Genomic DNA, 267,359 nt, shown 5'->3' with positions numbered 1-267,359 from the left:
TCGATTCACCTTTCTTCCCCATTGTGCTCGAAAACAGCAAAAAGAGACACTTTAACGAGTTGTAACGTCGATAATATTGCCATAACATTCATGGACCATACTTGACTCACCTCGAATTATCTTTTAGTGGTTGTTTTATTCCGCATTAATTTCACTAAAGACAGAAGTTAGTCAGGCTGTTCGAACAGAATCAAAATACGTACTGAATGGACGACATGAGTTGAAGAATATTCAAATAGGAGACAAATTTTAGCTAAAGATATTTTTAGGTTGTAACTTAGGGGATTATCAGACGATTCTTAATTCAAGGAAAATTAAATCGATAATCGTAATTGCGTTAATTTGGAGTACCATGGCCTTTGTAAGTAATTTTGACTTGTGACCAAACATTCATTGATTAGGTGCTTAATGTGTTGAAAGCGGGACGCTTCGCACTTTAATGTGTTGAAAACGGGACACTTTGCACTTGTTCCAGCGTATTGGAAGCGGGACGCTTCACACGTATTATTCGTTAACGTGTTGAAAGCAGGACGTTTTCCATTTTTCTTATTTTAATTGGTTAGCTGTGTGTGGAGCACACGTTTTGATATGGTTGTGGTGTATGAACAGTTGTGCCATAATTGATTCGCCAGGCATATAAATCAAATAAAAATATCTGTAGGGTTACGGTACATGCGTTATGGGAGTGCTCTGGGCAGTTGCCTGTTCTGGCTATCTGGCCATCTTGCCTTTGTAAGGGATGAATTTTAGCAGAGTTGAAAAGCCAACAGCTCTCACGCAAATGGCTGATTCTTCCACAGTGAGTGCATTTCTTCATACTGGATGACTTTCTTGTAGTCAATGTTTCTTGCGCCGCATTCCGATTTCCAGTAGGGAGGCAATAATAGCAATTCTTAGCTCTATATCCGATTTTATAACAGGTATCGCATTGAATAATTCTGAAATGATGAGGTGCCGTGGGACCACCAGCAACCATCTTGCAAAGAAAGCCCTGATATAAATCTTCGGGAGATTGACAATTTTAAAACTTGGCAGTGCTTCGAATTTCCTTCGCTAAACCATCGATGATGCAGGACACAACATTGTTGTCAGAAATGTCGCATTTTCTCATCAAACTGCATTTAGCATAATAATAATTCATCATGCTCTCGGCTGGGGTTTTCTTTCGTTCCATCATTTTTTTCAGGTTATCAACAAAATACTCGTGAGAAGGAAATGCTTCGGGAAGAGCGTTTTTTCCATTTGCCCCAAGGTTTATTGTGTGCACTTAAGCCATTGTACCACAATTTAACAATTCCAGCTAACTTGGAATGCATATAATATGCTTTGTTTGCGTCGGTCTAGCCATGAATTTGACCCAAATGTTCAATTTTGTCGAGCCAACCGGTTGAGGTGACGTCACTATTCTCTGGATTAAACTCTGGCACTATATCAGCTATAGTTTCATGTTGACCGAGCTAGGATTAGGGACATTTTGTTGATCATGTATTTGATTGACGATTTATTGGACTTTTTGAGCGATAATTTGATTGATACGGTCTCGCTTTGATCTTCTTATTTCGTCTTCTACGCCATTTTCACCTTCTGATTCAAGAAGATCCGATGTTTTTTCGGAATGTTGTTTAAGATTTTGTTTCGTTCTCTTTTTTGATATTTGCAAGAATTTTCCTGAACGATAAACATCAATAGATTTACTATCATTTTCACTATTAACACAATTTATATTTACACAGCGTAATTTTCAATAGACAAAAAAAAGAAAAAAAGGCAAGATTGTAGATCCCACTTCTGAAATATTACGGGTAACGTATATTAGCGTGTATTCGCTACACCAAGGAAACTCATCAGTTCGTCCCAAACCCAACTTTATTCCTTTAGGAACTTTAATGAGTGTTTTAAAAATCTTAGGTTGCCGGGGTCGCACCTCCGTCAACTTTTTATGTCAGTTTTCTCGTTTTATTTACAATCATAAATCGTTAATATTGAGCTAAATAATTCCATAACAGAATATTAATTAAATTCTATTCATTTAAGGTATATAATTTATAGTAACTCTTACAGGCACCAACCAATTACAAAAATGTAAAACAATAATAAATAATAATTATTTGGTGTTTACAATTTCAGGGTATTTGAAAAAGTTGGTACAAAACCTAAGAAGGTGAATATAGAACCAAAAATGGTAAGAAAAAGTTCCTATAAACATTGATCTGCCGAAGCACCGTTACTGAGATATGTCCCTCCAAAGAGGTTCTATTATTGGAATATTTTTTTAAATAATTTTTTTTCTGATTAAGATAATGAAATGAAAATTGTAGGTAATAATCATATTATAAAGGTCTTTAATTGTCATAAGTTTCACGAAATTCAATTATAAATAAGTAGTTAGGAAACTACCCTTGACAGAAATGTTTCGATTTTTTTAATTCTTTTGAATTATCAAGCAAATATTGTTTTTTTAATGAATTTAATGAAACATTTTCACATAGTAGGCATCTTTCACGGTATCAACGTTTCCAAACGCCCTCTACATATACTTAATTTATGACAATTGTTATTCTCTCTTGAAGCTCAACACCACTCAATTAAACTATAGTTATAAGAACCCTAACAATAAACTATGATAATCAATGGCAATGATATTCAACACATCACAAAGGAAATGGGCAAGATAATCACAACAGGCAGCGCCCAGTGCACTCCGATACCGTACGTATGCTAACAGTAGTATAATTCTGCTGATGTACTATATTCTGTAACAAGTACATGGAAACCGAATCACCCGGTGTATTACTCTTAAACGCAGCAGTTTTGATATGAATATCAATAATATTGCACTTAAGAATTTTCAAAAGACTTTTAAAATTTGATTTTTTTTTCAGTTTGCTGTTATTTAAATAGATACTATTGAATTATACAAAAATGCATTAAATGCCCAAAAGAGCTTAAATGTTTAATTAGGCATTGAAAAAAATGTAAAAAAATTGAGTTTTTTGCATTTTTCAATATGGCGCAGCCTAAAAAGTGACACGTTTTATATACACTTAGATTTGCCATAAAAATACCCCCTCTAATGATCATTAGAAGGAAAAACTGGACTTGCAACTCATTTTGAAATTTTAAAAATAGTTTTTAAATTAGGATTAACAGGAAAAAAAAACAAAAAATGTGACGAATACGCGAAGGTTTTCTATATATGTATGTGTGATTTTTTCAGATTCTTCGAAAAACCAATTTTTAAGCTAACAATTATAATTGAGAAGATGGTGATTTCAAGGTTTTTTTGATCTAGGAGATGGGGATAAGGATATTTTGCACAATTGATTGGCATTAAAGGGTTATAACTTATGTATATTGCTTATATGCCTATTCAATTAGGTTTTCAATTTAGATCAAAGGGCATTTTGACTATCTTAAGAGGGGGTACTCTTTAATCAGTAGTTACAAAGGTACAGATCGCACGTTTCTTATGAAAAATGCTATTTTGTAAAATTGTATAGTTAAAAAAATGTTATAGAAACATGTAAAAAATCCTAATTTGTGAAACAGCAAATATTTTTAATAGACAACCTGGTGAAAGAGTTATCCTTATTTTTAATACTTGTTTACGTAAGATTATAAAAGTTGAGGTTCCCTATTTGCAAACTTTCACTGAAATGAATTTCAGCTTTATTGTTTGTTGTCCAGTCATCCTGTGTTAAGACGCAGAAGAAATGAAGAGAAGACAAAGACTATTCACTTAAATTCTCATCTACGGTAAAAGCACCCCAAGATAAATGTTTTCGTTTTAATTTGCGTCTGCCTAAGATTAAATAATAATTTATTTCCGACCTGCAAACAACAATTATTACGTGCCTTATTATTGTCTTTGTTTTATAATACCACAGAATTTTCTATATGAAAAATATATTCATATATTTCCTATACTAAAAACTGTTGAAGTTATGTATAGGACATTAACATAAAATGTATTTAGATTTACTCGTAGAATCTAAAAATTAAAAAATATACAGGGTTTCTATTTAAAATAAGCAAGTTAACGTCTAGGGCCGATATAACCTGTCGTATTAAAGTGTTGTCACCTTGATAATACTTTAAAAAGAGTACTTCCATAAACTATACGTATAACACTCTCAAAATTGCTGCAAATGGATGCGATTCCTAGAGGACCACTCTGTATACTATCAGAGACCGAGGTTAAACGCCTACAAGGTCTGAACATGCCATTTTATTATTGTATGTAGTTACCTCTATTACACTCGCACGAGACAATAGCTCTAGTTTTACTTTGCAATGAAGAAATTCTGTACAGAGTGGTTCAAATTCAGGACTTAATATTGAGATCTAGAAAACCCTAAAAGATACAACACCGGTTAAATTGGGGCACACAATTAGTCACTCAACAAATTGCTTTTTTGAGAATAAGAAAATCCAGAGTTAGTCTGTAAACGTCATGTAACAATTGAAAATTTGAAAATCCTCGGTTTTCAGTCTTAGGCAAGAAAAAACTTATAAGCTACCAATCTTTCGATAGCGTTTATGATCTTCATCAGGGCTACGTGAGCAATGAAAGTAACCAACGGAACTTAATGCTAATGTTTTAACGTAAAAGCAGGTGCCCGACCGGCAACGGAAATATTGGCCATATCACATATTAAAATTACATTTAATTAAAAACTGCAAGGAAAAAACTTTTAAAAGTTGTTATTAAAATTCGGTCATCTACATTGAAGCACTGGCAAGATATGAACCCACTAAATGGACTGGAGTCTAAATAAATATACACGTCTGTCTTTTCATATCTTGTTCGCACTGATTTGTTGAGGAATTTTAACCATCCTTTTTTATGCATCGGATGGAAATATAATAACTATAACAGTACCAAAATTTGCTTCACTTATCAGTACTAGCAACTGCGGATTAACATTAATGAGAAAACCTTAGAGCCAAGCGAGGAGAGAATGAAGTTGTGTAAACTACTACCGGGGTCTTACACTTACTTATTAAACTTGTCCTAGAAGTTGTTTAAATTATTTATGTCAGTTCCTATGTTGACTAAATTATTTTTGGCTATAATGTCCATCATCTCCAAGAACGTTGTTTTATGATAATTCGGTTCGTTGTTCAACATTTCGACTTCTACAAAATTCTTAGGATAATGAGTGTTAGCATTGTGCTGAGATAGTCCAATCACCTGTATGTTTAGAGATTTCGTTAATAAACACATTTAATGTGTAATAGATTTGCTCTTCATTACGACCATTACAAGAAATCCATTATACTACCTTGGATTGCGTATCCTGTCGAAATTGTCTTTTACTCTAGTGCTAAGATCTTTTTTAAGGCAAAAATCAGTGGCATACTGGGTGGTCCACTTACCCTGTCAAATCGGTATATCTCGAAAATCACACATCGGATTGAAAAAAGTTACAAATTAAATTTTTTTTGTTTCGAAGGGGTCCACTAAATGACACCAACCATGACTTCCCAACCCTACCACCTGGGGATGGGGCGGGGGTAACTTTGAAATGGCAATTCTCACTTTTTATTACAGATTCGAATTCTACGACGAAAATTACGCAGGGGTTTGTTTGAAACTTTTTTCGATTCGCGGCAGATGGCGCTATAATCGGAAAAACATGTTTTATCTTGCTTCCGGAAAAAGTACCGTGTCTTCGTTTTTTAAATGGAAACCTGTTCTTTTTTTGGTGCATTCGATAGAGTTTAAAGAAAAAAAACCGTCTGTGAAAAATATCACTTATTAAATTTATAAATAAAAAGTAAAACCAAGACTTTTCGTTTTATTTATCGGCAGTGCACTGATAAAAATATCATCACTAAAAAGTTTATCATTTTTTTACTGTGTTTGCAAATGATATGAAATTTAATGTTTGATTTGTTGTGTTCATTGGAAAGAAAATTTAATTTAAAAGTTTATTTATAAACTTAATAATACATTTTTTTTTCACAGACGGTTTTCTTTCTTTAAACTCGATGGAATTCACCAAAAAAAGAGAACAGGTTTCTGTTTAAAAAACTAAAGACACAACACTTTCTTTCGGAATCAGAATAAAACATATTACAGCGCCATCTGTCGCGAATCGAAAAAAAAGTTTTATAGAAACCCCCACGTAATTTTCGTCGTAGAATTCGAATCTGTAATAAAAAATGAGAGTTGCCGTTTAAAAGTTCAAAGTTACCCCCACCCCACCCCCAGGTGGTAAAGTTGAGAAGTCATGGTTGGTATTATTCAGTGGACCCCTTCGAAACAAACAAATCTCATTTGGAACTTTTTTCAATCCGATGCGTAATTTTCGAGATATTTCGATTTACCAAGTTAAGTGGACCACCCGGTATTATTGAATAATTTCGCTACTTTGTCGAACATTTTTTTGATGAATGAAAAGGATAAATAAATGCATTGTGTGTTATTCAGTATTTATAGGGAGTAATTAAACAGTAAGATTCATATTAGTGAGTTGAAAAGAGGTTTCTGAGATGCTGACACTGTCTTCTAGAGATTCATCACGGTCGTTATTATCAGTAAATTGGATATGTTGATTGTAACGGTTAAGTAAAGCAAGAGTCTCGTCAATCCGGTCCCCCGGCACAGTAGTTATTATATCATCCACATATTCTTTTAGGAAATGTATCTGAAAGTTAAGCCGAGGCAGGCAGTTATCACGCAGATCATCCATTATGCATTGGGAAATTATTGGTGAAAAGGTTACCCCCATGTGGAAGCCAAAAACTTGTTTGTAAAATTTCTCCATGAATGCATAGCAAGTGTCCCATGCTTTGTTGGGTTCAGTAATATCGGTTTTGTTTATCTCAACGATTAACTCATGAAAGATGCCTCCTAACAATGTAACCACATCGAAACTGACCAGGATAAAACCAAAAAGGAGACTCAAATTTTTAGTAAATTCAAAGCTGTCTTTTATGCAATGGAGGTATTTTTGTCATAGGCCTTTGTAAAAATATCCAGTAATAAGGAAGCTATATTACTGTTTGGGACGTTTCTTAAGAAACCTATAGGCCTGAGAGCAAGCTGAGGCATGTATTTTTGGACTCCATAGAGTTTGGGAGAACTATAATTATAGATCTGATGGCATTAGCCTCAGATATCAACCCACGATCTTTGAAATGTGATATTTTATTACTTTTCACCTCGTATTTATCCGTAGGGATAGATTAGAGCAAAACGTAGTGGGAGTTATCAGACAGAATTGCCAGAGATTTTTGCTGACGTCGTGTCCTATCGATGAGGACGGTTACACGTCCTTTGCCCACTCTGATCATGATGTTCATTACTCTTAAAGAAATATTTTGTTTTGTTTTACAGAGTGTTATTTAACTATGTGGCCAAACGTTAAGGGGTGATTCTAAGGTGAAAAGTGTATATAAACATAGGTCCGGTAATGTTTCGTTTTCAAGATACAGGGCGTCAAACTTTTTTTAAATTGTTTTTTCGTAAAAATCTTAATAATCCCTTAGCAGATTTTGTTGAAATTTTGCATTTACTCATTAGTAAAGTTTTTTCTTTTACCAAAAAAATTGCGTACTATTTATTTAAGTTTAGTTTTAATAAAGCGTTTTTCTTGTTTAATTTTTCTTAAATTTTCAGCGTTACCTCTGTGTACGCCACTAGCAAAGGTAGACAAACCATTTCTAGCAAAAAGGTTTCCTTTGTATTACATTAAAAACTGTCACTAAGTTTTAATATCATATTAGTTTGCGTCTTATTATTTAGGAGTTTTTTAAAAATATGTAACGATTAAAAAAAAGTTTAACACGCTGTATCTTGAAAATGAAACATTGCTAGACCTGTGTTTATACAGGGTGTTTCAGGTTTTAATACACAAACTTTAATTGTTTATTTTACTTTTGAAAATAACCCTAGCTTGCTAGATAAACTTTATTCTAGAAACGATTCGTTTAAGAAATACGAGGTGTTTAATTAAAATAACACCAAAACTCTATTTTTTGCAAAACCTTTTGATGTATTTCAATGAAATTTTAGGGTTGTTTATAGCGATGGAAGGTGCATATTTTACAACACAAAATGGTTTTTTAGTTTTACCAATGGTGCGCGAAGCGGCACGTAATTGGCCATTAAAAAAAAATGGTACGCCATTGCATTTTGGTAAAATAAAACATATTTTTTGATTTCACATTCAATTCTGAAGATTTTATATGAAGTCCTATTTTCGAGTAAAATATGACTAACTTTTCGTGTAAATTCTTTTATTTGTGTTCATTTTATAAAACTTAAGAATACTATTAAAAATTAAAATTAAATTAAATTATTTTGATCTCATTTTGATAGAGTTCTGCAAAAAATAGAGTTTTGGTGTTATTTTAATTAAACTTCAACACCCTGTATTTCCTAAACGAATCGTTTCTGGAATATAGTTTATCTAGCAAACTAGGGTTATTTTCGAACGTAGAATACGTGATTAAAGTTTGTGTATTAAAACCTGAAACACCCTATATAAACTTTTCGTCTTAGAAGCACTCAAAAAATCACCCTTTGAAGTTTAGTCACGTACTTAAATAACGCCCTGTATAAGATAACAAGAGAACTGTAATTAATGGGATTGCTCAAGTAATTAGTAACAACGTTAATAAATCTCGCTCCCAATAGATCCTTTTGCGATGTAATTTTTTTTAGAATGTACTCAAATTCTGTCAATACCCGTGTGCATTAGATGCTATTTTTAGTAAGTTGAATTCCAAATTGTGAGCCAAGTGCTAAGAAACGAGTTATGTCGCCCAGAATTTCAACGTTTGTCAAGTTCTTTAACCAATTATCATTTACTAGGATGTTATTATTAGAATCATTATTTTTTAAGTGTAAAGATTGATGTTCAGCACTAGACACAGATCTAAACCGTGCCTCTGAATAAACTCTCTGTCTACTTAAAAATTAATGTACAATGTTGTGCGAAAAAGAGGCAGTTTCAGCGGTTACAGTATCATAAATCACAATTTTTAAAGATCTTCTTCTGCAATTTTTATCTTTACCTGATTTCAGGAGGAAATATTAGCAGTAAGTCTCATTATTTTCTCCTACAGCTCAAATCTGATAGTTATGACCTCATAACCCTGAAAAAGATAATTAACATTATTGAAAATTTGATAGCTTAAGAGTTTTTCTTTTTACCGCCCAAGAATGAAAACCTAAGATTGTGTAGCTAGTTGGTAGGACTACCTTGCTCCTTTTTAAAAATTCAGGTAACTATGTAAAAGTTACTTTGCCATGGCCCAAAACGTCTGGCGACTACGACCCTTCAAAGTGCGAAAAGTGCCTTATTTGATACGTTGATATTTTCAAAACAGCTGAAATTCAAATTAGATGGGTTTGATTTAAAATCAAAAACTTGAAACTTAACACAATTTTTTAGACCCCCTAAGTTTAAAGTTATATTCAGCGTATACTTCCGACCCCATCTCATAATTTTTGTGTTTGAAATGTCCGTCTATCTCTATGAGGTTTTGAGATATTGACTGCCATATAAAATCATAGACATTCAATATAATCCTCCTTCTATTGATGGGACTTGCGCAGAACCGGCCTTAGCAAGTCTGGCGCCCTGGGTGAAATTTTTACTGAGACAATATTTTTCATTTTTATGCTGAGAATCAGTTTCCTCGTTGGCTTAGGAACAAAAGAAATGCCAGAAAGTGGTGTGAGAAAAGGTACCACTTTCCACGTTTGGTTCCTTTAAGTCGACGATACACGCGCACGGATTCCACACGTCACGCCCTTCAAGTTTCTTCAATGAATCACTGAATTTTCTGAATAGATTCGAAGGGGATCACGGACACACTATAAAGGGCAAGGATTAGATGAAATCACGGCTAGGCCTAGCAAGTCTAGCGTCCTAGCGAAATTTTTAATTACCCTATCCCCAAAAAAAATTTCCGACCAGGAAAGTCCGCCGCCCTTCCTGGTTTACCGTCCTGGACAGTCGTCCAACCTCCTCCCCATAAGGCTGGTACCGGACTAGTGAGCACATAAGAAATAAACCCTTTTACTAATAACTGTTTTTTTTTCTGTTGATATAAGATTCGCAATAAGATCATTAGTCTCTGGTATTCCTGAAGGAGACCAAGAAATTAAATGATTCGCTATTAAACACGAATATCGTCTCCATCAACACGTCAACGAAGAGGTCCTTCAGCTCCTACACAACCAAGATCTGGTCAGAAGGCTGCAGAGGACTAAACCGTTCGAGCTTGTATAGTGTGCCGGTGTAATAGCAGAGTATAGTGAACATGTGATAGTGCTAGGGCAGGTCAGAGCAAACTTTGAGGCATCACTGGATGAACTTTACTATCTTATGTTAAGTACTTAGTTTAAGAATCTAGAGATAAACTAATGGTTAGTCTGTCAGACTAGTTTTAGTAATATTAATTTAAAAAAAAGGTTTCTGGTGTGAACTATATAAAAAACGATTCTGCAAAAGAAGACTTCTTATAGCAATTAAGATCTATCTCCATAGGTGTAGCGCCGTTTTCGGTTTATGATTGCAATTTTAAAATGGAATACAGTAAATTAAATAATTCGGGTTTCTGTTGAACCTTGAGGTTGAAGCAAGTGCTCCCACATCATCCTAATTCGGCGAGAAGATTTATAAATTAAATAAATAAATATAAATAATAATACACAGGGTGCCCAAGATAAGGAGGGCCACTATGGTGATCTTCGAAACGGTAAAAGATACAGATTTGGTTAAATGGGAGAAAAGTTGCGTAATCAAGGGCCTAAAAAAATGGCGTTTAGAAATCGCCAAAATATTTTTTGGTTTTTGAAATATTTGGGAAAAATTGGATTTTCCGATTTTACATATTATTTTTTTCTGGCGGGAATATTAAACCTAGACTAAAACTGAGGGCACTTCTCTACAGCAACTTTTAATGCGCTTTAACGTTGCATTGTCAGTTTTTTAATCCGACGTTTCGTCATTGCGGAACCATCGTCAACTTCTTTTTTTAAATACGGTCCGGGTGTTCTTATATCAGATTCTGAAAGCCCTTTTTATTCTAAATTCAACGATGTATGACACTTTGCAGTTTAATTGCGTTTTAATCTTTTTTTTGACTCTAAACAAAAAAAAATATTGTGCACCTGTACATAGCTTTTTAATTTTTTAAAATAAATAATAATCTGATGGCTGAATTAATGCATTAATTTAATAGAATTAACAAAATACAAATAAAATTTTATTAAAAGAAAACCTAAAAATTAAAAAAAAAACAACAAAGGAATACAAACAAAACATCTAACTTTAAAGCATATGTTTTAAAAGATTTCTATTACATTCCAAACACAAATAACACTTTGGAACTGTCGATTCTAACACCCTAATCAACGTTTGTGGAGTAATAATGGAAAATGTTTCCAGAACTAACCCCCTCAGTTCCTGTTCTGTAGCAAAATTTTGCTGATAAACATGATTCTTAACAAACGCCCATACGAAAAAATCAAGCAGAGTTAGGTCAGATGAACGTGCTGACCAAGCTGTTTTCGAATGTCTGCTAATCTCCTTCTCTAGAAATCTCATTGAAAGATATTCAATGATTATTAATAAAGATTATCATTAAACATCTAAATGACATAAACTGTTAATTGATATAGCTAATTATTTATTTTTAAAAATTAAAAAACTATGTACAGGTGCACAATATATTTTTTTTTGTTTAGGGCCAAAGAAAAAAACTAAAACGCAATTAAATTGCAAAGTGTCATACATCGTTGAATTTAGAATAAAAAGGGCTTTCAGAATCTGATATCAGAACATTCGGACCGTATTTAAACAAATTAAGTTATTGATGGTTCCGCAATGACGAATCGTCGGATTAAAAAACTGACAATGCCACGTTAAAGCACATTAAAAGTTGCTGTAGAGAAGTGCCCTCAGTTTTAGTCTAGGTTTAATATTCCCGCCAGAAAAAAATAATATGTAAAATCGGAAAATCCAATTTTTCCCAAATATCTCAAAAACGAAAAATTTTTTTGGGCATTTCTAAACGCTATTTTTTTAGGCCCTTGATTATGCAACTTTTCTCCCATTTAATCAAATCCGTATCTCTTACCGTTTCGAAGATCCCCATAGTGGCCCCCCCTATCTTGGGCATCCTGTATATATAGGGTGGTCTAATTGCTATGGGCCACTATTGCTATCTTTTAAACCGTAAACGTTGCAAGTTCGGTTAAATTAAACAAAAGTTGTCAAATTTGATGACAAGTTAAGATTTCGAGGCACAGTTGCCAAAATTTCTTCGGTATCGGAAATATTGGGAAAAAACGAAGTTTTGCTGAAAAGGTTTTTTGTCAATAAACGGAAAACTAAGGGTTTTCGAAAAAAGTTTTTCTTACAACATTTTATTGATTTTTAAAGTTCTACACACTAATCTTAAGTTTTTAAAAATAGCACTTTTAGTTTCTGACATATAGACACTAACTTCAATTTTTTAAATACGGATCTGGATTCAATTCAACAATGACCTGGATCTCATGTTTACATTTGTTTAAAATTATCTTCAAAGTAATGGGGAACATTTTCAACATTTGTAATTATTTGTAATATGCGTGCTTTTATTGTATTATAATTAATTGAAATATTTCAGCGCCATGCTCTATTAATTAAATAATATTGATTTGATTAATCGCCATTAATTTCTTATTTCAACAGAGGCACCTAATTTATGTTGTTCTACATTAAAGTTTTAGAATTATAACAAAATAAAATTTATAGTTTCCAAAAGATAAACCTATAAGAAAACGAAATATATTTTCGGAAAAATTTCGTTTTTTCCCAATGCTTCCGAAACCGAACAAATTTTGGCAACAGTGCCTTGAGATCATAACTTGTCTTCAAATTTGACAACGTTTGTCTATTTGTTACCGAACTACTGTCTGCCAAACTTGTAACGTTTACGGTTTAAAAGATAGTAATAGTGGGCCATAGCAGTTGGACCACACTGTATAATATAAATAAAAAATATAAATATATATTATTAATTAAATATATAAAAGGAGCAAAATAAAGGGGCTCTGAAAGTTATTTTCCTAAAATGAGTATAAACGAATGAAGAAGACACGACATCTAGAATTACAGTTGATACCAAACGTGCCTATCTCTTCGGTAAAATTGCAGTTAACAGTCTATACATTTTATGAAAAACGGTAAGCACAATGCTCGTAAAGATAAACTAACTTGCGTTGAAATATAAAAAAATCTTTAGAGTGTTTTGCAAAAAATAGTTTGTGCTCAAATATACCGAATAAATGAGTTTCAAAACACTGCGGAACTTTTATTATTTGAACTTTCCTTAGTTCTATAATTACCAGGCATTAGAAATGAAAACTATAAAAATCTGCAGGCACTCGCCTATAAAAACGTGTTGCAAAAAAGTGAAATACATAGTGCAAATGAACTTGAACGTACGGTTTGACCTATCTAACATTTCCATTAGTCGGAAGGTCAATGCGATACGGAGTTAAATTTGAAATAAAATTATGCGCAATTGTGTCAACTATAAGCACCAAGTAATGCACAAAAATAAGTGCAAAGTTTATCGTCGATTATGTGCTCGTACTTCATTTCTCATGTTTTTTATGTTCTCAACGAACCGACGAAAACGAGCTGCAATAAATGAGAAAAATCACGCCATTATTTATAACATTTTCTGAAAATTACAGACAATTTATTTCTAAAAATACAACAAACATAAACTATGAAGGTCAAGATCACGGTCAGATTTACCTACTAATTGTAGGGCTCTGGAGAAAATTTCCATGCGAGATTTTTAAGGGCCAATTTTATAGATGTTATGTAGTTCCTGGAAGAGAATAACTGAGCCAAGATATTGACATATTCAGTCGCTTTACATTATAATGAAACAGGCATTTCTTATTGGTGTGGGCAGGTGCAGCACCTAATTTAAAGAGAAAGGTACGATAAGCAACAAGGAAAAAAATCTTGTTATTGACATATATTAAACGGTTTTCATGGAAAATCTAAGCCGTTGAACTGACGGTCATCCAAACCTAGTCATTTTCTCTATTTGAATCCGAGGTATAGTCGTCCTCACAGCAGATCTCTTGAGAATGCAAAGGAACTCAACCTCGTTTCGACCGATTTCTGTAAGACAGATAGAAAACGGTATTTCCATTGCAACTCAATGAACATAAATCAATTGGCTAAACTGGAATTCGTAGAAGGTACTCGTACCTCGGATCACTCAGGTTACATATGATTAAGGTTTTAGGGCCTAATATACGGAGGATAATCGAAGGCGAGCGACACATATTTTTTCAAAAGAGAGATATAGTGCAATATCTCTAAGTTGATTTAACTTTGCATCAAGCATTCTCAGCCCTAAATAAAAGTCCTAGATTTGTAAGCGGTTTAAAAATACTATACAGGCTGTCCCGGATAAGAATGCACTCTACAGTGATCTTGTAAGCTATAAAAAATAGGAAGATGGTAAAATTAGCGAAAAGTTGCGCCTTTGTGTGTTCTGCAAAATTATGTCTTCAAATTTCAAAATTCTAAATAGATCCGAAGTTATTTGAGATAACCCGATTTTTCACAGTCTCTTTTTTACCGTTTTCTGATTTTGTTTTTAAAGATATTTTTAAATAAATTTAATATTTTAATTGCCACTCTATCTCCTCTACAAGATGGTATTCTTAGATTTTTGATCCGACGTTTCGTTTCTTCGAAAACATCATTAACTTTGTTTTTTTAAATACTCAATAAATTTTATATTTAAACTTAGTAAATTCTATTTTCTTCTGAATCCACCAATATATATGACACTTATGATTTATTAAATGGTTTAGTTGAAAAATGTTATTCTCTTTTTTCCAACATAACTTTTATTCGACATCATGAGTGGCTTTGAAAATAATTTGTTTAGATCTGTCACTTAGTAAACATGAAAATAAACACAAAAAAATTATTTTAAATTATTTTTTATGTTTAAATATTCCCCCATCATTTTTCAAACATAAATAACACCGGTTAACAATTTCTTCAACAACACTATTTAAAATCTCTGGAATTATTCTTTTTATTGCAAGTCGAACTGCAACTTTCAATTCATCATTTTGAAAAATATTTAAGTAAAGTTTATTTTTAAGTAGTTCCCAGTAGAAAAAGTCCATTGATGTAATATCGAGAGATCACGGTGGCCAGTTTATGAGGCCCTTCGTAGAAATTAAAGTCTTTTGAAAACGGCCTCTTAAATATTTAATATTATGTCTAGAATTATGGGGAGCAGCACATCTTGGAACCATATATTACCGATTAATAAAAGTAAGATTTTTGGAATAAACCATTTAATAAATCATAAGTGTGATATATCATTGGATTCAGAAAAAAAGTAGAATTTACTGAGTGTAAAATAAAATTTGTTGACTATTTAAACAAAGATGCTGATGGTTTCGAAGAAACAAAACGAGGGATCGAAAACCTACGAAGACCATCTTGTAGAGGAGGAAAAGTGGCAATGAAAATGTTAAATTTATTTTAAAATATCTTTAGAAACAAAATTAAAAAACAGTAAAAAAGGAATCTCGAAAAATCGGGTTTTTCAAATAACTTCAGATCCATGTGAAATTTTCCAAATGTGAAGACATAATTTTGCAGAACACAGAAAGGTGCAACTTTTCGCTAATTTAACCATTTCCCTATTTCTCATGGTTTACAAGATCCCTGTAAAGTGTATTTTTATCCGGGACAGCCTGTACACATATATAAATATTAGAGGAATAAAGTTCTGGCAAAGCAGGAGAGTATAACAGTAAGGTGTGAGTGTGTCGTCATAAAAATGATTGTGGCAATGATAAGTTCGTGGTAAATATTTTTTTTGTAAAAATGTATTAACTTGCATATAGTACACACACCGTCAAAAATCTTGGACCCTCTGTATAAACAAGATTTATAGTTTATTTATTTGGTTATATTTTATAATGGATAAAAGTTTGTTATTTTACAAACAAAAAATAATAATAAATATGAAGATAAAGATGTTGTTGGGCATTAGAATTTTTATTTGCAAATATGGTCAACACGTAGTTATATAATAATTAGGGGGTCTAAGACTTTTGACGGTGTGTATATGTATTTTACCTCCTTATAAGGTTATTAATACGTGTTTGGAATTAAAATGCACATGCACCTATATCTTTACGATTCACTTGGAATCGGTAATTTCACAGTTTGCATCGATATAAAACATAATGGTCCACATCCCACCAAATGCAAAAGCCAGAAAGTTCATTAAGGAATAGAAAAGTAGAGGCCAATAATACCAATGGCAACCAGAAAAGTTACACCGAATTTAAGTCAATAGTAAAAAATGATATTTATAAATATTATTTATATATAATGAATCAAAAGATATATTGAAACAACATCCGATATTCTTTTATTCGTTTCTTCGATTGTTTTTCATATCTTTTACACCTAGTTTAAGGTCTTTTTCTGCATACATCACCGTGGCCAATTCTTACATTGACCACAGGAGGATTTTAAAATGACACGTGTTAGCATGTACAAAAATGTAATATAATGGAAAGTGGCATACTGTGAAATAAAAACAGTGTTATGGCAGTATATTTGAATTTTTTAATTCGGATAGCTGCTTTTAAGCTTATTTTATTAAAAAAAGCTTCAATATTAGCCCTCATCATTGTTCAAGCGTTGATAAATCACTCTGTTATGTTAAGTTTTAGAACATATCATCGCAAGAACTCTTTTATTCAAAAAGTGATTTACTATAAATATGGATAAATAGGTGTATGAGATGTTTCACGGAAAACAAACAGAATTTTGTCAAATAAGTAATAATACGATGTTAAATCGTTTATCCGTTTTTAACGTTTCTTACCTCTTTTAAAAAATCTTACAAATTTGTTAATTTGATTTACATAGGTTCTCTTCTGCAAATCGATGCTCAAATCGAGTTGTTTTCTGTAGGAAATATACAGGGTGTTCCAATTAAAATTTGCATCCCATAAAATCTCCGATTTCATTCAAATCTGGAAAAAATGTTAAAATATATCAATTTTATCTTGAAGTGGAATCAAATTTTATCTTAGTTTCGAAGTAGTTTCTCTATACCTCTAACGCCCAGAGACACCTCTTCAAAAACTTTAAATTGCAAAAGCGACCGAATGACACATCATTTTAAAGTTGCTGCCATTTTCTATACAACTATTTTTTTTTTTCAAGTTTGAGCGATTTGTTTTTCAGAATGACGAAATTGTTGTAGGCTCATTGAAATTTTCAACATTGTTAATCTGGTACAGTCTAATTCAAATTATAAACAATTTTTTTGGTAGGAACGGACTAAGACATGTTACCTTATCTGCACTAATGTTTGAAATTTTTAACCCTCTTAAATTTCTTTTTCTGGCGTCGCTTAAAGTCTAAGGTGTATGCTACACCACCTACACCTCTACAAATGCTTTGAGAACGAATCCTCGCAAAGTGTCGTTTCATTACGCCAAAAATGTTACAAAACGTTAGAGAAACTTTTCAAAACCACTTGTGCTATTGTGTGGAAGTTGGTAGTGGACATTCTGAGTAATACATTTGTTAAACTGGATATTTTTTCATAACCATTTTTGTTTCTTTTCACAGTCATGCAAACAGTACTCTGAAAACCCAATCGCTGAAATTTGAAAAAAAAACAAAGTTACATAGAGAATGGAAGCATCTTCAAAATGATGTGTCACTCGACCCCTCTTGTCATTTAAACTTTTTGAAGTGGTAGCTCTGGGCGCTAGAGGGATGCAGAAATTACTTCGAAATCAAGATAAACTGTGGTTCCCTCTCAAGTTAAAATTAATATATTTTAGAATTTTTCCCACTTTTGGACGAAATCGGAAATTTCATAGGGTACAAATTTTAGTTGGACCACCATGTATAGTTTAAAATTTGAGTTTATAGCAGATTGGAAGTACAACAGTGTAGTAGTTCACAGTGATATTATAATGAATATAAACACAAGGTAAGGAAACTTAAAGATAAAGTAAGTAATTGTACTTACCTCAAAGGGAAGAATTGCAAGCGAATATGTTTTCCATTTTGTAATTTCACTTAATCTTCATATTAGGTAAATATTACTTTTATTGTTCTCAGGGATAATGCATGAGTGCAGGGACGTGCATTCAGGGATAATACATATTGCATAAATGAAAAATTCTCAAAAATTATAGATCTATTTTTGTTGCACAAATAGTATTTAAAAAGGTATATATAATTATTTTATATATCTTTTTTTTGGATGATCTAAACTTACCAAGCTTATGTAAGGCCATGTGGAATGTTTATGTTCCAAATTTCACTTCAATCGGATCAGTGGTTCAACAGTTATGAGGAAAAAACGAAAAAAAAAATCCTACTTCAACGCCCTCTATCTCCGAAAAGATGCGATATAGGAAATAAGTTTTTATCATGAATGGCTATTATTTTAACCTGTTCTATCGATTCCTGAATTTATCAAAATAAAATCTGTATTACCCTGTATATAGCATAATTACATGAGTTACATATGCATGAATACAATTTAGGGTGAAAAAAGGATTAGTGCCTGTACTGCATGAATGCTCTTTTCTGAGCCAGATTTCATGACTGCGCGAGTCATATTCGGAGGATAATTTTATGAACCAAATGCTATATATTTGTGAACTTTTTATAGTCTCTGATTCACAAACTTAGAGAGAAATTTAATCCCAATAAATGTCTATTACTGTAGTTCTAATTATTACTTAACAATGAAATGCCTAATTTATAGTGGAAAACGAGTGGTGAATTAAATTCTCACTGCAATAACTCGGAGAAAGCGCTAAAAATTGAACTCAAAAGAATTATTCTGAAGTAAAAAATCTGCTTTAAAACTTTGAGGGCAGCTTTGGGATATGCTTTAAACAATTATTTCCATGATTGAACTACATATGTATGTGGTAAGCCCAAATAATGTTAAATACGGATACTAAATTCTAACGACAAACGTTAATTTACCCAGCGCCTGAATGACTAAAATCAAATTACATGATGTATCTTCAGTTTATTATCTTTTTTACTATACTTATGGCGTCTAATGGAGTCTCTGTTACCCATATTGCATTATTTGGCTGTAGGAAAAAATTCTGTGAGAACAATTCGCAAAATTGATGATGCATAAAAGGATCATTATAAGTTTCGTCCGGCGAAAAAATTGCCATATGCTTAATTTCCTCAACCCTACACCTAATAAAGCCATGTGTAATGGATATATGTTATTTCCGCTGGAATCCGATGACATGTCTATGTTTTAAAAAAAAACATGAGAACTTGCAAAATTATGTGAAAGTAACAGTTAGAGAAAACTTTGATTGTTAAGGAAGAAGTTAAAAACTATTATGGCGCGAAATAACGTTAGAAACGTGTATTAAAGATGACTATGTACCTTGTAATAGGTAAGAAATTTGATTTACACTAGCTGAATGCAGTTAGAAATTCCGATAAAGTTACTAATTTTCACCTATCAGTAAATTAGTATTTATGCTAACGAGTGTTATAATTTTGGTATTTCTTTAATAATTATCAAAAGTTTTATATACAGGGTTATTCACACTATACGGCGCGGAATATTGTGGCTAAAGTACGAGGCTTTCAAAAAGTTTCACTTTTGGGCTATATGGGGATCTATTATAGCTACTTTTTAAAATTATTTTCATATTATACAGGGTGTCCCAAAAGCCCTAAAAGTATCAAAGTTGTGTTTTTTTTAATGGAACCCTCTGTATATTATTGCACGTTTGGATTCTCTGATCAAAATAAGTGTTTGTTTTAATAAGGTTTACTATACCTAAAACTTAAGGATTTTTAAATAATTTGAATTTTATCAAAATTTGACCTAATTTTCATGTTTTAAACACTTAAGAACTATTTAAGTTATGCAAGGGTAATTTACAATGTAGTGTAACAATATATCATATTTTATATCGCAATCATAATAAACTTGCCATTTTATACAGGATGTACAAAAATTAAAACTAATCAAATAGGAACTTTAAGTGGCTACCACTTGATTAATTTAAATACAACGCTATATTTTTTAACTTACCAGGATATGTAATTTTTGATTACCTATCGAATGGTATTAGGGTGTTCATAGCTAAATTTTCGTGTTTTTACAGAATACGCTAAATAATTGTTCTTAGCGCCATTTGGTGTTATTTAGTTCAAAGTTCCAATGTACACTACTACACTTATTTTGATCAGAGAATCCAAACATGCAATAATATACAGAGGGTTCCATTAAAAAAAAACACAACTTTGATACTTTTAGGGCTTTTTAGAAAGCCTGTATAATATGAAAATAATTTTAAAAAGTAGCCATAATAGATCCCCATATAGCCCAAAAGTGAAACTTTTTGAAAGCCTCGTACTTTAGCCACAATATTCCGCGCCGTATAGCGTGAATAACCCTGTATATTATATCAACTTAAGAAGATAAATTTTTTTATAGAGCGCTATTTGCCCCAAGAATGCACAAAGATGGTTAAACTGCATTTTTAAAACTTTTTTCAATAAATATTCTGCGTGTTCTTGAGGCAAATAACGTTTCATAACAAAATTCTATATCTTTCTACTCTGAAATAAAACTTCACTTTCGACTATTGTTAAGAAAATAACAAAATTATGATAAGTATCTCTAGCTGCGTATGTTCTACCGCACCCTTTATAGGAAGGTATGTGTACTTACTTATGATAAAACTCATTCGATTAGAAACCCTATTTTCTGTATTTTTGTTGGCGTTTGATCTGTTTGCGGTTGATATCTCAAATAATACTACGAACTTAAGATGCCCCTAATATACTTAAAGTTCTAAAGTCAATATTTATTTCTCAATTTCTTTGAAGATATAAAGTATGTAATCACAAAAAGAATAACGAATATGTTTAGAGGGAAAACCCAGTAAGCAATTTCCTCTTTGAAAGCATTACCGCTGAAAAGAGCTTCTGCTAAAAAGTCCAAATCAGAGTTTTTATTCGATTATTCTTTAGGGATATCAGTAGCCTATAAAATCCAACTAAGAAATATCAGTCAATCAGTCCTGTGATAGAACACTCATGTTGACCAAACGAGCCAGGGTAGCAGATACTGCAAATATATTACGAGGAAATCTTGACGAGGTCACCTATAATAGGCCTGTTTGGGTAACATTATTTGTGTTCCATCACGGAGTTAATTATCTGTTTGCATCTAACCAGTTACAACAGTTGCTCTAATATATGTACAGGGTCATTGGTTATATTTTCACCACCCACCTAGAGGTTTTTCTTTTAATCTGAGAAGAAAAAGTTAAATACAAAAGTTGTAGATAATCATATATATAATATATATTTATACAGGGTGTTTCAGAAATGCGAGGCATGTCAAACTTATTTTTTTATGTAACACCCTGTATATTATTGCATTTTTTAATAGTATGCCAAATTCAACGATTTTTTCATGTAGCATGCCCTATGTCGAAAATTTACCGTTTTTGAATAAGCGATGGTCGAATATAACAAAATCACGCATTGAATGTCTGCTTAGTTAGCTATTTTTTAACCATTTTACCTTATAAAATCTTATTTATAATACTTACCTTCATTAGTAACCGATACTAATCATCTGACAAGAATAGATATTTGTTAATGGTGTGAATTTGATGGTCGTAATCAGCCGCGTGCGGCTTTATATTATATTATATATATTATACTATATTACATAATTTATTCTATATTTCTAGGTGAACGAATAATTTATCTCCCGACTATGAAAGTAACTTTGCTATTTTTTCGCCTTATAAAATAAATAATTATTATGTATTAAAAAAAAACAAAATTTATACATATGGAAATAATTTCCCACAGAATAAACACTTTGCAACATCCAAAGACAAGAATTGCATAAAATGAAGTAATTTACAAAATTTAAATAATGGGCCAACACAGGCAGGGGACCACGACGGGCTCGTTCCTCCTAGTTCAGGTTGGAGAGAGTTAGAGTTTTTTCGTAGAATTCTTAAGTGCCCATTATACTTAAACTCAAAGACGTTTGACGTCTTGCGTAAAATTTAGAAATAGGCTTTTCTGATTGGCTGATTCCTCAGTTTTTGATCTTAACTGTTCCAAAGCATGGACTAACTTCATCATAAAATATCACATAATAAAATATTTGGTTGAAATAACAAAAAAGTGCACATCCCTTTCCTTTTGTCATCCCGTATCCAATATATCGTTTGGTCTATATTGTTGGATATGGAGAGTAGAAAAATTCCCAACAATGACGCCAATTTGTCTTGTGGTTCGCGACATTGTAATGCAATGTTTGAGCTGAAACTGAATTAGACGCAGTGAACTTTAATTTAACTAATAATTTGATTTTTCCAACTGAGTATTAATGAGCGCAGAATAATCTTGACTTCCATTAATACCTGTTCGTTAAAAATAACTGTTTCGGCAGCTTTTTTGCATCAAATATGAGAATTTCTAATATTTGGAACTTCAAACTATCATGGATAATCTAAATTCGGAATATTCTGAATTTCATCCTAAACTATAATTGAAGGATTGATTAGATGGGTAACCTCTTTAACTTATTCTAGAGAATCCGCTATTCTCCATTTCGAAAATTGACACCCAAATAAGCTGATTTTAGTGCTCTTGCTTTTTTGAGACCCCTCAATTTAACTATTTGTCTACCTTGAAGTTTAATACTATTGAGCTATGCAACTTTGAGTTAAAGTGTAGTCTGAAGGAGGCGTGACCATATGCTGAAGAATAAAGGTCTTTTAGCTTCTGCATGTTCATAGCCATAATATCAAGTTTTAACATTTCTTGAAATCAACTTTGACACAGTCTATCTCGAATCGTGAAATTTTCCAACAATCATTATATTACATTGATTAATTTCAAAAACAACGTAAGCACTGTTTGATTTTACACTGACATAACGACAATAATTTTTAAAAAAATGATAGTGATGATTGTGGACTTGGGTACACCGAAAAACTGAATAAGTTCAACAGAATTTATCGGGCGACCTTCGTCAGTTTTGTCACTTTTAAATATTTATGAAGTTGAAATGATAATGGAGCAGCTTTTTTCAATGGTGTCGTCTCCGGGTCGATATATGAGAATGTGTTAATGTGTCATTGAAGATAACAGTTTAATCGTGAATTAATTAAAGAGATAATAATTAATAAGGATTTAGGTTTTTTGATTTATTTGCTAGCAAATTTCCATCCTGTAATTTTTTACTTCCTTTATATTTGTTTCAGTCCTATGTTTTCTAATCGTTTTTCTATCAAAACTTTGATACTTCTGAAAAATGAGATAATGTTAGATATAACCTAATATTTTAGTATTCAAATTTAGTTACAGAACACTCATGAAGCAGATGCACTTACACACTTGCAGAAAGTGATTTTACGGTCATTCTGTCTAAACATGGGTAGGGTTTTATCTATTTATACGCGATATATTGACTTTGACACACATTTTAGAACCAAATTTCATTTTTACCTAATTTCTTCAATTATCTCGTGTACTTTCTGACTATTTATGCTCAATTTCATTCTCTGTCTATCTGTAACAATCAATTGCAATTAGTGAAATGACCTCAATGTAGATTTGCTTGCAAATTTTCATTTTGTAATTTTATTACTTACTTTATGTTTATTATTCACTTTTGCGTAAACGTTAAAAATTGCTTAAAAATTAAAATGGATTTATTGGGCCGTCTTAAATTGGATTCGCTAGCCCATTAGTACAAGAATATTTCTCTATTGTGGATTAATCAGCCCCTCATAAATTGGATAAAGCTGCTACTAACCCGTTGGTAAATAAACACTTCCTCGTTCTAAAAAAAAAGGTACATTTCGATACGATATCCAATAATATCTATATAAGAGCGTCCTTTTTGTAAGCCTCTATTATTTTTCAAAATTGTTAAACTCAAACCATCTTCTAATCATTGCCCCCTTATTACGCCTTCTAGTTTAATGTCAAAAAAACCCAGAATCATGACCACAGTTCACAAATTATCATCGTTAATACCCGACCTCCACGAAACATAAAAAATAACCAACGTACTTGTCATGACTGTTCACACGAACACTTAAAACCATTTATATTGAATAAGTTCATGATACGCCATAATGATATTTAAGAGCTCGAAACTGGCCAACACGATGTATTTCTTACGAACTTTGAGCTTATGCACTATTATCTTAACATAAATGAGGGCATTGATTTGTAAATTTAGTTCATCAAGGGGGGTATCACCATATGCACCAGCCGCTAAAAATGTTGTCGTGGCATTTTTTAATTGTTAGAATTATTAATATATTATATTATGTTAACATATTTTTTCCATGAGAGCCAAATAAACTCGAAATGCAGTTCATAATTGAAAATTTGTAATCTTATTCCGTTTATAAAGCGCGGCGTTCACATGATTTACAAAAAAATATTGGATAAATTTAAACCGAACTCATCTAGAAAGAAAAAAATTAAATAAGAATACAATGGATAATGAAGTAAAAATAGATGAGTGGAGACAACCTTAATGTAACTAGGCTATAAACCCAGTTTTCGCAAAGTTAGAGCAAGCAGCAATGACTGATTGAGTTAATAAAATTAGTATTGAAGTAAGAAAGGTAAAATGCACTCATAAAAGGGCAGTATTATATCGAATCACAAGCTAGAAGTAACAAATTTTAAGGGCTATTAGATGTAAAATGTTTGTAAAGCGCTCAATAACTTCACAGTTTGTTAAATAACTGCACTCGTACTTTTTTTTAACTTAATTGGTATTCATACAATCTTCCCAAAAAGTGTGAATAATTTCGTTGGATTTATTATACAGGGTGGTGCCAAACTTAAGAAGATTATAGTGGACATCTCGGTAGAAAATTTTTGGATGTAAGTCCCTGATCGAAAATAAGCCATTTTGGCTCCAGAGCAATTTCTGTCCAAAAATGTAATATTTTCTCGCTGACACTAAAAACATCGATATTTAAGTAATTTATTAAAGATAATACAAAAATTATTAATTTATAATCATGGTTCAAAATGGCGACCTCTCACCTCATTATATAAATTTGTCAGTCGGATCATGATGGAATCGCGCATTCTTGTAGCATGTGCGGATTCTGCTGTGCAAAAAGTAAGGTTGCCATCATTCTCCATATCAGTTATACAGGAGTTTCATAAATCAAGAACTTGATGTAACTCCCGAGGAAAAAATCCAATGGGGTTAAATCAGGACGTCGTGCAGATCAACTGACAGATCCTGCTCTTCCGATCCATCGCCTAGGAAATATAGGTATAGATGGTCCTGCAAATGACGGGCAAAATGTGCAGGTGCACCGTCATGTTAGAACCACATTCCATCCTGTAGCACCATAGGAACGTTTTGATAAAAACTGTATAAATATCGATATCTTTCAGTGTCAACGAGAAAACTTTACATTTTTAGACGAAAATTGCTCCAGAGCCAAACCGACTTATTTTCAACTAGGACCACCTTTTTGAAACACCCTGTATTAGCCCTCTGAAAACTTTGTTAATAACAAAAAAGAAAAAAAAGACATTTATGGTAATAATTGAGAAAATAAGCGCTAACAGTAAATAAAAGCCATGACCATTCATAAGTGAGAGGTAAATATCTTTTAGATGAAAGTGGCATTAATTAAAAAATTTTCAGCCCAAATACTTAAATCTGTCACAAAAAAGCTTTAAGTCCTTTATTGTCGCGCTCTGTAAATGAGCATTCTAAATCGATCTTACTTACGGCAATTAAGTGTCTACTTTTGAAACACCTAAAAACTACATTACTCATAATTTACTGCAATTTAAATGTTACTGAATTTATAGCTCGAATATACCTCCCTTTTTCAAGACAAGCTTTCACCTTGCTTCTATCTAAGCGGCTACAAAAACAAGAACTAAACGGCAATATATTATAACAAGTGATAAACTTGAATTCGGTTCGAGCATTAGAAGAAAAGCACTATTAAAAAAATTAAGCGGAATTGCGTTTCCCACCCCTTGTTTAATTAGTTAATTACCTTATCAGCCGAGCGGTACAGCTCTCTGAAGTAGCGTGCGGTTAGCGTAAAAACACAATTTAACACTTTCTACCGATAAAGCAAGCGTGTCAATTATTATTATTATTACACAAATCGATCGATAATTACCTGGAAGTGCATGTGCACATGAATTCTTGCCACTGCAAGAGGTGCTTGTGTCTAATTTGTTATTACTGTTTATTAATATGGAAGACATAATAACTGTAATATACCATGGAATTTACACAACACATATTAAGAAAGCTCAGACGGTCGGAAAGTCATTCAAAATCAGATTTTAATTTTATACCTTTAAGCAATTGAATAACATAATTCTTAGGTCTTTAATCTACACAATGGAATGATAGCGTGATAGCTGTTGCTTCAATGAGCACCTCTATTGGTGACTACTTTCTTGTGTCGAAAGTCATTGTGTCATCGACAGATCAGAGAAAGGTTAACCTTTATCTGAATGTCTGCCTTGCCAATAAAATATCGTACAATATGTATCATTTTGGCATCTAGTCAACCTCTAGGAGGAGGTTATTCTATTCCTTCGTGATTTCAGGAGGTCAGATCTTGCGCCTGTCTTGGAGAAGGAAAAAGAGAAGGAGGAGTATTTTATTCCCATCTTTTCAAGAATTCATGTCAGCTTAGTATCCTGTAACAAAACTAATATTAAATCGATTACAGAATTCCTCTTCTACCGACTATTTTTTATTGCTACGCTAAAGACTTTGTATCTCTTATTTCAGAATGGAGAGATCTGTCTCGTGCATGAAATGTGTTGACACCTGACATATCTCACGAAGTCATATTTCTCATTAGGAATGTAGCTCACAAGGCCTAAAAAATTAATTTCTACCAAATTTATTATAAATCATCTTTATTCCATATTCGGACTCTTCCGCAAAGCAACTCGCCCGTGTTGTTAAAATACAAAGGATCCTTTATAGTTCAATAACTGAAGGTTATTTATAGCAACTAACTTATAGTATTTTCTAAAGCGAAAATGTTATAATTTTTGTAAACAATTGTCAGATAATCGCCTATAGCTATTTATACCAAATCGAATTAAAGATAATGGGAACTGCGGACAACCTCGTTGGAATACAGGTTTAATTTGGGGAAAATTTTGCGATTACTTGTGAATAATTATGAGAAAATCTCTTATGAATAATGTTGCTATATTCTTCGAATATTCTGCTAAAAATAACCGGGTAACCAATACATGGTGATTTCTCACATACGGATGAAAATCTAAGGTTGGACTGGGAATCAAAATAATAGTAAAATGTGATCATTAAAAAAACTTCTTGTAACCGTTGATATATCAGAGGCACGTCTTAAATATGTATGCTGTTATCTGTGGTCAGTTGTTTGATGTTAATAGATTAATCGACACTATATAAATACGGTTCAGCACGCACATCTTAAAATTTTATTTAATAATCATTCGCCATATTATGTAACTAGTGCGAAAAATAGGATTTTTCATACAATTAAGATATTTTGTTGACTAGAGGCTATAGCGAGTGGCGCAATATCTTACAAGTGTAATAATTGATTTTCGCACGTGTTTCGTGCAACTATGCTTTTTTCACGACTCCGGAACTAATTAAAGGGTTTTTCTCAATTCCGGCTAAATTTTTTCAACTTTTTAAACATTGAATTGGAATGAGATGATTAAATTGCTTAAAAAATTGAGTTTTTTTAATATTGGTATTAAAATTCACAGATATCATAATTTGATAGAAGTAAAATTCGGTCTTCTTAAACAGACGACAATGTCTAAATTTAACATAATAGGAAGATTACTAAACACCTGAGTAACGACTGTAAAAACACTGGGACCTTGTTTATTCGATATTTTAATCTGGAAGAGACAATATTATCATCGCTTGGTTAGTGAATGCAAAATGCACGTTTCACACTTATGTATGTATATATCAGCACGCGACACAATTTATTGTTATTGATAGTTTACAATCTACGATTTTGAGATTATATTGTTAGTGTTTTTATATTTTTTCTACAAAGCAAATGTAAAAAAAATATTATTTTGTTAATAAAGTTTTACAAAATTATAATAAATTAAAAATTAATTTTTATAATTAAAATTTAGTCAGAAATTGGACCAAAATAACCATTTTGTGAATACAGAACTTTTCAAAACGACCGACCTTTTAATTTTGTGGAAAGTTCAATTAAAAAAAAAACTTCTGAAATACATTTAAAAGAATTTTATCATTCATCAGTACTGATCGGAAAAGAGAACCTCGACCATTCGAGTCTGAAAGGGAAACCTCAGCCGTCCATATCCGAACGGAGAACCCTAGCCGTATAATTCCGAAACAGGGAACTGCAAGGGCTGCAGCAAAATAATGTTCCCTAGACTCTTTCAACTAACATTACTTTGAAATATGAAATTGATATGTGGTTGCAAAGGGTGTAAAATTCTCTATTCAGTAGTGGAAAATACATACAATTGGTTGATGTGTTCACAAATTACGACGAAATTCTTGAATACTATTAATTTACGGAATCGAACAATTGATTTATCAAATGTTCAAATTGTGCGCCATTATTGCTGGAACAGTAGTAAAGCCTATTTTCAAATTCTTATATAATTTTGGATATACGTGTGAATTCAGAAAAGTGAAAACTAGGAAAAAGGGTGTCATATCTGGCGATTTTACTGATCATTTCATGTTACTTCGTCTACCAACTCATTTACCGGGAATCGATGATTCTGTTACTCTCTAAGAGATAAAGTAAAAAATCTACATATGTTCAGGGAAGAGCATATACATTATCCACATAAACTCAATACTTAGGTTTAGGCAAAATTTTTAGGACACGAAATTGTTGGGCCTTGTTGATAAAAATTTATCAAGACATTTGTATTTTGAGCGCTTAGAAAATATTATGGAAACATTTATCGTCCGATCTTTAGAAAACCAAGTTGATGGTAATGAAGGTTTGGAACTTAATGAGAATAATTTCTATGTTCAACAAGATGAAACACCCCCTTATTATCCTCAACAATCGATTTCCCGGCATTAGTACTGGCCATATAATGGTTAGCAAGACCACCGGATCTGACATCCCTCGATTTTTTATTTTCGGGCCATATGAAATGTAGGATTATAAGGTACTTCTAATATTGATTATCTCAAAACCAGAAAATGACTAAAACGCAACCACACAGCCGAGAAATATTTTTGTAGGTAAAGTTTGAGAGGAATTTCTAAAGAGAGAGAGTACCACTGCCTCAACAAAAATGGGACATAGTTTAAGCACACTAGTTATTTATTTTAATAAATAGATTGCTTTCAAAAATGAATCGTTTTATTGACACACAATTTTCGTTGTAATTTGTGAACGCACCAACTAATATTAGATGTTTTAACACTGCTGAATAGGGAATTTAATGTCTTTTGCAACCATATATCCCGCGTAAATTGCCGTTTGACATTTCAAAGTGAAGTTAGCTGAAAGAGAAGGGGTGAGTGATAAAATGTTTTCAATTCATATTTAAATTTCCTCCTCCAAATCAATAATGAACGTGTTTTTATCTAATCAGGCTTTTCGCAGAATCAAAATGTATTTAGAACGATTTAGGATTTTCAAATGAGCGCTCTGTATATTCAACGTGAACAAAATTCAGCGTTTCTAAACGTATAAACGATCTAAGAGTGGAAGAAAAGAATAATTTTTCTGCGGCCGTGTAAAAAAGTATAACTTTCTTTACTCACATAGCCTTTACATTACATCACTGTTTTATTGTCAAAGCAAACTAAGAATTTCATTGATCTGTCAAATTTGGTATCTCAGCAATACAATATTGGTTCTTTATTGTTGCGGCGAACTAGCGAATTTCAGCGGTAACTTCTTCCCAGCAATGTTGTAACAAACTAAAATATTTTAATCTGGCAGCCGTATTGTTCGAGAATGTGATTCAAGAAAGTGTGTTGTTAAATACAATTCGTCCTACGAAAGTGAATCCATAAATTTTCATAGCGAACTAACCTAGACTAACCCAATCCTAAACATTATTACTTATGCAGTTACAATAAATCAATATAAAATATTATAAATAGAACACTAGTGACCTGCAATAGTATATTACATTCCGTGGTGGAAAGTATTTCCATTACTGTCGAGAGTTTTGATAATTTACGAAGGCTTGCCACTTCGAGGTTAGCTATAGTCTCTAGATAGCAAGGAAATTTTCCACCTGTGGTTTATATACTATTTTATTTACCACCATAATATGTATTTATAACTTGTGTTAATTTTGTAAATCTTGTTTGATTTGATGCTTGACAATGTAATGAAAGGTTAGTTTCTTCCTAAAAGCATTTTCGGAGCTAATTTTTTTTTACTTTTTAGGAAGAATCTAACCTTTATATCAGTACAGTATATGTACACACACCGTCAAAAATCTTGGACCCTCTGTATAAACAAGATTTATAGTTTGTTTATTTGGTTATATTTTATAATGAATAAAAGTTTGTTATTTTACAAACAAAAAATAATAAGAAATATGAAGATAAAGATGTTGTTGAGCATTAGAATTTTTATTTGCAAATATGATCAACACGTAGTTGTATAATAATTAGGGGGTCTAAGACTTTTGACGGTGTATATATATGAAAATTGTCCATTTGCATGCAAGCAATACAGGAATAGGTTTCCGCCAAACTAAGCAAGGGTGTGATTTCATAAAACCGTCTAAAAGGCGAAAAACGTTGTTTTCCATGTACGAACAGATGTTTGAACATGAATTCTCATAATTTCATCTACGAAAAGTCGTAGATTGAAATACGAAAATATTTTAAAATTGAAAGAATGAATCAGTCCAACTTACTTTGATACAAATTTCATTACTAATAATGAAATATGTAGCTCAATAAGTTTTTTTTTCTTGGAGAGGTTGGAGCAGCAAGTACCCCCATTTGACCATAATCGTTATCTATGTACATGTAATTACTACACTGCTAACAATAGAAAATTTAATGGCATATTGACTTTTTCGCATATCACTCACTGGCATCAATTCCCGTTCTAATTTGTGGAGTTTTTGGGTCAGAATCACATTACATCATGATTCACTTTAATGATGTTGATTATATGTATATATAATATTATCTTTTTACAGAATTTCAACATGCTGACATTTTATTGTCAAACGTAATTGGCCGTAAATGTCCACCTATTTACATCATTAGTTTAAAATAGCTATTAACTGAGTTTGATCTTTCGTTTTCACCAATCATATTTAACATTTAATACATTTATGAGATGTTAAATTAGAAACTAAATTTCCATTAGGTTTTTTTAATATCAAGGACCGTATACAATACCTGAATTCAATTAAAAAAAAAGAAAACTTATAAATCGGGGTCGACACTTGAATAAAATGCCCCATTAATGTTGACTTAGTTTATCGTTTATTATTGGTGGTAAGCTGAAAAATTACTTTTTTGTTAATCTTTTGAAAACCTTGAACTGTATAAACAAGTCAGTAGTACAAAGTTCGAATAAGCTATGGGAAAAACGGGTAATGTAGAACTTGAACACTTAAGTATGTAGTATGATGATAACTATGTAGATACCTACATTAAAAATACGTTTTTGCCAACGTATGTAGTTCTAGTAAAAATGCAATCAAATATGGGCGAGTGTTGGCGCAAATAGTCTAAGAACTATAGTGTTACTCGTGTAATCAAATTAAGCAACCATCAGCAATTTAGATATCGATATAAATTATCACTATAACGTGAAATAAAAATTAAAAAGAGCGTGTTCCTATAGATGGCCTTGATCCTTAAAAATCGAAACCCCGTTATCGCAAAGTTTAAACAAATTACAAAATCGCCAGATAAGCATTAAATAAGAATTGTAGTATCGTTTCCTAAAAATACCATCTGGAGACGTTATTAACGAACCGTTATTGACCTTGAGATTCACTACTTGATTTTTTTAAATCAATTTTTGTGGACACACTTTTTCCTCTGAATTTTTATTGTCCTGGTACTGAATTATCAAGTGATAAATAGGCAAGATTATGTTTTATGAATAAAATATAAATATTCAGTTCAAGGTTGAATATAGAAATAGTTGTAACTGTCAATTATATTCGAGTAATATTTTACAAAATGGACAATTTGAGTTTAACTCAAATTCAATTTAAAAAAGGTGCAATATTGACATTTGGAAATTTTCTTTAATTTTTTTAATATTGATACAGATTTCATTTTTGCAATGCTTTTTCAAAATTTCTAGAAGTACTTACTATACAATAAATAGGTATATGTATATTGTTTCTATGTCAACTCAACTTGTAACGGTATATTCTTTTTCAAAATATCTACTAAGTCATAAGAGAGGTAAAAGTTAATAGAGAAAGTGGTGAAATTAGTCAGTAAAATAGAAAAAAAAATATCGACTCCACATGGATATCTGCTTAGAATCCTTCGAGCAGTGGCATATAGCTAAGCTTCAAACGCCGATTGCCATTTTTTAAAACTAAGCTGGTAAGCCCATGCTTGTCTCGCTTTGCATTTATACTTACCACGTCACTGGATCCCCATAAATCTTTTTTTTTATTTCAAGAATTATACAAAAAACTTGTGCCTTTAAAATGGCAATAGAACTAGGCACTGGAGGTCAGATTTTATCTTGTTATTTCGCTTCAATGAAATAAAATCTTGAAAATAAATCTGAAATTGTCTTCGTGCATCTTGGCATTAAAAAAGATATGAGGGATTCACGTATCAACGTTTTGCAATATACAAACGGTTAATGTTATGAAATATATTCCAGAGACCTTTTTTTCACAAAAATATATAAACTATGATAAATTGGAATTTATGTGAACCTACATTAATTTTTTTATATAAACAAGTTTTTATTGTTTGCTTAATTAACAAATTATCAAAACGGTTGTCATTAAAGTTATCTGTTCGTCACTTAGCAAGTGTACAATTTTGCAGATATCTTGTCTCGTTTATCCACAAATTAGGTCATTCTAATTGAGAATGTGCCTTCATCTTTATCCTAAAAAAGCCCTAATAGCACTTTTTGAAATTTAATCCCATAAAAATGCACACAATTGGCCATGAGTATGGGTAAAAAGTCAACGTAACCATTAGACAAATGCGCATTTTGATTATCTAATTAACAAAAAAAAACGTCAAAATTGGTCAAGAAATAAATTTTTCAAGGGTGGTAAGTTCTTTATACGGCCACACTGTATATATATTTCAATTTAATTTCCAATATTCACATGTTTTATACATTCGGTGTTTCGAAACGATACATTTTTTATATCAAAAATATCGCACGACATTTACAATAAAATTTTACCTATTTTATATTTCAGGTTTATAGAAATTGTAAAAATTGCAGTTTTTATTCGTTCACATTAACAACTTTTAATATCGTTAGTTTTGCATCTTGGTTAATGCCGCATGATCGGCTAGATGTTTTTTCAATCTTAAATAAATGTATTTATCCGATTATTTGTTTTCAGGATTCTAATTGAAATATATTCAAGCATAATGACGAATTTACTACTACTTTCAATAAAATATTTGAACATATCAAATTTATTTTAGTTTTCATAAGATATTTTAAAGCTAAATAGAGGCCAAATAATCAAGATAAAATTTTTAACAATTTGTTAACTAAAAAAACAACAAAGCACGCTATTCATAGGCAAGCCACTATATACCTGCTGTAAATAGTCGTTTTTCTAAAAAAATATAACTTTGGTCCAAATCGTTTTCAAGCAAAGAAATCTTGTTTCCAGTGATGCCTAAACAAACTAATACTTATATTTAAAAATAAATAAATAAAACTATGTTATAACTGAAAAATTTGTCGAATTATAAACATTTTTCTCAAAATCATCGTAATCTACTTTAACTACACCTGTTACCCGGGTAAACCTCAGAGAGCTACATAGATAGGACCGAAGTCGAAGATAGGTGAATAAATCTAATTAAATAGGCCTGGATTTATTATGATTCATAAAAACTATGGCTCATCGTAACATCTAAACGTCATACTGTGAGGGGAGTTTTGCTAACTCTGGTAAATGCTGGAGTATTATATCACTATTGCCAAACATGAAGATTTCTATTTAGATACCTATTACTGTACTAGAGAATATTTTCGATAAGAATTCGTAAAATACGTTTGCAATGCTACAGAAAAATACGCTCATCAGCGCTAATTTTGGGTCATGTGTACCGATTTGCGGATGAGGACGTTACAAGTTCTAACATAGGCATTTTACAAATTAAAGTATTTTCAATAATTTCTCGATAATTTACAGAAAGTTTCATAATTAAGTATTGGTTCGAACATAAGCTCACTTCTCATTCTAACAGATAATTTCGTAATAAGTTATCAATTATTTCAAACCGCAATTTAAAATGTCCACAATGCTACATATTATCGGACTTCCCCTTTCTGAAATGAGATATTTTAAACTTAAAGTGAATTCTGACGGCTATTTAAATGCACCTCAAAATATTAAGAAACGAATGAATGATTTCGGCTTGTTTTAAAAGCTCCATGGCCAGATAGATTTTCATTACATTTTCTTTACATGTTTTAGGTGCCAAATTGGAGTTGCTATTAATTTGAAAAACACATCTCAATATATCGCATTTTTATTAGTTTTCGTAAGACATTTTGAAGATAAAAATGCCAAACAATTAGCACAGAATTATTAAGAATTCAAAAAACATAACTTTATCCACTAACTAAAAAACTGATTTAATTGTAAACATAATTTAATTCAAAGAAGTGTCCTGATAATGTAGCAATTATATTTATGCAACTAAGATAACTAAATCACGAGGGTTTATTGAAAATGGTCAAAATCGAACTTTCTCTTCTAACTTGAAAATATAAGATCCAAAAAATTTTTTTTTTGCAAAAATATCATCAAGAGTGCTTTATCTTTTTTGCTCTATCTCCTATAGTTACCGAGATTCCTATGTAAATATCAACATTTGCATATCATTTAACTATCAATGATTTTAAGTTCCCAATATCTCTTTTACACCTGTGCATTTATTTTTAGATTTACGCTACTTGTAGATATAACTAAGCACAGTATTGAAGATTCCCCAAGACCTTTGGCTTCTCAAAGATCAAGGATACTTTCGTTTATTACGATATACCTGGTAATACTTCTCATGGTTGATCTCAAGAGATTTAAAAAATAGCGTACTACATAAAGGAAATTGCTACAAATCCGTGGAAAATGTGGAACTCGAATTGGAGCTTTTTACTAAAGTTGTATCTTAGAAAAATATTATATTAAATACAATGGATTTGAGATGGAAATGTATCGATTTAGGCCCGAATTTTAATGCATAAACGTCAAGACCCCATCGAGTTAATTTGTATCTGTTGCGCTTCTGGAACAAGTTGTGATGATGTCATCACTCCACTCAACTTGTTTCCAAAAGACAACGAGTGCTGTATTCGTTTTTCTTTATTCCCTAAAGTTACCACGGTTGCCTATATAAACATCGAAATTTGCCTATTCTATACAACGATGACGAAGATACAACTAGCAATTAACACAGCCTACTATACTACTATCTGTAACCATAAACCATAATAACTTATACTATACACCACCGGAAACTACTCACATTCACTACCTACATACATAGTCCATAATGACATAGTATCCCACACTAAAACGCAACACGCAATCAAAATCAATACGTTCATTTTTACTGTAACCGTTTTAGTGTGGTGAATTTTGAATTTAACATTGTAACATCTTTGCAAAGTATTCATTTCAATTCAATTATATTTGCATGTTGAAGGAAAAAAAATAAGTTTGACAAAAAAACCCTTTTAAATTGGATGGAAAAAAGGTTAGTTTCGGTACACCTTTTATCGGAGTGAAACCCAAAGAGTTCAAAGGGACCAAAGAACAAATACATTCAATTAGATAAACTAGAATGTAATATGATTTATTAGAAACTATGACACATGGCGACATCTAAACACCATGTAGTGACAAAAGTTAATAAGCACTAGCTTGCGCATTACACATCGTTGCCAGGTATGACAATTTCTCATAAGGAACCTAGTAGTGTACTAAAAAGGGTTATCGGTAAGAAATGGTAAAATGCGTTTGCAGTTCAGCAGGAAAATACTCATTTAGTATGTTTGATCAGCACAAATTTGGGTGATGCGAACCGGCTTGTGGTTGAAATTGGATGAAAACAGTAGTAGATGCCACAAAGTCTAACATAGACATTTTAGAAAACGCCATATTTTCAATAATACACATTTCCACAATTTACGAAAAATTCCACAATTATTTATAAGGACGAACATAAGCTCCCATTCTCATTAATAGTTTCGTAATGACCTTTCAATTATCTCAAACCGCAATTTTGTCCGCAATGTCAACAATGCTAAAATCTTATAAGACTTACCCAATCTATAATGGGATATTTTAATCACAAAGTGAATCTGACAGCCGGCTACATCGCATTCTACTTTATTTCAATTTGTACATCGATTTATACATATTCCTGTAAATGTTTGATATCTACGACGCTGACTAGATGGCAGACCAAGGTAGTTTTGTACTTAATTTTATTTACCACACAGGGCGTTCTGAAAATGACAAGACGTAAAGGAGCTACCAATATTTACGAAAATTGTTTTTTATTTGCCTAGTGCAAGCAAGAGAAATAGACATTTATTTTTATATAAAGTACTAATATTATTTTTACCTCCCATTTATGCCCCGTTAATTATGACATGACCTTTCAGCAACCTCTATACAGTAGTATTTACCTCTTATGAAACTTTTAATATAGGGTGTCACAAATTCGAGTTCTATTATCTAGTTAGAATTGGCAAAAAATCGAAACTTTCAATTTTTTGTCCCTAGTTATTATTGCATCAATTGCTAGCTGTTATGCATCAACAAATGTATAATAAAAACTTGTTTTAAAATCAACAAAAAAACTTACCAAGGTCGTATTTGAAAAAAATACTCGATGATTATTCTTGACAAATGAAATCAGGACTGCCATGTTGAAACTTATAGATAAACTGTAATGGAAAAGTGGTTTTAATTTTTATCTATCTCTTATCATCACTCGAGGAAAAATAAAAAATATCTGAAAAACCAAAAACAATTTTAAAGATCTGTTGATATGTGTTGTGAAACTAGTTTTTTGAATCCGTAGTTTTTTTCCCATTTAACCAAACACATAATGTACTGAAATATTCCATATATTTAATATCTAGAAATATTAAAATTTAAATACGTGCATATATTCTTTCGTGCCGCGTATCATTTTAAGACCAGTGAATTGTACGTTTACAAAAGACTGTAATTTTTTTAATATGTTTCGAAACTATATCACTTCTTGGATTTATCTAAAACCTAATAGTGTTTCAGATATACAAAATTTTTTTAAAACTTTTTGCAAATATACAGTTCATCGACTAGGACCTGGTAGGAGAGCACTCTAGTAAAGAGAGACGTCGTTGGATGGAGTCACATTCCGAAAATGGCGATATAAGTAAAAGATTGGGGTAAGATGCATTTGAGGTTTAGATTAAAAAAGATGTTGATTATTGTTTTATGGAATTTATAGGTAAGTTTCGCAGATCAGCAAGGATGACGTTAGCTGAAGTCAATTCATTTTTCAGTAACAATTAAGAGCGAACAAACAATTGACTTGAAGTGGTATTTGATTTTAGATATTAATTTTAGTGTTCTTCAATTTTTTTGTCTAGATGTATTACAAGTATAAAATTTCTTACATTGGCAAACGATTTTATATACCTGACTTATTCAGACATTTTTGTTTTTGTAAGATTTGAATGTAGTGTTTTTGTCCTAAAATTAGTTCTAATATTGAATGTATATATTTCCTAGTCGTTCGATTTGGTCTGATATATGGGTTATGTATATGATAACCACATTTCCACAAGAAATTACATGTTAGGTGTATTCAATAGCTATTGCTTTCGATTCTCGGCAAAAACAAATATTCCACTTCTTTTTAATGTTTAAAATTATAGCTTGGAAACAAAACAGATGAAGTGTCGCTCACGTTTTTTGTCTTTTCCTTGAAAACAATATCATAGTATCAACGCAGCAATAACAGGCGTACGTATCATCCACCAATAAATCAGAAAGTTTTGAAATTTTTATTGAAATAACTTAGATGTAACGTGTAAAAATAGTATCAGACTAGTACATCATTGGACCGAGAAAAACGAATCTTTCTAAAAAAAAATAAAAATCCAGGTCTCTATTTGAATAAAAATGAAAATGTCGTTTTAAACAATAATTTAAACTATAATATTTTGCAAGCAATCAGTGAATGAAGGAAAAAATGGACAACTGGCAATCAATTCTCATTAAATTTTGTTATAAACTATATTTTAACTAACCCTTTCAATTTCAGTAGTTAAATTTTCACAATTCTTCATTGAATTTTTTTCGTCGTTTTGCTTTTTTTTTCTTTCCAACACCATTCTGTGCCTTCGGGACTTTATATGCGTCGTCCACTGGAGCGTCCCAATAAAAACCCTATTGCAAATTTCACAAACAAATGTTTCGTCGAGTGTATTTGGAACCGAATTTGTGTCTCTCATCGGCAAAGGATCGATATTGCAATTGGTCTCGGAAATATAACTTTCCAAGATATGCACTGCTGGTTGAATCACATTTTCCGACCATTTGGAAATGTCTGTTGTGTTCAGGCCATATATGGGAGGAACCTTGAAAAAAAAAACGAGTTAAATACTACTTCTGTTCATTAAACAAAGTATTCGAGGTAACGATATAGTCGTAGAATAAAATGTTCCTAACTCTTGGAAAAAAGGTCTTTCCGCAGTTATTAGGAAAATGAGTAGTTATTTATTATTGCTTAAAAAAATATCACAACCACTTTTCTTTCTCTTTTGTTCAAAACATGCTTCAAAACACTGTTGACATTTTATTTAAGCTAATTTCTTCTTATAAATTCAGAATATGTCCAATAGGGATGAGTACATTTTATTTTTATATACTTCTTACTAAAGTGCTGTGCTAGCTCTCACACCTGTAGTAACAAAATTCTTGTTATTCATAGTTCGTATCGTGGTTCATATTTTTGACATATTTTTTAGTTAAATTCAAGTTATATACACTGCGCGTCTTTTTAAGTGAATAATTCTAATTAGTCCAAAAATTAGAAACCCACACTTTATTAAACAAAAAAATTAAATTATGCCTCCGTAAGTTATGCAAGCACCTGCACAAAGTAAAGGAAATTATTCTAAGATCGAAACTGTTGTGACAATATTAACAAGATTTTAAATATCTTTAATATGAGAAATTTAAATTATCCACTTCAAAAGACGTGCAGTGTAGTTGAATTGAATTCTGAATCTTTGCAAAAGTTTTTAAATAAGTCTGTTATAGGCTCCTGCTTTAAATTTTTGAATTTTTGAAACTGCTGCGGTATGTGTTCTCTAGATGGACTGATGTGTTAGTACTGAAGTTTATAATTCTAAAGCTATTGAATTTTTATACAGAGAAATCAAACTTCGCGCCTCGTGTGTTGTATAAAGAAATGGAAAATAAAATTGAAGATTGCATTGCGGGGTTTCAAAGAAGTATCACTGAACTTCATTTTTTATATAAATAATTTATTTTTCTATTTTTCAAAATAGCGGATACGATGTCAAAAATAAGTTTCTTTTCATAAGCACACGTTTTTTTTTAATATTGGAAAAAAACTGATTTTTCTGATAACTTTTGATTCATTTTTAACCATAAAAACGGAGCTCGCGAGTACTTCTCTGAAACCTTGCAATCTTTAATTTTATTTTCCATTTCTTCATATAAGACATGAAGAGCGATGTTTGAAGCACTCCGTACAATAATTACAAGTGTCACCGTATTTTATAGAACCTTTGTAATGATTATTACAAACAAAGATTAGAAAGTATTCAGGACGAATTTGTTAAGATTTATTGTACAAGCATCGTTTTCTATACTGAGATCTTTCATGAATGACAAGCCATCAGTTACTTGGTCCTGAGAGCCTGGCACGCCGTAAGAATAATTTATTTACATTTTTTTAATACAGGCTGATTCACAATTACACATTTAGTGACCCGTTACTAAACTAAATTCGTTTTCAGGTACCTCAAACATCAACTAGGTCCCAACTAATATTTTATAGTAACCAGCCATCAATTATAGAAATAAGGCGTTTTCTGATAAGTTATTGGAAAACTAAGACAGATATTTCTTGGATGCCCAACTTTTTAATTCAAGAATTATATTGAAAAATTAACTTATCCCCATTAGACTTTTTCAGGTATTCAATATAATTATTTAAGGGCATCTGTAACTCACCTCTCTATCCCTCCTGCCCAAAAATCTATTCATGGTCCATTTGGTTTGTTTTTTTGAGAATCGCCTTGTAACGATTTTCAGTTGATCGACAGCTTGTTGTAAAATTTTCTGGCCTTCTTCAGATTCTTTTTCACTATTTGACATTATTAAGTAAGAATGGAATTCCTTGAAACCTATAGATTGGAAAATGCCTCGGGAATAATCTGAATCTCTACAATAATTGCTCAGGGTTAAGAAAATCTTAGTAAAACCTGGGCGATCAAAATAAAAACGGAACAAAGCCATACTTCAGACTCTCTAGCACTACTGAGGGAAAAAAGGAACTTTTAAGAAGAAAGTCATGCGAAAAATTAATTTTTCGCTCATAAAATTAATTGAATGTTAAAAAAATTAGTAAATTAAATTCCCGCCGTTTTTAAAATTTTTTAAAAATTTATCGAATGGAGATGCTTCTTTATAGCAGTGTAGGAGCATTCCATTTTCTTTGCCAGTTCATTTATGGTTTGACACGAATTTTTGTGCAAAAATTGGTTTTATCGCTCTTCATCGAACCAACTGCACGATCAGAACAAGGTGCGTCTTTGAGCTTAAATTTCACATTTTTAAACTTGGCATACCAATCACGAGCGGTTTTTCCAGCTATGGTACTCTTTCTATATACAGCATAAATGTCGCGAAACAGCTTTTTTAAATCTTGATGAAAACCTTGATTAAAAGCAAAAAGGAGGTGTTGAAAATACTAATTTTTCTCAATTTGACATTCCATTTTAACGATTTAAAAACTAACATAAATTAACACGAACAAAAAAAAACAAAACATTCTCTTTTGAATGATTTAAAACATTTATTAATATGTGGAATATTCAAATTTAAGAAAACGCCGGAAACCTAAGTTGCCAACCTAATAGATTAATACCTAAAACATTTTCATGACTAAACTTACCTTCCGTCCATTAATCTTTTCTCATTGTATTCTTTATGAAAATGTAAAAGTTCATCAAGCAGTCCTTCTTGTATCATATTGTCTACTCTGCTATCTAGTCTCTGATCAAGACAAACCTACTGAACAATGCATCAAGTTTATAAGATAATTACTTGTACATTTAACAATATATGCTATAACAAGTATGGAATAGATATCATGCACCATCGAAAAATTTGTACGACGAGCTGAAGACGACGTGTACGGATTCGCTAGTGACGAATAGTTATTATTCTTCATGAATTTTAAATTAAATTTTATCTAACACAATATACGTAACTTATTATTTGAATAGTACCATTTGACATCCCTACGTCATAATCGTTATTCTTTAATCTTTTTCTGTGTATTTATTACTGTATTTTATTATGCAGATGTTTTAAATAGATGAAGTAAAAATAAAATTGCTGTGATCAACTGATATCTGTTATGGAATGATATTCTGTAATAAGCGAATAAATCAAAAATTAATATTAGAAAAAACGTATTATAGACTATTAAAAAATACTCAGAATGATAATGCATGAACGGGAGATTAAGGTATTTTTTGATATTTGTGTTTAAAATGTAAATAAGAAATGAAAAATCTAATATGAATCTTGACAAAAATCATATTGTCTTGTTCTTACATCAAATGTGCATTTTTTAAAAATCAATCTCTATTACTGCTCTAAGTTTCTTGAAATATGTAAACTAGTTCAAGGTGACTAATAATAAATGTCAAATCAGATTTATGAACAATTATAATGTTTCAAAATTTAAAATCTCTTTCAGCATGTATGACTTATTGCAATATGTATCATACCTGATCACACTGTAGCCAAAGCACTATAACATTTTTGAATCTAAGACCTCCACCAGATTTGGAATTCGAACACTGCTCTTCCAAAATATCACTATGCTTTTTTCCTTTTTGATACAACACTTCTAACGACCTAGAACAAGTAATATTGCTTGCTATTGTGTGGTGTTATTTTAACAGAAACCACCAACAAACAAATTGTAATTGAACAATACAAGATTATTTATACGAGTGGTAAGTCCAAAGTTGAGAAAATCCTAACACGGCAAGGGTTTAAAAAAATTAACATTTAGACTAAATAAATTCACCCTCAGTCAGGAGCAGTAGTGCGATATAAGGATCAAAAGAATGTTCTGCTTACATATAGTGACAAGTGTCTTGCTTTTCTGGAGAAGAAATAGATTTTTTTAAATTTTCTTTTCAATACAAGATGCATTTAAATGGCGTCTAAGCTCTTCATTTCATGAAGGGGGCCACACTGCAAACTCTACAAAACTGATTAAAATAAAATTTATTGATTTTAATATTATTAGTAAATTCGTTTTATTGATGTATTTATAAGACATAGTAGTTCGAACAAATTTATTCCTATGACATTATAGTCAATCATTTGATTATTAGGAATGATATAGCAACTTGCTCATTTATAGAATATTATGCTGTTTCTAAAAAACACGGTGAAATAAAAAAGTTGAATTTTTGATTTGGCTACCTTTATTGCCAGAAAATTACTTAAACTATTTTTACATTATTCTTGTAGGGATCACAAAAAAGAGTATGAATAACCTAGCTTTAATTTAACAATTAAAGTGCCAAATCAATTACATTCATCCCATTCATCTTTTTGCCAAAACTACTCAAGCCAAATTGAAGCAACATAACATAACATAGAAGCATTTTGTCAAATGCAATTTACAGATTTGATTTTGTACTAGTTAATCGTGCATGTAGATGTTTTATTATATATTATTATTAAATATTTTCTTCTCTAGTAATTTTAAGTTTATGTACTTACGGATTAGCGGGATACACAGTGTAACCCCGCTAATCCGAATGGCCAAACGATTTTTCCTCCGATAATCCAAACGGTTTATTTTTAGTATAATGTCTTATAGTCTCCATCAACAATAATGCGTACTTTGATCTACTTGCCAACGTTAAACATAAATAAAAATGCCGACACAGAAAAACTTACATTCTTTTGATACATTTGCTGACACTTAGCAATTAAAACCGTATCACAGAGTTTTTTTTATTTATATTTAGTGTCGGTAAATGGCTCAAAGAAATTGATTTTTTGTAAGAATTTTCTTTAAAATTTCCGAATTATCTATACATATATGTATATTATAGGCTGTGTTCATTCTGTTCAGTTGACTACGTTTGAAGCTTGCATAATGTCAAAGCGTAAACATCACACTCTAAGCTTGAAAAAAAAACAAGAACTTATAAAAAATCTCGATAATGGACAATTCCTGACACAATTGGCCACTCGATATAGTGTTGGAAAGTTGACAATTTTTGATATCAAGAAGAGACAAGAAATTTTATATTACGCATTGCAACAGCTATCAATAAGTAAAAGCACGGCGAGATTCACTTTAAAGAGAGCATGGAACCCCGAAGTATTGGAAACGTTACATTCTTGGTTTTTACAACAAAGATTAAAAGGAACTTCTATTTCTGGCGATATCTTACGAGAAAAAGCGAAATATTTTTATAGAAATATAACAGGACGAGACGATTTTATAGGAAGTCAAGGGTGCCTACGCAGATTTAAAAAAAGGTACGGAATACCTAAACTAACCTAAACTAACCATGAGCAGTGAAAAATTCTCCATTGATTTTTATGCAATCGAGCCCTTTCAAAAAATATTAAAAAGGAAAATGCGATCTCTCGATCTCTGTTTCGAGCAGATTTACAATGCAGATGATAGTGGACTATTTTGGCGAGTTTTGCCACATAAAACTCTTGCACAGAAATGAAAAATCGGCACTGGAACGAAAAATAAGTAAAGATGGGATAACTTTCATGCTTTGAGCCAATGCATCGGGTTCTCATAAATTAAAATTGCTTGTGATCGGAAGGGCGGTGAAACCAAGAGCATTAAAAGATTGTTTTGCTAATTTGCCTGTTATCTATCAAAACAGTAGTAATGCTTGAATGACACAAAACATTTTCAAGGAATGGTTTCATCAAAATTTTATACCGGCAATTCAACAACATCTGACTAATAGGAATATACCTCCAAAGGTTTTGTTCTTGCTGGATAATGCTCCAAGCCATCCTGCCAGCGAAAAATTAGTAAACGAATATGGTCAAATCACGGTAATGTACCATCGGCCACAAAAGTGGTCGACCAGTTTCAAATCAAAATCGCTTGCGGTACTGTGGGTCGGATACCTTTTTTTGTCACACTTGACCTAGATTACTTTTTGTTGGATCCTCCTTTTTGTGTATATACTATCGGCCACAAAAGTGGTCGACCATGCTAAGGTTCAAAATCGTTTGACGCGTATTCCGAGCGAAGGCGCCTTATCAGTTCACAAAAAATGATCCACAATAAAAACGTTGTGTCGAGCGAATAAATTCAGAATTTTACATCTAATATCAAGTTTGCAAGGATATTTTCAGGCTGCTAATTTCAAATAAATCAATTCGATTAGTAATTGTATGAAAACATCACTATATTAACATTGAATTTTGTAAATTGCAAAAGTTGATATGGCTATATAATTGTTTAAGATGAAAACTAAAAAAATACATGGTAAATTCAATTATTAGGTCGTGTAGTATGAAATGAGTAGATTCTCAAAATGCCACATTCAACTGCGAATAACTTCACTTTAAATCTATATTTGGACTTGACTTTTTTATGTGGAAAAGACACATTCTTCCTCTTTCGATCAGAGTTTAAAGTGTTAAAAATTATTGAAAACTTTTATTTTTATAAAAATTTTTATGCAGCCATGCAAAATAGTGAAATTCGTGTGTTAATGAAATATGAGTTCCACCGTGGAACCACAACAGCTCAGACGGCTCGCAATATTAATTATGTGTTTGGTACTGAAGTCACTTCACAGCAAACAGTATCTCGTTGGTTCATGAAATTTCGTTCTGGCAATTTTGACCTAACAAATGAACCACGTGGACGACCTGAAACTCAAGTGGATAACGATTATCTGAAAGCCATGGTGGAAGCGAATCCACGTCAAAGTGCAAGCGAATTATCGTTAATATTCAGTGTAACCAAAAAAACAATATTGACTCATTTGGCTGAAATTGGTAAGGTGAAAAAGCTGGACAAGTGGGTACCGCATGAGTTGAGTGACATACAGAAAGAACGACGTCTCGAAGCTTGTGTTTCTTTGTTGTGCCGGTATAATAACGATCCATTTTTGAATCGGATTGTTACTTGTGATGAGAAATGGATCCTATATGACAATACCAGACGTTCATCGCAGTGGTTGGATCAAGATGAACCACCAAAACATTGTGCGAAAAAAAAACTTCATCAAAAGAAACTTATGGTGTCCGTTTGGTGGCCCAACGCAGGTGTCATCCATCACAGCTTCATGAAACCTGGTGAATCGATTACGGCTGATGTCTACTGCCGACAACTGACCGAAATGATGAGGCAACTGACGGTTAAGCAGTCAAGATTAGTCAATCGAAGCGCACCGCTATTGTTGCACGACAACGCTCGGCCACACACCGCACAAGTCACCTTGGCCAAGCTACAGGAGTTGTAATTGGAAACTCTTCGTCATCCACCGTATTCACCCGACTTAGCACCCGCTGATTACCACTTCTTTCAAAATTTGGATAACTTCTTGGTAGGGAAAACATTCAACTCCGACGAGGCTGTCAAAGCTGCCTTCCAAGAGTTTATCGACTCCCGGCCTGCAGGCTTTTACAGCAGGGGAATCAATGAACTTCCCGTTAAATGGCAGAAGTGTATTGATAATGGTGGTGCATATTTCGATTGACAATAAAAACATTTCATATGAAAAAAAAATGACTAAAGTTTCAATTCAATTCTACTCATTTCATACTACACGACCTAATATAAACAAGACCAACAATTTACAAAACATTGTAGAACAACTTACTAAACTTCAAGACTTTTATTAACAATAATATTTTGCTGGGAATTAGAAATTAATTAGTCCGACTGTTTCCTACCTCTCACTTAACAATCAAGTGATTTTTATGTCGCAAAAGTTCTTTAGACAAAAGATGACATAAACGGCGTTTTTTGTAATGCGTACGTTAAAAGGAAAAATTTCAAGACACATTTTTTTCGGAAATACACTACGATCCAGAGAAAATAAACTTAAAATTTATATAAATAAATGACAAAATAAAAAATAAACAATTCTAATAGCGGATTACTCCCCCATTGGCGTCGATGACATCTTGTAGCCTCCGGCCCATTACACCCACAGGGTTTTGACACAAGGGTGAATCTCTAACCGCATTCCAGATTTGGTTGCAATGTGCCACCAAATCTTCGGTAGTACGTTCATTGTTATTGTGCCACCTTTGAACCATTAGGCCCCATAAATTTTCTATGGGGTTTAGGTCTGGTGAATATGCAGGCCAGGGAAGATTATTTATGTCTGGATGCTCGTGATACCAGTCCTTCACGATGTTTGCGCGATGTATCCTAGAGTTGTCATCAACATAATTGATGACAGGCATTTCTGCCACAGGATACAAAGTACGAACAGAAGAAAGCATAACTTCGTCGAGCATCCGAACGTACTCAATAGAATTCGCCCTTGTTTCAAAACTTGCCAGTTCGCCGGGACTCAAAAATGTTATGCAGGCAAATTAATTATCAATCAAGCTATACGATTATAAATTTTTGAGGCATAATAATTGCATTTTTTGCTTGACACTCCAAGACCGGCCTAGCTTATTGAGAGAAAAAAGCAGAATTACTTCTTTTAAACTAAGACAAAAAATTCTATCTTGTGATACATCGTTGTAAAGGGGTTATTAAGAACTTTTAAAAATCGCCAAAACATGGACAGGTCCGTATTTGGAAAACTCAAGTTGTTGTCTCATTATCTCAAAAGCTAAGAAACATTTAAAATTTTGAAATTTACTGGTTTGTAGACATAAGAAAACTACGAAGTTCTTGTATCAAACGTTTTGATGAAAAACCTTTAGTTATCGATTCATTTAAAAAATTAAATTCGACCTAATTTTAGTTTTTTCACACTCACAATTCAGAAACTAAAAATCATTCGGCAACATTGTTTTCGGTTCTTAGAAGAGTATTAAATTTGGCACATTTCTTCCAATTTAACCGACTCTGTAACTCTTCCCGTTTAAGAGATAGCAATAATAGCACATCGAATTTGAAACACTCTGTATAACACAGCCGACATCTCACAGACTTTTCGCTCAACTCAAGATGAAATTCTTGTCAGAAGTAACAATATAAAAAAAAACGTCCCCAAATTTAAGCCAGTGATAAAGTTACCTTAATTGAAAAAAGACAATGTGATTACGTACCGTAATATTCAACTCACGACTAATTTCGGAAATATTATGGTCTTGTTCATATAAAAGTACTATATTACTTTTAATGTCTTTGCTCAGATTCGAAGCCATTGCGCCTTAATGATAAACTGAGAAAATACCAAAAAATAAAATTGTCTCAATGAATTGGGCCAGCAATACATGTTTTTGTGCAAAATATTGATGTATATACACAAAAAGGAGGATCCAACAAAAAGTAATCTAGGTCAAGTGTGACAAAAAAAGGTATCCGACCCACAGTACCGCAAGCGATTTTGATTTGAAACTGGTCGACCACTTTTGTGGCCGATAGTACATGCCACCAAACAGTACACCATTGATCCAACCAATAGATAAAAATATTATACAGGCAATTAAATTATCCTATTGAAAAGATTTGCTTTTCCGATTGGTCGCACAGGATGTGAATATTACAAATACTTTGAAAAATATAAATCTGCGAGACGTAGTGTTTTCTCTTGACAAAGGCTGGACAAATGTAACAATCGATTTTATTAAGAAATCATGGCGAAATTTATCGCTGGAAATAAACATATTCGCTTTCAGAGAAATGGGATGAAAAGGACACCATTCCCTTATCACAGTTAAAACTTAAGCTGACAACAAATGAAATTGAATACCCTATCAAAGGGGGGAAAAATTATCACAAGACGAAGTAAATCAATGGGGTGCGAACAAAGAGAAAAATAACGAGATCTTTTTCTCCGATGAAGATTTGATTGCTGTTGCTAGAAAAAGCAAAAATGACGATGTCCAAACTGATTCCGAAGATCTGCCATCATCTTCTGTTTTTTACCAGGAAGCTATAAATTGTCTCAATAAGGTGTTGTGTCAATAAGGCTGTCGAAAATCAAAGGTCTTCTAGCGACCAACTGGTTCTTTCGAAACTGCGAGACCAAGCAGTCCTACGGCTTAATAAAATGAAACAACACACCATCAAAGAACATTTTTAGTAGTTTTTTTACTGTCATATATTTTCGATTAATTTTTGTTTAAGTTGTTTATTATTTAATGATTATAGTTAGTTATATATTTTTTGTTAAACGTTTCAATAATAAATTCATGTTTTTTTCAGATTTTTAAATTATTTGATAAACCCCAATAATCTTAAATTTCGATAATCCGAACACCTTCTCCCCGAATTAATTCGGATTAGCGAGGTTACACTATATATTTTAATTTATTATACATATACAGATGCGAGCAAAAAAATAGCGTCACCTATGCGCTCGTAGCTTTAAGTTGAATATTTTTCTATCAATTGAGATGAGTGAAATCATAAACACAACACGTTCTTTGAACACTTTTAAGAACCATCTACAAGTAATTTGATGTCGGTGCGTCGTATATTAAAGAAAATGTTGAGGAAAGTTACAAAAAAACACAAAAACGGAAAGTAGGTGACGCTATTTTTTTGCTCGCATCTGTATATCTTGTTTGTCTTATAAGTAGTGCTTGATATGGCAGATTTCTGATTTACAGTTGAAATTAGACTTCTAATTAGCTTAGTACAAGACATATAATGTGGTTAAGTCTCTTGTTATACTATGCGATGCTAAACTTTCAAGTTTCTTATGATACGCTTGTGCTGCGATGTTTCAATCCAGCTTCAAACTACCATCTACATCACTCTGACTTTACCTTGATGATACACTTTACGCTTTCGCCTTTTTGTTAGCATATTTGCTAATTTAGATGTTCAAAAACAGAACAAAATAAGTAGTAGCCAAACAATTTTCACTTTTAAAGTTTACTTTCTGCCCTTCATATAAAAACAATTTTTATAACTTTTCAGGGAATTTTTTTCTAGTCAAAGAAATTTTCAAGAGGATAAAGATTTAAGTTACAAATTTCTATGTTATAAAAAATCTGTAAACTGTATTGTGGACTGAAACATTGCAAAAAAATTTCTGGAGAAGCAGTTGATGGCCTTTATGATTGATTTATTTGATTTGGGTATGAAATACCAAATACCTAACATTTTTTGAGGAAAAATTTGCATTGAATCACCATGTACATCATTGAATTTTTACCAATAGGTATTCTATAAATCAGCAGATATTACATAAAACAACTCACCTCAATACTTTCCTTCTATTGTTTGGGTGCAATCTGTTGGCCATAACAGGATCCAATTTCTTCAACTTTTCATGCAAAACTTCATTGGGCAATTCATGCTCTTTATTTGGAAATATTCCACAATCCTTAATAACCTCCTCTCCTGGGTTCTGAACCAAGATTTTCCACAATATTGATTCAATGTAATAATTTGTGCCACCTACAATAATGGGAAAGTTTCCTCTATTAAAAATTTCCTCTATTATAGGCAAAACCATATTTCTGTATGCAAGAACTGTAAACATTTGATGTGGTTCTAAGATGTTGATCATATGGTGTGGGACTGTAGAAATTTCTTGTGGAGTAGCTTTGGCAGAGGCAACATCAAGCCCTTTGTAAATCTATAACAATGGAATGAATCAAAAATATATTAAGGCAAAGGAAATTTTATCCATACTAAGCATATCATTTTTGTATGTCAAAAAATAATATATCTAGAGTGTAGTTTTTCATAAAATGAAATTTCACCAGGTCTCTTAATTATCACAAATTTCTTACATGTATAAGTATGCAAACAAAATCCTCACCTGCATAGAATCAGCCCCTACAATCTCACCACCAAATTTTGTAGCTAATTCTAAGGACAGTTTAGTTTTTCCTGACCCAGTTGAGCCAAGAATGACTACCAATGGTAATTTACTAGTCATTTTTCTTGTCGCTCCTTTCAGATATTTTCCCCACTTGGTATAAAGTGATGCCAGCATGAGACTGATTGAAAAAATTAATAAAGCAGAAGAAAAACTAGGAGTTTAATGCTTAAATTATTGAAGAATTCTAAATAGCTCTGTTTTTATATTTATGGAATGTAGATTATTAAACGGATAGATATTGGTGTAGCTTATCCTTAAAAACGCATTTTAAATAACTACCAAACAGCTTTGCGAGTATGTTTAATAGAGAGTCACTGATTCACTACTTGTAGCAAGACTTCTAAGGTACATGTGAAGCTTGATTTAGCTGCCTTCATAAAATGCATAAAATTAGCCCCCATTAAACGTGGTTCTGTTTTTACCATTATTTCATCTTCACCTTATTTTTTCATTTTCCACAGGCAAGATATCATAAAATCGTAGGGTATCTCGTGCAAGTAGAAGATTGCAATTTCTTTGAACCCACTTGAACAACCCTCATGCACAGGGTTTTGTATTTATACTGTTTTTTCTCTCACTGATTTAATTATATCTTTTTATTTGGGCAATGTATTAAAAACTAAAATATGCTGTTTTTTTTAATTTACAAAGATAGAGAAAACATAACCTCAAAATTGTATGACCTGGACGTGAGTACAACGAATAGTAAAGCACAAACGTTGAATTGAAATTTATTAGCAAATCATGTTAGAATTGGATGTGAGCTTATGCTTGTATCAATGATTAATTATGAAACTTTCCGTAATTGTCGAGAAATTACTAAAATTACTATACTTTTTATTATTTAATAGGTATTTAAACAGAAATCCTCATGTTTGGCAACACTGGCATAATACATAAACATTTACGAGTGTTGATAAACTCCTCTCACCGTATAGCATTTACATAGATGTCGCCATGAGCTATAGTTTCTAATAATTATAATACATTTTGATTTGTCTGTTGGATTTATTCAGCTGATTTTCGACTTTGGTCCCGTCTCGCTATCGGGGGTTTTACCCTGGTAGCAGGTGCAACTAACCTGAACTAACCTCCTCGTTAGCCTCCGGGTTTTAAAGGGTTTTTTTGGCAGATGTGTCTTTTCTCCCTTAAAAAAGAAAACAAAATCGAATTAAAATTAGGCTTTGCAGTTGAAGAAATCCTTATACTTTTATGTCTCGAAAATCTGTTCAGCATTATATTAGTCCTATTTTCGATTGAACAGTAAATTCATGGATCTAAATCAATTTTTTAGAGGCATTCAAAAAATACACAATACATTCATATTACAAATTTGTTTTAAATATATTTCCTGTAAATAAGATATTTGTGTTGCAGTGATAGTAGAGTGGCGCGGTGTTGTCTTTTTGCTTCGCTGCTGTCATATAAATCAATGGCCAAGCATATGACAGGGACACATCTGACATTAACACTTCTGTTTTCTTCCTCGTCAATGCTCTTCGTTGTTCGTCTTGTCATCAACTTCAGCACGCAGCTGATTCTAGGGTTCGTTTAATTTCTTAATTATTTATTAACCAATTCCTTATAAATTCTTAAAAAATTAAACCTTTAACATGAGTTTAAACTAACTTGTGGACTTTTATAAATTTGTAATAAATTCTTTTAATATTATATATCATGGCCCGACACCGCGATATACGAAATATGGATTACGAGGACGGTAAGTTTCCAGTTGCTCTTAAAATTTTACTCGTTCGTACAACTCAAAAACCTGTATTGCAGAATACGATGGATACGACGATGTTTACGGCCATTCTATAGACGACGACTATTACATTTCCCCTAGTAACCGACAATTTATTTACAATCGAGAGACATCTCGGGAATCAAAATTTGAGCATAAGGATGACATTCAAGAGGCTGATCAAATAGACGAGTTGTCAGATGTGGAAAAAGCCAAGCTCAATTCTTGCATCGATCAGATTACAAGTATACTGGAAAGTATCAGTATTCCGAGAAGTGAACTGGTAGCATTGATTTTGCAACACAAGTTCAAGACTGATTTGGTTATTAATGCAATACTCAAGGATTCCAAGTATGCTGGTCCTAGTGGAGCTATAAAAGAAAAAGGTGACTATTGTGTGTATACTTTAAAAAGAGGATCACCTAAAAAGGTGATCCTCTTTCTAACATGATTCAATTAAAAAATTGAATCATGTTAGATTTTTTTTAAGTATAATAATTTTTAAAAAATCCCTGTGACTTTTCTCTGTAGGTACTTGAAGACCTTCCAAAACTGTTTTGAGCTACTTAGTTACAATGTACCAGGAAAACAAATTGAAATATTAACATGATTAAACCAAAGATACTGTATGTTAAATTTTCTAATTTTTATAACATACTTTCTATCTCTGTATAAAGTAAAAATGTAAATTGTTTTAAAAACAATAGACTGAAGAATGTTTTTTTCTCTCAAGATTTTCTTCTTATTTAAATTAATTGATGAAGGTAGAAAATATGATTTTTGAAACACAATAGAAAAAGGTGACCAGATTAGTTTTTAATTTGCCAGTTTTTCTGGGGTTTTTGGCACCAAATTAAATATCATATTATTAAAACACATCAATGTATTACAATAAGTATTAATCTATACTTTATCCAGTTACCTAACAATGAACATGTTAAGAATAAATATTGTACCATGCTACCTTTAGATTTAAACATCCATTAAAAATATTTAACTCAAATTGTAGCAGAAACTATTAATGCTCGTTAGGTTAATGCAACTTTAGAAAAATAGCTAAAACTCTGTATTATTCATTTCAAAATAATTACACTTGTTTTCAGAAGTTTCCTCAAATCTGTCATTTCTTCTAATAGTGTATTTCTTCTTTTTCATGTGCTGCTCCCATCTGGTTTTCTTCGGAAGGTAAGATGATTCAAAGTTATTATTTAAAAACATTGCTAATCTTCGCATAAGAGTCAAGGACCCCCTTAATACAAACAATTCCAATAGTACAAATTTGAATGTTCTTAAGTTACTTTTGAACAAGCCAAATTGTCCTTTTGCAAGCTCATCAGTTACACCCAATAAACCTGGTACTGAAAGTGTATTGAAGTCAAAGTCAAAGTCTGAGATTCCATTTGAGAAGAATAAGTCTACAAATTTTTATGTTCCAAATATATTTGGTAGTAATGTGCAAAGTTCAGACAGTAAACTGCCAAATAATTTCACGATTCCCAAAATATTTAACACGAAGGTGGATGCTACTAATACAATTCCAAACAGGACTTTCAATATTCCCAACATTTTTGGGGCATCTCCTAGTAGAGTAGCCCAGCTGGAAGCTACAAATATTACTCCTGAAAACTTTAGCACTTTGAATGAATTAGTTTCTAGTCATTTGAAAATGCGAACACCTTATATGATAGATACATGTTTAGACCGTGATAATTCATCCCTAGAAATAATTTCCAAAGGACTTCCGTATATTCAATTAATACCAGACAACAAATCTACGTCTTTTACACAACCAGGAAGTAGCATTAGTATCGACTTATCCAAGGCTTTAAAACCTACAGGCAGTTTGCCAAATTTTTCCAAAAGTAAGGAAAATGTAGTTTCTGCTCCTTTTGACATACCTTTCATTGATGGAGATTTTGATGTTAAAAAGGGAGCCAAGATGTTACTTGTCCAGGAGAAGTTACTTCCTTGTACTCTCAATGTTAAGAATCTGTTAGGTGTTAAGGTCGGTCTTTGGAAGGGGCCTTCAAGGCTTGGAAAAGCGATTTGTAAGAAGTACCAACATACCAAACGGGAAAGTATCAGGGTTACTGGGTTGTATAAAGGTCCTCTTCCTAAAAAGATTAAAGTGTTTACGTTTAGTACTAAATCGCCTGATGATTATATAAGCTCCCATATAAGGAGATGAGGCTGCAAGTGTTTGAAACCAAATTTTAAATGTGTATTTCGTTGCGGATTATATCATTTCAATTTTATTTTAATTTGTTTTAATGCCATTTTGCCAAATCCTTTAAGTTTAGTTTAAACATTAAATTTGATATAATTTTAATTCCAGAACATAAATGAGGAAAACCTGATCTTAGAGGAAACAGTTATTGATATAATTGGGGATGTTACAAATCTGATACATTAGCATTGCTGTCCTTGTATTTTTGTACATGATGCAAAAAGTTGGTTAAATGTAGACAAAGTTGTGCATTTTATTTTCGAATATTTTGTTAAAAAGAAATTTAAAATATTATATTTCAATCTCTTCTAAAAATATCTGGAATTAATTGAAAAAATCAAATTTCGATTTTATTTTTTTGCTGTATTATTACCATAGTTATCACATATTATTAAAAAAAATAACAACACTTTCTTAAAAAATAGTTTTATTTAAATTATAAATGTTTTAGATTTCCCTCTAGGCATCAGAAACTGAGATATATTGTCACATATAGTAAAAAGTTGTATCGATTAAAAATACTGTAAATGTCAAATAACAAAAAATACCTTCAGAAGTCTGTGAAATATAAAAACTATAGTTGCTTTTTATGTTTTGTTTTATACACTAATTAATTAAACGCTAGCCTAGTAAAAAACCCAAAACATTAGTTTTGTAAACAATTATGCAAACGGTAAATTTGAGTATATCAGTTTAAATGTTGTTACTAGCAATGTAATCACATAATTTTACCACCGATTGCACTGTTCCTCACGATCTAGATAAAATTAGTACTGGTTTTTGAACATTTATTGTCTATGATGTAAACAATGTATATATCATTCACACTAACAAGTAGTGTTTTAAACTATGGTAAGATCATAATTCAAAAATTAAAATTCGGATCTTCCTCTTCAGCTGGGGGATTAAAGTAGAATATATTCGAGACATGTTTGAAAAAAAAATAGAGTTTTGAGGTTCCCACATGCGGACTCCACGTTACCGATTAAGGGTGAAGGCATTGTATTTGCGTAAGACCCTGTACGAACTTCGAAATTTAACCAGTATTACCTGCTCAATTTGGTGCACTATATTATCAGGACATTTTGCGTGTTTTTAATTTAAATGCAGGTTATTTTCAGATGGATATTACAATTTTATTAAAAGTTTATTGGTTGTATGTGTTTCAAAACATTTCATTTATAAATAATTATGAACTTAATTCATTAACTTTTTTTGAGACCTTTTTATTCGGTAGTTGTGGTGGTTTTAATTATTAAGTTTTACAATTATTCCGTAACTTTAGTCATGAAGACAAAATATCTCTCAATGATGATGTTTCGGATACTTATGGGTAAACATTCCCGCGCGATTAAAATCCGTACTCTGTTTTTTAATATTTCGATATGTTGTTCTCTTAAAAACCAAGATTTATACCCAATTTCTTTCATCCATTCGATCATCAAAGCTGAATGGTAAGTAATTTGCAAGTCCTTAATTTGAACAAGCAACAATTAGTTTTTCAAATAAATTAAGTATATTTTCTATATTTTAACAAAGTGCGTGCAAAAATCCTCTGCGGGCTTTTACTCCATCTTCATTACAAGTTTTAAATTAGAAGGGATTTAATTTTTCTTTCATTAAATTAAATAATACGATAGAAAGAAAATGCAATTAATGTCACTGTAATTCTTGACTACGTAAGAAAATTACAAGTAGATAAAAAAAAATTGAGAATAATATCTCATCCACCAGTAATTGTTGTAGCAGTGTAATTGTTCACTATTTTGATTTAAAATTCACTAAGAATGAAATTCACTAGTTATTAAGTTTGCTAACGTTTTCAAAACTTAGGAAAAAAGAGGAAAAAAAAATAAAAACAAACGGTAAACTAAAATTTCGTTTCCCTGTTCTTTGTGGAAAAAATAGGAGATATAACAGTACATAGAAAAACGGTTATATTTGGACAAAAACTTAGCTTCTTGTAGGAACTTATCCGAGTACCCATTTTTTAAATCTAAATGGGTACATACTTCGAAAATACTGAAAACTTTTGAACTTCTCTGACTCAATACCTTAACCTGAACGAAATTCTATATTGAATTTTTTTTAGATAAACCCACTACAATAATATTTTTTCTACAAATTTTATATTTTTAAGCTATACCGCCCTTTGTTCCCCCAACTGTGGTCGAACCTTTGTCAACACCAACTGCTAAAGTTGTAGCCTCGACAGCCACCAATGTAGTAAAAGGTTTTAATTTACCTCAGCGAGAAGCAGAAACCAACCCTACCTCATCAAAAGGGTTCGATTTTGCCAACAGGTTGAATGGTACCCCGAGATCGCAAAGTCCGGCTTCTGGCAGGGGACAAAGTCCTGCCTCTGGGAGAGGTACACCTATTGGGGATGGAGAAGAACCAAGAGGTAATTTTTTGTTCATTTTTCATTTTGCGGGCGTGGTAGTAGACAAGGAAATAATTTCCATTGTTTTGTGTTTAATTTTAAATCTAAGGACATTTTCGATAATTGAAAATTTAAATTAAAAATAACATTGAAATTTTTACATAGTTATTTTTACATTTCCACACAATTAGTCGGATAATTCGTTATGCTACAATATTGCACAATATGATAGCTAAACAAGAAAATTTACGTACATAATTCATTGTAAATTTAAATATTTTTTATTAGTACAAAGCAACCATTATTTATTATTGTCTCTGTACGAGTAACTTTTTTATTAATACACAAAAATGTAAATAATTTAGTACATACCCGTAAAATTTATACTCAACGTATGTTTCCTGCAAAAAGTTTCACCTTATAAAAGCCTCCATGAACCGTCCTTTATGAGATATTTTGTGTTAAAATTAAATAATTTCGTAATCAATCTTATATCTAAAAATTATGACCAGGATTTGATTAATTGACACTTTCTCATAAATAGTTCAGCTTTTCTAATTATTCAAAGTAGGTAAATACGCGAATGAATGCATGAATAAGAAAACGACAGAAGGCATGAAAGTACCTTTAACTTTTACCGTGAATAAGACTTTATTGGCCCCGCAATATCCCTAAATTGAGCTTATAGTCTCATCGACTTGATGGAACCGACGAGTCAATTGATTCTTGATTTCGTTGGAAAATACGATTGACGGTCTCAAGTATTTTTCGCACGGTTCCAATCCTTAGGGCACTGTTCCAGAATACAGTTTATCCAAACAATCTGCTTCTTGATTGTCTGAAACCGCCAAATATCCCGATAATCAAAGGAGACGAATTTTATTGTTTTCCTTGGAGATAGGACACCTTTACACTTCAAGGCCAATTTCAGAACTGTCGGAGTATACATATATTGATTTTGCTATCTCTTAGCAAGTCAGATAATAATTTGAGCCTGCATGCGAAAATGGCATAACAATCCAGTATGCAAAACTCTGTGTCTTTTTATTTTGTCAGCGTCTGGATATAGACCCACTCTAGTCCGTCCAATCTGTGTATCGGCGAATTCCATCGCGGACCATGTTTGGGGAAAAAAACCTGTACCTCATATTTCGTGGGCAAATATGCGAACCTCCAGGAGGTTTAAGTGTCATTGGCAAAAGGTCACTCTCTGTCAAGACAACCACGGTTCTTTCAATAGCCCAGAACTATATGTCAGTGGCCAAATGAACGCATGGGCTGAAAGTAGGCATTTTATATTCCGATCTTATTACGTTACTTTATCACCAAGTCAAAAAGCGTAACATTAAGTAAAGTCTTTAATGCTTTGGTGAGAGCCATAATCACAGCTTCATCTGTACAAGTACGTTCTTTCTTTCCACATTGAATCACCACATAACAGCCCCGAATCTTAGAATGGGCTTTACCATTGCGCTACGTAAACCAATATCAAGCAGAACCCAAAGATCCTTGCAAGTATGTTCAGGCCAAGCTGTAGCAGAAAATTGTTCTTATGGGTCAGCCCATCTTCTCATACCTTAAGACTTTCTACCCAGTGGAGTACCCTATTCGGGTCTGTGCATTGTTGTTAACAGGATATCGTCAAGTTGAGAATTTGGAAAGTGTGCTTGGAACAGAAGTTCCCGTTTGGGCATATCAGAATTGTTTATATCTAAAAAATCTTGTTTTTGCCTAAGGAACCTAGAACTAAGGTTCTTAGATAAGATTTTGCAGAGGCGCGATGCTACAAGCATCTCTGTAATGTTCGTCCAGGATCACCTTCAGCTATCTCTTTGTGAGTATCGAAGGATCTGTTTGGATGCCCATTGGGCGGCACATTGGTTTTCATGTAATGCATACACATTTCTAATAAATCTCTGTCTGTGAAAATGTAAAAATCGTTAGAAATAGTGACAAATTCTACCTGTGTATACTTAACGTTTTATCATCAATTTTATGTGATTTAAGAAAAGCACAAATTTTCTCCCAATCTTTTGTTCAGTGAACTTGCCTGTGAACTTGTTTGTACTTTTTAAATGAAAAATGCTGCAGAATGCAATATTTTATTACTATAAAGTATTGTATTGGATGTTGAAAAAGTTACGCTGCTTTAAATAAGTCCAATGTAGTGTGGGGCCCCATAGAATTTATTTAAAAAATGGAAACAGAATTCGATTTGCCACTACAAGATTTTTTTGAAAGACAAACACTACGAACGAAATAATATTAAAAAAGTTTTCTAAAAAATAAGTTTGGTGGTCTCTATTGTGAAAATTGTCAATTTTTGAATTAAGACAAGTTGTGTCGGATTATCGTATTTCGACCTCAGGAATTTTTGGCACATTTTTATATTAATTCTGCATAAAATTTTAAATTGTGGCAAAATTCGGGAGTTTCTACTTAACCAAATATGTGCGTTTACTAGTAATAAAGATATTCATACAAGGAGTTGATAATGATCACTCTGTATATTGCACATACTCCTATTTATAGGTACCGCCTTATCTTGATAATGAAATAAATTGCAATATTTAGCTTATTCTAGTTGCGCAATATTTGGCAAACACCAGCACGCAGTTGCCTATTTCTAATAAAAATGTTTAAAGAATTAAATGTGTTTGGTAATTGTGCAACATTGTATCTATTCAGAGTGATGTATATTTCCAAGTAGCTGTGGAATTCCTTCTAAAAATTCCATCATTGTTTATGTTTTTATATTTATCGCAAGTTTAATGAGATTCAGTTAATTGTAAAGAACCTGTTGAATAAGTTTAGTAGTGTTATATAGTTTACCAACATATCATCCTGCTTTATTTACATAATAATTTCATAGTAATAGACGAAATAAAATTTTTTATGGACTATTTTTACTCCTGTTTAGTGGGAAGAAGAGAACCGAAAATAGATCCAGAATCTCAATATAGAAAAGAAAGGGGTAATGGCAAAGAGCATTTATATATGGTAGTGATTGGTCATGTCGATGCCGGAAAAAGCACGCTGATGGGGAGGTTGCTGTGTGAGTTAGGGCAGGTAAGGCGTTTGGATGTTTTTATGTTTTTATCTAACAAACTGTAATAACGTAAATATCATTTGGATTACAATAGATTGGGAATTATTTCAGCAGAATTATTGAGTTTTTTCGTGGCAGAAGTAATCAGGAATATTGTAAAAAGTTTTGTTATGTAAATGTTTATAGGGCTAAGTAATTATAGCGTTCTGGGCTTACTGCTCTAAATTTAATCTGTCATCTCTATATAAGTGATTTATAACATCAGACTTTGATCAACCGCACACGAACGTAGTTGGGTGCGTTCAAAATCAACTATGTTTGACTATCCCCACCACATTGTTCTGTAATTTTTTGTTTATTATAGGACGTTAAAAATGAATATTTCCCAGTCAGTCAAGTGTGCTCAAAATACACTTTCCCCATGGGAAAATATATCTTCTCTGCAAGCACACCGAAAAATGCCATTTTCGGGACTTTCAATTAAATTCACAATCTAATATTGAAAATATCGTTCATTACAAGTTTTAAAATACAGCGACCAGATTTAATTTGAAGCCAGTGTTATTTGCTATTTTTGTCAAGATCATACAAATGTGTCACTCTAGGATTTTCTTATTTTTAAACCAGGCTCTCAGAATTTCAAAATTCCATACCTGAAGATATTCTCTAAGTGTGGGACTGATACCGCAACATTCGACAATAAATTATATATAAACGTAAAAAAAGAGAATGAGTATCTATTAACGGTTACAAAAAGAAAAGATGCACAAACGATATTCCTGTTTATCACCTGGGAAGGTAATTCAACTAAACTCTGCTTTATAGTCGATTTCTGTTATACATATAACCAGTAAAAACCAAAATAGCGGAATTTTTTTTGAAAATTTGTTTACCTACCTTAAAAAAAATTGTTTTCTGAAACAAGTAACTCAATGCTAAGTTTTGCTTATTGCTTTTAGAGGCAATTGTTGCTGACGCACGAAAAAAATCTCATTTTCCTGGCGGAATGTGTTATTTAATCAATCGAAAGTGATTGAATCTAGATTTCTGAGCATTTTTTTCTGAAATCTGAGAACTGCGAGCTATTAAACTTTTAAAGTCAGATGCGAGAATCATCCATCTAGTGATCTCAGATTGACCGAAAGCAATAAGTCCAAAACTATTACTTCTAGTTAATACAGGATTGTAATTTAAGTGTTAATATGAATCATAAAATTAGTTATCATATATGGTGAAATTTTTAACTAATAAAGGTGATGTCCGTTGTCCCCAATAATTTGTCCTACTTAACCCGAATTTTCTTTCAGATGTCTTTTATGTATTAGATGTTTTTTATGTCCCTGATTGTATGTTTAATAATAACAAAGATTGTTATTTATATTGTTTCCTTCAAAGAATTTAGTTCCTTAAGACTTCAGACTGAGATATTTATCTCCATTTTGGAACGTTTCAATAATTTAATTTCTCAGAGAAAATGTTTTCATGACTTTACTTTAGCTAAAATCAGCGATATACAGGTTTCTGAGGTAACTACAAATGTATACTTGCTCATGATTTTTTATAAGAAAACCATTAGATAGTAAAATTAATTTTTTGAACGAATCAAGAACATTAATCTAAATCATTTTTTTAGGTGAATAAAAAGACAATGCACAAATATGAACAAGACAGTAAGAAGGTAGGAAAACAGAGCTTTATGTACGCGTGGGTACTTGATGAAACTGGCGAAGAAAGGGATAGAGGGATAACCATGGATGTAGGAAGATATTTGTTCGAAACAAAAACTAAAGAGGTGTGTAAAAAGACACTGTCTTTGATATCTTATTGAATATGTAAAAATTTTTGAACATTTATGTCATTCAGGTGACTCTTTTGGATGCTCCTGGCCATAAAGATTTCATTCCGAATATGATTTCCGGTGCGGCTCAAGCGGATGTGGGTTTATTGGTTGTGGATGCCACGAGAGGTGAATTTGAAACTGGTTTCGATTTGGGAGGTCAAACCAGAGAACATGCGTTGCTTGTTCGGTCTCTGGGAGTTAATCAATTGGCTGTGGCAATTAATAAGCTAGATACTGTGTCTTGGTCAAAGGAAAGGTAAGTTTAACAATGTGCTGAATTTGAGGTATTTAACGAGTTTTGTTGATGTCTATTGATAGTTTATAATACTTAACTAAATAAAAGTACTCAGCTGTTTGTTAGTATTTTTGACTTTTATGCAACAATGTTTTGTAAATACTAATATTATAGGATGGAACATATAAATGGAATAAATTCTATGAAGTGGTCCCCACCTAATGTGAAATCTCGAGCTTCAACTTCAGATCGGGTTTAAATTTGACTATACAATCCGGTTTTAGGACAACCAGAGGAATACGGTTTTCATAAAGCTTAAAAATACAACTTTAGTATACTTTTCAAATGTGGGCACACTTGGAAAAAATCAATACGCCACTAGAATCTATGTAAAGAATACCGCACCCTTTTTTTATTTAGTTGGTATAATACGTCATAAAGTAACTGAAATCTTGTTAAAGTATATGTTTTTCGAACTTTCAAATCAAAGGAAATTGAATGAAAACTAACCTGATATTTCGCCTATATTTTCAGTAAATATTGTTAAGGGTGGTAAAATAGCGGTCGAAGCGAATGTCCATGGTACCTAACATTAACTAAAGAGTCTGAATAGTTCGGTATATTAAAAAAAGTCTGTATTTTAAATGAATTTATTCCAAATTTGTTGAGCTGACCATGTAAAATAATTTCGTATATGTAAACCTTAAAAAAAACATTTAAAATTATCTTTTTAGATTTGACGAAATAGTCCAAAAACTGAAACAATTTTTAAAACAAGCGGGTTTTAAAGATTCGGATGTTACTTTCGTCCCATGTAGTGGACTAACCGGTCAAAATCTTGTAAAACCTCCAACAGAGAATGAGTTATTAGAGTGGTATACCGGACCATGTCTCTTAGCCGTCATTGGTATGTCTTCATAGAATAATTCTGCAATACTTAACTCAAAACTAACTAAAATTTTAGACAAGTTCAGGTCTCCTCCACGTCCGGTGACTAAACCATTCAGATTTTCAGTTAATGATGTTTTCAAGGGAACAGGTTCAGGATTTTGCGTAGATGGAAGAGTTGAAACGGGAGTCATAAACATTGGTGATAAAGTATTAATATGCCCGAACAAAGAACAGGCTGTTGTCAAGTTGATGTCGATCGATGAAAGTCCAAAAACTGTAGCTTTTGCTGGTAATTTCTCCCTCATTATTGTCCTTCAATCTTATTGAAATTTATAATTTTTCAGGCGATCAAGCTATAATAACATTGTCAGGAATAGAAATTCAGAATGTTTCTATAGGTAATATATTGTGTGATCCTCAAAATTCAGTTCCAGTTTCCACTAAATTTGAAGCTAGAATTGTAATTTTCAATGTTGCAATTCCAATTACGAAAGGATATTCTGTAAGTTCAAAATGATTGATGTTCGTTGTTTTTGCAAGTTTATTTTATAATTCCAGATTATTTTACACCATCAGTCTCTCTCTGAGCCCGCTGTGATAAGCAAACTTACTTCTCAGTTAAATAAAAGCACAGGAGAGGTTCAGAAGAAGCATCCACGCTTTTTAGGAAAGAATTCCAGTGCCATTGTTGAAATTACAGTTTCAAAGCCCATAGCTTTGGAGTTGTATAGTGAATGTAAAGAGTTGGGAAGGGTTATGTTAAGAGTGGGAGGGGTGACTATTGCAGCCGGACTGATTACTAGGATAATATCTGCCAATTAAATTGAATGTTTATTACCTTATGTTGTAAAAAATTAAACAAGAGAAAAAGTTCTTAAGTAACTAGATTGAACAATACATACGAAAAGCTCTTAAGTTACAAAACTTTCGTCAGTATTTAGTACCTTCATCAGGGTTACAACATATAAACAGTTTAGGGGGCTAACAGAGTTCAGTTGATGTGATACTTATTGCTAACTATTTCTTTTGGTGCGAGTCACGACATAACTAGATTAGCAGTACATTAACAAACAGACAAACAACATCATCCACGTCGTTATTTGTAAATTAAAGTCGTTGCAACTGTTAAAAGTCAGGATAATAAAATTATGAAATAGATTAAAATTAAGGTTTGCTACATTTTCTTGCTAATCGAAAAAGGCAGCTTGTTAACAATTTATTGATTTTTCGGTTTATATCTTGTACCTTTATTAGTAGGACTCGTTAATAGCCGAATTAACTGGACACAAAAACAAACACAATAACAAGTAATAATAAAAATTGATTTCATTTTATGAAATATTAACAAAAAGAAATGAAAAAAACATTGAGATGATCTCTTAGAAAATTAGAGCTGTAATTTTGGATTTTATTGAGTCAACCTAATTGAAAGAGTGCCGTGAAAAAGTTGAAGATAGTACTTTCATGTGTATTTTGCTTTTGCTCCTCGACTATGGCTGGAAGAATAATAATCAATGATCATCATAAATAATGTTCAAAAAGTTCGCCATTTTTATTAATACATTTCATCTTTTTAAAATAGAGTTTGTGACTTCTAACAGAACATTTATTAATAATGTTACGAAATGCCTCATTCACAGTTATTTTCAAGTCATTCATAGTTTCATAGGTTCTTTTGTACACTTTATTTTTAACGGTTCCCCATAAATAAAAATCTAAAACTAACAAGTCAGGTGAACGCGCGGGCCACAGAATTGACCCATTTCTCCCAATCCAAGAATTAAGAAAAGTTTGATCCAAAAGGTTTCTTACCATTAAAATATTGTGAGGAGGAGCCCCATTATGTTGAAACCAATTTAACGTTCTAAATACATTTAAATGTAACTCTTCTAGCATAGTATTTACATCATTTTGTAAAAAGTTAAAATATCTTATGCCTGTTAAATTATCACCAAAAAGATGAATAACTATTTTCGAGCCCATAACAACGTACCAAACATTAAAGCCAAATTTAATTTGTGGTCTCTTTGGTTCAACAACGTAAGGTTTTTCTTTCGACCATACATGTCTATTATGTCAATTGAACATACCAGCGTTCGTAAATTTTGTTTCATCTATCCAAAAGATTTTTAATGGAAATTGTGGATCATCCTGCCGCTTGGTTCTAAACTATGAGTAAAACTTCATTTGTTTCATTTCATCACCAGGATAAAGTGTTTGGGAAACAGCTAATTTGTAAAGGTGAAATTTATGTTTTCTTAACATATTAATAACACTTCTTTGTGATGTGCTTGCAAGTTTGGCAATTTCCCTCGTCGAAATAGATCAGTTTTAGTTTACGCAAGTCAAAACGTTTATTAAGAAACTATGAATTTTATTACGTTCTTGTACTTTAGATTTCACAAAAGAACCATATTATCTTAAGTTATCATAAAACCTTTAAAATGTAGACAAATTGGGCTGCCAACGATGAAAATATCTCTGGAAATACCGTTCTGCAGCCTTAACTCCATTCTTATGACATTGAATGTAACACTACAATATCGCGTTTTTCTAAATTAGAAAAATTAATTTTAAATTAAAAAACACATGAATTAGGCACAATAAATTAGATAAAAACTGCAAGATGTTGCACTTTGAAAATAAGTACATCGATTTTTATATCATTAAAAAGGAGAAAAAATATGGTATTTTATAAGCCCACTTTTTAATGTAGTTTACATTTTTAAAAATGTAAGTTTATGTCAAATTTTGAAAATGACCAATCACTTTTAAAAAAAGTGATGTATTTTATCACATTTGCAGAATAATTATCTATAACTTTTGTATTTACACATTTTTGATACCGTGGATGATAAAGAAACTACAGACGATTTAGTTTTTTCGTAAATATCTAGTAAGCCATGACTTTTTTTGAAACTTCTAATGTGGCTTTAAACTCAGCTCACAAAACTGCAAACCTTTTCCCATTTAACTGATTCTTTATCTGTTTTAGTTTCGAAGATCTTTCACTGTGCATAAAAAATACTCACCCTATAAACGTAACTTAATATACTAAATTTTGTGGGTTGAGGCGTTTTTGCACCCAACATCTCAATTATCACTGTCCTAGGAGATTTATTACCCTATTAGTCTGTTAAGCTTTGCTGGTGCTTGACTTAATGTTTTACTACTGCTAGATCGGCACTATTTCTAGCCTTATGATCTACTGGTTTTCACTGATCTTCAAGGTTTTTTCAGGGAAATCCTTACGTCCACTAGCACAGTTTATTGTTCCGACTGTCGGTAGTAGACCGCCCAACGTTCTTAAAGTGTCCCGAACTTGCTTGCTTTGGTTTTGGATATGACTAACGATTCCTGATTACCTAGTCGTATATTGTAGCCCTGTGGATGGCAATAACTATTTCTGAAAGCTTGATAAAATTACTTCCCACATCTAAAAGTTTCGGTTAAGAACATTGTCAAATTGTAAATATTTAATTAATTAATTTGATTTTTGAAAATTGAGAAATAAAACGAGTATAATTTTGACTCCTATTTGTTAAGAAAGTTTATAGTTGATTATTGTTTGGAGTACGTGGGATTTTGGGTGCGTTTCTACACCCAGAAAATATGAAATTATCAAACTACTGAGCAAGCAGTGTTATAAAAAAAAGAACTGGAGAAACTCTGATACTGTCGTTTGAGAAAGTAGCAAGATACAAATAAATGAGACTAACATACATATGAACCCTTTATATTTTTACAATCTTAGAAATAGTTATGAAATACATATATATACAATTTCAATGTGAAAATCACTATCAAAAGGAAGCCCCGAAATAACAAGTTCTGACTTCAATTGGTTTCATTAAATAGAAAGGAGAAATTGGAGAAAGCAGTATTACAAGTGTTGCGGTATATAGCAATGGGGAAATTGTATGGCCCATGCAGAATTTAAATAGATTTAACAATTTGGTTGACATCTCTGTGTTCCTCACTTTTTCCGCGAGTTGCGCGGTAGACGTCACGTTCTTTATCCGGATATTTCGAGGGCAAAATCGGCGAATGGATGTTCGCTTTAGCATGATATCTGAAAGAAAATGCTATCATGATTACCGTGCATAATCCTATGAATAGTGAAGAATAATTTGGAAATTGTAGGCAATTCGAAGATTGTAACAGTTTTTAAGTAGTTTTTCTACCCTAATTTGTAGGAGTGAATTAATTTGTATCATTTATTGAATACAGATGAAGGTTTAGACGAAAAAAAAATTTTTGGGCATCAATAAAATTTGAATAATAAAACGATTTATCGTTTAAAATGTTGTGAAATAAATACAGTATGGGTCATACAGTTATGAATAACATGGCTTTCAGATAAAAAAACATGTCTTATTCATACGTGAACGATGTCGCGCGCAAAGTGTTAAAAGTGAAATGTGGGTTATGTAAAGAACATAAAAAACCCATAGGGAGTCATTTGGCTGTTCCTGACAAATTTACCCCTACAGTAACATCGAGATTAATATTCGGCTGGATTTAGAAAAGAAATCTTATGTTTAGTGTTAATTTTAGTATTAGTAGTGTAAAATTAACTTCATGTGTTGAAGTTCGCTTTAAATTTACTAGACATTCAAAATGTTCTTAGAGATAATATTAAAGACAAATCTTCTACTAATTACGCATTTGTAAGTCAACGGTACAGTAACTGTTTTTAACTTAGACTTATCTCATATATATTCAATCAAAAGAATACGGGATCACAATGATTAAACAAGCAATGTGCAAGCAGTGAAAGAAAGTTTCAAAAAGCCATATGTCCCGTAGAATATTGAAGAATATAACATTATCTTACCGTATGCCCGCTATATCGACTTCAAAGTGTCCGCTGGTTATAAACTCGTGGGTAACTTTCTGTTTTTCCCCCTTCTGATCAATATTTTCAACAAATCCTAGACATACCTGTAAAAATAGCGAAACATTATTAGTAGTCAAAATAAAGATGAATTTGAAATAATTAATTTAGAAGGTTTAAAATAGATCAGGGATCATTGTAATGTTTCGGCAATAGTAATTGCAAGCTATAAACAATTATAATTTCTTGAAAAATGATTGAATTTGTTAGTTACAAGATCAAAATGTGATCGTCAGCAACAAGTTAGAAGAAACGAGTGTATTTTTGTGTACAATGGACAAGAAATATTTATTCCATCTTATTATAAATCTTTATATGGATTTGTTCCAGTTGCAAAGAACTAATCCAAGTCGTGCGTTAAATTCATGTAGGTATACGGTGGCTGTTTACTTAAAATGGCATCTATTGTATGTAAAAGCTTTGATGTTTTATTCAAATTGTCGAAACCTGTGAAAAGCTAATTACAGAAACACTGTCATTTTCCTTATTTTAATAATTTTTATATTTTAATATCATTTCAAATATCACAATTTTACATGAAAAGTTCGATTTAATGAGAAGAAAGATGTTAACAGAAGCCAGAAAAAATGAAGCACCCGATATTGTAAGTGAAACATGAATATGTCGGAATAGTGTTGGACACTTTTTCCATGTTTGAGGAAAGGTATTTTTTAATAGCCAAAGAATGAAAAGACAGATTAGCGAATTCACTACCTCACGACCGCTCTTCTGCCCATCAATCTACAATATTAACTGCCTGTTCTTTGTCCCTGTTGTCTTAACTTTCCCAGTTCTGGTGAATCTTTCAGAACCGTGAGAAGAGTACCTGCTAGTCCCTATTACAAAGGGGCCAACAGTTTAATGTTACCCAAATAATTAGAACACATGGTCACTTAGGAGTGTCGTGATATTAGTGACCTCGCTCGACAATGCTTTTTCTTAAGAAGGCTCTGTCAGCCTGTCCCTCATCTTATTGTCTCTTCTAATGTCACATTTACAAAACTTAGAACTAATAAATTTCCGACAAATACATATTTAACTTTCGTGGTTATAATTTTCAGGTTAGTTCAAGTCAGTGTTTTAGAGTCTTAGTCTTTTCCAGATTTTACTATTTTAATACGATAAGCTGCCATTTAATCTAATACAATTTAATTTTCACTTTTACGTAAATTTATTAGAAGTGGTTCATCAATATTAGGGAGTGACTGTTATCAATTAACCAACAGCTGGAACGAGGGTAGCCATATGAAACACCTCCGCAATTAACAGACGCTTTGATTGATGGTTAGATACTTTTGACTGTAAGTTACTTCATATACAATTTTAACATCATACTAAAGAACTTACCGTTAGGATAAATCTCATACCTGTTTCTTAAATGTAAATCCGTAACCAGTGGTAGTGCAAATTCCCACTTGTTCTCCATTCCGGTAAATGGGTTCCCCACCCCAGGGCCATAAGTCTGTTTCGAAATCATGATCCTCTAAAAGCAGTTGGATATACATTCGTTTAACTCCTTCTTCACGTTGCTTCAATAAGGCGTCTCTTCCGATGAAATCGACTTTTTTCTAAGTTAAATTATGACATTAAAACGAAATTCGAATAGTTCAAAGTAACTAATACAGTGCGTCTTAAAAGTATGGAAAAGTTCATTTATCGTATTAATCTTTGGAATAATATTGAGGAAATGAGGTAAAAAGAGCAATGAACATTCTGAAACTATCATCGACGTTGCTATGGGACGTGCTTCTGAGACATTTTTGTCAGCCCTTACTGAGAAGTAGATCTAATGAATATGAAGTGATAAAATTACAAAATGAAAACTTGGAAGCGAATCTGTAATAACTAATAAAATAGAGAGAGGTTGTTTCATTTAACGAGCGAGAGAAGCGAGTGATGTCAGATTTGTGATATTTCGATTAAGTTCTTATGTCTTTTTTTCTAGCACTGGGTTCTGCACATACATCAAAAATGTTTAAACTTTGTCAATATAATTTTTTTTGTAAAACTAATATTTACTAAAACATTTATTGAGTGAAACATAAACCACCACCCTATATATGCTGAGCTATGATAAATTCCGCTCTCGACATAGGATTTTGAAAACTATTAGATATAAAGCCCCTTACAGTGTAGTAAAAAGGTATAATATTATTCTCATAAAAGCACAATTTTGCGTCTATTTAACCGACTTTGTATCTCCAATGTTTTTTGAGATCCCTATAGTGAGAGTCGAATTTGGGATATTCTATACATTAACCAATAGTTATACTAAAATTATACAGAATACAGATTGAAACAGCCTTAAAAAACGCAACTTACATCGAATTTAACTCGCCACACTCTTCCACACTCGAGTGGGGTTGTTGTAGTATCTAAGTCTTGTCCCCAAAAGGCATAAAACTTTTCAACTCGCAGCGCTCGGGTGGCGTAGTAACCTGCATGTGTTATATCGTATTTTTCGCCAGCGTTTATTAAACTGGAGTAAACGTGAAGGGCAAACTAAAAATGTACAAGGTTTTAGTAAATAAGTGCGAAGTATTTTTAAGGGGGATTGTTGAGGTTTTTTAAGCAAAAAAGTTCATATAAATCCAGGTCCGAAAACGCTTAGTTTCCAAGATACAGAGTGTTAAAGTTCTTATACGGCCATGCCGCATACAATTAATGGAACATTTGAAAAAAATCGTTGGCGTACCTTTTTTTTCTTAAAAATATGTCATGGCATGGCCGTATAAGAACTTTAACACTCTGTATCTTGGAAACTAAGCGTTTTCGGACCTGGGCTTATATGAGCTTTTTTGCTTAAAAAACCTCAGCAATCACCCATAAAAATATTTCGCATTTATTTACTAACATATTCTATATGAAAAATCCACATAAAAATTAGCTTTATGCGAGGTGTTATTAAGAAATATAATATATTAATTAATATCACTTGAATCAGTATTTGCAACTATTTTAAAACTTTTTCTGCTATGAAATTTGGGAATTGGCAAGGCGATGAAATTTTCATAGATTTAAATGTAAAATGCAAAAATTAAAAATAATGTACTGGATGAACTATTTAAAATAAAACGTTTGGTCGCATTTTCCTCTACGTATTCAAATGAGTTAACATTTAATGGCTCTTAAAAAGAAAGTTGGCAGATTGCGTATTGAACAAGTAATTTAAGAGTAGTTTTCATTTGGAATACACGCCACTAGTGTGGAATTGAAAACATTTCCCTTATATCAAAATACGTTCTTTCTATATCTACTGATATCTACAAATTGAATTTCATTAAAATACCTTAATAAGTTTCGCAGAAATAAAAAAAAATTAAATTCAGCATCTTCATAACCATGTTGCCAAGAAAGTATTGTAGTTTTAAATCATCGCTTAGCTAATAAAGGAGTTCAGTATGTGTGCGGTATCTTACAGTAAAAACAAAAAAATTAATGAACTGTCTGATGAAGACAACTACTAAATTTCAATATGTATTTATATTGCACCACTCACCTCATTTGGGATATACATCACGTATCCTAATTCTCCAGTATGCGTGAGGTTCATGGTGCGAATACCGTTTGCCAACCCGATATCCAACATTTTAAATGTAAAAAATGGAAAATTCTTAGGGTCCAGATCAGTGTCTGTCAACTCTGACAGCAAAGTTCTTGTAAAGGGCCCCATTATGCATAGTGCCGTAAACATACTGGTCACATCAGATATGGCCACGCTAGGAGGAAGGTGCTTTTGTAGCCACACTTTGCATCTGGTTTGTTGAATTGTAGGGGAAATCATCATGTAACTAAATGAAAACATTTAATGCATTTCAAAATAAAATCTAAATAAAAAATAGAAAATTAAAGGGTTGGCTAAATTCGATGTCATTTTTTTATTCAATTTGTATGTTTTATATTTCTCTTAATTTCTGAGTCACCTTTCACTTCAATGTCACCAGTTTTTTTCATTTGTAATAAAGAGTGTGTCATGGTTATTTATATAATAAGTACGTGATGTAAGATATCATGAGAGAAATCAATTTATAGCCAAGCGAGTTCATAAATGGATTAATGGATGAGTCGAATAAAACCTCATTACGTATGTGTTACATACAGGGTGTCCCAATGAAAACGAAACAAAGTAATTTTAGGATGTTTGCCGGTTGAAAATGAAAAATCGCTGAAACACATAAAGTTAGTTAAGAAAGGGGAAACATTTTGCGCATATTTTCTAATCACCGTGTTCAACTCTTACGCAGAGGTGATATCAACCCTAAAAATTTTAAATGGAATGACCCATTGAGTAATACTTCTTTTTAAAAGTCTTTATAGTCTCTTTTCAAAACATTTCAGTTCTTTAACTTAGTCAAAGATTTTGCGAAATATTGAAACTTAAACTGGCATTTTGTTTACTTAAAAAATGGAACAAACACTTAAGGAATTCAACAATAATCAATCGGAATTTCAATGTCTGAAGGGTTTCGATGTATTAAAGTTACTTGTAATATTTTGATATAGCGTGCTCACATATTTAGCAATTCAACTGCAGAAAGAGTTCAAATAATTGAATTTTTCTTTATTAATAACAATTGCACTAAAAGAACTGGACAGCTGTTTAATGACGATCGCCCAGAAAAACAAATGAACAAAAAGTACGTATTGAATTAGTCGCTAAATTTAGAGAATCTGAAAATGTTCTAAATAGAAAACGAGAAGTTCAACATGGTGCCATTGTCAACAATGAAACGATGCAAATTGCAGTTTTGGATTAGATTCATGTTGCACCAACAACAAGTGTTAGACAATTAGCAGCAGCTACAAGAATAAGTCGTAATAAGGGTCAGAGGATACTGAAGCGTCACAAGTTTCACCCTTACAAACTTTACTTGGCATAGAAATTAAACGACGATGATTTTGACAGACGTATACAATTTTTTGAAAGTCTGAGTGAAATACTTGCCTTCAATAAGCATATTATTTTTAACATCTGCTTTTTTGATACTGTTGTGTCTGTACTTTTTTCTCAACAGAAGAGTAAATCGTCATAATTGTCGCTATTGATCTGATGCCAATTCTAGAGAATTTCGTGAAGTCCATACACAATATTTTCAAAAATTGAATGTTTGGACTGAAATCTTTGGCTACTCTTTGGTTGATTCATTCTTTTTACCGGAAAATTTGAACGACGATATTTATCTTGATCTGCTGGAAAAGGCCATTAATCCTAGACTTCCAAAAATAATTGAACAAAGTGAACAATATGACCAAAATCTTCTCGTTCTTCAACAAGACTGTGCTCTACCACACTACGCTGTACGTGTTCGAGAATATCTTAATGAGATGTTTCCTGATCTCTGGATTGGAAGAAGGGGACTCTTTATGAAATGGCCAGCCCGCTCTCCGGATTTGTTACCTTTGAATTTTTTTTATGAAGACATTTAAAATTAAAAATGTACACTACTTCACTAGAGTCAGTAAAGGTCCTACGCCAAAATATTGTGAATAAATGCCGCCAGATAACACTTGAAGTGTTGCGACATGTCCGACAACGTTTTGAACAAAATCTCTATTTTTGCATGTAAGCAGGTGGTGCTCACTTTAAACCTTCATTATATTAGGTAATTATTTTGAAAATATTCGTATTTCAGATTTTTAATCATAGTGTTATTAATTTATTTTCTTTAAGGTACAATTAAACGATTGTTTCGACCAGATGAAAATAATGAGACATGTGGACATTTCGGTAATTTTTTGCAGATGGAGCTTCGATTGATTAATGTTGAATCCTTAAGTGTTTGTTCCATTTTTGAAGTAAACAAAATTCCAGTTTAAGTTGCAATATTTCGCAAAATATTTGGCCAAGCTAACAAAACTAAAGAGTTTTGAAAACAGACTATAAAGACTTCTAAAAAGAGATACCACTCGATGAGTCATTCCAGTTAAAATGTTTAAGATTGATATCACCTCTGCGTAGGGGTTGAACACGGTGATTAGAAAATATGTACAAAATGTTTTCCCAATTCCAAATCAACGTTACATATTTTAAGTCACTACTAAATTGCCTCCGAAACAGCTCAATCATCTATTTCTTCTTAACTTTAACACGGGCATCGCAGGATTGGCCCCAAACACAAATAAATTGGAATTCCAAAACAGCGAGAGGAGTTGATGTGTATGTGAGACCTACAGTGGGCAGACTGTAGCCGCATCGGAATGGGCAATTCGAGGGCCAGTGAGTTATGGTTTTTTCTCAAAATTCTGGGAAAAACTCAGTTAATTTGGGAAAACTTGCACTTCCTATACAAAATGGTGAAGGAAATTTATTCACTTACACCATTGTAAACTGAGAATTAGTAAGGGAAAAAAGACTTAAATTGAATAAATCCAAGAAGGGGTTGGAGCTGAAAACAGCGATGACTAGTTCAAAAAGTTATTAAGTGAGTTTCGTAAAATTCCGGAGGAACTTAGGTGGACCTAAAATAACTTACTTTTTTCCGGGAGCAACTGACGAGTGGAGTTTTTAATATCGCTTGGCCGTCCCCTCCACGGAGAAATAGCGGGAAAAGACAGGCCAAAATAAAGTTACTCCAAGTTTTTTTTCAAAGATGGAGTGAACTGGAAAAACTACTGAGAGGGCCAAGGCATTATCAAGTTAAATGAGAAAATGAGATTTCACGAAGGGGGTGCAATATCCCGATCGGGGATGTATAAGAAAAGATTCTAGGCTCTGAAGGGATAGAAAAACTCGCAAAAAATCTATCTAAAGGACACCACGTCGAGAAATAAAAAAATAACAACATGGAAAACTACGCCTTCATTGCTGTTTATCCACGGAGCAGTTTCGGGTCAACGCAGAATACAAGTGGAATCCTGAGGTTTTTTAGTGGATAGGCGCAGTAGGCGAATCCTACAATATCCAGCCGCCAGAACAATAGGCTGGATGTCTTTTGAAGATTTTTCCTCGATAAAAAAAGCTTAATCACCCTGTTTTCATCGTCACCAGTCGATATTCAGTCACTGTCAATTTCATAGTAAACACATTTGTTACCTGCTTTATAGTACTTTATAGTAGCAGTTTATAGTCATCAAACAGTATCACAAAGACATTTTTATGATCAAATCGGACATTAAAGTATTTTGAAACGTTTTTTAATTTTATCATCATCAACTTTTTAGTTTAAATAAAGAAATTTCATTCAGCATTCGCGAATCCATACAAACCTTTCGCTCATTCATGGTATTTTCAACTCCACAGAACATACTATTTTCTATCTCTATTTCATATTAATTGTTGTCCTTTTTCTCTAACCTTTTTTCTATAACGCTTTGATAATTCTGGAAAATTCAGTCTGTCGAATTCTGTTATTACGTAAACATACAGATTTTTTTAAAGATTTTGTGGCTAGGCATTATTATCTACAAATGAGCAACAAACAAGTGATTCGAATTAGAACCTATACTGTAAAAAGAAAGTAAATAATTTTCAAACTTACTGGTTTTCGGATAATCTTGCCAATGAGCAATCATTTTCATACCCTCCTCGTTTATTCTGCATCCCTGTGTGAATTATACTGCCGATGGGCACGTCTACGTCATTTGAACACACATACTGGAGCGCATCAACGACTTCATTTCCTTTAGACTAAAATGAAAAACATTTATATTGTATGGAACTGTGATGTAAGTTGCTCATTACAGGTATTAATCGTTTTAAAGCATGATATCACCAGTCTTGCAGAATAATTCAAAAAGTTCAAACATTGTTTTAATAATGCTTAACATACGAGAGGACTCAAATTTGACGTATAGGGCGTCTCATTATATTTAAAATTTCACTTATAGACTATATCTACTATTAGGAATAGAAAAAATGTTAAATGCAAAGGTTTTACGGTTTTCTTTAACTCGTCCAAATGTGTAAAAAATTTTATAAATCGCAATTGTAAGATAACAGTCTTCTGTCATTACCATTCATTCCCGTCCTATATATGTATACATTTACATTTTATAATAAAAGCTAAGAGGGTTATAACAAATTTTACTGTTTTCGTTTGTTTCACATAAAAAGTAGTAACCTTCACGAACACCGCATCGCGTACATTCACTAATAAGTGCGATATCCAGCAAAAAAATTAAAAATAGGATTAATTTGATTTTGGTTTATCCGGTATGTCAATTGGAATATAAATTGTACAGGTTTTTCAAGTGGGTTACTTTTTTCTACAAAGAATAAATTCCATTTAAAATTATATAATAGGTTTTGAGAGGGTTATATTAGATATATTTAATAATTTAGCTGCAAACGGCTGTATACTTACCCACAGATCAACTTTAGTGAACGAAGAATAATCGCTGATACCAACTCCTTCTCGACAAGCAGCATATTCCCTGGCAACAAAATCAAACCAAGGCGGCTTTCCGAAAGTGTTGGTGTACGCTATTCTGTAAGGCACGGACCAATCAAAATCCTCGTGATCTACAAAAATGCATATTCTATAAATAAACGAAAATACGCTAAGTAGACTTAAAGTCAGCAAAAGTATATTTATTCAATGCTGGACGGAGACAAAATAGTCATGAAATCTAGTAATAATCGGAAATATCATTTTAGACGGAATAAAGGTAAACAGTTTACTAAAATACTAAAGAATGTACTTAAACTTATTTCTTGTTTGAGTGATGAAATAATTTCCTTATGTTAATTACAATTTAACAATTCTTGCCTCTCATCTGATCGGGATCAAACCAAGAAGGTCTCTCGTAACCCATAACTTGTCCAAACACCGCTCCTGCTTCCCTCAATTTCGGATATACTGGAGACATCCTTAAATTCCTGCCTGTCTGGAATTCGGAAGAAGGATATGTTAATCCGTAGTGCAAGCCCGGTACTATAATTATTTAATAGAAGATTTCCGGAATTATTTAATTGATAGGTGTAGTCAATTTGCCTACCTTCTTTAACCCTGTCGCGTAAAAATTTTCGGTTGTTATGAAGCCCCAAAAAGCGGGACACTTCCAACTCGTACATATCAAAATCAGTCTCTCCATTTACGATTAGTTCAGCAGTGGCTTTGCCCACGCCACCTGCCGCCGAAATGCCTACTGTCTTCATTCCTGCAGCTACAAGATAATTGCGAATCTGTTGAAGATCAGTAATACAAATACATTAAATTTATATTGAATGTGTCGAATCAAATTAAAAACCAATTAATTTTTTTTTAACAATGAATAGAAGCTTGTACAAAAATAATTATTTCATAAAGCCGAAAAGTAGCAAATTTACTACAACAGCGGTATTTTCGTTTTTGATATCGCTTATGAAGTATCCTAAAGCAGCAAATTTACTTTTTCTCCAATTGAAAAAACAAGTAATTGAGTGAAGAAGGAACAATAACACAAAACATCAAGCTACAAATTGTCAATTTTAATGAGTAGGCAGTAAGAGGGTTACTTTTCTGTTTAGGCATTAAAAGTGACATTTTACAGCCAATTTTGTGTTATTAAAAGACTCATTTTTGGTCAATCGGAGAAAAAATACAGAAAATAAGAATACCGACCTCAGGAGCTTCTCCTACAATCCATTTGCAATCTGGACTGAATGCTTCGGGGCCATTACAAAGCCGATCCAGAACTGCGTTTCCTAAACTTGGGACGCGATGTAGAAGTTGCTCAAGCAACACGTGAAAATGGTCCCAGTCTTCGGGGAGTAGTCGCTCTTTAGGACTAGCTAAGATAAAAAAGAACGATATCAAAATTCCATATTTAAAAAGTATCCTATTTAAGAGTGGCGATATCTTGCTGTAACTAGGGAAATTTTCAAAAATGTCTTTATTAAAATTTGATTATTTGCAGGACGCGACCACTAACGCATGTTTGCGCTAGTGCTAACAATCTGACTATGAATTCAGCTTTTAGTTTAGTACAGTAGAAACTATTTAGCTACTCTATATAGTTCTTACTGAACTAAATGACCTTAATTCTTAATAAAATATTTTAAATGTCCTAAATTCAAACCACATTGTGAAACAGGTTTTATTGGAGCCTTATTTTAAACAAAAAAAATTGGCTTTTTTGAAAATTGTTAGAGATAGGTATAGGGACTATTATGCAGGAATTATCAAAAAGAATGAGTAAATATAAAAATGAAATAATACATAGGGTGTCCCGTTTAATATTTTGAAGTAGCGAAGCCACTAATTTTTTTATACAGATTTATTGACGCTATACGGCACGGAATATTGTGGCTAAAGTACGAGGCTTTCAAAAAATTTTACTTTTGGGCTATATGGGGATCTATTATGGCTACTTTTTAAAATTATTTTCATATTATACAGAGTGTCCCAAAAGCCCTAAAAGTATCAAAGTTGTGTTTTTTTTAATGGAACCCTCTGTATATTATTGCATGTTTGGATTCTCTGATCAAAATAAGTGTTTGTTTTAATAAGGTTTACTATACCTAAAACTTAAGGATTTTTAAATAATTTGAATTTTATCAAAATTTGACCTAATTTTCATGTTTTAAACACTTAAGAACTATTTAAGTTATGCCAGTGTAATTTACAATGTAGTGTAACAATAGATCATATTTTATATCCCAATCATGATAAACTTGCCATTTTGTACAGGATGTACAAAAATTAAAACTAATCAAATAAGAACTTTAAGTGGCTATAACTTGATTAATTTAAATACAACGCTATATTTTTTAACTTACCAGGGTATGTAATTTTTAATTACCTATCGAATGGTATTAGGGTGTTCATAGCTAAGTTTTCGCGTTTTTACAGATTACGCTAAATAATTGTTCTTAGCGCCATTTGGTATTCTTTAGTTCAAAGTTCCAATGTATAATATCTAGTTTGTATATGATAGTGTATTGATCTAGTAATATATGATATTTCAATGTCAGATAATTTCTTTAATCTGTCAGTTTAGTCTGCGAAGTTTGTTTTTCGTTTTTGCTAGAATGGTATTATTTTTCGTAATTTTGGACGCTTAGATCGTTTGTTATTTGAAATATTGTTGTGGTGTTACATAGTCAAAATGAAAATTTACCCAAAAGAAGAGCGTATTGACATGATTTTTATTCTTGGAGAATGTCATAAGAATTGTTTATTGGCCTCTCGAGTTTATGCTCAAAGGTTTCCCGAAAGAAAACATCCTAAGCCAGCCGTTTTTGAAAGATTATTGCACCAGTTTCAAGAGACAGGAAGTGTCAATTACAAGAAACCCATTACAAGGAAGTCTGTCACTGAAGATGACGAAAATGTTTATATGGTAGTTGGTTCAGTTATCGAAAATCCTAATATTAGTCAAAATTTGATATCCGAAGTTACGAACATTAGTCAAGCAAGTGTTTTAAGAATTCTTAAAAAACATAGTTTTTATCCTTATAAAATCCAGCTTTGCCAAGAACTTTATGGATATGATTTTGACAACCGAACTGAATTTTGCATGTGGGTGTTAGGTAAAGTGGCAGAAAATGAAAATTTTTTTGATGAAGTTCTATTTAGTGATGAATGTACGTTCCATAACAATGGTCTTGTAAATAGACACAACTTTCATTACTATGCTGATTCGAATCCTTATGAATACAGAGTCATGAGAAATCAGAATAGGTGGTCCGTTAATGTGTGGGGTGGAATACTGGGCCCATATTTAATTAGACCGTATTTTTTTTAAGGACCTTTAAATGGTGTGATGTTTCTAAATTTCTTTTTACACCAACTTCCAGTATTATTAGAAAAAATTCCTTTAACTATTAGAACCACCATGTGGCTTTAATTGTATGAAGCTCCGCATAATTATCATCACGAGGTTCGGCAATTTTTAAATACCAACTTTAAAAAAGGTGGATTGGAAGAAATGGATTTCAAAATTGGCCCCCCAGATCCCCGGATTTAACTCCACTAGATTTCTTTTTGTGCGGATACATAAAAGGAATTGTCTACAATACGCTTCCGACAACTTCACAACATATGAAAACACATATAAGAAGCGCGTTTGAAACTGTTACTCCGCAAATGCTTTCCAGAGTTAATAGTGGTTTTAAAAAAAGAATTTGTAAGTGCCTAGAAATGGACGGTAGACATTTCGAACATCTATTATAAATATTTTGTTTCTGTTTTATGTTATAGTTGATATGTGATTTAGAACTTTGAATTAAATAACACCAAATGGCGCTAAGAACAATTATTTAGCGTAATCTGTAAAAACGCGAAAACTTAGCTATGAACACCCTAATACCATTCGATAGGTAATTAAAAATTACATATCCTGGTAAGTTAAAAAATATAGCGTTGTATTTAAATTAATCAAGTTATAGCCACTTAAAGTTTTTATTTGATTAGTTTTAATTTTTGTACATCCTGTACAAAATGGCAAGTTTATCATGATTGGGATATAAAATATGATCTATTGTTACACTACATTGTAAATTACACTGGCATAACTTAAATAGTTCTTAAGTGTTTAAAACATGAAAATTAGGTCAAATTTTGATAAAATTCAAATTATTTAAAAATCCTTAAGTTTTAGGTATAGTAAACCTTATTAAAACAAACACTTATTTTGATCAGAGAATCCAAACATGCAATAATATACAGAGGGTTCCATTAAAAAAAACACAACTTTGATACTTTTAGGGCTTTTGGGACACCCTGTATAATATGAAAATAATTTTAAAAAGTAGCCATAATAGATCCCCATATAGCCCAAAAGTAAAACTTTTTGAAAGCCTCGTGTTTTAGCCACAATATTCCGCGCCGTATAGCGTGAATAACCCTGTATAATTGGCAACGTCGCATTGCTAAAAATATTTTATACAGGGTGTCCCGAAAATCAATGTTAAAAATGGTATCACGAGATTATTTGGGTCAAAACATTAAGATTTAGATGAAAAGTTATTTGAAGAAAGTTTCTCGTTTAGATGCTATTGGCAGTCAAAGTTCTTGAAAAAAAAACATACTTTTTGCTATATCTCGAGAATGCTTCAATGGATTTTAATGAATCTCATTGTGTATTTATTCATTAGTACAGGGATTATTTTCATGTAACGTTCATGTCTTTTCGCAATGTGAAAGTGGTAAATTCTTAGCCATCTTCGTACAAAAATTATCAGAAGTTTTTGTTAGGCAGCTACATCGTATCGGTTTTTTTTCTGATGATACATTAGCCCTTTCTCTAACTTTTCTATCTCTTGGAAATTTGTCGTACGGTTAACATTTCACGTCGAAAAAAATTATTTTCTTTTCTCATGCAGAACACCAACTTGCCATTCCTTGGATAATTATCGATACTTGTCGATGTGAACGCTGACGTCACTTATGGAAAATGTCATAAATATTAATAAAAATTTTTTGACGTTTCTTTTGAGTTGTTTCTTGTAAGTATAATAATGGCCTTTTCTAATGAAGAAATGACTGATATGGTTAAAATTATGGGTTTTTACGAAGATAATTTAACATCTAGTGTTTCAGTTTATGCGGCGTGCTTTCCAAATAATCGGAAACCCGATCGCCGAACGTTTGCGCGAGTGGCAAGGTTAATGTAAGATAAGTAATTAGTAAAAATTCATTTTAAGACCTTTTGAATTTGTAAAGGTCTATGCGAGTCCCGTAAACATTGAAAATGAATTACGTCATCGGATTATTCACGAATTTACCACCTTGAAGAATAATCCAGAGGTATTAAGAAGGGTCCAATTTAATTTCCGACGAAGAGTCCAATTATGCATTCAAGAAAATGAGGGTCACTTTGAACATCTGCTATGATTTTGTTAATTATTGAATTTTTCATATTTATCGTTTTTTATAGTTCATTTAAATTGTTTTTTTATGAGTTCACTCTCTTGATTAATTTTTATGATATTTTCCATAAGTGACGTCAGCGTTCACATCGACAAGTGTCGATAATTATCGAAGGAATGGCAAGTTGGTGTTCTGCATGAGAAAAGAAAATAATTTTTTTCGACGTGAAATGTTAACCGTACGACAAATTTCCAAGAGATAGAAAAGTTAGAGAAAGGGCTAATATATCATCAGAAAAAAAACCGATACGATGCAGCTGCCTAACAAAAAGTTCTGATAATTTTTGTACGAAGATGGCTAAGAATTTACCACTTTCACATTGCGAAAAGACATGAATGTTACATGAAAATAATCCCTGTACTAATGAATAAATGCACAATGGGATCCATTAAAATCCATTGAAGCATTCTCGAGGTATAGCAAAAAGTATGTTTTTTTTTCAAGAACTTTGACCGCCAATAGCATCTAAACGAGAAACTTTCTTCAAATAATTTTTGACCTACATCTTAATGTTGTAACCCAAATAATCCCATGATACCATTTTTGACATTGATTTTCGGGACACCCTGTATATAGGATGTTTCCTAAGTATTCTAAAATATTTCACAGGGTGATTGCCCAGCTCAAAACATAAAAAAAATCATATGATCATAGGTCCGCAAATACTTCGTCTCCAAGATATAGGATGTTAAAAATTAATATTTGTTTTCCGTACTATGTATCAGTTTGGAGAAAAAAGAATCAATAATATTTTTAAATTTTGCGAGTTAACATTTTAACGTTTCTAAAAATAAATAAATATTTCAATAAATAATGTGGTTGACTATCACTAAACAAGTGATTTCAGTTTTCCCAGTTACCATAAATGTGGATTAAGAATTAAACTCTGAATTTCAATTGAAGTATTTTGCTTAACAGAATAATTTCTTGTTTAATTTGCAATTATGACGACCTTTACAAATGAACAAATGACTCAGATGCATTTTTGTTATAGACTTGCAAATGGAAATTTCTTACAGGCAAGGCGCCTGTATGCTGAACGATACCCAGAAAAACATTTGTCATGTTCAGATACTTTCACACAACTTCATTGCTGTTTACAAGAGACTGATTCATTTGTGAGAAATAAAAATATTGCTGGTAAACCACATCCAGTTAGGACTCCTGAATTGGAAGAAAATGTTCTTCACGCTGTAGAAAACGCACCAAGTACTAGCACTAAAAGAATTGTTAACGACGTTCATGTTAGTCCGAAAACAGTTTGGATCATCCTAAAGGAAAATCTGCTATATCCTTACCTTGTCCAACGTGTTCATGCTCTTTTACCTCACGATTGCCCTCTTCACTCAGATTGGTCTCAGGCTTTGGCGAATTGGCTTTTTGAGAGAAACGTAAACATTCCAAATTTTTTAACCAAAACTTTGTTCACGGATAAAGCAAATTTTTTTCAACATGGTATTACAAACTTTCAGAACTATCATATTTGGGCACAGGAAAATCCTCATTCAGAAGCAAGTCATATCAGAAGTAAAACACCAGGTAACATTTTCAGTCAATTTATGGGCTGGAATTATTAGGGAGCAGTTGATTGGACTATATTTTCTTCCACATTGACTGAATGGTGACTCCTATTACCAATTTCTTAGAAATATCTTACCTGAACTTCTAGAAGATGTGTCACTGAAAATAAAGCTCTGTTTCTGGTTTATACATGATGGAGCGTCTCTTCATTTTTCCTTACAGATTCAAGAGCACCTAGACAATACATTTCCAAATCGCTGGGTTGGACCAAGAGGTCCTCAGCCTTGGCCACTGCGATCACCGGACTTAAATCCTTTGGATTTCTATTTTTGGGAGCACCTGAAGCAGCTAGTATACACTACTCCAATTTCCACCGAAAATAAGTTACGAAATTGGATATTACAAGCTTTCAACAATATCCGTGATAACCTCGGTATAAGGATACCGGGATTATCACCCGTCCAAGGGGACGTGTACAGGAATCTCTTAGGCGACAAGCTGAATCATGTGTAATAATTAATGGAAGTCATTTTCAGCAATTTCTTTAGTACAATTAAATTATTTTATTATTTCATATTCTTTCCTTCTCATAATGTTGCATTTTTTTACTAATACAGCAATATTATTTATTCTTTTTTTTCTAAACCGATACATAATATGGAAAACAAATATTAATTTTTAACGTCCTGTATCTTGGAGACAAAACGTTTGCAGACCTATGATCACATAAACTTTTTTTTAGGTTTTGAGCTGGGCAATCACCCCGTGAATTATTTTAGGATACTTAGGAAACACCCTATATACAGGGTGTAATATAAGTGATGACTTTAATTTTAAGGAGTGATTCCTTGTCATATTTTAAGCAAAAATGTTCATATAAACATATGTCCTAACGTGCATCACTTTCGAGATACAGGGTGTTAAAGTTGAAAAAATGTATGTCATACGCGACACTTTAGGAATTTTCGAACGAGTGCGACAGTCGATGAGAAGAAGACTAGATGCTTGTATTAACAGTCGCGGTTCTCATTTTGAGCATTTGATTTAAATAAAGCTATTTTGACCCTCCGAAAATGTGCATGCATCATCAACTTTAAATGCATTTTTCTCATAAATCGTTGCTCGTAGCGACTTCAATAAAGTGTACCTTTTTTAAGCAGAAAAGATGAGAGAATCGATTTTTCTATTCCAAAATGGCACACAGGGTAGCACAAAAAAGTTGCAACGATTTCAGGGGGTTGAAATCGTTGCTGGTGGCGCCCTCTAGAAAATACAGCTAAATCGACTATAAATTTGAATTTTTTATCCCAATAAACCCCTGTATACGAAATTTCATGAAATTATTTCGAAGCAGTCGAAAACTATTAAAGAAAACGCAATTTATTTTTTCAACTTTAACACCCTGTATCTCGAAAGTGATACACGTTAGGACATATGTTTATATGAACATTTTTGCTTAAAATATGACAAGGAATCACTCCTTAAAATTAAAGTCATCACTTATGTTACACCCTGTAGATAGAGCAAAACTGATTACCTATATTTGCAAATTTTCAGAAAGATTATTTGTTGCGTTTTCCATAAACATTTAATCTACAAACTGCTGTGAATCACCCTGTATATATTGTACAATGATGAGAAAATGACATCTTAACCTGCTATATAGCGTTGTTCTGCCTAAAAAATTTGGACCGGAAGGAATTTGATGGAAGGCTGGCAATTGTGTGAACGAGCTTTGTCCGGTAATTAAAAAAATAACAAAATTAACATTCATCAGATATACATAAGTATATGTATACATACATATATGTATATAAGGCATCCAAATATGCAAATCAACAACTTAATAAATTCGACACTTTTTTACTACGTAGTAAATACGACCAACGTACCAGCACGTGTAGCGCAAAGCAGAATGAACTGGTAATGCCACAATATCTTTCCCAATAGTTGAACTTACCCATTTTCAAACAAAATTAAACCCATTTGCTTACCTGGTATTCGGCCATCCTCAAAAGCTGGCTTTGCCACAGGTTCAAACCCTCCAGCCAATAATCTTCCATTGTTTTCTCGAAAATATACATAGCCATCCTGATCTCTTACAACTGAAATTGATAATGATTATCCAAAATGTTAATTATTTTTTTTAGGTATCCAAACATTAGTGTAATTAATTTTAACAGAGTATTTTAATTCAAATTTCAATTTCGTGTCTGAAGTGGGTGAACCCTGCAAATAAAAAAAAGAAACACTGACTTTAGAAAAAGAAACACTCTATAGATTTACCGAATAATTTGCAAGTCGTCTACATATGAGATAATGTGTAATAATGTGTAATGTGAAATACTTAAGAGTCAAGAGCTACAACAAACGAACTTAAAAAGTTAAAGTTTAACATCCTGCGTTTTAGTAACAAAGCGTTATGGTCATTTGGATTTCCTACTACACCTATCTTTTGAGGCGGATTCCTCTGTTAAAATCTTTTACTCTAATTAAAGGATAACCTGTATGAGTTCTAAAATAAAATAAGCATTTAATCCTACTAATTTTGAATACTCCTTTGCTAGATATTTTCTGTCTCAGAGCTTTTCCAGTCGTTGATATACTTGGAGCGAAGATTATTGGATGTCATTAAATGTTAGCACTAAAAAATTTATTGGGTATATAATCGTATATATTGAAATCAATGAAAATAAGAGCTCTCCTTTTAGGATATAATGTACAAGGTGATCCATTAGGAAACACTGTTAATTAATAATTAATATTTATTTTTTATACATATAAACTATATCCGACGTAAAGCCATTGATTCACAGATGGTAGCAGACAAACTAAAAAACTATATGCTAAAACTTACCTGGGGTCATAGGGTCCAGTCCTGGAATTGGCTTAGTATGAAGATAATAGTGTTCTACAGCATGCAAGGGCACCTTAACGTAAGGTTCCGACAATTGACCGATTCCTCTAGCCCAGAATCCTGCACAATTAACGAAATATTCGCAATTTATAGGCCCTAAACTAGTATCCACGGAAGAAATCTTTCCGCCCGTTTGAGTAACTTTTGTAAGAGAGCAGTTTTCCACTACTTGCACTCCTAAAATAAAAAAACAAACAGCTAAAACTCATGTGAATTTGATATCGTAATAAGTCTACATTTTTACACATAACATCATCATCCATCATTAACATATGTAATTTTATTGACATATTTGCAATAGTTTCTGGCAAATATGAAGTTTCATTTCTTTACTAATTATGCTTATTATTTACCCATTTTTTTTGCCTCGCCGACTAATGCCATACAAGTCTCGTAGGGATCAGCTACTCCGTCTCCAGGAATCCACAAACCCCCATAGAGATCGTCAATATTCAAAAGTGAACATTTTTCTTTACATTGAGAAGGGGTTAAAAGTTCACAATCTAATTTCCAGGCTCTAGAAAATTTAGATTTAACGGATATTATTATTAGAAACATCAATATTTGTCAGAATTTGTAAAGTAAAGATTGACTTATTTCTAGGTATATTATACCTAGTTTTAATTTAGAAAAAATGTTTTTTATACCACAAATAGAAGGCGCTGCAACATGTATAGTGGTCTTTGACACATACATAATATATGGTTACTATAGGAACAATATTGGAAATTTCTATTGTTAATTTTTTTTCATTTTTATTGTTTGATATATTTTGTCATCCTAAAGGGTAAATAAATTATAACATTGAATATTGATGCATTTGTAATGAACACATATTATGTAATATGCATGTATAAGAGCTTTTAAAGCTCTTGCTCCTTACCTAGTTAAGGTTCATTCGTAGTAATTACCTTTTATTAAAAAATATTATTAATACCCTTACTTTCATGCACAGCCGGAATTAAGTCTCAGGAATGCTACTTACACGGATTGGGCTTTCAATCTCCTAAAATTAACAAGTCGATCGCGTGTTCTAGCTAAATTTAAGCTACCACATTGTTTCCATCCTGTGGATAATCCTGCGGCTTCTAATTGTTTGTACAATTCAATACTTGACTTGGTGAGTGTTACTTGTGACGTACTTGGCTTAAAAGCACCTATAAGTCCTGAGGAATGCCACGTGGTTCCCCCTCCTGCTCTAAATAAAAAAAATAAATCAAATTAACAAACACACTTTTTTTCCATATCCGATAGAACGTTTTAATTGGTGCACAAAAAATTTTTTTTTTATAAAAAAGGATTAATATTTTAAATACTGTTCTGATCTGCAATAACATTTTTGGAAAACATATGAGTAACTATACCCATAGCTTTAACACTCTGTAATTCAAAAACAAAAGATTTTCAAAACTATGTTTAGCCTTTCCAGATAAAAACTAACCAGACAAAGAAAACATAATTTAAATCTTTTAACAGATTTTACGTTTTGTACTGATTAAGGTTGTTCTCGATCAGGTTATTAGCACCATCATTCTAATCAAGAATTCTAAACTCTCAGTCTCTGTAGAGAAAAATGCAACAAACCCCATGATATATCTTTATATAGTATTTTAAGCATAATCTTTCCTTACCTAAGAGACCCAATAGATTTGTAAAAAAACTATTAATTATTTGTGGCCAATCCAAAATCCGACAATGATCCAGATCATCGCAGCAACAATTCAAAAAAAAAAACAAACTTAAAAGGTTGTCTAAAATTCTGAAATTGACTTATTAGGGAAATTATTTCACATGCATTTTTGGCATTATCAAATTCTAGGGAGATTTTGAAAGCGAACTAACATTTATAATGCCATCATGGCCCTGAATTTATTTTTAAAATTTTTTATAGTAATTTCTTAGAATGGAATGTCTTTCATAAAATCTAACATACGAAATTAATATCGTCATAATGGGTTTTTAATAATTACTAAAACGGCAAAATTCGACAACCATCAAAGAAACCATGCACGAGGGCTGTTAAAACCCTGACGGATATCTCTTGATAGTACAAATAACATATTATAATAATTATTTAATTGATAAGTATTCCTGTTCATTACCAACCTGTTTTGTTCAACAAGAACTGTTTGGGGACCCCATCCTAATTTGGCTAAATGATACGCAACAGATGCCCCCATAATTCCTCCTCCACATATAACAACTTTGGCTTGACTAGGTGGAGGAATCACATTTTCAGTTTTGGTATTGCTTTGGTCAGATGAACTAGAAAGTGCTCTAAAAAGACGAGAAAAAACAAAAAATATAGATAATAATTATATAGATATTATACTTAGATTATACACTGGATGACATTAAAAACTATTTTATCTATCACACAAGGTAAATATAAGTTTCCCACTAAATAAATCATGATATAACCACTATTAACTCCTAACTAAAAACCACTCTCATATTCTCCCCAGACCGAAACTGAACTTTGACCTAAGTGAAAAACTCCAAGCACAGCGTAAATTAACAATTCTATATGAAAAATTAAGAAATATATATATAGGTGTTTTGAGAGAATATCTAATCGTCTTTAGTAACAGGTTATTTCTATGTACTGTGGCCATTACTATCCTCTACTTTCAGTTCTATTTTCCTGCCTCATCCTAGGCTTAATTACGCATTAGTATATCTGGGTTTAGGTCTAGGTTTTTATTAGGTTAAAATAAATAAATTTTGAGTCCTTCTTGATGTTTCTGTGAGAATACTTCATTGGATATATTTCAACCAGTATGGAATACTTTACATAAATAATATTCAAGTATATTTTTGAACGTTATTCAAAAAATTAAGGTTGAAAATAATATAGTATACTATTCTTGATGGGAATTTTCGTTAATTTCACTATATTTTCATTATTTGGACACCACTCATTTTAAGCTGTATAGTCCTATGGCAATAATGAAATATTTCTCAACGTCATATAGCAAAATAGAAATAATCCTGATTTTCGATCCACGTAATTGCATCATTCTGCGTGCTTTTATTATCTACTACCTAATTATAATTTACTCCGTACTTCAAACGAATGAATATACTATTCTAAAATGAATTTCGTAATACCTCACAAATGTACTAGATATCTGTTAAATTTTGGAACCTCATTCATTCGCCAAAGAGCACTCCCCATTAAGATAGTCAAAATGCCCTTTGATCTAAATTGAAAACCTAACTGAATGGGCATATAAGTACATAAGTTATAATCCTTCAATCAGTTATGCAAAATACCCTTATACCCACCCCCTACACCAAAAGACTTTTAAACCGCCATCTTTTCAATTATGATTATTAACTTGAAAACTGGTTTTTCGAAAATCTAAAAAAATCACACATATATAGAAAACCCTCGCGCATTCGTCACATTTTTTTAGTTTTTTTTCCTGTTAATTTTCCCTAAAAACGATTTTTTAAATCTCAAAAATGGAACAATTTTTTTTCAGAATGAGCAGCAGGTCCAGCATTTTCTTCTAATTATGGGCATTTTTATGGCAAATCTAAGTGTATATAAAATGTGTTACTTTTTAGGCTACGCCATATTGAAAAATGCAAAAAACTCAATTTTTTGGTATTTTTTCAATACCGAATTAAACATTTCGTTTTTCTTTGGGAATTTGATTAATTTTTTTTAATCCAATAGTATTTATTTATAGCAATTTATTTGCTGTTTCTCGATGTAAATGAAATGGTTTTTTACTATTTAGAAAGATAGTTTTAATATCACTACAAAATATACAGGGTGATTCACGTAACTGTTTCATTAGAAACTTTTGTACTTGTAACAAATCTAAATTTTTCATATTTGGGAGTTAAACTAATATAGATACACTCTACTTTTTAAAAATATTTTGAAGGTCGTATCAGTTCCGGTTACACCGGAAGTTGAGGTCAACTTCCTTATTTCAAATAGAACACCCAGTATATTTTTGCATTTTTGGAATCTAGTGATTAAGCTGATTAAATTCTTATTAGATATTTCTATACCTAAACCTAACCGTTTTAAAGATATTTTGGTTTTAAAAAAAAATCTATTTAAAACACCATTTCTATAAAATTTCAAATTCTCAGCTATTATTGAAATTGGCTTTACGAAAATTTGCTGACATGTTAACTAGGTATGGTAGATTAGGTTAATGTGAAAAGTTTTTATAAATATCATACAGGGTATCCAAAAAAACACGTCATATTTAAAGAACTTTGGTGGCAAAAAAGTCGCTTATTTTAAATGGAACGCCCCATATATTTTTATATGTCTAGAATCTAAATTTAATTCTGAATTGATTACTATTAAGCATCCCTATACCTAAAATTAACGCTTTTGCTCTAATTTGCGATTTTTTAACATTGTACGATAATAATTGTACAATATTAATTGTACATACAGGGCTGCTTCCTGTAACATGCGTTAAACTGCAGAGCGAACTTATTAAATTGATAATTATATTAACGCATTTTACAGGAAGCAGCCATGGTCTTTTCAAAGCCAACTAAGATACTTAGAATTATTAGTGTACAATATTAAAAAATAGCAAATTAGAGCAAAAGCGTTAATTTTAGGTATAGAGATGCTTAATAATAATCGATTCAGAATTAAATTTAGATTCTAGACATATGAAAATATATGGGGTGTTCCATTTGAAATAAGCGACTTTTTTGCCACCAAAGTTCTTTAAATATGACGTGTTTTTTTGGATACCCTGTATGATATTTATAAAAACTTTTCACATTAACCTAATCTACCATACCTAGTTAACATGTCAGTAAATTTTCGTAAAGCCAGCTTCAATAATAGCTGAGAATTTAAAATTTTATAGAAATGGTGTTTTGAAAAGATTTTTCTTTTAAACCAAAATATCTTTAAAACGGTTAGGTTTAGGTATAGGAGTACCTAATAAGAATTTAATCAGCTTAATCACTAGATTCCAAAAATGCAAAAATATATTGGGTGTTCCATTTGAAATAAGGAAGTTGACCTCAACTTCCGGCATAACCGGAAGTGATATGACCTTCAAAATATTTTAAAAACGTAGAGGGTATCTATATTAGTTTAACCCCCAAATATGAAAAATTTAGATTTGTTACAAGTACAAAAGTTTCTAATGAAACAGTTACGTGAATCACCCTGTATAGAATTGAAAAAAATTTCTATTCACAAATAGATCTATAAAAATACATTAAATGCCCAAAAAAGCCGGAATGCTTAATTCGGTATTGAAAAAAATACCAACAAATTAAATTTTTTGCATGTTTTAATATGACGCAGCCCATTAAGTGATACATTTTATATATACTAAAATTTGCCATAAAAATGCTCATCGTTAGAAGAAAAAACTGGACCTGCAGCCCATTCGGAAAAAAGTTATTTGATTTTGAAATTTAAAAAAAAACGTTTTTAGGTTTGAATTAGTAGGAAAAAAACGAACAAATGTGGCGAATGCGCAAGGGTTTTTATACGTGTGATTTTTTCAGATTTTTTAAAAAACAGTTTTCAAGTTAAAAATTATAATTGAGAAGATGGCTGTTTAAGGTTTTTCTTGATCTAGGGGTGGGGGTAAGGGTATTTTGCATAACTGATTGAAGGGTTATAACTTATGTACTTATATGTCCATTCAGTTAGGTTTTCAATTTAGATCAAAGGGCATTTTGCCTATCTTAATGGGGAGTACTTTTTGGGCACTGTCACTTTCCATTATTATAGAGAGAAAAATGATGTGCTTGCTATAGCAAGTCAAGGTATTTTAACATTTGAGTGATGACATGTTAAATATGTACCACAATAATTAAGTGAATCATTATTGTATTCCAAAGCAAAAGCCTAGTATAAATCTGAATTTGGAAATATATTTAGCAATATATTTCAACTATACATTGAATATTTCAGCAATATTAAATAATATATGGCAACTTGTAAATCCATCTAAACTTGCAATGCTTCTGATTCAATTTTCATGGTTTTCAGCTTCATGGCCTCTTCTAATTGGAAACATTTTTAACATAGTGGCATTCCCACTATTGTTCTGAGTTCCAAAAACATGGGTCTGTGAGTCTCAAAGGCTCAGGAGAATATATGTATGTTTCAATGTAAGACTGAACAAGGGCAAGAACTTTGGGAGGCCTAGGCTTTATAGAGCACAGAGGTCTATTGCTTCTTTGCCATGCCACTGTTTCAACATTACTAATACATTTTTTAAATTAGATCTAGATGATGCATTATCTTGATTATAAAACTCATCCTACCACTGTGATATATGAATCATGAAGCTTATTCCTTGGAAAACGAAATGTTGCTAAATAATAGAAAAAGTGAGCTAGTAATCTCATTCCATGTCAGAGACCTTACATAATTTTAAAATGAGACAGGTTGGATATATTACTATAGCACTTCAAAGCAAACAAAAGTAATATAACTTATATGATTTGACCAAGAACTAAATTAATTCCAGGTTTGTGAAGCATATAAAACATTTAAATACAATAGGTGGCCCCCACACGGGTATATATTAAATACATGAGAGAGAGTGAGAAGGAACAGTGAGATGGGATACTATAACCCATGCCACCCCTGAAGAGTTAATTGAGCATGTAATCTATTTATTGTTAAAGTTTAGCATCAAATTTACAATACTATATCCTATTCAGACTCATTTGTACCTGACATCTTTTGAGCTTACAAAAATGTTTATATTTTATATTTCCTGGTATGTTGGTTTGTTCATTATCATGAGAATCTGCTGTTACTATGTGGGCACAATAAATAGAAATCAAATATAATAGACTAGAAGGTAAATTAAAGATAATTTAAAGTTGCTATGTTACCTTTTAAAATATACTCTTATTTGAAGAGCATATTGGCTGTTGGGTGTATATCGCTGCATTGTTAAAACGATTTTCAATGGTGTTTGTAAGTATTGTTATTGCCCATCAACATTACTACCCGATATTTACAACAAATTAAATAAAACCAAAAATGTTTTAAATTGTTTAAAATATGATTGTTATTATGGGAATTGACATTCGTTCGCCCAAGATGTATCCATAACCTTATTTTCTGAACGATACACAGTTCCGTGAGTATAATAACAAAGTACCTTAGACAGGATTTCTGCAAAGATAACGTTTCTGTCTCTTTCTAATTTATGCTATAAAACAGTATGGTTGGCATGACAGGGTACTGTGCTCTGTGGAACTTTCCCAATCGAATAAAGGCTTTAGGCTACGCCTTCAACTATAATACACTGAGAAAAAGAATCTATATTAGCATCTACATCAGTGTACCCGGAGAAAAAGCACTTTTAATATATTTAATTTAAGTCTAATGGCTGAAACTTCTTACAAAGGGATAATATTTTAAGCTCTTACGTTTAGAAGGGGTCAACTTCAGATAGCTTTGGGACTTTATTCATTGTTAAATAATATGTGTTTACATATGTATGTTGTAAAAATGGCCGAAATTATCTAACTTTTCAAATTCAGAGGCTCTTGTTAATTTATTTTTTTTTTATAAAAAAGTTGAAATAAACATTTACTACTTTATACATATTATTAATTTTTATTCCGAACTCGTTATTGAATCACATGTTTTGTTTCTAAAGGTAATACGTTATAGCACAGTGCTCCATATATGAGACGGAAGCAACCACATTTCTTCCTCTTACATACTGAGGATAATTATCGTAAATATAAATGTAAAATTTATTTATATGTGAAATAAGGAGTTCTAATGAGAAGTGAAAGTCTGGTCGCTCCGGTCGAACCATAAAATGACCCTCGGTAGAAAACCTGTTAATTTTGGCTATACGTGTATAATAAAAATTAATAGAACCCAATTTCAACTCCTAAAAAAATTGGCGATTTGCATCACTAAAATTTCATTGTTACCAACGAAAGACGTTACCTCTAACTCATATATGGGATGTTGAGTTATAATTTTGATATAGATACTATGTACATATAATATCGATATGTATCGAAGATAATATGTAAACAGTTGCGAAATGCAAAAGTAACATTTTCTAATGAATTCATACATTTTTTTTTAAATTTTGTTCTACGATAAACAAATCGTAAGGAAATTGCACACATTTTAACGTATTCAAGGTACGTTCTGAATCTATAAAATCTCTGAAGAACTGCAGCAACCATTATTGGTACTGATCCCATTTTTGTGTTCATTTCAAGTGAGTAATTATAAAGGGAAGTTGAATATGCTTTTATTATGTAATTATTTAGTTTGAAAGCCAAACCCGTTTAGTCATCGATTTTATATTTTGGATCGTTATAAATTTTAAGGTACCTGGGAGTTCAAAGTCAACTAAAAAAGAACGTGTTGTACATTTTTAATTAAATTTAAACTGTTGAAATCTCACTATTGAAATTGATGAATAATCTCTATGATTTGTAGAATTAAACATGAAAATTACTGCAAATTAACATTAATGAAAAAATTATTTTCACTTGCGGTGTATGCATAATAGTATTGCTGATAATGGGCCTTTACTTAAATTGAGGTTCATACACAAATATATAAAATACAAACATTATTTCTTCATCCCTTCACACACTACTATTTATCACAGGACCAATCACAACACTGGGTGTATTTCGGTCGGACATTCCATCGGGGTGAAGAGGTGTTAATATTATATAATAATTAACTTACCGAGTTAATTATTAGATCTCATTAACTTTATAATTTTAAATGTTTATAAAAGTATCTTTTGCGATAGTTAATGTCCAGATTATTATTTAATTGGAAAATTAAGAATTAAGAACTCTTGATTTGTCATTTAAACCGTATTTACTAATATTATTATGAAAGATAATAAAGAATCCTCTAGAGTACCACGATAGTTATTCTACTGCTTGATTATAGAGATAAAATCGAATGAAATTAGGTTTAATAATGGATAATTTCTACAAATGATACATACATACAGGTGTAGGTAGTTAGGTAATGGTTTCATTTTGTATGCGATGTCGAATAGAGATAAATTCACTAAAGTCATTATGACTGAAATTTTGTCCTTGTATTACTTATTATATCAATGTATGATAAAGCTTCATAGTTGGTTACTAAGATCGTGAGTACAAAGTCAATTGAAGAAGTATCCATTGTATGGTTTCAGTTAAATTAGGTTAAACTTATGTGAATTATAGAATTAAAAATGAAAATTCCGAAAATTAAGATAGATTACAAGATTGTTTTCATCTGTGGTGTATGCGGGGTAGTATTACTGATAGTGGGTCTTTATTTAGGATTCAGTTTCTTACCCAAATTGGTTGATAAAAAATTGCTGGAGGTAAGTTTGCAATGATAATGTTCTGGATGCCCCAGACTTTCATGTAACTATTCGGATCTCGGAAGTTACATGAAAGACAGAGTCGATCAAATTATGGAAAGTTTCACTATTTAGTACTTAATCAAAAGTCGTTTGTTACAAAATGAAAAAATGTGTACTTAAGTGACAAAAAAGGAAGAAAGTACGAAGAATAAGACAGTTTAGAATTTTATTTTTATTTTTTTTTCGGTTATTTGGGACAATTTGGCTTCATTGTAGTAGTTTTTGGCCACAAGATAACGCGGTCAAATTTAAATACGTCTTTTCGTTTTAACATTAACTTATTATTTTATTAAACACAGGCCTGGAAATTTTATATCGTTTTTCGAACCACTCCTGGGTATAAAAATCCTATATAGATTAGAGTAGATTTGCTCTAATTGAGTATACTCCAGCCTTCTGGATGATCTGTTATATTTCCAACCTCAATTTCAATTTATACAAAAAGTTCAGTTCCTTTGGCAAATCGCACTCATCAATCCACTCAATGAAATATACTACGTGACAAAGAAAGGTAAACACCCATTAAAAAACATTTTATTTTGATAATTTTTTGCATGTTGACTTATCTTAAAAAAAGAAAGAAATGATCAAAATTTCAAGTTTATCTGTAAATTTTTTTTTAGTTTCCATGGGTCGTTCCTTAAAAAATAAAATTTTGTTTAAACATTTTTGTTCACATTTGTATCGCAACTTTTGTGAAGTGTGTTGCAATCGGTCATAATTTTTACTCATTATGCCTAGAGTGCGTAGAATTGAACAGATCCGTCAGCTTAGTGACTTTGAGAGGGGGCGGATTGTTGGGTTGTGCGAAGCAGGTCTGTCGGTCAGAGAAGTGTCTAGAAGAACTAACAGATCCTTAGGAACCATAGTGCGGTGTTACCAGGCGTGGACTCAGGAAGGCCATGGGCACAGAGCCAGAGGCACTGGGCGACTCAGAGGAACCACAGACCGCGAAGATCGTCGATTGCGACTTTTGGCTCTTAGAGACCGATTTAGCAGCAGTCGAGCTATTGCAAATCAGTGGTTTGAAGAACATGGGAATAGGGTTGGTATGCGTACAGTATATCGCCGAATACGAAGTTTTGGCCTTTTGTCCTATCGTCCGCATTGGGTGTTGTCTCTCACTCGCGAACATCGATCTAACCGTTTACAATGGTGTAGAGAGAGGATTCAGTGGGACCAAGAATGGACTCAGGTGATCTTTAGTGATGAATCCCGCTTCTGTCTGGGGATGAACGACGGTCGGGCAAGGGTGAGAAGGCGACGGGGTGAAAGGCGAGATCCACAATTTGACAGAGAGCGTCATGTCCACCGTACTGTAGGCGTTATGGTATGGGGTGTTATCGCATATGGTAGCAGGTCACCCCTAGTTTTCATTAAAGGCAACATGACTGCCCAATGCTATATCCAAGAAGTGTTGGAGCCATATGTGATTCCATATTTTCGAACTATCCCGAACGCTATTTTCCAGCAAGACAATGCTAGACCTTATGTTGCTAGGCAAACAATAACGTTCATGGATCAACATCAAATCAACCGTTTACCCTGGCCACCTCGATCGCCGGATCTGTCTCCTATTGAACATGTGTGGGACATGATTGGCCGCAGACTGTTGAATTTACAGCACCCTCCACAGACTTTAGCAGCCCTTACTCATGAAGTTCAGATTGCCTGGAATGAGATACCTCAAGAAGACATTGACAATCTTATTAGATCCGAGCCCAGGCGTATCAATGAGTGTATAAGGAACCGTGGATGCTCAACACACTATTGAAAAAAAAATGAAGTTCTTCCTCTGATCTTGCTGAAAATGTAATCATTGACTAAGTATGTGGTACTGAACACGTACAAAAAAAATTATCAAAATAAAATTAACTTTAATGGGTGTTTACCTTTCTTTGTCACGCAGTATATATGGAAGTTCTATAGCCGGATCTGCTATATGTTGTTGCTAATACATTCGTAACTTTATTTTCAATAAGACGAAGGCCCACCACACTATTTTCATCCTGTTAGACAGTGCTTACACAGTAGGTGTCCTGGCAAATGGATTCGTCAAAGGAAATCAATTGAGTGACCACCACGATCACCTGATTTAACACCTCTGGATTTTTTCTCTAGGGGCATCTTAAATTTGTTGTTTATAAAATCTAGTCTTGAGATTTGGAAGGATTTAAAAGAAGAATTACAGCTGCGTGTAAAGAAATTCAAGTAGAAGTTTTCGTGCATATGTTAGAGTGAAGTTTGAAAACAGACTTTATTACTTTTTATAAAATAATGGACAACATTTTGAATACTTAAAATATTAATAAACAATTTTTCTACAATATGATTGATACTTAAGCTTGTTAATGATTTGGACATGATTTTTCGAAAAATTCTCAATGAAAAAAAACAGATACATTTGGAAAGGTAATTAAAACACTTTTTAAATGAAATATAACTTGACCCTCCTTTCCATTTAAGATTTTAGTGATTATTTCTACCTCCGTTAAAGGGCGCATGCAATTTAATAGAAAACCGACTTAAGATAGTTTTTTTTGAAAATAAAATCGACGTTTTTTTGCATATTTACATATTTTGTATAAGGACCGAAATATCGAGGGTGGTTCGTTTTCAAATTAACACGCTGTATGGATGAAACAATGTTTTGATTCTTGCCGTTATGAGCACAAAAAGTTAAAGGAGTAAAATTTAATTTAGCCATAACTATAAAGCTTATATTTCTTATAGGTATTCATTAAACAATTTTTAACTACGCTCAATATTGTACCCTTAAGCCAGATTAGTATATTGTACAACTAGTACCGGAAATAGCTAATCGTTTCGCACGAATTTTACATTATACTTTTTCTATGATAGCGGAAACTAGGAAAGATTTAATCTTGATTCTGTTTCATAAATTTTGTCCTAAATTATTCAAAATTGATCGGAATAAATCCATTATACTGATAAAAATTAAAACAAAAATAGTTTTTTTAATGTTGGTATTGAATTTAAAGTGCTGGCATCAACAGTTAATATGGTCAAAAAAATAATAATGTTTAAATGAAAACCTTGGTGCCAGAACCGGGCAACTCCAATTTTTTTTAATTTTCAGGAAATGAAAAAAACTTTGCCATTTTGGAATGATGTTTTATAAAATAAAAATAAGAACACAATTACTTGTAGTATGATTTAGTGGTTTGGTTAACGAAAAAATGTGTACGTATAAAATCACCCCGTGGTGATTTTGAAAATTTGGACTTGCCTGTTTCTTGCATTAAATTAACATCTAATCAAAAAAATATCAAACTAATTTACGAATGTTATTTATTAAATAATGACTAAAACTAATTTTTTGTTTAAATAACTAAAGAATCAGTTTTATAGCCGTTATTCGTTTCTTCTTCGGCCTCTGCATTTGTATCATATTCGATACTTGGTGATTCTGTTAGTTCTCCAAAAACGATTTTATAGTAACTTTGGTAAACCGCTGAAACATATTTTTCCACAAGGTTTTTGCACTCTTTTATTTTCATTTCCTTCAGCGATAAAGAGTTATTGTTATTGGCCTTTAAATTTTTACGAAGATTCCTGCCCCACTGCTCATTCTGTCGATGCTTCCTGCCTCTATTTACGTACCCTCCGCCTTCCGGCCATTTCCTAATACGGAATTTCGACTTTTCACGTGGAACAATAATTTTCTGTGGTACCCCACTAAGCATTCAAATAAATCATAGGATTCTTAAGCTCATTTAATAAGAACAACTCGTTAACAAGATCTAATAAACTTACCACCCTAACTCTGAAATACAACCACCTTCCACACCGCTCCTCTATTTTCTACTCTGTTCGTTCTTATCTACTCTTTTTCGCTTACACAGTGATTTCCCGAAGAGGTAATTCCTCCTGAGGCAATTCCCAGCCGCGATCATTCACGCACCGGTTGTCACATCTTCATAGCCTGTATACTTTTATTTATGGATAGTTGATGGAGTTCGGGTACTTATTCGCTCCTTGAACTTTGATACGGTTTCGATTCTTCATCAGAAATATCCATATTTGTACAGACTCTTCAAATCGCAATATATCAGGTTTTCACACACTTCTATACAGTAACAATGATATATTTGTGATTAGTGCATGCCTAAAGTACGATCAACCAGCCCCACCCGTTGTAAGTCCTTCACCAATTAATCTCCAAGAACCGGGCAAGTCTTTTTGTGTAATAACTCCGTTAAAATGCGACGGATTTGCCTTATTTATACACCAAAAGATGCGTAACATTGATTATAATATAGTGTCATTGAAAACTCAATCATTAAAAAATATGGACTTGCCCGGTTCTTTTGTCAAAGTCTTCAAATATATGATTTACTAAAACTTACTTACTTAAAACGTCCAATGAACTATATACTACTACATTGGACGTTTTAATCTGTTAAGAGACAATATTATCATTCCGTGATTATCGTGTGAAAAGTGCTTTTCTCACACTCATAAGAGGGTGTAGAGCACGTTTATGCGCGCATAATTTGTTTTTGTTGATTATATTATTGGTGTTTTTGTTCATATGAAACAGTTATATAATAATGTTATTTGTGTAAAATACGTAAACCATAAAATACAGATATGTAAAACACAATTGTGTGCCCCCATTTCCGAGTGAGAAATAAATCCAAAAGGCTTTTTTGTCACTTTTATGCCCTAGGGTGTAACATAATTAAGCTCTAGGGTTTTAAAATTATAAAAAAGCCAGCTGGATATTTTGTAAATATTTAGTATTTTTATAATTTATATAAATATTAAAAAAATAAATAAATTTAATCAATATTTTTATAATAAAAAATTTAAAGTAAAAGTTTAGTTTTACGCCCTTCATAAAAAAATATATAAAACTTTATAAAAAAATTACTATTTTGGCTCAAGGGTTTCTTAACATTCATAAATATTAATAAAGGCTAATAATTACTTGATGCAAATGGTCGTTAATAAATCTTTAGAGACTTTCTAATCTAAGTTAATGATTCTAAAGAGAATTAATTAAATTTCAGACGAAAATACTAAAAGAAAACACAGACCAATGGAAAATTTTTATGAAAGTTCCCTTTTCATTAAATTTCAAGGTGTACCTATTTACCATTGTGAACCATGAAGAGGTACTGAAAGGAGCCAAGCCTGTTGTTAAAGAAACAGGACCATACGTTTACAAGTAAGTCAAAATGAAAAAAATAAAACAAATAGTATCTTATCGCAAAGAGCACATTTTGAGACATTGGTATAAACATAATGGATATACAGGGTGAATTTTTATGAGAAAAATGTATTTTTCAGGTCTCTTTGGGTAAACTCCGAAGAGAAATAGAATTTCTAGTACTGGGAAAACCCCCTTTATATCACACAAATTTGCGTCAAAGTATGGAAATTATGAATGAAAAGCGTGCGGTAATGCTATATCTTAATGAACAGCATGTTACATATCTTTTTAATGCAACAACTGTTTCTCATAGTTTTCATGTTTGCTCCTAATATGCCTTAATATTAATAGTTATCTATTAAACTCGGTGATGAACAAAGATTAATGATTGAACTTCGAACTTTTGAAATTTCGTAGGTTGAACCGATGGAAAGATGATGTTATTTGGAATTATGTTTCTGATGAAATTTCTTACTACGACTATGAATTATATGATTTCGACCAAGAGGCGTCTGGAGATCTGACCGAGAATGACCTAGTAACAATACTAAACACCCCTTATGTGGTAAGCAGTAAGAACTTCTTTACTCCCAATCCTGCTTTTCGACTGATTTTATTAAGATTAATGTATACAGGATGTTTCCTAAACGTTAGGCAAAATTTAGGGGACTATTCTCAGAGTAATTTTAAGAATTTTTTGTTCTTTGACGATTTTAGGAAAAATGCTTTGTTCCCTAGATACAAGGTTATAAATATTTATTAACTAAATTTTTTCTTTTTTATTAAAATGGTTAAAATAAGCGTAACAAGATAGTGTGAATCTTGAACAGGACACTAGTAAACACGTTGAACGTCATTTAATTTGAATACGTTTCCAAATTTGTCACTTTAAATCTATTCCATCGGCAAACCCATACATGATATTATATTGCATTAACGTCCCTCATCACCCCTTAAAGTTTGATGGTAATATATTATTGGTACATTCTGTAGGATATCATGTTATATGACGTACTTTAGTTCGTTTTCCTCTTTTGTGGTTCATTTATGGATTGAGGTAATGAACTTCAGCGTTGGTGCTCACAGAAAAAAAAATAAAAAACGACTCTTCATTATCAACTACACCAGTTTTATTCAATGCCGTATCATAAACCTACAAAGCCTCGAAACTCTCTACCAAGCGGAAACCACGGGAGCTGCAGCCACAACTGGGGAAGCGACAGTCCTGCCAGTAGCAATGGTACCAGATGGCCCAGCAACGACGGTGTCAACGGTAGAGTGAGTGGCAACTCCGGAAACCAAAGGTGCTGAATAGGTAGACACTACTGGGGCAGAATAGGCAGACACCACTGGGGCAGAGTAGGCAGTATGGGCGGCCACCACTGGCGCGGCGTATGCAGTATGGGCAGCCACTACTGGGGCAGAGTATGCGACAGCTGGGGCAGCGTGGGCAGCGACTAATGGGGCAGAGTAGGCGAGAGCTGGGGCGGCCGCTACAACGGGGGCGGTTTCGGCAACCACTCCTACGGATTCTTCGGAGATGATCTGTCCACCAGGGGCAATTGAGGAGATGGCGCTACCATCAGGTCCAACCACGGTACTCCTGGAGCTGGGCCCTTGGATGATTTTGGTCGATGGCAGGACGGCAGCGACACTGGCGCTGGCCACAGCCAAGACGGCGAAAAAAGCGACGAAGGACTGTAGAAAATGGCATTATTTCATTCAAAGGCAAAGTGATTTTGATAACATTGCAGGTGTAGATTAGTGGCCATGTGCAAAACATGGGTTATAGTATAAATCACTATACCTACCTAATTCATTGACTACTGATTTACTTTTAAAATTTTAAATGAAGTCTGTTATCTAGTAAAACATTTCATGAAAAGAAGTATAAATGATAGAATAAATCAATGTGTTTCGGGAAGGAAAGCTCCAAAGACGTACACATCAAGTCCACTCGAATTATTAAACACTTCAAAGTTTGCGACTTCATGAAAATAGCATTTAAAAAAAATTTTAATTCTTATTAAGTGTTATAAATATGGAGGGATTAAAGAGGACAAACAATTTAATTTTTGCGTGTATTATCTAATCCGTATTACATGTATAAAGGGGATACTGGTTATTTCGTTGCAGATGTTTACAAGTACAAATCCTTGATAAAGTAAAAACAGGGAGATCCTAGGTATAATGCGACTTAAACATTGAAGAACTAGTGTCTTTTAATTTTAATTGAAATTGAGTCTACATGCATCTCTTCTCGTGTTGTTAGGTCTGTGAATCTTTCCAACCCACTGCGAGAATCAAGTCTTTAACTGGAGAAAGTGTCTAGATCTTAGTAGTACAACGAGTCATTAATGGATATTAAAATTTTAATTAAAAAACTGAAATAGTACAAGGGACAGTAGCCCAAAAATATTTGGGGAAGTAAAAGTGAGTCTGGTTCGGGTTCCACACTGAAAAACTTATTTTGTCAATTTTAATGATGAGCTTATGTAGTGTGTGTGATAATCCAGTTGAAAGGAACAAAACGATGATGTAATGTGCTTCGAGTTTGACTTGACTAGAAGTGTAGATGGTTCTCCTTATAACGCCAAAATGTATGTGTCCTTCTCATAGAACCAAAGTGAGAGGATTCTCATTCGAAAGAACAAAGGTGACGTATTTCGCAAACCCAACCGAAATACAGGTATTTACAAACTGACCACCAAGGTATCATCATGTTCGGGCCAACCTGAGTTCGCAGTCTCAGAGACATTGTTTTGTGTAAAAATTACGAACAACATTTCTAATTATAGTTGAATTTTTTATAAGAAGAAACAATAATTTACGTGTAAAAACAGTATCGATAAAAACGAACAATAATGAGACAAAGCGAGCAACGAGCCTCTTTCGAGACAAGTGATATTAGCTAAGTGCCTTAAGAAGGGTGTCTGTTACCAAGTTGACTTGGGTCTCATATACCTATCTATACTGGCTCTAACATGTAGCAACTGATTTAAATCCAAATTCAGGGGTATTTTACTCTGTTAAAGTCAAAATTAGAAGGCTATACTTAATTCAAATTTTTCGAAATGTTTTACCTAGACTTTGACTTTCGAATTTTTTGCGTTTACGCAGACGTAGGTACAATGCATAGGTGTGATTAAATAGGTAGTAAAATTATGAAAATGGAATAGATAATTAAAGAGATTAAGCAAAAAATTAGATTTAGTTTTCCATTTTGAGGCAAAGTCAACCTATGGAATGAATGGATAATGGAATCATTGGACATTCTGGAGCCATCAGCGACGTAACTATGGGATGCGCTTCTGGAACATTTTTTTAGCACTTACTCAGAAGTGCATGCAATGATTATGAAGTAAATGATAAAGTTGCAAAATGGACACTAGCAAGTAAATATGTATGTTTGCGGTTATTCCATTAATTGGAATTAATTCTTACAGATAGATAGAGAATGATATTGAGCATATATGTATAGCTATGAAATAAAGCAGATGACTGAAAAAATTAAGGAAAAAAGATATTTGGTTTTAAAATGGTAATTAAAGTTAATATATGGAATAAAAGGATAAAAAACGTATGTATTTTTGCACAGAGTGACTGAAAAATCACTGTGTCTAAAAACGAGTGAGTTTTTTTATCCAAAACCAAATCGCATTTTTTGCTTAATTTCTTAAATTATCTGCTTTATTATATAGTTATTCATGCTTAATTTAATTCTCTATTTATCTATAGTAATTGATTGTAACCAGTGGAACGGCCGCAAAGCAGATGTGCTTTAAATTTTCCATTTTGTAATTTTATTACTTATATCGTATTCATTGTATTTATTTTTACGTAAATGTTAAAATTCCAAAATCAATCCATTTCTCTCAAAAGATAAATTTTCTATTCAATTACACTCTTAATCAAAATTATTCTATATTTATATATTTCAATTTTGATTTTATACACTTGGGAATATTATTATGTTTTTTCGGGCTATTAATAATACTTGTCAATCTTGAGCAATTGTTGTACCTCTTTTTCGACCTCTTCCCGGACAATCTTTAACATCATTTGAGTTGTGATTAAATATCCGTTTGACGAAAACTTTGTTGTTAAAAAATAATTATTTTTATTCTATTCAAATAATAAATCGTATTTCTAAGCATTTTAAATGGCGTTAACAGAATAAAACGAAAAATAAACTGTAGTCTGCAACTGACAATTTTATACATTACAGTTTCTATACCCCAATAAAAAAAGAACTAAAAATATTATCATGGTTTCATTGAATTTTATTAATGTCGATAATTCCGTTCATTGCAGATTAAAATTTATTTCTCATATTATTTTATTAACGTTTTGTAGATTGCCTAGAAGTGCGATTTCTTATTTTAATAGAATAAAAATAATTACTCTTTAACAACAACATCAAACAGGTATTGCACAAAATGTTGGTGTTTTACAAAGTGATGTGTAGCAAATAAAAAAAGAATATCACGAATTAAATAATGTTGAAGATCGTCCAGTAAGAGATCGAAAAAGAGCTACATCAGCTGCTTAAGATGGTCAAGTATCACTAATAGCCCGGAAAAACGTAAGAATACCTTAAGTGTACAAAATTAAAATTGAAATATATTAATATGCAACAATTTTGATTAGCACAGGGTGTCGGGTACAACGATAGAAAGTTTTCAATGGTAGATAGATGGGGTTATTTTAAATCTATAATACTACATTTATCTGTATAGAAAGTCTTATCATTTTTTAAATGATTTTTTCACATATTTTAAATATCAGCCAAGGGGGAAGAGTTGGGAGGTCAGAGTAAAGGGGGTAAGTAAGTGGATTAAAAATGGAGGATCTCATTTCGAAAATAAAATGAATTAATAGAATTATTGTTTAAGTTAGAACTAGTGCTATATATTTTAAAGTGATTAATATTTATTTAAATTTAATGTCGCTGATATTCTTGAAGTGAGTAATATTTCCTTTCGTTTTCAGTTTTGTGAACTATACTTTTGAGATAATCCCATATATCATGCGAAAGAGTATACAATAGAGAAGTTTTTAAGAGTATTTCAATTTGCTAGGCTAACACAACATTAGAGAAAATGTTTTTTTTTTAATGAAAGAATACATTGGATAGTATTTTAACATATTAATTTGTCTACATAATTGTTTATAATAATAATTTTTAGTTCATTTTTGTTTTGCTTTGTCAGCATGCATATTAAGAATATTTTAAAAGATATTTCCGAAAGCCGAAAGAATTTAATACTAAAATGAAATAAACTTAATTGTATCAACTCAATTATTTCTCATAAAAGTCTTAGAAGGTCAATATTTGAAAAACAATGGTACTTTGTATAAGTCTAAATATGGTTATATAAATTCAAAATGATCTTATTTACCGCCCATTGAAACTTTCTATTGGTGTACCAAACACCCTGTATATAGATTTTGGCAAAGAAAAATTAATAGGTACTAACTATCAGGATCGTAAATAAAATTATGCGACTGCTTTGTTTGCTCTAGACATCTGATATTGAAAATCTCATTCTGTTTATCTATTTTTCAATATCAAGATAAATCAAAATCTTTAATGCAGGTCATTAATGTTGAAAATATCTTTTTTGATCGATCGTTCAAAGTAATGTGAGTCCTTCGTAGGTTTACTAGGACAACATACAAGAAAATAAAACGTTAACACTAAAAGGAGAACCATTGTTAAATGACCGTGAATAATGGGCAAAAAGGAATTTTCTCTATAAACGAACAATTCTAATACATTAAAAAAAAAAACAGAGTTACCTAAAATAGAAAAATGTGAGACCAAATTTCTAAGGTGATCATGTAAGAAAATTGCAACTTCGATAAGCACAAAAAATCGCATAGTAGAAATGAGCTATCGAGGACATATAGGGTGTTATTTAAGTATGTGGCAAAACTTCAAGGGGTGATTCTTTCTATGATTCTAAAACGAAAAGTTTACGTAAACATAGGTCTGGTAATCCTTCGTTTTGGAGATATAGAATGTCAAACTTTTTTTTTAATTGTTTTTTCGTAAAAATTTTAATAATCCTTTAGCTGATTTTGTTGAACTTTCGCATTTAATTATTATTAAATGTTTTTTTACAAAAAAAATTGCGTATCATTTGTTTAGATGTAGTTTTAATAAAGCGTTTTTTTTTGTTTGATTTTTTTAAATTGTAGACGTTGCCCTTGTGCACGCCACTAGCAAAAGTAGACAAACCATTTCTAGCAAAAAGGATTCCTTTGTAATGCATTGAAAACTGTTACCAAGTTTCAACGTCATATTAGTTTGCGTCTTCTTGTTATTTAGGAGTTTTGTTTTTAATATGTAACAATTTTAAAAAAATTGACACCTTATATCTTGAAAACGAAGCATTACCGGACCGATGTTAATACAAACTCTTTGCCTTGGAATCACTTAAAAACCATCCTTTGAAATTTGGCCACGTACTTAAATAATACCTTGTATATATACGAATAAGCACCTATCAAAATTTATCATACAAGCAATTTAAGTAAATACAAGTACAATGGTTACTTACGTAGGAGTTCATTGTGGTTGTTTTAATATTTCTGGTGAACAGATAACTGATACAGTTTAAAATCTTGGGCGGATATTTATACATGAATCAAAATTCGGGCGACCTTCTTGGATTTTTATTCCTGCATTGTTCGCAGCTTACAAGTTGACATTTCTAATTAATGCGAAGTTCTTTTAAAGCAGTTACACCAGTTTGAGTTCCGCATGGCGTTTTTTTCCTCGTGTTTGGAATACCTCGTTATACCCATTAACCATTAATACAATTTTGATATTGGTATGGGCGGCCCTCGTACCCGAAGACGGAAAGTAATCTTAAATCATAAGATCGGTCTGTAATTTGCGGTGGCGTGGAGCTGGTACTTGAAAAGGTCAATGTGGTTTTACAATGATGGATGTAATTGGACAGAACACGGAAACTTTTTTGCTTTTTTTATATTAAAGGATTGCAAAGGGCGGCCTAATTCGACGCTCATCGTTGCGATCTCGGAAGCACATAAAGCGTGGGTTAATTGGGGGCAAAATTGAGTAATTAGATGCTCAACAAAAAGTTGTTTTGGGATTTAAAAAATTGCCCATTGAAATATTGGAAATAATTAAAAACATTTCTTTAGACTACAAAATGTTTTAAATACAGGATGTTAAAAAAAATAGTGTAAAATATTTAAAGAGGTAATAATATGGACCAAAATAAACAAAAAAGTCTCAATAACCATGAGTTTGAAAAAAAATGGTTTCGGAAATTCGGAAAGTTATCATTTTTTAAAAACCTTTATTTGCAATTGTTTATTATACTTATTTACTTGTTTATAAACTTAGTACTTATTTATAAACGATTTTTTTATCTCCGTTTTTTTATTTTACAAAAACTTGCACTTTGGTAATATAGTATAAACATTAAATATTTAATTGTTGTAAGTGCACAAATTTTCGATTGCTATGGCCGTTTACTCTAACGCAGTCTTTATGCTGAAGTTTATCCATATCGTCAGATTCCTTCATATCGTACATTTGGAAGGTTTCACCAAAGATTACGTGGTACCGGTTCATTGAGCAAACAATACTATTTATACGGAAAATCAAATTCGGCATCTACTCCTAGAGCAGGAGGAGAAATTCTAGCACGAAAAGAGCATAATCTGGGAACCTGTGTGCGGAGAATATCGGCTGCGGGAAGAATTAGTGCTCCTCTTGTTTGGAGAATTTTCCACGAACAGTTGCCTTATCCTTAATTATGTATAGTGTGGTCGGAATTGGTCTGTTTTAACAAAGAAAACATTGTTCCCGATTAGATAGAGCAAAATCGATTTAAATGTCATAGGCTCGATTTCTAAGAAACGTTTAATGGTAAAAACCGCGTGATGATATTTTCACTGCCAATCGAAATATAGGGCGTTTTTCAATTTTTGGCCATTTTGAAAATAGCTCATAATTTTTTTTATTTCAAAGAATATTTGAATTCGATAAACACATTCTCAAGGCACCTTTTTAAGTGTACTCCGGTCGCTTACTCAGATTTTTTCTATAGTTGTACATTTTATCAGAGATACATAATTTTTTGAAATGGAAATCATAGTTGGTTATGAACTTAAAAAAATGTTCGTGTTTAGCCCTTTCCGTTGACATAAAATTGTGGGTACCTATTTTCGCTTTTTTTGGAAAGGACTAAACATGAGCTCTTTTTAAGCCCATAATTACCTATAATTTCCATTAAAAAAAAGTATTTACACATATGTATTTCTGATAAAGTGGACAATATAGAGAAAAATCTGAGTAAGTCACTGGATTACACCTAAAAGAAGTGCCTTAAGAACGTGTTTACTGAATTGAAATATGCCTTAAAATAACAAAAATTATGGGCAATTTTCAAAAGAGCCGAAAATTGAAAAACTTCCTATATCGTGGTTGGCAGTGTAAATTAGGCAGTTTTTACCATTAAACATTTCTTAGAAATTCAGCCCATGACATTTAAATTGATTTTGCTCTTTCTAATCAGAAAATAGATTTTCTGTCTTAAAACAGACCAATTCCGACCATACTCTATAGAGTTAATTTTCATAATTTGACAATTTATTGCAAGTTTATTGTTGAAGTTAGGAAAAGTTGTTTATTTAAAAGTTTTTGTTATATTGACGTATATTTTTATAATATGATATTAGGAAAAACAAATGAACATTAGAACCCGAAAAAATCAATTAAAGTTAAGTTTTTTTTAACTGGGACCTTCTATATCGGGTGATCCATGAAAGTGGCTTACTTTTAGAACTTTTTTATTTTTAAACTTACAAAGTTGAAATTTGGATGGAAGCTATATGAGAATAGAGTCGATTGATTGATATTAATAGCGTTTATCTAACACTTTCGGTTTAATCGAAAATGACCTCAACTTTCAATTTTTAAATGTATTGCCTTATACAGAGTGGTCACTTTTACGACGCATTCTATGGGGATTTTCGAAACGGTTAAAGATACAAGGTTGGTTAAATGGAGAAAAAGTTTCGTATTATTATGCTCTGCAAAAAGCTGAAAGCAACATAGGAATATCCTATGTAATTACTAAGATATCAAAGAAATACCAAAAAAGTCGATTTTCTTTTTTTGTCTATAACTTATTTATTTTTTATACAATCATTTTGAAACTTGGGTGTTCTATATTTTCCATCAGTGTCTTCAATATGGAAAGGTAAAAAATATCCTAGACCTACTAGTTTACGTGAAAATAATACCAACTTTCGATTTTTTTATGGGCGCCATATTGGATTTTCGCATTTTTGAAAAACACGAAAGATTTCCGTTTCGGCGAGGTGCAACACAAGGGTCTTCTGAACTATTTTATAATAAAAATTAAAATATTTAAATATTTGATGAAAAAATCAAGTAGCACTGGATTTGTCAAGGTCATAATTGGTTTCCAAGTTACTGACTGTTTTTGACACATAAGTCAAGTAGCCAATATTATTGGTTGCTGTCAACATAGTTTTATTTAAAAAAAATTGAGTAAAAAAAGTGAGTTTTGTTCTTCTGTGAATTAAGTGAATTTTGATTTTCATCAAAATGGAAAGATATTTCTCCAAAGATGAGATTATTTCTTATGGGGTTTTGCCAAAAAAACCATTTACAATACATCTATACTCAGTAAAGATAATTTTAGAAACCAAATTACAAATTTCTTTCGGACTATTGACCCAGTTGTTATCAGAAGAGCTACTTTAAATATGTATGAGCGAACGGCATTATGTATTACTTATGGTGGCGGTCATTTTGAACATTTTAAGTAATTTTCTTTCCTCGTACTAATTTCTTTGTTAATTAATGTTAAAGTTTGTGTTATTGATTTTCAAAAATACATTTGATAATTTTTTTTATTACTTATTTAAAAGTTGTATTATTGGCTACTTGACTTATGTGTCAAAAACAGTCAGTAACTTGGAAACCAATTATGACCTTGACAAATCCAGTGCTACTTGATTTTTTCATCAAATATTTAAATATTTTTATTTTTATTATAAAATAGTTCAGAAGACCCTTGTGTTGCACCTCGCCGAAACGGAAATCTTTCGTGTTTTTCAAAAATGCGAAAATCCAATATGGCACCCATAAGAAAATCGAAAGTTGCTATTATTTTCACGTAAACTAGTAGGTCTAGGATATTTTTTACCTTTCCATATTGAAGACACTGGCGGAAAATATAGAACACCCAAGTTTCAAAATGATTGTATGAAAAATAAATAAGTTATAGACAAAATCAGAAAATCGACTTTTTTGGTATTTCTTTGATAACTTAATAATTACATAGAATATTTCAATTTTGCTTTCAGCTTTTTGCAGAGCATAAAAATACGAAACTTTTTCTCCATTTAATCAACCTTGTATCTTTAACCATTTCGAAAACCCCCATAGAAAGCGTCGTAAAAGTGACCACCCTGTATAGGGTTGTCCACTAAGCGCGACCCATAGTACCGCAAGCGATTTTGATTTGAAACTGGTCGGCCACTTTTGTGGCCGATAGTACATACGCTTAGTGGACAACCCTGTATATATATATACAGTAGTGGCAAAAAGTAGAGCAACTTTTTTATTTTTATCATATGTTTTTAATCTAAATGAATTTGATATTCTAATTATTCTGATATTTATACCCTTGATATGTATTGTTTTTCCCGTATGGTTGTAAACGAGATGATATTAATTGTTCAATTAATTCACAATGTTTGTTAACACTATTTATTAATTAATAACAATAAATCTAAAATACGATATGTTCGAATAACTATAATGTAATGTATCTAGAGCATTAGTGAGTGTAAATTAAGGTGTTGTGAGTGACCGATCGCGATGTGTACCGTCCGAATGTTCGTGGAGAAGAGGCCGAGACTTGTCTCATCTTTTTTAACCCCGTCGATGAGAAGTTCGGAAGGGAGGTTTATTGGACTCGACATTGGAAATTTCGGTTGTAAATCAAATAAGGCGAACATCTTGTAATTAGACGCACATCTGTCCTCAGTCCATCTTCGCAACAATCGCGTGAATAAGACAACAATAGGTGCCTTCAAAAACTGTATGACGGCATGAAACTGGACGTGCTATTCATGGTCTTGAACATTCTACGATATCGTGGGAATCTCAATCGCTATCAATAAAACCTTGCCGAAACAGAGCTCACTGGATCGTAAACTAATTTAAAGCATATAACATGTATTATTAATACATATAAAAATATTTTCAATAACCCCATAATAAAAAATTTTATTAAGGAAAATCACTTTTTGGTTGGCAAAAAGTAGAGCAACGGTAAAAAAATTATAATTATTAATTAATTATACAAATATTTCTTTGTCATAATTTTGTTGTTCAATACTTAGTAAAGTATCCTTTGTTTTTTATTACTTGGAGGCAGCGATTTTTCATCGATTTGATAAGTTTACCAATAATAACGTTATCCATTTTCGCCCATTCTTCTTTGAGAGCACAGAAAAGTTCTTCATGATTCGAATATGATCTTCCTCTAATCTTGCGGTCTAAGATCTCCCATAAGTTTTCAATCGGATTTAAGTCCGATGACTGGGATGGCCAACGCAAAAGATTAAATTTTTCTTCACGAAGCCAAGCTTGAATATATTTTGAGGCGTGTTTTGGATCATTATCCTGTTGGAACCAGTGTTTTACTGGCATGTGATCATCAGAATATGGCACCAAATGATTCTCTAATATTTCTTTGTAAGAAAATCGATTCATCGTGCCTTCAATTTTGACTAAAGGACCCATCCCAAAACCCGAAAAACAAGCCCACACCATAACAGACCCGCCACCATGCTTTATCGTGGGAACAGTATACTTTTTGTTAAATCTTTCATTTGCAGGCCGTCTTACGAATGTAACACCATCAGAGTTGAACATGTTAAACTTTGACTCGTCACTCCAAATCACCCTTTTCCATTCATTTTCTGTCCAATAAACGTGTGCTTTAGCAAATTCTAACCTGGCCCGTCTATTTCTTTCTGACAACAATGGTTTTTTGGTTGGTCTTCTGGCAAATAATCCAGCATCTTGTAATCTCTTTCGTACAGTTCTTGAAGCTATTTCGATTCCCAGTTCCTTGGAGATAGAGGCTTTTATTTCCCGCGAAGATGTAAACGGATTTTGTTTAGAACATTTTACAATTTGTTTGTCTTGAAAGTTAGTAGTTTTTTTTGGTCAACCTGATTTATGATTGGCTTCCACGTTCCCAAATTTTACAAATCGCTGTAATACTCTCGTGACTATGCTCTTATTTAAGTCGAAACGTCTTGCAATGGCAACTTTCTTTTCTCCATTTTTCCATGCTTGTACAACTTTCACTTTTAAATCGTTAGATAAGCACTTGCCCCTAGGCATTTTCAGGGATTAGGAAATTATAAAATTTTAATAACAGCCCAAAAGCCCGATTGAATACTAGAAAAGAATATATTGCTCTACTTTATACCAGGTCAAAGGTATTTTTTACTTCCAAAAATGTTGATAAAAATATAATGCAAATATTTTCGTGTAAACCAATAATAAATAACATTGCAATAAATATAGGTATATTTAAAACTTTGGGTTTATTCGTATCGAAAAATAATAATGAATTTAAAAAAGTAGCTCTAGATTTTGCCACTACTGTATATACATATACAGTAATGTTCGCTTATAACGAACCCCAAGGGACCGTAGTAAATAGTTCGTTATAACCGAAGTTCGCTATAAGCAATAAATGGTGTTATGATTGTTTTTTTAATTAATACATAACTCACTTTATTTACATACATATATATTTTAAAAAAGTCAACAAGTAACATTCTTCAACTAGTAACCAATTTAAATAATACATATTTGTTAAATTTAACAACACTTTTTAGGAATTAGAAAGAAAAAAATCGCTAATTTTGGTTTGCTTTATTGTGGTGAAATGAATTTCATTTATATGTAATTCCACATGGGCTATTCCATCGAGAACATTTTGTGGAGTATTTCGCGATTGAAGAAATTGACGAATACTAGAAACATATCGAAGTGCTTCTGTGGTTGTAGGAACGGATATTATTTCATTATTCTCATATGCTGCATCTTCGTCTTCCTCATCATCATCATAAGTGTCAGATGCAGAAGACACAGACGCAATAATGGCATTATCGTCTAAAAACTCAACGCTCACAAGATTGTCATCCACATGAACAAATTCATGAAAATCGTTGTTGGTTTGAAGAAAATCCTCTTGAATATCGGTTTTATTTTTGCATTGATTTTTTTTAAGCCATTCGACTAATGGTAAGTCATCATCTGAATCAAAATTCTCATTTTCGAGAAAACCGGCATGTCGAAAACAATTTCTAATCGTTTGCTTTGACACCTTTTGCCATGCCATATGAATAAAGCGTATTGCATCCAAAAGAGTAATAATAAATTTTTCCTTACCACTATCCATACAAGATATCATTTCCGAGAGGAGGAGTCGTCGATAATGACTCTTTACACTATGGATAACACCCTGATCCATGGGTTGTAATTTAGAACTAGTGTTTGGTGGCATAAACACTAACGTAATCCACATCAAATTTTTAACATCGGGATGAGCCGGACAATTATCCACTAACAATATGATTTTTCTTTTTTTACGGCGTAATTCTTCATCCCATTCACGTAATGCATTTATAAAAATCTCTGAATTCATCCATGCCCTTTTATTGGACTTATAAGTTACTGGCAATTGTACAATATTCTTAAAACATCTAGGGTTTTTAGATTTTCCAATTACCAATAACTTTCTTTTTTCGGATCCTGTCAAATTCGCTACAACAAATATAGTGATTCTTTCTTTGGAAAGCTTTCCACCTTCACAGGTTTGCCCTTTAAACTTTAGTGTTCTATCAGGTGTAAGCTTGAAGAATAAACCGGTTTCATATCCATTGAAGATGTCCTCATCCTTAAAGTTTGACCTAATTATTGGCCATTTGTTTTGCAGCCAGTCATCTACAATGTTCATATCAACTGAAGTCGATTCTCCAGCAATTCTTCCACTCGTAATATTATGCCTTCTTTTGAACCTTTCGATCCAGCTTCTATTAAATTTCGGTTCCTGGTTTCCGGACACCTTACTTGCAAAATCTTCAGCTTTTGATTGTAATATAGCACCGCTAACAATTGCGTTATTATTTCTTGGTTGAGAAAACCATTTTAAGAGTCTTTGGTCAATTTCATAATTATTGGGCTTTTTGACTTTTTTTACATTTGAATGTTGTCCACTTTCGAAGGTTTTTAGGATTGTTTCTTTATTTTTCCAAATTGTTGCAACCTAAAATTACATATGTATAGTCAAATTTTAATTCGTATTAATACTATTTCAAATTACATAATTTATTACAAAGCCGGAAAATTACTGGAATAACAAAAAAAAATATCTGTGAACATTGCATATTTTATTGTTCTTACCGTTGATTTACTTAATCCCATTTCTGAACAAATTTCACTCTGTTTGGCATGTCTCTGCAACCGTTTAACAATGTCATATTTACAATTTAAAGCTTTACGTTTTTTTTTTTAATGATATAACTCATGATTTTTTTAACGAACGAATTCTTTGAACGCTATCAATATACTGGAACAACTGTGTCGTTTGTGTCAGCAATTTGCTTCAAACGATTTTGGACTTTCCCCGAGAATTGTTTACTTTTCTTCTTTGGGATTTCGGTAAAATCCCGCGTTAAGTTCGTTATAACCGTAAAGTTTTTCTATTCTTCTAAAAATTTAAGGTTCGTTATAAGCGAAAGTTCGTTGTAAGCGGGTTCGTTATAAATGACAAAAATAACATACGTTTAAATGTACTTGAGTTCGTACTTCATAGATTAGTTCGTTATAACCGAAAGTTCGTTATAAGCGGGTTCGTTATAAGCGAACATTACTGTATATATATTTTTTTTGGAAATCTAAAAGTTATTTTTAGTCTAAAAATATGTGATTTAAAAAAATTTTTTGTTGTTTTTTTTCATGTCGAGTTACGCCACTGAGGTATACGTATTAGGTACAATTTTAGGTCAAAATTATGGGGAAAAATACTAATTTGTCATTTTATTGAATACTTTTTCTTTTATAAGCAATTTAAATACCGAAAAAGAGTAAAAACCAATGAAGAAAAAATAATATCTTAGAAAATCGCAATGAGCCATTATGTTACCATTTAAAAAACGGAACATAAATGGCAAAAACTGTTTTTCGGTATTTAATTTGCTTATAAAAGAAAAAATACTCAATAAAATGACAAATTAGTATTTCTCCCTATAATTCTGGCTAAAAATTCTGGCCTAATGCGTATATTTCAGTGGCGTAGCACGACATGAAAAAACCACAAACAAAAATATTTCTTTTAAAATGACATATTTTTAGACTAAAAATAACTTCTAGATTCCAAAAAAGAAAAAATTTATAGGGCAGTACATGTAAAAATCGAAAGTTGAGATAATTTTCGGTTAAACCGGAAGTGTTACATAAACGTCATTAATGTCAATCAATCAACTCTATTCCCATATAGCTTCCCTCCAAATGTCAACTTTCTAAGTTTAAAAACAAAAAAATTATAAGGGTGAGTCACCTTCTTGAATCACCCGGTATATTAATACATGTTTGAATTCGGCAAATTTTTTCTTTTTCAAAAATATATAATATATCAAGGTTTGCTCCACTAGTTTTCGATATTCATTTTAAATAAAGTATTGAAAAAACGGGGCGCGCTGTTATTATAGATCAGGCATATCGCAGGCAGCCATGTGTGATCAGAAGGGAAACAAAAGAAAGAGTAAGACGTCAAAGTATTATTGGTTACTTTTATGTGACATTAGCTTACTTATTACTTATTCTTCAATCACCAAAAAAATATAAAGTAATGTTTAAAGAAGAGAAAAAATTTCGAAATTGTTCGTTTAGTTTATAAAAACAATAAGAATGTTAATGCAACTTGGGCCGAGAACGTTCTCTGCCTTGGTGAGGTTCATTTTATTATATTGAATGATGTTTTAAAAACTCTTAAGAGGCAAAAACGAAAAATTCTTCCAAATAAAGAATTGAATCTAAACACATAGTAATATTTCCAAGGTAAGAAAATCTTTTCTTTGTGTTGTTTCTTAAGCTGAAATAAGAAAACAATAATATAATTTTTTTTATAGGAATATCAAGTGCTTCTACAGTAAATGCTTCAATATAAGTCAAGGAAAAATTGTTTCAGTCTTTTATAAATATCACACCATCTTTATAAAACAATGCCCGTTCAGAAACTAACAGATAGTCAAAGAATATAGCGTTTAGAATATTGCGAAGAAATGCTGCGTTTCAGAAATGAAAACCAGGGTATTTTTGATAAAATGGACCTACACAACATCTTTCACAACAGCTGGTATTTATAATAGAAAATATACTTATATCTGGGCAAATGAAAATCCTCGCTCTATTAGGAAGATCCCATGTCATGGTCGTACTTTAATCAATGTTTGGTGTGATATCTACCGAAACAAAGTCAATGACCCAGTGTTTTATGAGGGTACTTTGACAGGGGTAAGATACTTATAATTCATGCAAAATATCATAGAAAATTAGTTAGAAGCATTTCCCCTGATAGAGTACAACACCCTAATTTGGCACTAAGACGAAGCACCTCTTCATAATTATTCAGAAATTATCTTCAGAAAATAAATAAAAATAAATAAAATAGAACAAATATCTTCAGAAATTATTTAAACAATAGGTGTGAAGTGTGAATAGGCAAAGCAGGAACTATTCTGTGGCCTCCAAACAGTCTAAATCTTACCCTAAGGGATACTTTTTTTATGGGGCTATTTAAAAACTGAGTTTATAACGATACTAATGCAGAGTTAAATGAAATGAGAGATGAAATTAAAGAATGCATACAAAATTTAAAGGAAGCCAATTCGAATTTTATTACAAATTAAATTTTGAAATTTAATACAGATTACATGAAGTGTATAGATAATCATAAAGGTCACATTGAACACTTGTGTTTATTGTTATTTTTCTTGTTAACTTGATTAGACTGAGAAAACATGTTATATCATAGGTCAATATGCTGATAAGCTTTTATTGTATTTTAAGGATTTAATAAATTTTGGTAAAACTTAGATATCACGGAAACCACTTAGAGCGTTACTTTTTTTTCCGTAATCTACTCGCTTAGTAGTTCACCAATGTTTTTTTTTTTGGTGCGGAAATGCTTTGTTCAAAAGTTTGCTTTTCCACATTTATTTCAATACTTGACTCTCTTACGAGACCGTGGAGCGAACAGGGGTGCTGGGTGGGATAAATAAAAATAAATTGAGGTAAGCTGAGGTAAGTTTAGGTAAATTTAGGTAAGTATATAGCAAAATAAACTTAGTTTTTTTGGATTAATCTATTTATTAACGGAAATCACCATATTCCAAACGAATTATATTTAATAAAGCTTCCATTGGGTCGATATTGATTTTCCGACAATAGCGACGCCAGAGTTCTTCACACAGAACATCAGCGAATTGAGTTTCCGGTATAGATCGTCCTTTCAATTTTCGCTTCAATACGTTCCACTCACATTCTATCCTTTGTGTATGTGTCCCATCCTCAGCAACAAACTCTTTGCTGTGATTTACCGTATGATGACTGTAGCCCAAATTCTTAAGGCCATCATACGCCTTCCAACAATCAGTCCACACATCGGATCCTTCAACTACATGTTTCTGAATGTTGGGCAGCAGAACCTCCGCACTACGCTTGTTGTCAGGACATAGTACACAACGCAAATCTTCCGATCCTTCCGCTATTATGCCTAGAACCCAATGCCCATTAAGAATCCTTCCCCTGTTATATTTTCTATGACCAAACATAGACTCATCAATCTAAAATGTAATACTATTTATTTACCAATGTATTTATGTAAAATTGAATCATAAAGAGATACTGGAACTAACCCGAACTAACCTGAACTACAACACCTTGACCTCCAGTTTTAGGCATTTGTTCCTGCATTTTGGAGAAAGCTTCTGTTACCATTTCCCTACAATATCTTACACGATTGGAAATTGTGTCTGTAGCAAGCAGCTTTTCCCCATCTTGCGTACAAGCTCGCTGGATTTGTTCATAACTTGAACCGTGAGCGTAATGGTAAAGTATACTAGTATAAAAAGATTAAATTAAAAAATATATATATATTTATTAATTAATACTTACATGAATTCACTTTGAATTGAAAGCCGAGAATTTTCAAACCATGTGCCATTGGAGACGAATATGTCAGGTCGACATTTATTCCGTTTTGGACATCAATATCGACCCAAATTAGTGTCAGAGTCAAAATAATGCGAAAAACGCGTAACTGGTTTGGAATGACCTTTTGTTTTGCTTCTACAAAATGGCGGCTTCGGAAGAAGTCCTTCTCGTAAAGCTAGTTGACAGCCTTCTTCACGGGTTTTAGGCAACATATTATCAAACCATTTATATTCCATGATTCCAACTTTAAATTTCCAAATAAAATCGTTTACCTATATCGATCCTATATAGGTCGGACTTTCTGCGCCTACCATCATAAACCCAACCGTCGGGCGTATACCTATATCGGTCCCTTTTATTGGGGCATTGGAGACACGCTAAATTGCGGATCTCAGCATTAGTTCAATTTAGACTGCGTCTATTCACAAGTAGCGTATTTCCCATAACATAAAACAACCTTCGCTATGGCTTTTTGGGTGTCGTCGTCACTCCCTCCACATAAAATCTCCCCAACAAATACTGACATACATTGGCGTAGCTTAAGGGACTAACTACGGCTAGTTTAAGATTAAACTTAACTAATTACCTAACTCAAGGCACCAACAATACTACAACTTACCTCAATTTATTTTTATTTATCCCACCCAGCACCCCTGTTCGCTCCACGGTCCCGTAAGAGAGTCAAGTATTGAAATAAATGTGGAAAAGCAAACTTTTGAACAAAGCATTTCCGCACCAAAAAAAAACATATTGGTGAACTACTAAGCGAGTAGATTACGAAAAAAAAGTAACGCTCTAAGTGGTTTCCGTGATATCCAAGTTGATCCTAAATTTTAATCCATCGTTTATGATTGCCCCAAATTTATCTATCAATGGGTCGTAAAGACGCACACCATTGTCTCAATTGAAATATCACTTACTCAAAATTACAAGGTTCTAAGCAACATAAGATGCGAATTGAGGTAAACAGGTTTTAAAATATTCTCATCGATATTTGTAATAAATTAACTTTTTATCTATAAAACTTTAATGCTATGTTGTTCCAATGAATCTGAATAATAAGTTGTCGCATTAAAAAATGAAAAAATATATCATAGTTACCTGTATTTTCAAAAATAAAAAACGACTTATAACTTTGATATCCCTGATAAAAACTTTATTTTATATTAATATGGTTTTTAATATTTTATATCATGTCAATATGAGTATCATACAACTTTGTTGCAGTTTAAATTTAGAAAAATGAGGATAAATATTCGAAAAAATAACACAAAAGAGAAAATTCGACTAAAGTAATAGTTAAAAAAAAACAAAACTGAACAAAAGCCTTCATTGGTGCTAAAGCGTACCTAGTTTATTTTTTTCTTCTTGGATATATTGTTTTGAGGAAGTATGGTGTTATAATATTGTATATCAACTTCCGGCATCCATCGAACCATTGACCGTGGGGCGTCAATCTTATTCTGAGGCAATACAGTTTGTGTTGTATCCTTTTTTATTATAGAACTACAGGTAAAACTTCTTTACTATTTTGGTCAGCAGTATCGTGGGCGACTTTAACGGTTTTTTTTCTGGATTTTAAATAAACTGACTTAAAATTGAGTTTGAGGAAAGACGTTTTATATTTTATTTCAAAAAAGCATTTTGAAAATTCCAAGCATGCTATTTTGGAAAAAGGTACTTCTTTATAATTAATTTCCACGAAATGTGAATTAAAATTAAAAAATTCATTCGCCGTCATTTGAATTATTTTATATGGTTTTCGCGTCTTAACATTGATATTCTGATATTCGTTAATAAAAATTGTATAGGGTTCTATGTCTGTTCATGAGTATACATACACCTTTATAATGACAGACAAGGGTTATAAAATAACATACACTTTTGGTTTTTTCCTTCTAGTATTTTTTGTATGCATTATATTTGTACGAAACAAAGTTCTAAGTGTACCTTAGAAACATACAATTTTGTAATAATACAAAAACCATTTTTTTTCATTTTTGTAACATAGAACCTTGCAATTTTGGGTGAGTGATATATCAAACACTAGTGGAGCAAATATTGACATATTATATATTTTTGAAAAGGAAAAAATTGGCGGAATCCAAATGTGCATTAATATACATAGTATATAATATATAATATATAGAGGGTCCCATTAAACAAAACTTAACTATGATTGATTTCTTCGCAATCCGATATTCATTTGTTTTTTCTAATATCATATCACAAAAATATTCGTCAATGTATAAAACTTTAATATAAAAATTTTTTACTTTTGTATAAAAAACTTTTTCCCAATTTCAATAATAAACTCACAGTAACTTGTCAAATTATAAAAATTAACCCTGTTCAACGAGTACAGGCCGTAAATCCTTCCGATCATCAAGCACGTTTGGTTTTTTGCCGCTGGTTTCTACGAATTAACATTGAAGACTTTGTTTTCTTGCCAATGTTCTTTTTACTGATGAGGACGAGTTCACACGAAGTGAAATTGTTAATATTCATAATAAGTATGTTTAGGCCGACGAAAATCCCCGTCTTCTAATGAAATCTGAATATCAGACACGTTTTTCATTAAATATTTGGATGAATATTGTGGGCGACAGGTTTCTATTTCCTGTTTTTTACCAAACCTGTTAACAGGCGCTTTTACCTAAACTTTTTATAGAACATAATGGGTGATCTTTTGGACATTCCTTTAAACCAAACCAAAGACAACAAATGTCATTTCAGAACGATGGTGCTCCACCTCGTTTTTTTGATTGCCTTTAGAGAACATTTACACCAAACTTTTACAAGAGCACACTTTTACAAGGTAACAAAAACCGGACTTGTATTATAGCCTGTAAAATCTTCTGATTTAAACTATCTAGATATGTTCCTTTGAAGATATTTGAAAACATTAATGTATGATACTTCTGTAAATAGCCTCGAGGAGCTGCAGTTATGAATTAATCAAAAATACCAACAAATCCGAGCCAATGAAGAGTTTTAGAAAGAGTTCGAGTAAACTTGAGACAAAGATGTCCTGCCTGCTTCGAAATGGAGGAAGGGCACATTGAATATTTTATGTAAATTTATTTTTTGTTTTTGCTAGAAACTTCTTTTATTTGTTTTCACATAATAAATAAGTAATAAATAATTGGAAATAAATGTTTCAAAAAAGAATATTCCATATTTCCGAAAACGTTACTTTACGGACCCACATTTACTAAGACTTTTATTTATTTTGATCCATATTATTACTTCTTTAAATATTTTACACTTTTTTGAACATCCTGTATAGTATATTTCATTGCGAGTCGGGAAAATAGTAATTTTCCGTGTACGCGCGACAGTTTTCCGTGTTGGACTTCGCCTCACACGGGAAGTACTCGTATGTAAGTACGGGAAGAAACACTTCGGATTGGTAATTAACGATACTTTTTATTATTACACTCTGAAAACCACAATATATAGGTGTCTCAAATTGAGTTACTCGGATTTTTTTAATGTGTAAATAACTGTAAAAAAATCCTGTAGTTTTGATTTATCCTGTTATTTATGTTAATAGCAGAAACTAACTCTATAAAGCAGAATATTTAATTGACTCAAAAGAACAATAAGGAATATCGTTCATACAATTTTGTATCTTCTTTTTTTCATAAAAATCGTTAATAAAAGAAGCTTGCCTATGTCGGTGTCCTTAACTTCAAACCTAATCATATCGTTATTGTTTTAACCATTGAAGTCCCTTTTGTGCTCATACATTGGTTTTATCAATAATTAGCTTCGTGCAATATCTCTAACGTTCTTTTCAATAAATCTATTTATTCATAATGGACATTTAAAGAGTCCTCACAACCCTCTTATAAGGTCATATGCACCGATGATGGAGTAAATGCATAAGAAAATATTAATAATAATTTGTCTATTGTTACAAAAATGAGCACTTAAATTGTTTTTACCTGAATATTTGATAACTTAATTTAAAAACTTGATTAAAAATACCCTGATTTTGAATCAGGATCATCATCACCAATCCTGGAATGGTAATTCCTTGTATATGTGATAAAGAGATTCGCGAATCATTTTTGGTTGTAGAATCTATCTCTGGCAGCTGGGGAATTCCCTTTAAAACACCCTGTATAAACTAATATCCTAACTTCTTCTTTTTTTACAGAGTTTCCTCCTCAACGCAGAATCAAACGAAGCCACAGCAGGATTCCTGCCAATGATAGATGAGGCCTTAGAATTTATTTTCGCAGAAAACAACGGCCCTTTCCTGATAAATGTCACCGTTAGAGATTACTTATTCGACGGAATAAGGTTCTGCAAGAACGGATGTGTTGATGATGGATTTGTAGCCAAAATGGTTTGCGATAAAATCAAGGAAAGACTCAATGTTATCGATGAAATGAGGCTAGTTGGGAACGATATCGTGTATTCAACTTTTTACCATGTAAGTACAGGTACAGTACAGGGTGGTCCACATAAAATGGTCCACTACCTTATCTTAAAAACAGTAAAATTTAGAAAAAAATTTAATATAAAAGTTATTCAATTTTTCATAAATTTTTATTTTTTAATATTTTCGTAGTTACATGATGGTCTAGAAAATCGTGGAATGATAAAAATTAATTTACAAAATTCTATTGTTTAACTATATTTTAAATTGATACATTACTAATAAATGACCAGATAAATATGTAATCAGTAATTTAAATAGAAAAAAATGGTGATTAATAATATTAATCAACTAAGTGTGTCAGATCTCTTCGGTTTAGATATATAACCTCATACCATACCCCTATATAACCTCATAACCACCATATATGTATATGTATACCATTTGAAAGAGAATTAAAAGAATTCTTAAAAAAATAACAGATGTCCCATTAAAAAGTCGAGTTTGAGATACTTAAAATGTCAAAAGTTTTGATACTTTCTTTCCATATCGTCTATAAAATTTCTCAAAAACTAAAAATATACTCTAGTTGAACTACCCTTTGTTTTCAACTGGACAAGTTGTCAGACAATTCAATTTATACTTTGTGAATTTAATGAGAATTTTCAGAAGTTTATTTTTCCTTTGATCTTTACTTTAAATTGAATTAACTCAAAAACTGCTAACAATTTTACATATTTAATAATAACAAATAATATAGTAATAACATAATAGTAATAATAAAAAATACTTAAAATTACAAGCAAAATTAGTATCCGTAACAAAATGTAGGGTATTCCAATAAAAAAATGCATTTTTGTCACACCAAGATTTTTAAGCCACATGAACCAACTTCAAAAATATGAAAAAATAAAAATTCATAAAAACTGTATAACTTTTATATTAAATTTTTTTTCTAAATCTTACGGTTTTCGAGTTAAGGTAGTGGACTATTTTACGTGAACCACCCTGTACATTTTTACTTAAGGGAGAAGACCCATATTCACATAATAATTACCATGAAATTAAGCTACAAAAAGTGTTAAAAATGGAACACTACTTCGGTTTTTTTCTTAGTTAAACAGTTAATATTTTCGCAAGTATTTGTAATAGAAATTGTGTGGAGTGAACATTGCCTTTTACATTTACCTTTTCTTATAGCGTAATAATACCCATCAAGACTACATAACAGTAAATTCTGGTAGGAAAAACAATCAAGAAATTGGAGCAATGACACATTTAAACAATAAATCCTTTGTAAAAGCCTGGCTTAACAACAAGTATCAGTGCAATAAAGTGGTTGGAGCAACTAGTGTTTTTCCCATAAATTTAAGCTCCAAGACCAAATTTCAAAGCTTTTCTCCTGATATTTGCAGGTAAGTTCCAGTTCTAAAAAACCTCAAAATGAAAGAACCTTCTTCGACTTTGGAATTGTCCCATCTTGAGTTTCATTATAGTTTCATTATATGATTTATTCATTATCCAACTATGTTTTTGGTTTATTTTACCCTACCCAGCACCCCAATTCCCTCCACGGTCTCGAAAACTTGCAGATAGTGTAGATACTTATATGAAAAATATTGAAAAAAAAAGAAAAAAATGTGCAATTTTTTGCAAAGAATCATGCATTACAATATCAAACAAGTCATTTTTTCAAAAAAGAAATTATTCATTTTTGTTGGGCTAAAGTGATATGAATCTAAAATGTCTTCTAACGTTAATTAACATCTGAGGCGTAATCGATCCAATCGCAAATATTATTCTACTTTTTAAGATAGTTAGATCAAATGGTTTTGAATCCCCATAAGAAGTCTAATGTCGTAAGATCAGGTGATCATGCTGATCATTCTAAGAATCCTCTCTTTCTAATCCACCATTTGGAAAAGTTAAGTCGAGGTACTACCAGACATTAATGTAGTAATGTGGTGGTGTTCCATCTTGCTGAAACCATATCACATTAACTGGAATTTATGGGTTCGCTTAATCAGGATATAAGTTTGCCAAAGTTGGTACGACATTATTTTGAACTAGTATTAATAATTATCTTCATTCACGTTTCCATTGATGAAGAAAGGACCTATGATATGATTTTCAATTACCTCTGTCCAAACATTAACCTTTGCAGGGTTTTGTGTGTGTGATTCCCTCATCCAGTGAAGATTGTCTTTAGACCTGAAAGGACAGTTTTGACGATTAACATAACATTGAAGTGCAATTGTGGACTCATCAGAAAACATACCATTTTCTTATTGAATAACACCGTTATCTAATCTTTGCATCATTTGTTCACAAAAATACGTTCTTCTATCAAAATCGTCTTCATGGAGTTCCTGAATTGGTATTATTTTATAGGGTTGCATTTTATTAATTTTACCTTGGGATATAGGCAGAAGATCTGGATTGTTTTTTTTTAAATAAAGGAGCAACTTCGGCCTTTGATCATATTCTATTTTCATAACCAATCATCTGTAGAATTGTAATGTTATGCGTTTCTCTTAAATAAACCATGTTATAAATTGCAGAACACTGACAACTCGACATTTCCAATAAAACTAACAAAATCTATTTCCTTGATACTGTGGAGAAAAATAAATCCAAATCGAAAAAAACCTAATAAAATGTTATTTTATTTTTTATTGTGTGACTTGTTTAATTTTAACACTTTTCAAGAGGGTAACAGATTTAAGGTATGTATTTTAAACATCTCATAGTAGATCAAAATTGATTTGTTTTGTTATTTTATTACATTGTCAATAACGAAACGGTATCAGTTATTAAATGCAGTTATTAAATTTAGATTGTTGTAGAAAATGTCGTGAATTATATTTTTTTCTTTTAATTTTTGCAGTGAAGTTGTGAAGTGAAACCATAGCAGTTTTGAATAGAGAATGAAAACACCTTTCAAATGAGGTATCACAAGTTCATACTTTTGAATTTAAAAATTTTAGGGTTGCAACTGTCCCACAAAGGGGGTTAAATTTAGGGATGAAGTTTTTACGTTGCAAGATGTAATTTCAAAGTCTAGAATTAACGTGTTTTGGTTTTTTTTCACATATGTTCAAATATACAAATATTAAATTTATTCCATTTGGCTGTTCCACCCTTTACGTGTATTGCTGTCGATGGTGTTCGATCCCTTCGTCATTTCGTGTTGACCTTCTATGGCCTTTCCTGTTGTGCTTATCTCAGGAACTAGTTTCTGATGATGCACTAATTTTTTAATTCGGCAGGCCCTCGCTCAGGTTTTACTTATTGAACAACCGTCTTTCTGCCATCCGGGTATATTACTTCTCTCTTCTTCCTCCGGAGTTAGTCAGACTGACTCGGGGAAGAAGGCACTAGAGGTCACCACGTGAAGGTGCGGATAGGTCTGTGATCTCCAAGTTCCTGTTCTGATATAGTCCGAAACAAATCTGAAAATCAAGTATCTGCCGAATTAAACTTTTGCGTTTTTCAATAAGTTTTTTTAATTTTAGGTCAATAAAATTTGAATTTGCAAAGATGGAAATGGTGGGACTCATTAAAGGCTATACTTACTTTGCTTCAAAAAGCAGCTTCAACAATTCAAAGAATGTGCTGGAGAACCGGTGTTATTGTACTAACAAGACACAGAATTTGGACGGTAATTTTGGATGTTTGTATGATGGGGTTACAGATATTACCACATGCCAAGGTAATAACATTTTATGTAATTTGGTATTGTCTTAGGACATTCATGGAAAATCATAACTATACGTCTGAAATAGCGAAGCATAGAAACAATAATTTAAATTAATTACAATGCGGAATCATGGAGAATTATATTATTTAGTTCAAAGTAGATTTAATTTTAGGAAGTGTATTTAATGAATATTTTTCAATTAATTTACAAAAGATAACGAATGAAAGATCGGTGTCTGAATCGAAAAGAAGTTGGATTTGTACCTGAAACAATGATAATCAAATCGGGTCCTGCGTTTTAAAGACTCTCAGTATTTAGATACCTAGGTACCTATAATAAAAAACATGTATCATAAGACACCCTGATTCCTCATCTTCCAAGTTTAACAATTCTTGAAGTGGCTTCTTCAAAAGGTAGTGGGATTACATTATACTCGTATGTAGAATATTTCTACATGTTCATATAATCAAATTACTCTAACTTTACTGCAGATTTAATGCTTTCCTTAGCATCTTTGCAATTTAAGTCGATTCAGGTTTATTCAGATTTAAACCACAAATTTACAGAAAACTCTTCTCCTCTCGTGTATGAAAAAACATTTTTTCTAAGTTAACTCAGGTTTACATTCCTTTCCTCTAGTTTTCGCAAGTTTATTTATATCCCTCCTATTTCCCTTAATTTCTCTACAAATATGAAATAGTTCTATTTCAGTTTTAAAACAAAAAATAATAGGACACATTTCTCTTTAGGTGCACAAGACACTAACTCTTGCTTAAGGTAGTTTAGCTTTACATTTTTCCTCAACGGCCCTTCAAATTAGTTTTAAATCAATTACAAGTCAAAAGTATGACCGAAACACTTTTCTGCCTGTAAATAAAACTGTCCTATTTTCTCCTGTTAGTTCTACTTTTTCTTATTCTTAATTTGTCTACAAGTCATTACTAATACGAACAAACCTCAAAAAATACTCTTTTTGTGTTCTTATATTTTTGCAGATTATTTATTTTGTCAACTCTTCTACAATTGCCCTTTTCAGAAAAACGTTTAACGTTATGAAAAATATTCAAGATATCTTTTTTTTTCACAGAAATATGAAGCATTGGGAAAATTATTTTTATTTTTTTCATCCGTATGATATTTTTTATTTAAAATGTTTAGGGTCATAGCTATGGGGACGCCACTGGTGAACTTTGAAATATTGTTTTCCCCTTAAAAGTGATGTTAAAAGATGTGTTTCTGCATCTATTTTACGCTCCTCAATTTCCATAACGTTCCATAATGTTCAATGCCAAAACAGACTTATTAGGAAAAAACTAAAAAAATTATCATTTTTTATCACCCAGTATTTTAAACAGAAACGAAAACGAACCCATGTTTGTATGAACTTTTTTCTTATTTTGGTCAAAGAAACCTATAGTAAGCAGTTGGCAAACTTATTTTGATACACCCTGTTTACAGGATATTTCAAATTCGACCCTTACCATTGGGATTTCAGAAACTAGAGGAGATATAAAGTTTAAATGGATGCAAAATTGCGTAATTTAGCGTTTGATCAAATGTCGTTTTCAAATTTAAATTTTCTGAGTACTTCAGAAGATATCCGAAAAAAACTAAAAATTGAACATTTTTTTAATATTTTTTTTAGCATAATTTGACAAGGAAACAAAACCACAAGTACATTTTCATTACCATTTTTTCTCAGCTACACAATGACGTTTTCAGATTTGCCATCCGACTATTTTTCTGTCAAAAAATCAAATGTAGCACCCATAAGAAATAATAAAGTTGATGATGGTAGCCGAAAAACGAAACGTCGGATTGCTTATGGTTTTGGGCTTTCAAAAAAGGGGAAATAAAAATAATAAGAAATCAGGAGCAGCTCACGAATTTCTATCAACAGATAAGAGTTGTAATTGAATTTATTTTTAATGGCATGAAAACTTCAAAGTCAATAATTTCATGGTATAGAGGCTGGTCTTCTTCAAAATCCTTTGTTGCATTAAATGGAAAAAAATGAACTGAAACTATCAATATATCTTAAATAATAACGATTGCCTTGTTTTTTTCATAGCTTGTCCTTAAGAAAATTTTATTTACAGGAAAAAACGTGAGAAACGGTTTAAGGCGAAAGGGCAAATTCTCAATAAAAATTGAACCTTTGATAAGTATCTCGATTAATGTAAGGTTTAGAAGTGTAAGATTTTACAAATCAAAGAAGATATTTTTCTGTAAATAGTTTCCGTGTTTAGAATTTTTTACTTATTTTCCCTGGTAATTCTAGCAGATTTTTTTCTGTAAAATGCTGTGTAACAGATTTTGACAACATCTGAACAACAAAGTTGTCTATATAATTTTCCAAAAGTATTAATATATGTAAGTGTTCAGTAATTGTAACCATAAGAGGGATTGCATTCTGTGATTAAGACACTAAGGCACTGAGAGAAGTAATCAAATGGTACCAATTTTCAAATAACGGTAAGTACAATGTTTTTTTATGATATGAATAAATTGAAAACATATTATGATTAATAATATTAAGTGAGTAACAATGAAAGAAGATTCTCCATTCAAGGAAATGAATATACTTCATTACAATAATTGACCACAAAATGGCAATTACTCGGTTAAATACCATATAACAGCGAAAATAACTAAATTACAGTTAATAAGTGGTTAGTTATATCTTTCCAGGTATTTCATCTGAATAACTTCTAAAAGAAAATGAGGAATTGGATAATTTAAACTATACAAGGTGTTTCATGATAATATGTCAAAAATTCAGGGGGTGAATTTGTGGATAATAATAAGCAAAAAGTCTATATAAATATGGGTCCATTTTCGATTCTTATCTGAAATACAGGATAATAAAAAATTATTATTTTTACATTTTTTTCCTAATGAGTCCAAGCAAAACTGGGTTTACTAATGTAAACAATATTTTTAATTACACCAGTCTCTATTCATATAATCCTGAACATTTTAAATGATTCGCCACTCATTTAAAAAAAATCTAAATGCGCCATATTTCTATGGAAAAAGAGTCTTTTGAATACTTTTCATAACGTTATCCGTTTGAATGGAAAAAATATAGAAAAAACATTATTTTCTGACTAATACACATAAATAACACTATAAGACAAAGTTAGGTATATTATCTTACTTATAAAAGAACAATTAAATAAGGTGTTGAAAATGTTTCCACCTGCCAGAAAGTATGTAAAAGAAAGTAAAAGAAGGAAATTACTAGTGAATGATGTTTTTTGTTTAAAATGTTCAAGATCACGTCTATTGGAACGTCATTGGTGAAAACAAAAACATGTTTTAAAAAAATGTGTTTTACACCTCTTTTGCCTTCCTCAATTTTTATAAAAATACTGAATGCTTGATGGAGGATGTTGAATAGACTTATTAGGCAAAAACAAAAGAAATTCTTACTCTGCATTTCAGAGAAGAAGCAAAAATGGACCCATGCTCATATGAATATTTTTTCTTAAAATCACTCACAGATTCACCTCCTGGATTATTAATATATTATTCTAAAACACCCTGTAAACAAAGAATCATTTGTTGTCGTATAACTAAGCCAGCTATATCGCTAATAGATCAACATCAACTCTTGCAAGGGGAATAGAATTCATATTACGCTTCTTGTACTTGATAGATCATTATGTGTGTCAAAAAAATAATTACTTTAACGACATAGTCAGAAGTCAATGCACTCAACTAATTTACAAACAAAGAAATGGCAAGACCGCCCACTGACCAGTTGTCTTCTTCAGTCAAGCAGTCTGACACAGCAAGAACTTAAACCATACAAAGAAATATTTATTATTTAAACAGTTATGAGAAACAGGTATTTCAAATAAACGGTATATGTATATATTATGACTTTACCTCTTCTGGACGTCAGTCCAACAATGTTTTTCATGCGAGTGTCTATAACATTTGTATTGATCTTGTGCGTAGTGTTTGCTAAGATTTATCAGCGATGCGACCTGGCACGAGAACTGCGAAATTTAGATATATCAAATGATGAGATACCAACGTGGATATGTATTGTGCAACACGAGTCTAACTATAACACCTCTGCCATGAACCCCGCAAGTGGAGACCACGGGTTGTTTCAAATATCGCAGATATATTGGTTAGTATACCTTGAGTTAGACTTCTTATCTTTCTGGCACCGTCTCTCCTCGTTGTTCCATCACCAAAGCATCTATCGCATATTATCAATCGAGCATTGCTTGGGTCTGCAAAAAAATTATCAATTCAATCGATCTGAAAAATCAACCGTGTTTTATGCAAAGAAACATTTTTTTCTTGAAACGAACATGTTTAATCTGTAGGTTTCGTAGTTAATAGTTATCAATGGTGATTTGAATTGTAAGCTTTTGTACATACAATTTTACTTTATGTAAAGTATTTTGTTTGTGATGTATGTACGGCTAGAATCTTTGATAACGAAATGGGAGTTTTCAAAAATCTTCCACGTCTGTATCTGAGAAACTCAAAAAAGGTTTAATTACCTAAGGTAGTAAATAACGCAAAAATACCTTTTATTGAATAAAAAACTGATATTTTCTGTAAAGTGCAAACAATTGATGGATTGACGAAAATATTCGGACGAGGATTTTTCGCGAATCTGGAAATTTATGCGGACTCAGGAATGGTCGTGATAAGGAATAATAAGGAAATTTCTTTTTAATTCTGAATTCCCCCAAAAGTTACAAAAGTCTTTAAAAATTCGAGAAATGCAAAAAAAAGATAATTTTTGAGGAATCATTATGCTGTGTTATTTTGGAAATTTCTTCCCAATGTTGATGTACTTTCAAAAATTTCGACAAGTCGCTAAAAATCTTTGGAATTCCTAGAAAGCAAGATAAGGCTCGGAAAGAACTGTTTGTTAATTGAGGAGACACCCTGATGAATTATTTATGAACTTTCTTTTAGGGTTTTTAAAGTTTTTCCAAAAACTTATGGAAGTTGTTAAAAATTCTTGAAATATGAAAAAAGAACAAAACCTCTGTGGAAAAACACTACGTCAACTGATGAATGAGCACAATATACAGGGTGTCCTATAACTATAGGGACGCAGATCGGGTGGAGATAGTACATGTAAAAATGAGACATTTGGCATCAGAAAATGCGCAAAAAAATTGTTTTTTTTTGAAAATCATAAATTATTTGAAAAACATTTAAAATAAATTATTGAAATTTTGTCGACTTGGATATTTTTATACTATACACAAGATATAATTATCGGTTTTGATGTAGTGTTAAGAGAGCGCCACCTACATGTAACATGTTGTATAAATGTTACCATCATTTTTTGTAAAAAGTTTTTTTGCAATTTTTTATTGAAAATTATGAAAGCTTAAATATTTTGACATATAAACATTTATTTTAGTGAATAAATTATGCAAAAAACTTACACTTTTATTTAAATTTTACGTTTTAATAAAAATAACAAAATAGTGATAAACAAACCGCATAACAAAACATAAAACGAATAACTTATTTCAAAAGGTGTTGGAAATGACCTCCATTAACTTCAATGCATTTTTGCTGAGCTTTATTCAAATACTGTCTTATTCTGTTAAAAATATCCGGTCGATTAAAATACCCTCTATTTTCTTAACTATCAATATTTGATACAGACAAGTTGATACCAAATGTCTCATTTTTACATGTACTCTCTCCACCCGCTCTTTGTCCCTATAGTTATGGGACACCCTATATAATTTTGGAATTTTTAAGCAATTTTGAGAACTGAAGAGTTGCTGAAATCTTGTGTATTTCTACAAGTAAAAAAAAATCCAGAAATAACTTATTAAAAATTTCTATTACATAATATCAAAATTTGGAAAATGTATCTACCAATAAATAAATTGGGAGAAACGGAAATAAACAGTAGGTTCAGCGGTATTCATGATTTATCACATTATTCTTATAAAATAAAAGTTTTTTCTTAGCGCGAAATCTATCCGCCGAAAAAGAGAATGTTTTTAATAAATTACTAAAAATTGTGAAAATTCTATTAAAATTGAGAATGGCACATTTTAGTTAGATACAATAATTATCATTCAAAAAGAACCCACAAAGGATAGTTCTTGTGGGCAATTATTATTTCATTTTGATAAGATTGCATAATCTAGATAAGATTGTATTGTAGTATTGCATAAAATTTAGCTTTTGTTTCCTACTTTTTGTGCTTCGTTTTCATATAAATAGTGTAATTTAATCGCTAATCAAAAGGATCATCAGTCAAACTGCAAATTTACTTTTAACATGCATAGATAGAATCATAAACGGATAAAACTTCTTATTACAAAATGAAATTTACGTTCAATGTTTAAATTGTGTCAAGGCTGTCTGCTATAGTTATCTTGGAACCTAATTAAATATGGATATACATACTTAAGATATTATCACTTCATGATAACCATGAGACACAGAACATGGATATCTAATGCTTACTTATTTCCTATTATTAATGCACTTTACCAGATACAAAAATGTTATTTTTGTTATTATTAAAATAGTCACGATATTTTGATGCATAATTAAATCTTTGAAGAAGATTAATGGAACTTTATGAAATTCAAGTTTACAATTTTGAACTTATTGGATTCATTTCCAATAGGGTCTATATTTTCAAGGAAATTTCACTGACTTTTTAAGTTTACCAAATTCTATTAGGTGTACAACTTTGCTTCCGCCGTTTTTGAATAGATGTATGTAGCGGTAAGTAATGATCGAAATAAATAACCCCATGTGGGCATGCAGGAGCCTTGGGCACCTGTTAACATAACCTCATAAAAATATTAGTCTATTTGTGTCTTCATCATAAAGTTATTCGCAATTGAAAATGTCAGTGTACGAGCCAAATTCTCGTCATTTGCGGGAGGTTTTACTTTTCTGCTTCAATATGAAGAAATCTGCTGCTGAGGCTCATCGAATGCTCTCAGATACTTATGGGGAAGCCACTATTAGTGAAAGGACATGTCGTGAGTGGTTTCAGCGCTTCAAGAACGGTGATTTTCACGTCGAAGACCAACATAGCGGTGGAAGAAAGAAGGTTTTCCAAGATGCGAACTTGGAAGCATTACTTGACGAAGACTCGTGTCAAAGTCAACAAGAATTGGCACAATCATTGGGAGTGACTCAACAAACAATCTCAAAACGCCTCAAAGACATGGGAATGATTCAGAAGCAAGGATATTGGGTGCCGTACGAGTTGAAACCAAGAGATATTGACAGGCGTCTGTTCGCTTGTGAACAGTTGCTTGCAAGGCAAAGACGGAAGGGATTTCTGCATCGTATTGTGACTGGGGACGAGAAATGGGTTCATTACGATAATCCCAAACGCAAAAAGACTTGGGGATATCCCGGCCATGCTTCCACGTCGACGGCCAAACCGTCTATTCATGGTTCCAAAATCATGCTCTGTATTTGGTGGGATCAACTCGGCGTATATATTATGAGCTGTTACAACCAACTGAAACAATCACAGGTGCTCTTTATCGAACCCAATTAATGCGTTTGAGCCGAGCATTGAAAAAGAAACGGCTGCAATACAACGAGAGACATGATAAAGTGATTTTGCAGCACGATAATGCTCGACCCCATGTTGCGCAAGTGGTCAAGAAATACTTGGAAACATTGAAATGGGAAGTCCTACCCCACCCGCCATATTCTCCTGACCTAGCTCCTTCTGATTATCACTTGTTTCGATCCATGGCACATGGGCTAGCTGACCAACACTTCCGGTCTTATGAAGAAGTAAGAAATTGGATAGAATCGTGGATCGCTTCAAAAGATGTCCAATTTTTTCAACACGGGATTCGTATGCTGCCCGAAAGATGGGAGAAAGTAGTGGCCAGCGATGGACAATACTTTGGATCCTAAAGGTATAATTCGTTTTTTACAATAAAATCGCGAAATTCGGAAAAAAAACGGCGGAAGCAAAGTTGTACACCTAATAGATTAAATGATAAAAAATTCTATACAATAAATTTTACTATTCCTAGTACAATCAAATCCAAGAATACAAGAACTTTAGTTCCATTGTGGTTTATCCCATGGAATTTTTTTTTTCGTTTAAAATCGATGATATTTTCATTAAGGCAGCTTTGCTATAAGCATAAATATTACTCTTAATGAAGCCATACTCTTTAAAGATTTAAAAATTTATTTACCTAGTTAAAGGCAATTTCAAGTACACAAAGTGTAAAAACAATCAGTAATCACTTGAGTCATTGATGAAAAATCCATTGAAATAATCTTTGGCTTTTTGGCCTGAATGATAGCAAAATGTTCATAGAGTGTACACTTAGCTTATATGATTAAAAATACATATATAAAAAGTACAGATTAATGATTATTTGGGTATAAATCTTTACTTAATTATGAATGTGTCTTATATCGCTCTATCAATTTACCAGATAAGTTATTATCATGCTTCACGCTCTTACACCTATATAATCGACCTATTATTAATTTCTTTTGTTTAATATTCAGTTATATCATTGTAAATTGAAATAGGAATGATTATTGTGTTCATAGGTGAAATATATAGGTAAGGTCAGACATATCCGTTGATCATTAACGAGTGCTTATTAATCTATCAATCGATCAAAATAATGGATCTAAATATTATGCGATTCAAACAAACCCGTTGTATTCACAATTCAGCGCTTGACAGAACTGGATATTAAAAGTTTCATTATTCGAATTTACAACAGGTATAATTCCAAATTATAATATATGGTTATTGCATTTTATACCGGATTAACGGTGGCTTGAGTGTGCCTTTTATGAGCTTTTGGCTTATTTACCAATCCTCTCCCCCTCCTTTTTTTCTAATAATTTTCGACTTTTCTGTGGTATACATACAAAAGTTTCTATTTATATACATGTAGGGTTTTCTGAAGTTGTCTAGGGTTTATTGATATTAACGGATACAATTATGATTTTGCTTGCGGTAACAGTGCTGGTGAGCCACTCGAAAGAAAGAGAACCTTCTGGATTCGGGGCGCTCTTAAGTACTAAACTAAGGGTAATTAAAACAGTGTCGTACCCTGGCTAGAAGGCAATTACCGACTTATAACACCACTTGAGTCGTTACCGTGGTACTAATAACACTTTGTCGGTACATTTCCATAGATGCCGACAAAGTGCGGTCGCGCTTCTCATCCGCGCCAACAAAGGGCGGCTATCCTTTTCCACAAGTACCGACAAAGGGTAGTTAGACGTTAATCATAAAATAGCAGAATCGCATGAAGATAACGATTGCGAAACCCTCTTAATTGACGAAAATACTTGTAACCAGGTTGCGACATACCTGCGTCCTATAGGGGCAACATCAGCCCCCTCACAACTCTTTCATCTTAAATTAACAGACCTAACTTATTTACAACTTAAAGACTTCCGATTGTGCCTCGACTTTATCGTAAAAATGGAGAAATCTTTACATATGTACAAAAGGGTTAGATCTATTCGACCTAAGAATCCCACATACACATATTATTAGTGATAATCGTCTGGGGCCCTATAAATTGAAACCACCTTTTATTTCAATTTTTTCCATTTTTTCATTGGAAACTCTATACTCGGTGTATTTTTAACAATTTGCCGCCCCCAAATTTCCAGAATTGTAAATTAAAAGTAAAAACGTTACTGAGGCACTACTCTACAATAAAGAAGGAAGCTCGTTTGTTTCTTTAAATAAGAAACCTAGGTCAAGTAACACATAATTTTAATGGTCCTCAAATTTCCCGAGCAACCGTGCCGCAATTTTGTTTTTTTTGTTCAAATTTGTTGATAATTCTTAATTTTTCATAAGATGCTCAAAATACATTCCATGATTTTCCACGCAAAAATATAAATGGTTTTTAAACTTTCGCCATACTTCCTCAAACATCTTGTGAAATGTTAAGACAAACTTCTATAATTCTTCGATGTAATATTTGAATAATTTATATAGGAGGCCCGTAAACTACACTTTAAGGTATCCCCAAAGGAAGAAGTCGAGAGGTGTAAGGTCGGGAGATCTAGCTGGTCACTCGATGGTACCTGTCCTGCCAAATCATTTATGAGCAAAATAATTGTCAAGAATCCGTGGAACTGATAAAACATAATGTGAAGAGGTACCATCCTGTTGGAAATGTAATAAATCCCCATTCAACGTTGAGTGTCCATTCTTGTTCGTTCTCCTTTTAATAATTGCTCGGAATTACCTATTTTTTCAACTCAATTTGAATAAAGAAAAAAACATTTTGACACGGTTGCTTAGAGAGTTTGAAGACCTTTAAAATGATGTGTCACTGGACTCATGTTTTCTATTTAAAAAAGAACGAAATCCCCGATATTATCGATCGGGGGTGAACATTTTTTTCATTGTTCGTCTTCCCCTTTCATTCTAAGGTCGACGTGTCTCAGAACTTTTAACTTTAGTTTGCACTTCTAGAAACTTGTGATGTGACAAGTTTTTAAAAATACACCCGATAAAATCATTCTACTGCTATGACTTAACTAAGAGGCAAATTATCAATATTTTGATATTCTAGCCATAAATTTTTGGAAAAATGCTTCGCATTTATTAAAGAAAGTTCTTCATAAAAGGCCGGGCTTGCACCTTCATTGGAGAAGAAAAACTAAAAGAAACTTAGTTGATTGAATTCTGATTTCGAAAATCAAACTCTTAAATACATAAAAATTTACTCAATATAGGGAATATAATAATTTCTTCTACAAAATCACCGTTTTGTTCCAGGTGTTCCCCTCCAGGCAATGGTTACGGCTGCAACTCACCCTGCTTTAAATTTCGGGATGACGATATCACCGACGATCTTCAATGTGTACGCAGAATCTACAACGAACATAAAAGAATTTCCGGAAATGGCTTCAATGCCTGGACCGTATATCCTTTGTACTGTAAAGACGATTTATCCAGTTATATGAGTAATTGTTCTGAACCAGACATTCCATCACAAAACAGCACTGAAAATGAAATTTCTAACGGGCAAGATTTAGATGAGTATGGCTACCATTTCCCTGCATTACCAAGTTTCCCGAAGAAGCAGGAAGAGGAGAATGATGATGGAGAGGTTTTTCCACAGCTTTCTTTTGATAAACATTCCATCAACGATTCGATTCCAGTGAAAGACACAAAAGTCACAGACTTGCTGAGTACTTCGAAGTTGTTGATAACGAATGAAGAGCAAAAGCTGCCTTACTCAAAAATATCTATCCATCATTCAGTTCCAGTTATAGATACGCGTCATGTTATATTTGAGAAACTGCCATATTCCAAACAATCCATTCATCACTTCACTGCCGTGACCAATGAAAAAGTACAGGATGATGCAAAAATTGAAGACATTCTATCAACTACTACTGATCAAGCTAACACAGAAATGACTGATGATAGAAAGCAAGCAGAGCCTGTTAGATTTGATCCTATCTCAACTGTCCCTTTCTTTGTTGATATAGGACTTAAATCAAGTGAAACTTCTTCAAAAATTTCAACAGCCACATTAGAATTAGAAAATTTAAATAATAATCCGAAAAAATTATTAGGAGAAATGTCCGAAACTTTGGCAAATCCCAATGAACAATCAGCTACAGATTTTAAAAAGCAACCAATTGCAAACAGCACTAATCTGAACATATCATATAATTCAAAGACTCTTCGACCACTCGATACCACTATGCTACTCGTAAACATACAACGCAGAATGTCAGATTTGACCCAATTTACTGAGACTTCTTACATGAATGAAGCAACCAGCAGCCGGACCTTTTTCACCTCCACTTTCCCACCTCCTTCCACGACTAAGGACTTTACTTCCACAACGAATCCCAACGCCAGACAATTGACCTTCGCCCCAGATTCTTTCTTCAGTTGGCTCTTCAACAGTCAAACCCTTCCTCCCATCCTCCCACCTGTGAGACCTTCCAGACCTCCAGGTGAACGGCCTGGAAATTTCAACCGTCCAACCACCTTTAGGCCTGTCGGTGAAGGGAGTCCTGGACGACCTCGTCCTACATTACCACGTCCAGTTCGTCCAGGAACAATACCAGAACTGAGCAACACCACAACGAGGAGGCCATTGAGGCCTAACAATATGAACAGACCATTTCCTCAGAGATATCCCCACAGAAGGCCTTTCTATAGACCATGGGGCGCCTCAGAGTTAGTTGAGACCACCACGATAGTTCGTCCTGTTGATATGTTAAATGGTAGCGTTAGTGCTAGTCATGTAGGGAGAAACAGGGATATTGAGGCGGAAAAAGGGGTGGACGTTAGGTTAGATGATAATGTTGTGTTTGTACGAACTAAGTATGGTTACAGGCTATTTAGGACTAGTACGTAGTTCCTTATAGATTTACAGTTTCTTTCCTATTCAAGACTGATTTTCAAGGCTTTATCAAGCTATAATGTGTATACAAGCAACACAAATTTAAGTGGAAACATAGGAATTGTGCCAGTGGGAGAAAGACTACATAAGGTTTAATTTACCTCCGATAGACCAACGAAGTGGGTCGCGAGACTAGCGATCGAAGTGAGTGGAGTCAGTCAAGTTTCTAGATCTCTTATTGTTTCAGAACTATCTATGTACTGATAAAGTTCTAATGATGGATTAATTTTTTTTTTATTTATTTACATCGCTGCATTTTGCTCTGATATTTTTAAAAATTTTTATTGCCGCAAAGGCAGCGAAATCAATACTAATCTCAACATTGAAGTAAAGATGCCAACAGGACTGACTCCACCCACTTCAACCGCTAGTCTTGGATCCATTTCGTTGATCTTTGTTGGAGGCATATTGAACCTCATGCAGTCCTTCTCCCACTTTCATAATCCCTATGTTTCAACTTGAACTGAACTAACCTGAACTGGTGATACCTCTATTTGGTCATATTGAGTTTCGAACATGACCAAATGATTAACGCCAAACATTAGCCAAACATGTTCAAAAACCAAACGTAAAAATGGCATGATCTTCCTAGGTCATTATAACTAAGCAAACAACAAACTTTTATTATCAAACATTCTTCAAAATACGTCACATTGAGATTATTCGAATACCGAATTGCTCCAGTCGGATTTCAAGAATGTGTGGCCTGGTACTACATTTTGAGTTCGAATGTCTTGTGATTAAATTGCATATATAACCTAAAGTGAGAAGACTTTTTGAAGAGAAATTAAAAAATTAATAACTGAATTAGTTAAATATGATATTGATCTGTATCTTCAGGAAAGTTTTCAAATCGCTATTTCTTTGCTTCTACCTGTGATAGGAGAGCTGGAGGAGCTTGTGGAACTCAGTTTCTTTTTAGATCAGTTTTTATAATATCTGATAAGTGATGTTGGTTATATTAAATAGTTTTTATATTTGAAATATAGTACATTGCGTTTCATTTACTTCGAATTGGTTTGATTTGAACTTTACCTGCCCAAATCCGCAACCTCCTTCCTCATATTCTCCTAGGTAATTATTACTTCTACAATGTATTAAATATGTACCATGCATTAAATTAACCAGACCAAATCCATCAGAGAGCCAATTAGTTCTCCTTGTCTAAGGTCCTAATCTAAGGCTGTTCCTCCTAGGCACAACCTTAAGTTCATGACAATTATCATCGTTTTATTAATTATTTTGTCTCTTATTTAGGTGATCCAGTTTTGGTCTCTTTTCCTCATTTATTACACGCAGATTTGCGATATGTTAGAAGCGTGGAAGGATTGGATCCCAATAGTTCCAAACATGAGATGTTTGTTACTTTAGAACCGGTAAGTATAATAGAGATTTTCTTCAAAAATAAAAGTCTATATTTATGTTTTTGTTCGTGACTCTCATTTGAAAATTGTGTTCTGAACACACCTGTTTTTACTGGCTTTAAATGTATTTTTTGAAAACATGAAAGAGAAACCTTATATTAATATTTACTATATAATAATGTTATTGGTCTATTATAAAGGTTATAGATCCAGCAATTTTCAAAATAGATTTCATACATTTCTCTTTTTTTTGGACAGTTTCTCAACTGAAAATCTATTCCAGTCACCCCCGCTTTACCCAGAAGCCTTGCAACATTTACTGTATTTTTCTCTGAGATTTTGTGTTTGTGTGCTCATCCTTAGGCTTTTTATTTTAATTGCTCGATGAAAGCTTTCATTTCTTGCCTTAAACCACCTCTTATACTACAAGTCCAAATATATACATATAAGTCATAGACATCCATATGAAATAGCGAAAACCAGCCCTGTATCGGTTTAAATAAAACGTGTTTAGAAAAATAAATTTATTAATATATATAATTTCAAGAAATCAAATTTGAATACATAAAGTTTCTTGAAGAAAACAAAAAACTAATATACTTCCATCCTTTTTAGAATACGAAGAAATGTTTTTTTTACGTTCTAGTAAACCTTTTTTGAGTCACCTTGTAGGGAATATTCTATCGACCTTAATCAAATTTTTATGGTTACTCATCGAAGACCGTAACATGACGTCTTAGGCTATGAAAGACCCATGTAGATTAAATTCTTCGTAAAAATTCATTAGCGTTTCTGTCTTTCAAGATCCAACAATTTTGTAAGTTTATGTCCATTAAATTTTTTCTTGTCGACTCGCTTCAACTTGAAAACTCTATTCTGTCCGTTAGCAACTTTTCAGAATGATTCTATTACTTTTAACTCTTTTTACGACCTTGTTATCTCTTGAAATGCATCCAGTGTGCCCGTACATTTATTATACTTCCACACGTCTACCGGTTTAAGGATTACATTGTTTACTATCAATGACATATTGCCATGAAATAATCTGTAAAACATATCTCTTTGCAAAAGCTGTTAAAAGCAATTTTCAGCTTGAATCTCAGTTCCCGTTAGCCTGTTCGACGGCCAAATCATCCCACGTCGTGTATACCTGGGTAGTCTGAAAAGTTTTCTACACTAACGAAGATAGAAAAAAATGTTGCTTAATTATTTTTTATTTTTGTATTTTTACTTTCACGTTGAGGTCAGAGACTTTTAGACCACTTACGTATGTTGATATTTTCCTAAATCGGTTGTAATTTCTCCAATTTCAGTGCAACACTGCTTGTTCATATATGTCAGAAGTTCCCTAACTCGTAGAGAAACAAAAACACAAGTTTAGGCGGTACTTCTTTATTTCTCTAGAATCGGGAATCGAATGAATCCCTTTTTTGATGCGTGAGAGTCACCCCGGGTGCATCTGCTTTTCTTCCAGAAGCCTGTCACCATACCTTCCACATTCTTCCCACGCTTACATCCCTTAATCGTCTTATTCGCACCTCCATATGTTTTTAGGCGAGATGATAAACAGACCTTTATCTTTACCACGAATGATCTATTTTGACTAATACAAGTTTAGTCCATTTCTAATTTACAATGGGGCGCCAGTAGGTGCCTGTGACATTCCGCACATGTCCAACGATAAGTTACAATATTATGGGACAACATGTTTTTTGCATTTACATTAAATAAGTTGATAAGTAACCCCATATGGCTTTCTTTATGAAAGCTCACATATATGTATTTCTTTTTCCTAAACATAATGGCGCGTTTCAAGTGGAAATGCAATAAAAAGGCGTCTTTGCTGTTATTGTATAGAATATCCCCTTTATTGCCTCTTACTGAGGTGTAGTGACACCCGTTGGTGTAAGTCTCTAAGGTGTCCGTCATCCTTTTAGAGGATGTATCGGCCAGTTTGATGTGCAGCAAATTATTTTCCGCAGTATGAAATGTTCCTTACAAACGGAATGGGAAGTCGTGTTTACTCGAAAGAATTACTTTTGAAAGAATTTTGTTTGCTTTTGTGTGTGCCGGTTTGAAAAAATGTGTGAATATCAAATAATATTCAAGTGAATTTCTTGAATGTCTGAAATTTTAACATGAGAAAGAACTATTTTCATTTAACAGATGCTTCTTTACAAGATACACAATTGTCCATCAGGTGGGCAAATACGCTCTTGGGACATATGAAAAGATCTTTCATCTTGGGATTATCCTTGTTTTGGGGCAACACCAGGGTATCTTGCTTGATCAGGTTCTCCTTTCCTCAACTTCGACCTCGCGGGTTCTGAACTTTCTTCATACTTCTTTAATGAGCCGAAAGGCGATATTCAAATTCGATGATAGAGGTGAGTTTCGCCCGATTCCTTCATGTTTGTACTTCGGTATGTTACTCGTTTAACGAAGGTAACTTCTGTTGGAAGTTTGCTTTTAGGAAATTTGTAATAAAGATTTGGCCCGTGATAATTACTCTAGGTCAAACATAAAGCAAATTATGAGATAATTTTAATCTGGAAGGAGATAATGTCATCGTTGTTTGATCAACTCTCTTCACCAAACACACTAACTAGATCTATCAAGTGATCACTTAACTTCTAAAAATTCAGATGAAATGTAATTTTTTTTATTGAGAGAATTCTTTAATTTTATATCCTTCATAAGCTTATATTAGTAATTTACGCAAGTGGCGGACAATATGCTAAATTATTTTGTTCATTAAACTGATAGGATTAACAATTTGAGAATTTTAATTTTTTATCAAAATGGATCGATTTTTTATCGCTTATAGAATTATTAGTCAAATAGTAAAGTATTCATAATAACTTAATGTACAGAGATCATCTTTGTAAATTCCACCAATACCCATTTCAAATAAGGAAAAAATGATAATGTGGAATAACAATCCGAAATAACTTTTATAAACAGAAAACAACTCATAATAGATCCATCCTGTGTATTATATACACTTAACCATTATTACGATATCTACATGCCACTTGATTGTTTTCAAAGTAAATAGCATTTTTATATATAGCATAACTGGGTGTATGAGATAAAACTAACCTGAACTAACCTGAAGAATCTATAACTGATTTGTGTAATTGTGAGACTATTTCTTCTGGAATTTTAGGTCAGTGGAACTCCTCTCAAGCTGGCAAAAAAGATACAATTCAATATGATTTTGAGGCCCATTGACGGCATTACAAGACTCCAAAATGTTGTTCATTCTTTGATTCCGCTATTCTGGATAGAAGAGGTAGGTACGCACTTCCCTATGGTAGGCATAAATTATTTTCAAACTGATATTTTTCTTTGAGTTAAGTATAAACACATGTCAAGGAAAATCTTGAACAAAGGCTGTCGACGTTTCGCAATTTTGTTATGTTGTATCCTCAGGGCACAATCTAGTGTCGCTCAACATTTCAGAGCTGCCTTATCGTGTAGAATTTCCATGTATTACGCAAAACCCACCTTTGAGTTGCTGATTCATCCTAAAACTTTCAAATGAATAATTTATTGTGAAATTTTATTTTGATCTGATGTTATGTAGATACTGAGATTTATTTTTGGTATTAGGACCGAGATGTGTTAATGAAACGTTTATTTAAGGCTGCCGAGGTTCCTCAACTTTATTATTGGATCCCCACAGCACAATTTTTTTTTAAGTTCTTTTGATATCTCAGATTTGCCTGGTGAAACGTTGAGAACTTTTACTAAACCTAAAAAAAAACCTCAGTATCTACATAATATCGGATCTAAACAATTTTACAATAAATCTATCATTCTGAGAATTACTGGACCAACGGGAAACTTAACAATGGGCTCTATATAAGAAATAGCAATTCCGAATGATGAGAAAATGCTTGCAGATTTGAAATGTTAAGCGAACTCCCACAATAAATTAGGCCTTGAGGAAGCAACATAATAAAATTACGAAAAGTCGGCAGATTTTCATTGACTCGTTTCGATCCTAAACCTAAAGGAAAATATCAGTTTCTATAGAAAATGGGATCAAAACAATTTCACAATAAATTCAACATTTTGAGGATTTCTGAATTAACTGGAAATACAAAGATGGGCTTTATTCTTGAATAAAATTATGTCTACACATAGGGATTCTGCATGATTAGGAAATGAAATAACAACATTCTCAAACATCAGCAGCCTTTAGTAAAGATTTTCATTGAAATATCCTGATCATAATCCCAAAAAAATACATCGGATTAATACAATTTCACAACAAATTCATAGTCTTCTTTAGCCATTCTTATAGTTAGATACACCTACCAAAATTTCCACCATTATTCTCTCCATTCTACTTTTCGTTGTACTTTGCGCCAACTTGTTAGAATTTGGTGTTGCCGAAAGAAATATTATGTTTGTGTTTTTACTATTAGGTAATTTGGCCTTTATTATTATGTCTTCATCTAAATGCAAGAAAACAATTTATTCAAGCTTTCTGTCGTAGTTTTTAAACTCAATTTGGAGTTGTTCAAGTCCAACCATTGAATTTGTCAACATCATGAGTTTTATTTAATATAACAGAGAATTGTGAACTATTAATTTAATAGATACATTTAATCAATTTATTTTATGAAATCCATAAATTTAATTTTTTTTCCAGTCAACCACATTGCCCGAGAAATACCAACAGGTTATAGTTAACACGTTGTACAGGAGTCTCTTTATAATTAACGTTATTAAATACAGTATTTTAGCTGTTGCTGTAGCTATAATCGCCTCTTGCTGTTTATTATTTTTTATTCTCAAGTGAATTAATCATATCTTAATGTTAGTTAACAATCATTAAAGTATTATTGTCAATAAATAATTATTAAATCACCTTTGTACTTCTTTACTAATACTTTAGCAGAACCGTCTATCGCACCATAAACCTTTATTTGATTAGAGGATTTATTTTCTCAGACAAATAACTTAAATTTAAAAGTTTTAGCATTGAACCATGAATACTTTATAAGTTATCAAATTTCAGTCTTTGACCTATGAGGACCGCCCGCCAGTCCTAACAATACCATTTTATTTACAACCACATCTCAATAAAAATAAAAAGAAACATATGGATTTAGTATGGTATTTCCATTGTCAAACGTTGCAAAATGTAAATAAACCGTTTATTCGAAAGTGTGTCGAAGCAAATTTTAAGAAAACGCGTTAGAGACTAAATATGGTGTTGACCCTTTTTCCAGGTACATTCCACAAATTATGCGTAAAGGTCGCCAAGAGACCCAAAAAAATTTGTTGCACTTTTGATGTCATCCGACCACATCATCCACCCAGGTGGACGGTATTCAATTTGGAAAGTGACAGCCGCAATTGAACAGTTTTCAATTGAGCAAAACGAAAAAAATAATATCGTTGCGTACATGGTTGTAAATAATATTATATTATACACCAAGGTTGTGAAATACATTTTTATGACTCGAACATTAAGTTTAAAACAGTACTTAGAGCCCACAGGACGTGCACATTTAATACTATTTCTACCACGATTTTGTGTATACCTATTTCCACCAAAAAGTGTTTTTCAACACTTTTGCGTTTGAATGCAAATGACTGGAAATAATTATTCAAAAATACTCTTATTTTATTGTCTTCTGTAATTTATTTACTAAGTAGCAAAATAATTAAACATTGCATTACAATATTATTAACTTAACAAGCTTTCAGTCTTCAAATATAAAAATGTTATTTTCATTATAAAATTGCAAGCCTCTATCAATCTAATAGTATTTTTCACTTTTTATATTTATATTTTTTATTTATTTATTTCTTGCAATGCTTTGTTAATTCTTAAAATTCTGGACATTCATCGAACTAGATATACAGGGTGTTCTAGAATTGCACGGCACTATTTAAGTCGTGTATTTTCTGATACAAAATAAGGAAAAAAATTCATATAAGCATGTGTCCGATCTTGATCGGTAGCGGAGTTACAGGGTGTTAAAGTTAAGGAAAAAATTCTATTTTTTTCATTGTGCTTTATTTACTGCAGATAGAGCTTTCAAATTTTATATGCGTACTAGATCATAGGTACTGCTTAATATGAGTGTAGATTGCCTCTAACTACTATACAGGGTAGTATATTTTCTGAAATTTTGGTACATAAAATCCTTTAGAAAAATTTGTTCATACGTCACTGGTGTATGTTAATATTTTTCTTAAGATCTTCGATCTGTTACCTAAATTTTATCTCTCTTGATTTTTGATCGAATTCCATTTAGTTTCCTCATAAATTAATTATGTAATTTATAAATTCAATAAAATCTACGGATTCCATGACGTTTCAGAATTGCACGGCACTATTTAAGGTAAATCTATTAAACAATACAGCATGTATGCTCCAGTACCTCGATTATGAATTGACTTAAAAAGCTTTTACAAACTTTCTTCTTTATTTTATATTGGAAAATACATACCTCAAATAGTGCCGTAAAATTCTGAAACACCCTGTATATTATAATAAATAAACTAAAAAATAAAAATAATTACTGACATTATAAACACTATTACTATTCATATACAGTGAAACATCTTGTGATGCGTTTAGTGCAGATCAGATGTTGTACACCTGATCATGTGTGTCATCAGGTTGTACTTCAGTACAAGTTACATGTCCTTTTGTTTTAACTGTCGATGGATGGTTTGTCTTTATGTATAACGTAACCCAGGGTGTTATCACCATAATGAACTAAACCACCATTCGTGTTTATTCACATTATTTTTTTAAAATAGTGGTATAGTATTAATCATGGTTTTTTTAACGTTCAATTAAAAAAAATAAAAATATTTTATAATTACTCGAAATATTCAACTTTTGTATATTCTTTAATACAAATTCAACGTCCAAGTCCATTGGATACTCCTCACAAGCGGACACTTTCTTTAACCGGACAATTTCCTTGAAACCATAAGGTTCAAATTCTATTTCTATATAAAAGAATCTCCTATGAACGGACACAGACATAAAAATTTACTCTGCAGTGACAAAAAACCTTCTACAACTGGATGTAAAACTCTGAATATCTGCCAAAAATAAAATACATATTATGTTAGTTACGTTATTTGTCGCAAAAATGAATATCGAGGCTTCCCCTTTATTTGGTTCTTAGTAAATACGACTTTAGTTTTTACTACGTAGTGTCGCAAGAAGCGAAACACATCATGGCACCTTCTGAGTTTAAAAGAAAAAAATAGAACTTATAAATATTGTTGAAAAGGATAATTTATTTGTACGAAGTTAGCAGAGAAGTAAATTAATAGCAAAAACCTGGTTGAAAACATTTTTTTTGCTTTTTTTTAAGGTTTAAAATAGGAAAATCCCAGACAGCAAATATTTCACAAAAAAAAGAGACATTTCATAAAATATGGCAATCTGGTGACAGTTTAGGGCAAAAACTCAACAGATTAAAAAATGTTCTACAGAAAACTGATGAAAAATGTCTGGATTAGTTCTCTCGAATAAGAAGCCAGAACGTTCCAATATCAGGACCGCTGATAAGAGCTAAAGTTAAAGAAATAGCCTACAGGTTAAAATACGAATAATTCAGTGCTTCCAATGGCTAACTAGAAAAATGGAGAAGGCACAATATAAATTTTAAAAAGCGAGTCGGCAGATGTTAACTCACAAGATGTTAGTGAATTTTCACAAAAATTGCCATCTCTTCTTCTGGGATACAGATCAAAAGATATTTACAACACAGATGAAAGCGGTTTATATTTCCGAGCATTACCAAACAGAACATTGACACTTAAATCTGAAAAATGTGTCGGTAACAAAATGTAGAAAGAGAGGCTCACTATTTTATTCTGTGCTAGTATGACTGGAGGAAAAGAAAAGTTATTAGTTATCGGAAAAGCTACCCGTCCACGCGCACTTAAAAGTGTTTCTATCAAAGATTTGTTAGCTACATGGAAGTCAAATTCCAAAACATGGATGACCCATGATATAATGAAGGAATGATTTTTAAATACGGACAAAAGAATGAGGATCCAGAATAGAAAAATACTTTTATTTCTGGATAATGTTGCTGCACATCTTCGGGACTTCAATTTAGAAAACATAAAAATCTGTTTTTTACCTCCCAATTGTACCTCGGTGTTCCAGCTTTTAGACCAAGGCATAATTAATCCTTTGTAATCGTATGTTTGCTTTTAGTCACCAAATCTTTTTTAACATTCCAGTCGTACTCTCGGCAACTACAGCAAAAAACCACACTAATCTTACATTGTATTCATTTATGTATCAACTTATACTTTCTCTAAACGAATCTAAATGTCTAAAGAATCTATTTACGGACCAATACAGTGCTCCTATCAATTGGAACCAAAAAAAAATTAGTTTAAACAAATACTATCGCCTTTTTCTCGCCATGCAAGACGTAGTGACGAGTCAGATGTCTCTCGAGAATGAAGAAATCCACAAAATTTGGAGCTACTTCATAAAATTCCAAATAATATTTTACAAATTATGTGTATAGGCCAGGGCCTCTTAGAGTCTGCCTAACAGTAGTGACTACCTCAATAGATACCCACGGAGTAATCCACTTATAATGGTTGGGTTTTTCGAAGGACCAGGCGGCTACCGTCATTTAGAGGAAGTAGGTTTTAGGGGTTTTCCAGTTCACAAAAAACACTGTTGCACAATTAATCATTTAATACACTACTATTTTGAATAAATTCACAATCGCGGATACAGTCGAAGGCCCGTGTACGCGAGATCTGAGGACTAAGTTGAGGATACGCGAAATTGCTAGAGCTGTTTTGCTTTAGTGTACGCGTATAGAGTTTGGAGTGATTGAGCAGCGACCAATAGACCCTGAGTTATGAGAGTAACTACTAAGTAGCGAGAGAGAGAAAGAGAGATAGGGAGATTGAGATACTTTTCTCAATCGGGAGTCCGATTGCACTCTTAGAGGTCTTTTTTCGAACTACTGATCTCACCCTGGAGGAGTCTGCCAACTTCCCCACTTCTTAGGGCTGCAAGAGCTGGTGGGAGAAATGCTACTTTTTAACCTATTCTGAATTATATCAATGCCGCCACCCTCTAATTTGGGTGCCGCATCGTGCAATATTTACGCCGGGGAATTCCTTATGGTTTATTGGAGGTCGGTGTGGTTTCAATTCTGGGATACAAACCATGAGCCACAAAGAACCAGATGGGCGGAACGCATAGCTCCCATCTTAATTCGGCACGTAACGGTGGCTCGAGGATGTCTATTTTATTGGGGTGCAACAACGATTGGAGGCCCAACGGTTTTCAACCGTTTTATGTTGGGAAATTTCAACATTATGTTTACCTATAATTACTGTAATTAGCCATTCTCGCTTCTTAAAATATTTGAAAAATAATACTCCAAAATGGCAAAAAAAAGTTACCGAAAGAAGTGTATCGTGAAACAAAAATAGCGATGTAGAGTTTTTTTTTTGACTCCTTGAATACTGATTCCGATATAGAATAATAATAATAATAATAACAATATATTATAATCTTTCATATTATGTATCATTGCTCGTTCAACGGAAATTCATTCTAACCAATTCGACCTCATTTCTAAATTTAATACGACCGTAAAGGGTTAAAAATGCAAAATTCTTTTATTGAGACTTAATTTTAAAACATATTTTAACTAAAGAAGATGCTGCGTTATCTGCTTCTGAATTGGCTAAATCTATAAATATTCTGAAAGCTTTGTATTTTATACATATGGCTTGGAATAATGTTTTCCAAGCCATTATCAAAAACTGTTTTGCTAAAACTGGATTTAAGAAAAATGAAGGTTCTTTGCCTGCCTCTGAAGAAGAATATGAATAAGAAAACTACCTGCCTTTGTCACGTTTGGTGAGTCTCATAAAAAATTGTAAACATATCTGTAGCACTGTAGAACTGTCAGAATACGCAAATTTAGACGAAGTAATTTCTACAGAAGAACAATGCGACATTGACTACGAACTTTCAGAAGAGTGTGAGTAAGATAAGCAAGAAAATGACGAGAAAGAAGTTATAATCGGTGAAATTTTTCCAATAAAATCTTATAGTGAAGCCCTGAAAGTGATTGAAGACTTTAAAATATTTGCACAGGAAGGTTTTATGGCATTTCAAAATCTTAAAAATGTGGAATCCCATGTTCGAAGTTGTTTACTCTAGAAAAAAGAAAAAACGATGAAACAAGAAAAGATTTCAGATTTTTTTAACTCTAAGTAAGTTATTATGTTGAATTGGAATTTATTTTAACTTAGTTTTTTAAAACCATAAAAAATATGCAGTATTATTTTTCATTTTTATTTCCATCTTTCTCACAAGGGGACAAACAAAAAGCTGGGATCAACGGTGTCCGCTTATGAGAGGTTTCATTGTACTTACATACATACCTGAAATGGCAATTCCTACTTTAATTTTACATTACTGTATATTTCAATTAAAATTACTGCGACATAAAAGCTTCGAAACTGTGTTGTACAATCATTTGTAGAATTAATCACTTCAATGATTTGCAATAAAAGGCAACATTGCAAACAATAACGAAATATAAAAATTATACCAGCGATTTCCTTATTTTCTATTACAACTGAAATAGGGATGCCTTAATTTAAATTAGAATTGAAATGGTTTTAATATTAACTGTAAAATGATTTAAAATTGGACAATGTTCTAAAATCGTTAGGGCATCAAAAGACACCTCATGGTAGAAATAGATATACCATGTAACATTCGAACGAGCTAGAAGAATATGATACCGTTAAATAAATTTTACCATTATTATACGAAGAGTCAAATCGTTATTTGAGAAAAAATTGTTAAAGTTATAAAATAGTTCCAAATTAAACTTTTAAGAGGTGTCTTTAACACCTTTGGTAGAAACGGTGTTAAGACCTGAGAATCAGAAGTATTTCACTGTCGCGGTGTATGTGTGTGTTTCAGTCGAAAAATCCAATATGACGTTCATGAGAAAAAATAAAGTTGATAATGGTAGCCGAAAGACGAAATGTCGGATGGCAAATCTGAATATGTCATCGTGTAGCTGAGAAAAAGTGGCAACGAAAATGTGCTTACGAATTTAACCTTCCTTGTCAAATAACGCTAAAAAAAATAAAAATGGAATCTCCAATTTTTAGTTTTTCTCGAATATTTTCGGGAGTACTCGGAAAATTTAAATTTTGAAAATGGTATTCGATCAAGTGCTAGATTGCACAACTTTGCTCCCATTGAAACTTCTTCGTATTTCCTCTAGTTTCCGAGATCCCAATGGTGAGGGTCGAATTTGAAATACCCTGTATATGATTTTTTTCATTACTGAATTTAACTAGTTTGTATCAAGTTACAAGAAACTTGCCTAAATTAAACATACGTTAAATTCAAAACACAAAAGAGCATCGTGCCTTGAATCGTAACATTAGGAGCAATCAAATTATTTGACAATTGTTTTCTTGGCAACTATAATAAAGGACCAATCAAGATGATGATAACATTTGTAACCGATTAACTTCTTAGGTAGATAAAGAGCCAAATACGTGTTATTATTATCCTCTTATTCAAGTGCTTTAAAAAAAAAAGCGATAAGACATACTTAACTCTCACTCAACCAACAACAAATTGGTTTATAGTTTACACCAGAGACTAGAAAAAAAACTATTATTTAGGTTGGGTATAATATCAGGCATTTAACTAAAGATTTAATAACCTAAGTCAGAAACAATAAAATTCACAAAATAATAATCAAAATATTCAGTTTTATAAATGGTGCGAGAAAAATGTTTTTACGGATTTGATTATCAATGCATTTAGTAAATTTCCCATTTGAGAGTTGTTTGTTTTTCAGTTGCTTCAATTATTCGAACAATGCTCTTGAACGGAAATGCGAAGCCTCCCGGCAAAATCAAGGTAAAATCAATTTCCACTTGAAGATAAAATATATATAATGTAAACGCTCACCTGAGATCGTCATTGTATCTACAAAACACAAAGAGATGTGTTGACCTGATCCTTAATGAATAATTACAGTTCGCCCAAGAAACACGTTAGATTTATGAACATGATCATTACGGGCACACGCATACTCGTGCCGTAATATCGAGTATAAATCATGAATTTATTCCAGACATGTTTATGCACTCCTCCTAATGTAATCGTCAGACTTCAATAACTTGGGCAACGACGAGTACTTTAAATTGATGATGTTATATCGACATCCGTTATTATACCTTATTGTCTCGACAAGCTTATCACATCTAATGAACGTTTTATATCACAATACGATTTTCTTAAGCCTTTGCTTAAGAAAAAACTTCGAAAAATAGTTATTGCATGTGTTCATTTTCAGAAATTTCGAGAATCAACAACTATACGAACATAATGGATCTGCAAACTAAGAGCAATGTGAAGGCCATTGCGATTGACTCGGCCCTGTTGATTGGCGCCAGGGACATCACACTCTTAAAGAAAAAGATTGAGTATGTTACCAGCAAGATGGTACAGAAACCAGGAGAGATGGATTTAAAACTCGCAGGAGCCAAGATGGAAACGATTCTGTTGGTAAGAAAACGAAACATAAAGGAAATTAGCCTTCCCTGCAGGAAGTTCCCGTCCAGGGGAGTGGAAATGCGAGGTATCTGTAGGTGCATCTGGACAAGGATCTAAGAATGGGTACGCATATCAGGAAAACGGTGGAGAAAATACATGGAATGATCAACGCACTGAGGCGAATCATGGGGAGCAACAAAAGTCCTATTGTTGGGAAAAGAAATGTCCTCATTAATGTCGTTACGTCGATGATTCTGTACGGAGTGTACCAACATGACCATATAAAACCTATCGGACCAACCAATCAAATCTCCAGGAGGCTGGCCGTAATTGTTGCCTTTTGATATGGGACTGTTTCTTCAAAGACCGTGAAGACAGTAGCGGGTGTCGTCCCATTACATTTGGCCGCGGTAGAAAAGTGCAGAGTGTATGCGGAGGGTAGGGAAGAAAGGATGTTCGTCAGAGAGTGAATGATCGAGGTGTGGGAGAACGGACGAGAAACTAGACTAAGACATTCGTGGTCTCAGTCAAAGGAAGAATTGATAGAAAGTGAGTACGAACTGGAATATTACTCTACACGAACGCTCGTCAGACATGGAATGTTTGGCATCTATCCATGCAAGATAGGCCGAAGCGAGGATCAGAGATGTCGGTTTTGCGGTAACAGAGACGATCTGGAGCGCAAGGTATTTTAATGCACAAGATTCACCTCTCTGTGGGAAGAGGCTGAAGAAAAAGGCGGGAGAAGTACAACAGAGAATATCGCCCGTCTGCTGCTGAGGAGTGAGAATGACTGGATAGCTGTGTCGAGAATGCTGAGGAAAGCCATGAGAGCAAAGGAGATGGAGGAAAGAAATAAGAAGAAAAAGTGCGAAAACACGTTGAGAACATGATGAAGAAATGTCGAAAGAAGCAAATAGGCTACATCTCCTCCCCGAAGTAATGCTTCCCTGCGATTCCTGGGGACTCAGAACGAAGAGAAGATAAAGTTTTTTTAGTGAATATTGCACAAGATTGCCAGTGAATCCCACATATTCACGCTCCAGTACATCAGGCCGCATACGACCTGAAATGCATAAGTGCATTTTTCCCTCACCTTTTAAAAAAGAAGTTAATTCAAGTTACATTCTGTCATAACCATGTCGTTATAGAATGTAACCCCAACTAGTAACTAATAAGCGATCGTTACATCAAGTTGTGAAACAAAGACGTTCCATTCATAATCTCCCAATCTGAAAGATAATATCAAATCCAAGATAACCTAATGCTTATATTGAAACTAATTTTGATCTCTTCAAGTGGCAACTGAATAAACAATATAGACACTTAATGTTACACCTGTTTTCCATACTGTACAGATCAATGTGCGGGATGAGATCAGTACAATCAGTTCGATACAACATGTATGGCTAAACTGAAACCAACACGACTATAATACGTTTTAATTTGAACGTAACCAAAGGAGTGAATTTGTTTTTGTATTTGAGAAGTTATTAAAGTTGCAACATGAATTTGTGTTCATCGAGAATGGTGTTCCTGTGGACACTCCTTACAGCACTCTTGCTGACTGGATGGTGCATTTTTGCCTTTTTGAAACTTCCGCAGATTATTAGGTCACAAGTACACAAGGTACATAGAAATCTGACTTCTTAAATCTTGGTAGATTTTTGCATTTTAATCGCTTTTAAATATTTATTTTATGATTGGATCGAGTGAGAGCGGCAGAATTGCATGCTAATCTATTCTGGAACTTAACTAACGCTCTTATTCTCAGATAAAATCTTTCTGAGCTTAAGAAAATACTGAAATTTACCTTTTTCTTATACAGGGTATTTCTAAAAATGTGAGCAATATCTCAGAAATGAAACAGATTTTTATCAAAACATTATGCTTATGATTATAAATCGTTTTCCAAAAATACCCTTACGGAAATACAGTTCTTCAAATTTTGATAGCAAAAATGCTATTTTTTAAGTAACTTTTTTTCCAGTTGATAAAATTTAATAAATTTTGGGTCACTCGTGTATTGTGTCAATAAGATAGAACCTAATACTTCTTTCTACATATTCAGGGAGGTGGAGGGGAGGTCTCCACCTCATATCCTCAACTTCTTTATCCCTAAACTTTTAAGGTCTTCAGTTTTTTAACCGTTAGGTAGTGTATTAGGTTTTCGGTGTACCTAAGAAAAAGAAAGATGCTCTCAATTGATGTACGTAAAATGAGCCATTTTTTAGAAAAACTCCGTTTGATCAAAGGGCGAATTTTATAAAAATAATGGAATTTTGCGTGTATTTTTTACTTTATCATTTAGATACGAAAATAAACATTTTTGTGTTTGTTAATTGTTAAAAATGGATTTATTACTTTGAAATAAATTTATTAAATTTCATCAATTTCATCAAAAAAGTTACTTAGAAAATAACATCTTCGCTATCAAATTTTGAAAAGCTATGTTTCCATAAGGGTAAGTTGTTGGAAAACAATTTATAAGCATAAGTACAATTTTTTGACGAGAACTTTTCATTTCCGGAATTTTTAGAAACACCTTGTATAGTTCTGGACGATGTCTTATAGACTGTAGCCACTCAAGCTTTTGTCAAATAGTTAAAACTCTACAATGAGCTTCATATTGAAAGCAAATGGGCCTTATATTACGAAAGCAGCTCGTCTGAGGAATCTGGCATGTAGATAGGGATAATACGTTTAACAGGCAATTAAATAGGAAAAGTTACTGGTAATACGAATTATCTGCGGCATTTTTCGAGAGAATGAAGGCAATCACCTTTTTATTATTGTAGGACTTTTCTCAGTTAGAGTCTGGAGTTTTCTAATTATAGTCCGGATGAATTTTTGTTAAGGGATATATTTGCAATACTTATAGGATAACACTGATGACTAAAGCGGTTTCACAAACTGTAGATCGTGTCTCAATTTGCCACGATAAGAAGAGACGTCTTCCCAACTTTTCGCATTTCTGGCCGTTCTTACCTTCCGATCGCGTCTCGATGTGGTCTCCCTATTTCCTTTTTCCGTTGCTTTTTGCGTTCCCCATTTCGCAAAAGACCACTCGTCAACAAAAGCAAAACTTAAAAATAATATTTACAAGCTATATACAGGGTGGTTTAAAACGACTAACGGATTTCACATTATTGTTCGCCTAGACTGGCTGACTAAAATCGGTTAAGCTTGTAGCAAATGGTCCAATGGCTCCTATGGAGAATATAGAATATGTAAAAGTCATTTTCAGCCATAAAGTCTAGTGAAAGCATTAAAATGCAAAAAGTGTATATCTAAGCAAATCCAAGAAAAAAACGAGTGAAATATTAAATATAAAGAAATTCCCTTAATTGTAAATTTGTATAACTTGGCAACATAACCCTGGAGGTTGATATAAACTCCCTCTCCTAATTTAAAATATCAACCCTCTAGAACTTCAAATGACGAATATTCCCTTACAACTCCATGTATTTTACATATCACATATGGACATTTATGGGAACTCCCCTGTAACAACTTATAACAAATTTACAAACAACTAACATACTCGAAATGATTCCAAGTCGGTTTATAAGTGGTTGCAGCTGATCCCGGAAATATGCAGGGTGATTCATAAAACAATGGAGGATGTTGTGTGTATGCCCTTTTGAGGACCTGAAAACAGGTGGATTTATCATAAGATTTTATTTTTCCGAAATATTGTTCTCAGAAAATGTCTTAAAGAATGCGAAAAAACTTTCTATTTCAGCAATGCCTTAACACAAAACAATTAACTTTTGAAAATTTATTTATATTATTCACATCTTTAGTTGATAGAAATTTGATGTACCTGGTAACTCAAATTTGGGTGGTTTAGAGGTGAGTGACTCTTAAAATTTTATTGTTTTTTAAACCTTATTTTAATTTACAATTAAATTTTGTAGAAAATTCTATTTTACACTTTTTTACATTATTGTCAATTTTTCGATCTTTCACCTTTTTCTGAGAAATCTACAATTTTGTGATAAAGGTCAAATTCGGCATCATTTGTGGTAAGTTTGTTTGAATTCCGTTTACTTTGAATACCCAGTCAATTAGTTTTTGTCAAATATTACAAAACGGAAGCGTCCTATAGACTGGACAGGAACATTATTGATGCCGTATTGAATTTGGGTGCTATAGATACCCGGTCCATTAGTTTTTGTGGGAACATGGGAATATAATCAGAATATAGGCACAGTATCAGAGATATCAGTTGTGGCAAATTTAGTTGAATTCAGGTCAGTCGAAATATCCAGTTGATTGGGCGTAGTGAATTATTGCAAGAGGCAAGTATCCTTTATACTCAACATGAGAAATTCAGAATTTATCAGTATTTGTATCATATGAGAGCCATTATTTGTTTCAAGTTTGGTTGAATTTGAATCATGTTAGATACTTTGTCAATCGGTTTTTGTGAAATGTGGCAAGAGGTGTAATGTGTAAAGAGGTAAAGTGTCCTTTAGACTAGACATGGGAAGTTCAGAATTTATTAATATATGCACCGTAACAGGGGTATCATTTCTTTCGGGTTTTCGATGTGTATTTTCTTTTCATTCAAAAAAATAAAAATGAATTACTACTCAATACTCATATCTTTGCCACTAGTGAACTTGGCCACTTGTGTATTAAGATTCTTTATTCTTATCACACTTTATAAGAGCATTCAATGTAACAAATTTTATTTCAGCTGTTTTGGCAGTTCGGAAATGAAAAAATATATATATTTTTCAACTTTATCACACCTTAATAAGTTAAAAATTAGGAAAATTAGGACCTATGTCTATATAAGTAGCCCACCGTAAAACATACTTCCCTGACTATTGCCGAAGTTCTGATGATAAAACGTGGGATATCCTATATGTATATTGAAATTGCATCTCAAAATCGTCCTAGACTGACCTTAACTCTCTGTACAAGATTTTAATCAAACAAAGAAATAAGTTTTATTACTTCCAGTCAGATACAGATTTCCGTAGTTTATCCAACAAGTATTTCTTCTCTTGCCGAAATTATCAATCTTTCATGACTGTATTTATAAGCCACGCCTGTTTGGTTTCGTTTGGTTTTTCATGTCTTATTGGTATCGCATCTTAAAATTTTACATTTACATGAAAATTAGTTTAGTAATGTGCGACTAAAAGTACAAACGGATAAGTCTCAGCGTTTTTTCGAAACGACTACACACGATTTTTTTGGTACATTGTATACACTACCGCTCATGGGAGTATGGACATTTGACGAAAAGTATACTTAAAAACTTTCAAGTAACAAAAGTATTTAGTAAGGAATATATTATTATATAATGCGTAAAAGAAAACGAAAATGAACAAGAATAGAAGAAAAAATTAACTTAAATGTTAAACTTTTATTTCGTCAAAAAAACCACCTTTTTTATTTATTACTGCTTTTACGACCTTAAGCATTCTTTCAATTAATTTTCTTAACTTATAATACTGTAAATTTCTCCAGGCCTCTTGAAGAAAACTCCACAAATTCTGTTTAGACGTGGGACGCTCCTTTCTTATTATTCGGTAGTATTATTCCATAGCAACTCAATGGGATTGAGATCTGAAGTCTGCGCTGGCCGTATCATCATTTTAAGCGTTCTTTGGTCTTCTTGATGTGTTAAATAGTTGTTGCAAAGTTTTGAAGAATATTTAAGATCGTTGTCTTACATCATTTCAAAACCCTGTCCGATTAATCGCAGCTCAAATGGTATGGCGTTTTCTGTTAAAATTTGTTTATAATCTTCTTTTCTCATAATGCCTTCAATTTTTACTAAACCTCCAACACTAATCAAAGAGAAATAACCCCATACTAAAACAGCCACCTCTGTGCTTGACAGTCGGTACAATGCAATCTGGGAGAATTTTTCCAGTCTTAGATCGACGTACGAAAATTTTTCGTTTCTGATTGAAAATTTGAAAGTTGGATTCGTCGATCCATAATACATTTTGCCACTGTTCAATTGTATAGAAACGATACTTTTTTGCCCATTGAAGCCGTTTAACCCTATTACCACGCCGTAACAGTGGTTTTTTGGTCGCAATCTGATCATGAAGATCACCCTCTTGTGGGCGTCGCTTTATGGTGCTAACTGATATTGGTTTATCATTAACCGACATTAACCCGATTAAACTCGGCAGCAATATCCGGATTGGTCAATTTTCTATTTCGTTTACTGTCAGTCTAATGAACTGATCTTGCGCATTGGATGTTATTCGCAATGATCCAGTGCAATAACGATCCTTAAGACTTCCCGCCTCTATGTACCGTTGTAAAGATTTAGTTAAAGAGAAGAATTACTGTTGAAACACAAACTTTTTATTTTTGGTAATATTACGTACTGATAAGTTTTCATGGTGTAAAGTGAGAATAGCTGAACGCATTTTTATGAAGAGGGGCTTACCACGAGCCATTTATGACAACAATTTAAAGTAAAGATGTTAAAAAAGCCGCAATGAACAGTACAAGATCAACTGTTGTTGGCTTTGGGGAGCTAATTTATTTAATTCCAAGCTATAATACAGAAAAACGACTAACAATTCAAGAACACTCCACTGTACTGTATCGTACTCCTTTGAAACCCGTTGAAAAGAGAGCATGTGCTACTTCCCAGCGACCTTTTATAGTCCGTGGCCGTGTTTTCTAGAGGAGCCTGACCCTTCTCAAATTCGCCGGACAATGAGGGAAGATTCACGTACCATCTAGGCGGTGGTGGGGAGAGAGAGCTAGAGTGGCGCGAGTACAGTGAGCGAGAGAGCACGAGACTCACATCCAGTAACAGTCCCAACAACTGTCAAATTAACGAGTAAATGTAAACAAATATCTGTGTAACCATGGATACAGACAAAAAACAAAAGAATTCGAAGTGTTATATGACGGTTTGAAAATGTCAAAGCATTAAAACTTCTTTCCTTATTTTTTTGACATAACAAGTATTTATAAGAAATAAACTAAAAGTGGCTGATTATTGTAATTCAAAACAATATTGTCTAAGAAAATGGTACAGAGTTATATTAAATCAAATTTAATATGAAAAACGTAATTATTTATTGCATAATGGAGTTTTAAGCAGATGTCCATACTTCCATGAGCGGTAGTGTATGTCGGAGATTTATTAGTTCTTAAGTTTTGCAAATGCGACATTAGAAGAGACAATAAGATGAGGGACAGGCTGATAGAGCCTTCTTAAGAAAAAGCATTGTCGAGCGAGGTCACTAATATTGTTTGGTCCAAATTTGGCGCGTGTACGTGGTTGGGTCGATTCACCCCTTTCGATACGATAACCGTGAACTACGTAGATCGTGGACTGGATTGATCGATTATGAAGGACCACCCTGAGTTCGCAGTCCCAGAGACACTGTTTTCGCGTATAAGAGAAACTAAACCTTCTTAACTTAACAAAGGTTTATTGGTAACATTAACAACTATACAATATCGAGAGATGCGTTATTTAAAGAATGTTGACGAGAAGAATCTAGCGCGCACGAGTCCGTGATGAAGTAGCTAGAAAAAAGAGCCTCTTCAGTTTCGCACCCTCCTTAAGTACTGATACGGAGGTGTAACACCCATAGACGTACTCCCGATAAGGCCCCATTATCGGCTTCTAGGCTACCTTGTCGCGTCAAAGCGTAGCACTTAGAGGCATGGTCGCTGGACTTTTATTGGAGCCCAGCCATTGTATTCGTTTGGCGATACCTTTAATTTAGATTCGCAATTTTAGTCCGACAAAGAATAGTGCTGGAAATCCCAATCATAAAATAACTTCCCTCAGCCGAAGATGGGTGTTAAGCGCTGGGAATTCCAACAGTATTACCCAATGGCTGGGGTTGTCCATGGGCGTAACATCAGTTTCTTAAACTCACTTTGAACATTTAAACTAATAAATAATATAACTATAATCCATGATATAACAATACGTCGCAAGCCCTAACAAATATCACGACGCTCCTAAGTGACCATGTGTTCTAATTATTTGGGTAACATTAAACTGTCGGTTCCTTTGTAATAGGGACTAGCAGGTACTTTTCCCACGGTTCTGAAGGACTCACCAGAACTGGAAAAGTTAAGATAACAGGGAAAAAGAACAGGCAGTTAATCGATTGATGGGCAGAAGAGCGGTCGCGGGGTAATGAATTCGCTAGTCAATCTTTTCATTTTTTTGCTATCCAAAAAAATACCTTTTCTCAAACGTGGAAAACGTGTCCGACACTATTACAACATATACATATTAAGTGCAAGTCGTGTGAAGTAGACTGAATATTACATCTCTGTAGTGCGTTATTACTCTTTTCAAAAATATTTTTTTTAATATTTTTTATATACATATGTTTATACCATATACCATAGAAGGTGTTTCATTTAAAGTGACACAATGGATTTTCTCCGAAATTAAATTTAATGCAAAAAAAAGCTTCCAACAAAAATTGCTTGTTATGAAAAGGAATGTCTAACGCACATAAGCAAATTTTTACTCCAGATTATTTAAAGGACATTTCAAGGCCAACTTTGTTTTTTTAAACGGAACACTCTTTTTTAGTAAATTTGCAAAAAGTTTAAAAAATTAATTACTTTTGCTAGAAAAGTTTTTTCAAAAATTTCTCGTTTTTTAGATATCAACCAAAATTGAAGTGACACATAAAATAACACATAATTTAAATTAGGAAAAAAGTTATTAATGGAAAATAAAAATTCACAGGTTCTAAAAATTAACTCAAAGTAATAATAAAAATTATTTTCAAACATATCAGTCGATCAAAAAAGTCATGTTTTCATTACAACATACTCTTATTTATTTATTTTTTTTTTATATTGAATTCATTTATAAATTTCAAAGAAACCTGTAAGACGACGCTAATTATTTATCGTTCAACTAAAGTTATTGATTTAAAAGTGAAAAATGGACAATTTTTCTAAAGAGAACAAAATTCATACGTTGTTAACTTATGGAGAAAGTTGTGAAAACGGTTCTGAACGTTATCGGATTTATGCGCAAAGACTTCCTGAGAAAAGAACACCTAGTCGTCAAACGTTTCATAGAATAATCAAGAAATTTCTTTAAAACAGTAACGTGGAGATAAGTAAAAAAACCTGCGCAAGAACTACCATCAATGAAAACAATTAAATAGATCCAGTGAACTGTCTACTTAAATCACCTGACTTAACCCTAAAGAAAAAAGTCTAATGGGGTCATCTTAAAATAAAAGGGTACGTTCAAGTTCCAATAATTCCGGATGATATGAAAAACTGCATCAGAACAGCTTATGAAGCAATCACTGAAGAAATTATTGAAAATGTTTCAAGATCGTTTACCTTGAGAATTGAAAAATGTTTCGATGCGGAAGATTAACATTATGAGCATTTATTCGACTGATAAGTGTTTAAAAATAATTTTTACTATGGTTTTGGGTTAATGTTTAGAATCTGTGAATTTTTATTTTCCATGAATACAGTTTTTTTCGTAATTTAAGTTATGTGTTATTTTAAATATGCCACTTCAATTTTTGTTGATATCTGAAAAACAAGAAGTTTTATAAAAAACTTTTCTAGTAAAAAATACTTAATTTTTTAAACCCTTTGCGAATCTACCAAAAAAAAGAGCGTTCCATTTGAAAAACAAAGTTGGCTTTGAAATGTCCTTTAAATGACCTACAGTAAAAATTTGCTTATGCGCAATGGACATCCTCTTTCATAACAAGCAATGTTTATTTAAAATTTTCTTTATTTTAAATTTGTTTTCGGAAATAATTATTTTTATCGCTTTAAATGACACACCATATATTTTTATTTAATATCTATGTTTGCAATATTTTTAATAAAAAAGGGCTGACTTGAATGAAATGGATGTTCAATCCTAATTGAAACGCTCCGTAAACGAGTTTTAAAGATGGTTTCGCGCATGCAAATTCTAAAAAGAATCGAAAATGTCCCCTGTATCGCTACTTCTCACTTTCAATAGCATATTAGTTCTTAACTATAAGTAGATACGTTACCTAACTAAAACGTCCTTTCTTTCAGAACATAGAACTAGTCAATAATACAAAACAATGGGAGAGATTCCTTGAGCTACCATTCCCAATCAACTTCACTATACGACTCTTCCAAGTAACTAACACGGACGATATACTCAAGGGCGCATTGCCGAAGTTGACTGAATCCCACCCCTACACTTACAAGTAAGATTTTCTTACTTTTAAACAGCAGTCACAAAAGATTTTTCTCTATTAGACTCTCTTTAAAGAAAAAGAATTTACATTTTGATGATCCTGATGAAGACAGTGTTACTTACAAAAGAGAATTCATTCTTAAGTTTGACAATTCCGGACCTGCAAATGAAAACGACAAAATCACCATAGTCAATCCCCTTCTCATGGTAAGTAGTTGAGTGTCAATCTGTTCCTGCAGATTTCTGGATAAATAAATAATTTCTTGGCTGTTTTGATTTACAGTCAGCTCTGCAGATTGTCAGCAGCATTGAAAGGTTGCCGTTGGCTGGTTGTCTAGACAGAATATTGGGTCCATCTGAAATGAACAAGACGTTCATTACCAAACCGGTACGGCAACTTTTGTTTGACGGAATTCCATTCGCATTTAGGAATACATCAAACATGGGATTTGCTTGTGAGGTAGTCAGACAGGGGATGATTGAACGAGTTAAAAACGTTCGAGTAATAGAACATGTTAATGACGATCCTGATAACGATTATTTGAGGCTTGCAATATTTAACTATGTAAGTGTAGAATAAGATAGAGCTAGATGTATCGTCCGTGGTACACAGTTTCATTCTCATTGCATATCTTGTAAGGTGAACACGCTCATCTCCAGTTGCTCCTCCAATAATGTTCATTTCAAACCATGTTCATTTACATCTTCATGATGTTACCGATCAATTTTATCTATCTATTTCGTTTATAGAAAACGGAAAATTACCTAAAAGATTCACCAGATGGCCTCTACACGATAAACCGTGGAATCAAAGACATGACAGAATTGGGAAACATTATGAGATGGAATGGCGCATCCTCATTATCTACATATGGAACTAAAGAGTCCACCAATAATAATACGTGTCATAGTCTCAGAGGGACTGACTCCACCATTTATCGGCCCATGGTCACAAAAGACGACGAAATAATTATTTATAATACTGATATTTGCAGGTAAGTCTGAACTTGAGTATGGGCATACTAGTAGCTACTTCTTGGTGTTCGGAGTAGGGGGGTTCGTTCCTTGATTGGCGCGAGTGACTACCCTCGTGAATATTGTACGTGATTGCGGGATTCGCAGGTAGTAAAACTCGTGAATACTTTGACTGAACGTTTATTGCACCAATTACGTTAGTACAATACGAGATAAAGCATTAAGACAATAAGTGTATGTTTACACCCGGGGTATTACAATAGTTACAAGTCGGAAGCAAGACGCGACAGCGTTGACGGCAATGAGGTACCGATGCGAGAGTGATGTAAAGAGAGAGAATCCTTCAATCCGAAGCTCTTAAGTACTATCCCTAAGAGTCCACCCTCAAAGGCGTATCCCTGATTAGAAGGGCAGTTGTCGGCTTCTTGGCAATCTATCACGTTAACGCGTAACGTCTCGTTGAATAGCCGATGGGAGCTTTATTGGTGATGCCAATTGAACGGTGTGTTAATTAGACCTAAGTTCTGGGTCTGACAAAGATTACCGTCGAGATTCTTGATCTTGAAGCAAGCTACATCTGGGGATAGCGGGCACAAATGGTTGGGAATTCCGATCATAAACCTCCCTGATCTGCGAGTAACGGAAAACTCCAGTTGTTGCCAAAAAGAATACCCCCTATCACGATATACATAGGCGTAACATCAGGGCGGATAATACGTCGATACATACTACATTTAACTTAATCAATAGACTTAACACTTGGGTTAATATTATTCATATTTTGGTGCCAAAAAAGGCCAGGATTACATAGTTATACAATCTCCCCCTACCGTGCCATCAAGGTTCTTTCATATCACATTACCTTTTCTCTCAGAAGTTGTAAGTCGATATCTTTTTTTTATCTGATTCCGAGTGTGACAAATTAATGATCCAAAGAAGAGGCCTGTCAAGCATTCGGTCTTCTGCCTTTGTGATAAAAACATTTATAAATAATGATTCATAAAATGCAAAGAAAAACAACGAAAAGATACATTTGAAAATGCTCCTAATAGAGCGAAATTGTCTTCTAAGGCAAAAAGGGTTCAAAATGATCCAGTTGTATATCTAGTCGATTCTGCTTTAATTTAGTAATTTGAGAGTACAATGTGGTTTTTGATGATATTTGATATTATCGTCCCCTGTCTGTCTTTTAACATCTGAAGCATTTCTAGCAGTTTTTCAGTCATTTTATCTTGTGCAATAAGTGCGATATTGTCAGCGTATTGTCATATACAGAGATTACCAGCTCAAATGGAAACACAGGGTTGTGCAAGTGGGGGACTGCATAAGGTTTAATACGCTTCCAACAAAAACCAACGAAATGCCATGAAGGCAATGAAATGGAAATTAATACAACATCAAAATGAAGACGTTGTCGAACTAACTCCGCCCACTTCGTTGGTCTTTGTCAAAGCCGCATTAAGCCTTGTGTGGTTTTTCTCCCACTTGCGCGATCCTTATTTTTCCATTCGAACAGATAAAAACATTGCCGTCAATTCGCATTTCTCGCCTCTTTTCTGAAAATAAGTAATATACAAATATCATATACCAATATAGTGGCATATTTCGTATACACGGTTATTCGCCCAACTCTATCATTAAAAGTTTACCAGGATCTAAAAATAATACAAATGTGAAATTGTGGAATTACACTAACTTCGGGGTGTACTATTTTTTAAAAATATTTTCAACTTACTGTACCTTCCGGTTTAACTGGAAATAACTGTCACCTCGTTTATTTCAAATGGGGTCCCCAGTATATTATTTTATTTTTAGGTTCTACGTAATATTTAAAATACATTTTCTATATAATATTCTATACTTAATCCTTACCGTTTTTGAGATATTTGACCTTGAATTAAAAACATGCCTCTGTAAAGGCCAATATTAAAATTGCGTATTTCCGCAATTATTAAAGACATCATCTTCACATTTTGCAGAATGTTAATACATACTCTTAAGTTTACACTTTTGCTATTTACATGGCTTAGTATTTTTACAGGGCATCCAAAATTCAGCTCCTAACAAACAAATTTTTTAAGTCGCAGAAGTCTATTTTTTTAATGCGACACCCTATAACTTTAAGCAGTATCAAGAAGAATATAATTCTCTATCGAATTGTATGAGGGTTACCTACATACATATCTATTTCAAACCATTGTCGAAATAATTAAGTTTTATATGAAACTAGCAGTACACATTCATTTTGGTAAATTTTCACTCTTCACGTAGTTGGCCATCATTGAGTCTGTGTGACTGCAATAAACTGTTAAAGAGCCAACCTAGCTGTTGACTTAAATGTAACACTTTAAAGAAATAGGTAGCAACTTAGTCGATAATGGGTTCCGAGTCTACTTGAGGGCCATCAGTTTTGGATACTTAAGAACTGAGTGAAGAGGCTAGGGGGTTATTCTCATTACTTGTGAATTGATTGCATTTTGATTTTTTGCATTTCCCGATTTTCTCATTTTATTCAAATCGTCTTTTTCTCGTATTGTTTGTCAGGGAAAGTTAGTTAAATTACTAGTGTTGTGTAGTTGCTCGATGTTTACTTTGTCTTAATTATACTAGTATACAAGGTGGCCCATCGGGAACAACTATTAGACATTTTGGGAAAGCTATGGATAGCAAACTTATGAAAGTTTAGTGGTTTGATAAAAATCTTGGGGCACCTCATTTAAAATATTTTCAACGACGGCACACTTCTGGTTGTACCGAAAATCAATACTTACTTGTTTATTTGAAATGGAACATCCTATATATTATTGAATTTTTGGTTTCTACGTTCAATTTTAATACAAATTTATTAATACGTTGGCTGTCTTAGAATTAATAGTTTTCAAGAAATATGCAATTGAGCGTTGAAAGTAACAGATGCAGATATCTGCAAAATTGCAAACTGGTAACAAACGGAAAAATATTTTGTAACTCTTTTTTGTCACAATACTGTAAAAGGTCGATATTTTAATATGTTGCCAAGCTTTGTGTAATATTTTCTATATTGTTCACAGAACTAAAGCCAACCTAGACATTAAAAAATGGTCAAAACTTAAAAATTTTAAACGGAAACCTATTATTATCTTGATGTGTTATGAAACTACGCCTAAAAAACTTATCTTCACATTTAGTTATCTAAAATTAAGTTGCATAGTTTTTGAGTAATTTCGTTTTATAAGTTGATGAAAGTACAGTACATTCTTAAATCTAAGATATAATGCGAATATGATAAACATATTTACGGAAAATGGAAATACCAGCAAAATGCTATCGTTATGTGACATAAGACATACACATTTAAATAAAAAAGTTAGTTATATAAAACCAATTAGTTATAACATTATAACTTAGAATTAGGAATGTACTATCCCTGCTTCAACTTATAAAACAAAATTACGCAAAAAATATGCTACTTTACTATAGGTAATTAAATATAAAGATAAGTTCTTTTTAGGCATAGTTTCATAATACAGGGAGATCATTTAAATTTCATATTTAGTCAGCTGTGAAGTTTGTTGAAGAAATGAACGTATGTCGATAAAACTAAATTAAGTAACATAACCTCAATTGGCTCCTTCATTAAAAATTAATTTTAATGTCATTTTACGGCATATGATCAAACTACGACCTGCTTTTTGTCGTGTATTTATCTTGTGTAAAATCCCACAGCTGCCTAGATATAAAATTTAAATAATCACTCGGTATTACGTAATCCAGGGTGTTATCACTATAGTGGAGCAAACCACCATTCATGTTTATTCATATTATTATGTTTTATAGTAGTGGTATTGTGTCAGTAATTCGTTTTTAATATTGATATAAAATAAAAATCAATTTTTATTACTCCAAAATAATTATTCAAATTCATTATATTCTTAAATACAAATTCGACGTCCAAACCGTTTTGGACAATCTCATAGTACATCAAAATAATAATAGGGTTCCATTTGAAATTTTTTTATTTTGACCATTTATTGATGTTCAAGTTAACTCTATTTTTGTGGACACCCTATAGAAAATATTAGGCAAAGCTTGACAGTATGCTAAAGTATGGCCCTTCTATAGTATTGTGTCCAAAAAGTTACAAAATACCTTTCAGTTTGTTAACAACTTGCAATTCTGCAGACATCTGCATCAGTCACTTTCAACGTTATTATCTCGGAAACTGTTAATCCTACGAAAGGCAACATCAATAAACTTGTATTTGACCGTAAAATCCAAAAATCCAATAATATATAGGGTGTTCCGTTTCAACTAAGCAAGCATCTCACTTTCGGCAAAACCGGAAGTGCGACGTCATTGAAAATGTTTTAAATGAGGTCACCCTATGGTTCTTACCAAACCACTAAACTTTTGTAACTTTGCTATTCATAGTTTTCCCAAAACGTTTAATGACGATTCCCAGTAGGACACCTTGTATATCGATATTGTTTCAAGTCAGCTAGTAGTGTACTCTATAAACCTTTGTTAAAGTTAAACGGGTTGTCGTTTAATTTTGACCAGAAAACAGTGTCTCTGAAACTGTGATTTCGTAGTGATCCAAACGTGATCATCCAGTACATGATTATCTCGAGTCTACAGGTGGATCCAACAAGCCGGATCAACCAAACCACATTTGAGCCTTCGTTTTAGACCAAACAATTTTATTTTTGAAATTGCATTTTTATTATTTTTATTAGTAATACAGGGGAAGCCTAAAATTGCATTCTGATACGCCTTGTTCTGTGGGACACCGGGTCTTGTACTTAGTAAATAATTTGAATAAAAGTAAGAAATTTAAAATTATAAGTATACATGGCAATTAAAAGGATATTTTTAAATTACCCTCTTAATTCTTAATAGCAAAGTTTAGAATAGTAAACGGTAAGGAATGTATGATCACAACAAAAACCCATATTAATTAAAACTTGACATATATATATATATATATATATATATATATATATTTATATTAAACCAGAAATAAACACAAACCAGGAATACAAATAAAAGTGTAATTCACACTTGTACAAATAAGATATGATAGTGATCCATTATAAATCTATAAGATAACAAAAATTTCAAATACAATAACAAAATTGGTGCTTCAATAATTAGTAAGGTTCTTAAACTTAAAAACCATTGCCAGAGTTCAATGTGAAGTCCAATTTGTCTTATGAAACAATCTAGAAAAATATTTTATATGCTAATTTTAGATTTTCACAAATTCACAAATAAATCAAAAACATGTGCATACATATGCAAACAAAAATGATGCAATATGTAGAGGGCATCAAAAAGTTCTCGTTCAAGAAGATTATGGAAACATTTGTATGTCATATCTTAAATCATTATTTCCACAAAGATAATGCCAGTCTTAGCCACAACATGCAAGCAGTAAACAAAATTTGTCTCATAGTCATCGTGGCCAGGAACTTTTTAATACTCCCAATACTTACTTTCTTGTTACCAATACTTCTCTAATGATTTGACTAAATCTTTTGGATTAGTGCTGGGACCGTGACGTTCCACTGGTTGGCCATTTTTATCAATTATGAATTTTGTAAAGTTCCATTTAATGAAGCTTCCTAAGGTACCCCCTTGTTTGTGCTTTAGATACTTGAACAAAGGATGGGCATCATTACCATTTACATTTATTTTACCAAACATATCAAATTTAACATTTTTCTTAGCAACAAACTCGCAAATTTCCTCATTGGTGCCAGATTCTTGGTCCCCAAATTGATTACAGGGGAATGCTGCAATTAATAAAAAATAGAACATTAAGTAATATCCTCAAAACCACCAGATTTAATTTCATCACAAGTGAATTCTCAGATGATTCATTTGCTTAAAATGTAAAATAAATGGAGCTGAGTAGACAGGTTACTAATGATTACTTGCATAAATGACTCAAGTAATTTTTCAAAGAAAAAAACTTTATAATTGCTTTCTAAATTCTTATCTTAGTTCAAAAGTTAACAAAATTGATTTGGAGTATTTAAAGTACATTCTAATTTAATTATATCGTAATCATGTAGGAATAATATTTAAAAATATCTTACCTAAGATGCACAATCCTTTGGTTTCATGGTATTGATCATAAATCTCCACAAGTTCTGCATAGTTACTCTTCGTATAGCCACACCGTGAAGCTACATTTACGATGATGCAAACGTGCCCTTTGTACTTTTCCAGGGACACTTCTTCTCCTTTTATATCCTTTACTGTAAATTCATAGATTGCTTTCGCTTCTTTGTAGTTTTGGGGATTTGACATGGGGAGCGATGCAGCAGCAGCGGACGTCATGGCTCGAATTGATTTAAACGTACTCGTTACCAGTCGGGCAGTAGGTATAAACATTCGGAATAACAATAATAAGAAATAATTGATAATTAGTTTCCACGAAACGCAGATTCGTTTTGAGTTTGTTTACATTTGTGACATTTGCCGTCGTTAACATCAGCTATTAAAAGTAGGCATGTGTTTAGCTAGTATTTGTGACGGGAAATAACATTTGAACTTTGGACGAAAAAACTGGCAGTAACCGTACTGCTCGCTCGCAAGTTTTTTCGAGATTCTTCGAGATTTTTTCTGAGAAAAAATTCGTTACTGAGGTCGCAAATAACAGGACCACCGTCAGAAGCGTCTCGAGAGCCTACTTCAGGTACCAATGAAAAGAAGCCACCAAAAAATTATATTTCGTATTATAGCAACACTCAGGCTCCACTCCATCAAAATTAAAAAAATAATATATTGAAAAGTAATTAATGTGTTCACATTAAAATAAACGCCAGTGTGTCATGCATTCAAATGGGAGTTGCTTTCATTTGAAAGTAAGCATCGCTCGGGCATTCACTGTCCAAAAGATCCGATCCACTATTCTTCGGCAGTTTAAGGATCTCGTCAGTTCCTCCTAAAAGACTTATAAATAAGGAAGTCGTAAATATCTTACATATAGAGTTATGGGGTATTGCCTAAAAGGTCGTAAATAGATGAAATTTGAGGGCACACCTGTGAATTCGATTCTTAGGTAAAATATTCAGGTATTATTGTATCACGATTAATTTTATTCGTTTTAGATATACATGACGTTTTTGAAAATACTTCCATTTGCACATGGCGCCATATCTAGGTTATTATTCAAGATAAAACAAAAGTTCAAATAGCATTTTTTGAGATATTTTGAATTACAATTAAGTGGCGTGCTCGAAATTCTTCTATGGAGAGTGGCTTTAAGTTCTATATAAAGTTTGTTTTTTTAGATGGAATATCCTCATATATTATTAGATATTTTGAATTGTCTTGTCGATAGCTTTTAAAAAAGTGAAGTTTTTTCCATTATTTATTTTATTTATTATGGGTAACTCACGTGATATAGAAGAAAATGAGTGGCGCTCTTGAATTCAACACAATAAAAACTTCTAGATGCCATTTTCATTTTTCTGAAAACTGAAAGGATAACAGAGTTCCAAAAAATGACAAATTTCAAAACCATCCTATATATCGAATAAGTTAGCTGTGAAATGGTAAAAATGAAAAAGGACTCGAGAGTATGCCGTCATATTTCATCTGGGTGTTACCGTTTTGCCTATCTCCACGTAAATCAAATTCATCGATAAGGTGCCACACTGTACATACAATTTGTTCTAAAAGGTGTACACGTTGCCCATACATGAAATAAGTCACATGATTTTTAATATGGAATACCGTGCAATATAAGTGCGGTGATATGTAATTTGTACGAGACCTTTAAGCGTAAAAATAATAGGCGTAACGTAACTGTTACCTACTTGATATCTACATATCCTTAATTTGTACGTTCTAAAATTTAACCTCGAAAATATCGTTCTTTCATTTCTCGTTTGCCGTTGGCGGTTTTAATATTACAGTTCTACAAACGACAAAACTGTTTTTTATAACAAATTAAACGAATCAATGAATTCAGTCTTCCCGCATTGACTCGCTTTGAAAGTTTGAAATCTTCATAAAACATAATGCCTCCTAAAAAGAAACCTACACAGACTGAAGAAAAACCGGTGAAAAAAGCAATTCTGGAACGAGAATCTGTTAGAAATTCAGAACAATCAACTAGAACTTTACGTCCACGAAAAGAAGTTTTACCCACTTCAGTTGAAACAGTTAAAAATGAGGCTATGACCAAAAAAGCACCCAAACGTAAAGCAGATTCCAAGAACAAAAAAGCACCTACAAAACTTACAGATCCTGGTGAAGATGAGGTTGAAAGCATTGATATTGACCAAGAAATACAGGATGATGAGGAAATTTCCCAAGATATTAAAAGTAAAAAATTAGCATCCAACCGTATTAAAACCCAATCTGAGTCTACAATGAATGAACCTGCTAATAAAAAAGCACCAACTAAGGCCAAAAGGAAGAAACCAACTGTAAAACATACAGATCCTGATGAAGATGATGGCGAAAGCAACAATGATCATTTCACTCCAGAATTTGAAGATGACAGTGAACCTTCCCAAGGAACTGAAAATAAGAAGTCAGCACCCAAACAAAAAGCCAAGACTGAGTCTAATATGAATGAACCTGCAAATAAAAAAACTGATACTAGGGCCCAAAGAAAGAAACCAGCTGCAAAATTTACAGAGCAACCTAGCAATGAAAACTCAAATAAAGTTGAAGATAGATCAGAAGCTCAAGATAAAGAAGCACAAAGTGAGATTGATGAGCAAGATGAAGATACAAATATGCTTCCAGCCGAAGGAGTAGACGATGTGCATGAGATGAGTGTTAAAAAAGATTCAGGAGCATCCTCCATATATGACTTTAAAGTTACCACAATCCAAGGTGAACAAGTACCTTTAAGTCAGTATAAAGGCCATGTCTGCATTATTGTTAATGTAGCTTCAAAATGTGGCCATACAGCTTCTAACTATAAACAACTAGTAGAGCTTTACAACAAGTATTCTGAAGCCAAAGGGCTTAAGATCCTTGCATTTCCATGTAATCAGTTCGGTGAACAAGAGCCTGGGGACTGTGATCAGATTTGTAAGTTTGCAAAGAAGAAGAATGTTAATTTTGATATGTTTGAAAAGATTCATGTTAATGGTAAGAATGCACATCCACTGTGGAACTATTTAACCAGTCAAAAGCCTGGTCCCAAAGGATCAAAAATTGATTGGAATTTTACCAAGTTTTTGATAAATAAGGAAGGTATGGTTGTCGAACGTTTTAAACCAACTGTTAAGCCTTTAGCATTGTTACCTGAGCTTGAAAAGCTATGGTAGTCTTGCATTATTACGTTTATATTCATTTCTTAGTTTTTATTTCTTAAAGGTATTCATACATTTTTTGTTCTTTATGTTGTTTATGAGTATAATACACTTTATGTCACTTATTTGGTTTTATAAAAGAATAGGTATACTGAACTGTTATGTTTGCGCAAAATACCTTGTTTAAGTAAAGTAAGTTGAGTTCTGCAACTGTATTTGTTAGTGATTACAGAGGTGACCATCTAATTTAAAACAGCTGTTTTTTTTTTTGGTTTGAAGTTATTTTGATAAGCTTTCATTCAACGTTATATGTCCGGCCGTTAAAAGTAAACTGCCCTCTTTAATTAAAACAGTTTTTTTTTTTTTTGATGCGTTCCACATATTCTACGCCGAAAAATTGTACTTATTACTTGATTTGCTGCATAGTATTTATGCTATATAAACGTTTCATTATAGAAATTATATCTGTACGCTAATGACAACGATTTGACAACAAAGACTATGATATCGATACATACCACTTTATTTTGTCTATGACAATTGTACATTAAGATGCAAATTTTATCATCAATTATATCAAAATTCAAGTACAGTAGAACTCCGGTTATCCGAGGTAACGTGGGTGTACACCCTTCTCGGATAATTCGGATTTATTTTTTATTAATCAAAAAATAAACATCAATACTTTAAACGATTTGTGCGCAGGAGCTGATTTTTCCTGTCGAGATGCCAATGTTTTTAATGAAAGCATTTTATAATTCAGACCAGTTTCGTCACAGTTGTAAATTTGATCACATGTGTACCCACAATCTTCGACTTGCTTTTTAAAGTCCTGCTTAAATTTCTCAACTGATGATACATCAGCAGAAAGTTTTTCTCCATATACAGTCAGTTGTACACCGTACCGTTTTTTCCAGCAATCAAGCCATCCAGAACTGGCAGTAAACTGATCTATCTCGGGGAAGTGCCTACTAATCATTAATGCTTTCTGTTGTAAAATTGGACCTGACAAAGGCATACCTTTTGACTTTTGCTGGTTAAATCACATGAATAAAGCTTCATTAACCTTTTCATAGTCTCCAGTTTTCATTGATTTTCTTCCTGAGGACGAAGAAGTTTGATTTATACACCAGTCTTCTATTTTTGTGCGGTTTCTTTTCCAGTCTCCAACTGTTACCTCATCTACTTCATAATCTCAGGCAACAACTTTAATTGTCTCTCCTGCTTCAATTTTTCTGATGGCTTTTCATTTTTCTTCAATAGGAACGACAATTCTTTTACGTTTGTTTTGCTCCATTATAATACGGCAAACGAAAATTCAAACAAAGCAGTTCGTATTACGCTTAACTATCAAAACTCCAACTAAATGTTTCGTAAAAACGCAATAACGCACTACATTCACGCACAAATTTACACGCTAAAAGAGTTCAAAAACACAAATAAGTAAACCCTTCACACGAGTCAGGGGGATTCTTCGACGGCTCCGACGATTTTAAATGCAAAAAAGATTTTTCTTATAAGGAAAAGTTAAAAAAACGTGTAAGTCTCTGCGGTATAATTTAATATTCAAGAATCGGGAAAAGAATAGATCTCCATACGTTGGAGCCATCCCCCGAATGTCTATGTTTACATTAAAAGAATGAATAAACAACATTCCATTCTTTTTCCCATACTAACGAACCCCCCATAATTTTTCTCACACTTACGTTAAACGAATTTATAACTAACCCCCTTTTCTTGCAGATAATATTAATTAACAGCTTTTTTTCTAATAATAATAAGAAATGTTCACATACATACTATTTTAGAAGCTCGGTTAATACGGAGCATAAACCCGCGCGTATCTTGGATAATTGCGACTCGAATAATCAGTGTTCTACTGTATACTTATGTTTGGACTGACTTTCCATAGACGGAAAGAAAGGAGCAGAAAATCGACAAAAAATTAACTCTATTTAAACATCATAAAATAGAAACGTTAAATAAGTCGTTTAATGGAAAATACTCCAAAAAAAAATGAAGATTTTCATTTTTGCATGGAACGCGCGGCGGTGTGCGCGATGAGCGGCCATAAGACGGTATGCTCGACTTTAACCACGTGATAAATTCAAGATTGCGGGAAAATTTTGGCATTTATCGTTTTACGTGTTATCTTTCCATCCCATCCAATTGTTTATGTGCGTCAAAGATGGAAGGTGTTCTAAAGGCAACGTTATATAAAAGGAAACAGTAAAACGGGGACGCTGTATCGTGCGTACCGTTAAGCGTAGGACTCACTATTAGCTTACGTTTTATAGTTATTTTAATATTTTATCGTCCTGATCTTAATCTGAATTTAGATAGTTTTGCCTGAAGAAATGATTTTCAGCGAAATTAATAATTTCAAAGGTTACTAAATGTACAAAATATTTTCGATCGCTGATGTATAAAAATAAAGCAGTCAGTACAAAAACTGTAACAAAAACATACAGGGTGTCCCAGTTGTTCCTAGCAGGACTTCAACATTCGATAGAAAAACTCGATCCAGGAACAAAACTTCATATGAACATAGGTCTGAAAATGCTTGTTTTTTGAGATACAAGGTGTTAAAAATGTCCAAAAAAAAATCGTTTTTTTGTTATAGCATCTTCGTGTATGGGATTATTTCAATTAAAATTGGTAACATGATATCAACCAATGAGCTGCTTTATTAGATAATAATAATACGTGGTAATAATACGTTTTACGTGCAATCAGTGATGGCGTTGTGGGGTTGCACTACCATGAATTAAGACAAAAAAGTTAGGCAGGACTCCTTAAAATAAAATTGCGTATTTTTCCTAAACCATCAGTTCAACTTCTTCAAAATAGGTCTCTTGATTCTTTTTCGTATCTCTCTCTGTTACAGAAGAAATTGGTATTTTAGTTAACAAATACAGCCATATGACAAAACTAATTTATTAATAAAAAATACTTAAAGCAGTTGTTAGATATTAGATACTTAAAGTAAATGTTCAAAATAAGAACCATTTTGCTCAACACACCATTCACATCTTCGTCTAATGGATTTCCTAGCACCATCTAGGTGGCACACTAGTATTTCTGCACATGCGTTTGTAATTCGCTGGATAAGTTCGTTTCTGGTTGCTACAGGAGTAGCATAGACCTTTTCTTTCAAGTATCTAATGTAATGTAATTAAATATCTAGTACTATTGTAATAAAACTAATAAAAGAAACTTGAAGAGGCTGAACTACTTGTTTAGAACAAATACGCAATTTTATTCCAAACAGTCTCACCTATGTTTTCTGTCTTAACTCATGGTGGTGCAACCCCACAACACCACCACTGGTTGCATGTAAAATGTATTATTATAACCTAATAAAGCAGTTCATTGATTGATATCATGTTATCAATTTTAATTGAAATAATTCCAAAAATGAAGACGTGAAAACAAAAAAAAAAACGATTTTTTTTACATTTTTAACACTCCGTGTCTCAAAAAAACAAGCACTTTTGGACCTATGTTTATTTGAAGTTTTTTTTCTTGAATCAAGTTTTTCTATTGAATATTAAAATCCTACTAGAAACAACTGGGATACCCTGTATAAGTCCAACTGCAGATCGTTGTTGGACTATGGATACATATTGAGAGCAAATGCAAAGGACAAACTAAACAGTACAACGAAGAACAGAACAGATTGTACTACAACTTATTACAAAGATAAGGAATCCTGACAATCCGCTACACTATCTTGTCCAAACGCATACACACGACAAGAATAACTGAAGAAGTGCAACAAATTTAAGATAGAAAGACAATCGTCACAACTGAAACTTTCTTTACCTTACAAGGCAAACAAGACAATCTCATTTCCTTTTCCCTTTAACCACTCTATGGGAGCATTTTCAAATGTAATTTTACTTGAATGATAGATTTTTCTGCAAAAATTTCAATTTTTACCTGTAATAAAGTTATGAAAGAAGGATTCATGGGAGATTCCTACATACATTCTACATTTTGGATCAAATGAAAATATTTTGTATTCTTCAGAGATTCCTACCCTCCTTTGTGATGTTTCCAATAATTTTGCTATGGCCGTTTGATGGACCTCTCTTTGGGGATGATTTAGAGAAACCAACGGTTATTCTCTATGAATTTTTATAGAGAGGGCCATATTAAGAAACATTATTTTTTAAAAACACTTTATTTAAAGCTTTGGAAGGGATCTTATATTGTGTATATGTTATACAGGGTTATTCACGTCATGCTACACGAAACATTGCGACTAAAGTATTCAATATTTTGATTTTTGTTTGCGTTGGATAGAACTCAAATAGAGATACATTTTAAAACTATTTTCCTTTTATACGGGGGGTTGCAGATAAGTGAAAAATATCAGTTATGTTTTTTTTTTTAATGGAACACCCAATATATTATTAAAATTTTAGATTCCTTGAGAAGAATAAATGTAAGTTTGATTAAGATTTACCTACCCTAAACTTTAAGGATTTTAAAATAATTGAGATTTTGTAAAAATGTAGTGCAAATTTAAAAACTTTACCTTAAAGGAAGTTTATACCGGAATAAGCTAAAATTCATATCAAACCTCAGGTATCAGGCATATTTTATGTTATAGTCATGAAAATTTAGATATCTTATACAGTGTGTCCAAAAAAATAGTTGAAAAATGTATTTACTTTGAAGAATATTAACTTGCTTAATTTAAATGGAACACCCTATATTTGATTACTTGGAGTAACAGACAGAAATATTACCAATCGAAAACTATTATACTCTCCTTTACCTAAATGTATAAGTTTTCTTTGAAAATTTTGATTTAAAAAAAGTAGAAAATCGTATTATTTTTTGTATCAGTTACCATAGTTATATCTAAAATGCCAATATAAAGTCATGTCTATACGTTCTTATTTAGAATAATTTTTAATTTATATTTTTAATACTATTTGCGTAACTTATAAGACAAAGGATGGTATTTATGTTTTCGAAGTATAAACTTTCTTTAAAGCAGAGTTTTTAAATTTGCACTACATTTTAACAAAATCTCAATTATTTCAAAATCCTTGAGGTTTAGGGTAGGAAAATCTTAATCAAACTTACATTTATTCTTCTCAAGGAATCTAAAACGTTAATAATATATTGGGTGTTCCATTAAAAAAAAACATAACTTTGATATTTTTCACTTATCTGCAACCTCCCGTATAAAAGGAAAATAGTTTTAAAATGTATCTCTATTTGAGTTCTATACAACGCAAAAAAAAATCAAAATATTAAATACTTTAGTCGCAATATTTCATGTAACATGACGTGAATAATTCTATATATACAGGATGTATCAGAATCGTTCTGCCAACTGCGTACTGTAGGCTCTTGTGTGAAAATAAGGTATAAAGTTTATATAAACAAATGTATGTACAATTGACCATCAGTTTCGAGATACAGGGTGTTAAAAATAGTTTTTATTTTTTAACTTCCAAACGGCTTGAAATTTTTTAACCAAATTTCGTACATTTATTTAGCATATCGGTAGGTATAATTAAAAAATGATTAACTTCAACCATTCGCCAGCGGCGGAGATATCGGTATCATGTTTCCTTTTTAGTTATAAAAAATTGTAACACTGACTATAATATTTCGTTTAACGTGGTCGGTCATGTGTGCCAATGTGTTTAGCAAATTTGTTGTCTCTTCTTAGTTGGTTGTATTTTAAGTAGTTTAGTTATAAATTTTTTTCCTTGATTAAGTGTATTTTTATAAGTCAAGTAAAGAAGTTTTTAATTTGAAAATGATAATGACAATAAACTGAACACCGTATGCAATTACAATGCGATCAAAACATTACAGTGGCTCTGCTATGTGTATTACACATTTGAAAAATAAACATTTGTGTTTTTTGATTTCTTAAGTAAAGGTATACATTATTGTCATTATTATTTGCAGCTTTTATAACTAAACTACTTGAAATACAATAAACTAAGAGAAGGCAAAAAAATTGCTAAATACATTGGCGCACATGATGGACTACTTTAAACGAAATGTTATACTGAGTGTTACAATTTTTTATAACTAAAAAGGAAACATGACACCCATATCTCCACCATTGGTGAATGGGTGAAACTGATAATTTTTTGAATTATACCTACCTATATGCTAAACAAATATACGGAATTAGGTTAAAAAATTTTAAATCGTTTGAAAGTTAAAAAAAAAACTATTTATTAAAGGCCAATCGGACATTTGTTTATGTAAACTTTATACCTTATTTCGGTCACACGAACCTACAGTTAGTAGTTGGCAGAACGATTCTGATGCACCCTGTATATGAAAGTTTCAAATAATTTGTTTTTTTTTATTTATATATATATTTATTTTTATTTAATATGTTTTCTATTATAGAACAGTCAGTTTGACGTTCGTAAGTTCCACTGAAACATACAACGGAATAAAAGCCTTTAGGTACGAAACGGCGGATAATTTTTTGAGGCCCAGTACCTCTGCAGCAGAGCGTGACTGTTATTGCACTAAGAAAACCAAGGATGATAAGGAAAAGGATAGCTGTTTTCTGGATGGCGTTCTTGATTTCTACCCGTGTGTTGGTTAGTTTTTTAATGAAAAGGAAAATATCTCAAAATAACCTATGTTTTTATTCTTAACAGGTGTCCCTCTACTGCTTTCCCAACCCCATTTCTTGAATGCGGACAAAAAATATTTGTCTGGAGTCACCGGCCTTAGTCCTAACAAACAAAATCACGGGATTCATCTGCTTTTAGAACCTGTAAGCAATTCTAAGTAAATATTTAATAACTGAACTAATTTATGCTACCAATTCTTTGGTCTAGAATACAGGAACTCCCCTGCAGGGAAGAAAAAGAGTACAAGTAAATTCGGTATTCAGAAGTGAACCCTTTTTGTCTTTCTTGACGCCTTCGACAATGCACCATGGAGTAATTCCTATCCTTTGGATAGATGAGGTAAAAAATGTAATTAGATAATTCTGTTTATCCTTACTACTGTATAAATTACTTTTTAGACCGTTGATTTACCACAAAAATACGTGAATGAGCTGAACAACCAGTACTTTAAGATAGTAAAAATAATTACCGGACTGAAATACGGTTTAATAGGGGTGTTTTCTGCTTTATTTGTAGTATGTTTGTTTTTCATCTTCAGAAAGGTGTATTTAAAGAAATAAAAAGTTTAATATTAAGTAGTATCAATGAGTTGTTTGATATAAGCATTCTAACTAAAGTGCGAAATCCCTCTATTACGTTTGCAAACAAATTTCTGGTACGGAAGGTTTGCATATACAAGGTGATTAAAAATTATTATGTAGTAATTTAACAACGTATTTTATGTTTTAAAACATGGCTATATAAACATTGTTTCTAAGACACCAGATGGTAAAGTTGTATGTTAGCTTTTAATCATAGTACCTACAAATTTTAAGATATTTGCTTAGATTGGGATGTATGTAATACTTAGATATACTTGTGAAAACCTACAGAGTAATATTTTTTCTGCAGTAAGGTCTCGTTTACTTTATTTCTTGAAACTTGAAATTTTTACTTCATTTAGAAAAGAATTCTGCTTCTTATGTTGTTTTCGTTTTGCAATTGTTAATTGTAAAATTATGAACACTATATTATACACCAATGTTGTGGAGTATTATGACACGAGCGTCAAATTTATACTCCTAAGCGCGAAACTACGAGATTTTACGTTTATCTATTTAAAAGTTTCTAAATTGATTAGCAATTTTTTTAAGAAATAGTGTCACAGTATAAAACATTTGGGACCATAAACAGAAATTTAAATACGTAGACAACCTATTAATCTTAATACTTAGTATTAGGTAATTAACTAATGGACATGCTTGCTGGATACTTTTTAATATATTTCAAGGAGATTTCACCAGCCAAAATAAAAAAATATCACTGTTTTGTTTCACTTTAACCAGAAGATTGGAATTTCACAATTTAGCAGATTTACCTATTCAAATGTTATGTCCATACCACTTGCATCATTCTTTGAGGTATTTTCAGGTATTATTGATATGTTTACTTCCTGGATCAGGTCCAAATCATCTTGTTCGATCCGTTTCGCTGCAATGGCTTTCAGCAATGCTTTTCCTTGTTCTTTAGTCTGAAATTTTCACTCTGTAAGAATTCAACAAAAATCCAAAACAAGTATATTTTAGGAAGATTTGCCCTTGGACTTATGTTTTTATCCCATATGTGATATTTATTTGTACCAATTAATTTTTTTTTACCTCTTCACATTCAATACATTTGTATGCGTAAGTATACGCATCATCTAAGTGTCCTTTCCTTAAATAATAATTTGCTAGGTATTGCAGAGCGTTGTAATATTCAGGTTGTTCCTCTGCTATTTTATCTTTTTTTTCCTCCTCTCGGAGGCAGTATTCTATGAACACTGCTGCCGAGTTTTCGATGTCATTCAGTTTATCATAAAGTCTAAAATAATGTTGAATAACATATAAGAAATATAGAATTAATAAAGAAAGAATGGTGTTTTTAAGCAGACAAATACTTTTTTTTATCATAAGACTACCGTGAACCAATTTGAAAACTATAGGAAGCAAGTGTAAAAATTATTAAGGATATACTTGGCCAACTTAATTAAAGCTGATCCTTCCACATCCCCCACACTATAAGCCTTATAATAACACTTCAAGGCATTTTCCTGCCTATCAAGCCTTTCATATGTTTCTCCCAAGGCGATTATCATTCGACTGTCATTTGGCCTCAACATTTGCGCCTGCTTGTAGTAATATAGTGAGTAAAAGGGCATTTTGAGTATCTCATATGTTTGACCTAAGCCATACCACGCTCTATAGTCCCTTGCATTAATTTCTATAACACATTGAAACATAAATATTTATTAGTAAAAAATAAAGAAGGACTTACCAGTAGCATATCGGTAGCTTTGAATGGCTGCATTGATATTTTTCATTTCCATGTATTCATGACCCATTAATGTCCAAGCAGAAAGAAACTGAGGATTTAGTTTAAGGGCTCGTTTGAAATATAATACAGCTTTAGAGTGATCAGATCTTAAGCTGTAGTAGTTTCCTATTTTGGTTTGAAATTTTAAGTAAAATAATATGTAAATGGTATAGAAGTGCTCACCTATGACACAGCAGGTTTCTACTCTGTATTTGTCTATTGTTACTACTGTATGTGCCAAATTAGCTAATTCAGTCTTATTTTCAAGAACATAGAGCAGATTGGAATAAATATCCAAGTTATCTAATCTGAATGGATCAATTTCCAGGATTTTTCTAAACATTTGGATTGCCTCCACTAGCTCTAAAATCAAAATCACCTAATGGGATTTGAGTTGAGTAATTTGAATAACAATCAAAATAGTTCTTTTACCATCATATTTATCTTTTATGGAGAACAATTGTATAGGTATATAAATTAAAATTAACAATTAAAAGAGGCCCGGCATCAAGATAGTTGTAGTGTTAACTTGTTTGCCATGATTATGAATAATCAAACAAGATATTTTATTTACAATGAAAATTTAAACACTTTAAAATATTTAGATATATTAAGAGGTATTGTCTCCAACTTTTTAGACACTTTACCTCTTAATATTTTACAGACTGTTTGGTATTAAATGGACGGTGCAACGGCTCACTCTTCCAATGAAGTTTATGAAGAGATGAATCGGACATTTGAAGACCGGTGGACCGGATGTAACGAACTATGGAAATGGTCGCCAAGATCACTCCTCACTTGACGCCCCTAAATTTCTTTTTATGGAGTCATATAAAATCTCGAGTTTATGAAGTTTCCATAGAAAGTAAACATCTTTGTGATAGAATTCGAGAAGCTTTTGAAGACTTTCACCCCATTACAATTAATTAATAAAGTGACACAACATGAAGTTAAAAAAAGAATTTTGAAATGTTTAAAAGTTAATGGGGGTCAAATTGAACATTTATTTTAATTTAATTTAATTTGCTTTTATTTAATATTTTTTTATTTATGATGGGACAAGAATAAGACCTTTTAGTTTCGACTTTTCCATGTCTTAAAAAATTTGATTCCAATATCCTAAATTTGTTCTTTGTGATTTTCGGAAGACGCGGATATCTTTTGTTGAATGTACGGCAAGTTCTCTCCAAAACTTTGTTACACTCTTCCTGAATAAAGAATAAATTTAAAATATCACTATTTGAATAAGTATTATTAAAGTTCATGATTCTAAACTGCTGAGCGAACTTATTAAATTGATAATTACATTAACGTATTTTACAGGAAGCAGCTATGTTCTTTTCAAAGCCAATTAAGATACTTAGAATTATTACTGTATAATATTAAAAAATCGCAAATTAGAGCAAAAGCGTTAATTTTAGGTATAAGGATGCTTAATAGTAATCGATTCAGAATTAAATTTAGATTCTAGACATATAAAAATATAGGAGGTGTTCCATTTGAAATAAGCGAATTGTTTGCTATCAAAGTTCTTAAAATATGACGTGTTTTGGGACACCCTGTATGATATTTATAAAAACTTTTCAAATAAACCTAATTTACCATATCATATGTCAGCAAATTTTCGTAAAGCCAGCTTCAATAATAGCTGAGAATTTTAAATTTTATAGAAATGGTATTTTAGAAAGATTTTTCTTTTAAACCAAAATATCTTTAAAACGCATAGGTTTAGGTATAGGAGTATCTATAAGAATTTAATCAGCTTAATCCCTAGATTCCAAAAAATGCAAAAATATACTGGGTGTTCCATTTGAAATAAGTAAGTTGACTTCGACTTCCCGTATAACCGGAAGTAATATGACCTACAAAATATAAAAAAAGTAGAGTGTATCTATATTAGTTTAACCCTCAAATATGAAAAATTTAAATTAGTTACAAGTACAAAACTTTCTAATGAAACAGTTATGTGAATCACCTTGTATACAGCAAGATTTGGAAGATCACTTAAAAAAATTATAAAATCATTTTTGAGCTAACTGAAATTTGGGCTAATCTAAACTAATTGAAAATTAAATTTTTATCTATTTTCCAGTCCCACTATCATCCAGCAAGAACTGGAATCAAATAATGTTTTTTAAAACTTGGTATAAATATTTTAAAATGTGGAGTATTAATTCTTCTGAGACCTTAAAATAACAGTTATTTATGCGACCAGTCAGGAAATGTATAGTTTTGTGTAAAGAGTGGGGTTGTGCAAAATGAGAGAAGTGAGGTCCCAGAATATGACATGAGGTATACAATATCTGTATTTATAAAACGAGAGTAACTATAGTTCTTACTGGTCTTATCAGCCTTAAAAAAGATATTAAATTACCTGAGGATAAGTAATTATTGAACTATTAAACAACATTTTCTATTTAACTACTTATTTTGATCAGAACTTTAGTACTAAGTAGTTTGCCTTTGGATATAAAGTACTCTTACAACTAACTAAGGGACAATTTTGGATTTGTTTGCTAAGTGGACATTTTTAGATTTTATTGGTTTCTTTATGATATACAGGGTGTTCCAGTTTATAGTAGCAGAACTTTAACAGTCAATAGAAGACCTTTTCTTAAGATGAAAATGTTATATAAATATTATATTGAAAACGGCTCAGTTTTTGAGATACAGGGTGGCAAACTTGACTTTCTTTTCATTTTTTTAAAATAATTCACTCAAATATTAAGACACAGCCATGAAATTTGATATTTTGGGATTTTTCGCAGTGCTGAATTTATATTTGTTAAAATTTTTGTCAAATTTACAGAGGGCGATATGCAACATATACTAGTGAATGTTTAAATTATGATAATTTTTGTGTACCTACTTGTAGCAACTGTTTTTTAATCAAAATGGATTCGCCATTCATTTTTTCCTAAAAAAGGTACTCTTGTTATAAATTGCTAAATGTCAATGTTTTTGAGATATTTTGAATTTGGTCCTTAGCAGTACAACTGGCTTCCATAGGGGAGTTGTGATTTGATAGTAAATCATTTATTTTTCTAATTTTTATATGTTTAATAAATGCTAAAATATTTTTTTAATTCATTTATCAACGTTATTAATATTATGACTATTACATTTAATATTATTTATTTATTAACATTTTAATATTTTGGAAAAAAATGAATACCAAACACTTTTTAATTGTTAATTAATACAAAACAAAGAAGCAATCATATTCCAACTAATCTGAAGCTAATTTGGCTCTAATTTAAAGTAAATGTTCAAAGTGAAAACCGTTTAGCCGAATGCAACGACGAATGACAACGACGTTCAATAGACCTTCGTATTTCAATTAAATGGTTGACTCGTATCTCTTGGCAAGGGTTTCTTATCTGTAACTTCAGATCTTTGATACTTATCACAGGAGTAGCATAAACTCTTTCTTTTAGGAAGCCCCACACGAAGAAGTCTAAAGGCGTGAGGTACAGTGAACGTGAAGGCCACAAAACCAGACCACCACGTCCTATCCATCTTCCGAGGTAATTCGTATTCAACCAAGCTCTTACATTTCTTCCAAAATGCGCTGGACAACCATCCAATTGTAACCAAGGCTGTTTTCTAAAAATTACTGGAATATGGTCCCATATATTATCATGCTCGGTTTCCAGAAATTCCAAAAAATTTACAGGATTCAATCGATCTGGCAAAAAAATAGGGTCCAAATAAATTATTTTGGAAAATTCCCACCCAAATGTTTACACTAAATTCCCGTTGAAAATTTCTAAGTTTAGTAGAATACGAATTTTCTTGCGTCCAGATTTGCTGATTGTGGAAGTTAACCACTCCACGTTGTGTAAAGCAGGATTCGCCGATCCATAAAATACAAGATAAAAAATCCCTGTTGTTGTCCAAAGAGTTTAAAATCCACTGACAAAAGTTCAGTCTAAGTATTTCATCACCATGGTGTAATCCTTGAATTTGTTGTCAATGGTAGGCATGCCTATGGTCTTCTTTTAATACCCGAAAAAATTTTGTTTGGGACGTACCAGTGATAATTGACACTCGTCTAATGCATATTGTGGGGTCTCTGTCAAATTCTTGTAATATTTGTCTAGCTGTCCTTTCTGCTTGAATATGATTAGATAAATCTTTTGGTAGAATCCTTAAACCTTGATTCACAAATCGGTTATGGATTTGAATGAAAAACAGAAGGATGAGGATGTCGTCTATTTGGAAATTTTCTTCTATATTCTCTAGCTGCTAACGCTGAATTTCCATTTGCGAACCCATATATGAAACGGATATCGGCCTGTTCTTAAGGCAAGAAATAAAATGGCATTTTTTAAATTGAAATAAATGAAATTAACACGTTAAAACTTCTAAATGAAATAAACAATAATAGTAATAATCATCTTAGTTTTCATAATGACATTATTATTAGTGTTATTATTGCTAGTTATGACAGTTGCTTGGCAACCAGTTCAAGTTTCGCTTCGATAATCTCAGTTGTCATTTTCGGTGCTTATTTGTTTATTTCATTTAGAGATTTTAACGTGTTAATTCCATTTATTTCAATTTCAAAAATGTGGGACGATGTTCCAGTAATTTTTAGATTAGTTGGAATATGATTACTTCTTTGTTTTGTATTAATTAACAATTAAAAAGTGTTTGGTATTCATTTTTTTCCAAAATATTAAAATGTTAATAAATAAATAATATTAAATGTAATAGTCATAATATTAATAACGTTGATAAATGAATTAAAAAAATATTTTAGCATTTATTAAACATATAAAAATTAGAAAAATAAATGATTTACTATCAAATCACAACTCCCCTGTGGAAGCCAGTTGTACTGCTAAGGACCAAATTCAAAATATCTCAAAAACATTGACATTTAGCAATTTATAACAAGAGTACCTTTTTTAGGAAAAAATGAACAGCGAATTCATTTTGATAAAAAAAAAAGTTGCTACAAGTAGGTGCACAAAAATTATCATAATTTAAACATTCACTAGTATGTTGCATATGACGCCCTCTGTAAATTTGACAAAAATTTTGACAAATATAAATTCGGCACTGTGGAAAATGCCAAAATATCAAATTTCATGGCTGTGTCTTAATATTTGAGTGAATTATTTTTAAAAAATGAAAAAAAAAAGTAAAGTTTGCCACCCTGTATCTCAAAAACTGATCCGTTTTCAATATATATTTATATAACATTTTCATCTTAAGAAAAGGTTTTCTATTGACTGTTAAAGTCCTGCTACTATAAACTAAAACACCCTGTATATATGGGAATTATTCTTGGAATTATTAATTAAATTGAGGAATTAACTGTTGGAAATTAATTGCAATTAATATAAATATTTAAAATTACTAAGTATGTTTACTCAAATATTTATCTCAGATGTACCAATTTTTGTGCGGTGACTCAACAATTACTTAAGTACTTACTTCTATTATTATGAAATCCTAGTGCTATTTGTGACATAATATAAGTATTCTGCTCAAATCCTATATCAGATAATTTCTGATATATTTCTAACGCCTCATCATTATTTAATTGTTCTAAATAAGTATGGGCAAAGAAAAAATATTTCATCCAATGTTCGGGTAACTGATTGAAGATATCATTGTATTTATCACACATTAACTTCCCCAACTCAAACCATGAACTCCACAATATTGGTTCATCTTGGATTGCTTTTAAAAACACATCAACAGCCAAAGATCTTAGCCCCAGCTTCTTTAAAACAATTCCATAAAGATAGGAACAAAACCCATCTAGTTTGTTTTCATAAAAGTTATTTTTTAACTCAGAACATAAAGTTTTCATTTCTTCATTCTGAACAGGATCTGGACGACAGTTAGTTTCGGTCATGTTGTCCAATTTCCTTTTTTCAATTGACAAATATCTGGCATAAAAATGTATAAATCGGCATTTAGCTGAAGTGCAATTACGTACAAAATGGCTACATCTGTCATATTCCTTGATGTTGAAATATGATTTTGCAAGAAGGAATGCTGAATATTCATTATCACTATTATTAAGGGGTTGAGATAAATCTCTAGGTGGAAGCTGGACATGATTCAGGGCAAAATTCAGTTCTGATAGCCATTTTTGAGACTGAAATAGGCCTCGTTCGGAGCACTGATAAATTCCTTCTAAAATGTCTTGTTTCACTACACTTAAATCCAATTTAAGATCTGATAAATCCATGTTTCAACTTTGGTGTGTTTTATGTACAACTGCCGTAGAAACTCCTAAAAATTGAATTTACTATAATGGTATTTAAAATCATAGAATCTAATAAGAAAATTCTAAAATTTTATAAATAAGAACACTGTTCGTTGTTGTTATTTTTCGAAAATTGTTGAGGTTAGAATATTAATTGTCACAAATGACAGGACAAGAGGTTGTCGGGTTTATAGGTGTTTGCGTTTACCGATAGGGTTCGGAGTAACGCGGCGTGTTGTGGGTGCTAACGGGGTGATCTATTCTCCTGTTACGAGTCGAACACGCTGAAGGGACCAGTATTCTAACCCGGCAAAGATACTAACAGGTACAACAGGTACTAACAATTAGCACCTGAACTAAATTACGTGCACCACAATACTCCCCCCCCAATAACGGAGGTATAATGTTAAGGGTATTAATCGTTACAATATAAAAATATAATTTAATTATGATTAATAATTTATACATTAGCAAAACGTACGGTTTTATCTTTCTTCTTTGTATGGTGATGGATGATTGGTTGGTTGATAAGAGAATCGAATTGATTATTAATTTTTGGATCTTGTGAGATTAAAAATGCAGGTTTTAACCTATCCATGGAAATATTCACTTCCTTATCTCTGACAACAATTGTAAAATATTTGTCTTCACGTTTTTTAACAAGAAAGGGACCTTCATACGGAGGTTGAAGAGATCTCTTTATGGTATCATTCCGAAGAAAAACATGTGTACAAGTGTTTAATTCAGGAGTTATAAAAATTTTTCTGTTAGAATGATGAGTAGTTGGAACTGGTTGAAGAGATTGCATTTTTTGTTTGAGGGTTTGTATAAAAGAAGAAGGATGGTCAACGATATTGCTGTCTTGAAAAAATTCACCTGGTAGTCTTAACGTTGTACCGTACAACATTTCAGCAGGAGAAACTCCTATCTCTTCTCGTAAGGTAGAACGTAATCCGAGTAAGATAGTAGGTAAGATTTCTGTCCAGCGTTCAGTTGCATAAGCTTTGATAGCTGCTTTTAATGTTCGATGCCATCTCTCTACTTTGCCATTTGTATTCGGATGGTAAGGAGAAGAACGGGCACGTTTACAGCCTAAAATTTGGGTTAAGGATTGGAAAAGAGAGCTTTCGAATTAACGACCTTGATCTGTAAAAATTTTAATAGGGGTGCCAAAACGACAAATCCAATTGCTATAAAAGCAATTGGCAACGGTTTCTGATGATATATTGGTCATGGGATAAGCCTCTGCCCAACAAGAAAATCTATCAATAATTGTGAGACAATAAGTGAAACCGTTTGAGGGAGGTAAAGGACCTATTATATCAATGTGAATATCATGGAATCTGGAATCCGGAATTTGAATTTGTTTGAATGGGGTAACAGTGTGTTTATGAATTTTGGCTTTTTGACAGTTAATACAACAACGAGTCCATTCTCGGATATTTTTATTCATTGAAGGCCAAACAAAACGGGATGAAATAAGTTTTGTTGTACCTTTAATACCTGGATGAGAAAGATTATGAAATTTATTAAATATAGCTTGTCGAAAATGTTTCGGTATGAATGGGCGAATTCTAGAGTTACTATCGTCGCAGTAAATCAAATTTTGTGTATTAGGAACTTGAAATTGTTTTAAGGTAAGTGATGTAAGTTGAGGATTTCTAAAAATGTGTTGAAATTCTGGGTCTGTTGTTTGAGCTTTTGCTATTTCATCGTAATCTATGGAATTCGGAAAAGAAATGGTTTGAATTCTAGATAGAGTATCTGCTACAATGTTGTTTTTGCCACTTATGTGAAGTATGTTGGTTGAGAATTGTGAAATGAAATCTAAATGTCTCATTTGTCTAGGAGATGCTTTATCAGATTTTTGAATGAATGCATAAATGAGTGGTTTGTGGTCTGTGTAATTTGTGAAAGGTCTTCCTTCAAGAAAATGACGAAAATATTTGATTGCTGAATACAGTGCAAGTAATTCGCGATCGTAAGTACTGTAATTACATTGAGTTTTTGAAAATTTCTTGGAGAAGAAGCTTAAGGGTTTCCATGAGGAATTTACCATTTGTTCTACAACTGCTCCCATAGCAAAATCTGATGCATCCACTGTTAAAGAAAGTGGGGCTGATGAACTGGGGTGATTTAATGTAGCAGCGTTTGCTAAGTCGTGTTTACATTCATTGAAAGCATTCACAGTTTCGTCAGTCCACTTGATTGGTGTTTTGTCATTTTTCTTACAATTTTTGTGTAAGTCATGAAGAACACTTTGGTGATGTGCAGCGTGAGGTAAACATTTACGATAAAAATTGAGCATTCCTAGAAAACGTCTGAGATCTGAAATTGATTTAGGAAGAGGATAGTTTGAAATGGTGGATACCTTTTCGGGAAGAGGAGAAGAACCTTTTTCAGAAACTTGGTATCCGAGAAATTGAACTTGATGTTCGCCAAAAACACATTTGTTTAGGTTTATTGTCAACCCATATTGGTGGAGACGTTCGAAAATTGTTTTGAGATGCTCTTTGTGCTGAGCTTCGTTTGTTGATGCAATTAGGATATCATCTATATATGAAAAACAAAAATCCAAATCTCCAAGTACTTCATTGATGAAGCGTTGGAATGATTGTGCTGCGTTTTTCAATCCAAATTGCATCCTTGTAAATTCGAACAATCCAAAAGGTGTGATTATGGCTGTTTTTGGAATGGATTCCTCTTCAACTGGGATTTGATGATAAGCTCTGATGAGGTCAATCGTGGAAAAAATTGTTTTTCCTTCGAGAAAATAAGAAAAGTCATGTAAATTGGGGACTGGGTATTTGTCTACCACAGTAATTGAATTGAGTCTGCGATAGTCTCCAACCGGTCGCCAATCGGAAGAGTTTTTCTTGGGAACCATATGTAGAGGGCTGGCCCAAGGACTATTTGAAGGACGACAAATACCTAAGTTAATGAGGTGTTGAATTTCTTGTTTTGCCAATTTAAGCTTTTCTGCTGAAAGGCGTCTAGGTTTGGAAGAAATAGGAAAACCTTCTGTGAGAATAGTGTGAGAGATGCTATGTTTTAGTGATGAGGGAGTAGATGAGAATTTTGTAATTTCTGGAAATTGAACCAAAATGTCAAAATATTTGCATGAAGAAGGAATTGCATGAACTGATGATGTAGAAAGACAAGAAATTTTACCATTGTTTGTCAGATTAGTTGTGCTGTCGATAATTCGTTTACTGCCCAAATCTAGTATTATGTTAAAATAGTGAAGAAAATCAATTCCAATAATCGCATGATTTGTTTGTGCCACAATAAAATTCCATGTAAACGTTCTTCGGAGACCTAAACTAACTGTAAGAGTCTTGGTCCCGAAGGTGGAAATACATGTGTTGTTGGCCGCAAATAAAGTGTATTGAGATTGATTTTGTTGTATTTGAAAAGATTTGGGTAACAACGAAACATCAGAACCAGTATCTATAAGGAAATGAATACCAGTTAAAGGGTCTTTGATAACTAACCTGTGATTAATTATATTAATGTTTTTTTGTCTATCTTCGTTGGTCTTCGTGGAGATCTTCACTTGGCAGTCCTTTGTACCCGCGCCGTCTGCTGCCCACGACGACGCGATCGTTAGTTTTCCTTCTTGTAATCACAAGGAGACACACACTTGCGAGCTTTTTCTTGGTAATTTTGATGGTACCAGCACCATGAAGAATTTTGACGATCTCTGCTGGGTGAATTGCGTCGAAATTTAGAAGATCTTAATTTTGAATGGGATCTGATTTGCCTCTCTAACACAAATCAAACTTTCTGTGTCCATAATTCCGATAGTAGTGTGGAATTTCAAGTCGTCTGAAGTCACTCCATTGATAAAAAATTGTGATTCCAATTGAGAAAACCACAATTCTGGATCTGTTCTACTAAATGGTGGAGCTTTAATGAAGATTCGAGCTTCTTGGTCTACAGAGGGTTCGATGATGTTAGCTTCTGGCTGGATGGTTCTAGAACGTGGCATGATTGGATGAGATAGCTTGTGTTCTAGAGGGTTGATGCGTTGAGTTCGGAATCGGGGTCACCAATTGTCCTTGTGTGGTTAAAAGATGTTGATGATCGCGAATGTTGTAAGGAACTCTTTGATTTTAATCTTGACAACTACTTAAATAAACTAATTTGACAAAAAGTAACTATTCACAAAATACTCTAAAAAATAATAATAATTGGTGGTTTGCCAGACCTACCTATGACAACAACCAGATTATAATACACCTATAAATAAACTAATTATTAATAACGTAAAACAGGTACTAACAATTAGCACCTGAACTAAATTACGTGCACCACACTAGTCATAGATACAAAATACGCGCTGATACTGCTCGACTATCTTTATTTACACAAAACTATTGCTACGTTTATTATCACAGTCTGTATGTACTATACTGAGGGTGATAATCGCGGTACGTTACCTCGAGAGAGCTGAGAGTAAGAGTATAAGAGCTTAAGGGTATGAGAGACTAAGTGTGTAAGAGTATATAAGAGATAAGAGAGATTTTAAGGGTCTGTTTGGGTTTATACAGCTAACCAACCCTTTCGCTATTTCCGTCCCTGCTACTCGTCAACTGTCACTCCTGTGAGTGTCACTTGTCGGTGCAGGTTCTCGGTGTAAACTACTCTCGAGTGTATAATGCACCACAAGGTTGTCGGGTTTATAGGTGTTTGCGTTTACCGATAGGATTCGGAGTAACGCAGCGTGTTGTTGGTGCTAACGGGGTGATCTATTCTCCCATTACGAGTTGAACACGCTGAAGGGACCAGTATTCTAACCCGGCAAAGATACTAGTCATAGATACAAAATACGCGCTGATACTGCTCGACTATCTTTATTTACACAAAACTATTGCTACGTTTATTATCACAGTCTGTATGTACTATACCGAGGGTGATAATCGTGGTACGTTACCTCGAGAGAGCTAAGAATAAGAGTATGAGAGACTAAGTGTGTAAGAGTATATATAAGAGAGATTTTGAGGGTCTTTTTGGGTTTATATAGCTAACCAACCCTTTCGCTATTTCCGCCCCTGCCACTCGTCAACTGTCACTCCTGTGAGTGTCACTTATCGGTGCAGGTTCTCGGTGTGAATTACTCTCGAGTGTACAATGCACCACACAGCTGTCCGGTTTGGCTGGCTAGGCATTTTCGTTTGTCGGTTACGCCAACATGAACGTCCAAACGAAACTCGTACAATGGGAACTTTTAATTTGTATATTCAAACACTTAAAATAAAATAACTACTGTATACAGACTATTTGTGTTACTTAACGTTCATTAGGCATTGGATGTGTATTAAGAGAAGAACAGCGTCCAAAAAAGAGCGTTGGTGATGTGACCAACGGTTTTATAGGATTTCGATCGAAAGATCTGGAATGTATTGCTGGAAGCCGTTCCGGAAAAATGTTTCCCGTCGGTTGTTTGAAATCTCTAGAGAATCCAGAGGTCGCTCTGGTTCGTAGTGTACTGTCACTGCCACTAATAGATCGGTGACGATGCATCGCGCTGTTGGCTCCACCACACAGACAACAAGTTAAAATTTAAAAGATCTGTTTCTAAGATCTGTTCACTGTGTTGCATATGTAGTTAGAATTAATTTCCTGTGGCTCAATTATGTCCTCCATAAGGGCTGTATTGTCCAAATGCTGTGACGAAAGAGAAATTTCATATTTCTCTTCAAGTTGCTGTGATGCATTAGAAGTTTCTTCAACTTTCTCAGCTTCACGAGATGATTTAGTGATAAATTGGGTCTTTCTATTTACAAGTTTTACCTTTTTCATTGCTTCTTTGTCACAGCCATTTCCTTCTACTTCTTCATGATTCCTTTTATCATTAACTGGTCAAATATTCACATTAATAACTTTCTTAACTATAAACCCATAATCTAGTAATAATACGAATTGATCTCCATCATTTGATTCACTTTTTCGACTTTTACTTAGCTTTGGCAAGATTCTACCATTGTTGGCCTTGAAGAAGCATGGATTGAGATGCACTTGTGTAGAAGTGTTTTAGAAGAATGTTGATAAGTCTTACTGAAGTTAGAGTTATTTTATCAGGAGCTACAAGGATTACTGCATCATTGCAAGATACTCTTTTATTAGATATCTATAAACAAAGCTGAGTAGATGTGGATATTGTGCATTTAAATATTATAAATAAACCTTTAAAAGAATTTCTCGTCTTAACAAATATTCTTGGAATAAAGTAGCCAGTGCGTTCTCCTTGTGGACTTCGTCTAAGGAAAAGATGTTTGATAGGGTCATTGCTGAAAATGGGGCAAAAATATGTTATTAAGTACAAACATTTTTAGTTTTCTTTTTTAATTAAAAATCTTTAGGAACGTGAATTTAAAAACAATGAATAAGGAAAGACTTTCAGTCAAAGTGAAACTTAAAACAACTTGTCACATGAAAGTACTTTTATCCTTTTTTATTAAATGCGCCTAAAGAGAAATTAACTTTTCTGAATAAACAAAACAGCAAGATTATCCTCCTCCTTTGCGGTTGGATGGAAATCAACGTTGTCATCGTTGCCGTTCATCATTTTCTTGAATCGCCGTCAATGGGGCAATACTTTGTGGTTATGTGACACGATCCAAGCTTGAACATTTTCAAACTAATATTTTATTATAAAAATGCTTCTTTTCCAATGGATGTTCCATATAAAACTCTTTCAAATTACAAAATATGTCTAAGGTACTCTCGAAGATATTTCAATAACACATCCAAAATCCCCCAAACTACTGTAAATTTCTTCAATGAGTAAGTTGACTTTTACACAAAAAAACGCATCAGTTTCAAGCCCTAAGTAACGACGATTAGAAGGAATTTATTACTTTCCTCGGGTCAATATACTCGACTCGCAGATGGATGCGTGGTAGGCTCCATAGGGAACACCGCAGTGATAGTAGTAGTGGTATCAAAAACTAAACCAAGCTCTAGTAACATTCTGCCAATAGTTATCGATTTTAGGCAAAAATTTGCAGCTGCAGGCTGGATTTCCGCGAATTATGTTAGGCGAGAATAAGGCTTCACTGAGAAAGATATTGAATCCAAGGCTTATTGATACGAGTGTGTGACCATGGTTTTTGGATAATTATTTGGTATGAAACTCAAATATTTTGAAAGCAGGCTATATGTGAGATTATTTACAAAGAAAAACTCATTGCATGTATTCCTTAACTTGCCAAACTTCAACTTATGTCTTAAATATACAGTGTGGGGCTCCAAGAGTGTCTCAGGGGATTACGTCCTTATTAATGATTTTGGTGGAAAATTGTTTTCAGAGCTGTGGAGAATCTAAAAATGTAATAATATACAAGGGGTTCCATAAAAAAAATACAACTTTGATACTTTAGGGTTTTTGAAACACCCTGTATAATACGAAAATAATTTTAAAAAGTAGCCATAATTGTCCTTCATATAGTCCAAAAGTAAAACTTTTTGAAAGCCTCGTATTTTGGCCACAATATTCCGTGCTGTATAGCGTGAATAACCTTGTATACAAGGTGTTTTCAGATGGGGTTGCCTATACCTCAAATGGACCAAATTTTGCATTTTTTGACAAAAACTTACTCTATTTCTTATTTTTACGCAAAATGTTACTCGAAGAAGTTGCTTAGAATTACTTTGATAGTTAAAATTCAAAATTTCATTTGTTTTTATTTTTAAATTGGTAAATAACTCTTAAGTCGACTAAAGAAATAAGATACTGCTAGGAATAATAGATATTGCAACTGCTTATTACATTCGGAAATTACTAAGTTCAACATATTTTTTCAAAAGTGTTTGGAATTTTTCATAAACAGAATGAATAATGTCTTCATTTATTTTTTAAAAATTATTTTTATTTTATATATTTTTGATGAAATATTTCACTAGCATTATGATAAAAAATATCACCAATACTGTAACACCTAACTAAGTAAATTCGATGCTTTAAAGCGAGTATTTCTGCATCAAAATTAAAGAAGTGTAAGTGCAGCTTATTTTTTAAAATGATGACCGTTATGTTTAGAATACCTGTTGAACCCTACTCATCAATTGTTCACAAGTACTGTCTATGTACAAGGTGAGTCACGAGAAACAGATGTTTTTCAACAAAGAACGGCTTTTGTATGTTTTATTTTCTTAATAACCATTAAACTATGCCATTTTATATGCCTAACTACGAAAAATAATATCTGACTAGTGACGGCCATTTTCACGAATACAAAACTGAAGGCGTTCTCGAAAGTTTGCTTTAACTTTTCGCAACGTTTTTGGGTCGATTTCTGCAATTTTTTCTCGTATTCCTGTCTTCAGGCCCTCCAATGTTCGGGGATTTTGCTCATATACCCTTGATTTTAAATATTCCCATAGATAAAAATCGTACATGGAGAGATCAAGCGAGCGCGGTGGCCATGAGGTGTCTCCAAAAACGTGAAATTAGATGATTAGGAAATGCAGTATAAACAGCAGCCATGGAAGCTCTTGCTGTGTGTGCGATTGCCCCATCCTGTTGAAACCATAATTCTATCCTATTAATTCCTCGTGTGCAAGGTTCGGGTAAGAAAAAAGTTTCAAACATTTCACAAAGCGGTTAGAATTAACAGTCACCGTTCTCTCGTTTTCTTAAAAGAAAGGGTCCAATGATTCCACACCGCCCAATCCCGCACCAAACAATAACTTTTGAGCTACGTAGCGATTTCTCACGTACTCCTCAAGGATTATTTGCAGCCCAATAACGCAAGCTTTGTTTATTAACTGCCCCTTCCAGATAAAAATGGGCTTCGTCGTTCATTATGATATTAAATTTTTTTTAAATAAATAACTTATTTTTTTATAGATAATAAATACCAACTGAAAAAGTGTTGAATACCATTTTCCCCACTTACCTGCAATTTACACAGGCCGTGTACTATCCGTTCTAAAAACAATCGTTTCCCGTGACTCACTCGTAGTAGCAGTATCTTATTCTTTTAGTTGGCTTAAGAATTATTTATCAATTTCAAAATGAAAACAATTGAAATTTTGGATTTTGACTATTAAAGTAATTCCAAGTAACTTCTTCACGTAACATTTTGCTTAAAAATAAGAAATAGAGTTAGTATATTTTTAAGTCAAAATTATGTTTTAAAAGGTTCCGAGCTCCCCGTAAAATAATTTTTTTTATTTCAGGATGAAAGGTGTTTTTGGATAAATTAGAAACTGATTTTAAAGGCGATTTGCTCAAAACGTTTTATTTCAATTTTTGCTTTAGTTGCAGAAATTTTTAAATACTTTAGGGCGATACAGGCCGATATTAAATTATTGGATCTGCCTTTAAAAATCATCACGGAAGTAATGCAGAAAGCCTCAGATGTCAAAAAGAAAATATTCAAATAATACATCACTGCTTAGATAAGCCGAGGAAAGGGAAAAAAGAAAACTGGCCAGAGCCTCATAAAAGGACAAATTTATTGGGTATGGGAGGAGTCAATACGAAGAAACTTTTTGCTTAAACTGAAGTGCAAGTATCGAAACTTGCAAAAGACACAATTTTCTAGGTTTTTGCTCTTAATCAGGCTGCTATCAACAAGGCCAAGAAAATTATAGAGAATCATTTGAGCAGCTAGAAAATGCCAGAGCTAGAGTTTAGAGAAATTTATAAAGCAACGATAGTCGATCAACTAAATTATTATAAACTATAGAGAAGCAGGTTTATGCATCAAAACTACCTGCACTTAATTTTTTAATTTAATTTTTTTACCACTGATTTCTAACAGCTGTCGTACAGTTAAATTTGCTTGTGACATAGTTTTTTTATATTTTGCTGGTTTCAGCGCAGGAATATGGGAGTTATGATTACGTTGTATCCAGGAATGCCTCCAGCCTTGTTGCACAATTCGTAATTGGATAACAGAAAAATGCGTATAAACTTCGGTTTGTTTAGTTAAAAAGATTACATTCTGTGGTATTTAGATAGGACATCCTTCAGCTTTAGATTTAGAAATAGGGCAGGAACTTCAAGTTAAATACACTGATCACCAAGAAAAAGGAGCCAACTGTAAAAATTGTTGTAGTTAATAAAAAATTACGATTATAATTTTTTTATTTCATTTTATCTAGGGTTTTCCGCTATAATTAACGTACACTTTTTGTTATTTTATTGAAAAAAAATTCTGAGAAAAACGGGAAAGTGATGAATGTGATAAATGCATTTTACGATTTTAATAAGTTTATGAACAAAAATTAAAAAATGAAAAATGAAAAATAAGGCACTAATAACGTGTATGGGCTCTAACTCGTCGAACGTTTGCATATCATCGAGACATGCTTTCAATGACGTTTTTCAACATTTGTTAATTGAGCTGTTCCCATTCTTTCAGGCGAACATTTTTGACATATTGAAGATTTCTGAGTGGCTGACAGTGGAGCAAATGCCGTCCAAGTGTATCCTAAATATGCTCAATGGGATTTAAATCGGGACTCCTTGTTGGCCAATCTATAGTCTCAATATTATGAACAGTAAGAAAATTTTGCACTATCCTAGACGTGTGAGATATAACATTATCGTGCTGAAAAACAAATTCTGGACCCATATTTTCAGCAAATAGTTCAACAAATGGCTCAAAAATTTTGGTGATATACCTCTGTGCCGTCATCGGATCTTGCCGAACAACTACCAAATCAGTGCGGCCATTTAAAGTTATTCCATCCTGTATATTTAGGGTGATTCATTGGGAATGGGACATGGCGAAACCCGAAATAGGGGATACCAAAATATGACGATTGGACCCAATATCCCTTATATAAATGTTGCGTGTTTCAGAATTACAGGGTGTTAAAGGTTAAAATTTTATTTTAAAATTCCTTAATAACTTTTTGTGTTTTTGTAGTATCGACACAAAAATTGGTATATTAAAGTTTTGTAAGATGTCAAGTAAGAATTTTGATCTAATTTTTATGTAGCTCCTAGTGGACGCTAGTTACTGCTTGTATATTTGGTCATATTTTTATATGAATGCAACTAAAATCAAATTCTATTTCACATAATGAAAGAATGTCTATTTTTACTCAAAAAGGTATTCTTGTTTAATCCCGATATTTCTCTTCGTTTACGAAATTTTACCCATTTAATGTCGTATCATTTCAAATAAAAAAGTATTAAGATCATAGAGGAAAAGAATAGTAAAGTGTATTGAGGTGGAAGGAGGTCATTTTGAACAGCTGCTTAAATAATAATTATTTTTCATTTGTTTTTAATGCGGCAAAAGATTTATTTGAAAATCAATAAAATCAAGTTAATAAATGTCTTATTTATTTAAAAAAACTAAAGATAAGGTATTTGACTTTTAGGTCTAGACTTGTCGCGGACCATGGAAATTCATTTCCACGATCAATCCATCGATGTGGAAAAATATTTGTTCGGGTTAGAGGGTTCGTTCCTCGATTGGCGCAAGTACCACCCTCGTGAATATTTTACAGGATTTCGTGACTCGCCGACAATGAACTCGGGAGTACTTTACAATTCGTTTATTGTATTATTAAATAATACACGAAAGTAATGCACTTCACTAACTTAATAATTCACGCCCGGAGTGGTTGTTATAAGTCGGAAGAAGGCGTGCGAGGTAGCTGAAGAACTCACAGTGTCTTGGTCGTGATGTTGTTGCACTGAGAGATGATAGATGAGAGAGAGATTTCTACATTTCTAGGTCTCAAATACTAGAGTTAAGGGCCGGCACTCATAGGAACTATAACCTAACTTAGGAAACAATTGTCAGCTTCCCGGTTACTCATAGTGTTAACGCGCAACATCCAGATGAATAGCTGATTGGACTTTCGTTGGCCATGCCGGCGGAGCGGTACTTAAATTGGATCGACATTACATACCCGACAAAGAACATTGCTGGAAATCCCAATCATAAAGCAGTCCCCATCTGGGGCTGATGAATATTGCCGCTGAGAATTCCTTGAATGCACGTGCCTATCACTAGAATAATTTACGGAAAAAAATCCAGTAATATTCGGGAACTGGAATACAAATTTACTAATACATGGGCGTAGCATCGGGTATCTTAATTGAAGAAAAATAATCTAATATGGCTAACTACAGTCTTAACAATATTGTTGAAATATTGACGCACTTGCAGCCACTATCGTTTTTGAGGATTTGAAATGGTACGACATGAAATGGGTAAAAATCTCGTAAACGAAGAGACATATCGGGATTACACAAGAATACCTTTTTTGAGTAAAAACTGACGTTTTTTTATTATGTGGAATAAAATTTGATTTCAGTTGCATTCATACAAAAATATGACCAAATATACCGAAGCAGTGAATCGTAACCAGCGCCCTCTAGGAGCTACATAAAAATTAGATCCAAATTCTTACTTGACATTTTACAAAACTTTAGTATACCAATTTTTGTGTTGATGCTACAAAAACACAAAAAATTATTAAGGAATTTTAAAATAAAATTTCAACCTTTAACACTTTCTAATTCTGAAACGCGCAACATTTATATAAGGAATATTGGGTCCAATCGTCATATTGTGGTGTCTCCTATCTCAGGTTTCGTCATGTCTCATTCCCAATGAATTACCCCGTAGAAAAGTTGTTTAGAGTGACCTCTGGAATAATATATTAAAAAATCAGAACGATCGGAGCGGTGAAGGTTAAAGCGAATAATTACCAAATTTTACGTGACAATTACAAAATATATAAATCACAAGTCCTCAACTCACAGATGTTAGGGTGGCGACTGTGTGCTTGAACTCGAATTTGAGCTTGAAGATTCATCACTGTACAAAATATAATTATTCATTACAGAACATAAAGTATAAACTGCAAGACACAGGTTGCATTCAAAAGAATTATTAATAAGAGTATCTAACCACTACATTTACCAAAAAAAACCACAGCTAAACATCAATGATACACGTTCAATGTTCATTTCAACTATTTGTATAGGTACATACTCATAAACTGAAAGTTACTACAGTAAAACTCGCTTAATACGAGATCACGGTTATAATTTCCAATTTATAAGGTCCCCTCAAAAGTTCCATATAAATATACGTATTTGTGTTTATTTATAACGAGGTGAGGTACCGTTTAGAAGGAACACATTCATAAGTCCTAATATGAAAAAATAAATACAGTAACGTTCGCTTAGAACGAACTTTCATTTATAACGAACTAATCTATGAAATACGAACTCAAGTACAATTAAACGTATATTATTTTTGTTACTTATAACAAATCCGCTTATAACGAACTTTCTCTTATAACGAATCTTAAATTTTTAAATGAATAAAAATTTAATATTTTTGAATTATGTTAAATAAATGAAATATATTTCTCTTTGTTTAACGGCAATAAAATAATTGTAATTTTTTCAACCAGAGCCCTTATCAGAAAATGAGAATCATAGCCTGAGAAATTTTGAAATATAACCGGTATGACAATTTTTAAAAATTTAAATTGCATGCTTGATGTGCGAATCCTCTCGCCTCTCCAGTAAAATGATTATTATTCATCACAATCGTATTATGGTCTTGGAATGGTTTCAAACAAATATGACCATCTTTCGCATTACTTTTATCCGGTTTTATTCACATGGGTATTATGTTTTCTATTTTTGAGTGAACTATTGAAGCTATATGTTCCAATTTATGTGAAAACCATTCCACACACTCCAGACCACAATGCGTGCGAAAAAAAGATACAGACTCGTCATAAGAACATTTAAAACAATGGGCTACACTAAAAGCCTTGTGATGTTGACATCTGGTTGTTTTTGCAGTTGACCCATGAGTATCTTCTAATAACGATTCAAAATCAGCATATACGGGGTGTCTCTAAAAGGTCTTTATAATGCTCTATCATGGGTAGCTGAGATCAAAATAAAACGATTTAACCACATTTGCCTTAGTCCAAAAGTTGATAATAACTGAGCTACAGGGTAGCAAAGTTGAAATGTAAAATTCGATTTTTAGCCATAATTATTAAATAGCAAGAGGAAAACTCATGAAATTTTCTACAAGGAGATTTTTCGGTATGAGGAATTCATATCTACAAACTAAATTTCGGTAAATTGCAGAGGGCCCCACGTATACGTATTAGGTACTTGTTTAGTTCCTTCAAACTTTTTTGTTTTTAACGGTAAACCAGTTTTGGATGAAAAACGTATTTGCGCGGAATTTTTGCTTAAAAAAGGTATACCTTAATCAAGTCGTGTTCAAAATGGAATCATAGCCAACTACGGTTATAATTTAAAAAAATGCAACTTTGGCTTGTAACTCGAAAATAAATTAAGCTAGAAAAATATTGAATACACCACTGGATTGCACATAAAAAACGCACTAAAAACGTTTTTACCAAAATTTGAAATATTCATAAACAAAAAAGTTATGGGATTTTAAAGAAAACGGCATAAAATGAAAAACACCCTGTATCACCCAAACGAGTCGAGATATCGAAATGCTGTTTAAATCATTGAATTTGTCTCACAAATTGGGCCAAGGGTCCCGACCATGGTTTTTCTCTATCTATTCGGGAAATACCTGAAACCCCCCCAATTACATCGAAAATGGGACACCCTGTACAAGTCTGTTAGTAGTGTAATCAATAAACTTTGTTATCGTTAAAACGGGTTGTTGATTAATTCTGATCAGATGACAATTCCCTGAAACTGCGAATTCAGGGTGGTCCGAGCGTGTTTGTTCAATCTGTGGTAACCTATGATGTACTCACAATAATATACTGCGACTTGTAGCTGAACTTTTTCTATACAGGGTGTCTGTAAAAGGTTTGTATAAAATTCTACCACATATTCCTGGAGTGAAAACATGATGATTTAACCTAATTTATCTTAATCTAAAAGTGGACGGTTTTCGAAATACAAGGCGTCAAATTTAAGATTAAAAAATCGAAAAAAATTAATTACTTCCTTTGTAATGCTACTATCTGAACGAAATTTCGTATCGGGTTTTTTTTTGGGGAGAGAAAGTGGAATCCGTTAACATTTTCGATGCTTATTGAAGAGGGCGCTGTCAGCACTAGATGAACTCTCTTTAAAAGGGCATAACTTTTTCATCCCCTGATATAAAATTTATTTATGACTAAATTTGTGTTTTCCTACATGTTTTAGGGAAAAAAGATCTCTTGGTAGAAGTTACTACAAGCACTCCTTGAGATGTTTGATTTTTAAAGTTTGCCGCATCTTTAGTGCAGTAACTATTCGTACAGTTGAATATCTCGTAAACTATTTGAAAGTGCAATTTTAAACAATAAATAGTGCACTTAATAAGTAACTGTATTTTTTTTATTGTTTGCTTTTATTAAATGTTTGAAGTGACCTCCGTTAACAACAAAGATTTATTCGTTGCAAAGATTAATTCGACGTAAAAAGTTAAAATGAACCCTCGCCATCAGTTCCTCGTCGTTTCTTAAAATATCCACTGAATTCTGAATTCGTCTCCACAAATCCTCTTCGTTATTTACGGGCGTTGAGTATACCATGGACTTTAGAGTCCCCCACAAAAAATAATTAAGTGGAGTCAAATCGGGGGAGCGCGGTAGCCAGATTACCGGAGCATTATTTTCTTTACCGATCCATCTGTGTGGGTATTGTTGATTCAAATAGTTACGAACATCTATGCTAAAATGTGGCGGAGCACCGTCGTGCATAAACCAGATGTCTTGCCGAAATCGTCTAATAAATTTGGAAGTACATTTTGAATATGATTCAACTAATCTTGACCGTTTAAACGAGAAGGCAAAATTACTGGACCGATAATAAAATTATTAATTATTCCTGCCCGCACATTAATTGTAAATTCACGTTGATAATTCGTAACTTTAGTAGCATGGGGATTTTCATCACAATAAACATGTTCATTATGTGTGTTAGTAATTCCATTTCTCGTAAAACAAGTTTCATCAGTAAACAAAATGATTTTAGCGAAATTCATGTTGTTTTGTCTTTGCTCATCAATAAATCGGCAGAAGCCCAGTCGTAGGTCAAGGTCCAGTGGTAAAAGGTCTTGTACTTTTTGAATGTGGTAGAGATGAAGCAATTGTTCTTTTAAAGTGTTATGAACAACATCTTTAGATACTCCTAATTCTCCACCTAACCGCTTGGTGCTTATTTTTGGATCTTCAACAATTCTATCCAAAATTTGTTCTTCCATTTCAGGGACTCTAATAACACGTTGCCATCTACAATTGGTATTAACAGGAGCAAAGCTGCCGGTTTCGCGAAGCCGCCTCTCGACCGCACCAAATATTTGGTAGTTCGGTATGCGCAGATTTGGGAATCTTTCTCTATACACCCTCACACTTTCGCGACCATTCCCTTGGCAAAATTCATAAACTAATGTAGATCTTTCTAAAGTTGTCTAGGGTTTATTGATATTAACGGATACACTTATGATTTTGCTTGCGGATAATAGTGCTGGTGAGCCACTCGAAAGAAAGAGAACCTTCTGGATTCGGGGCGCTCTTAAGTACTAAACTAAGGGTAATTAAAACAGTGTCGTACCCTGGCTAGAAGGCAATTGCCGACTTATGACACCACCTGAGTCGTTACCGTGGTACTGATAACACTTTGTCGGCACATTTCCAGAGATGCCGACAAAGCGCGACCGCGCTTCTCATCCGCGCCGACAAAGGGCGGCTATCCTTTCCCACAAGTACCGACAAAGGGTAGTTAGACGTTAATCATAAAATAGCAGAATCGCATGAAGATAACGATTGCGAAACCCTCTTAGTTAACGAAAATACTTCTAACCAGGTTGCGACATACATAGGCGTCCTATAGGGGCAACATCAGCCCCCTCACAACTCTTTCCTCTTAAATTAACAGACCTAACTTATTTACAACTCAAAGACTTCCGATTGTGCCTCGACTTTATCGTAAAAATGGAGAAGTCTTTACATATGTACAAAAGGGTTAGATCTATTCGACCTAAGAATCCCACACTAATAGCATATCAGTCATTTCAGCATATGTGTAAGCTTCGGCCACTTTAAAACACGAAACTGCACAAAATTTGAAAATTGATTAACAATCTTGACACGTTCTGGCTATTGTATTATAGATATCAACATACTACTAACGTACGTACCTACTTTATACAAGCAAGTACGATTTTATCAACAAAAAATACTTCAAATAACTCAAGAAGGCCCATTTTAACTTTTTACGTCGAATTAGTCTTTGTAGGGATGTTAACAGAGATCACTTCGAACATTCAATAAAAGCGAACAACAAAAAAAAAACAGTTACTTATTAAATGCACTATTTATTAGTTAAAATTGCATTTTCAAATAGTTTATGAGGTATTCAACTGTATGAATAGTTACTGCACTAGAGATGCTGCAAACTTTAAAAATCAAATATCTTAAGGAGTGCTTGTAGAGACTTCTACCAAGAGACCTTTTTTCCCTAAAACATGTAAGAAAACACTAATTTAGTCGTAAATAAATTTTATACCAGGGGGTAAGAAAGTTATATCCTTTTAAAGAGAGTTCATCTAGCGCTGACAGCGTCCTCTTCAATGTGAATCGAAAATGTTAACGGATTCTGCTTTTTCGCCCCAAAAAACCCCCGATACGAAATTTCGTTCAGATAGTAGTATTACAAAGGAAGTAATTAATTTTTTTCGATTTTTTAATCTTAACTTGGACGCTCTGTATGTCGAAAACCGTCCACTTTTGGATTAAAGTAAATTAGGTTAAATCAATATGTTTTCACGCCAGGAATATGTGGTAGGATTTTGTACAGACCTTTTACAGACACCCTGTATTTTGTATAACACCTATCAATTAACAACTAACAACAACTAACAACTATCTTAATGTGCCCACATCTTGTTCCCGCTCTCTCTGACTAAATCGTCCAAAGAAACATAAACATCAATCCACGACACTAGTCACCATGCACTGGTCTCCACAGACCTGTGGTGAGAGTAGAGCTTGAAGAAAATATAGTGTTCCTGCCAAAACGTATGACTGAGCCGATGAAAGAAAATGTTAAAAGATTCGAACCAGACCAATATGTTTTAATCTTCAGAAAAATGCAGTCCGTTGGAAGTCTAAGTCCAACTCCTGTATTTGATATTGAACACGTTTAACTAGATATTTATTTTGACCATTACGATTATAATAATATAACTCGACGCTCCCGGAATTTTGTCACTTCCCTCATTAACTTTTGGCTCTCTCTATTGAAATGTCAGTTTAATCCCGAGATCTTTAGTTTTGTAAACGATTAAGGGTTGTGTGTATCATAACGAGCGGAATAAAAATCTACCAAAGTGTTCCCGAGTTTTGTTTCGCGAGTTCCATTACACAACCAACAGCTATAACGACTTAATAGCCACGGCCCTTCAATGTCATTATTACTGGATTTTACTGTATAATAAAATAAGTTCATTAAAAAAATAGATAATACCATGTATTGAGAGGCAATATGCTGGAATATCTTATAAAGTAAGCGGTAAATCAAAATTTGACAAGAATTAAAAAAAATTGAGATAAAAGAATATTTACTTAAAATATTAAATACGTTCACTATTGGCGCATGCAAAAAAAAGTTGGTGGAGGGGGTAAACGCGTCTGTGACCCCCCAATTTCCCCACTCTGGTTTCACATTTTTTTACCCAAATTATAGGAAAATTGCTTTTCATTGGACTGTGCATCACTGCAAAATTTAATTAAAATAGGTCAAGGAACACCAAACAATTTTATTTAACAACTTCAACACCCTGTATATTGAGTATGAAGAGTCAAAGAAAAAAGTCACACAGGTAAATTCTAATTACTTTCGCTCTAGGAACCTGTGGTTAGCGGATTGATCTACTAATTTGCAACACCCTGTGTATGTCTACATACATACACATACATATGTGTACAGGGTGTTCCAATTAAGATGTTCTATTCCTTTATCTCGAAACATATACAAGTTATGTCAAAAAGTTCTACAAAAGTTCAATGGTTTTTAAAGGTCTTCTATTATACAGGATGTCAGTGAAATAACTTTCGTAAATTTAACCACTGATTAAGAACATCGTTTTGAACAAAAAAGTTCTTTACAATAGGGGTCGAAAACCTAATAGTTAAAAAAAAAATGTCGAAATTGGTAACCGAAAAGCTATGACAAGATTTAAAATTTGAATAAAATGTGGAAAAATGTACTTGACACCTGTTGGTTGCTTGACATGTAACAAAAAAACTTAAAATTATTCAACAATAATATTGCTAAAAGTAATTGAAAACTTAATAATTTAAGGGGTAAAAAAACATAAGCGGCAACGCCGCACTGAACGTGACCGAGGAAAAGAAGTTTGTTTTTTATAGCAAAAAATGGGCAAAGGCACCTGGCGTCGTGGACGTGTGGAGCCCATTAGAGACCATCGAGAAGAGACAACACAAAAACCATCCTTATTTTTCAAAGTCATGGACTGTATGTGCTTCCATACTTTTAATATTTTAGTGTGATTTCGGTCTCGCTAAACGCATCTTCTGTTGGTACACGCAACAGATCATTCGCAAAGTTAATTTGGGTGAGCTTTAAGTGATTTTATTCCGACTTATTAACAATACCTACGTGATAATGTATTCTGTACGCGAGTGTCATGACATGCTTTTGATCTATGGAGAGGCGTTACAAAATTCTGAAGAAGCTAGGTGCATTTACGGAGATAGTTATCCAGAAAGAAAACTTCCAGCTAGAAAAACATTTGTGCAAGTTTCCCAAAGGCTTCTGAATACAAGTAGCGTTATTCCTACGTATAAAGGACGACGTCGACAGCGAGAAGTTGGTTCTGAAGCCGAAGAACAAATTATAAACTTTGTGGAAAATAATTCAACAAGGAGTACCTGGAGTATTGCTCGCTATGTAGTTGTTTCTAATTGGACTGTTCATAGAACACTAAAGGAGCAATTGCCCTATCCATTCCATGTACAGAGAGTTCAATGGCTCTAATCATTGGCCTGTCAGATCTCCGGGTCTTAATCCTTTAGATTTTCTCTTTTGGGGTTTCATGAAAAATTTGGTCTTCGCCGTGGAAATAAGGGACGAAAACCAGTTTACGACAACGTATTTTTGCTGCAGCCGGTCATATTAGGAATACACTAGGAATTTTTCACCGCATACGGGAAAATTGGTTAAAACGCTATCGTGCATACATGGACTTAAATGGTGGACATTTCGAACATTTAATGTAGTACAAACAATTATAGATTTGTATTTTGATTGAGATATTAGCGGTGTAAAATGTGTAACGTAACATGTTATGCCAATTAGAGATGACAACAATGATTCAAAGGTAAGTAGCTTTTCAAAATAATAAAATAAGAAACACATAATTTTTCAATTTCATGAATTTAGTGCATTTTGTTAATTATGTACTGTAAAACCTATCAGGCCCAAAAAAGTAAACCCACTTCATGCGACCACTCAGGTAGGCGTGGAAATGAAATAAATACGATGCAACGTTGCCAATTCTCACAAAATGTTTTTTTGATTTTCCGAGGAAATGGTTGTATTTACGATTCCTCTTCTAAGGAACTTTTTGTTCAAAATGATGTTCTTAACCACTGGTTAAATTTATGAAAGTTATTTCACTAATACCCCGTATAATAATTTGACATATACAGGGAGTATCAGTTTTGCGACGCAAACATCAACTTCGTTATTTTAAGTGAAACTCCCTATTTTTTAAAATATTTTTGGATTTCTCATGAAATTTTAGGGCCACTTTATGTAAAGTATCTTATGTCTACATGTCCAAATGGACGGACATGGAGCCCCGTCCATTTAGTAGATCATTTCTTGTGTATTACCCAAGGCATTCAATAATGGTTTCATTTCGTTTCTCAATAATTTTAAATAAACTAAACCACTTAAATTATCGTTAATAAATATAGGCCCTAAAATATGAAGCCTGAAAATCCCACACCAAATATGAACACTACGCCTTCCTTGGTTTTGAATAGCTTTAACTTCCTTCGGATTTGTTTGAGATCAAAAATTGATGTTTTTTCGATTAAACACTCCAGATGTGGTAAATATTGCTTCATCTGTCCAACAAATTCGATCAAAAATATTACCTAAGAATTGACGATCCATTATACCTTAACAAAATTCCAAGCGTCTATTATTGTCGTATGTTGTGTTTCGATGAAGATATTGTAATTTTGCAAATTTGAACGGCTTATATTTGTTAAACCGCATGAAGTATATTGTCGATTTAGGTATTTGCACGTGTCTACTACAATCTCGTAAAGAATTTTCTGGAAACTATTCGCAGTATAAGGCAATCATTTCTTGAACCTCTTTAGTTAAAATATTCTTCGATTTAGTTCGTTGAGAATATCCCAAGATTTCATATTCGCGTAAACTTTATGTAATTCTAACGAATATTGATCTTGCCGAAACTCTTCTATTGGGAAACATTTGCTGATACATGCGTAATGCAAGAGCAATACTTTTATTGCATTTTATATAACAATTGTAAAGATTTAATCTTTCTTGCGTTGAATACATTTTAACATTGTCAACCACTGAGCTGATAAATTTAAAGAAATAAGTAGTAATAAGTTGTAATTTAATGTTAGTTAGAAACTTTTTATTTTGTGTTTTGTTTTTTGCTACATCTGACGTTTAATCTCCATTTCAGGGCTTACTTGATTGCTATAATTGCGAAAATCCAAAGATTTTTAATAAAAAGTGATTTTTATAGTAAATTATTGCTTTTTGATATAGATAGATATATAGCAAAGTTATAGGCAATTAAGTTGGTCATTATTTGACGAAAAAATATATAGGGGATTCTATTTGAAATATGTAAGTAAGTTATTAACGTTTGAAATAATGTAATTTTGGAGGCATATTTCCGGGGTTGTGAAAGCCTTTTTCTCAAATAAAAATAAGTCAAAAGGTGACTTATTAAGTCCTCTTGTAGTCCCAGAAAACGGATTCCGAAATTCGCAACGGTTAGAACACAGCATTCATTTCCGTAAGACCCTGCAAATGTTAAAATTTTCGAATTTTCCGAAATAACTGAGTGTCTCAATTGATTATGAAAATTTCTTGGACATTGATGCAAACTAGTGGTTTCTGCTTCCGCGGCTGGTTTCGGGTTTTGGGTTTTATATTCTTTCGAAGCACCACTCTCGTTTTTGTCAGGCCGAGAGAAACTGAATTGAACTGACTTGGATTTTAATCTTTAAATGATTTATTTATAACTGAACCCTTAATTTAAATGATTTTTGCAAATGGTGCAAGTATTGTACACGATTTCGTTATGGGTTGTAAGTACCTCACTTCTGGGGGTTGCAGCAATAAATTTACTCTACCCGAATTGTTGTGAACTTGAGCAGTCTTAAATTTCGACTGTGTCTTCTTTAACTCTCCCTAATTTTTACTTTAAGTTCTTTCTCCCGCTCCACCGTCAGGTGGGGATTGGATTTCCCAGTCATAAAGTCGGGCGCAACAAAAGGATAACACAACCTTTATTTGGTAGTTATCCGTGCCCTTATCGGCTTTTGGTTCTTTACTTTAATTTTTGCAACCACCAGATGTTGGCCTTCACCTATAGTCTATTGGAGTCGAGTATCTGGGAAGATTCTAGGCTCCTTAATTGCGTGCAATAAACCGTTTAGCCCGGACCCTTGAGCCAAGTCGGGAATTTTACCCGTGTTTATGATAGGTATTCGGCTTTCGGCATTTTTTATTAAAGGAATTAGGAATTTTCCCAAAAATCTGAATAAAATTCAGACATACTCCTCCCCTTGGACGAATGTACAAGAATCTAAACTTAAATAATGGAATACAAACTTATTGCTAACTATATTACATTAGTACTTAACGTATGATGCATGAAGTCATTAAAATTCATGGCTAGATGGAAGGCGACATATCTTTGTGGTTGTGTGTGTGTGTGTGGGGGGGGGGGGGGGGGGGTCGGTTTTAAGCCGATATGGAGCCAATGTGCCTTAGAAGTGATTTCTTGGGTGTGAGAAACTCTGTTAGCAACGAATGTCGATCACCGCGCTGGACTTGATTGTAACCAAGCAAGCACGATCTCATAATCATTTCATAAATTTATGGAATCAATCCTTGATATTAAATTCTTTGTAACCAACACAATTTTTTCCGTTAAATCTAATAGTAACACGGCACCCATGAGTTCTAATGTAGGAAAAGTGATCACCTTTAGTGATACGACTCGACTTTTAGTACTCAATAATTTACAAGATACTATCCCTGTCCGATAGAAGGCTCATAAATACGTGCATGCCCCATAAGCCTTCATACTTGCATCTGAAAATTCGTGTATTTCGACTCTTCGCATTCGATCATTATGAAATGCATGCCGAGGAATGGATAATTTTGAAAGTGATGATATTGTGCTCAAAAAAGCTTTCCATTTCGCAAGAATGGTTTGAGACATGATGTCATCACAACCGCAATTATCCTTCCAAATTTCTTGTATAATGAGCTTGGCGGAAACTACCATAGGGTTTATGATTTCGATTGGGTCGTAAATGGAAGCAATAGTTGCCAAAACTTCTCTTTTCGTGTATGTTTCCTTTATCTTTATTTCTGGTATTATTATGCTGAAGTTGTCTATGTTTGGGTTCCAACTTAAACCCAATACCTTGTTTGACGATGAGCCCTCAGGCATTAATACATAATTGGGGTTAGAATTTTCTTCCGCTATAATTTTTAGGAATTCAGTTGAGTTGGAATTCCATTTGTGTAGTTTTATATGTGCAGTCCCTAGATAACTTGTGAGTTGAGAGTGGTCCTCTAAGAGGTTGTTTAAGTCGTTGCTGCTGAATAAGATATCATCGACATAACAGTGATTTAGAAGCGCATTTCTAGCGAGTGGGTACTGATCTTGATTTTTTACTGTTATCTCTTGAAGGCACCTTGTGCTTAAAAACGGTGCACAATTGGTTCCGTATGCCACGGTTGCTAATTCGATAAATTTTAGAGGTTCTTCTGGAGAGTTACGCCAAAGAATTGTTTGTAGAAATCTGTGATCAGGATTAACAAGGATCTGCCTGAACATTTTTTCGATATCTGTGGTGAACACATACCGAAATGTTCTGAATTTGATTAGAATATCAAACAGACCCGGTTGTATTGGGTAACCCTTGAATGTTAAATTGTTTAAAGACACGCCTGTGGAACTTTTCATTAAACCATTAAATGCCACTCATAGCTTTGTCGTAGCGCTGTCATTTCGTATGACACAATGGTGCGGCAAAAAGAATCTATTGGTATTGGGATTCGTAACTGGAGAGAGTGGAATATACACACAACGTCAAAAGTCTTGGACCCCCCCTCAATTTTGTTATAGATATTTTTTGTTAGAAAAACAAAATATATTTATAAAAGTATATTGTTTTTTGAATCTGTTTTTTGTGAAAAGAGTATTTTCCACAAATTTGAATACTTAGAAAATTAATAAGTAAGAAACGTGTGAATTTTTTAACAAAATTTATTAAATCAAAAAAAGTAATAAAACATGTTGTATACCGACTAATACTCGGTATGACTTCCTCTGCGTTCCAATAACATATTGACACGTCTGTGCATTGAAATAATCAAACGATTAATAGTCTCTTGTGGAATATTATTCCATTCCTCTACTGCCGCTACGACTAACTCATCTGCAGTTTGAGGTGGATTGATACGATTGTGAATGGCTCTAGCAATGATGTCCCACATGTTTTCAATAGGGTTCATATCAGGCGAGTTGGCTGGCCAATCTAATTTTCTGATATGTCCTACTTCAAGTGTATCCTGAACCCTTCTTCCGCGATGTGGTCGGGCGTTGTCGTCCATAAACACAAAATTTTCGCCTAACTCGTTACGTATAGGATAGATAATAGGCGTAATAACTTGTTCGATGTAAATTTCACTGGTCATATTCTGTGGTATGCGAATTAATGGAGTACGCCGGTTAAACATTATTCCCCCCCAAAACATTACGGTACCCCCTTGATAGGGTGCACCTTCACGGGGAAAATTAAGTCTCTGTTGACGACCTGGTTCCCTCCAGACTCTTTGTCTATTGTCATCACTAACCAGTCCAATTCTGGTTTCATCTGTAAACAGTACCCACCGCCACTGGTGTAAAAGCCAACCCCTATGCTCTCGCGCCCACTGGAGACGAGCAGCACGATGTCTTGGAAGTAGAGTGGGGACACGTAATAGTCTTCTAGCACGTAAATTTGCATTATGGAGTCGTCTTCGAACTGTAGCTGTCGATATAACACGACGAAACGTACCCTGAAAGTGGGCTCTGAGAGTTGAAGCTGAACCTGTGCGGTGTCTTCGGGCATATTGCACCAAATAACGATCCTCCCTTTCACTAAACACTCGAGAACGTCCACTACGTGGTCTATTTTCCACTGTATTAAATTCTTGATATCTGTGTACTATTCGCACAACAGATGATCTAGGAATGCCCAAGATTTCTGATATCTGATGATTAGAATGCCCTGCATCGTGTAAAGCAGTAATTCTTGCTCGATTAAAGGCAGAAATTTCACGACCTGGCATTATAACGTACAAAAAGTAAAAGAAAGAGTACACTAGTCACTTGGCTAAATATGCTGTTATTGCCAATATTTGTAAAAATATTGATAGTAAAGTAAGAATTCGTGGTCGACATCTTTTTATTGTATTTTTTCTTTCCTAAATACATGTAATTTTTTACCAAAATAAAAAAAATAACCAGGTTCAAACGAATCATTTTATATATAGGGGGTCCAAAACTTTTGACGTTGTGTGTAGTTGGCATGCCCTAACGACACATACTCATTTATGAAATTTTTATATTTGTTGAACAGATCCTGATCCTTGCTGAGTCGTCGCTCCAAATGGAGAAATCGACGCTTGGCTTGAGCGAACGAATCTCCAAGCCTTTGATATTCGTTACTGCTTTTTAATGGTAGGTCTACTTGATACCGTTTGAGAGAATCTTGGTTGTGCTTTAAAATATTTGCTGAATCCTTTGATCTTCGGGTGCAAGGAATTTATTTGTTGGGAGCTATGGTTTTACTTCCTCAATTTCCCAAAATGCTTTAATTGAATTGGTTAATTCTGAGTTGCTACAATGAAGTGAGATTAAACTTGAGGTTGTTTTATCATTATTGTTAGAGTTGTGAAAAGTGCAAAAATGTTACTTCGCTTTATTTGTGTGCTTAATTCTCCCGATAATTATGTACCCCAAATGGGTGTTTTGTAACACTGGTAAATGAGCGCCCAGCTTAATGTTACCATCAGTAATGAGATTGAAGTAAATATCTGCCCCCAACAATATCTCTATTTCAACAGGATTGTAGTGTGTTGGGTCTGCCAACTGTATCTAGTGAGGAACGGGTATTAGATGTGGGTTGATCAGAAATTGGAGTTGCTGACAAGTTATCTTCTTTAAGACTGCACAAGTTGTTTGAACAATTGTGATCTATTTAAACGGGATAGAAATTCAGGTCTATGATTTCTTTCGTTGTTGAGGAATTTTGTGATATTCCTGTAATCTGTAAATTTTTAAATTGTGTAGAGAGGTTCAATCGTTTTACTAACCCTTCAGTCACAAACGACATTTGGCTCCCCGAGTCCAATAGGCAACGCACCTCAACTGGTCGTTTATGACTGTCGTACAGTGTAACAATGGCTGTGCCAAATAGAACCTCTTAGCCTTGTGAAGACACTGAAAGGCTTACGGGTGTTTGATGATTATCATTTATTGGATGTGCTTGATTTTGTGGTGAAACAGTGTTAACAGTTTAATTTTTTATTAAAGGAATTAGGAATTTTCCCAAAAGTCTGAATAAAATTCAGACACTGAGAAATGATAGACATAAGATACTTTACATAAAGTGGCCCTAAAATTTCATGAGAAATCCGAAAATATAAAAAAATAGAGTTTCATTTAAAATAACGAAGTTGATGTTTATGCTGCAAAACTGATACTCCCTGTATATGTACACTACCAGTCAAAAGTATTTGCCCGCCTTTAAAAAAATCCTATATTCAAATGTAAGTTGAATTATAATAAATGAAATTTTTTCATTTTAATTGAAACGATAGAAATACACATTTTAGATGTCAAAACAATGATTTTATTAGTTCTAAAAGATCTTATTTAAATTTTTACCCCATTAATGTGACCCCCTCTACTTTTAATAACAGCGGCACACAACCTCGACATTCGATTTATCCGTTTTGAAAGCGTTCCTTCTCCAATTTTGGACTAGGCTTATTTTAGCATGTCCCATAATATGTTCTGGGATGTTAGACATTGCGTTCTCACCTTTCGATCGAGCTCATCCCACAAGAGTTCTATGGGATTCAGATCAGGCGATAGTGGTGGCCAGCTCATGACATCAATAGTATTATTTTGTTTCAATTCGTTCAGTTGCTCATTACAAATTTTGGCAGAATGTTTTGGGTCATTATCATGCTGGAAAATAAACTGAGCTCCGAAAATTTGTAAACTGGATGGCAACATTTGTTCTTGTAAAATTTTCAAATAGTGCTCTTTTCCCATAATTCCTTTCACCCTAAATAAGTTTCCAACAGATAAATTATCAAAACATCCCCAAACCATCACGAAGCTTCCTCTGTCTTTAACAGATGTTATGAAACACTGGTCAGCACAACGCTCATACAATTTTCTCCTGACAAAAACTCTACGCTTTGACCCGAACACTTCGAATTTGGACTCGTCACTCCAAAGAACCTTTTTCCATTGTTCAATAATCCAATTTTCATGTTCTCTTGCCCACTGTAATCGTTTTACTTTATTGACCTTTCTTAGTAAAGGTTTTTTCATGGCAATTCTGCCATACAGTCCATTGCTCCGAAGACGTCACTGCACCCTGGTGACGCTGATTGGGCTGTCACGGGATAAATTCACACTTGCAGTGATTTCTGGAGCAGTCAATCTTCTATTACGTTTTGATGTGATCACAATATTTTTGTCTTCGATAGCAATTGTCACCCTTGGCCTTCCACACCGCCCATTACTGGATAACAACTGCCCGGCTCTAAATCTTCTAACCTGATAGTTAACAGTTCGGCGAGGAATTTTTAGCTCTAAAGCAATCTGACGGTTAGTCATTCCGATTCTATGTTTGGCAACAATTAGTGCCCGAGTTTGAATGGAAGTTTTAGTTCTCTTTGGCATATTTTCGAAAAAATAAGTAAAAACGACAGTACTGTGCTTCCAATATTAAACGACTGACTTTCGGTAAGCAGAACGCACAAATGTGGCAAACAACCAAAAACATGTACCAACACGTCAATTTCTGCACAACTCTCAATATAATAAACGACGATTATTCGAACGAAAATGTTTGGTAAACTATGATTTTATTGAATTTTTCCTTAATGACTAAAATTGCTCGATAAGCAAAATTTCGATCAGTCTAAAATACATAGGACAACATTCGAGACATAAGGCAAGAACACTAATTAAACACTTTGTTTGACGATATCTATCAGAAAATATAATTTTGTGGAAGTTTGTGCACTTAAGAATTAATTTAATGGAAATATATTAAGGTGGGCAAATACTTTTGACCAGTAGTGTATGTCAAATTATTATATAATAAAACACCTTTAAAAACCATTGAATTTTTGTAGAACTTTTTTGACGTAAATTGTATATCTTTCGAGACAAGGAAATAGAACATCTTATTTGGGACACCCTGTACATACAATAGACCGGATACAATGAGCAATCAGTTATGGCAAGTAAATTGGCCGTTCCCTTGGGTCCTTGTATTAAGTGAGCGTTACTGTATATTAAAAATTAAAAACGAGGTAGAATGTTACATACCTTATTAAGATCCTCATTTTTTTAAAAACTACTTCCCTTTCTTTCGTCGATTTGAAATGTATATTTACTGATAGTCTTCCAAATCTCTGATTGATGTTTATTTCTTCATTTCCTATTTCGTCCAGACCGTCGAAGCAGGGTTCATAGAATACATTTTCCAATATAAGGGGATCATCTGGAATAATGGTTAAAACTTTTTTTTAATTAAAAGGGAGCCATAATACGACTCCCCGTTAGTTTCTACTCTGACATGTTTGGTACTCATGTATGAAAGTCGCCGTTCTTGAATATAAATCCAATCTTTAATACATGTACTTATTTTATCTAAAAATTAAAAAAAATAAGTTTTTTTTCACTTTTTTATAAAAAAAGTCACATAAGTAAAATCTAATTACTTTCGCTCAAGAAATCTGTAGTTAGCGGATTGACCTACTAATTTGCAACACCCTGTATATGCCTACATACATTGGAAATATAATAGACCAAATAAAATAAGCAATCAGTTATGGCATCTAAATTGGCCGTTCCCTTAGGTCCATGTATTAAGTGAGCGTTACTGTATATTAAAAATTAAAAACGAGGTAGAATGTTAAATACCTTATTAAGATCCTCGTTTTTTAAAAAACTACATCCCTTTCTTTCGTCGATTTGAAATGAATAGTTATGGATGGTTTTCCATGTCTTTGATTGATTTTGATTCCTTTATTTTCCACCTCGTTAAGCCCTTCGAGGCGGGGTTCGTCTAAATAATTTCCCGAAATTTGAGAGTCGTCGGGTACAATTCTGGACGTCACCGAACATCGCGCAACATTTGCGTATGGTGGCGTAACCGATGCGACTTTTCAAATACAGATTTAGAAGTCAAAAAGGGGCAATTTTCGGCAGCTCAGAAACGGTTGGGTTTAGGGATAGGGTAATGTTAACAAAAGTTGTAGGTTTTTGGTTTCTGAACACGATGCCGACGAGAAAAGTAGGGCATTCCATTTGAAATAAGCAAGTTATTGAGGATTGAAGTCATTCAACTTCGGAGCCCTATTTCGAGGGTTATGGAAAACTTTTTTAAAACTAAAACAGGCCAAAACGTAGCTTATTTGGTCTCCTTGGAGCCTCATAAGATCGATTCCAAAATTCGCAACGATTAAGGAACAGCACTGATTTCCGTGAGACCTTGCAGCTATCAAAATTTTCGAATTTTCACAAGTAATTCGAAAATGGTAAATTTTTTATATAAGATCTATTTGATAAACTAGCCTTAAAATTTTACGATAAATTCGAAAATGGAAAAAAAATTTGGGGATTCCATTTAAAAAAACATAATTTGGTACTACCACACTTTTATGATAGACCCTGTACATTTGAAGATAATTTAAAAATACGTACCTTTTATTGCCCAAAAACAACATTCCCCTCTAAAACTTATATTTACTGAGATATCGCACTTTGAGAAACTAATGAGCAACCCTGTATATCCCTTATTGTTTAGCCCAGTTGTAAATTAGAATAAATCATTTGTCGTAAAAGATGGATAGTCTGTTTATCATCTTGGCTGGAACATAAAATGCAGAAAACGATTCACCTATCAGTTCGTTCTAACAGAAGTGTGAAGAGAATGATTAAGAGTTGCGAGCGTGGGAAGAAGGTGGAATGGTGTGTGTTAACACTTTTAAAGATAAACAGATGCACTCGGGGGTGACTCTGATGCATCTTTAGTATGGTGGGTCATTCGGTTCCCGAAAAGGACGAAATAAAATTGTTGAGAATACGTGCGTGCGTTTAATTGAATAAAAACCTTCCTAACAGTATTTTGGAAGAGATCCTGTCTTAAGACTAATGAGGATATCAAGGAAAGTTTTGACTGCTACGAAGTTATAAAGGGGTACTGGGTGGGATACTGAAACCTATCCTGAAAATAAACAATTATTGTCAGTTTTGATTGGTCCATCACAGTGCCAAAATTCGGTCTATTGCATTTGTAAAATTCACTTCCCTTTTCACTTCACGGTCCCGTAGACAGTTAGATTTGGATAATAATTACCAAATTTTCAACCCAAAAAAAAAATATGAAAGAGACGCGCCCAACATACAAGGTGGGCCAATGAAAACGAAACAAGGCCGATTTCTCATATTTACCACTATAAAAAAAACTGGCTGAGACCCGTCGATTTTCATTTCAAGGGAGAAATCTTTTGCGCCCATTAGCAACTTTGCCACTTTCAACCCCTTGGCGGGGGAAGGTGCAACCCTTAAACCTTAAATGGGATTAGGGGTCAAGTGATGCCTCATTTTAAAGATTATCAAATTCTCTTTTCAACGGTTCTAGGATGGAGCAGTTTGCATGATAGTAATCTGGAGGTCGTAGGGTGGTTCTGTCTCTTAACTGTCTTAATTCAACGCTTTCGTTGTTAGTAGCATCAAGGTATTCGTCAATTTCGAAATCTTCGTCTGTATTTGTTCCTTCAATGCTTTCTTCTGTTGAGGTCGTATTATCTATGTTTTCGATATTTTCATCTTCTGGTAATAAAAGATTTTCTGGCTGAATTCCCTCATCGTCATAAAAATTTTTAAAGATTGATAGGGATTTTTTCTTTTTAATCCTGTACGTCTCATTTTCATTGAAGGTTACGTTGCAGCTGACCTTAATTCGTCTCCTTTTAGGATCCCACAATCTATAATTTGTTGAATGTCCTTAATATCCAACAAATAATAGTTTCTTTGACTTACTGTCCCATTTCTTCAGGAATTGGGGAGGGATTAGCGTGTAAGCCGGACAACCACAAATTTTTTGGTGTTTCATTTCTGATTTTCGCCTAAACCATTTTTCGTAGGGTGTCATATTTTCCACTTGAGTTGATGCTGTTTTGTTCAGAATGTAGACTGCTGTATTAACAGCTTCTGTCCACAGTTCTTGCGGAACTTTTTTTTTATCAGCATTGTCCGGGCACTCTCCACAATTGTCTTTATTTCCCTCTCAGATCGATTTTGCTGAGGTGTATATGTCGCTGAATATTCACGCAAGATTCCCTCCTTTTTGATAAAGGCTTCAAATTTTTTATTAACATATTCCCCTTTTCCTTGATCGCTCCTGAATATTTTTATCTTGTTGTTGGTCTGATTTTCTATCATGACTTTGTATTCTTTGAATTTATTGAGGACTTCTGATTTTTGTTTCATGAAATAGACTGTACTATAGCTACTGCAGTCATCTTCTAATAAAACAAAATATCTCGATCCACTAGGTGATGAGATATTCATTGGGCCACAAACATCAGAGTGTATCATTTTTCCGGGTTGATCTTTTCTAAGCCTTCCTAAATTTTTGTGGGGTTTTCTTTCTTGCTTACCTAATTGGCACGGCTCATAAAAGAATTTTTCAATGTCGTCCATCTTTAAATTTTTGACCATGTCCTGACGAGCTGTTTTCTTGATGGTATTACAGTTTACATAACCAAGTCTATCATGCCACAATTTCAAAGAATTTTTGATGTTGCTCACGTTAGACTCCGGGGGTACTTTTACTCTTAAGTTCATTACCCACAAATCGCCACTTCGCGTACCGAAACATGATAAGTTTCCATTACTGTCGCGAAACTCACAATGATTTTTAGATGAATGAAAGGTAAAATTACGATCAGTCATTACTTCCACTGAAAAAAGGCTTCTTCTCAGTTCTGGAACATAAAGGACATTGTAGATGGTTCTATTGATCCATTGGCCTTCCACAAGAGCTTGAATATTTATTGTTCCGGATCCAGCTGCTGCAATCTTTTTGTCATTTGTGACTGGAACATGCAATGATTGGCAGAGAGGTTTCAGTTCTGTAAACCATTCACGTACACTAGTCATGTGAACACTTGCACCAGAGTCGCAAATCCATTCGGTTTTCTTCATTCTTGCACTTGCTAAATATGATGTCGAAATATAGGCTGAACCGCTGCTGATAGATTGTTCGCCATTTTTATCTTTATTTGAAGTGATCCTTTTTCTACACTCACGTGCCCAGTGCCCCTTTTTCTTGCAGAAATTACAAGTATTATTTTTCTTCCGGTCATTTATGCGCGCCTTGCTTTTTAAACTCGCGGCTTCCAATTTGTTTTTTAATGTTTGTACTTCCAGAGTCAGCCGAGATAATTCACTGTCTGCATTGACCATTCTTGATTCTTCTTTCATTAATCTGGTTGTTAAGTTTTCGAAAGTTTGCTTACCAGCGGCAATTGAATCTCAAACTGTTCTGGATGCGTTGTAACACGAAGGCAAACTGTTTATTACTTTTGAACATTTTGCACTTGTACTTATGTTTTCACTAACATCTTTTAATTGTTTTACGAGCATTTCAATGTTTGAGATATGCTTCGCCATTTTTGCGCATTCATGCATTTTATATTCATAGAATTTCTGCCACAGCAATTCTTTTGACACTTCCGTTTTCTGCTTATGAATCGACATGAGCCGTGTCCACATTTCAGCTGCATTGTTGCAATTTATTAGATATTGAATCTGATCTTGGCTGATTGTTGACAACAAAATAACTTGAGCTTTGGAGTTATTCATATCCCACTTAGTCCACTCATCTGAACTTGTGTCGCTAGGTTCTTTTTCAGTCCCGTCGACTAGCTTCATAAGCTTTTCAACTTTCAGCAAAATTTGGATACTGAATTTCCACAGTTGAAAGTTGAAGCCATCAAACTTTGGTATGTTCCCACAATCGATTTTTGTTACACTGGCCATCACGTCACTCTGTATATACGACTCGAACGTATTTAGGATTCGCAAGTACAAGACTTACTGCACGATTCGAACGCGACTACTTTACACGAAACGCGACGAAGACTTCTTAATCCAGGACTAACGTACTTGGGCCCATAACCTGTTAAATCAAAGTCCTTCGTTAAATTTCGTTGTAAGTGTTTTATTGAACAAAAACCAAGTTTATGGGATCAAAGCTTTATTACGACTGACTGAAAGAAAAAAAAAACCAAAACGGTGTTGGGCAAAAATGAATATAAGCAAAGTATCGATTATTATAGTGTATTGTGGAATTTGAGGTTACTAGACAGTCGCGGGCGGGGCACCGGTGTCGTCCAGGCCAATCTTGTTCCTGCCTTGTCGGCCACACTTACCCTTTCCTCAATGGTACTTGGGGAGTCATCCCCTTCGCTTCTTAACCAATCGAAGAAAGCTTGTTTACTGCTTCATGAATTATCGTAGGCCATTCTTTACTGTATACGAATTTATTAATGACAGAAAAAAAATTATGGTGTATAATGTGGGTACCACCTAAGTTTTTCTAAAAGATCCCTTAACGGTACTTTAACAGCTTAACCTAGGAAACTTTGGAAGTTAACCGAATTACAAGGAAGAAAAATATTTCTCGAAGCCACTCTACAACCTAAGACTAATTGTACAATGCCGTTCTTATGTTAGGTAAACTACAACTAACCTGTGTGTCTCTTCTATGTTGCCGGATATAGCACTAACACTCCCGAATTCACTGTTTTACGGCGTGTCGATTGTGAACTTTCGAATGATTCGTCGTGAGATCAACCAGTCGAAATCAGATACTTCTTCCGGGATTTCCGCTCCGCCCTCCGAGAACCATTTCACAGATTCATTTACGGGAAACATGTAACGAATAAGAGGACACGTGAGCTGGTAGTTAAGAACCAAGAGCAAGGTCCTAAGACGCGGGAGTGCAAGATTGCAAGAGAGCTCTGCCTCTTGTTGCAAATTCTTAAATATCCCATCAACTGGAAAACAACCATAGGCGTATTTAGACTATGGGGTAGTTGTTGGTCCAATAATTATTGGCCGCGTTAAAGCGTAACGCTCGGGACGCACAATTTGGCCTTTTTTGGGTCTTTCGGTAATCGTGATTACACCTTGGTACTAGTTCCGACAAAGAAGTCGCTGGAAATTCCACCACTTAGCTCGTCTATTAAACAAGGATAATGAGTGAAAAAAACTCTGTGCTTGGCGGAAGTTACCCTCGAACTAGTGACGCTAATGGGCGTATCACGAGGATGTTGGGCCCGAAGATTACACGTTTTTAATTTTAAATTATTCTATGCGTAACTATCTTAAATTAATAAGAATTTACATTAAAGTCCTGAAAAACACTAGACGGTACCCTGTAGCGAATATTTTTTTTAGCTTTTATAAAAATTGCAATTATTTAAGACCTATAGATTCTGTGGCAGGCATGTCCACAACAAGTGCTGGCCCAGCAACCATATAAGGTTGCCGCCAAACTTGCAGTTCATTAAGAAAATAAGATTACGAATAAAATCTTATCAGTTGGCGTCGGCATAAATTTCAAATATATGTCGGAAAACCCGAGGGCGAGTTGCTTCCAGAAGCCATGGGTGGAAACTGAAACACAAAAAGTCGCTTATAACCACTAACTTATTACTAAAGACGAATGTCACTAAGAATACACTAATTGATATTTACATGAATATATACAGACTACCGTAAATGGTAATAACTGTCTTAAGACAATGATCGCTTTTACAATGGTAGACCGTATGTAAATCAAATCATAGGATAAGGGACATGACGATCCGGGGCCAGTCCTCTCAATCTCAACTCTCGTTAATTACTGCCCTCTCATCCTACTTTTCATTTCTTTCTTTTTTGTCTGCTGGCCCCGTTTTGCCCCCCTTATATGTTAAGAACAAGTGTGTCCTTTATTCCCGAGGTTCCTGGAAGTCATACCGTAAAGAATGACAATGAATGCTTTAGGTTGACAGAATAGCAAAAAACCAGAACCCCAATCGATTACATAGGGTCCTATACCTATACCTATACCAATACAAGAAGTCTGTCTGCCTGTCTGCTTAAGGGTATTTACTAAATTTATGGCGGCGCCGACATATATTATTGATTATAATCCTAATAAGTGGCCCTAAAATTTCATGAGCAATTCGAAAATATAAAAAAAATAGGGAGTTTCATTTAAAATAATGAAGTTGATATTTATTCCGCAAAAGTGATACTCCCTGTATATGTCAAATTATTATATAATAAAAGACCTTTAAAAACCATTGAACTTTCGTAGAACTTTTTGGCATAAGTTGTATATGTTTCGAGATAAGGGAATAGAACATCTTATTTGGGACACTCTGTATAATATACCTTATTAAGATCCTAATTTTTTTCAAAATGGCATCCCTTTCTGGGGTTGATTTAAAATGAATAGTTATGGATGGTTTTCCAAACGTTTGGTTGATTTTAATGGCTTTATTACCCACCTCGTCAATCTCGTCGAGGCGGGGTTCGTCGAAAAAACTTCCCAATATATGTGATCGTCTGGTGCAATAGTAAAGTCTTTTTTATTAATTCAAAGGGAGCCATAATAAGACTCCCCGCTACTAGTTTCCACTCTAACACGTTTTGTAGTTATCTTTAAAAGTCGCTGTTCTTGAATATCAATGCAATCTTTAATACATGTATTTGATCCAGTAGATTAAATAAGTGCTTTACCTATTAAACCACTTTATTTTGCACAGAGTTAAGGTTTGCACTAATTATCACAGCTTGGTATCACTAATATTAAGAGTTATGTTGTGGTACTTTACCTCGAGAGAGTTCAGGGCAGAAAGAGAGATTTTTGGGGGGTCGTTTTCCCTTTTAAAGACTAACAACCCTTTTGGTTCGTCCTCTGCTGTCACCCGTCAAGTGAGACTTTCCTGACAGTGTCACTTGCCGGTGCAGGTTCTTGAGTGAACGATCTCTCGAGTGGTGCACCACAGCGGTACGACTTCAGACAACTGGTTGAATTGACAGTTGGTAGTCAGTGCAGCTGTGCCGTTTGGCTGGCTACGCGTTTTCGTTTGTTGGCTACGCAAACATGAACGTCCAAACGAAACTCGTACAACGGGAACTTTTAATTTGTATATTCAAACACTTAAAATAAATTTATAACTACTGTATACAAACTATTTGTGTTACTTAACGTTCATTAGGTATTGGATGTGTGTTAAGAGAATAACAGTGTCCAAAAAAGAGCATTGGTGATGTGACCCACGGTTTTATAGGATTTCGATCGAAAGATCTGGAATGTATTGCCGGAAGCCGTTCCGGAAAAATGTTTTCCGTCGGCTGTTTGAAATCTCTAGAGAATCCAGAGGTCGCTCTGGTTCGTAGTGTACTGTCACTGCCACTAATAGATCGGTGACGATGCATCGCGCTGTTGGCTCCACCACACAGACAACAACTTAAAATTTAAAATATCTGTTTCTAAGATCTGTTCACTGTGTTGCATATGTAGTTAGCATTGATTTCCTGTAGGTTCTACCAACTCATTTTGTAGTGTTCGAGCAGAACTGCGACGATCTCGAATGGCCCAAATTTCAAGAAGCCAATTTTCTCCAACTATAACCGACCCTGCATGGTTTGGATAAGGTTGCCTTTTAATAATTCCATATATTTCATACCTTATCCACGTTCGGTTTATCGCAGAACGCCTAAAATTTAGGATTTCGGCAACATGCCGCCTTGAATGGCTTTCTTCAACTAATGTAATTGCCCTGGTAATTTGAATTTCTGTTCTATACATTCTATGCCTTCGTGGCCTTCCAAGAACATCAACATTCATTTTTACCGTTCAATAACTTTAACGTGAATATCGATAAAAATTCAAAAACGATCCAATGTGTGATTCCAAATGGTTCATTTTTTGCATTTTTTTCGACAAAACGATAAAAAAAGATAAGAACGTCGTTTTTTTTTGTTTAAAAAAAGTATTTGTGTCTACAAGGTGTACTGAAAATTTTGGGACTTTCCTTAAAGCATTAAAAAATTATAATAAATTAAATGAGTGGCTCCTATTTCGTTGTAATCAGTATAATTTGGAAGAGATCCTGTCTCAGGACTAATGAGGATATCAAGGAAGGTTTTGACTGCTGCGAAGTTATAAGGGGGTACTGGGTGGAATACTGAAACCTAACTTAAAAATAAACAATTATTGTCAGTTTTGATTGGTCCATTATAGTGCCAAAATGCGATCTATATAACGTTCGTAATAAATAAATATCGCTTCCCTAATCAAAATTCGCTCCTCTTTTCACTCCACGGTCCCGTAAGACTGTTAGATTTGGATAATAATTACCAAATTTTCAACCCAAAAAAAACTATGAAAGATATTTACGTGCCCAACATATACAGTGGTGGACAATAGTATTGGCACAGCATACATTTTTTGAAATAGAGCCTTATATTTTATAAATAAAAACGATACGTATCATATGGATAATACTATATTGTTCAACCTTTAACTTCATTTCTCATATAAACGAAAATTTAAAATGCTAATGTCTTGGGGGAATTTTATCACTCCCCTGGACAATGTTGGAATTAGTGGGTTCTGCTTCCGCGGCTGGTTCTAAACCTTTTGTTACCGAAGGACCACTCTCGTTTTTATCAGACCGAGAGAAACTGAATTGAACTAATTGCTTGTTTGACTTTTTGTGAATGTATATTAACAAAAGTTCTTAGCTTAAATGTGTTTTACAAGTGATTGGCGTCTGATGATTTCAAAGGTAATTTTAGAACTTTTGCGACTTTCTAACCTCTGATGAGGTCAAGAGTGAACTGGTCAAAAAATGGGTGGAAGACTCTACAGTGAGTTCCCACTCCCCTTCCCATGTCGCATGGTAACGACCCTTTTCAATTACTGAAATTGGACGTCCTCCGCTGTACCAGGAATTGATCCTTTGTCTACCTCTAGTCAGGGTTTTTTTCTTTTTTCTTTGAAATCACCAGAGTTTACAACTTTCTCTATAACTATGGCCAATTGGAGCCAATATCACAGATGTACAGCAGTGGGATTCTTGGGAAATTTTGGCAGTATATTTTTATCTATCGGCAATAAACTGCATCAGGGAACACCGTTATGGAAAGGTTCCCAGGTTTATGATACCCTTTCGGCATAGTTTATTGCCGACATTTGGCATTCCCGAAATGCGAAAATGTCTGATTGTTTTCAAATATACTCCCCCCTTTGGATAATTGTCCAACAATTCTACCTACAGGCTAACAATTTATAAACTTACTGCTAGTTACCCTAAATTTATACATTATTTATGACAATTAAATCAGTTGCCTGAGTGAGTAGTTGGGAGTCGACAAATTTTTGGAATTGCTCTGGTGTATTCTCCCTTTTGTGTTTTAACCTTAGCCACTCGAACGCGATTATCCCTTCCCGGAAAAACTTCAATAACTCGTGCCAAAGGCCACTTTACTGGTGGTGTTTGCTCATCCTTTAGCAGTATGATCTCACTGAGGCAAATGTTTGGTGATGTGTTGAACCATTTAGGCCTGGTTTGAAATTGATTGAGAAAGGTCTTAGTTCAGCATTTGCAAAAGTGTTGCTGAACCCAGGTGCACCTTTTATAAATTGATAATCTGTTTTGAGAAACAGTCGTAAAATCTGTTTCCGGATAGGTTATCAGGTGAGACCCTATCAAAAAATGCCCGGGTGTCAAACAATTTAGATCAGCAGGATCATTTGACAATGGACAAAGTGTACGAGAATTCAGTACTGCCTCGATTTGGGTTAGTATTGTACTCATTTCTTCAAAGGTCAATACTAAATTACCCACGATTGTTATTAAATGATATTTAGCGCCTTTTATGGCGGCTTCCCACATTCCTCCGTGGTGAGGAGCCCTTGGTGGTATGAATTTCCATGAAATTTGATTCTCGCTAGCAAAGGTTTGGATTGCTTCTTTGTTAGCGCTTGACTTAAAAAATTCGTAAAGTGATTTGAGTTGATTTCGAGCACCTAAGAAATTTTTCGCATTGTCACTGAAAATTGTAGCAGGGGTGTCCCTCCTAGATATAAATCGTTTTATGGTTAATAGGAATGCATCCGTACTAAGATCTGATACTAGCTCTATATGAACGGCCCGTGTTGAGAGGCAAACAAAAACTGCCATGTAACATTTTGTAGAGCTGGCTCTTCTTAATTTGGAAGTTTTTATTGTATAAGGACCCCCATAGTCAATTCCGACATTGGTGAATGGGCGAGTGACTTGTAATCTTTCCTTGGGAAGGTGAGCCATTATTTGGTTAACTGCAGTAGCCCTTAATCTATAGCACGTGAGGCAACGTTGTGTAATCCTTTTTATTTCACGGAGGCCATCAAGAGGCCAATATCTCAACCTTATATTTGACAACACCGTTTGAGGACCGCAGTGTAATAACCTGATATATTCCCTCTTTAAGAGCAATCGTACCAGGTGACATTTCGAGGGCAAGAAAATTGGATATTTTTGATTATGTGGTACAGGAGCATTCGATAATCTTCCGCCGACCCGAAGTAACATTTTCTCGCAAAGGAATGGCGCTAATTTTTGAATAGATTTGGTGAAGGGAGGTTGTTTATTTTTGAGTCCTTCTATTTCAGCAGAAAAGTACTGTAATTGAATAATTTTTATTAGGGTTTGTTCTGCACTACATAGTTCCTTAGATTCGAGAACAGTTGAATTGTTAGTTTGGGACCCTTTTAATTTGTTGATAAATCTTAAACAATACGCGAGGACGTGTTGTGTGTGAACTTAGAAAATTTGGAAAATGTCTCATCTACATCGTTACATGAAGTCTGCACGATATGCGCAGTAATCTTTCGTTCCTCAGGGATAATTTCTAGTTCATGCTTTGAGTAATTGTACTTGTTTAAATCAGTCTTCTGATCTTGCAAGAAAGTAGGGCCACTCCACCACAAATCTGAAAGAATGAGTTCGTTAGGGGATGAGCCTCTTGATATGATATCCGCGGGATTTTCCTTAGATCTAATATGGCTTCAATGAGCCTTTGGGATGATCCGCTGGATGTGAGCGATTCTATTTGCAACAAACGTCGACCAACGCGATGGATTTGATTGTAACTAAGCAAGAACAATCTCCGAATCAGACTACAAATTAATAGAATCAATGTATGAGACTCGAGTTTTCATCACCGATACAATTTTTTCCTTTAGATCTGACAGAAGAACTGCGGCCATACGCTCTAGTTTGGGAAGAGTAATCACCTTTAGAGGTGCAACTCGACTTTTTGAACTCAATAAATTACAGGATACTGCTCTATTACGATAGAAAGCTCGTAATTAAACGCATGCTCCATAGGCCTTCATGCTTGCATCAGAAAATCCGTGTATTTCGACCTTCTGAATTTGGCTATTGCGAAACGTATACCGAGGAATGGATAGACTTGAAAGTGATGACAGGGTGCTTAAGAAGGTCTTCCATTTAGACAGAATATTTACAGAAAGGACGCTATCCCAGCTAGAATTCTCTTTTCAGATTTCTTGCATGATGATTTTTGCGAAAACCACCACGGGGTTTATGACTCCAATGGGGTCATATATTGAAGCAATAGTTGACAAAACCTGTCTTTTTGTGTACGTTTCTTTAAATTCTATGTGGGGCATAATTATGTGGAAGTTGTCTTCGTTTGGATTCCAACTTAAACCCAAAACCTTGTTTGAAGAACTTTCCGGAATTAAACCATAATTAGGGTTAGAATTCTCTTTGGCTAATGCCTTCAGAAATTCAGGGGAGTTGGAACTCCATTTATGCAGTTTTATATGGGCGGTATCGAGATACTTAGTGATTTGTGTATGGGCCTCTAGCAGGGTGTTTAAATTATATAAATAATATGTCATCGACATAACAATGTTTTAAAAGTGCATTGCTTGCGAGTAGGTAACGATCTTTATTTTTGAGCGCTATGTCCTGCAGACTTAAGAACGCTTTGCTTAAGAACGGTGCACAATTGGTTCCATAGGTTACGGTTGCTAACTCAATACACCGTAGGGGTTCCTCTGGAGAGTTTCGCCAGAGAATGTTCTGCAAAAATCTTTGATTGGGATTAATGAGGATCTGTCTAAACATTTTCTCAATGTCCGCGGTAAACACATAGCGAAATGTTCTAAATTTAATTAGAATATCAAACAATTCTGGTTGTATCGTGTAACCCTTGAGCGTTAACTCGTTTAGAGACACGCCTGTAGAACTTTTCATTGACCCATCAAATACTACTCGCAGTTTTGTTGTCACACTGTTATTTCTTAGAACACAATGGTGAGGTAGAAAGAAGCTATTATTATTGGATTCAGTTTTTGGATTGAGTGGGATGTAGTTGGCATGCCCTAATGAAATATATTCATCTATAAATTGTTTGTATTTAATGAAAAGATCCTGATCTTTACTGAATCTTTTTTTCAAATTGAGAAATCGTCGCTTGGCTTGAGTGAACGAATCCCCTAGTCTTTGATGTTCATCATTGCTTTTCAATGGTAGATTCATTTGATATCTCCCATTTGGGAGAATTTTAGTCGTGGTTTCGAACAATTGCTCAACCCTTTGATCTTCGGGTGCAAGAAATTTACCAGGTGTTGAATGCGGATTCACTTCTTCGATTTCCCAAAATGATTTAATTTTGTAAGATTGGTTAAATCCGTGTTGTTAGAATGGAGTGATGTAAGTTCTGAGTTTGATTGGTAATTGTTGTTAAAATTGTGAAAGCTGCTAAAATTTGAGTTTGCACTGTTTGTACAATTGAATTTCCCCGCAATTACATATCCTAAGTGAGTGTTTTGTAACACAGGCAAATGAGCGCCTAACCTTATGTTACCATCTGTTATGAGATCAAAGTAGAGGTCTGCCCCCCCGTGTGTCTCCACCTTGACGAGGTGGGGGAGCTTGAGCGCTCCCTGATACCAGGGGCCGGGTCCGAAGCCTCGGTGTCGGGTTACTCTCCACCGACAAAAACCCGGGGCATACCGGTAGGCGGACTGGCAGGGAGCTGACTGAGAGAGACACCGGAGTGGGCACCGCGGCTCCCCATAGGGGAGATCTCTCCCTCCTTCCCCGTGGGCAAGGGGCCGCAACGCCGGAGGAGATGCCACCCCCTCCCCGAAGTAACGCTTAACGGCGGTTTCGGGGAGGATCTAGGGCGAAGAGAGGAGGTTTTTAGTGGGTAGGTGCCCCCTTCAGGGGGGTGAATCCCACATAACCCGGTCGCCAGACCACCAGGCCGGGTACCTATGAAGATTTTCCTTCCCTATATAAAAAAAAAGAAAAAGAAAAGAGATCTGCCCCTAGCAATATCTCAATTTCCGCAGGTTTGTAAAATGTGGGGTTTGCCAACTGAATAGTGTGAGGAACAGGTATTGAATGTGAATTAATGGGGAATTGGGGTTGGTGACAAGTTATCCTTTTAAGTACCGCACACGTTGTTTTGAATGCTTGAGACTTATTGAAGCGAGAGTAGAATTTTATCTCTGTGATTTCCTTCGTGGTCGAAGAATTTTGTGCTATTCCTGTAATTTGCAAATTTTTCATTTGTGTAACGAGATTTAGACGCCTTGCTAGGCCTTCAGTCACGAACGACATTTGGCTACCTGAGTCTAATAAACCGCGCACTTGAAACGGCCGTTTATGGCTATCATAAAGTGTGATGACAACCATACCTAATAGCACTACTTGATATTGGGAAGATACTGATAGACTTGCGAGCACCTGGTGATTATCATCCTCAGTATTGAGATTATTAACTGGATGTGCTTGATTTTGCTGTGACATAGCACTTGAGGGATTTTGATAATACTCCTCACCACGAGAATTTTGCGAGTGCTGAGAAGGACTTCTCGCTCTTGTTAAATGTGAACTTATTGAATCTTATTAACTTACTGAATATTATTATAAATGTTTTCGAAAACAGCTTTTTCAATTTTAAAAATGATGCGTTAATCTTGCGGTGAAGTCGTAATGACACTAATACAACAAAGTGGGTCAAACTGCAATCTTATAATGATATGGTAGGTAATACACATAAATAGTAGAAATAACAAACCCCATGATGGAACGCTCATGTTAAGTTAATGGTCATATTACAAGTGTAGTTAGTACAAGTACATAGTACAAGTTGTCTTAGCTGTAACAGGTCATTGGGTAACATTTGTGTTACATTATACGTAAGGAGAGTCACTGAACGTTGACTGACTGATGTTTTTTTTTTTCAAATTTGGTGTAGCACCCTGTTGATTCCATCTCAACTCTATTTTTACTGGAGTCAAATTAAAAATTTTTTTTCGCAATGCAAGTAACTCAAAATTCAATTAAAGGTTTGTCACTAAAATAAATTGTATTATTAATTTTAAGGTTCTCAAAAATTAGATTTCCAGCATTGCAGAAAAATAATTGATGATGCTCAGAGATAGTTTCTTAAATTTGCCATTTCTATAAAATTGTATATGTCGGAGATTTACTAATCCTTAAGTTAGTATTGTATCGTTAGAACCGATAATAGGTGAGGGGCAGGCTGACAAAGTCATCTTGAAGATAAAGTATTGTCAATCGAGGTCACTACTACTGACATAATTAAGTGCCCACGTTAGGGATTTGTCCATGGGAAACAGGGACTGGCAGGCACTACCCTTGGGTCTTAAGGACCACCCGAGCGGGGAAAGTTAAGAAAGGAACCAAAAACAAGTAGTTAAGAGATAGAAGGGCAGAAGGGCGGTCGAGCAGTAGTGAATTCGTTAATTTGCCTTTCGACTTTACTTTTGTAATGTACCCTTAGGCTACGCCTATGAATTTCCACTACTTTAGTGGTATGTCCGGGATGGCCATATGTTGGGAACCCATTATCCTCCAATAAGGGTTACCCTTCATAAAAACTTTCACTCCTTTTTCTCGTTAAGACAAAAGTCTAAAATATCCACATTTCGCTAAAATCTCACTACAGCTGCAACATCCCCGTAAATCATCTTTTCTTACCATTATCTTGACGTTACGGGTTAAGGATTTAGAAAGTTACCATCTGTGGATAGTCTTGTTAATTGCCTAAAACCGGAGTACTCCTATGGGTACTGACTCCCAGATTTGGTACTTAAGATACCCCGAAGCTTGTAAAAGGATAACCATTTTGACCATTTTACCATAATAGTAATATAACTCGACGCTCCCGGAATTTTTGTCACTTCCCTCATTAACTTTTGGCTCTCTCTATTGAAATGTCAGTTTAATCCCGAGATCTTTGGTTTTGTAAACGATTAAGGGTTGTGTGTGTGTCATAACGAGTGGAATAAAAATCTACTAAAGTGTTTCCGAGTTTTGTTTCGCAAGTTCCATTACACTTTCTTTAAAATATTATATCGCTAAATATGGAAAACTTTCCTAATGTTACCCCGACATATACATAAATTTTAGTCAACATAACAGAGAAAAAATAATCACAATTTATTAATCAAAATGTCAGCTGTACGATAAAGTAACATGAACAAATATTTCACGTGTGGAGTTTTATCTTAATGATGTTTAATCTCTCAGTCAAAAATATGATTTTGATGGCCCAGATAAAACAAATACAGGGAGTTCTTAAGCAAAATTTACATTTGTCCTGGCTGGTGATTTTTTAGGACGCCGAACTGCCTAGCGCCGGCCCTGCTTCAGAAGATAAGGTAATCAATCACGATCTGACAACTTTATGTGATGCGTAACACAGTAGAAACTCACTACGTTCTACTAATCCGGATGAATTAAGATAAAACAATCCGGATTATCGAAAAATGTAGAGTGCAGAGTGGTCATTAAAGTAATTAAAAATTTAGTGTTTTAAGTTATCAAGAATGTATTATTCCTAGAGAAAGCAAAAATAAATAAAAATAAATAAAATATGTTTATTCTTAACAAATATATAACAGGTACGTAATTTTTTATTAGAATGTTAAAAACATTTAATACGAAAAAATTGCTAAACATATATTTTTATGTATGTAATTAAAAAAAGTCTGTAATTTTTACTTGTGATATAAGTCGTTTAACTTCCACTACTCGATTTTGCATTATTCTTAGTGTGGATAATGTTGCTAGTTCGGCTCCATTTTTCTCAGTCCATTGCATGTAATTGTTAAAGCTGCCGATTGTGTCATCGTGTTTCACTTTTGAATTATTTGTAACAATTTGCTCATCTGAAACAGTATCATCGCCAAGTAGGGATAAAAGTTCCTTATCTCCAACGATCCATTTGTTAAGTTCAGCTTTCGTATATTGATAATCATCAGACAATACTTGCTGTAGCAAGCGCTTAATTTCAATAAGTTCCTGTTGGTTGTCATTTATTGAAAGCAGTTTTGCTTTCGCAACAAAAAGTGGGAGGTCATCATCTAAATTATATATTGGCCAGTGGCTTCCCCTTCATTGTTTGGTTAACGAAATGGACACAAACGATTTTGTATTATAATTCTACAGAGTTAGCTTTTTGACAATACTACGGACGCTTTCTCGATTGACACAGAATTTTTTCGCCATTTTACGCATTGAACGTTCAAGATTTTGACGTACTCGAAATCGGGCCTTAAGGACGAGGGTGGTTTGCAGCCCCTCCCGTCTGTTTGTAATATTCTACCACGTCGTAAACCGGTCGTTTCTGGAAACCATTCCAGCCAATGTCAGCTGTCTTCTTTTCGTGAAATTGGACGTAGCACTGGAGTGCATTACATTAGAACAACTGAAAGCAGACACATAATTAGTATACTTCTTGTATTAAAATTATACGTATATAAATAAAAACAAAAAATAACCAGACTTGACAATATCAACGTAAAAAACTTCTCAGAATAACAGTACGGAATTTATTTTGTCACCCTCTATTGACATCAAAATAGCTCTAAATGGGACGTTGAATGAATGTGCGAAAACTTTCAAAACTTTAATATTTTATTTTAATCACGTTGTCTTTAAGCGAGTAATATGTTTTAAAGAAATGCGTTCATTCCCCTTTTCTTTGTGTTGCTAGGTAAAGTTAGTATTGAATATTCAGTGAGGACTTACATAACGTCCGTCGCACCCCTGTGCCTTTTTAAATTGAAATATAAAAAAAAAATGCAAAATACAAAGGCTGTAATATGGTTATAGGGTTTCATTCGATCTATTTGAAGACTTAAGTTTTATTTACACAGGGTGCTTCACAAAGACGCAGTGACTTACACCCCCCCCCCCCCATTTTAATGAAATTTTGCAGAGAAGTAGTTTAGACCTATCTAGGAATAGTTATGTATATTTTACATACCAAAATGTTTTCTCTATAAAATGGTAAAAAACGAGACAGCTGGACGCGTGTAAAAACGGGGCCAAAAAAAGTTAAATTTTCAACAAAAAAAACTAAAAATGATATTTTTTCCGAATTTTAAGAGGTTGATGGCAAATTAAAAAAGGAACAGTTTGCTTTATTTTTGTTGTTCTAACTCACCTGTATCAAAAGTTATCATTAAAAAACGAAAAATCGGCGAAATTTTGGGGGTAGTTTTCACCCTTTAACTTTGAAGATGGCATTTAAAATATATTATACATCACTATTCTTAGGTCTAAGTAACTTCGCTGTAAAATTTCATTAAGATCGGGAAGTACTCTTGGGTCCTTTCTCTTGTTAGTGAAACATTGTTATAGGAAAGATATCTTGTTGCCAATGTAAAAGAAACTGAACACTAACAAAGACCACTTAAAGTAATCACCAATACAAAAAATGAAAATAAAAAAGTGTTGGAGTCTTAAGGGAAAAGTTCTGACACCAGGTATTCTTTTGTACGTGGGTACCGCCACGACAAATCAGGACGATGGTCGAGACAAAAAACTACCGTAACGTCAATAAGTCTATATTTAAAAATCTATGATAACTTTTACTGTATTAGGTGCGTTAGAATCTCAAGTATAAATTTGGAAGAAGGTCGGATCTATGTTTATGCCTAGAGTTCCACTCTAAATCTGACAAAAAAAAGGAAGCAGGGAAAATGAGCAGAATTTGGTTTCAGCCTATTTTGTTCCAGTTGACCAATCAGAACACAGATTTGGTAGGTTCCCACGAACTTAGGATTTTTAGATTGAATGAGAAAAAACAGACCTTAAAAGGTTTTTGCAATTAACGTCTTAACACATGTGATTCTGAGAAGGGCCAAATTACTGATAAGGACTGGTGAGTGGCGACAGAGTCACGGTGTGTTAAGAGTACTCGAGAATATTTTTACCTAATGGTTCTCACGGTCAAACCAGAACATCCCTCAAGTTGAGCGATTTATGTATATTGGTTATCGCTTCGTTTGGGATGAGGCATAGCAGATGATTTGGATGGGTATCCAACAAAAGACAAGTGTCATTACTGCCATTTATTTTCACGTATTCACAATCCATACACTTCAGCTCTATTATATTTTTCGTGTTTCTAAAGTATTATAGTTGGAGGTAATCTATTCTCATATTAAGCAATACCCATTATTCAATATGCCTATCAAATTTAAAAGCTCTATCTGCAGTAAATCAAGCGCAATGAAATTAAAAGCTAGTTTTTTTCTAAACTTTTAACACCCTGTAACTCCGCTGTTCGAGGTCGGACACATATTTATATGATCTTTTTCTTTATTTTGTTCTAGAGAATACATACTTCAAATAATGCCGAGCAAGTCTGAGGCACTTTGTCAAATCAAATATTGATTTTTTTACAATATTTATTTCGTATCTTATCAGACAAAGCTAATAGAATTGTATAATTCCTAGGATCCATTTTAGAGATAAAAATGTACAAGAAACGTATGATGCCCTAATTAATCTCATGCATCTAATATGAGATATAACATTTATATGAGTATATCGTGATAACCAATATTAAAAATTACGATTTTTCCGTTTCAGTGCAGAGAAACTACTTATGTATTCATTTGAGGCCCATGGAATCAAAATCTAGCTTAATCTCCTAATAATATGATTATGGTCCAAAGAAAACTAATATTTCTAAGCATCACAATATTTACCGGATTGTTAATCAGTTTTTATGTACTAAACTTAAATAAACAAAGATTTGAATCTATTGGAGATCTTAAAAAACAAAGTCTTGGTGATTACGAGCTTTGGCTGGCCTCGGCTGAAGAAAAAGACGATGATATCAAAGATTCGTCGTCTGCTAAAAGTTATCCTCCTGAGATTGTTAATAATTCTTCACAACAATTTATGACAACTCGAAACGGAACTACATTTGCTGATTTAAGGGAATATTTGTGCAGCAAGGAACCAATATTGAGGAAGAGGACTATCGACAAATCTGCAGTAAAGCATCCATGCCCGAAAAAACACATTGTAACGTATACCTCTGGAGGAAGAACTGGTGAGACTATGGTTAAGTCCGTATTATATCGTTAGACTTGAAAATTTTTTTTTTTTTTTTTTTTTTTTTATTAAGATTATAGTGCCTCAACTACTTAGGTTATTGGCACTCAACATACATTTGACAACATACGGTTTACAAGACGTTTCTAGTACATGTACACTTCGAGTAGACATAAAATTACATTTAGATGGAGTTAAAAAGATCGATTGACTTTAGAAATTCTAAGGTTGCTCTCTGATCTACGGTGGAGTGCCAGTTCTTGTGCAGTTCATCCTTAATTCGGAAAGAGGCCCTATTGGCACTATAGACTGGACACTTTGTGACGATATGGTCGACTGTCAGCAAGACATTGCACCTATCACATTTTGGTGGGGGTGTCCTTTCCATTAGGTGACCATGAGTCAGTCTTGTATGTCCAATCCTCAGTCTTCTCATGGCCACAGTGCCTTTTCTATCTAGTTGGAGTTGTTTAAAAGGGAGCAGCGATGGTTCGATTCGTGACAGTTTTGTGTTGGATAGGCTCCAGAGGTTTTGCCACTTACCCTCAATAGCCACTGTGAAATGTTTGCTTGCGTCCTTCGGTAGGTAAAAATGTTGCTCTATGGTCCGAGAGCGGGCCGCATCTCCCGCACTCGAGTCCGCTAATTCGTTACCTGCTATTCCGATGTGTGATGGGATCCATACCAAGTGAATTTTGCAGTGGCTGGAGGATAAGGTATGGATGTCTTCTTGGATGTTTTGAATTAGAGAATTCGGGCTGTAAGGGTCCTTGATTGCTTGTAATGCACCTAGTGAGTCCGAACAGATAGCAAATGTTTTGTTGTCACCGTTCATCCCTTTCACTGCTCTATATATTGCGAACAATTCACCCGCATAGATGCCACACACATCCGGAAGACCAGAGCTCGCCACCAAGTCGCGCGCGCTCGTGACTGCCCAACCCACGCCCTCCTTAGATTTAGAGGCATCCGTGTAGAGTATACTGTCCGGTGCAAATGAGTCAATGATTTGTTGAAAAGAACGGATGAGAAGGATAGCTGGCGAGTCTCGTTTGCTGTATTGATGAAGGGCCAAGTGAAAGTCCGGCGGTATCCTACTCCATGGAGGGGTGGATGTCACATAGTGGTTGAAGCTCGGATAGAAGTCGATATCCTTCAGCAATCCTGCCAGGGCGTGAGAAATGGGAGAAGGAGACCTCGATGTAGTTTCCAGACCCTGCAGGCCGCTGAACAATTGAGCAACAGGGCTTCCTTGGTCCGCCATCTCTCGAGTGAAGTAGTTCAGTAAAAGTTGTTCTCTTCTCAATTTAAGAGGCATCTCGTGTGCCTCGAAAGCCAGTGAGTCGGTTGGACTGGATTTGAAAGCACCTAAGGCCAGTCTCGTTGCAGTATTTTGTATTGTATTTAAGGACTTCAAGTTTGTTTCGCTAGCGGATGCGTACACTATACTGCCGTAGTCCAATTTGGAACGGATAAGGGCTCTGTAAATCCGAAGCAGCATCATTTCGTTTGAGCCCCAGTGTTGGTTTGCTAGAACTTTGATTATGTTCATCCGGTTGAGGCAATTCGCTTTAGTCTTTAATATGTGCTTTTTCCACGTCAATTTGTTGTCAAAGGTGAGACCTAGGAAGAGATGCTCATTCACATGTTGCAAAGGGGTTGATTTCAAGGTAAGTTGAGGCAGGCGTGCATTTCTTTTACGGCTAAACAACATGACTTTTGATTTTTGTTCCGAAAAGTTGAAACCAGAGCTGGATGCCCATCCCTGTAAGTTGTTGATGGTATTTTGTATTACTTTGCACGTAGTGGAAGTGTTTTTTCCAGAGAAATAGATGGCCAAGTCATCGGCATACAAACAGTGTTGAACAGGCTTCTCAATGAATCCTTGTATATCGTTGATGGCCATGTTAAAGAGTGTTGGGCTAAGTACTGAGCCCTGAGGTACTCCGTTCTTCGAAGGAAAAGCATCCGATTTTGCTCCGTTAACCACTACTCTGGACATTCGTTCGGTTAAGAAATTGTTGATGAAGGCTGCTATATTTCCTTGCAAATTGTATTCTTTCAGTTTGTTGTGTATGAGTGGTTGCCAGACTGTGTCGAAAGCCGCCTCCAAGTCAAAGAAAACCACCACCGTTTCCTGTTGGGATATTATCGCGTTGGATATCTCCGATTGGATTAGTGTTAGGTTGTCCAAGGTACTGCGATGTTGTCTGAAACCGTTTTGATAAGGGTTCAAGAGCTTGTTACTTTCCAGATACCATAGTAGTCTTTTGTTTAGCATCTTTTCCATTAATTTACACATTGTGCAAGTTAGTGATATGGGTCGAAAGGCTTTTACATTGAGCGGAGATACTTCATCCTTCTTAAGGGGCAGTATTGTTGACTCTCTCCAGCATTTGGGGAATACTTGTTTTACCCAAATTTTGTTATACAGTTCTAGGAGTTTTCCCAGACAGGTAAGTGATAAATTCTTTAAGAAAATGAACGGAATATCATCCGGTCCGGCTGAGGAGTTCTTGGATCTGGAAAGAGCATAGGTAATTTCGTGAAACTTAAATTCTGAATTGATTTCGTTTGAGAACATTGTATTGCTATGTTGAATTGGAAGTGGTAGTGCGGGGGGTGTGTGATTGACCGACTTCCGTTGTAAATGCTCAGCAATGGTCTGAGCAATTTCTCGGCTGTCTGTAATTATTTCGTTGTTATGTTCAATGGAGTTCACTTTGAAATTGGTGGGTTGTCCTCGAATGCGCTTGATTTTTGTCCAGATTTCCGAGGGGGTTACCTCTGGTGTGATTGTATTTACATAGTGATGCCAGGATTTCCTTTTGCTTTCTTTCAGAATGTATTTACACTTGGCTTTTAGATGTTTGAACTTTATATAGTCGTCCAGATATTTTGTTCGCCGGTATCGGTTCAGAGCTCTCTTACAGTTTTTAACGGCGGTTTGGCATGATTCGTTCCACCAAGGCACCGATCTTCTAGCTGTCCCCACTTTCTTTTTCCCTATATGTTTGGAAGCAGCGTCCAGGATGCATTCGGTAAGTTGTTGTGTTGCTTCATTTATATCCTCGGATAATACCAATTTTTCACTCAGACTTTCCGTTTCCCTTGCAAAATTGCTCCAATCTGAACAGGGTAAATTCCACCTCTCAAACACAGGAGAGTCCATGTTGACTTTATTGGAAATACTGATAGGGTAGTGATCGCTGTCGTAAAGGCTATCTAGAGCCTTCCAACTTAGCTGAGTTGCACTATTTGGATCACATAGGCTTAAGTCGATTGCAGAGAACGTGCCGGATGGAATGTTAAGATGCGTAGGCTGCCCTGTATTCAATAGACATAAGTCAGAGTTAATTAGGACATTCTCTATAACTTTTCCTCTACCAAACGTATGGTCTGACCCCCACGCAGCGTTGTGCGCATTGAAGTCTCCAAGTAGAATATATGGCTTTGGTAACTGTTTTAAAATATTGTGAAACTCTGCCTCTGTTAGAGGATAATTGGGGGCGATGTATATATTGCAGATGGCTATTCTATGTGGACACCAAACGCTCACAGCAACAACCTCCAGGTCACTGGTTATGGAAAGCTCTTCTGAGCGGAGATCGGTTGAAATGTAAGTGGATACACCTCCACTCGCCCTGGTGCATTCTGTCCTGAGGTAGTGATAGCCTTGGTAGTGTTTCAGGTATTTTTTGTGTTTTTCAGTAAAGTTAGTTTCTTGGAGGCTCAAAATGTCCGGAGAGTGTTCAGAAATTAATTGTTGGATTCTTGTTAATCGTGGGTAGAACCCATCACAATTCCATTGTATTAAATTGAAAATGATTTAGTTTATGTGAAGTATTATAGTGTTTGCGTTGTAATGTGAATTTGGCGAAGATTAGTACGACGTGGCATTGGACTGCTGTGAGCAATCCGACATCATTTCGTCTCTGTCTTGTGATGATGCTATGCTTTCTACTTCCGTCCTGTCCATATCTAGATGTGCTTTTAGCTTCTTATATAGTCGAGTAAATCTGTTTTTTATGGCTCGTTCTTTCAGGAAAGGATATAGGCTGTAGATGTTATCCGCCAATGTTGTTATATCATTTGTATATTTTGCTGCTTCGCTGTATGTGTCTTCCTTATCAAATGTGTTTTCTAAAAAAGCAGTGAATGTTTCGATCGGTAGAACAAAATTATTTGGGGTTATTTGATATCTGTCGTGTATAACTTTCTTTGAGTTTTCCGAGAGAAGATTTTGTACTGTGGTATTTGTCTTTCGTTTCTTTCTTGCTTGTTTGATAGTCTCTGTAGGTTTAATTTCTGGGGACTGGGGAGGAGGTAGCATTGTTGCGGAGTCTGTTGAGTGTCGTGATTGTGATTCTGAGGATGTTATTATGTCGGAGTGAGATCGCTTCTGTTGCGGTGAAAAATTCGTTGTTTGATTTGTTGTAGTGTCTAGGCTGTCTACCTGTTCGGTGTTGTGTTGACTTTGGGGTGGGGGGTTTGGACAGTTGTTTGCCCTATGTCCAATAGCTTTACACCGGAAACATTCTAACCTATCTGTTGATAGGAATACCCTGTATTCCGTTTCTTCGTGCTGTATTATGGTAGATGTTTGCAATTGAAAATCATCTGTGGGGGGTAAGACGTAGATTTGTCTTCGGAAGCTAAGAATGTGACAATATTCATCGCCCGGAATTCCAGCCCTCAAGAAAGAAACAGACGATGTGGGGAGCAAGCCAAGTTGTCTTACGATATTTTCTATTATGCTGTGGGGTATAATTGGACTTACATTTGAGATGATTATTCTCTTAGAAGGCGAGACCAATCTACGGATTTTGTATTGGGAGTCTGCAACTGTTATAGTATGGTGGGTCTGCATGATTTGGTCCACTAAACTTTCGTTTGCTAAGTAAATACATACTCTTCCATTTGATATCCTGGATGCGAAAATTATGTTTTTTGGTCCAATTAAAATACCTATAGCCTTTACAAAGTCCTGCAATTTGAGGTCATTGTTTGCTTGTATAACTATGGCTTGTTCTTTTTTCGGAAAATTAGTTTCTGGAGTGGCTCTAGTCACAGCAGAATATGAATTTTGTTTACTTACAGTGAGAGGGTCTTTAGTAATTGTGTTACTATTTTGACTACTCTTGTACTCAAGAGCAGTCTCATACGAGTTGAGCATATTGATGTCCATCCGCGATACCTCTTAGGGCATTATTCCGTAGTACCTCCAAAAATTTCACTCAGTATCCACCGCAATGTTTATCTTAACTTGACTATTTGTTTATGGTTTTACTCGTATCGAACTAAGATAAGCGCAGCCGATAAAACGATGTTGTCGCTTCAACGTTCAAATCGGGACTCAGACTTGAAAATTGAATTTCTTATTTTTCAGGTAATCAAGTGTGGAAGTATGCGGAAATATGGGTTATTGCTCAAGTAACCGGTTTAACACCATATGATCCAGGATGCGTTAAATATGGAGTGAGGGAGTTATTTGAAAACTTATCCATACCAAATATGGATAATATTGCACATTGTCCTATTGATTTTAAAAACACAACAGTTGACTCGATGGCCAAATGGAATGGCAATCAGGTTTGTAACTTCGTATTTAATTGGGTTTGCTTCCTACAACCAATAACCGATAAAAACGTGATTTAACATATTTCATATAGAGTCATAATGTTAAAGTACCGATCTTATTCCACAGAAACAAAAAATATATACAAAGTTTGTAAAAAGTGTTGCAACACGTTTATAACTTTCATGAATCCGATATTTAAAAAAATGCTGAAACACGTATAATTTTATTTAAAGAAAGGTTTTTAATGCGTTACATTTTAATGTTAATATTTCTTCACATCTATTCAGAAAACGATTCATTTTTTTGATATTCTAACTGTGGTAGACGTCTAATAATTGAATCCAACTACTAATGAATTTTATGAAAAAGAAAATATTTTATATCTAAAAAATTGTTTACATTAAAGACAATTTGGAATTTTTACCCCTTATTGTTATTTTTTCACTTAAAACTTTTAATCTTTTTAAGATACAGACTTTGTTTCGTTTTTTAAGGAAACTGCAGTTTAAATTTTAGATCTGAATATACCGTTGTATCTTTTATTGAATTGCCTTTCATTCGATATATTACGGTGGGTATCTTTCCATTTCAAAATAAAAAGTTAATAGAGGTAACTGGATAGACGTGAAAAATTTTAAAATCGAAATTAATTATTAAATGCCATTTTTATCCCATTAAATGCCTGTTTTAAAATAAAATTATACTTGTTTAAGCATTTTTTTAAAATATCGGGCGTATAAAAGTTATAAACGTGTTGCAATACTTTTTACAAGTGCTGTATAATATTAAAGTTCCGTTTGAACGTTTCTATGAAAATTAGCTTACAATTAAAGTTAATTGCAGATCAAAAATTTGACTCTTATAAAGAGTAATATTAAAATGAAATAGGTATGACTTAATTTTTAAACTCGCAGAAATCATTGGTGGCCGTTCTTAGCACAGCAAGTTATGAAGTTATCTAATCCAACATTTCACGTGACCTTGAGTCCTCAATAAATGTTTTTCAATCATCTTTACTGCAGCAGTGGTCGTTTGCCAGAATATTTTCAGTGTGATTTAAATATTAAGGAACATTTCCTCTAAAGTGATTAAGCGTGCCTTAAAGTAAAAAAACCTCCGATTTTGATCTCTGAAATAAATCTTCTAAGTTAAAAAATAGGAAAAATGGTTAAATGGAAATAAAAAAACTCTACCAAATGCTTGTATTAACAGGGTCTTAATAACAGGGGATCATGTTATAAAAATTAAAGGGGTAAACTTGTTTAAGTAAGGAAAGCATCTAAATAACGAAATATCCGCAAATGTCTCCTTTTTCTGATACAGAGTGTCAAAGTTTAAATTTTATTTTATATATTTTTATTTATCAAAAATCACATTTTTTGGCATTAACTGAATGTCTGCTGTGCTTTTTTAATTGTAAGAATTGAATTCCAAGGTCTAAAAACCCGCAGGGTACTAAATTTTGGTTAATATTAGTTTTTAGTAAATTACAAAAACAAAAATAAGCAAAAATAACTTGTAAGTACGTATGTTGACTATCGAGTCTCTTTCGTTACACAAACTTACACCTTATATCTTTTTTAGAGTATAATACTACCTCAATTTAGTTTTAAGAAGGCTAGTGCTATTCCCTATCTAAACCGACTTGTGAACGAAGAATTTGTTTTCAAAAAGCAGCTTCGCTTCAAGGCTCAAGCCATCCTCAGAGAGGCTTTGAATAATGTTTCCAAACCAGAGCTTATTACTTTTATAGGGGTGCACGTAAGACGAGACGACTACATCAAGTATTTGGATAAGTAAGTCATGTTATGTATAATAATAGTTATTTACATAACAAATGAAGGAAGGTAACTGTTAACGCATAAACTTGAACTGCTGCGCACGAGACGCAAGCGTGAGCGTAACATTTCGAACAGAGCCTTTATAATTAAATGGAGGTGGTAGGTCAACATTTTCAGCATTTACTTCATTGACACAAGTAGCAAAAAATATTGTTACTTCCACATTTTATTTCTTTATTTCTCACGAATTACTCAATCGATCCCAACGAGGAAGGTCTCATGGCAAAGGGAATTCAATTCCTTTTAAAATAAGATACCACTCGCCCTTCCTTTCTATTTAAGATTTCAATGCCACAGACACCTCTTCGTAGAGGTTGGGGCAGAGGGGGTGCAAAAGTTTAAAAAATATGTCTCTGAAAACTGAGGTTTACGTCTCGGAGCATATTTTCATTTATTCGTTTACAAGAAAAAAACCCGAATGGAAACTTTTCGGCGCGCCTCCCTGTATTTATAAATGTACTAAATCTTCAGTACCTAGATATTTAAATTAAAGGATTATATTTGCGATGGAAGGATCATCCACTTAAAAGTAGCAACTGCTTTTCTAGGTGATAGAATCGACGCTCTTCTATGTCGCCCCTATTTGGGGATGGATGGTCAGGATCAAAAAGTACGCACACAAAATGCTGAGTTTGCAAATAGAAACACTGCTGCGGGTCATGTGCGCATATCGCACTCTGTCCCTTGAAGCGATGCAAGTATTAGTGGGCACTCCCCCCCATCGACTGTCTCCTGGAAGAAAGAATTCGTCTCAGCATTCTTCCACGAGTAACGAAGGGTGACAGAAGAGTGGTCAAAACACCAATCATTCGAAACTGACAGGAATGATGAATGAATGTAGAAGATAAAGACCAGGAGACTCAGAGATTAATCCCTGACCTTGAAAACTGAATTTTGTGCAGACACAGGCGGCTGAATTACTTTCTAACTCAAGCGTCAAGCGGCCATGGAAAGTTTGAGGCGTTCACGTACTGAATCGGGAAAACCGGGCCTGAATGCAGGACCTGCGAAATCGACGATTCTGCGGAACACTACATCTTCTAGTTTCTAGACTTTGAAATATAAACAGAAGAACTAAATGCGTTAACACCGGATTGTTTTGTGGAAGTAGTGCTAGAAAGCATATTATACCGGGGATAGCATATTATACCTAATAGTACCGATACAGCAGCGCCATTTCTGTGTTGGTCAAAGAAAAGAAAAAGATGGAATGCAGCATTTAAAATGCATGATCCTACGGAGTACATAAAAAATACAAACTCAATAAACAAAACACAATATAATAAAATATAATGAAAAAATAAATAATAAAACTATCGAATTTATACCTCCTTGATTCCGATGCTTTTATTCCCGAGAAACAATTCCGTGTCGTGGCAAGTTTGGGGAGGAATCCTCCGAGACTTTTAATGGGTAGGCGCTCCGATGAATGCCATTCTACCAGGTCGTTAGAATAACAGACCGGGCGTCTGGACAATTTTCTTCAAGAAAAAAGTACCTAGATATGTCAGAAACGGTTAAATTAACATGTTATATTTGATACGGTGTTGTCACCAGGTTAAATACTTCGTAATTTTTCCGTAACATACGCATTGGGAACAAAATTATTCATTCATTGAAAAAAAATTTCTTTGTTTCTGTCCGGATAACTAAGTATTTAAGCCCATATATTTTTGGTAGAAAATTTAATATAGAGACATATTATAAAGCTTTTCAATGGCTGTTTTTTAAATTGTATTTAATTTTAATAAATTGGAGGAATTTAATTGTAACATTATAATAGATAAAAAGAAAAAGTTTAATACTAACAATTTTTTTTCGAGGAAAATCTTCAAAAAGATACTCGGTCTGTCGTGTCTGGTAATCGAGCAGTGTGGGATTCGCTTGGGCACCCACCTACTAAAAATCTCGGGGCTCTTTTCCAAATCTGTCACGACCCGGAATTGTCCCATGGGGATAAAAGCCTCGGAGTCGGGGAAACATAAATTCGATGGTTTTAATTTTTATTATTTTTTTAAATTATTTTAATGTGTTTGTAATTTTTTTATGAACTCAGTAGGATTATGTATTTTAAATGTTGCGGTCGATCCTTTCCTTTTCTCTAATTACAGCAGAAATGACGTCGCTGCATCAGTCCCATTTTGTTTTGCTTTCCAGTATTTCTTTTATCAAGGAATTTGCTGTTTGTAGTTCAAAGTCTGAACACTAGAAAACATTAATGATGTCCTTAGTAGAATTGAACTACATACCAAAGAATTAGAAGAATTTGTGTATTTTTTGGAATATACGCATGTATAAATAATTTTAATAAAATCAAGTGAAGTGTAAATGAAAATATGTGCAACTAACTATAACATTTATTATTCACAAATTTCTTAATTTTTTTTTCAGAAAATACAAAGTTACACCTGCGACAAATGAATATTACTTGAATGCCATGGGATACTATAAAAATAAGTACAAAAGATGTCTTTTCATCATCATTAGTGATGATCCACAGTGGTGCTACGATCAATTCGGCAAATTACAAGACGTTTTCGTTGCGTCGTACAAAAGAAACAACACGGCTGGGGAAGATTTGGCCATAATGGCAGCGTGTAATCATTCCATCTTCGATTATGGGACCTACGGAGAATGGGGTGCCATTTTAGCAGGTGGTGAAGCCCTTTATAAGTCGATCCACAATACAAGGGGGGCTATCATAGGCATAAAAAAATGGCGAATGATGCATTAAGATATTTTTATTTTTTGTTAAAGTTTCTAACAATGTTTGTGATTGTTGATGGGGTTTGTAATTGTTAGATCATTGAATTAAATTGAATTGAATGAACGATTAGTTCGTAATAATATACTCATATATGATATTAATAAAAAGAAGGTATCCTAGTATGGGTTTTACTTCCAGTAGAAGTTTTTCATACTGTCTGGATAGATCTGCTCATCCTGTGCTTACTTTCTTTTTGCGAGGAAGTGAAAATGCGCCCACCTACCCACTAAAACCACCTCTTCTCTTCTGCCCCAGAAGCGCCTTTAGGCCTTGCATCGGGGACTCCTGCTCGCCTGGACTAGGCGAGGTCACAATTTCGCAACCCACTCTTCTTCGTTTCGTTCTCGCTTGCAATCTTCGCTCTCAGAATCTTTTCAATCATGCTCTCAAACAATTCCTACTTCTCCCTACTCTCCACCAATTCGTTCTTTATCGTGCTTTGGTTCAGGTCGAGTCCCCCTCCCTCACTTCCACACGATAACTCTCCCATTCCGGACATCCCCACAACGTGTGCTGTGGCGTGTCCTCCCTTTCGTTACAAAACTAACATTCCGCACTCGTTTCAACCTCTATCCGCCTCAGGTATTTACCAAACACACCGTGCCCTGTAAACACCTGAGACAGCATATAGCCGCTCTTTGTCCACTCACATTCATATCACATTCGGATTCTGGGTATGAAGGTTTTTGCCTATCCTTCATACTCCTCCTATTCCCTTTCCCATTCCTCCATCATCCAGTCTCACACCTCTCCCCTACATTCTCTCCCCCTTTCCCACATCATGCTCCTTTCTTTCACTCTGATTCCCACCGGCGGTATTTTTGCTAAGGCCAACACCGACGGGGCCGGAGCAGTTCTGTAGGCGCTAGCCACCTGGAACGCGAACAAACGATTTGCCCTCTTCAGAATAGCTTCGCACTGCCTGTACGTCAGCTCCGTCTGCCAGACAGGAGCCGAGTACAACAGGGGCGACGATATCGCCATCACCATGAATCGCCTCCTTTAGTATCCCAAATCGTTCACCCACGGTAATATGCCTTCGAGCTCACGGATCACCCGTGCCACCTTTTCGGCCGTTCGTCGGGCGTGCTCACCGAAGTGAGCGTCCCTACCGAATCAGACCCCTAGGTATTTCACGCATTCCTTCGTCTCATAAATCTCGTCGTCCACTCTCAGATCCATGCTCCGAATCATCTTACGTCCGGCCAGAAGCTTCATCTCTGTCTTGTCTGTCGCCATGTTGACACTTTTGGCACGGAACGTATCAATGATCAGTTCCATGGCCTTCCATGTCCTCGTCTCCAGGATTTCCCTATTCCTGTCCGTCACCACCAACGCCACCGGAGTGACGCCCTTTGGAAAACCCATCGTCAGTATCTCGTTGTAGTACAGATTCCACAAGACGGGGCCCAGCACGAACCTCTGAGGAACCCCACACAACAGCTTCCGAGCTTCTCCGTTAGGCAACGTTAAGATTCTATCTTGCAGGTATGACTGCACGAGGTCAGTCATGTATTTTCTCACGTGGGATCTCCTGAGCATCTCGACTATGAGGTGTCAGGGCGCGGAATTGAACGCATTCTTAACATCAATGGTTATCATAACGCAGAAGTCCGCGCGCTTCTAATCCGTCCTCCTGATCTTCTCCACGATCTATATCACACCCAGCATGACGTCCATGGTGCTCCTGTCCTTCATGAAACCATGCTGCCTTTCACCGATCATGCCATGTGCTTTCACCTCTTCCATCAGTCTGGTTATGATCACCTTCTCCGCTACTTTTCCGTGTCTGTCAATTAAACAGATGGGTCGGTACGAGGCCCCCGTACCTGACTCCCATTTCGGTTTCTCCATCAGCACCAATCAGGCCCTCTTCCAGACCTTCAGGAAAACCACCGACGTCACGATGCGTGAAACGTAGTCAGCCATACCCTGGGGCACTGTCCCAAGATACAAATTTAAGACCTCGTTCGGTATTCCATCCAGCCCCGGAGCCTTGCGGCTCTTGAGATGCCCAATGGCCTGCCGAATCTCCTACGCTGAGACCCGAGCCACATGTTCGGTCCCCAGTTCTCTTGGCACCCCTCTTGGATCCTCTCCTTCTTCGTAAAAAGTTCGTCCACCTACCGTTCTACACACGCAACATTTCTATTTCCGATAAATACTCTGTACTTACTTGCGGCTAGTAAATCGAAAATTACAACCTGATACTGAAATGTCATTGCAAACCAACTTTACCGGCCTTTAATGAATTATCTTTCGGTTCAAAATTGCAGTCGTTTAAATTCAACATTTTTATCATGATTAGAGTTATCACTAATTTTATCCTAAAGATATTTTGAAACATTGCAATATTCACTTCTTCATATTTTAATTATATTGACATTATGAATGGCCAAATTTTTATAAAATATAGAACAAATGTACAGTATTAGTTCAAAGTAGATAGACAAAGTCGATTTATATCTCAACTATATTAAAACAAATAAATTGAGCATTGTTTTATTTTTTTTGTAAAAGAGATAGCCATACTCTAATAAATAAAACAACAATTTCTGAAATATCTTGAAAATTCTAAATGAAACAGTAGAAAAAAACAGAATATGGCTGGACAAAAGTAGATAGACATATAAAAAATAACTCAATTTAAAAAAGAAAGGAAAACATTTTTTCTAAACATTAAAGTAATTATAATTAATACTTAGTATAGTATTATAGTACTGTTTATTATTAATTACAACATGGCACCTCCTTGGCATAGAGTCTAACAGCCTATTGATAACAACCAAGTCCATATTTTGCCAGGTTTCCAGTAATTTCGCAAACAAGTTATCCCGATTTGAATATTGTACATCTCTAATCTTTTTATCAAGGATTTCCCAAAGTTTTCTATTGGATTTAAATGAGATGACTGCGACGGTCATTTTAAAACAATGATTTTTTCAGCTTCAAAAAATTGTTTCACCAACTTAAAAGAACGTTTCGGGTCGTTATCGTGTTGAAATTTGAATCGAAGAGGCAAATTTTTATCAGTGTAGGGAACCATGATGTCTCTAAAAATATTTCGATACATTATCCTATCCATAATGCCCTTAATAATGTGAAGTGGTCTCGTTCCAAATTCCGAGAAGCATCCCCACACCATTACGGAGTCACCACCATGTTTTAAGGTCGGTTTCGTATATTTAGGATACAGTCGTTTCCCAGGAGGTTTTCTAATATACTGAATACCATTAGAATTGAGTAGATTGTCTTCTAATATAGTGAATACCATCAGAATTGAACAGATTGAACTTCGATTCGTCCGTCCAACATACTTTTTTCCATTTTTCTTTTGTCCAGTAAATGTGTTGGTGTGCAAATTCTAATCGAGCCTTCCGGCTCTTTTTAGAGATAAATGGTTTCTTGGCTAGTCTACGAGCAAACAACCTTTCTTCAACTAGTCTTCTCGTTATTGTCTTTGAAGATACACTACACATCCCTGTCGACTCTAAAATTTCCTTAATTTTTTGGGACGAGAGAAAGAGGTCACTCGAACATATCCGTTTTAACTTCCGAAAAGTTCTGGCACTTGTTTTTCTAGGACGGCCTGACTTTGGTACAGGTTCAATAGTACCGGTTCTCTCGTATCGCTTGATAGTGGCCCATACAACAGCCCTTTTTATACCGAACCCCTTACCAATATCCACTTGGCGGTCATCTTGTCTATAGACCTCTATAATGTGCTGCTTTAAATCAATTGAAATTCTTTTTCCACGGGGCATTTTAAAAGTTGATATTAGAACAAACTTCACTAAGAATTTAGTTTTTGGTTAAACACTTATCATGCAGAAAACTAACCATAAATGGTTTATCTATCTACTTATGGCCAGAGCTATTTCCTTTTTTTATTAACAAATTTCGTATTAAAAATAATAAGCGGAGAATTTTTGCAAGCAGGTTTGGAGTGCTGCTTGTGTGTTTGATTTCAATATGAAAATAATTCGATTTATTTATTTACAACATTCTAAGGGACAAAATAGCTTTGTTTATCTACTTTTGACCAATACTGTATTTACCACACCAAATCAAAGCCGACTCACCAACAATAATAACAGGTGGACACACAACTGAACCAAAGAATGTCGTGAAATACCTGGGAATAACAATCGACAAAAAATTAAAATTTACTAAACATGTGCGAAACATCAGATCAGAAATTATCAAAAGAGCAAAACATTTCTAAACAATAACATACAAGGACAAAGGGGTCAGCACTGAAACTGCTACACAAATATGTTAAGACTGTAACTAGTCACATCGGACTGTTTCCTCAATTAAGATACCCGATGCTACGCCCCTGTATTTGTAATTTCGTTTTAGTTCCCGAATCCTACTAGTTTTTTTTTCTGTAAGTTATTTTAGTAATAGTCACGTGCATTCAAGGAATTCTCAGCGTTAGCATCCATCATCCCCAGATGGTTGTTTTATGATTGGGATTTCCAGCAATGTTCTTTGTCGGAGTCATAATGTCCGTCCAATTTAAACGCCGCTCCGCCGGCCTGGCCAACGAAGGCCCAGTCGGCTATTCATCTGGACGTTGCGCGTTAACACTATGAGTAGCCGGGAAGCCGACAATTGCTTCTAAGTTAGGGGTACGTCTATGAGTACCGGCCCTTAGCTATATTATTTAAGACCCAAAAAATGTAGAAATCTCTCTCTCATCTATCATCTCTCAGTGCAACAACATCACGACCAAGACACTGTGAGATCCTCAGCTACCTCGCGCACCCCTTTCCGACTTGTAACAACCACTCCGGGCGTGAATTATTAAGTTAGTTAAGTGCGTTACTTCGTGTATTGTTTAATAGTACAATAAATGAATTGTAAAGTACTCCCGAGTTCATTGTCCGCGAGTTACGAGATCCTGTAAAATATTCACGAGGGTGGTGTTCGCGCCAATCGAGGAACGAACCCCCTAACCCGAACAAAATATACAAATCTATCTGCAGATTATTGTTCGACTACAGACACATATTAAGGACAAATGCAACAGAAAAAATTAAACGACACATACAGACAACAAAATAGATTACACTAAGGTTAATCACAAAAATAAGACATTCCGACAAACCGTTATATGTATAATTCACTCAACCAATTACTATACGAACGCACACACATGACAAAAATAACCGAACGACTCTTACAACTTCAGATGAAATGGAAGAACGATTCTCACTGATCGAGAATGAGATCTCGGGCACTCAATGTCTCATCCCAAACACAAGTTGGGGCACAGTTGAAAAACGATGCCAAACGTTTAACTTATCTTTGTTCCTTAAATGCTTGCTTAAGGACCACAACTGCCACAAGAAGACACTTGGAGCTTGATTGCACTTAAAGTTTTATTTAACAACATATAAACAACATACACTACACGGTTAACTAAAATTCTAAAATAGTGCTGATAATTGTGAAAAAAAACAAGTGACCGCCGATAATTCAAATTCTCCCAAAAATTGTACTTTTCGTAAAGTTCGGGAGAAGCGTCGGCTGTTAGTGGTAAAGAGCCAATAATGATGACCTTACTAGGGTTGTCAACGAAGAAGGCGCCAGTGGTGATCTGTTTTGTGTTTTTGAAAGGAGACTCAGGTCGCCTGTCCCGTTTTCTTCTCACTGTGCCATCATAAAAGGAGAGTAACGACTAATTTATATTGTCTAGGCCATAAATTAGTCTCATGGGTTATCTATAGTACAAATGGTGTTGGGTCTGTTTTCTTTCAACAAGCAGATTTGTATCACTTATAGATGGTGTTGGGTATTTTTCCAACACTCACAACTGGATTATACTGAAACCACTTTGCTTAACGAGATAAATAAGTCAATCCCGTTTCTTTCCGTTGACTACTCTATTGGAACACTTCCAGATCTAGATCATAAGTTTTGTTTATAATAATGTTTAGTCTAAGTTAAGAATATGTACCATGGGCAGAAAGAACAGTTTAGTTGATAGTTTTTTTTTGCAAGGAAATAAATATTGTTTATATGTATATTTAGGGTGTTTCGTATTAGTAGGCCAATCCGCTAACTGGAGATTCCTTATGCGAAAATAACACCGACCGACATATTTTTTGTAACTCCATTCAGTCCACTATATTTGCAATGTTAATACTTTTCTAATAATAAAAAAAATATACTTACACTATATATATTCTATATATATAATATAATAAATACGTACCACTTTTCGGTAACCTCGGTAGACCCTTTTATATCATCAAGTAGTAAATTTTATGAGAGGGATTGTTAAAAAGAGTACATTTTAAAATTAAAATATAATTAAAATTAAAGCGTTTACAACATAAAACTTGTTTTCTTATTCAGTCTTCTTTTCAGTTTCGAAATGAGTGGTTTTGCGTTGTTAAGGCAGTTTTTTGAACGACGAAAATATAAAGTCAAACGCTCCGCAGTTGCAAAATATCTCCTGACAAGTTTCGCTATCTATGTGGAGAATTTCTTCTGAAATATGAAGCCAAGTCATTTTCAGAAAACATGAAAAAAGCCTATGTCATGTATTTTAGGGTTTTAATTGGAATTGGGAAAATTTGGCCCGAAAGGAGTGAATTTCAATCAGAAACTCAAAATGTTAAATATGTGCCTTTTGTAGACTCAAAAAAATGTCCTTTTGCCTCCTCTTTACATTATACTTGGGCTGAAGAAGAACTTTGTGAAGGCTATGAATAAAGAGGGTGAAGGATTTAAATATCTAAGGCAAGTCTTTCCCCAGTTAAGTGTCGCCAAATTAAAAGAAGGCATTTTTATTGTGTCACAAATTAGAAAATTACTGAGCGATATTAATTTTGTAGAAAAGCTCACCACACAAGAACTTAGAGCTTGGAACTCATTTGTAAGTGTAGTGAGGGGACTTTTAGGCAACAATATGGATTCAAACTACGAAGAACTAGTTAATGAGCTTTTATACTCCTGTTCGGACTTCTAGCATGTAGTAAATCATTGCCCATCTCCCGTTGTAAATCATTGCCAAGGGAAAGAATACCCTTTGTTGGAAAAGAAACATATGGGCCAACTTGTACCATTTATAAGTGGACAACGGTTAAAAAACATGGTGTGCAACTGACCAAGGACCAGAGAGACAGGCAATGGTGATATACAACAAAAAGAACCAGTACACTTTGGCAAGTTGATCGAAACGGGCGCGCTTGATATCCTTCAGGAATTTTTATTGTTAGCATTGTTAAGGTGTTATCTTCGTTAGCTGTTAAAATAAATAATTTGAAAGGCATCACAACTGAGAAATGAATTCGTCACGTGCACGTCGTCCACGAACCCTTATTTATCACTGAGTAAATCGAGATGATATGAGGATAGTAATCATTATTCAACAACTCCTACAAAGCGCTTGGTTGCCGGATATTATTGAATGTTCACTTTCTTTATTTCCATTTAACTTTTTTTCTGAGAATCTGGGAGCTGACAGCGACGAGCAGGGTGAAAGGTTTTATCAAGATATCAGGACAATGGAAGTTCGGTACAAAGGATGATGGGATCCAGCCATGATGGGTGACTACTGTTGGTTTTTAAAGGGAGAAGATGTGTCCCCCAATAAAAGGGAAAAATGGAATTATGGTCTTTCAAATAAATGCGTTTCATTTTTGCTTTTTCTTAGATGTTACCACAATACTCGACGCAACAAAAATTATAAATATAGTCGATATACAGGATAAAATTATTTGTAAAATGATTTTTTAAATACAGTAATGTTCGCTTATAACGAACCTCAAGGGACCATAGTAAATTGTTCGTTATAACCGAAGTTCGCTATAAGCAATAAATGCTGATAGGATTCTTTTTTAAATTAATATATGTCGGAGTAACTTGAGAAGTATTCTCCATTTTTTTTGTATTTTGTATATTGCTTTTTTTATTAACAGAAAAAGAAAGATAGAAGAGACAGACAAACCAGTTCACTATTCCACGACCGCTCTTCTTCCCATCAATCTATTAACTGCCCGTTCTTTGTCCTTCTTGTCTTAACTTTCCCAGTTCTGGTGAGTCCTTCAGAACCATGGGAAAAGTACCTGCTAGTCCCTATTACAAAGGAACCAATAGTTTAGTGTCACCCAAATAATTAGCACACATGGCCACTTAAGCGCGCCGTGGCAATAGTGACCTCGTTCGACAGTGCTTTGTCTTCAGATGGCCCTGTCAGCCTGCTCTTCATCTTATTGTCTATCCTAATGTTACTTTTACACATCTTAAAAACTAATAAATCTCCGACATATATAACGTACTTTATTTACATATGAAAAAAAAATTAACAAGTAACATTCTTCAACTAGTAACCAATTTAAATAATATTTGTTAAATTTAACAACGCTTTTTAAGAATTTTTTTTTAAATCACGAATTTTGGTTCCTTTTATTGTGGTGAAATGAATTTAATATATATGCAATACCACATTGGCTATTTCATCGAGAATATTTTGTGGAGTATTTCATCCCTTTAGCTTTCTTCTCCTCTTTAACTTTACTGTATGGTGAAAAATATTTGTACATTATACAACCAAAATTGCAATAATCTGGATTAGTATCAAAAGTAATTCTCCAAGGATCAGGTTTCACAGTTACCGATTTGCCTTTCTTTTCAACAACGATATGATAAATCTTGTTAAGTTTCTTAGTATGCTTACTTATAGAAGGTATATTTTCATTTTCAATATAAGGATAGCTTTTTTGGCTAAGTTTACTGTATAACTCCTGATCTGTAGATAAGACTTGCATTTTTTCTGACAAACTACTTGCATCTCTGTGCTTAAATAATAGTCCATCTCTAACATATTCTACCATGCCATTATAATCGGCTATTATAACTGGTATTATAAGTTGTTGTGTTTCATGTGTTACTAACGATGAATTTTCACCCCAAATTGAAGGAACGACTATTGCACCAACATACCATTCATTCTATTTTTTCTTTAACGATAGGTAAAAACTGATTGGTAATCACTTTTAAAGCTTTAGTTCCTTCTCTTGCTGCTGTAATGTACCTATCTTATGAATTAGGATAAATTAACTGATATTCGAGCTTATTTGTATTTCTCATGAAGAATTGTATTTGTTCTGTACTAACTCGGCCTTTGGCCCAACCAATAATACTAACTTAACCTTGGCCCCACAGATAAAGTAATTAAGCCAAGGTCCGGAGTTTTTCCAATAGACATTACATAGTAATTAGTTTTGTAATCACCCCTCTATTTGATTAGATATATACATAAATACAGCTTGGGGGTAAAAACACGTACACTTCCCAATAGAACCTCGACCAGAATAGTTGATTATAGTAGTGACTAGTAGAACCAACGCGTTTTTGTTGTCAAAACCTATCTCCCTGCATCGGGGTACATAACACTGCTTCCCAAATTCTAAATTTTGCTTTAGATGATAAGTGAGAAAAAGCCTTTAATAATAGGTCAACACCTTTCTCGACGATATGAGTGCCAATAACCAACCAATAAAACATCAATACCAGTAAAATAAAAATGTAACCAAAAATAAACTCTTTTTCTTGTACATACTTCTCTTTTAGTTGTACATGAATTTCTATTCTTAAGACGATTTAGATCAAAACATAATCAATATAAGAAATTTTGTTTATCGGAACATTAAGTGTGCAAATTAATCCTGAGTAAATTTATCCATCAAGAATTTCGATGGGGAAATAAAGTAATCTATAGTATAGTCTATTATTTTTCTCGTGTGCTTCATTCTAGTTGCAACCCATTGCTCCCAATAGTTTAAGTCTAAATTCAGGAATTCTTCATCTCCTGTAAAATATTCCTTGTACCATTGGATTGCACGTTTTTGATTTTTTTGTTCATCACAAAGCCGTAATAAATCTTCAGAATTATGTACGTTGAATAAACCCTCCTCTTGGACGCATTAACCAAAAGTCATGTAGCGTAAAAATTACAGCTATATTGTCTTTAAAAGCAACTTCTGGTAAAGTAATTGATAGATAATTAAGATGACCAAAATGTATAAAATCTGGCTGAAACTTATCTATTACTTTTTTAAATTTTATATCTATTTTTTCATTAATTTTGTAATGATATTTAGCTGTGGGTATATTAATTAAATGCAGTAAAATCCGGGGCGAATCACTACGATTTAGGACTGTAGTATAATAAAAATCAGGTGAAAAGCTATTTTCATACCTAGTAAATACTTGTACCTCATTGTTATTTACTAGTTCATAAACAAGAGTTTGGCTATCAACCTCTGAACCAGCACTATAATGAGGAGGGTAACCATGAATAACTTTTAATATTTTCATATATCATTATAATACTACATCTATATTGTTGGGATATTCTTGTGTATTGTTTTGTAGACTTTTTATAAATTTACTTAATCCTACTTCTAATGATTACTTAGAACACCAATCAAGTAGCTCTTTAGCTCTAGTAAAATTACCATCAATTCAATTGATCAAACTCCTTTATATCGGTATCCAAAATTTAAGATTTTTAGATATATTAGAACCTCGTTAACTTTTAATGTGCCACTCACCGTGAATGATTCTATGTAATATAGAATTACCATTCATTTTTATATCAGAATTAAACGCGAAATTTTTATTAGATACAGGTAATACTCGTAGATTCATCAATACAAATTTAACATGTAAATATTTTCCAAATTTTGTAACAGAAGAATATTTTCAAATTCAAACCGTGCATGCCACCTCCTATAATAAAGAAGTTGCAACAATGCCAATCTTTCATACATTTGAAACTAAGGGATATCATAAATATTATCTACTTGATTTTTCCAACAAATACGACGGATTAATAGGTATAGATTTAATTACACAATTAAACGCAACATTAGATTTCAGTTCAAACGTTGTTAAGGACTTTAGGTTATTGTTTCTTGGCGTAGTTTGCTTAGTTAATTTGTTTTGTACTTTCATCCCTTAAGTTACGCCCATGTGCATCGATACGTATTTGAAGGAGTCCATCTGGGCGCCAGGCCATAGTACCCATCAGGCCATATCGAAGGGCTCTTTATGGCTGGGAAATACGCTATTCGTCAAAGGAAGCTTTCTTAATTGGACCATTGCCGCGATCCGTAGTTCGGCGGATTTGCCATACTTCAATGAAAGCGACTTGTATAGGTATTTGCTAGATGGCGACTATTTATGACCTTAGGCGCGACCATTGCCCGTAAGGGCTTCTGGTACTGGTGCGCCCCTGGTTGGAGTTCCTCGGGTTTAGTACTTAAGGGATGATCGCAGTAATTTTGCTCTTTTTCTTCTGACCGGTGCTTGCTCCAGACATGTGATCGTAAACGTAGTTTGTAATCTTCCCAACTAAGCAAACTCCCACTTCATACTTAGACCAATACTTTACCATTATTTATATAAGTGAAATTTAATACAGTCCACTTTCGTAAACCAAATTGTTGTTTTCGTGGTTTTCGTTTATCGAAGGAACCTCAACAAACGTATTACAATTACCCTCAAAGAAAATTCCTATACGTTATCAAGGAAAAATTGAAAATGAAATTTACAATAAAAATTTCAAAGCAAATCCTGCATATATCATTCAATCAAGAACAATTCAACAAATCAAAGTATCCACAAAAATAAAAAAGGAATAGGAATATTAAATTAACAAAATGAAGGTAATATAGAAATTCATGAATGTCTAATAAAAGTTAAGAATCATTTTGCATGTATGTACAACATCTTTAAATCAAGTAGAGAATTCTGTTGAAATATAATTCATTGGACGTTAAACCACTAAATTCAGCAGAATTTAATTTTAACAATCATCCCGAATTAAACGAAAATGTTGATTAAGAATTTGATAACTTATTAAAAGAAAATCTAAAAAATATTAACTTGAGTCTCTGTAAGAGAGAAAAAAAGGAAAAAACACGGAAACTTTATCATAAATTTTGAGATATATTTCATTGCGAAAAAATTCCTTTATCTTTTTTAAATGCAACGACAGACGAAATTAAACTCATAAATGAAACCTCAATTTTTACCAAACATTACAGAGGTCCTAAAGTCCATTTGCGAAGAGATTAAAAAACAAGTGTCTAAGTTATTAATTAAATCAAAATATTATTATGACATCGAATTTATCTTGTTCTGTTCCAATATCGATAGTTTCAAAAAGAAAAACCAATATAAAACTCAAAGATGGCATTTAATAATTGATTTTAGTAAATTAAATGAACGAAAGATCGAAAATAAGTTCCCATTACCTTGTATTAACGAAATTCTAGGTAAACTGGGAAAGTCAAATATTTTTATCACATTCAAATGAAGGACGATATGCCTAAAACGAAATTTTGTACTGAATTAGGATGTTACAAATTCGTTCGAATGCCATTTGGTTTGAAAAATACAGCGGCGACCTTCCAACGTGTCATGAAAAACATTTTACGTGGCTTACAGGGTGCGCAAAAATGTAAAAATATAAATTTTCCAAATTAAACGTTTTTGAATTAAACTTTTTGATGCATCAAAATGAAAAAGCTTGGAAGGAGAAATCGAAAAGCCGAATAAAGTTTTTCGATAGGATTTGTGGTTGTCGTGATATTTTACTTAAAAATCTAATAGCTGGAAAAAATAAATAATTTATTTAACTTATTACACTGAGATAAATGACAAACAGTAAAATTTATTCAACATGGAACCTTCCAACGTCGATACATTTCTCCATCCTTTTTCGAAATTCGTAATAAGCATTGTGAATTATATCTGGTGTCACTGTAGCAATGGCGTCAGTAACTCTGGTTTTTAAAACCTCAATATTATCTTACATGTCTGTAGTATAAACTTTTTGCTTAAGGTAATCTCACAGAAAATAATCAATTGCAGTAAAGTAAGGAGACCGTGGTGGCCAGTATATCGGTTCAGGACGAGCTATCCATTTTTGGGGGACATGTTCATTAAGCCAATTTGTGACAACCAGTATACTATGCGTTGGGCAGCCATCTTGCTGAAATACCATATTTCTTCTAAATTCTAAATTGTCTTAATCTAATTGATGCATAAAATATTCATTAAGAATTTCCAAATAATAATTTGTGTTCAGTCTTCTTTCCAAGAAAAATGGGTAAAAAATTACTTTATTGAACATAAATGCATACCATACGTTAACTTTCTTAAATTTCCGACTATTTGTATGAAGCTTAAAGTGGAAATTTTCTTTTGTCCAAAAATGATCATTTTGAGTAGAAATTATCCCATTTGTAGTGAACGCAGATTCGTCAGTGAATCTGATATTATGGTAAAAATGACGGCTTTCTAGTATGCGTTCACCTATTAGTAAAGAGAATTCTAGTCTGTATAAACTATCGCCTTCTTGAAGTTTATGAATAAAAGTTAGTTTGAATACGTGAAATTTATTTTCGGACAGAATATTGTTTACGTCACTTTTAGAAATGCCACCCACAACCTGAACTAACCTGATTCGCTCTTGCTCTTAAAGTCGGGGATTAATACTAACTGATTATAACTCTATTATAATTATAACTCTATATTTTTATAGATAACTCTAAATTGTTGCTGCATCATTTTCATCATAAGTCTTTTTTGTTTTTTTTTTACATATTTAATATTACCGTAAACGTCGAATTTACGTACCAAATTTTTTAAAGTATTAACAGAAATGTATACACTGGGAAATTTCCCATTGAAAATTTCAATTGCGTATTTGTAGGAGATCTCTTCGATACAAATAGATTTGATCAAGTAAATGCACTGCTCTAAGATAAGCATCTTTCTGGAAAAATTAAAGTGTGTATTCACTTCACTGTTCACACAAATGTTGACAAATAATGTAGAGATATCACGTAGGCGTTATTTGAACACAGCAGTCTTGATATTGTTATTCACAGAACGAGATAACGACCCAACTTCTCAAAATAATACCCAGATAATTGAATCAAGTCAAGAATGAATCACCCGAATCGAAAAACTTAAATATTAAAAATCGCAGCAACCACAAACCCTATAGAAAAACTTTATTCGGCTTTTCGATTTCTCCTTCTAAGCTCTTTCATTTTGATGCTTTAAAAAAGTTTTATTCAAAAATTTCAATTTGGAAAATCTACATTTTTACATTTTTTGCGTACCCTGTACATCAAAATCAACGTTTCTTAACGTGAATCGTATTTGTTAATTTAAACATCAGTCGATACGAAAAGAGTTTATTATATAGGTATATTGAACTTCTGACTATAATGAGCGACCAAAATGGACTGAACTACAACTGATATATTTTACGATTAAGAAAAGCAATTGGCGATGCTGATTCTGATATTATTTGTACCCCAAGAAAATTAGCTCTAAGCAGAACCAGCAAGGAATAACAAAAATAAATCAAGCTAAATAACGATTAGATATGAACTTAAATAAAGGCTGAAATATTTTTCTAATCTAATTCCAATTTAACAATATTTATACGACAAGCAAAAGAAATTAGAAGACTGACTTTTTCCGAAAAACTGAAAATAAAATATATTACAAGTATAGTGAAGTTCATCCGTGGACACACAGTATAAACAAGCGGAGCGTTTATTTGAAAAATAACACATATCCGAAAAGGTAAAAGTTGGAGAGATGAAAAAAACTGGTTATGTTTCCATATTTTGACAACAGGCTTTTTCTGGGCTATTTACCCAAAGAACTGGTCATATTGCAAACATTTTGGAAATTATATTTCAAAAATAATGGTTAAAAAACATAAAATAAAACTTCTTTGACATATTTTGGAAAAGTAATATACTATAATATAATATCCTTTAGTAACAAGTAAACATTTTTAGGAACAGGACGAAAAAGAAACCACTCAGAACTACTAGAGTAGCTTAGGGATGTGCTGTAAGATCAGCCTTATGTATATTTACATAAAATTCATTTTTGCGTAAAATGGACATGTGTTGTTTTTTCGATAAACGCTTCAATTGTACTATTTGTCAAGCAGTAAAATATAGTAAATTGAAATCTTATGTACCTTTAGTCAAAACCGAGACGCCTTCAAAACTGTTTCAAATGTTACACATCGATCCGTTCATCTTCAAGGGACAAAACTTTCTTACAATATTTGATACATCTTTTAAATTTGATCAAGCTTATCCTTATGATAAAAATTCAAAATCGGTTTGCGATAAATTGATCAATTATTTTTAATTTTTCAGATACTCTGATTCAATAATATGTGATTATAGCGACGAATTTAATAACACTCTTCAAAAAGAATTACTAAAGGTACAAAAAATAATTCATTTTACTATCCCGAAACACCACGAATCAAATTCACCAGTTGAACGTTTCCATTCCACTCTGAGAGAACATCTAAGAATATTGAAACAGAAAGATAAAGTAAAATCTGTATCCGATTTAATGCCTTACGCGATTATCGCACATAACAGGAGGACACATAGTGTAACTAAATACACGTCCCACCAATAAATCTTGGGATATACAAAGTCGAGAATCTTCTCGATTTAATCAATCCTGGGTTCTATTCGGATTACATTTCTTCACATGTAGATACACCTACTTCGTTATACAAAAATGTTATAAGAAAAACATATGAAGCAAAGGAGAAAGTTATAACTAAACGTAACAGTAAAGGAAATTTAGCGTTTCAATTTAAATTAAATCAGAGAATATACACTGTTGGCCAAAAGTAAATTGACATTCCTATATATGAAGAAATTTTCTATTTCAAAAATTAAAAAACCATACCTGGCCAACAAAATCCATAAAAATAAAATAGCAAGCCTTAAACTATTTATTGATAAATTCCTTGTTTTCGTACTAATTGTTTATCGCCTTATTTTATAGATAAAAAATAGTTGGCTTTGAGTGCGACTCCACAAAAATAATTTGACAATGTATTAACGAATGGTTTAAAAACTGATTTTATTCAATTGTTGTTTTTTTAACAGTGAATTGATTTTGTGTGTTCCTAATTTAATAAAATGGCACCAGGAGTTGCTTGATCAAGTGACATAAAATCCAGAATTATTGCTGATTATGAAAAATATATATTGCTAGCTATTGCAAGCCGATATTGCTAGAAAATATTCATTATTAAGAGCTACAGTTTCACAAATTATTAAACAATTTCTTATCCACGGCAATGTTCTCCCTTGTCGAAAAACTGGAAGACGTAAAAAAACTACTATTGCTGCTGATAGATTAATTTTAAGGCAAACATAGCAAAATCCATGTATTACTTCCAGAGAAATAAAAGACATTTTAGACGAAAACCAAATTTGTTCAGTAAGTTAGCGTATTGTGAGAAGAAGACTACAGAATAGTGAGCTAAAACTGGAAGACCTGCTAAAAAACCTTACCTTAGTAAAAAAAATGTGAATGCCCGTCTTAATTTTGTAAGAGAATACGGAGCTTGGACTGTTGACGATTAGAAGAAAGTCATTTTTAGTGAGTAGTCAAAATTTTATTTTATCAATTCGGATGAGAAAAGATATGTGTATTGGGTCCAATAGAGGAAGTTTGTTTGATTCGAAATTCGTAGAAACAATTGTATTTCGCGATTCGAAGATCAAACTTTATTCCTCTAGTGTGGAGTCGATGGTTGATTGGACTTTCTTAAGGACCACTCTGAAGTTTACAGTCTCAGAGAAACTGCTTTTGGGAAACAATAACTCTCACTTTTAACTTGATACTTATTGCGTTCTTCTGCGTAATATTAAAAAAAGAGTTACTATTAATTGTTAGGGCTTGTGTAGAGGACAGAATATCCGATAATTAATTTAATCTATTAGTTCGATAAGTTGTATTCTTCATAAGCCTAGTATTAAATCTGTGACTAGTATGTAAGGAACCCGTGTGCTACGCCTATGAACATTACTCGTTTTTCTTGCCACTTTGCCCGTATGACCAGATGTTGGTCCGCATTTCGTTTGATCTTAGACTAACTATGTAATAAAACTCCTTGCCGACCTTTTGTGCGTACTAGAATTTAGACACGTTCTCGGTTCTGGTCATAACCGCCCTCCAATAAAACCCAATTATATTGTTAAAGTTAGGCAAGTTACAAGGACAAATCTCGAAGAAGTACCGTTGATGACCTTTTGGTTTCTGGTACGCCTATGTATGCTTACCATTAACTTTAGTATTTAAGATTTCGCAAGAAGAAAAATCGCCCTCTTCTTGTGCGTCTCCGTCGACTCTTAACTCCGTACTTTGCACGTTACTCGTACGCCATTACTTTACTCACGGTTCCTATACACGGTTAATTAGTACACTAGTTAACCTGTCACGAAAAGTTGTTACTCCTTTGCTAAATTACTCGAAATTGTTGGTGAACAATAAACCTTAGTTACCGTTAAAAAGGGTTTTTGTTTTCTTCATTTGCACGAACACGGTGTCTCTGAGACCGCGAACTCAGGGTGGTCCTTCGCAAGCATCCAGTCCATTGCTAACTAGACGTATCAAGAATTAGGCCACGTCTAATCAACATCTTGGTACCACGATTCACGAAAAAACAATTAATAACGAGTAAGTTATCAAATTTGAGTTAGCGGATGAGCTCGAGACCTTTCGCGTGGCGTCTCAAACCTAACTGCCTTTTCAAGGTCTTTCTAAATTCTAAATATATTCCACAAAGAAACATGAATTAAAATTATACACTCCCATGCTGGAATATAAGTGTTATGTGATTACCTAGACAAAATAAAACTAAACGTAAGGTCGGACACAATTGCTCGCACTTAAAGGTTCTCTTGTCACCGCCAGACTAAATCATAGACTTGGTCGTGACAAATTAATCGAAAAAAAAACTTAATATGAGTTCATTACTAAAGTCCGAACAATATGAGACGTCCTGAAGGCAAAATATGCGGTCCAAAATACATTATTTCAACGGTCAAGCATGGCGAAAGATCAGTAATGATCTGGGGATGTTTTTCTGGATAAGGTATCGGGCCACTTCATCGAATAGAAGGCAATATGGATAGGTTCATGTATTAAGACATATTAGAAAATGTGGTAGTACCTTATTCAGATGAGGTTATACCTCTTAGGCATTATTCTCAGTATGATAATGACCCTAAACATGCTTCGAAGTTCATTAAGAATTGGCTAACAAAAAAAAAAATGTTATTAAATATCCATCCCAGTTGCCGGATCTAAATCCAATGAAAAATTATGGAACTATCAGGACAGAAAAATTAGAATCAATATATATAAAAACAAGGACAACCTTTTTGAAAATTTAATGTAAACATAGACAGAAATAATCGAAACTTTAATTAAAAAGCTAATTGGATCGATGTCAAAAATATTATTAAAAGTAAGAAGGAACAGAGGATATAGTAATGATTACTAAAAAAAGAGTGTCTTAATTTTTAAATTTGTTTTTTTTTGTTATTTAAAAGAATTGTCAATTTATTTTTGTCCACATAATAATTTATATTTTAAGATTACATATAATTTTTTTGTAAAATATGTGTTTAATTTATGAACATTATTTATCTAGAGTGGATGATTATATCATTAAAAGAAAAAGAATAGGGTGATTGTTTCTCTTACTTAGTAAATTTTGAAAAATGTATTTGTCAATTTATTTTGGTCACCAGTGTCTAAAAAACTTTCACCATGGAATAAGAAAAATCCTACATTTTCAGGAATCAATCATCAAAGAAATATACTGAATGACAAAGAAAGGTAAACACCCAGTGTTTGTACGATTCGTATTTTTATTTCAATAATATTTCGCATGCTTTTTGAGGAAAGAATTTGACTATTCGATCCTTAACACAAAAATGTTTATTGGTATTTTCGTACAACATCGTGTGTCTAATAAAGACTTGTCTCTACATTTACACTCAATGCTTTAAATAAATTTGCCGATAAAAACAATTTTCCCTGCGGACATGCAGATGGCACAACTATATTATTCAGCTGTGAACTGTATTCCTTTGATGTTTAAGACCATATTTGCATCAATTCCAAATCGTCCCTTGGCGACCCTTACAGGGGACCCCACGGAGCTCCAAAACCAACTTCGGGTTTTTTGTGAAACTCAG

The 267,359-nt window shown here is 33.4% G+C and overlaps 14 protein-coding genes across 15 annotated transcripts; 6 read left to right on the top strand and 8 right to left on the bottom strand.

Moving 5' to 3' along the window:
• Positions 1–38,479: 38,479 nt before the first annotated feature.
• LOC136414393 (tRNA dimethylallyltransferase) lies at positions 38,480–51,285 on the bottom strand. Its single transcript, XM_066398384.1, has 7 exons — positions 51,045–51,285; positions 50,543–50,723; positions 49,977–50,356; positions 42,347–42,476; positions 41,503–41,618; positions 40,560–40,770; positions 38,480–38,932 (listed from the first exon to the last, which is right to left on the bottom strand). Exons 2-7 carry the CDS (start codon positions 50,717–50,719, stop codon positions 38,594–38,596), a joined length of 1,353 nt encoding a protein of 450 aa, XP_066254481.1. The 5' UTR covers positions 50,720–50,723; positions 51,045–51,285; the 3' UTR covers positions 38,480–38,593.
• An 880-nt stretch (positions 51,286–52,165) lies between these two features.
• On the top strand, positions 52,166–64,103 carry HBS1 (translation elongation factor EF-1alpha (GTPase) HBS1). The gene is made up of 10 exons (XM_066398478.1): positions 52,166–52,325; positions 52,388–52,735; positions 56,717–56,980; positions 59,880–60,028; positions 61,642–61,800; positions 61,872–62,104; positions 62,818–62,990; positions 63,048–63,263; positions 63,319–63,476; positions 63,533–64,103. The coding sequence occupies exons 1-10, from the start codon at positions 52,283–52,285 to the stop codon at positions 63,794–63,796; spliced, it is 2,007 nt and encodes a 668-aa protein (XP_066254575.1). The 5' UTR covers positions 52,166–52,282; the 3' UTR covers positions 63,797–64,103.
• Positions 64,104–66,758: 2,655 nt separating this feature from the next.
• Positions 66,759–93,113, bottom strand: LOC136414455 (pyruvate dehydrogenase phosphatase regulatory subunit, mitochondrial). The gene is made up of 16 exons (XM_066398477.1): positions 92,964–93,113; positions 88,209–88,379; positions 87,088–87,300; positions 86,456–86,619; positions 86,043–86,279; positions 85,180–85,290; positions 77,414–77,583; positions 76,809–76,995; positions 76,580–76,744; positions 76,175–76,332; positions 75,350–75,498; positions 71,371–71,662; positions 70,194–70,373; positions 69,239–69,439; positions 67,812–67,918; positions 66,759–67,046 (listed from the first exon to the last, which is right to left on the bottom strand). The coding sequence occupies exons 1-16, from the start codon at positions 93,020–93,022 to the stop codon at positions 66,911–66,913; spliced, it is 2,700 nt and encodes an 899-aa protein (XP_066254574.1). The 5' UTR covers positions 93,023–93,113; the 3' UTR covers positions 66,759–66,910.
• A 2,174-nt stretch (positions 93,114–95,287) lies between these two features.
• On the top strand, positions 95,288–145,838 carry LOC136414497 (sensory neuron membrane protein 2-like). The gene is made up of 10 exons (XM_066398546.1): positions 95,288–95,446; positions 100,525–100,682; positions 101,085–101,232; positions 123,155–123,433; positions 124,580–124,794; positions 126,895–127,091; positions 140,759–140,877; positions 144,035–144,160; positions 145,529–145,674; positions 145,775–145,838. Exons 1-10 carry the CDS (start codon positions 95,312–95,314, stop codon positions 145,836–145,838), a joined length of 1,587 nt encoding a protein of 528 aa, XP_066254643.1. The 5' UTR covers positions 95,288–95,311.
• On the bottom strand, positions 101,776–107,360 carry LOC136414429 (cuticle protein 16.5-like). Its single transcript, XM_066398433.1, has 2 exons — positions 107,234–107,360; positions 101,776–102,365 (listed from the first exon to the last, which is right to left on the bottom strand). The coding sequence occupies exons 1-2, from the start codon at positions 107,315–107,317 to the stop codon at positions 101,841–101,843; spliced, it is 609 nt and encodes a 202-aa protein (XP_066254530.1). The 5' UTR covers positions 107,318–107,360; the 3' UTR covers positions 101,776–101,840.
• Positions 118,146–119,304, bottom strand: LOC136414390 (uncharacterized). Its single transcript, XM_066398380.1, has 4 exons — positions 119,262–119,304; positions 118,951–119,179; positions 118,702–118,894; positions 118,146–118,619 (listed from the first exon to the last, which is right to left on the bottom strand). Exons 3-4 carry the CDS (start codon positions 118,771–118,773, stop codon positions 118,146–118,148), a joined length of 546 nt encoding a protein of 181 aa, XP_066254477.1. The 5' UTR covers positions 118,774–118,894; positions 118,951–119,179; positions 119,262–119,304.
• LOC136414425 (uncharacterized) lies at positions 130,834–139,577 on the top strand. The gene is made up of 2 exons (XM_066398428.1): positions 130,834–131,223; positions 137,854–139,577. Exons 1-2 carry the CDS (start codon positions 130,964–130,966, stop codon positions 139,454–139,456), a joined length of 1,863 nt encoding a protein of 620 aa, XP_066254525.1. The 5' UTR covers positions 130,834–130,963; the 3' UTR covers positions 139,457–139,577.
• Positions 145,839–154,803: 8,965 nt separating the features above from the next.
• LOC136414427 (sensory neuron membrane protein 2-like) lies at positions 154,804–181,726 on the top strand. Its single transcript, XM_066398431.1, has 9 exons — positions 154,804–155,071; positions 163,481–163,638; positions 163,691–163,835; positions 163,912–164,193; positions 164,379–164,623; positions 180,263–180,462; positions 180,523–180,641; positions 180,706–180,837; positions 180,897–181,726. Exons 1-9 carry the CDS (start codon positions 154,949–154,951, stop codon positions 181,056–181,058), a joined length of 1,566 nt encoding a protein of 521 aa, XP_066254528.1. The 5' UTR covers positions 154,804–154,948; the 3' UTR covers positions 181,059–181,726.
• Positions 169,590–171,059, bottom strand: LOC136414430 (uncharacterized). Its single transcript, XM_066398434.1, has 3 exons — positions 170,684–171,059; positions 170,078–170,377; positions 169,590–169,804 (listed from the first exon to the last, which is right to left on the bottom strand). The coding sequence occupies exons 1-2, from the start codon at positions 170,979–170,981 to the stop codon at positions 170,085–170,087; spliced, it is 591 nt and encodes a 196-aa protein (XP_066254531.1). The 5' UTR covers positions 170,982–171,059; the 3' UTR covers positions 169,590–169,804; positions 170,078–170,084.
• Positions 172,492–174,135, top strand: LOC136414428 (uncharacterized). The gene has a single exon (XM_066398432.1). It carries the CDS (start codon positions 172,616–172,618, stop codon positions 173,879–173,881), a length of 1,266 nt encoding a protein of 421 aa, XP_066254529.1. The 5' UTR covers positions 172,492–172,615; the 3' UTR covers positions 173,882–174,135.
• A 129-nt stretch (positions 181,727–181,855) lies between the features above and the next one.
• Cdc23 (cell division cycle protein 23) lies at positions 181,856–189,172 on the bottom strand. Its single transcript, XM_066398430.1, has 6 exons — positions 188,278–189,172; positions 183,016–183,195; positions 182,794–182,958; positions 182,493–182,739; positions 182,136–182,340; positions 181,856–182,008 (listed from the first exon to the last, which is right to left on the bottom strand). The coding sequence occupies exons 1-6, from the start codon at positions 189,041–189,043 to the stop codon at positions 181,856–181,858; spliced, it is 1,716 nt and encodes a 571-aa protein (XP_066254527.1). The 5' UTR covers positions 189,044–189,172.
• Positions 189,173–211,666: 22,494 nt separating this feature from the next.
• LOC136414496 (uncharacterized) lies at positions 211,667–230,880 on the bottom strand. Its single transcript, XM_066398545.1, has 4 exons — positions 230,842–230,880; positions 212,385–213,228; positions 211,851–211,914; positions 211,667–211,784 (listed from the first exon to the last, which is right to left on the bottom strand). Exons 2-4 carry the CDS (start codon positions 213,142–213,144, stop codon positions 211,667–211,669), a joined length of 942 nt encoding a protein of 313 aa, XP_066254642.1. The 5' UTR covers positions 213,145–213,228; positions 230,842–230,880.
• Positions 227,860–232,801, bottom strand: LOC136414494 (uncharacterized). The gene is made up of 12 exons (XM_066398543.1): positions 232,783–232,801; positions 232,026–232,606; positions 231,939–231,971; positions 231,339–231,877; positions 230,621–231,288; positions 230,238–230,553; positions 229,886–230,009; positions 229,785–229,813; positions 229,522–229,727; positions 228,313–229,429; positions 228,029–228,243; positions 227,860–227,951 (listed from the first exon to the last, which is right to left on the bottom strand). Exons 1-12 carry the CDS (start codon positions 232,799–232,801, stop codon positions 227,860–227,862), a joined length of 3,939 nt encoding a protein of 1,312 aa, XP_066254640.1.
• A 1,659-nt stretch (positions 232,802–234,460) lies between these two features.
• Positions 234,461–248,379, top strand: LOC136414457 (galactoside alpha-(1,2)-fucosyltransferase 2-like). Of its 2 annotated transcripts, XM_066398479.1 has the most exons (5): positions 234,461–234,634; positions 237,615–238,083; positions 243,475–243,677; positions 245,251–245,462; positions 247,899–248,379. In XM_066398479.1, exons 2-5 carry the CDS (start codon positions 237,684–237,686, stop codon positions 248,239–248,241), a joined length of 1,158 nt encoding a protein of 385 aa, XP_066254576.1. In that variant the 5' UTR covers positions 234,461–234,634; positions 237,615–237,683; the 3' UTR covers positions 248,242–248,379. The 2 variants fall into 2 exon arrangements, with proteins under 2 accessions (XP_066254576.1, XP_066254577.1); XM_066398480.1 differs by lacking the exons at positions 234,461–234,634; positions 237,615–238,083 and adding an exon at positions 241,429–241,704.
• Positions 248,380–267,359: the final 18,980 nt, after the last annotated feature.

Source organism: Euwallacea similis, chromosome 17, assembly GCF_039881205.1.
Source record: "Euwallacea similis isolate ESF13 chromosome 17, ESF131.1, whole genome shotgun sequence".
Lineage (NCBI taxonomy): Eukaryota > Metazoa > Arthropoda > Insecta > Coleoptera > Curculionidae > Euwallacea > Euwallacea similis.
Note: the sequence above shows the minus strand (reverse complement) of the source record. Positions and strands in the feature narration are given on the sequence as shown.

Bases quoted from the DNA above. Each gene is read 5' to 3' on its own strand.
- LOC136414393 (XM_066398384.1), bottom strand. From the start codon at position 50,719: ATGCTGGCATCACTTTATACCAAGTGGGGAAAATATCTGAAAGGAGCG. The intron at 42,477-49,976 runs GTGAGTTGTTTT...TACTTGTTCTAG, and splicing joins AATAGAAGGAAAGTATTGAG to GTCGTTAGAAGTGTTGTATC. The intron at 40,771-41,502 runs GTAAGTTTAGTC...CAATTATTGTAG, and splicing joins AAAAGATTAATGGACGGAAG to AGATTCAGATTATTCCCGAG.
- HBS1 (XM_066398478.1), top strand. From the start codon at position 52,283: ATGGCCCGACACCGCGATATACGAAATATGGATTACGAGGACG. The intron at 56,981-59,879 runs GTAATTTTTTGT...ACTCCTGTTTAG, and splicing joins GGATGGAGAAGAACCAAGAG to TGGGAAGAAGAGAACCGAAA. The intron at 61,801-61,871 runs GTGTGTAAAAAG...TATGTCATTCAG, and splicing joins TCGAAACAAAAACTAAAGAG to GTGACTCTTTTGGATGCTCC.
- LOC136414455 (XM_066398477.1), bottom strand. From the start codon at position 93,022: ATGCAGCGATATACACCCAACAGCCAATATGCTCTTCAAATAAGAGTA. The intron at 70,374-71,370 runs GTGAGTGGTGCA...GTACATTTTTAG, and splicing joins TGATGTATATCCCAAATGAG to TTTGCCCTTCACGTTTACTC. The intron at 69,440-70,193 runs GTAAGTTGCGTT...AATTTAACTTAG, and splicing joins TGTGGCGAGTTAAATTCGAT to AAAAAAGTCGATTTCATCGG.
- LOC136414497 (XM_066398546.1), top strand. From the start codon at position 95,312: ATGAAAATTCCGAAAATTAAGATAGATTACAAGATTGTTTTCATCTGT. The intron at 100,683-101,084 runs GTAAGTCAAAAT...GAAATTTCGTAG, and splicing joins ACAGGACCATACGTTTACAA to GTTGAACCGATGGAAAGATG. The intron at 127,092-140,758 runs GTAATAACATTT...TCTCTTATTTAG, and splicing joins AGATATTACCACATGCCAAG to GTGATCCAGTTTTGGTCTCT.
- LOC136414429 (XM_066398433.1), bottom strand. From the start codon at position 107,317: ATGTATAAATATCCGCCCAAGATTTTAAACTGTATCAGTTATCTGTTC. The intron at 102,366-107,233 runs GTAAGTAACCAT...CATTTTCTACAG, and splicing joins CAACCACAATGAACTCCTAC to TCCTTCGTCGCTTTTTTCGC.
- LOC136414390 (XM_066398380.1), bottom strand. From the start codon at position 118,773: ATGGTAACAGAAGCTTTCTCCAAAATGCAGGAACAAATGCCTAAAACT. The intron at 118,620-118,701 runs GTTAGTTCGGGT...ATTACATTTTAG, and splicing joins GTCAAGGTGTTGTAGTTCAG to ATTGATGAGTCTATGTTTGG.
- LOC136414425 (XM_066398428.1), top strand. From the start codon at position 130,964: ATGACTTTACCTCTTCTGGACGTCAGTCCAACAATGTTTTTCATGCGA. The intron at 131,224-137,853 runs GTTAGTATACCT...GTTTTGTTCCAG, and splicing joins CAAATATCGCAGATATATTG to GTGTTCCCCTCCAGGCAATG.
- LOC136414427 (XM_066398431.1), top strand. From the start codon at position 154,949: ATGAATTTGTGTTCATCGAGAATGGTGTTCCTGTGGACACTCCTTACA. The intron at 164,194-164,378 runs GTAAGTGTAGAA...TTTCGTTTATAG, and splicing joins GGCTTGCAATATTTAACTAT to AAAACGGAAAATTACCTAAA. The intron at 180,463-180,522 runs GTTAGTTTTTTA...TATTCTTAACAG, and splicing joins TGATTTCTACCCGTGTGTTG to GTGTCCCTCTACTGCTTTCC.
- LOC136414430 (XM_066398434.1), bottom strand. From the start codon at position 170,981: ATGTTTATACCTACTGCCCGACTGGTAACGAGTACGTTTAAATCAATT. The intron at 170,378-170,683 runs GTAAGATATTTT...TATTAATTGCAG, and splicing joins CAAAGGATTGTGCATCTTAG to CATTCCCCTGTAATCAATTT.
- LOC136414428 (XM_066398432.1), top strand. From the start codon at position 172,616: ATGCCTCCTAAAAAGAAACCTACACAGACTGAAGAAAAACCGGTGAAA.
- Cdc23 (XM_066398430.1), bottom strand. From the start codon at position 189,043: ATGGATTTATCAGATCTTAAATTGGATTTAAGTGTAGTGAAACAAGAC. The intron at 183,196-188,277 runs GTAAGTACTTAA...TTTTGATTTTAG, and splicing joins AGGATTTCATAATAATAGAA to AGCTAGTGGAGGCAATCCAA. The intron at 182,341-182,492 runs GTATATCCTTAA...ACATTATTTTAG, and splicing joins GCTTTAATTAAGTTGGCCAA to ACTTTATGATAAACTGAATG.
- LOC136414496 (XM_066398545.1), bottom strand. From the start codon at position 213,144: ATGTTCAGGCAGATCCTTGTTAATCCTGATCACAGATTTCTACAAACA. The intron at 211,915-212,384 runs GTATGAAGGCTT...AATGTAATATAG, and splicing joins ACACGAATTTTCAGATGCAA to TTAGCAATAAGTTTGTATTC. The intron at 211,785-211,850 runs GTATGTCTGAAT...AAATGCCGAAAG, and splicing joins ACATTCGTCCAAGGGGAGGA to CCGAATACCTATCATAAACA.
- LOC136414494 (XM_066398543.1), bottom strand. The intron at 231,972-232,025 runs GCAGATCTCTTT...AAATCTTCATAG, and splicing joins AAATTGAGATATTGCTAGGG to GTACCCGGCCTGGTGGTCTG. The intron at 231,878-231,938 runs GTGGGATTCACC...TCTTCGCCCTAG, and splicing joins TGGTCTGGCGACCGGGTTAT to ATCCTCCCCGAAACCGCCGT.
- LOC136414457 (XM_066398479.1), top strand. From the start codon at position 237,684: ATGATTATGGTCCAAAGAAAACTAATATTTCTAAGCATCACAATATTT. The intron at 238,084-243,474 runs GTGAGACTATGG...CTTATTTTTCAG, and splicing joins TACCTCTGGAGGAAGAACTG to GTAATCAAGTGTGGAAGTAT. The intron at 243,678-245,250 runs GTTTGTAACTTC...TATCTTTTTTAG, and splicing joins CCAAATGGAATGGCAATCAG to AGTATAATACTACCTCAATT.